Raw genomic sequence first — 281,324 nt, forward strand, 5'->3', positions numbered from 1 at the left:
TCACTCTACATCAAGGACCCTGACCATCCACCACTCCATGACCCACTGCCAGCCCTCCCCAAACTCTAGGCCAGGAGTGATCCTACGTCTCATTGCAACTTCTAGGTCCAGGCTGACCTGTGTTCCAGCCACATCACCTGACGCTGAGCTTGGGTCGGATCAGGTTTGCTCCATACCTCCGAGATCTTCCCTAGGGCTGGAGCTGCCTTTGAGGTTGTGAAGAGAAAACTGGCGAGCTGTCTTCTGAGCCTAGATCTCCCAGCTGTCAGTGAGGGGAGGGAATCTCCACTTTGAGCCCTTCTTTGGGGGCTGAGGTGTTGACTCTTTAGTTGTCAAAATGTAGATTTTTCATCTGTGAATACTGGGCAAAACTGTCTGAATTGCCAATGTCTCTGGGCTGCAGGGTGGCAGCACTGCTCAGCTCCAGGGACCAACCGCTCACTGCACTCCTGGAGCACAAGTCTAGGTGGCGCCATTCACATAGAATTTGATGTGCATGGCACCCGTGCCCTCAACCCACCCACAAGTTTGTGTGATGGTGGGCCACCATCATATCCTTTCTGGGTCAGGACTTCCCTGGTGGCTCAGATGGTAAAGAATCTGCCTGCATTGCAGGAGACCTGGGTTCAGTTCCTGAGTCCAGAAGGTCCCCTGGAGAAGGGAATGGCTACCCACATGGGTATGCTTGCCTGGAGAATTCCATGGACATAGGAGCCTGCTGGGCTACAGTCCATGGGGTCGCAAATAGTTGGACACTGAGGACTTTTCTATTTACCAACCCAAGCAAGTCGAGCTGAGAACCAATAATATTCGTGAGGCTCTGCCTGGGGACAGAAAGGTGGACAAAATGATCTCCAAAGTCATGTACTCATGAGACGTGGACTCCAGGAAACCAGAGTGTCTCCCAGAACGACAGACCCATGGAGCAGGACGCAGTCTTAAATTGATTGGGTAGCAGGGAGAGGAAATGCAGATTCCATCCATCGAGGAAGGAAAATGGTCTCCAATTCAGATAGAAAGCAATAACCTAGTGGCACTTAGTAGGTCTCTAGTTGCTATGAGGTGAGTCAGAATCAGTGTTGACATTCCCGTCTCTAGGTTTGGAGTTCATGAAAGCAGAAAGGCCTAGCCACCATGGAGACACTTGTGTATGGGAATTTGCTGAAATCTGAAATGAGATTCTGACCCAGATAGGGGTCAGGAATTTGTTTCCTTCCCTTTTTCTCCTTCTTAGGGAAAGCTTAGTTTGCTATTTAGGATGAAAAATAACCACCAGATGAACAAAAGAACTATCATCAGAAATGATAAATAACACACTCCAGATGTGTCCAGAAAGAAACGCAACTGAAAGCACTGCTGCCTCCAAGTAGCCACCTTGGGGAAAACCCCTTCTTCCAACAAGGCAGCAATGACACTGGTTCTGTAGCTCCTCTCTGGGAACTGTCTTGAGGGTACGTGACTCAGTACCCTCAACTTTGACTCAGTTGAGCGACTCACTAACTCAGTCTTTGAATGTTATTGGCGAGAAAATCACTTGCTTGTCTGGAATCAGTCAAAAAATAATTTGTAGCTAATCATGTTTGTCTTGAGTATTTGTAGAATGGCTACAAAGTCCAATTTAAAGGAGTCTTTGCCAAAGTGGTTAAATCAAGGGAGGTATAGATGTATGTCCTGCTGAGGCGACTGTGCTGAAGGACATCCTTTGTTCTCCTGCGTTTGTTTAAAGACGCTAATCACAGATACACATCCCATATTGTATTCTGTGTAATAAAATAATGTATCAGGATTTGAAGGCTATATGCTAACAGTCTCCTCCTCCTCCTGCTACTATGACTTCATGCCTCTGTCTGTAAGGCAGTTTTGCTGAGGGAGGCAGGGAATAGAGGAATGGGGCAGACTCCCGGGAAGAACTGGTGCCGTTATCCAGGGCGAAGTTTCGGATCCCCATCTACCCTCAAGGGTTGCCTAACTCTGCACTCCTTTTTGGAATAGCTCTATGTTCCCTCTCCCAGGGGATTTGGTCAACTGGGCAGAGCACTTTTTTAGGGGAGAGGGATTCATGTTGTAGCACGATTCACTGTCATTCATGCAAAATCAGCATAATTTTAAGAGAGGGAAGTTGCTATCTCATGAATTATGTAAAAATGTATTTTTCACCAAAAATGGAGGGGATGAGGTCAAAACACACCCACACAGCAACCTGTTTCTAACAATGATCAGTTAATCTAAATGAAGAACTCTCCAGTTGGAGGAGTTTTGGGGATGTTTGCTTCCTTTTTAAAATGCTTTAAGGATTCTGGCTCTGCTGGGTCTTTGTTGCTGTGTTTGGGCTCTCTAGTTGCGGTGCATGGCTTAGTTACCCCTTGGAATGTGGGATCTTAGTTTCCTGACCAGGGATCCAACCTATGTCCCCTGCATTGGAAGGTAGATTCTTAATTACTGGACCACCAGGGAAGTCCCAGGATGTTTGCTTTCCTGAGGAAAGATCTGGAAGAAATGGATGAGCCCCAGATCAGGGAGCCTGAGGGTCAGCCTTGGGAAGGCGCGCCCACCTTGAGCAGTGGTTTTGGGAGAGGTTCCAGTCCTTGGGCTCGAGCTGGGTTTATGGGGTGGAGGTGGGTGTGCCTGCCAGGGCTGGGGGCCCAGGGCGAGATGGCGTGACCTCCAGGAGGCCTAGCCCCAGCAGAACCCTCAGCACTCCTGCTCCTTTGCTGATAGACCAAGCTGCAAATCAGGAATTTATTAGGAGCTGAGACTCATTTTCCCACCCTTTATAGCCCTGATGACTCAGAGCCAGACTCTGGCAAGGGGCTTCCTCATGGTTTTAATTAGACAATTAATTTTTTATTGGGTCGTTTGATTTCCGGAGCCGATTCCACTCTCCCCCTTGTCCCCCACCTGCCTTCCAGCTGTGAAAAGCCAAGGGGAGGCCGGGGGATTCGGGGAGCATGCAGAGGAAAAATGCGAGGCCTGCCCTGGAGCTGATGTGGATTTCAGTGAGTGAGGAGGGGTGGGAACCCCTCTGTCCCCCTCAGCTGGTCCAGCACCAGAGACACTGTCCAGAGCTCAGCCCTGGGCTTGCGGGGCTGCACAAAGGCATTCCTAGCTACTCCCCGCAAGCTTCTCCCAAGCTGTTGGGCTAATTAGTAACATGGGGTTGGGGGGGCAGACAGGGAAATGTGTCCAAAATACCTTAGCGGCATTTCTGTGGTTAATCCTGGCCGTGCTTGGAGGCTGTTTACCCTCTACCCAGGGATTAGGAACCTGTTTGAGTTAGAAGGGCAGAGAGAGGCCAGGGCTCCACTCCGTCCTCCACCTGCTCGTAGGAGCTGGGCAGGGGCGCTGAGCCAGCAGGAAAAAAAAGTGAGAGAAACCTGTCTTCAATCTATTTCCCTTTATTGATCTCCCTGCCGCCCAGCTGCTGGGCTGCTTTGGAATCTTGATCCTCTCCCTGCCTGCCTCACCCCTCAACGCTGCCCTTGTGGTCAAATATCAACCTGCTTCAGAAAGGTGGGGACGAAAGAAAGAGTGGCAGGTGGTGTTTTGGCCGGGGGGATGGGCTCGGGCATGGAAGGGTCCCTTATAGACCATGCACACTCTCTCGGAGGAGAGGGGAGACCCCTCCCAGGATTCCTGATCATCTCCATCCTCCAGTGCCAAAGGGAATGGCTAGAGTCAAGGAGGAACTTCCCTCATAGAGTTCCGTAAGAGCGCAAGGCCAGTTTCTGTTGAGAGCTACGTGGGTTGGAGGCCTTGAAATGGAATTGCAGGGATCAGAGGACTGTTTCCTCAGGTGCCCTGTTGGTGGGGACATTGCCACTTGTTCCTGCACAAGGACTTCTGAAAACGTGTGGTCACATGTGCTGACATAGCCACTCAGAGCCAAACTAACAAGCCCCCCACCAAAGAACAAGCCAGGACACCATTCAAGGAGGGGACCCTCCCTGCCATCCACACTGTCCTCTAGAGGGAACGAACCCCTGAACTGGGGCACGTTGGGCCCATCCAGCACCACCCCCACTAGGGGCAGGGGGAGCACGGGCTTCCCTTGGGGCCCAGGGCTGGAATAGGCGCACATACTTACACCGGGTTTTGAGAGGCACAAAGATAAAAGGATCCGGAGATCAAAGAGCCCCTAGGAGCTCAGTGTGCAGACCTCCGGGTCTAGGATTTGTTCTGTAAAGAGACTCCCTTCTCCTTCTGCAAAAGCTCACGTTGAGGGGTCCCTCTGTTAAGGCTTGTGGTGGTTCCATGCTCAGAGCAAGGGGACAGCATGAGGTGGGCCCTGCTGGGGCCCAGGCCTGTCTCCCGCTGACAGGGGCTCATCTCTGACCACCCAAGCCGTGCAGAACTCCACAGAAGGCGGGACAGGAAAGTGTGTATATGGGATTTGGGGGTGAAATGCAGATCAAGCCCAGATCATCCACTGACTTTTGTGCTTTCATGTGGCTCCAAGGTGGAAAGGATTCAGACCTTCCAGGACTCAGGGCACTGGGTTAAGGGGGCGCAGTGTGTGCATGGGGATCCTGAGCTGGGCACCTCTTGGCCAGCGAGAACAAAGGGGCCAGGGATGCAGGCAAATCCCCATCAGAGAAGTCACGTGTGTGTGAGCGTGTGTGGATGAGTGTGGATCTGCAGGGAGAGGGGAGAGAAAGAAATGGTGAACAGCATAGGAGAAAGAGAAGAAATAAAATCAAAGGCCCTGAAAGAGAGGGCAAGCTAGCAGACTCGCACAAAGAGAGGCAGAGAAACATCACAGGAGCCTGGGGACTGGGCAGTGGGAGGCGGGGAAGGGAGAGCCCGGGAGGGTCAGCAGCCCGAACAGTTGGCCAGGCTCCTGCTCTGGAAGGTGGGCAGGGAAGGGAAAGGGAGGCAGAGAGAGCCCCCGCTGGCTGGGCAGGGCAGAGGCCGTGGAACCCACATCTCTCAGCTCCCAAGCAATCAGCCTTCTCCCCCTGCCCTTCTCCCCAAGCCCAGGGCTGATTGACGGGCCTGCAGCTTCTCTAGGTCTGGGTGGATTTGAATAATTAAGTCATCTGGATTCTTATGATTTACCATTTTCAATGATAAATAGACAGCGCCCAAGCCAGCCAGTTGGCAAAACTCTGGCTGCTAGTTATAATTTGTCAAGCTGCCAGTAGATTCATGTTTCATGCTAATGGAGAGAGACTCATTGACTAGGGGGAGGCGGTGACCCGGTCAGCTCTTTCCTCAGGCACCCCAGAGGTCGGGAGGTCGGGGAGAAAGACCGGGTGGTATGGATTTTCTGTAAGGGTCAGTGTAATTTTATAATAATTCAGCGGGTACACACACTCTCACATACACAGAGGATCATGTATGCGGAGACGTGTTTGGATCTGTGCACCCGCCCCCCCGACGTGCACCTGCTCCAGTGCAGGCGTCTGGGTCCAGTGAACACAAGGCTGCTTCGGGAACACTCGTCCAGCCCCTGCACATGCACACCCTGCTGTCACCTTTAGGCATGTGGTAACACCAGGGCAAACCCGCAGACCTGTTCAGACGCCCAGAGAAACGTGACCGCCCACCCCCCTCCCGCGACATCTCAAGGATGGGAAGGCACCTCTGGGTGACCCTTCTGCTCACCATCCCAAACCCTTTATCCCACGGCTTCCACGGTTGCTGATCGCAGAGCACGACTCTTGCTGCTTTTCTAAGTTTTCCAGTGGGGGAAGGAAATGAGCCCTAGGGCCGTCTTGTTTTTCAACCGACTGACTGGGTCTCGGTAGCTGGGGGCTGGGAAGACAGAGGCTCTGAGCCCAGGCACATGGAAGGTGGCAATCAAAATCCAAGCTTTCTTTTCCATCAGTTTGTTTATTTATATATTTGTCCATACGTATTGAAGCCTCACAGTGGCAGGAATCCCATTATTGACTGTCATGACAAATCTGAGGTGGGGGCAATGTTTTGCACATAGTAGGTACGAAATAAACATTGGTGTAACGAACAGCCGCAGTTACAGACTGATCTCTTGGTATAGCAAACTACCTATTTCCCTTCTCTTCCTCCACCTCAACAAACCTTTACATCATCACTGGTTTGAGAGGCCAAAGACGAGGTGTGGGGCTGGGCGAAGCCCCCTCGGTTCCTTGATTTGAGAAATCTGGGCCTTTCGTGCGATAACAATGCTGATTTTATACCAATGGAAGCAATCTGGTCTCAGTTTTGACCCCCAGATGCCCTTCAAATGGATCAATGAGCAAGGAAGGACTGAGGAAGGAGCCTGTGTCCTTCCTCCGGCCCAGAAGAGAATTTGAATTTGCTTGGAGTAGCTTGTGAGCAGGGCTGGAAGCTGCAGCTTAATACCATCCATCCATCGGCAGCTTTAAGGTTTGGTGGGGGCGTGGGAAAGGACTGGGCGACCCGAGGAGAAACATTTCATTGCCCTGTCCCCCAAGATCCCCACACAACACAGAAAAACACAGCAGCAAACTGAACAGAGCAGAAGAGGAGGCGGCAGTGAGCACCCAACGGCAGGAGCTGCTTCCAGCGTCAGGCTCAGGCGGGAAGAAGTGGTCGCAGCTGTCGGCTCTGCCCCGGAGATTCAAGATTCCGGATCCTGCGAAGTGAACTGGGCTCCCTCCTTCCCAGAGGGAGCCGGGCTGGGGGCAAGGAGGCTGTTCTGGGCAGACAGTCGGCGTTCCCTCCACCACCGCCAGGAATAAGAGGCCTCCTTTTTTTGCTGAGCTGCTGTGGATGGCGGTGGGCCCAGCTAATCAGGGGGCATTCCTTGGAAAGACAGCCAAGAGTCAGAATTGACCAGCTTCTCCATCCAAAGGAAAGAGGCCCCCTAAATGCACTGGGAATAGGGAAATAGTTTTTGCTTGTTTAATAGTTTGAGCCTCTGATCTGGCATTACTGACATCACCAAGGTGAGCTCTTGTAGCCCTCACTCACCCAGGCAGAGCAACGGCCTCGGGGGCACTAGCAACTCCACCCCCATGGGCAGGGACAGGTTGACTGTGGCCTGCAGATGGGTGAGGTGGGGAAGGGTTTTCTGGGGGTAAGCCACAGGGACATGACAGCAATAATCATGACTGATACAGAAAATGAGTTACTTCAGCCCGCACTTGATTAGCAAAGCTTACTCCCCCGTTTTGCCTTTCATCCTCCAATCCCAATATTTGCATCTGAGCAATGAACTCTTGAGGTCAGCGTACGTGTTAGCTTGTCTGAAGGTCTCAGAACAAAGCCTCTGGATATGAAGACACTACAAGAGCCCCAGCCTGGAGTAGATGAAAAGGGAGAGAAAGAAAAGGAAAGTACAGGAAGAAAGAAGGAAAGAAGCAAGCAGGCAGGGGTGGGGTTTGGGGGGAAAAGGGAGAGATAAAAGAAGGAAGGAAGAGCCTTGAGGAAGGGGAGGAAAGCTAACAGAGCCACACTCGAACTGCCGGAGTGAGGCCTCCCTGAGGGGAGCTGCAAGGTTTTACTGGGGACATGGCTTTCCTGCCGGTGGTTTGAGGGTTTCATCCTCAAAGGTTGCGCTGTCCATGGAAGATGTGCTGAACTCTGTGACCTGCCCCATCCCACTTTGGGGAAACAAAGGGGTTACCTAATCGGCTTTCAGTGGGTGGTTGCCACTGGATCCCATGGACAGGTACGGAAGCACAGGCCCAAGAGGCTGCAGACACACAGCCACCCCATGTCAATCTCTCCTACAGGCTGAATCTAAAGCCATTTGCCAATTAATCTGTGTGTGTAAGAGTTCAGTGAAACACTGCACACCGAAAGTCCAAATGCCTCGGGAAAGCATGTCCTCATTCTCTTTCTAGCGTGAGACGCTTTCGCTGGCTCCTCCAGTGTCTGCAAACCTTACAACAAGCTCCTTCTAAATTAATCTGACCCCTTCTGGCATGGAGAAATCCCTTGCCCTGAAAGGCAGCTTTCTGAGGCAGGGCTAGAGATGAGGCTGGCAAAGGAGGACGATTTTTCTTCTTACCAAGGGAGAAAATGAAGATGTCCCTCCTGGAATGGACTGGGCCTTACCCTCTCTCTCCTGTGCGCATACAGGCAGCCTAACCAAAGGGACAGAAGAACCCACCAGTGCAAAGGGTTTGCTTGACATAGCGACGAAACTGAGGTCCAAGGTCACAGAGCCAGAGCATGGCAGAACAAAGCGGCCCAGTCTGCAGACAGCGGAAGTGGATCAGGAGACGGAGCCAGGGCGGATCTGAGACTCGAGCCTCTCTGCAGCCCTTCTTCTGCTTCTTGCACTGCTTTGGGAACCAGATCTTGACCTGCAGAGCCTCCAAGCTGGCCCAAGGCAGGTGCAATGCAGGAAGAACTCCAGCTCTGTCTACTTTGGGGAGAAGCTAATCACAAGAGGCTGGCCTCCATCTCCACCTCCCCTGTGGCCCCGGCCTTGGTGGGGAGGCGGGCACTGGGGCCCGAGGAGCTGGAGAGGTGGTGGGAGGTCAGGATCCACTCCCAGGAGGCTGGGGTACTTGGGAGCCCCCACCTCAGCTCCACCGGCCTCTCTCCTCACCCCTTCCTCTCCACTCCTTCCCTCCCTCTGCTCCTCCCAAGTCTGGACCTCCTTTCTGTTGACCCAGTTCCCTCTTCTTTCTTTCTTTCCCCTTTCTCTGTGTATTTATTCTCGATTTTCTTCCCTTCGTTTTCCTCCTGCCCTCCCTCCACTGTTTTCTCTTCTCTTCCTTCACTTTTCCTTCCTTCCTTCCTTTTCCCTGGCTTTCCTCCATTCCTCTCCATCTCTTTCTCCCATTCATTTTTCTCTTTTACTTTTTTAAACTTCTCTCTCTTTTCCTGCCCTTTGCTTTTACTTTCTAGCCTCCTCCTTTTGTGCGTGTGCTTTCCCTTCCTCTCTTGCTTTTCTTCCCTCCTCTCATACAACAAACAAATCTTGCTTCTTCATTCTGACTTTTATAACTGCTCCTTCATTTCATCTCTCTTCCCTGCTCCCTCCCGAGTCCCCTCCTCTGCCCTCACTACTGGGGCTCTCTCAAATCTTCTCTTCCCTCACCAGTCTTTTTGTTGTTCTCAGGGTTTTTTCCAGTCCTTTGTGCAGTTTCCCCAGCCTCCTTTCCATCTTCCATTGTTTATAAATCCTCTCTCTGAACAGGCAGAAGGCATAAACGTGCCCCCTCCTCAGGTCAGGGCTCTGTCCTGCATCAGCCTACCCACCCTTCACACCATTCTTTCTCAGCTTCCCTCAATGCGGGGTTCAGTTTCAAGGGCTCCCAGATGAGGCTGTTCACCCCTAGCTGAGAAGTCAGGGCAGGGTCCACAGCTCCCCAATACAGGCTTAGGGGACGCTCTGCCAAACTGCCATGACTCCATCAATCCTAGTATAAAAAAGAAAAAGGAAGAGAAGCAAAGAGTAAAAGAGAGACAGCTCTACAGACTGTGTGCGTGTGGGGGGCATGTTGGTGGAGATGGGGGAAGAGGCGGGAAAAGGTCTAGATTCATCAAAGAGGGAGGGGGCAAAGTCCAGACCCAGGCGCCTTCTCTTAGCTCACCCAGAGCTGGGACAGCCAGTAAAAGAAACCTCAGTCGGCTCCCTGTTAATTTTGGGATTGGGTGGGGATAAGACCTTCCATCCCATTCTTCTGTGCTAGAGAGGTGCACAGGGCCACAGGGTGGGAGGAAAGAAAAGGGCTTAGACTTGAATATCAGTCCCTTTCACTTCTGCCCCAGGATACGTCCCTCCCAAAGCCTATGTTCTGGAAACCTCTGAGTCCCTAGGTCCCCCTGTGGCTCTCTCAGACCTCTCAGCAGGCCCACTTAGGGGCTCCACCATGAGCAGTGTCGAGCAGTCCCTAGACTATCCGCAGAAAAACCTTGGGTGCAGTGAAAACAAACCTGGGCAGTTTGGCCACTGCCAACCAAAAGATGCGGGCCAAGCAGAGGCCAGAGGCACCACTCGCTGGAGGTGGGAATTTTCTCTCCTGGGATCCACAGCCCCTCCTGGCTTTTTCCAAGAAGCTGTTCAAATGCTCCAGCCACATCCTGCCTGGCTCCTTGGGTCAGACCCGGAAACCTCAGCACCATGAAGACCCTCCGCCCTGGCTGGGCCTCCCTTTGGCGGGCCCTAGAGTTCCCCCGGTGCTGCTAGTGCACTTGCCATAGCCCTACTCTCCCCGGCTTCAGCAGACGGGGCACGCCAGCCCCGGTGTCCACACCAGCCTGCCCACTCTCCACCTGGGCCCCGAGTTCAGTCCTACTCTCTGCTCCCACCCTCTCTGACTCCCTTTTGAAGAGTCGTTTCCTCCCGGGACTTCGCTTGGGGAGGGGGACTGGAATCTCCGCCCCAGGGAAGGGGTAGGGGGTCTTTTCCTGACCCTCTACGTGGGCTGGAGGAAGTTGGAAGGTGGTTTTGCTGGGAGTGGGGAGGGGCGCTCCCCGGATTCCATCTTGGGGAAATGGGTCTCTGAGTCAAATTGGAGTTAAAAGGAGAAGAAGAAGAAATCCATGTCATTCCTAACTTAAAATCAGCAAAAGGTTCCCGGGGGCAGCAGGGGCCCCGAGAAGATCTCGAGCTGATGCTTTGGGTCGATACCCCGCCCCCTACCCGGGCAGACTACCGTTTGCGGCTGGTACTTCTCTCGCTTTCCTGGGAAAGCCCTTTGGGGATCTCTAAGCGCCTCTAAGAGTTTGCTGGGTGAGCAGGTTCGGGACCTGTCCGGGTTTTTATACATCCGTAATCAGCCGTGATGGAGAAATAAATGCATCCTTCCTCCAGTATAAGAAGCAGGGGCCCTCTCTCCCACTTCAAACCTCAAAACCCAAACTCTGCTCCCATCTCCATCTCCTCAAAAAACTTTTCTGAAGTTCCTGCAAGTTGCGTTTGGGGAAAGAAGTGATCACCTTCAGACTCTACGGGTCTCCAAGCGCCCTGTTTCTCCCATTCTCTCGTTTCAGAAGCATCCCTTTCCTCTGACATTGCCACCTTAGTCCCCAGACTCGGGTGAGGAAAGCTGCTCTGGCTCCACTCCTCTGCCAGTGGCTCCTCCAACCGCAGCCCAAATTCCACCGAGGTCGGGTAGATCAGTATCTGCCAGCAGAGGAGCCGGGATGCAGTGAGGAGAGAGGCAGAGATAGGGTAAGACAGTTTTCAGGCTACAGCGCACCCCTCCCAGACCCAGCTCACCTGTTCCGGCGGGGCTCCTCTGGATTTTAATCCATTCAAAAGTTTGTCGGTCTCTCTCATTGTCTGGGGAGGGGCGCAGACTCGGCGGTCGGGATGGGGTGGACGCCCCCTAAGAGCGCAGGCGCCTGATTCAGATCGAGCCCCTGAGAAGCAGGACTCGGGTGCATTTTCCCCAAGGTGGGGGCCCAAGCAGTGATCCGGAGAGAGGACGCTCAAGTGCCCCGGGTACCGGGTCAGACTACCAGCTGGGGACCGTCTAGGGCAGATTGGGCGCTATAGAGAAGAAGCCTGCGGAGCCGGGCAGGCTCGGGGAATTGGAAGGAGAGGGCCCTGGGTCCCTGGCGTCGTCCCTCTCTTCCTCCAGTTTGCAACCTCCCCGGTGTGTCCCAACCCACAACAATCCCCAAGCCCCTTCTGGGGCGACACTCAGGACCCGGACAACGCAGAGAGGGAGGGTGAGGGGGAAAAGTGACCCCTTTTCTTAGCCCCTCCCCAGGCCCCGCGCCACCGCTCCCCCCCCACCCGTCCCTGCCCCGAGCCAAGGGACGTACAGAGAATTGCAACTAGAAATTCGATCGATTGGTACGAGGGACCACGTGGTCCGGTGTTGGCCAATGACCAGGCCGCCCGGGATGAGCTAATAATGGAAGCAATTTGTAACTTTCAGTAGCTCTCTAGGCCTGGGTACTGGAGGGAGGGAGGCGGGCGAAGGTGGGGAAATGGGTGCCCCTAGTACTTCCACACTCCTCATTCGTGCGGGGCACCGGGATCCCCGAATCCTCTTTTTCCCCAACCCCGCAGGCACTTGCAGGGTCCCGCACCCGCTTCTGTCCAACAGCCGCTGCTCGAGAGCAAGGTAAGTGGGTCCTCCATCCTTCACCCACCCCCTCCCCCATCCTTTCTGGCACCTGCAAAAAGCGTTGCCTTGCTTGTCCCGTTAGACAGTTTGAATATGATTTTGTTTTTCTCTTAGTTGAAAAAAATATATAATCCTTTTGTATTTTTTAATATATAATTTCAGATTTGGGGAAAGATTAAGTTCAGGTTAATATACTTTCCTTAGAGGACGACTAGTACTTTTAGGATCAATTTTCTATTCTCTTCTTTTGGAGAGGAACATTCTATTTGAAGAGAGTTTACTTTAGAGATGAGTTACCTTTTGTTTTTGCAAGTTTCACTTTTCTGATGATGTCAAGTTGGTGCTTTTCTCCACCCCATCTTCCAATTTCAGCATTTACAAAGAACCAATTAACATATTTCAAGTTTATTCATTTGTTTTTCTCCTCCCTCATTAGTTTTCAGCTGCTACTGAATCAACGCAATGTTTTTTTTCCTCCTAGTGTGGACCAAGGGTTACTTTTGTGTTGATTTCTCTTTTTGTTTTGTAAATGAATTTATTGTTTGGGAAACTCTATGGGGGTGTGAATGAGGTCCCTTTTGATTCATTCTGACCCCTCTTTTTGAAGGACAATTTACTTCAAGTGTTGTATGCGTTGTCTTCAATTTTTATCTTTCAATTTTGATGTAGTTTACCTCTTCTATTAATAAAAGCCTGACCTGTTCTTGAAATTTAAAATTTAGTTTGTTAAACCATCTTTAAGATTTTAATGTTATGCACTTCACCATTTTGTGTATTTCCTTACCCTTGTTCAGCCCCCTTTGCCCTCCTGCCTCCTCCATTTCAGAACTCCCACCCCCAACTTCCACAATTCCCAGCATCAAATTCGATTCATCCCTGGGCAAGGAGGGACGCCTGATAAGAAAATGTCCTACTTGTGTCAGAGCTTAAACTCGAGGCTCTGGGCACCTCTAGTCCGACTCCCCAAGCCAGCAAAATCAGGGAAAACAGAACTGCTATTTGACTTTTTAGTTTGGGACCAAGCTCTTTCTCCTTGGCTCTATTCTGGGCAAGTCTTTAGGACACAAAGTTGAATTTTTAGTTCTTATCTTGACCCTGAATTCTAAGCAAAGTAACAACAGATTTTTTTTCCTCCCTTAAATGTAAACTGTGAGCTCAGGGTCAGCCTCCTGGGACTCCTGCCTCCTGGGAGAGAGTCCCAGAAGAGAGACACAACATGTAGTTCCCTCTTTTACTTCTGATTAAGGTGGAGGGGGCAGGAGTTGGGGGACCCCATTTTGATCTCTAGCTCTAGCTTTGAATGGACACAAAGAATGAGAGGGCTGGCCTGGGGACTAGATCACTTCGGGTCAGTGGGGTCTGGTTTAGGAGAGTTTGGGGTAAATCCCAGCTCCAAGGACATTCTCTCTAGCATTACTGTGAAGTAAATCATCAAAGTAGTGTGATACAGTTGCAGCCTATTCCGATCCATTGCGGGTACCAAAATCAAATGATGAGAGAAATTTCATTTCCCGAAGCCCCGCCTCTGCTGACTTTGTCTGTGCCTCTGAGGGAAACAGCCCAACTTGGCCAAAGTAACATTGTCATTGCTCCTCCCCGCTCAGTCCCCAGCTCTGCCGTCACATTGACATTCCGGGCACATTCGGCCCAACCCCCGTCCCTGCTTCTCCCAAGTATGAATCTAAATTACTATTAATAAGGGGCCGCTCCAAGTTAATTGGCATTAAAAGAATTCATTTCAATTTGTTAATATTAAATGAACGCTCTGCACTTTAGCTCCCTTCTTCGCCCTAGATTCCCAGATGAGTGATGGGAAGTGGGGGGCGGGGGAGGACGAGGAGGATTTTATTTCTGACTCCAGCACAGTCCCTGTGGTGCCTCCCCGGGGGCATGAGATCCAGGCGCAGTGGGGGCCTGATTGGGGACCATCTGACGGTCTTTTTAGGTGAAATTTATCTGATCCCGTTGGAGCTTTGGGGGAGGGCAGAAGGGAGTTGAGGAGGAGGGATAGAAAGGTTTGTGGATGTTGTGGAGAGAGGGAGGGCTGAGAAGCGAGGAGCGAGAGGAAGAGGCAGAAGTGAATGGGAGTAGTTGGGGCACGAGGTTGGGCGCTGGTGAGGAGGGTAAAGTAGCTTTGTGAAGGAAGGTGCTAGTAGTTCCAAAACACCCCTAGAGAAGGAGGAGCTGGGGGAGGGTGGGATGTGAAGCAAAGCCGCTGGGGGTCCTGAAGTAGCTATCTCAGTGGGGTGTTTGTGATGAGATGAAATATCTGTACTGTTTCCACAATGCTTGGCACCTAGAAACTACCAAGAAACTAGCATAGTGGCTAAAAGCACAGATTCTGGAGACAGGCTGCTTGGCTTTGAACCTCAGCCCTGCCTCATGCTAGCTGTATGACCTTGGGCAAGTTACTTAACCTTTCCACACTGAAATTGCCTTAGTTGGTAAATGGATTTACTTGTACTAGCTCATAGGCTAGGTATAGCTCATAAGCTGTTTTGAGGATTAAGTGAGTTAATATGTGTGAAGTGTCTAGAACAGTGTTAGTTGTGTGGGAAGCACTGTACAAACTGTACAAAGCTAGTTGTTTCTGATGTAGCTTTTCTGAGCTGGGGAGTTTGGAGATGGTCATGGAACCTCTTAGAGGTTAAGGGTTCAGTGGGTTCTCTGGGATCATGAACGGGTCAGCCCTCTCACCCCATCCATAGATCTGGTCTAATAACCCGGGTGCATGTGGTGAGGGCAGGGGGAGAGTGAGACCCGGCGCCCTGGGAGCTGGGACACCTGAGTTCTTCCCTGGCCTCTGCTTTGGCTCTTGGGTGGGTGGTCCCCTCTCAGTGCCCACAGACTTCAAACAAAGGAAAGTCACTTCCTTTTCCTCTGGAGGGCTGTGATGGGAGGATTGCTTTCTTGGTCTAATACCTCCCTGTGGTAGAGAATCAGTCCCCAGGAGTGTGGGTTGGGGGAGACTGGGTCGAGCAGAAGGGACTGAAGTTTACTAAGTACTGTCTAACCAGGTACCAGCCTCCACATCCCTGACCCCGCTGGAGAGAGCCCAGAAAACAGAGGTCCAAAGAGATGAAGTAACGCGCCAGAATCATAAAGCTACAAAGTGGCAAAGTTGGAATTTGAATGCTGACCTGCCTGATGACAAATCTTAACTTCCTTCCATTGCTGCACATTTTCTGAACAGAGAGGTGGGACTTTCTGAAGGGTTAGGTAGGACACACGTAAAGCTGGGACACGGACGAGGCCAGGACTATGGGGCTGCTGGAAGATGAGGGTGGGGAGTGGGAATGTTTCAGTCAGGGAAGACTTCCTGGAGGAGGGAAGTACAGATCAGGGTTTAGATAAGAGGGGAAGGAAGACAGGAGGTGAAGGAGAGGGATGGCAGTGGTGCATTGGTAGAGCAGGGGGGGAAATACTGGCCGTGCAAAGGCTGGGAGAGGCCAGAGGGTCTGGATCAGATTCGCTTTTCTGGCACCAGGTACAATCGGTTACCGTTTCTTAGTGCAGACTGTGCCAGGTGGATCTGTTACTCTTGTTTCATGCCTACGGTGACGCTGACAAGTGAGCTGCTCATTCCTACATCAAGAGGAGTCAGCTGAGGCTCTGAGAACTGAATCCCCACCTCAGGTCATGCATGTGGTAACTGGGTCTGCCTGGCACCAAAACCATACCTGGGCACCTGCAAAACGCAGCTCCCCGGCCTGGTCTCTCCTTCCCTTCCGAGTTCTGGTCATCCTGCTGCCCACTATTTGTAGTCAGAACAGGAGTTGGAGAATAAGGTGAGACGGGGGCGGGGGGGCAGGGGGCAGTAGGGACAGAAGCTTTTCTCACATCTTTGTGAAAAAGATGGGTAATCTCCCTAGAGGAGGCCTCCAAGTCACTTCCTGGGACTCTGATCTTGGGGTGGATGGGGGACTTTATTGGGCATCACACTGTCCTCTGGACAATGGACTTGATTTCTCCTCCACAGAGGGAGGAGGGGCAGAAGAAGAGGGCCGCTCAGCTGGGGGTGGTTTGAGCCCTGGATTCAGACTTGCCGGCCCTCCACTAAGCGCCTTCTCTTCTTGTTCTGTGAGGGCACAGAACCCCCCAGCTGGATACTCCACTGGGCAGAGGGGCCAGAGGGGAATGTAAGTCGAGGAATGGCATCAGAGCCTCAAGATGTTGGTAAGTGCTTCTTTTCGTGAGCTGGAGCTGATGTACCTGAGACTGTACAGTTGAGAAATTTCTAAGGGCGAAACCGCGGTAGGATCGGATCCCAAGGTCCTGATCGACCAGGTCGAGCAGAGCCACCTGCCGTCCAGGATGGCTCCCTTCCAGACCGTCATACGATAAATAAACATGTTTTCTATTTGTGACTGTGTTTGAGACTTTTTTTTTTTAATAGCAGTTTTGCCATCATCCTTCTCCATATACCTTCCCACCTAAGAACAGAGATGGAAGGGACCTTGGAGATCATCTATGCTTGGCGAAGCCCCTTCCTGTCACCAAGGGACCTAGGTATCTTCCATCCCCACCCTCACTTCAACCTAAGAAGTTCAGCAGGACACCCGAGTTAGATGTTGGGTTGCTACATAAGGTTTTATTTGGAGAAGGAAAACCAGTTTGAAACCCCCTGGAAGTTCAATCTCCTCCCCCTATTTTTTTAATTACAGACAAGGCCCAGAGAGAGGAAGTGACTTACCTAAGATCACACAGTTTTTCTGTCATTTGCTGAATCCAGGATGAGTTCTCTAATCACCATATCAGCTTCCTCAACAAATCACAAGGACAAAAACACCTCAACCAGGCAGGGGGGCCTGCATCTCCTCGGATAAATCTCTGGGATGGCCAAGCCATAGTTCCCTGATTTCCCCTGCGTCCTCCTGTTGGATGTCTGCCTCGGAGCCCCACCTCCCTGGGCCTGGGAACCAACGGGCTGCATCTTTGCTCCAGCCGCCTTCTCACCCAGATGGTCCAACACACAGAGCAGAGCCGGGCCAGAGCCAAGCTCCCTGCCTCCCTCTAGTCTTTCCACATGTATGTCTCCCTCCTTCCCCCACCCCAGCCCCTTCCTAGTAGCCCACCAGGGAGGAGAGGGGGGAAAACTGTAATAAATTTCCCCTATTTATACAAGAAGACAGAATGTTTCTCGTGCCAGAAAAAACACAGAAAGGGAGCTGTCAGGGGAGAAGGGACCCAGTCCCATACCTCTGGGGCCAATTTATCTTCCTGAGTCGTGGCTTGGGGGCTACCATAACACTGCCGGTGCCATCTGCAGGCTCTGGCTTGGGGGGCTGCCAGGACAGACAGTGCCTGGGCTTCATTTTGGCCTTCCTGCTCCATCTCAACTGCCCCGTCTCCACTTCTCCCTTTCTTTTTTTTAAAACAAGTTTCTTGGGATATAATTCACACACATCATACAATTTGCCATTAAAGTATATAATTCAGTGGTTTTAGTGGAGTCACAGATACGTGCAACTATCACCACAGTCCATTTTAGACCATTTTCATCACCTCTAAAAGGAATCTCATACACTTTAGTTAGCGCTCCCCCATTTTTCTTAAAGAAAAACATATTTGCCTGTGCCAGGTCTTAGTTGTGGCATGCAAGGTCTAGTTCCCTGACTGGGGATTGAACCCACACCCCCTGCACTGGGAGCCCAGAGTCTTAACCACCGGACCACCAGGGAGGTGTTTCACCGCCCTCTCTTTATCCCTCCATACCCCTGCCAGCCGTGAGCAAATCACCGCCCTCTCTTTATCCCTCCATACCCCTGCCAGCCGTGAGCAAACACTGGTCTGCTCTCTGTCTCTACAGATTTCTCTCTTCTGGAATCTCATATGCAGGGAATCATACACTATGTGGTCTTTTGTGACCAGCTTCTTTCAGTTAGCACAGTGTTTTCCAGATTCATCCGTGTTGTAGCAGGTATCAATGCTTCATTCTTTTTTATGGCTAAATAATATTCCATTATATGGATACACGACTTTTGTTTATCCTCTTTTCTGCTGATGGATATTTGGGCTGTCAGGGAGACCTGGATTTGATCCTTGGATTGGGAAGATCCCCTGGAAAGGGGAAATGCTACCCACTCCAGTATTCTGGCCTGAAGAATTCCATGGACTATGTAGTCCCTGGGGTTGCAAAGAGTTGGACACAACTGAGTGACTGTCACTTTCACTTTCTACCTTTTGAATATTATGATTCTTCCTTAACTCTTATGTCTCTAGAGAGCTTGGACCACATAACTAGAGATCTGTGGGCAAAAATGGGCATATATATATATATATATATATAGGAACATTACTCAGCCATAGAAAAGAAAGAAGTCTCTTTACAGCAACATGGATGGGCCTTGAGATTATACTAAGAGAAGTAAGTTATATAAAGAAAGACAAATATTATATGCTTATATGAGGAATTTACTACAAATAAACTTATTTACAAAATAGAAACATACTTACAGACGGAAAAACATTTATGGTTACCAAAAGGGAAAGGGGAGGGGCTAACTACAGGTTCAAGGTTAGCAGATACACACTACTATATATAAAACAGATAAACAGCAAAGTCCTACTGAATAGCACATGGAACTATATTCAATATCTTGTAATAACCTATAATGGAAAAGAATCTGAAAAAGTGTATATATACATATAACTGAATCACTTGGCTATGCATCTGAAACTAACACAATATTGTAAATCAACTCTAATAAATTTTTTTTAAATGTGGAGGCATTACTGGTTTTATTGTTAATTATTGGTAACAATAAAAATTGAAATTGTTCTAAAAAATAAAAACTCCAGTTCTGCCAAAAAAAAAAAAAGAACCTGGTATGTCTTACATATGAGACTCCCCAATATCCAGGAAGGCAGGATCCTGGGAACATGCCTTCTTCTGTGTTAATTACATAAATTGTAATTACATATACATGGCTTACACAGTAGAGAAATTGTCTGCAATGCAGGAGACCCAGGCTTGATCCCTGGGTCGGGAAAATACCTGGAGAAGGAAATGGCAACCCAGTCCAGTATTTTTGCCTGGAGAATCCCATGGACAGAGGAGCCTGGTAGGCTACAGTCCATAGGATCACAAAGTTGGACAGGACTGAGAACTAACGTGTGCATAAGCTGAATATACATAAGCTGGCATTTTCCTTCCTCTGTAAGTGACTGAGGGAGAGCACCTCCTTCCATTCTCTAGTCATTGTTTTCGTAACATTGTTATTTGAGTCATTTGCTGTGCTCCTCAGAGTTGGGAACGCAAACCCTTCTCCAGGGATTTCAGAGACACAGAGTAGACGAATGGACTTCCACCCACTGGGGAAGAGGTTCCCTGAGTCCAGTCTCCAGTGATCCTCCAGTGTCTCGCAGCTGAAGGAAGGTTGTGTGCAGGCTCCAAGATCAAAGGAACATTCTGTTCTGGGAGGAGTGATGGAGCCTAGAATGCAGGCCTCCTGCCCCCACCTCCTTAGCCCATCTCAGTGTTGCACACCTGGAGCTCCACCCTTTCACTCACCTAGCAAATACGCACAAAGGATCCAGTGACCCCATGAGCCACTGCCCGTGCCCTCATGAACCGTAATGGTGAGAGTAAGATAGATGCAAGTGAGCAAAGTGACGAAGGTCTGTAAACATTTGTTGTAAAGCAAAGGTCTGTAAATATTTGTTGAACGAATGAATGAACAAATGATGTACTTACTATGTGCTCCATAACAAAAATGTAAACAAAGCAGAGTTGTAAATCACTTTTGCTGCCACCACATTTTGCAGTCTGGAAAACAGCACTACTTCTCCATCTCTCAGAGGGGTGGTGTACAAACAACACAAAATATCAGCTAATAACAACTACCAAATATTGGACTAGCCATGTACCAAGGGACTGATATATCTCACTGATTTCATCCTTTTTTTTTTGGCTGCATTGTCCAGCTTGCAGAATCTTAGTTCCCCAACCAGGGACTATACCCAGGCCACGATAGTGAAATCACCAAGCCCTAACCACTGGACTGCCAGGGAAATTCCCTTCAACTCTTTGAGTTACATATAATTAGCTCCATTTGGGGCTACCCTGGTGGCTGTCAGTAAAGAATCTGCCTGCAATGCAGGAGACCAGGGTTCCATCCCTGGCTTGGGAAGATGCCCTGGAGAAGGAAATGGCAACCCACTCTGGTATCCTTGCCTGGGAAATTCCATGGAGAGAGGAGGCTGGCAGACTACAGTCCATGGGGTTGCAAAGAGTTGGACATGACTTAGTGACTAAACCACCACCATCCCCATTTTGAGGATGAGAAAAACTGACTTAAAGAGATTATGTAACTATTTGAGATCACATTGGTAGTAGTAAGTGGTAGCACATTCGTATTGGACTCTGGAATGGGTTTGTTTCCATTCCCTGCTCTCCAGGACAAAGACAAAGACATTTCTTTCTGAGGCCCTGGCCCAGAGGATCTGGCCACTCTCCGCTGTCCTGCCCCAGGCTGGCCTCTCCCCTCCCGCCCAGAGGCAAAGTGGGCTGACATGGAGGTGCCCTCTCCTCTCTGGAAACTTGTGTCCACTGGCTACACCTGCCTTGTGGGTAGGAAGGGAAGGGCCAGTTTTGCTTTCAAAAGCCAAGCTCTTCCAGCTCTTGCTGTGTGGGAGGGACCGCAAGAGGTCTGGATGTTGTCAAGCAAAAGCTTTAACCACCCAAAGAGCTGATGATGTTGACAAGAAGGGGACCTCAGCAAGGCAGATAACAAGAACCTGAGGACTGACAGCATCCGCCAACCCCTGCTCAATCAGGAACAGAGACAAGCTTGACGACAAATAAAAACTCTAACAAGTTCTAATTTTCATACGCACTTGTTCTCTTCTCACAGCAAACAGAAGTATCCAAGGCTAGACTTACTACCCCAAAAAAGTTTGTGAGGCTAGAACCCGAGTGTCCCGATCAATTATACATAATGAAATTTATGTAGGGCTGACCATGGATCATGTATTCTGTTCAATATTTCATGGCTATTAAACTCATCTCTTGCCCACCACCATTCGAAGTAGGTATTAGTATTCTCCGCATATGTTTTTTATGAGGAAACTGAGGCAGAATCGTGAAGCATCTTACCCAAGGTCGCACAGCCGGCAAGTGGCAGGGCAGGGATTACAAAGCCAGCCGGCAGCCTGGCTCCCAGAGTCTGTGCTTAATCGCTCCACCAGGTGGGCCTGGTGCAGTGACTCCATTTGGGAACTTGAGTGTGTTTTCCCGGCTGCCTCCGCCCCCTTCCCCCTGCCTCCCTCAGTCTTTATGGCCCATTGGAAAAAGCAAGGCAGAGATGTGGCTCCCAGGGTGACGATCCTTCAGCTCCTCCTTGGCACTGTCACTCCCGTCTCCCATCTCTTGCCAGGGGCTCCAACCGGGAGTACCACAGACTGTTTGCCATGGATCAAGACTTCTCCGGAGAAAGCCCACAGGAAGGCTGCTGTGAGAAATGAAGTCACTTGCTGTTTCCCCAATTCCCTCATCAAGAGGAGCCAAATGAAGTCACGGCACGTTTGAATGGGGGCTGTCAAAGCACAGCCTCTGGCCAGCTCAGAGACAGACGTGGGCTCGGGCGGCCAGGGGCTGAACGGCTGCACGGAAAATCTGAGGTGGTAGACGGTTGAAATAAAGCTCCTGTAGGAGTGTTACGTGTGATTCACTCACCAGGGCTTTCTGATGGGGGCCCAGGGTGTGCACATGAGCTGTGAATAGGCTTGTTCACTCATTTACTGGTTATCCCCTTATTGGTTCAATAAGTTCTGATTATGTACTTCAGAGGCACCATGCTGGATGTCCAGGATGGGCAAGACAAAATCCCTGCCCCAAAGGGGCTGCAGTCCGGAGAGGGGAGGCAGGAGCGAGATCAGTGGTTTGTATCAAGTACTGAATTGGCCTCATGTCACCATTTGATATCACTACCCCCAAAACTGCCCTCCTCCTCTCCTCGCCCTGTGCTCGGTGCAGCCCCTTCCCTCCAGCTTCTTTCTGCCTGATTCCATCTTCCTGTGAGCTGGGTCCCTGCTGGGCTGCAGGCAATGACAAGAATGGCAGTAAAGCCACAGAGATAAGGCTTCAGTGTACTAAGGGAATCCGGTGAAGCAGGCGGGGTGATGGTGTTCACCGCCTTTGTTCTCTGGGTCGCCCTGGCCCCGGAGGCTGCTTGGTGCACACGGCATCGCTTGAGTCCCTGACTTCTCAACCGGTCAGGCTTGGCCAGCAGGGGTCCTGGCAGGGAAGGGAGCGAGGAGCTGAGATATTTGTCTTCCCGTCCCCTGCGGTCTCGCCCGCCCACCTGCCTGAAGCTCTGGCAGGGGTTGTGGTTCCTCAACGGCCCCATCTTGGCTGGACAGTCGCTCTCCCTGACCCCATTTCAACTCTCCTTGGTACCTCACCAACCCTTATTGGCTCCCTTCATTCCATCTGTGCCTTGAAAATCGTATCATTAAACTCTCTTCAGTGAAACCCTTTCGAGTGTGTCATGGATTTGCTGTTGGGACCTTGACTGGCTTGTCTGGGTGGAGGTGAGGGTGGTGGGGACAGGCAGGTTGGGGTTCCAGGTGAGCTTTCTTCTTCTTCTCCAAGGGCTCCCTGGAGGAAGAGAGAGTTTTGGACCAAGGAATGGGGGACGACTCTCTGTTGAGGGTTTTCACGGTTTTCCTCTGCTGAGGAATCACGGCCTGGAGTTCTCTGGAAAGCAGAATCAAGAGGTGGTGCAGGAAAGGGCAGCAGGAGGCCTGGTGGTTGGGCCAAATGGAAGGAGATTATGACTGAGGACCAACCCTAGGGTGGCCACTCTGACAAGCTATCTTCTTAAGCCTTCACAGTTGCACTGAGTGCGCGCTTAGTGGTATCCGACTCTTTGCGAGCCTGTGGGCTGTAGCCCGCCAGGCTCCTCTGTCCATGGGGATTCTCCAGGCAAGAATACTGGAGGGCGTTGCCATTTCCTTCTCCAGGGGATCTTCCCGACCCAGGGACGGAACCCCTGTCTCCTGCACTGGCAGGTGGATCCGTTACCTCTGAGCCACCTGGGAATCACAACCCAGTGGCGGCTGCTCTGACAAGCTGTCTCCTTAAGCCTTCCTCACCACCTTAATTCCTTCAAGTGCCTTGTCCTCATTTTACAGGAGAGAAGCTTGTGGCCCAGAGAGGGAAAGAGGAACCGGAAAGGAGCATCGCTCTTCTTCAGTTGCTGTCCGTCAAAGAGAAGCCTCACTTTGTAATCAAGAGATTGGCAGGGAGAAGTCTCGGGATAAGTGGCAGTGTAGCACTGAAATCTGGAGCCAGACTTTAAGCTGTGTGATCTTCAGCATGTTACTTGACCTCTCTGTGCCTCTGTTTCCACAGGTGTAACAATGGGGCTGATAATAACAACACTCCCTCAGAGGGTTGTGGAGACAGTGAAGTAAGCTTAAGGTTATGAGGTCCTTAGGAAGGGCTTCCCTGACAGCTCAGTTGGTAAAGAATCCTCCTGCAGTGCAAGAGACCTGGGTTCGATTCCTGGGTCAGGAAGATCCTCTGGAGAAGGGATAGGCTCCCCATTCCAGTATTCTTGGGGTTCCCTTGTGGCTCAGCTGGTAAAGAATCATGTGCAATGTGGGAGACTGGGAGAGACCTGGCTTTGATCCCTGGGTTGGGAAGATCCTCTGGTGAAGTGAATGACTAACCACTCCAGTATTTTGACCTGGAAAATTCCATGGACTGTATACCCCATGGGGTCACAAAGCGTTGGACACAACTGAGCGAAGTTCACTTTTCACTTAGGAAGTGCAGATACATAGTGTAGCACTATGTGTAAGTGTTTTAAAAAAAAAAAAAGGAGGCTTAAGCTTTCTCCTTATTTTCTACCCCTTCTTATTGCCTGCCTTCCCTGCCATCCTAACAAGGTTCTGAAAAAGGGTGAACACCTGCCAGGAGTCCATAGACAGGTCTGTTGTTCCCCAACCCCTCTGTGGGCGTGATTTTCCATACCCTGGCCCCACATATCACCATTTTGGAGAGAACAACAAGAACCAGAGAGACCCAGCTGGATCATCCGCACCAGGACCCCACAGCCAGTGGGATCAGCCTCCATGGGAGCTCAATGGCCCCCTCCCTCCAGCCGCCCTTGACTTCCAGAGCTGCAGGGGGCCTGGGAGCTCTTGGAAACAGCACATTAAGCCCCGGTTTGTGGGAACTTTAATTTAAACACAAATTAGAGAAGGCAAATGACTCTGGCAGCTAGATAAGCCATCCCGGGAGAGCAAGGAATAAGCCAAGAGAATCAGCTGAAGTAAGGCCTGAATTTAAACTCTGTAGACACCCAGAGGCCTGGGGTGGGTGGAGGCTGGAGGTCCTCGGGGAGGAACCCTGGAAGCCCCACAGCCGAGCTGCCTGGCTCCGGGCTCCTCACCAGCTGCTTCCTCCTCCATTCTCTACATTCCTTTTTTGCACAGTCCAAGCCCAAGTCCTGAGTCTATCTCTACCCGCTCCCACTCTACTCTTGGGGAGAACTCCATTCCTTTATTTCATCTCTCATCCTTCTCTGTGACCGGCTATTCTGAGAAAGTTCAGCTTGTTGTCTAACCTCCATCTGTTCTACTACAGTTGGAGCCTAATGTGTCCTTAGTGGTGGCACAGGGGTTTCTATTCAGGAGGCAAATGTAGGGTAGCAGAAATAACCTTGATGCTCAAAGGCCTGTGTTTATTTCTCTGAGTCTCGTCTCCTCATCAGTACAATGAATGTGTAAGAGGATTTCGAAGGCCTTGTGCGTTCCGATTTTTCACGGGAGAATTGGAGGACAAGAACATCCCAGGAGATATCTATTGTTCTATAACCCAGGAATTCCCCACTGTTCTAGAAACATTGGTGGATATTAGAGGTGGGTGGGGAGAGCAAGAGCAGTCAAGCCTGCCTACTGCTCTGTGGGTGGGGTCTCCAGGCTTTGCTTCCATCCCTTGGCACACAGTGAAGACCCAGGCCCAGGCCCAGGCCCGGGAGAGGGGCTGACTTTCCAGTTCTGTCAAGGCCTGCTGAGCCCAGCTCTGTGGGGCTGTGTCTGCTGACATGTCGTCACTGTCCTCAGGGGTGGAATCGACATATGTTCCCTCTGTCACAGCACCTGTGAGGGTGGCTGAGGGATGGCAACCCCCAAGAGGGCGGAGTTCCACCCTCTCTGCTTAACCTTGAGAAACCTTACTATCCTGCATTTCCGGGAGGTGTAAAGTGAAGGCAGAGGGGGCATGTAATCAGAGCCCAGAGCCCTCCCACCATCCCCTCCCCCCGCAAATGGGAAGCTGCTGTCCTTCAGAGAATGTAGAAGAGCACCTCTTGGCTACAGCAAGAGAGAAGAGGGTCAGACCACAGGTAGAACTTTCAGATTGGATACTGGAGCCGACTGTGACCCCAAGAGGTCATCCCAAAGGGAAAATCCATGACCCTTGGTCTCAGAGGGTATCTGTGAGGCTTGGGTTACTGACAGGGGTGAGGCAACAACCCCAAAGGCGAGTGCCAGCCTGTGACTCAGGAGTCAGAAAGTCTCTGTAATCAGCATAGAAGGACCTTGGCATTTTCTCTGGCCCAAGGTCCTTAGGCAGAGGTGGGCAGCTGCCACTGGGGCCCAGGGCCCAGCTGTGTCCCCACTTTGCCCTCCTCCCCCTTCCCGTGTGTCTGGCTGCCCCTGGAGCCCCAGGCCTGCCCGCCATCTGGGCAGCTCAGAGGAGAGTCCACTGCCAAGGGAGTGCCAGCATTGATTTATAACCCACAACCTTGGCAGGCTCGGCTGTGTGCCCGGAACCTCCTTTGCTCAGGAAAGAGGCGCGCCTCTTAAAGGGGCAGTGCAGTGGAATGTGGGAAGTCCAGGGCGAGTGCTGAGGCAGACGGGGGGCTGGGGAGGACAAACCCCACCCCTCAGACTCTGCTGACTGTCATCCCCTAGGGAAGCTCCTCTTCCGACCATCACGTCCCTCATCATGTACCTCTTTGTGGACTTAGCCCAGCTCTAATGATTTAGTTTGTTTAACCTCAGTCTCTCCTGATAGACTGTCAGCCCCATGAGGGCAGGAAGCAGAGCTATTGTGTTCATCCCTGGATGCGCACCCGGCTCTGCGTCTGGCATGTGACACAGGCTTAGGAAGAATTTGTCAAGTACAGGAAAGAATAAGTGCAGGTGCCTGTCCATGAGGTGTGGAGAGGACCGTAGCCTTCCTGTTGCCCACTATGGTTTTCGAGACCCTGCAGCACCTGCCCCGGCTTTGATGACCTTTCTTTCAGGACCCTCCCCGACCCCTGTCATGCCAGGTGTGACCAACAAGACCAACTTGCTACCCGGATGCACTTGCCTCTCCCCTTTCCTTGCGTCATATATACCAACTCTTTCATACCATGCTTCTCATTTTCCTTCAATCTTTCTCTAACTGTCTATAACATCAGCCCCTCATTTAGATACTCTTTCCCACACCACTTATCATCAGGAAAGTGCTTCATTCATTCATTCATTTGTTAAGATTTTAGAGTGTCTATTCCATGCTAGGCATCAGGTGCTGAGCATTCATGTGTGAACAAGGCAGGCATGATCCCTGAACTCTGAGACCTTACATTTCAGGGGACGAGACTGACCGCCCCCCCAACATAAGTAAGTAAATACATAACGCAAGTTGTGATACCTGCTAAGAAGAGGGTAGGGTAAGTTGGTGGAATGGGGCCCCATTACACTGAAGCGGGGTCAGAGAAGGTTTCTTTGGGGAAGCAGAGAATTTAGGCTGATATTTGAGGGGGAAGAAGGAGCCACGTGAAGAGTGAAAGAACAGCATTCTAGAACTGGCTCAGTGCCTGAGTGTGCATCGCAGGGAGTGGGGGTGGGGAGTTTTTCCAAACTATACACCCTCATTTCCCCCGCTCCTACTCGTTCGATAGGGGAGGACCATTGTTTAACATCCTTGGAGAAGTGGCCTCACTTGGAAACTGGCTAGAAAAACAATCTCAGGTTCCAGTCTAGATATACTGAGTCAGAATCTGTATTTGAACAAGACCTCTAGTCATGCATAGTAGGCACAGGGGTGTTGAAGAAGTGCTGATCCAGAGAACACCTCAAAGGTGGGACAGTGTGAGGCCAGCCCTGGGGTGGGCAGGGTTGGGGGCAGTTGCTGAAGAATCTGGATTTGATCCGAGATGGAGTGTTAGAGTGTACATGTTTGTGGGTGTGCCGTGTGTGTGTGAGTCTGTAGGTAACTCCAGCCCCAATGACCATGAGACAACTGAGGTTTTATATCTCCAGGCCATTTTCTTCCCACAAATGTGGATTACTGGGGATACATCTTTATAACACCCCTTCTTCGTACTGAAGCTGTAAGTCAAGAGGAATTTTCCAGCCTCCGGATGGGGGCAGGGACACCTCTGGCGTAAGGCAGGGTGAAGAGATCCCTTGTTCCTGACCTCCGGCAATCCATTTATCTGACCTGAGTCTCATAAGCACATACTGATGAGTCCAATCGCTTGCTAATGGTTATGAGCTGAGACCTGGGGATTTATGGCAGAGGCCTCAGTGGCCACAGACAGGAGCGGGGCTGTGTACAGGAGACCAGGCTCTGCATGGATTCAGCTCATGGAGTCCCATGCCCAAGACCATAGTGGGAACATCACCAGCTACTTCATTTGGGGCAAAGAGCCCTGCGCTGGGCAGGGGAGGTGAAATGATCTCTGACTGGGGATGTTCCAGGGATGAAGAGTGAGTGTCTGGGAAACCAGCCCAGCATGGCTGTGTGTGTGTGTGTTTGTGTGTGTGTGTGTGTTGTGGGGGGTGGATGGAGGAGGGAGTCACTGGAGAAATGTGCACTGGAATTTGAGCCTGTCAAGCTAAGTTTCAGATCCTGGCTCTGTTGTTTAGCAGTGTGTCACTTAGACAAATGGCTAGTCTCCCTGAGCCTCATTTTCCCCATGTGCAGGTGAGAATTATAATACAATTCCATAGGTTTGTGAGAATTCAGTGAGATAATGTTTGCAGGAGCTTCCCTGGCAGTCACCGGTTAAGACTCCACACTTCCAATGCAGGGGGCGAGGGTTCAAATCCTGGTTGGGGAACTAAGATCCCACATACCTCATGGCACGGCCAAAAAATAAAAACAAAACAAAACGCTAAACACTAATCGTAGATCAAGAAATTAGGTTTTGAGCTCTGCCACTAACTTGCTGGGGTTCCATCCAGCATTGGTTCTGTCCCCAGAGTCCTCACACACACACACACCCTTTCTGGGTTTCAGCTGCCCCAGAGATATTAAGAAAGGTCTAGACCCAATGTCTGTCCACACCTCCCAGCTTTGATGTTTCGTGGTTCTAACAAGGACTTCTTGAGTTGGAGAGCTGGAAGGCTATGCCTCATACTGGCCATATGGAGTATCTGCCACTGTGGCCTCAGAGACCAAGGTAGGGGTGGGAGCTGAGCAGAAACAGCACCCCCCTTTAGTGGTGCATTCCTGTGTGCACTGTGCTGGGCACTATAGTGGGGAGGTCTGGAGCAAGAGGTGTGAAAGGCCCAACAGAGGGTAGGAGGCCAGGAGGGAATGGATAGAAATGCCTAAACCATTTGTGCCTTTTGCACAAAACAGCCTCCTCCCTTCTTCTCTTCTCACCTCCTCCCCACCCAAGACACAGAGGGCACTCACAGTCACAGCAGACCCTAACTCCTAGCAGAACTAGTCTCACACAGAGTCTGACCAAATGGGGTAGAGAACACCCACCGCTCAAACGACATGGGTAGAAACCTATGGATTCCTATACCACAGTGCACAGCAGGGTCCTCAGCCCTTCCCCTATCCCTTCATCCCACACTGGGAACAGTCTGGAGCCAGTCTCTGTGGGAAACAGACATTAACACTGAACCAGACTCGCAGACCCTGCCTCTCTTCCATCCTCTGGCCCCCTTCCCCAAGTGTTAGCTTTCTGATCTGCAAACCCTGGAGACCTCTAGGACAGAGACAGCTGTCAACTCAATGCTGTTTACTGAGCACATATTATATACTTGGGCCTCGGCCAGAGCAAGGACTGAGGAAGAAATTTAGACCTGATCCCTTTCCTCAAGTTGCCATAGCCCAGTGGAGGACAGATTTTCAACAGTAATGGGAAAACAGAGTGCCAAGGGTCAGTAATGTACATACAGGACAACAGGTAGCCAACCCATCCTTGAGAGAAGGGGTGAAGTGAAAGGAAGATATTTGAGCTACTTTGTAAAAATGTTTGTTATGGAAGATTGAGAACACCTACAAAAGTGGAACACTATGGTACGCCACTGTATCCTCATCACTAGGTGCAGAAAGGATCACTTCTGGTTCAGTTCAGTTCAGTTCAGTAGCTCAGTCATGTATGACTCTTCCAGACCCCATGAACCACAGCACGCCAAGCCTCCCTGTCCATCACCAACTCCCAGAGTCCACCCAAACCCATGTCCATTGTGTCAGTGATGCCATCCAACCATCTCATCCTCTGTTGTCCCCTTCTCTTCCTGCCCTCAATCTTTCCAAGCATCAGGGTCTTTTCCAATGAGTCAACTCTTCGTATCAGGTGGCCAAAGTATTGGAGTTTCAGCTTCAGCGTCAGTCCCTCCAATGAACACCCAGGACTTATCTCCTTTAGGATGGATTGGTTGGATCTCCTTGCAGTCCAAGGGACTCTCAAGAGTCTTCTCCAACACCACAGTTCAAAAGCATCAATTCTTGTGCACTCAGCTTTCTTTATAGTCCAACTTTCACATCCATACATGACTACTGGAAAAGCCATAGCCTTGACTAGACGGACCTTTGTTGGCAAAGTAGTGTCTCTGCTTTTTGATATGCTGTCTAGGTTGGTCATAACTTTCCTTCCAAGGAGCAAGTGTCTTTTAATTTCATGGCTGCAATCACCAATCGCAGTGATTTTGAAGCCCAGAAAAATAAAGTCAGCCACTGTTTCCACTGTTTCTCCATCTATTTGCCATGAAGTGATGGGACCAGATGCCATGAAGTGATGGGACCAGATGCCATGATCTTCGTTTTCTGAATGTTGAGCTTTAAGCTAACTTTTTCACTCTCCTCTTTCACTTTCATCAAGAGGCTCTTTAGTTCTTCACTTTCTGCCATAAGGGTGGTGTCATCTGCATATCTGAGGTTATTGATATTTCTCCTGGCAATCTTGATTCCAGCTTGTGCTTCTTTCAGCCCAGCATTTCTCATGATGTACTCTGCATAGAAGTTAAATAAGCAGGGTGACAATATACAGCCTTGATGTACTCCTTTTCCTATTTGGAACCAGTCTGTTGTTCCATGTCCAGTTCTAACTGTTGCTTCCTGACCTGTATACAGGTTTCTCAAGAGGCAGGTCAGGTCGTCTGGTATTCCCATCTCTTTCAGATCATGGGGTAACTATTCTCCTGCCCCCTCCATACCCCGGGGGCACCATTACTTTGGATCTTGCTGGAGGAAGAGCCAAGTGCAGGAGGAACACTGTAGACAGAAGGGAATGCAATGCCCAGAGCCACTAAGCAATTCCTCTGACTATGCATCAAATTCAGGCTAGACCAGTAGGGCCAGAGCTGTGTCGTAGCACACGTGCCTCTGAGCCATCTTTCACAAGTGTGACTTGTCACTTTATGGAACTAGGAGTCTCTCGAGGCAAGTCTTCTTCAGAGCCAAGGAAGCGCAGAGCAGACCCTTAGAGAGCTGGGAGGGAGGCGAGTACCGGGATGAGGCCTCGCGGAGGCAAAGGCCGCAGGGCCTTGGCGGTCTGGATCACGAGGGACTTATGCACACCGGCACTCATGGGCACGACGGGCGCAGCCGGGCCTTCCGCCCCGCGTCGGCGCGCAGCCTTAAATATTACCCCGGAGTTTTCAATTATCTCTTCTTAATGGATTTGCAGGGGCTCTTTCATCAAGCGCGGGGTGGCTGGGTGTGGGGGTGTAGGGAGCGCGCGGCGAGGGCTGGAGCTGGGAAAATGGCCCATATTTCAATATTAAAGCCCTTTACGATCGTCAGCAGCATGAAAGATGCTGCAAATAAAACGGAGCCGCCCGCGCCAGCCTCTCCATCTCGCAAGTTTTAATTAACGCTGAGGGGGAGGCCGCTGCCGGGCGGGGTCGGAGCCGGGCCATGAGCGGATCGCGGAGCTTCGTGGATCCCCAGGTCCGAGCGAGAGCAGTAGGGATCCCGCCCGCATGGAGGGCCCGGCGGGAAATGCCAGCAGAGCTGACGGAGGCGAAGGGGTCCGGGAAGAGATGGGAAGGTTTCTGGGCGTCTGACCAGAAACAAACACCGTGCAACTGAAGGCAAATGGCTCGTGTTATTAAAGGGGCGGGGGCCCAGCCCTCCTCAGCGTCCTTCCTTCTTCCTCTCAACAGCAGCCCCCAACTACAGCAATCCCAAATTGGATCCCCACCCCCACCCTGTCCCCGCCCGCCTCCCCCCACGGTTGCCTGCCGCCACACCTCTGCTGGCCTGTGGCCCTCGTTTCGGGGAGGCGGACACGCTTCCTGTGACCCAGCGGCTCCGGGCCCCGCCCCTCACGGCTCCTGCCCGGGACGTCTGCTTTCTCCATCACTCTCCTGGAGGGCCCCGTTCTCCAGGCGCGGGGCAGCGCTCACAGAAGCGCCACTGTTCTGCCTTGGCAGCGGCCTGGCCTGACAGCTTGTGCCTGAGCAGCAGACCCATCCGTCAGGCGGGAAGGATGGAGCGACGTCCGGCTGCCCGCTCTGAGGACTCCCCTGGGAGCCACCTCTGGCCTTCGCCCAGACTCCTCTCTTCCCCTCTCCCCACTCCCCCAACCCCATCCGGAACTGCCCGCTCGGTTTATATGAGTACCTATGTCGTCTCTCCTCACTCCCCTCTCACCTTACACTTCGGGCCTGGAGGCTGAGGCCCAGGAGAACCACCTCTCACGGGTCACATTTAAAGGCCCTTCCCCTACCAGTATGTTTCTTCATCGGAGAGCATAACTTTGGCTTAAAAGGATCCAGGGATCTCAGTGGACCGCAACCAAAGTTAAATCAACCAACTCAGGGCTTAAACCGAGGACTTTGGCAAACTCTTTAGAGTGGAGGAATTCGAAAAATAATACAAATAATAAGACACGGTCTTTATTCCAGGGTACTTTTGTTGTTGTTATCATTGCTGTTTAGTCTTTAAGTCGTGTCCAACTCTTTTGCGGCCCCATGGACTGTCCGGCCCCATGGACTGTCCGTCCATGTGACCCTCTGTCCATGGGGTGGCAGAAGAGTGGGACACGACTTAGTGACTAAACAACAACAAAATTGTCTACGGACTTTCCCCGGGCCAGAATATTGGAGTGAGTACTTTATGCCTCCTCAGATGTTTTGCAGAAATCAAGTGCACTTCTCATTGTACTAAGGAGCTTGCAAGCACCAGATGACAAATTCTAGGTTAAAACAACAAAAAAAGAAAACATCCTCTTCTGCTTTCTCTTGGTATGTGCTGTTTTCTTCTTGTCAGTTTGCAAGGATCATCTATTAAACCTGCCTAAAATAGTGCATGGTTAGAGACAGAACTCACACAACTCTATGGAGGAACAAGTACAAACTACAGATGCTTTTGGGATTAGAAAGAAGGGCTGAAAATTAAATTTCCTTGGGCTCTTTGATGATGCTAGAGATTGAAGTGAGTGGGGAGGGGCCCTGAAACAACCCCTTCTCTGAAGGAGTTCACCCACATTTGGGGTGATCAGTAGGAGAGATATCGGGACCCAGCGACTTGTCTAGCACTTTCTGTTGTCCCGTTAGAATGTTTGAATCTATGGTCATTGAAGGCAGGAAGGGTCCCACAGCTTCAACCACCAGCCCTAACACAGCGGGGAGAAGAGAGAGAAGCAAAAGATTCTCTCCTCTACCCAACTTGTAAGGGGAGAAACCAAGTTCCAGTCACTCAAATGGGGGAGCTATTATTGAGCACATACTATGTGCCAAGCACTATACAAGGCACTGAAGATCCAGAGATAATCAGAGCATAGTCCTGTCAACAAGATACTCACAGTCTAGTAACAGAGACCACTCATTCATTAAGAAAAAAAGTCTTGAGCACCTACGATGGGCCAGGTAAAGTTGCAGGCACTAAAGATGCAATAGCAAACAAACAGACTTGGTCCTTGCCTTCTTGGAGAGCAAGACTTGATACAGGAAGCAGGTTCATAATAGGCAGTTAGAATTCAGGGTGATGTGTGCTATGAAGGGGAAGGGAAAGTTGCCATTGAAGGCATATAAGGGGCACCTACTCTGGTTTGTGAGGGGGCATGCAAGGAGGATGTGGGGAAGCAATACCAAAGTTATCCCAAAGGGTGCATGGAAATCAGGGACAGATCAGCTCAGCATGGCAGGGTGTTCTGGGCCAGTCTGTGTGCCTGTCCAGCATCCCACCAGGAGCTGTGGTCAAATCAGGCTCCGGTCGTTTCTTCCCTCTAGGCAGGGGATGGCACTGGTCTGCACTAAGGCAGCTCTTCCAGCAGCAGCAGGGAACACCAGATGATAATCCTAACAAAGCCAGACCAGGGAATGAGGTTATCAGTTTTCCTTTTTCTGCTGGGAAGCTTCTGCCTCAGGGCTGGGTTATTTAGGGGAGAGGGGAGGGCAGGAAGGCTCTGTGGAGGGTCTTACTCTTTCCACCTCCTTCTCACTGATAGCAGTTTTGAAACAAACCAGATTTTAAATAAAAAGAAACAGGTGATCTGTCTCGCTAGCTGCAGTGAAATACAAACCAGGTCAATTAAGAATTGTCTTTCCCGTACTGTTTCTACCTTCCCAGTTCTAACCAGCTTGCTATACCAACCAGGGGGCAGGGGTGAGGTAGCAATCAAGAAAGGGTATTCGGGAGAAGAGAGCAGCCTTGATGAAGGCCCAGGGGCCAGGGCACCTGTGGCATCTTTGGGAAATGGCCAGTCCTTCATTGTAAAGAGTAGGTTGAAACAAGTTTGTGAAGGCCCAAGATAGTAGTCTTTTAAAGGAGTGGGGACAGTGAAGGACTCCTGAGGATTTTATGGTTTAAATTTTGAAAAGTTTTTGTATAATTTAAGAAAATAGAATAATGTCACACTCTTGTACCCACCATCCAGACTTCAGGTTTTATTAAGCTACTACTGACATTTCATCAACTTTGCTTTGGAATTTTTTTAAATAAAATAAACAGGTCATGACATAAAACTGAAGCTCCTTTTTCCCCTCCTAGTACCACTCTCCTTCCTACCCAAGGTCCCACCATCATAAATTCCTTGTTTTGTTTTTTTAACCACATACATAGATCCATGAATAGCATACTATATTGCTTCAGTGCTTCTTAAAAAACCATCCAATTGTTATGACATAATTTACAACTTGATTTTTTCACTCTGAATTTTTTAACGTTAAGTCTTCATTTGAGGTTTTGGCAAAGCACCAACAAGGGTAGACTTGGGTTTGTAAGACCATCCTGGTGACTAACCAGAGGGTTCCAGGTGATGGGGAGTACTGAGGACAGTAACAGCAGAAAAGAGGGTAACACACTCTGAAAGTGGAACCCACACATCAGGTCACTGATTCACAAGCTGATAAGGGCAGGGATTTGTTTTGCACCTGGTGGTCTTCAGCACCATGAACAGGGCCTGCCTCACTGAAGATGCTCAGTAAGTATTGGCTCAGAGAGGTTGATGGGATGGAGGAATCCAGGATGACACCCAGATTCCCGGCCCAACATGACTGACCCGATGATGGTTCCAGCCTCCAAGATGAGGGTCCCAAGAGGCGAAGCTGGATTGCTGAGAAAGGTACATCCAGAAACCGTCTTTCTGGGCAAGAGGCAATGAGACAGCCACGCACAGGAAGGCTAATGTTAGGGAACAGACCAGACTTCCGGTTCTCAGGATTGCTGGCTATGAAGGATTTGGAGGGACCCAGAAGTTGCAGGGGGAAAGTTTCAGTCCTTCTAGGGCTGAAAAAACAAACAATTCAAAAAAGTAGTTTCCTCAGAAGGCGAGGAGTGCAGGACCCAGCTTCTGCATTACCCACAATGAGAGTTTTGCTGCCCTCTGCGCGGTGGGTACCCACAGCCCATTAGCTAAGGCAGAGGAGGAGGAAGAAGGTGTAATAAGTGATTCTAGAATCATAAAGACCTGTCAGACGCCCACACTCCTAACTTTGCTCCCACTCCATATTCATCAACAAGATGAACGGGCGGGGTGCTCACAATTGCTTCCTAGGGACTTATTCTTGACCAAATCCAATCTCTCTATTCAGAGAAGGATGTGAAATATAACCTGCTTTCCTGCTCTTAAGACCCAGAGTTCTGGCCACCACCTCGAAAGGCTACCCTCTGCAGAGAGCTCCCCCAAAGCCACTGCCACCCCTCCCTTTCCTCACCTCCGCACCCCCTGCCCCATCCCAGCCATTACCTACTCTCTGCTGCCAATTCCGTCTCTACACAGAGACCTGCTCAGTCTCATTTTTCTCCTCCTCTGACTCACTGCCTTCCCCTGGAAGCCTCCCCTGCCTGCCCTTTCTCTGCCCCCAGCACCAGTTTCCTGAACTGACTCTGCCAGCTCAAGGCTTCATGCTTATCTGTCTCAGATCCTCTTTTTAGACCCTCACCTGGCCTCAGAGGTCTTTGGGACCTGGGTATGGCTAAGTGGCCTTTTCCCACATCATCCCTGGGTTTAGGGGGGCAGAAATACTTTTACCATCCCCACTGCCCTTCTCAGGGTGGGGTGGGGGGACCAGAAGCTCACTTTAGTTTTGTCTGGTCTGGCAGAACAAGGCATTTCCTCCTCTCAGAAATGGAGCTAAGTCACTCAATTCTCTTTCCTGAGAGTATTTGCAATTTAGACTTGTTCTTTATTCAAAGAACTTTTAATGTCATGAAGTAGTGGAGTAGGTGAGAGAAAAATCTTGACCCTGGTCAGCCCAATTCTCTAAGAGCCTGTCATTTTATGGGGTGGTGGGATCCGCCTGGATCCAATCCTTAGAGTCACCCAAGGACCAATCCAACGATCCTCAAACTGCGCTGTGGCCAGTCCCCTTCCACCTTAAACTTGGGCAGGCTTCTGATATTTTTTTTTCTTTCTTTTTAAAAGTTTAATTTATTTATCATTTATTTCTGGCCGTGCTGGGTCTTTCTTGCTGCTTGGGTTTCTCTCCGGTTGTGGTGCTCAGGCTTCTCATCGTGGTGGCTTCTTTTGTTGCAGAACTCGGGCTCTGGGGCACACGGGCTTCGCTAGTTGCAGCCCTTGGGCTCAGTGGCTGCGGTTTCCTGGCTCCAGAGCACAGACTCAATAGTCATGGCACACAGGCTTAGTTGCTCAAGACATGTGGGATCTTCCCCAACCAGGGACCCAACCCTTGTCCCTGGCATCGGCAAGCAGATTCTTTACCACTGAGCCACCAGGGAAACCAAGGCTTCTGATTTTTATCAGAATCATGAGAAACGCTGGACTGGAGGAAACACAAGCTGGAATCAAGATTGCCGGGAGAAATATCAATAACCTCAGATATGCAGATGACACCACCCTTATGGCAGAAAGTGAAGAGGAGCTAAAAAGCCTCTTGATGAAAGTGAAAGAGGAGAGTGAAAAAGTTGGCTTAAAGCTCAACATTCAGAAAACGAAGATCATGGCATCCAGTCCCATCACTTCATGGCAAATAGATGGGGAAACAGTAGAAACAGTGTCAGACTTTATTTTTGGGGGCTCCAAAATCACTGCAGATGGTGCTGCAGCCATGAAATTAAAAGACGCTTACTCCTTGGAAGAAAAGTTATGACCAACCTAGATAGTATATTCAAAAGCAGAGACATTACTTTGCCCACAAAGGTCCGTCTAGTCAAGGTTACGGTCTTTCCAGTGGTCATGTATGGATGTGAGAGTTGGACTGTGAAGAAGGCTGAGCGCCGAAGAATTGATGCGTTTGAACTGTGGTGTTGGAGAAGACTCTTGAGGGTCCCTTGGACTGCCAGGAGATCCATTCTGAAGGAGATAAACCCTGGGATTTCTTTGGAAGGAATGATGCTAAAGCTGAAGCTCCAGTACTTTGGACACCTCATGCGAAGAGTTGACTCATTGGAAAAGACTCTGATGCTGGGAGAGATTGGGGGCAGGAGGAGAAGGGGATGACCCAGGATGAGATGGCTGGATGGCATCATGGACTCGATGGGACGTGAGTCTGAGTGAACTCCGGGAGATGGTGATGGACAGGGAGGCCTGGTGTGCTGTGATTCATGGGGTCGCAAAGAGTCGGACATGACTGAGTGACTGAACTGAACTGAATACTCCCTACAGAAGTTGTTTTTTAGTTGCTCAGTCGTGTCCAAGTCTTTGCAACCCTATAGAATACCACGTTGCCACTCTGAACAGAGAGTCACACTATGCAGACTTCCACCTTAAACAGGAGGTGGCTCAGCATCACTCCCAGAGTCCTTTGACTTGCCCAGTGATTTGAGGATCTTCCTTAGTGGGGAAACTCTGGGGACTTTTTTCTCTCCTCTTTTTCACCTGGACTCTTAACATTTCTCTACAATCAACATGTATTATTTACACTACATGGCAGAAATCAACACAGTGTTGTAAAGCAATTATCCTCCAATGAAAAAGAAATAAATTTAAATTTCAAAAAGAATAGAGAAGAAGGTAGGATTTTAGAAAGAGCAGAAGTTAGCCATGGTGGCAGCAGCTGCTGGGTTGGTTACAGAGCCCCAGGTAGGTGTGACCTGTGGGTGTTCTATAATTGGTCAAGGGACACTCCAGGGCCTTTTGGGAATATGAAAGCCCTGGACCCTGGGCAGCCCCAAGGCTGGGCCAATAGAGGGCACCCGCAGAGGACTAGAGTGGGGCTCAAGAGAGGAAAGAGTCCATGAGACCTGGAGGGGCAAATCCCTCCCACGGTCATAAAACTTAAAAGTATCCAAGTGTTTGGCAGCCCCTGGGTTTTTCCTTAAGAATCCAACCAATGTTAAGTATTCTGCTTTGCCATCTTCTATAAAGTGTAACTTTTCACAGGGTTTATCGTTAGTGGTTTGGCTTGTAATTATTAAACAGGAAGGAATCAGAAATAAGTTGTCATAAATTTAAATTGAATACTTTGTGTTCTTAATGCTAAACTTGAAGGTTAAGCTGTGGAAACAATTGTGTTTGTTTTACTCTTTTAAAGAGTGACTAAATCGGAAATCCTGGCTCTTGTCCAGGCTCTGTCCCTGACACGAGGATTCTCAAGCTTTTCTGCCAAAGTCCTTCTAATACTAGAGAAGAATGAATTGGACCCCAGTGGTCTGGGAGCTCAGGCTTCCCTGGTGGCTCAGCAGTAAAAGAATCCACCTGCAATGCAAGAACTGAGGAGATAGGGTTCGATCCCTGGGTTGGGAAGATCCCCTGGAGGAGGACATGGCAACCTACTCCAGTATTCTTACCTGGAGAATCCCATGGACAGAGGAGCCTGGAGGGCTACAGTCCATGGGGTCGCAAAGAGTCAGATATGACTGAAGCGACTTAGCACACACGCATGGCCTGGGGGCTCAGCTTGAAGGGCCCTCACCAAGGACCAAATTCTTTTGATGCTTTAAATTTTAGCTTTAAAATTGTGCAAAATTTGCATTCTATTATAGAGTATATATATGTTTTCTCATAGTATATTTTTTATGGCTTCATGTCTTCATATAAAAATGACATTTGCCATCAAATAACCTCTGTGGTCCTCAGGGAGGCTTCTCATGTATCCTGTGATACTCCCACCAAGCGGCTTCTATACCCCAGGTGAGAAATGCTTCCGTGTGTGCCCTGCTCCCCTAGGAAGTCCCTTCTTGATTTGATTTTTCATTTGTCACACTCCCTGCCACTGTCCCAGGTTATAGCTCTAATGACTACATTTAGTGAGCACTTACTATGCACCAGGCTCTGGTGCCAAATGCTTTATATGGATTACGTCATTTAAATTCTCAAACCACCTGAAACTCGGAGAGGTGAAGTGACTTGTCTAAGGTCACAGAGCTGTCAAGTGGCAGAGGGAAGGTTCAACCACCGCTTGCTTGGAGTCAAGCAGGCCGAGGCCACTTGCCACCTTCCGGCTGCAGCACCTGGCTGAGTAGCAGCATCCTGAGGAAGGAGACAGCTGTGGGACACCTGGGAAAAGCAGAGGTTTAGTACAGGAGTCAGAAAAGCCAGGTTTAGGTTCAGCTCGCCCCTGATTAGCTAGATTCTTGAGGGATCCTCTAAGCTTCGGGGTCCTCATCTATTAAATGGGATGAAATAGTTTGTGAAAAGGACAGTGGAAAAAAAAAGGTGAGTCTTGGAGTCTGTATCTTAGATTCCTTTCTTGCGCCTTTCTTCCTTTGGTGACTCTCTGGAAGACACCAAATCTCTAAGCCTCTGAATGTGGAAAATGACTTTCACCTCAAAGGACTGCTATGGGGATTAAAAACCATATGTGTAAAAAACCTGGGACAGAGTTTGGCATGCAGTAGTTGCTCAATAAATGCTCTCCAAGATTAAACCTTACCATAGTATCAGTGGTAGTATCCATATTAAGAAATTGTGATTATTAAAATGAGGGGGAAATGTGAAAGAGAAACAACAAACCAAAAGATAAATCCCTTAAAAATAAGGAACTGGAGAAGGGTCTGCCTTAAGGCGCCCTTGAATAGCTCTGCTGGTTGCAGGCCTAGAGCTGCCTTTCACTGAGAAACCTTTAACATTAGTCAAAACCAGAGAAGGAGACACATCATGGTTTTGAGCAGGGGGGCTTGGTCTGTTTTTACCACGTTCTTTTTCCATGTCTACTCCATGATCCCAAAAGAAACATGCCTTTAACTCATTCCTACCACACCGGTGCCAGGCGCCCAGAACACCCGCATACAGGCCTCTCTGAGGAAAGACACTGAACCTCCCTCTGCCAGCCAGCCTGCAGGACAAAGCCAGACTGTGTGCCAAGAGAGATTCTCAAAGTCTCCACCAGGTTTAACATTGACTAAGTCTGACTCTGTGATTTGACCAACAATCCCTTAGTGTGGGCAGGATCCCACAAGACCACTCGAGGGTGTCTTGACTCCCATTAAAGGGGGCCCCCGACTTGGTAGCCACACAGGAGTACTTCCCAAAGTCCAAGTGATGGGGACTCTCTCTGAAGGGACCCCAGGCTTCAACCCAAGACCACCTTTCATCTCCCCATCAGGCCCTCACAGTCTGGCCCTCAGGGAGTTTGCCAAAGCAGGTATGGCTTCCTGGGTGGCCAAGACGCTGCAGAGGGGGGGCTCTGCTCTCCCTGGGCCTTTCCCCCTTAAGCTGGTGTCCCAGGCACCTCTCCCAGTTTGGAAAGCAGATTATTTATGGTTTATTTTTGACACCAGATCATCGCTGCCCAAGTTTCATCAATTTGTCACTGTTTTTATTGTCAGCAATTGCCCATAACTGGAGCACATTTAAAATGTCATTGATCTTGGTATTACAGTGTCATAATCTGACAGTAATAGGTGTAGCCAGCACAGGAAGCCCAGGCCCTGAGATTGATGGTGTTCAGCACACCAATTATATTCTGTCCATCTAAGTGATAAAAGAGTACGTAGGAGGCATTCAATAGATAAATTAGATATCGCTCCCAATTATGTCCCTTTATTTTATGGAGTCATGTGTTCCCTTTAGAACCTTTTTTCTTCATTTGGCTTGTAAAGGGGTGCTACTTGACCCCCAAAGACGAGGGTTGCTCCCCTGCCTGCCCCACTTTGGGTTTAACCCTGAATCCCTCCCTACCTTCTAGAAGTTTCTCAGCTGGGCTCTCCCTGGAACTCGGCTGGGAACCTCCCCAGCACAGCAAGTGGTCACAGGTGTGAAGGGAAGGAGCTGGAGGTACTCGAGTGTCTGGTGGGGGGGCGGGGTTGGATCAGGCCTTCGGGAAGGACTGGGAGAGCTGGTGACGTTTTTCCTTCAGGTGACTCTAATCAAATAAATGAGATTGGGAGAGGAGCATTCAATGGGTTAGGGTCCTCCAGCCCTAACACGAGTGCCTTCAGATTAGGCAGTGGCCTTCAGATTAGGACAACTAGTTAATTGTTATGACTGACGAGGAGAAAGTCAGTCAGGAAGCTTTCTGTCTTTAGGAAGTGAATTCATCCATACCCCTGCCTCCACTCTAGCTCGAGTTGAGCCAATTCAATTTCCTTGGAAGGAGACCCCAGAATCTCCCACACCCCATTCCATCGAGATTAGATGCCTTCCCCAGTTTGACAGGGGAACCTGGAGTGCTGCAGTCCATGAGGTTGCAATGAGTTGGACACGACTTAGCGACTGAACAATAAAAATAAGTCTAACTCCTGGGCAGGCAGTGGGCTCCCTGCTGGAGAACACACCCTTAAAGCGGCTCAGTTCCGAGAGAACTCACCTGAGGCCCGAAATGAGAGGCAGGGGACAGAGAGAGAACAAGGGTTCACTTTCTTTGGGGCCTGGCTTATAAGAACCTTAAACTCTGAGGACAGCCTTGACCTGGCCCAGGCCCCTGTTCCCCCATCCCCCCATATCCCCCTGAAGCCAGCGGGGAACACAGAGGAGACCGAGACACCAGGTGGTAAATAGCGATCCAAGTCCATTTATTGAGCTTTGTAAGAGACAGTGTCCGTGGGCTGGGTTGTTCCCTGTAGCCTGTTGCCATCTCAACTGTTATAAATAATCCTGGCACTAAGTGTGTTGTTACACTGAAGGGAAGTTGTTCTTAGGGCGTGAAACCTGAGAATATGGGTCAGGGGAGGAGGGATGATGGGGGACAGGAGGAAGAGGTGGGGAGCCATCACCCCGAGGCTCCTCAAGTACAGTCCTGAGCTGGTGATAGATGAATTTCTGGAGCAGTGGATGGCATTTCAAGTGAAATGTTTATAGGAAATGAGTGTGATTTAAACAATGTCTTGGCCGATAAACACCAGCCAGATGGGGGGAGAGGGCCAGGCGAAGGGTGGAGAAATCAAAGGCCCAGAGGGCCCCAGTATTAAGCAGCTGTCTGAAGCGCTGCTCGAATACACACACTAGCTTTGGTCTTAACATGTTTTTAAGAGCTGGTTATGATTTCCTCGAGGGCGGCTCAGATTAAGACTGGAGTGGAGCCCCCAGCTGAGTGCCTTCAATAACTGTCCATCACATCCTCTTTAGAGTCAGCAGCCTCCTCCCCTCGGCCCAGGGAGCCTGCGACCGAGGAGGGCTGCCGGACTGCCCTGTTCACCAGCCTCTTCCTGGGCAGCCCTGAGGCCTGCTGACCTTCACACCTAGATGCTGGGCAGATTCGGGGGGACGGGCACTGAGCTCCGCGCCCAGGGAGCTCTCAGTCTTCAAGGCAAAAGAAAACATACAACCTAGAAAAGAAGGGAGAACATGAAGAGAGCAGAGGATGGAAGCCGAGGAGGGGAAACCTGTCACCAGACTCAGAGTCTGGGCCCTTCTCACCACGTTGACTGCTGCCACCCTGGTCCGAGCCACTCACCTCTCACCTGGATTAGTGCCAGAACCTTTCAACAGGTCTCCGTGCATCTTGACCCACCCTCCACCCCTGCAATCCATCTCAACACAAAAGACAGAAGGCCTATTTAAAATGTCAGTTCAGTCAGACCTGTCCTCTCCATTCAGAATAAAAATCAAACTCCTTAAGACAGCCTCCAAGGCCCTGTGTCACCGGGCCCCTCATTGCCTCTCTAATATCATCCCTTCCCCTCTTCTCCTTGTTCCTTGGCCTCCAGGCTCCACACACTTGCCTGGCACACACCTGCCCCAGGGCCTTTGCATCAGCTATTCCCTCTGCTTGGAGTTCTGTTCCCCAACATAGTTGCGGGACTAACTTACATCCTCATCTCTAGGTCTTTATTCAAATACTGTATTCTCAGTGAGACCTCCTTGACTAAAATATTTAAAATTGCAGACTTCCCCTTCATCTTGATCCCTCTTTCTCTGATTTATTTTTTTCAGTAATAACTTCTACCTAATATATAATATAATTTACTTATCTAATAATGTATTGTTTATTATCTGTCTCACCCTGCTAAAATGTAAACTTGACATGGGTGGGTGTCTTTCTCTGTTTGGGTCACCAGTGTATCCCAAGAACCTAGACTAGTGCTCAGTAATAATAACTGCTTAATGAGTAAACACAAAAGATGAGATTTGGAGGGAAGGCAGGGGAAGCCATCCTAGGATGGGGTCCACTTATGTCTCATCACACTGCAGGCCATGAATGAGGACCAGAGCGGGAGCGGAGGGTCAAGGTGATGCCCACAAGTGCAAGAGTTGTGCTGGGCCATCACTAAAACTGGGGGGATTCTGTTGGCAAAGAGACTGGCCTGGATCTACCCCCTGAATCTGGGGGAAGACTTGACTTTATGTTGGAATATCATCACCTCAGTGACCAAGAAGCACTGTGGGATAATAATACCAAAGGGATGTGCCAGGCAAGAACGAAGTGATTGGAAATGATGCGTGGATGGGAATTGAGAGGTCTTCAAGGTGGGGGAGGGTGTATGTTATTGTGTATGTTCATGGAGGGAGGAAATTGAGTCGTCATCTCCAAGAGGACGTTGCATCTCCACTGAGGGCAGAAGCCAAAACCATGAGCTGCACCAAAAGTAAAAGGAATTGGAGTCAGACATCCAGGAAGACTTCCCAACAGTGCAACAAGCAGGAGAGGGAAGGCATGGAGACTGGTTCTCTGGAGAACCTGAGCAGGACCCAACTGGGTGATGCCTCAGCCAGGTGAACACTGAGGGTCCTGGGATGGCAGAGTGGGGACTTAGAGCCCTGGAAAGGGCTCCTGCCTCGGCTAGGACCCCTAACCCCTCCCTCTCACCTGCAAGGCTTCCGAGCTCCCAAGGCATGCAGTCATCTCAGCAGGGAGGGGTGGGGGAACTGAAGGTACTTGGTCCCCCCAGACCCACCAGTCCAGGTGTGTCCCTTTACCCCTCTCTCCCAAACCTCTGTGCTCAACTCAGCTTTGTGGTGGCTTTAGGGTACAAGCCAGGAGAAGGAGAAAATATCTTTGGAGGGTTCTACAAGCCAGTGGTTGCTGTGGTTAGAATGGAGAGAGGACCTGGGTGGCCTGGCAGTCCTGAGTATGTGGGAGGGAGACTTACTTGTCACTGTATAACTTTTGATGCCTTTTGAGTTCTCAACCATGTATATGTATTTCCTATTTGAAAAAAATAAGATAATTAAAATCAGACAGAAGCAATGACAACAATAATAACAAGAAGAATAGATCCAGGGAAGTGAGACTGCTACAGCACCGAGGGGCAGTAAGGGGTCATGTGTCCAGACTGCCAGTGTCAACTCCCTCTCTTGGTCTTTAATGGCCCAGTCTCCCCCTCGACCTCTCCGTGTTATGCACAGGGCTGTGTGTATGCTACCAGTCAACCTTCGGTGAGATAATTCTAAAGCTGCATGGTCTAAAATGTCATCTTTGTCCAGGGAGTCATCTCTTTATGCAGCTCTCCTCTCTTCCCCACCCCCTCACACACACACACACCCCTGGTCTGGAGTCTGATCGCTTATCCTTCCCTTCCTGCCTTCCTCTTCTCCAGCACCCTCGACCACAAAAGTAGCTCTCCCCTGAAATCTGGCCCTGCCCCAATGAGACACGTGACCTTGAGCAAGTCATTTAACCTTTGTGCGCCTCTGTTTCTTCATCTATAATTGAGGATCATGACCTTCCTCCCAGGGCTCTTCATGAATCCATTTGTACAACAAGCATATTTTCTGTGCCAGGTGCTGCACCCGGCACTGAGGATCACATGAGACAATGTATGTGGAGTTAGCGCAGAGACAGAGTTATTGCCATGGCTTCCTTCCTTGGATGGTTTTCTGGCCTGAGTGTTTTAACCCCCTTGACTAGCATGCCCTTGGAAGAATTCACTGTATACTCCCAACCTCTCAGCTTCCAGCACTGCTCCTGGGGTGAGGCTGACATCCTCCTCTGGATAAAGCATCAGCGGCTGCAAAAACAACCTCTTTCCCAGGCTTTTCCACTTGGAAGAGTTAGACACAACTTAGCAACTAAACAAGTCCTGAGGGCATCCCTTTGCCCACAAGAAGGAGTAATGCTGAAATTTATCTATGGCCTTTAGACTGGAGCGTCAAGAATCTCTCTCTTGTCCTGTAGGGGCCCTGTCACTGGGAGTAGGGGCTAGAAAGGGGGTACTGAGAATCTGCCCCTGTCCCAGCTCTGTTCATTTCTCTCCTCTACTGAGCCTCAGGCCTCTTCAGGAGCCAGACTCAGAGGCAGAGGCTGGGATTGGAAACTCCCTCACATTTGCCTTCCTCTGAGTATAACCTGGGCTGTGGAGAAACATGAAACCTTCTCAAAAGACAATCCCTACCTCAGCACATATAGGAGCTGGTTTCAGAGAGAGGAAAGAGAAGTTTCCAGAGCTCTCAGAAGGAGGTTGTCCCCACTCCCTGCTTGGCCACTGATGGTTGGGTACCCCTGGAAAGGAGGAGTGTTTACTTGTAGAAAGAATGTTCTGTTTCAGTCCTGGTCATGACAAAATCCCACCAAAGTGATGATGAAGGACCACAGGGATGGAGGGATCAAGTTGAGACATATGGGGGGACTTCATGATTGTCAGGAAACAGGTTGAAGGAGAGAAGCTGGGGTGGGTTAGCAGGAACCACTCAGATACAGTCAGTCCAGAGGCAGGAGGAAGGATGAGATGATCTGAGGGCTGCCAAGGATTCAGGGATTCCATGACATTGCAGAGCTGGCAGGGACGGGAGAGGAGGCCAGAGAGATGGGCGTTCATCCGTGTCTAGAGCACAAGCCCCGTGGATAGGAACCAGGCTCTCTGGAGCCCCCCAGCATGTCAGCACCAAGGCTTATACAGGCAGACCAGGGAATCTGACTGCAGTGGACAAGTCTTTCCCTGGCAGATGGTGCCAACTCCGCACTCAGGGAAGGACAGCTGCTTTAGAGTCTCAGCCGAAAACAGTGGTTCCAGACTGTGAGACCAGGCAGTACTTCTTCATGTTCAACCTCAAGCCCGCTGGTTTTGATCTTATGGCAACCAGTGAGGTTTGCCCATCCCCAGAAGACAAACTGAGCAGGGAAGGCTATGGGAGAGCTGGCCAAACTCTGGGCCTCACTTTCTCCCTCTGTAGAATGAGGGGGCGGCGCTAGACTATTTCTAAGGTTTTTTTCACCCCTGTGTATCTGTTCCTCTTCCATTCTCTCTACTTCCTCGATTTTCTCCCCTTTTAAGTCCCTGTCTACCACTTAACAGGGCTTCCCAGGTAGCTCAGTGGTAAAGAATCCACCTACCAATGCAGGAGACTTGAGTTCCATCCCTGGGTTGGGAAGATCCCTGGAGAAGGAATTGGCAACCCACTCCAGTATTCTTGCCTGGAAAATCCCATGGACAGAGGAGCCTGGTGGGCGACAGTCCATGGGGTCACTTAAGTCAGACACTGAGCAAAGAATAAACAAGTCCCACTTAATCCACTGCCTTCCCTATCTCAGTCTCTCCCCTCCCCAACCAACCCTTTCCCATTTTCCTCTTTACCCGTAAAGAGTGAGAGAGGTCACCCGAGCTGCCTTGCTCCGTCCCTGGAGCCCTGTGTGTTCTGGGTTCCCCTCCCCCACCGCTCCCCTGTCCTACTGCCCCCTTCCTCGACCTTAAGACGCCAGAGCCGGGAGACTGGAAGACCCCCTACAGCAGCCTCCGCCTTGCCCCTGCAGCGGCCCCACTGCGGGAGCCCGGGTCCCCAGCCCCCGCGCGTGGCCAGCCCGCCCCTCTCCCAGCAGCCGGTGCCGCTGCGCGCCCTCACCCCACGCTAATGCGATCTGGAGAGACCCGGGCGGGCGGCGGGCAGTCTGGCCGAGCGTCCCGGGCGGCGCTGATGGATGGTCCCCTGACAGTAATCGCGGAATGAGGACGCGCTGGCGACGCTCTCGCCCGCGGCCCCGCTGTTCGGTGAGCCCTTGAGTCCCTCCCTCCCCAGCGACGGCCTCCCAGGCGCTGTCCCCATCCCACTGGACTTTGGGGATGCCTGGCACCTCCCGGTGAAACCCGAAGCGGGGCTTTCCCTGCCCTGTCTCCTCCTCAAGGCACTGGTTTCTGTTCGGGGTTCATCCTTGGATCTACTGCTTCTGTGATTCAAGCTACCCATCTCCTTGAGCCTCAGTTTCCCCTTCTGTATAAGGGGAAATATGGTCCTTATAAGACTGGAAGGAAAGTGTTAGCAGCAAAGGAGGAAATGCTGTGGAAAATTATCACTTTTCCAGAAGTAGAAATCGATTTTTACTTTTTATTTCATGTTGCTCAGAATCATCTGGGCTAATGCAGGAAGCTGAATGAGAGTTGGGCGGATATTCACATGTAGACTGTATGTTCATACAAGAACACAGGTCACAGTGCTTAGGGCTGTCTAACAAGTGTATTTGAACGTAAAACACAATAGTATCAGTGTTGCTTCCATGTCTTAAGAAGCAGGTCAGCAGAGATATTCCTTCTGACGTGACCACCTCAAGGCCCACCTACCCATTCAAGCCCCAATCCTCTCCAGTCTTGGGATCCCCTTCAGTCAAAGGCTGGGCTGACTGAAGGCCATGAGGAGAAGATCCCATTTGGGGAAATGTTCCTGGGCCATCTTCCAACCCCTTGCCACTCCAGGTGACCTTGAGCTCTTAAGGCTCCTCTGCTCCCCCACCCCAGGGTATCCCCCTCAGGCAAGGGCCCTTTTGAGAGCTGGGGCCAAGGACCCAGAACCGATTACCATTCTGAGAGCACACCCAGACGCCTCCTCACTCCCTTTTAACCTTTCCCTCTCGTAGGAAGCCAAATTGAGTTAGTCTTGAGTTTTGATTTAATTCCCGAAATGGAGTCATAATCTGTTTAGTGTCCTTTTTCCCAAGTCCTGAGTACTGAAGTGTGTGTGGGGAGAGAGGGGGAGTTAATGAGAGAGCAGCTCTGTGGCTTGTGGAGAACCTCACACACTTAACCTCCAAACACCACTAAACAGCAGGAGACACCAGGGCTGAGCTGCCGAAGGCCACTTCTGGTATAATGGGGATCAAAATGAGGATGACTAATACTTGTTGGGCACCTGGGAGTGCCAGTACTGAGTCAGGCACTGCCCGTAAATTTCACACTTAAGTACCACAGTTATCTTCCAGGTAGGTACCATGAATCCCTGGAGAAGGAAATAGCAACCCACTCCAGCATTCCTGCCTGGAAAATCCCATGGACAGAGGATCCTGGCAGACCACAGTCCATAGGGTTGCAAAGAGTTGGACACAATTGAGGGACTGAGCATAGGTACCATGAATAGTCCCAGCTTACAGATGAAGAAACTGAGAGTGGTTAAGTAGCTTACTCCGCAGCATCCTATAGCCATTATGAAACAGCAGAGCCCAACTTTGAAACTATCAAAGACCACAAAGCCTGTGCTCTTAAGCCCATCCTGGGGTGACCCTGGGCTAGATACTCAACTGCTACAGGTACCAGTTCCCTTATTTGCATAATATAGATAATAAATGGAGGTAATACTATACTCCCTTCACAGAGATGTTGTGTTGATTAAATGAGGTAAGGTATTCACCGCATTCACAGGAAGCATTCGATTAAGTGCCATAAACTTTGGGGTGGGGTTGGGCAAGGGAAGAGAGACAATGCAATGTGATGCAATGGGGTGACTAATCATTATACATTGTCACTATTGATAACAATAGTTATCAGGTGTAATACTCCTGGGCACAGGCAACCCTACAAGGAAAAGATCGCTATGCCTGTTTTACAGATGAAGAAACTGAGTTTCAGATAAATTGAGTAAATTTCTTAAAAACCAATTGGTTAATAAATGGCAGAACTGAGCTTATATTCAAACACTGGGCCCTTGCACTCCAAAGCAGGCAGCTCCCAGCGCCCCAGGGTCACCAGAGACTGGCCTCTTCTGGGGGAGGTCAGGGCTAAGGCCAAGAAGCCCAAGTTACATCTTCTGCCACCTGGGACCTACCTGATTTTCTCAGATGAACAATGTTTCTTTAAAAGAACAGGAGGAAAGTAAAGAAGCAGCTGAGACAGTTTCTCCCTCCCTCAAAGCCACTGTGGGGCCTCCCTCCCCTTCCCTCTCCTTCTCTCTTCCCCAGTTTCCTCTGTGCTTAAGTTTGTGGCCATTAAATAGAAGAGGAGAAAGTTTGAGCCAGGCATGAAATATTTATCAGTTAATTACAATATGCAGATTCTGTTCCTGGGGGTGATTTGTCTTTTTGGAAATATAGGAAAAGATCCTGGAAACTTGTATCCTAATTGCTTGGCCTATTATTGTAGCAACCAGGTAGAAACTCCATTTACTATGTAACTACAGATTTTCCCCACTAGCTGCCTCTACCTCTGTCACTGGTGGTCTGGGGATCATATACTTTTCTGATGAGGGAGGAACCTTGGAGGGGTCCATTTGTCCATGCCCCTGTTTTCTCTTGGCGTGGCCCCTTTCTAAATCCCAATAGTTGTAAGAAATGAAAAGGATCAAAGTCTGAAATTCTGCGATCTCAAGTCAATCCTAAGTGACAGCCCCTTGCCAATCCCACCTGAAGCGATGTGGCTGCTGAGGGGCCCCCAAGTTGAGAAGAAGTTCTAGGCTGAGTACCCTTCCTGCTGTACTTCCCGTTACACACCGGAAAAGGGCAACATGGCAGCTTTCTAGCACCTCTCATGTCCCAGGGCCCGTACCTAATCCCTGGCTGCAAATTAGCATCACCTGAGGGGTTCTTAACAATCCAGAAGCCTGGGCACTACTCCAAATCAACCAAATTAGAATCTCAGGAAGTGGGACCCAGGCATCAGTATTTCTTAAAGCTCCCGAGGCAGTTCCAATGTGTGGCAAAAGATGTGGCCCTAGAGAGCTAACAGAAGAGAGTGGCTGCTGGTGTAGGGTGCTGCTTATCTGCACGACACCATCATTGTTATCCCTCCCTTTTAGATGCTGGAGGAGGCAATTCCTTCACTTTTATTGGAATCTGAAGAGCATCTTTTTCCCTCCTTACAAGAAGCTTGATATTAATAACCACCATTTATCAAGTTCCTGCTGAATGCTTGGATCCATGCAAATAAAATTTAATCTGATCCACACAACTGTTCCATAAGGTCAGTGGGTATGTCCATTTTGTGGATGTCTAAGACAGGTTAGGGAGTCTGCCTAAGGTCATACAACCAGCCAGTGACAGCTGGGACTTGAATCCAAAACCCACGCTTTTAGCTACTCAGTTTCTCAAAGCTGGAAGGGAAGTGCTTCCTAGCTGGTATCTAGGGAAGGTCCTAGGGAATGTATTGGGGAAAAGGGTAGAGAGGGGCTACACGTGGATGGGGCATGAAGGAAAGAGTGGTGGTGGGTGGAAGAGGCTGGACAGGGTCTGTGGGGAAGGGCTGAGGTACCTGAAGGAGGGTGTGGGAAGGAGCTGGCAGTCGGAGAACAGCAGGACCAGGACCGCAGAGCAGAGCCCACCATCAGGACCGGGTGGCTGGGACGGGGAGGGAACTTGTGTCAGAGGAGGGGTCTTTGTGAGGCCCGAAGCAGTGAGGAATGCCCGCCATGAATACTAAGGGCAAGAAGAAGAGAAAGGGCCAGAGGGGGCTGGGTGATGTTTAGCTGCTGGGGTGATTAATGGGGGTGAACGGAGGGTGAAACTCAAACCCTTCGAACAGAGATGGTGGGGAATGGTTGTCCAAGAACAACAGTGCACTGTTTCGTGGAGAAAGCCAATGTCCAGAGGAGGGGCCGCTGGGGAGGATGCCGGGCACAGTTGCTCCTTCCCTTTTTTCCCAAGGTCTCTTTATTTGCCATCAAACAGTAAATTAAAATATACTTGCCAGCTCCAGGGGACTCTCTGGATGGGATTCCTACCTGCCTCCTGGCTTGTGAGAGACCCAGGGACGCTGGGGTGGCCTGAAGGAAGAGCAGGTGAACTTTGGGGTGGTGGCTGAGATGCCTCCGTGGACCAGCTCCACTGGGGCAGGAAGCGGTGATGCGCTGGCTGGGCCACTGGCTTACCTGGGACCAGGCAGCATGGAGAGATGCATGGGGGCCGGGTCCCCAATGGTGGTGTTCTCACAGCAGCCCTTGTCTTGGGGAGGAAGAGAGGGCTTCTTTTCCCTGAGAAAGAGTCGGGGGAGGGAGGTGGGAGGGCCCTGCTACCAGATATTAAGCTGGGTTTGAGGAACAGAGGGACAAGTTATGGGAAGTGGGAAGTCTGAACCCCTCTCCTCGTTTCCTTACTTCTGTCTCTCTCTAGGTGCAGCTGGGGGAGCTGCCTTGCCCTCCCCATCGCATTTCCGCACTTCCGGAGGACAGGAGAGGCAGGAAGAGGGGATGAAGAGAACTGTCTCAGTGTAGAGGGAGGTGAGCTGCAGGCAGGGATTTAAAGGGAAATTATCTCTCTGGACAGTTTTCTCTCTAGGCCATTACAGATGTGAAGCAACTGATGGATCCTACTTCCCCAGCCCCAACCGTCCCAGGGTGTGGTGCCTCCTACAGGGGAGTGAGGTGGGGGAAAGGGAGGTCAGGAAAAGGAGCCCAGCGTGCCTTCAGGGGTCCCCAGAGGGCTGACAGAAGCCATCATCCTCTCAGGGCAGGGGAGGCAGACCACTCATCCCTGATCCCAAATCACTTGAACATTGCACCTGGGAGTCCTGTCGCCAAATCTTAGTTCCTGTCTCCACACAAGGTTGGCCAAGATGCTTTTCCTGTTGGAGTCTTGCGTCTAGTCCCCACTCTGTCTTTCTAAGAGCCAAGCCTACAAAGCACTTTGAAATCTGAAGTTCCTGGGAGGTGGTTTATTGAGTGCAAATACTCTATGCCGTGCACCATGAGGTGATCATTCCACATGGAGGCTGAGTTCAAGGGGCTGGCCTTAGTTTGCTTGTTCTGAGGGCAGGGGCTAACAGAGGCTGCCCTGTGCTTCACAGGGGAGAAGGAAATCAAGGAGCCCACTGGAGGGCAATGGTCAGCACCAACAGTCTTAATTATGAATTAATAATTTATAATTATTCCCCACTTGCAGATAAGCACAAGCCCATTGAAATGATTTCCCAGGGAGGAATACAGTTGGAGGGGATGGGAGGGGGACTTCAGTACAGCCATCACTTCCCTAGAGGCCCTTAAGTTCATTCCTTTGCTTCCCTAGCCAAACATGGAAGGCATTCATTAGCTTCCTTGGCCGGTTCCTCCCAACAACTATCCCCACCTCCCCCCCAAGCCACTAAACATAGTACCACACTGCCTCCAGCTCTTCCAAAGCCAGAGGGCCATCCATGCCAGAGAGACCTGAGAACTGGGATTCTGGACTTCTGGAGTCCCTCTGTTCCCTGCTGCCTGTTCTACTGTTTATATATGGGGTGTGGGAGGGGCTGATGTGGCTAGCCTCTGGCTCTCCTCCTTCTTCTTTCCATTCTCCTGCAGATTGCCTAGGAGCCCTCAGAGGGTGGCAGAAGACCTCTCCAACTCTATGCAGGAAGGGAAACAGGAAGCACCCCTTCTAGTGTGGATGCCCTTAGTTCCTGCTTCTAAATTAGAGAGCCTGATCCTGACCTCCTAAGAAGATATCTGCTGCTGCTGCTCTGGGGAAGTCTAAGTCACTTCTACATGGCATCAATTATGGTGAAAGTGTTAGTCGCTCAATTGAGTCCCGCTCTGTGTGACTTCATGGACTGTAGCCCACCAGGCTCCTCTGTCCATGGAATTCTCCAGGCAAGAATACTGGAGTGGGTTGCCATTCCCTTCTCCAGAGTATCTTCTCTACCCAGGGATCAACCCAGGTTTATCTGCATTGCAGGAGGCTTGTTTACCATCTGAGTCACCGGGAAGCCCAGCCATAGTGGTGGGGTCCAAACAGGGATAGGGAGGCATACCCAGCACCAGACCCAGCTCTCTGCTGCTCCTCTTCCCAACACCTACACCCCCAAATTCCCACTTTGGGGGATTAAAAAAAAAACTTAAAGGAACCTCAAAGAGCTGCTCGGAAACTCTCAGCTCCAGGGAATCCTCTCTCTCTCTCAGGGAATCTGAAAAGGAGAGATTGGTTCTTTTATGCATTCACTGCCTTACACCACGAAGGGGCCTTATCTTTTGGTCCTTGGGTGATCCTTGACCACCATCTCTGATGTGGAATCACCTTCACAGTACTGGAAGAAGGAATGAGAAGATGGTGGAGGTGCATTAGGAGATCTGGTATTAGCGTTTCCAATCCCAGTTCTAGAGTGTTCCCATCAGCTTCACCATGTACCTCAAATGTGCACGTCAGGCTAAATCTACAGGTTGAAGGGAGTTGGGACAACTGGAACTTAAAAGCACCCTTTTCCAAATCTGTGGTACAAGGGTGCCCTTGAAAAACTGCTACAGGCAAGGTGGACGGTCAGCCAAACACACTGGGTGGGCATCACACACCCACCTCAAGCTCTCTCCTTCCCTGATCCCAGTTTTGGTCTCAAGAGGAGGATTAGTTAGGTGTGATCCAAGTTATCCAGATAATTAACTGTGGAAGCACCAGTTTGTGTGTGTGCTGTGTGCGTTTTAATGCCACTCCTTTGGCCTCCAAAGAGGCCAAAAAAAAAATCTGTTCCTTAGCTCCTCCTACTTTCCATGCACCTCCTCTGCTTATACCCCAAATCCTAGTTCCGGAAAAAAATCCTAGAGGGGCAAACTTTCCTGATTTACCATTTTCCCCACCTGCAACCCTGTCCCCTCCCCCTCCCAAATTTTTTTTTTTCTCTCTTCGCTTCTTTAAAAAAAAAAAAACGAAGAAGAAGGAATTTTCAATAGTCCCACTTGTCAAGCGAAGACCATCTTTTAACCTTCAACAGCAGCGAAAGCCGTGTGAACTCTCGGTGAACCAAGATTGAAGTCATAAATCACGCGTACAAAGGCGGCTGCGGAGGCTGGCGCGGGCTGCTGCACCTTTAACGCTTTCTGGGGCTGACAGGCGGCGGCCCAGCTAAAGTTCACAGCGCCCGGGGAGGGCCCGCCCCCGCCTCCCCTCCTCCCGCCGGCCCCGGCCGGCCCCGGCCAGCCCCGGCCCGGCCCGCGCGCGGCCGCCCCAGCCCCGCCAGGGAGGCCCCTGAGTTGCTCCCGCAAGGGGAGAGGGAGGCGTTTTCCCTCCCGTCAGCCGGCTCCACGCCGGCCGGTGGATCTCCGTCCCCCGCGCCCCCCCCGCCCCCCGCCGCCAACTCAATCCACCCCCTTCCCTCCCTGCTTGCTTTATTTAAACAGGCAACTAGATCCACACGGACACGATAATTCAGCTGGTTTTGTCTTTGGCATTTTCTGCAGGACCCCAAGAGAAAGAACTTCCACTCCCGTTCTCCCTCCAGAAGTGGCATCCTTCATCTCTGTCTGTCCAAGCCAATTATACAGATCCTTGGAGTTCCAATAGGGTCTGAGTCATTGGAACCGAGAACACCTGGCTGAAACATGCCCTGTAATTAGAAAGGATTTTTTTTTCTTTACCGTTTCTTTCTTCTTTCTTTTTAAAAGAGGTCTGGAATGACCGCCCTTGACTAGGGTGGAGAAGCTGGGGTGAGGAAAGGGAAGACCATCACCAGGGCCCAGCTTGCGGCCCTTTGCAGACAGATCTCCCCAAGTCGGACTTGCGTCCTTTCCTCGGCCTCTCGGCTGCCTCGCTGCCTCCTCCTCCTCCGTTCGTTTGGTCCTTCCCCCACTGTCTTCTCCTCTTTTTAATTAAAGTTCAGTGACTCCACTTGCCTCTCCTCTCAGAAAGCCGAAACCAGACAGCCCAGCAACCGCGGGCCGAGCGGTCCCAGCACAACCACCGGCCCAGCCGGCTGGGCCTCCCCTGGCCCGCCTCCCTTCACCGGCGCCGATCTCTGAGACCCCGGTCCCTGGGCCATCCACCGTCCCGCAGGTGTGCAGCCGTCGGCCTGGGGGATCTGAATGCTGGGCCTGGGACAGGAGTATCCTCTTACTCTAGACCCTCATATTGCACCGGAAAGTTAAGAGGGTGGGTGGGTACACCCCGACTCAGGCATCCTGCTCCCCAAAACCCGTTGCTGACTAATCTGATATGACAAAAGCCCCGTGATGGATTTGGTATATGTTAATTCACAATGCCCTTTCCTCCAGAATTTAACTATAAGTTAATACACACCGGAAACCACGCGCAAACACGCTCGTTAATGGGCTTAGGTATTAGCGAGTCCTAACGATGCATACAAATGTGCTCTGCCTCTGTAGGCCCCTCAAGATTTATGGGCCTTGAGCTCTCTGAAGCTGTAAACAAGGAGGAAAAAAAGAGAAAGAGAGAGAGACTGGGGGTGGGGTGGGGGGGGCGGGTGGAGAGACAGAGGCCTGACTCACCCCTCCAGATTCTGGGAGAGAAGTGATCTTTGCAAGTGGATTCTTACCTGTTTCCTTTCCTTGCAAGCTTGCTGTGTGGGTTTTGAAACTGGTCTGGGGGTGGTGTTTGCGGCTGAATGCTGGTGTGCGTGGGCAATGTTTTGTTTGTGTGCTAGGGTAAGAGCATGCCAGCCTACTGTGAATTGCTTTTCCAGGGCCTGACTATAAACAGGCATTTGTGGATGTATACGTGTGTGTGCACCATGCTAGGGGTGTGTGTGTGTGTGTGCGTGTGTGTACATGTACACGTGTGACAGGCCTCCCTCTGGGCCAGGCTGCTGCTCCCCCAACCCCCAAACCCAGTGAACAAATCTCTAACAACAATCATAATAACGATAAATAATAACAATAAAAACAGTAGTTAACAGTCCCTCCCTAGCAGGATAACAATAAAATGCAAGAGGAGATATTTTGAGGAGGGGACAGGAGAAGGAGTCATGATCACAGCAACCCAGGGAGAAAGAAAGGAAGGAAGTTAGCTTCTTCCTATGCCCTTGTGGGGCTGGGTTTGGGAACCCCTTCCCCAGACAAGGTCCTCCCGCCAGAGGAGGAGAAGGCGAGCCTGCAGGCCGCTCTCTGTTTCTCTTTCTCCGCTTTTGCTTTGTCTGATCGGGGAGGAACCCCACGTAAGAGGAGGGTTAGTAGCTCTGGGGATTCTTTGGAACCCCTGTTTTAAAGAGGAATTAAAGCATATAGGGTCAGGCCCTACAGGAGCAGAAAGGAAAGAGGCGATGATCACAGCCAGGGTCCAGGCCCAGCGAGTGAGCTGCCGAGGTGCCCGAGCTGGAGTTGTCCGAGAGGACCAGCCGCGGGCAGAGATCTACGCTGAAAAACATCTGTGGCCTTGTCGGAGAGAAGGGAGAGCTCGAGGCAAGACCAGGGAAGTTGCCTTCCTGGGGTCTTAAAAAAAAGAGAGTGAGAGAGGGGGACAGTGAAAAAGAAAGGAGGGTTTGAGGCACGCAGAATTTTCCTTCGCGGGCTTGGAGCGGAGAGGATTTCCATAAAGGAAGAGAAGCGCAGGATCCCGGATACGTCCACGTCCGCCTCATTCTATGCAGGTACAATTTTCTGGTCATCTTATGAATTTATGTATTGGGGGGAGGATGGAATTAGAGGGGTAGAGATGCGACCTACGCTCTCTCGGGGGAGGAAGCCGTCCCACAGTTTCGGGTCTAACGAAATCCCCCTTTAAAAATAATCGTATGCAAAAAAAAAAAAAAGAAAAGAGAAAGAAAATCAAAAAAGGAATACAAAAACAAATTAGCCAACTTTAAAAAGAGAAATAAGATAAAATGTTCATAACAAGTGATCTTTAAAAAATGATCATAACAAGAAATGATCATAACAAGAAAACTTTAAAAAAATTTTAAGTCACAAACCTTAGAAGGGGTTTGGATTCTTTTTTTAACAGCCGGTGACCCATCTGGTCGGAAAAGAGACGGAGAAACACTTTTCACTGAGTCACTTCTTTAAAGCCAGTGTAGACACACAGATTCGAAAGAGACCCTCGGGCGTCCTAGCATTTGAGAACCGTGCGGAGTGGAGGACATTGCCATAACCAACCGGGCAAAATAACAATAAGAGGAAAGAACTGCGGTCGGTGGAAGCACTGAGCGCGGAGCGCGCAGAGGGCCCAGGTTTGGGCTCCAGGCAGCCGCCCGCCGAGGCAGCTGCTCCGGGCGACGGGGCGCGGTGCGGGCCGGCACCGGCAGGCGACCCCGCTGGGTCTCAGCCTCCCCGGGTCGGCCTGCAGCCCTCTTCTCCCAGCCTCCGCGGCTCTCCTGGCTCTCTCGGCTTGGCTGCCCGGTCGGTCTGGGGGTTTCCTTGGTGCGAGGATTTGGGGCCTAAGACTGGGGACAGTGACTCAAGCCAGACTCTGCTTCATTTTTTCTCCCCCAGGCCTCTCCACTTGCCCAAGCTCTCAGCCACCGGTCGGCTGACTTAGAAGGGGCTTCTGGGCTGCTCCCACCAACTCCTGCCTGATTTCCCAAAGTCCAGCGACCTCCAGTCCTCTTTAGGGGGGAAACAGCACCACCCAAACACCTCTGCACTGTGTTCTCAGCAGGAAACTTACGAAGAAGAAGAAGAAAGGCGGCTTAGAGTCCTGTTTACATCTCGGTCTACACATCCCTTGGCGGCTGGAGAGTTTATTTATACCTCCCACTATAACTCTCTCTGTTTGGAGGCACTGGTGGCTCTATTGACAGACTGATGTCTAGAAAATATTGCTCTATCTCGAACCATACCTAAATGTGCTGTGGTTGTGTTTACAGATTTATGCTTGAGGAAAATATAATTATTTCCATTGTATTTGTGCATATACAATAGTTGTAAGAGCAGATTTATATATAGGAAAATATACGACTCTCTTCTAGCCATCCAGCTTTATGGACATTTGATATCCTGACAGATTTACAGCTCTGAGCAGCTATATAGATAAATGTATATCGTTGGAATTATGTATCAGGAGATATATACTTATTGATTGTGATATAGAGTAGTTAGAGCACTCACTTAGAGCCATATATGGCTCTGGAGATATTTCTATATTATTATCACTATATATAGGCATATCTATTTATAACTACATAGTTATAAAAATAGACATAAGTAATTATAGTCCTATATGTACATGCTGCTATCTCACGAGAGTTATAGACACTTGTGAATATAACTCTATAGAGATATCTATATGTATATAAGGGTGTAATTATCTCATGATGTGTGTGTATTTGCGCTTAGGTCAGTCTATCTCTGTTCAGGCATATTTATACGCAGGGGCTGGGAGAGACTTGTTCAGGAAATGTTTTCAGAGGGCCAACAGAGCAGCTGTATCTGGCCAACTAGGAAACCAGCTAGCAGAGTTCTGTTCTTATGGAGGGATGGAGTTACAGGAGGGTAAACAGAGCATGGGAAGTCTCCGGGAAAGGAGGCAAAAGGAGGGACACTGGGGCTCAGCAGGGATAGTCAGGGAGGAAAGAGGTAAACAGCGAGCACCCACTGAGAGTGGGACCAGTTTTGTGATGGGCTGGCATAGGTGGCACGGAAGGGGAGGCAGTGAACTGTCCTGCCACCCAGATGGAGGTAGGATGCCCTACCATCACCACTGATGGAGTCAGGGAACAGACCTTGAAGGGCCTTAGGTTTGGCTTTTGATGAACCAAAGAGTGGCTACCATTCAGCCCCTCTCACACGCCTGGTGCCTTCTCTTGAACCCTAATTTTGGGGTCTCTAAGGAGTAGGCTTTAGAGATGAAGACATTTAGGAGGGATGGAGCAGGAAGTGGGCACACTTTTGCCCCTGCTGCTCTCTGGTAATACTGCCAGGAAACCAAGGTAATGGGACCCCATACAGCTTGCTTTAGCCTGGGCCTCCTTGCTCCTGAGGAGTCTGGTGGATGGAGGGGTGAATTTTTCAGTATTGGGCCTATTCTGATAGGAGTTTGGGGAGGTCCTCCCCACCCTCCTTCTCTGAGGCCTGGGCTTTTGGGCCTAACTCTCCTCCTTTGGGGCCTTTCTGATTTGTTGGTCCCCAAATTGGGATTCTTAGGGGCCCCTTTAGCTCCCTAATAGCCCTGCCTTGAGCCTTTATGAGGAGAATTTGACCTTAATGAGGAGGGAACATGGAACTGAACCCCTGTCCCTCACTTCTTTTCATCCACACAGCTCTCCAAGCAGCCCCTTCCGGATGCCACTGAGCCCAGGCTCCACAGTTCTTCTGCACCAACCATCCCCTGGGAAAAAAGATACTGTCAACCTCATTTCATTATTTTTTGAAAACCTGGGAGTTGCAGGCATGTTTGCTGAATGGTTTGCATGAAGGAGTTTCCTGGCTCTTAGTTTCAGCGGCCAGCAGGGCTTCCAAGATCTTTAGGATGCTGGAAGGGAGTGGAGATCCCTCAGCTGGAGTTAAAAGCCAAGCACCAGCCTCCACACACCCCTGCCCACTAGATTGGAGCTTCAGAGCATGGACTCTCTCTGACGCCTGGCACAGAGGGGTTGCCCAATAGGTACTTGTAGTAAACTGAATGGCAACCAATTCAAAGGCTTTTGGCAGAGGGAGTCTCACGTTTCCCAGCCACTGGCCACCACAGGCTAGGGCATCTGGGTGCATGGACTGGAGCCTGGCTGGGGGATCACATGGCCGCTGGCCACAGTGAGCTCCGCTGGGGCCAGTGGTTAGTGCCAGGGCAAGAGAGTAGCTCCAGCCCTAAGATGGGAGGTTAAGGACTGGAGTGAGGCACCTGGAGCCAGGAAATAGGGGAGGGGGCAAGTCAGGCTCTGCCCTCTGCCCTCAGTCTCCTGATTTTCCAGAATCCCAAATATATATTAAAACTAAACCAGAGTCAAGACCTGGGCTGGGCTAGAGCTGCCAGTGGGCCTGAGAGGTCCAATGAGGAACACCACCTGATCTATTAGGAAATATACAAATGAAATAAACATAAATCAGCTGGAGGCAGTTAGCATGGCTGAGGAAATGCCGGGATGCCTCAGCCCTGCTCTGTGGAGCTACCAAACTGATCAGAATTAATGTTTAAAAAAATCTGAAGTGGGGCTTCCTGGGTGGCTCAGTGGAAAAGAATCCACCTGCAAATGCAGGAGACGAGACATGGGTTCAATCCCTAGTCTGGGAAGATTCCACATGCCACAGAGCAACTAAGCCCGTGCCCCACAAACGATCGAGCCTGTGCTCTAGAGCCCGGAAGCCTCAATTACTGAGCCCAGGTGCCACAGCTACTGAAGCCCCCACGCCCTAGAGGCTGTGCTCTGCAACAAGAGAAGCCACCACAATGAGAAGCCTGTCTATCACAACTAGAGTGTAGCCCCCACTTGCTACAACCAGAGAAAAGCCTGTGCAACAGCAAAGACCCAGCACAGCCAAAAATAAAAATAAAGTTATTAAAAAATGTTTTTAACTTTAAAAAGGTTCAGATTTTCTGCTGCAGTAACATTTAGGTTGTTTCATATAGTTATTTCTTAATTGTCATAATCCCCCTGCTTCCTTCTGGGAGTTGGGGGCAGGCAGTCACTGGCATGAGGAGAAGGCGATGGCACCCCACTCCAGTACTCTTGCCTGGAAAATCCCATGGACTGAGGAGCCTGGTAGGCTGCAGTCCATGGGGTCGCGAAGAGTTGGACACGACTGAGTGACTTCACTTTCACTTTTCACTTTCATGTATTGGAGAAGGAAATGGCAACCCACTCCATTGTTCTTGCCTGGAGAATCCCAGGGACAGGGGAGCCTGGTGGGCTGCCGTCTATGGGGTCACACAGAGTCGGACATGACTGAAGCGACTTAGCTTAGTAGCAGTCACTGGCATCAGGTGAGAGAGTCAGGTTCGGAGATCCCCATCTAGTGAGGATCCAGGTCTGCAGGATCGCATCAAGGCTTGAAGCAGGGATGCCCCTGCTTTGGTTTCTATTTCCTCTAAGAACCCTTAGAGGCAGTCTGCCTGGGGTCTGGATAAGGGACTGAAGTCTGGAGAGTGGGCTAAGTTAAACCTGGAATCTCATTTCTAGTCCCCCAGTTTTTGACAGTTTCCGCTGCAGACAATCTGTACCCCCACCTTGCAACACCTAATGCCCACCAATGGATTGTGGCTACTTTCTTTACGGAAATGCAGAGAGAGAGTTGAGGGGCTGACATTTACATATGTTTGCCTAAGCTGGACTCTGGGCAGGTGTCTCTAGGCTCAGGCCAGGAGGTGGGGACGGTTTGCTATAAACCTCAGAACCTGCAGGGTTCAAATAACAACTGTCTTTGGCCAAAAGGCAGGAAATGAAGAGACCCAGGCAGTCAACTGTACATTGTTGAGCCTGGAGAGGTTGGGTCCCTTTACCTGGGCTGGAATGACTGTTAGCTGTTTCTGGGTCCCAGAGCCCCTTGAGAAGCTGATAAAAAACAATCTGCTCTGTCCCCAGGAAATACACAGTGTGGACGGTCGCCAGGATGATAGGGAGCTGGGAAGACCAGGATCTCTGGGTTGGGTGTCCCTAATTGATATATTTATTTACCCTTTCTTTCTGTGACCCATCCCCAGTTGTCTGCTTGTTGTCCTCTCTGAGTCCCCTTGCTTGGGAGTCAGAAAGTTCCTCTCAAGGTACAAGCCCTGCCTTTCTTGGCACATACCTTTTCCTGCTTTCCAGCCCGATCACAGGCACCAGGCTGAGGCCTTGCACGTTTCTGCAAGCTCCTTATCTGCTCTCCTGCAGAAACCAGGCAACTGGCTGTTAACTGAAGCCTGGTCTCCTCTGCCCAATTACTCCAGTAATTCCTGAGGGTGGGGAAGTCTGGGGGCATCTTGGCAGAGTGGAGGCCTGGCTATAAGGGGACCAATTCCCATCTCTAGTGGAAACTTGGATGCAAGGAGCAAGTTGCAATTGCTATAATAATAGTCATAATAATAACAATAATAATTTATTTAGCATATCATTAGATGTGTATTTACTGTCTTCCCTCTGCTTTTTTACAAGTGTCTCTTAAGGAATTCTCACAACACCCAGGGGAGACAATAATAAGCTAATTACCACCCTTCAGCTCCCTCTCCTCCTCCCATCCACAAAGTCACCCTCTCTGAGATGGAGTGTTTACCGAACCCCTCCCCCAGTGATTTACACCTGCTTAACAGTCTCTCCAGTCCCAATTCTTCTCTCCTGTTCCCAGCCTTTTCCATTCCTGTTCGGGAAGTTTCTCAATAACGAGGAGAAGAGTTGTAAGTATTAATATTGTCTTCCTGACATCACAGTGATATTTAGGATAATGTGGGAGGAATCCAGTTCTTACTTCTCTGATTGCCCTTTTAAGGGGCAGAAACTGCCTTCACAGTTTCTAGGCAGATCAGGGTAAAGAGAGAACATGTGCTGCCATGATGCCAAAACATCTGAATCAGTATAGGAGGATGTCCAGTCCTGCAAACATAGCAACATCAGGGGCCTTCAGACCTGTTCAGACCAGATCTCGGAGGTGCCAGGCCCCACATGCCTATTGGCTTTTTTGGCAATAGAAGCCACAGGGGCTTCCCTGGTGGCTCAGATGGTAAAGAATCTGCCTTCAATGCAGGAGACCTGGGTTCGATCCCTGGGTTGGGAAGATCCCCTGGAAAAAAGAATGGCAACCCATTCTAGTATTCTTGCCTGGAGAACTCCATGGACAGAAGAGACTGACAGACTACAATCCATGGGTTGCAAAGAGTCAAATACGACTGAGTGACTAACAATTGTTTTTTTCATCTTTTCACAGATTATAATTAAAACACAAACCAGACACATGTTTTTGGATGACAGCTTCTAAAAGGCCCCCAGGAATCCCAGTAATGTGCAGAGCACACTCCTAGTTACTCAGTGCTCAGCCCCAACCCTGGGTGGAGAACTGACACTGCTGTCGTGGTAGTCTTGGTCAGAGACAAAGCTGCTCGGCCAGTCATCGAGATCCTGGGTGTTGCTGCTTAGACAGCCGGAACGCTGAGGGCAGCCCTCCACCTCTCTCTCCACCCAAGTACACAAATGCTCCTGGAAAGAAGCCAGTCCAGGGTGGAGGGTGCAAGACTCAGATAAAGTCAGTATCAAGGCAAACTGGAAAAGTTAGAATTGCATTTACTTTTTGCCTCTTTAAACCCTAGGTGACACAGTGGCCCTTCTCAACAGGTCCCCTAGCTCACTGGGTGTCTTTTCTTCTTTCTCTGGTCCTCGTGTCTTTCTGCTGCCCATACTTTCCACTGTATGCCTCTGGCCTTTCTATATCCCCAGTCCTATCAAAGCTTACTTATCCTGAGTCCCAGCTCAGTATCCACGGGGTAAAAGCCAGATTGCCAGATTAGGAAACCTTAACCAATGTGTGCACATGTACCTCCTCCCAGGAAATTGTGTGCTTCTAGGTAGGGGTCTGCAGGAGCCATTGCCCAGGTGGAAAGAAGTAGCTGTGATGATGGAATTTCAGATCCATGGCAGGTGGCATCGTACAGATTTGTGTGAGGGTGGTGTACGATTTTTCTTAAAACCATATCATGAAAACAGCCACCCATCCTGTCTCTGGGGAAGACCATCTTTGCTCTAAACCTAAGGTTTCCAGGCTGCTTAGAAGAGTCCAGAATGCATTCTTCCTCTTTTATCACCCATTTTTGAGAGGTCAGACTAAGTTGGGGAAAGACTGGATTCCATGCAGTGAGAAGATTATGCATGAATTATCAGGGTCGGGGCTTCTGATTTGTTCCGAATATGGTAATTATTCATTCCATGACTCAGTCCCAATTCATGGGTAGTGTCCTGAAGCCCTCTCAATACTCATAACTATAATAGTTTCCATTTATAGAGGATTACTATATGCCAGGTGCTTTATACTGAATTTGATGAGGAAATGTAGTCTCAGAAAGGTTAAGTCACCTGCCCAAGGTTGCTTAGCCAGGTTTGAACTCTGGCTGTGTGTTTCCCCATCTGCTAGGTTTTCATAGTTCCAAATCATGCCTCCTGGGTTAAAAAAAAAAAACAAAACAGAATATAACCAGGGAAAGGAAAAAAACATTTTTTTAAATAGTCTGACATCCTCGGGACGTGCAGAGGCGGCCCTGTGAGGAGCTTCTGGCTTCTGCAGTGGTAGATTCAAGTGCACATACACTCAGGATTCCCATCGCCCTGAATTCTACTTTATTGGCAGTCTCTGATTTTTTCTTTCAGCATGATGACTAGCCTTACCGCTTAGAGTCCAACCCTTTCCCAAGATTGGAAATAGACCCAGAGTTGAGGCACCTCATCTCTAGTGGAGTCCTTGAGTTCCCACTTCCCCAGGCAGAGTCTAGCTTTCTTGTAAGGCTCAGCCAACGTGAAACTGAGAAGCATCTAGAGATTAATCTTCAGAGCCCCTCGTCTCCCTGAGCATCCCCGCTAAGCACTACTTTTCTGGTTCTAGCCTTGTTTGATAAAGTATCCCAGCGGTGCTTTTGTATTTTAAAGGATGTGATGTGCAGAGGACTGCACTTAACACCATGTGCTCTAACGGTGGAACTTAAGGCATTTCAGTGGCGGGATAATTGGGGAGGGGGAAAACAGAGCTTTCCCAGGGGCTTTATACTGCATCACTGCATAAGGCTGATCCTGCATCTCATTATCCATTAACTTCAGATGAAAGCTATAAAATTGGATCCCTTTATTCTGATTTTTGAAGCTAAGCAGAGTATGGGCTGATATTTCTGTTTTTACCTGGCTGCTGGCATCCTCCAGACATCCTCCCCATTGTCCTGCCCCATCTTGTCTTTGCCTCCCTCCCCTCAGGGGCAGAGTCCTCAAGGGAGACAGCTCCCCATGGTGTGTCTGCAGGGGCCCTGTGCGGAAGGTTGAGTTGTCAAATGAGGAGACACCACAGCTAACACCCCCACTCCTCCAACCCCCACCAACTCTGGAATGAAGATGGAGAGTTTTCTGTGCCTGGTTTGGTTCACAGAGACACATAGTCCATCATTTGATTTGCTACAAAGAGTATTCCTTCCCTGCCCCCCAGCATCCTCTAGTTTTTGCTTAGAGTTTCAGAGCTGGAAGGATCTGAGTGATAACCTAATCGAACCACTTCATTGTAAAGGAAGGGAAACTGAGGCTCAGACAGAGACCAGAACCCAAGCATTCTGATCCTCAAACCATCCTTCCCAGTATACCACCCTGTACCTGGCTCTCTTTGCATTTCAGCTAGATACTTTTGTAATTTCTTCCTCCAAAACCCAGAATTTGAGCTTGATTCCCATGGCAGAGAACAGAGACCAACCATCATGATAATGTGGACTTTCTTGTTTGGTTATGGCCACTTTTTTGGCACATGCCTTATCATACCCACACCACACTCCACAGTCCCATTGGAGTCCATCTGTGATTTCTGTGGAATTAGAAAGTGTTAGTCACTCGGTCATGCTGACTCTTTGTGACCCCACAGACTATAGCCTGCCAGGCTCCTCTGTCCATGGACTTCTCCAGGCAAGAATACTGGAGTGGGTAGCCATTGCTTTCTCCAGGGGATCTTCCTGACCCAGGGATTGAACCTGGGTCTCCTGCATTAAAGGTGGATTCTTTACTGTCTAAGCCACCAGGGAAGCCCTGTGAAATTAGAGGGCCTCTCTAATAAACAGGGGAAGACCCTGTTTCTGTGCCACCGTATGTGTCAGTGCCCCTCAATCCACTCTCTAGAGCTGCCCAAGACCTGGAGAGGGGCTGAAGGTCTCAGGGCAAAGAGCAAAGGGATAAGTGCACATTATATTTTGCCTCTGACATCCTACCTCCAGCCTCAGATAAGGAAAAAGGCTATCTTGAATAGAAAGTTTTTCCTTAATATATCATCAAGCCTTCCTCAAGCTCCCGAGGAAAAACTCTCATTGTCCAGTTCTGAGGACTGGAGGCAAGGGAAGAGGGTTGAACTTAGCACAAAGAATGCTGATGATATATAAGAAGAATTTGCCAGTCATGAACATTGTTAGACACCTGTGTTCTCTGAGCATATCAGGTAATTCTCAGCCCCCCGAGACAGTCAAGTTAACCTCACATGGTCTCTAGTCCACAGATTCTGGCTGGAAACTTCCTTTCCCCAGTGTTTGGTGGTCTAATTCCAGAGTCCTCAGACAGTGCTTACTCAGTTTACCACTGGGCTTTGGCTCCGGAATACATTTTTAAATCTCACGTTGGCCCCAACCAACTTTCCCACCTCTAAGGAACCAAACAAAATTAAATCAATTCAGGAACAAAATTCACCAGATCACTTATCAGTTTGATGTGGGCACAATAGCACTGGACTAGGGGGTCTAGGGACTTGATGTCTGTTTTAGGCCTTGTGTGACCCCAGATTCCTGTGTTGAAGTCTTAACCCCTCGGTACTGGAGAATGTGACTGTATTTAGATCTGGGGCCTTTAAAGAGATAATCAAGACAAAATGAGGACATAGTGGTGGACCTTAATTCAACTTGGCTGATGTCCAAGGAAGAGATTAGGACACAGAAAGACCAGGTGGACCCCAAGACCATGTGAAAAAGACCATGAGAGAGGCCGCTAAATAATTCAACCCTACCAACACTTTGGTCTTGGACTTCTAGCTCCCAGAAATGTGAAAAAAAAAAAAAAGTCTATTGTTTTAGCCACCTACTCTGTGGGTAGTTTGTTATGACAGCCTTAACAAATATGGTGTCTAGATGTGTCTCAGCTGTTCATTCACTGTGTGACTCTGGACAAGGCATTTAAAACTCTCCACACCTTAGGACTTCCCTAGTGGTCCACTAGTTAAGACTCTGAACTTCCCATGCAGGTGGTGCATGTTTGATCCCTGCTCAGGGCACTAAGATCTCACCTGCTGTAGGGTGTGGCCAGAAAATAAATAATGAAACCAAAAACCAAAAACCAAAAGCTCTCCAAATCTCAGTTTCTACATGAACTCTAAAGCTTCCTTCAATACCTAACATTCTGTGATTCCACATGAAAAGAAAGCGCCAGTTATGATATACAGCTTTTACTGTCTTGCCAGTGTTATTAGTTATAAGTAGACACAGCTCCAGATACAAGCACTCATGCAATCACACACAGCCTTGCATCACAACTTTTTTCTTCCAAGTGTACAGCCATGAACACAGCCCTTTCCTCTTTCAGATCTTGGTATACATCCAGCTTTCAATGCAAAGCCTTTTGGGTTCCCTGACCCTCAGGTGCTGCTGGTGCATCTTGCACAAATTGGTTGAAATGAGAACATTTTAATCAGTTGGCTGGTTTGGGTGAACGTAGTGCCAAAGAGCCCTACTGGTTTCTTTCTGTTTAATTGATGGGTCCTGTTTTTAAACTGTCAGATTCTGCCCATCGTTTTTGACTCAGAATCACTGTGTGGCCATGTGAGGCCTAGTCAACCACCTGATCAACTCGGTTCTATCACCATTATTCTTTGAATTGATTGGTAAGTTCACTCAAAAAAATCAAACCCAGACAACTGACAGCCTCACTCAGGCTCAAAGAAAGCACTCTCAGTCATGTCTATAAGATGCCAAAATACCCACTTGGGTCAATCAATTCCCCAAAAATATCAGGCTAACCTATAGCTGTAGCACAGAGTAGGCAAAGCAATGTTCACTCATCAGCCTGCAGTGACTTGCAGTCTGTACGTGGCTAGCGCCCTTCTGTTCTCATCAAGCTGACTCATTAGAACAAAGAAGCACACGTTCATATGGACACATACATACCATGCCATACTACCCTTAGCCTTTGTCTTTCTGGGAGAGAGAGGATTGAGAGATAGAAACCTTGTCCTAGCAGGAGCAATGGGAAGCCCTTGGGACAGTTTCTGTTAGGTGCGCATTTGCATGAATGTGACTCAGAGTGTAGCTTTGGCCAATATTTGCTAAATTTATAGGCTGAGAGGGAAGGAGCCAGCTAGAATGGGGCTTGGCCAAGTTAACTGCTCATGTGTAAAAATGGCCCAAAATGCATTTGCATGTCTCTGAGCTTTTGTATTTGGCTTTTTGTATATTTTTTTCCATGACGTGCATGTTTCTGTATCCCTGCATACTCACATATGTCTGAATGTTTGGGCTGTGTCTCTGTGTTTTCCCACACACCTGTGTGTACATCTATTTGTACATTTGCATGTGTCTCTGAATGCTTGCATGTGTTTGTACACGACCTGTGTATGAACGGGTGGATTTGCCTGTGCCTCTGTGCATATCTCCTTTTGGGTTTCTGTATAAGGATGCTATTACATGTATCTGCATGTCTTTAGAGATCAGTAACTCCAATGAGACTTCAGACATCTCTCAAATGCCTGGCAAGCCAAAGGTGAAATCTGATGCTGGAAATGGTTGGGCAGGCCCTCTGCTCAGACTCCCTCTGGCTCAACAACTATTTTCTTCCAAGATGAAGTCTGCAGAGTCTTCCAAGGGCCCCTTCTGGCTGCTTCTAGCAATCCAGACCTCCACAGTCCCCTCTCAGTCCATTTTTAATGGCTCTAATGAGTAGAGGGGAGTTTCTGGAGGTGAACTGGGATTTTAAGAGAGAAATAAAAAAGGAAACTTCATCCTTTCCTTTCCATTTTCCTCATTTTCCCTTATTAACATTAATCAACCCTGAGCATGAGGCATAGGGAAGGCAGCTGCTCTACATTTTTTAGACCTTTCTCACACTTTAAAAGCGAAAAAAATTTGCTGACATTTTTCAGGTCAGTATGATAATCATACTGTAGTTAGGTTGTTAAAAATGATTTTACCTTTTAGAGATATTTATTGAATTGTTTACATAAGAAACAATGTGATGTCTGGGGTTTGCTTAAAAGTGTATGAGGACGTGTTGAGCTCAAACTAGGTGAAATCAGATTGATCATGGGTTGACCCCTGTTAAAGTGGGGTGATGGGCATGTGAATGTTTGATTATATTATTCTCTCTTGTTTTTGTTTTGATTTTTCCATAGTATGAAAGAATCACATTCTCACAGACATCTTCTATTTTTTCCCCACTGCACTCTCCATCTGGAGATGTAGCTGAAACTCTCATTATTCCCCCCATTATGTGGATGAGGAGGTGGAGGGCCCTCACCAGGTAAGTGATTTGTCTAAGGCAACTGGGAGCAGAAAGCCCTGACTAGAATTCCAACAGCCTGCTCCCCACCTAGGGTTCTTCTCATTGGACTGTGCATAAACATGAACCTCATGCAGTCATAAAACATAGAATTTGTGAATAAATCCCTATCAGATTAATGAAATTACTGAGGCTCCAGTTGCTCATACATTTGCATGGTGCTTACCTAGACAAGTATATGGACACCCAAGGGTTCCACATTTGCATCTGCAGAGACACATACACACCTCCATTCATACAGCTATGCGTCTCTCGGTTATACACTTGTAGATCACTTATTTTGAAAATACAGGAGGTTGTGCATGATGTCTATGGTAAAAAAAAAAAAAAAAGAAAGGGGATAAGATTGTTACCTCCAGGTGTGCCTGTTCTGTGTGCTCACATGAAGAACTAGGCTATCTGCACACCCTTTGTGAGAATGTACCAACAGCGGATTTGAAAGGAGTAAGTGTCCCTAAAATGAGATCAAGCCCAAGACCACAGACACACAGTGAGTTTTGTAAGGAAGGAAAACCATTGGCAAGCTGGTGCCTTGTGCCTCTCAATAAAATTGCAACTTCACACACAGGGATACAAGATTTTTTTCCCTTTCATACATAAATATGTTCAGATAACTAAAACCATCACATATACTTTCATAAACAGTGTATGGCACCCAGCTACCTTCATGCACGTGTTATACAGCCATGTCTTCAGAGGGAGGATTCCTGCACAGTGAGCACAGGTGCTGGAGTCAGAGGACAGGAGTTCTGATCTCCGGTCCACCACATCCTGAGCATGTCATCTTCAGCAAGTCACATCACCCCTCTTTGGCTCAGTTTCCCCCTTGGAAAAACAAGATTGGTAGGAATAGCTAAGTTGCCCAGGTCAAACTATGCTAAACATAAAAACTATTTTTTTCTATAAATCTATATTTTACTCTACATATTCACAATAAAATAATGAATACCCACCAATAACATGTATAACATATAAATATTTGTTTGCATGCATGACAATCTATTTATCTAACTAATTTAAAAATATGGGATAGGAAAAATGAGTAACTGCCTAAGATAACGCAATTCGAATACAGCCCGAACTAGTGAAATGACGATGAGTCTTGGAGTTAGAAGCAACAATCAACGGCGAAAAAGATGTTCAATATAGTTATTATGGAGTGAGTTCTGGTTCTTCAAGTGTGGCCCAAGGATCCCTGGGGGTCCTGGATATCCTTTCGAGAGTTCTGTGAACTCTTTTCTTTTCCAATATATATCTGCATGAGGCTATGTACTTCATATACTTCAAACAGACATTGTATCACAACAACTTGAAAGGAGAAACAGATATGAGGATCCAATCACTTTCTATTAAGCTAGACATTTAAAAGATATACTTCAATGTAAAACAATGATATTCTTCTCACAAAACTGTTTTTTAAAATATTTTTTTCAAAAGAAGTTATGACATCCAATTAAAATTTTGTTAAAAGTTATGACAACATGTGACAGATTATCATTGTTTTAAAAGACTTTTTTTTTTTTAAGTTCCAGTTTTCGTTTCTAGCAAGGTAAATATTGATAGGTATGACCCATATAAAAAGAACTCTTGGAGATTCTAGGAATATTTAAGAGTATAAAAGGGTTCTAAGACCAAAAAGTTTGTGAACAACCATCAGAGCCTGTTGCTGCTGGGGTCAAGAACCTAAGCCAAGACCAAGGCAAGTAGCAAAGCCCAGGTTAGGTTCTGCTCACCCTCAGGCTGCTGCTGAACCCACATCCTCATCAGTGCTCCCTGCCAAACTCAGTCTCAGCCTAAAGCAGTGTCCAAGTTCATCAAGAGCAGAGAAATGCTTCACAGCGCCCACTCTGGGGTCAGGCAAGTCTCATTGGAGTCCTGGTTCTGCCAATGGGGCATATCATTAGCCCCTTGGGCCTCACTCAGCTTCCCCTTGTGTAAAATAGGGACACAACTTCCTTGCAGTGTTATTATAAGATTCAAATGAAATAAATTTAGCACAGCACCTGGTACATAGTGAGCACTTAAGAAAATGCCTATTATTGTAATAATAATAACAGCTAGCACTTACTGAAACCTTACTATATGCCGAGCACTCATCTAAGTGCTTTTCGTACATTTACCCACTTAATCCCAAGGCAATTAAGAACCCTAGGAGACAGTTACTGCGCAGTTGCTGCTGCTATGGTGGTGGTGGTGGTTTCCCAGGCCCTGCCTATAAGCAGAATAGTGTAGATTGAAGGGTTAGATAAATGTTTGTGGTTTTGATTTAACTTTGACATGTAAGTGAGAGCATTAAGTGAGGAATCTGATCTTCCAGGTATCTCTGACTCCTGCCTTCCTCTTATATAACCACCCCAGGCCTCTGGAGCCAAGTTGTAGGATCAAGAGTGTGTCCTCAGGCCACATGGCCTTCAGCCGAAGGGGCAGGCCTTTTAAAGCAGTGTATGAGGAAGAGAGGACAGCAAAAACCTCTGTCACCAGTAACATCAGTGATAGGTCAAAAAGCCTACTTCATAGGTGCTATACTTGGGATGTTATTCTTCTCTATCACTCAGAGCCTCTCCGCACACACGCACACATACACACATGCAGACCTTCAGCAAAATCACCTCCCATGCATTTATAAACAGAAGAAATGAATGTGTTGAGGTCCATGCCTCATGCTTGTTTTCACAGTGTACCTCTAGGCAAACACGTATGCAGAGAGAAAGAACTGTATGAAATTATAGAGTGCAGAGAGAGACTCTCTCCCCAGTTTTCCCTCTTCCATCCTGACTAATTAGCAAAGATGCTGTAACAAAATACAGGCTTTCATCTCCAGTGTCTTTCTTAGATCAGGTTCCCCCAGAGACCATCCTGGCTGGTCTGGGTCTATCCAACCACCTGGAGTGGGTGGGGAGTTCAGTTGCCTCTTATTGTCATGGTAACCGAGTGGCAGAGCAACGGGAGCATGAATCTGGGGCTTTTGGCCAACCACCAATCTACAAAGAGAGAAGAGGGGCAGAATCCCAAGCAGGGCTGAATCTCAAGACAGAGCTAGAAGGAAGGGACGGAGAAGGATTTAATCGTTTCTACTGGTTTTCAACTGTGGGTACTAGGGCAAGGACCTTGGGATTATTCCAGTCTGGTGCTCTGGGATATAGGTGGGTTCTTGCTACAGACAGGTCTAGCAGACAGAGTTCAAGAGTCTTGGGCTGGCATTATCCAGACTAAAATCCAACTGGATTGACTAAGAGGATAAGACAAGCTATTGTTCACCTTGATTAAGTTTACCACCCTCTCCATCAAGCTTTGAAGACCACATATTCCTGGATATGAGTGGAGGCAAGGAGGATGTGAGGCAGTCATTTCTTGGCTTCTTTTTTATTTTTTGGAAGACAGAGAAAAGAGACCCTTCCATGTGTATAGTATGGACAATGCCTTGGCCTCCTCCATTAGATTACAGAATTCTGGGAGGTATTGAGGGAAATGCTAATTGCTCAAAAAATGAGTTTGCAATCAAGGGAAGAGGCAGGGGAAGGTAATAAAGAATGACCAGAGAGAGAGGTTAGAAAAGGCCATCTCCCCTCTATGGTCAGAATATGAAGGTATGTTCAAAATCCAGAGTCCAAAAAAAGCCCAGCAGAGAATTGGGGCAATAGTCTAAATAATTCAGCACCAAACCCTTCGACTACAGTGCTTCTGCCTGAATTTAATGCATAACTGACCCAGCAAGAGAAGAGACTGGTCCCTGGGGGCCAAGACTCAAACTGTGCAATTCCAGGACCCTCTCCAGCTGAAAGAATGAAATGAAAGGGACCGGGGGTTGGAGGGGTCTCAAGGTTTGGCCTCAAAGGTCTCTGGGCTCTGAAGTAGCAGAACAGGCTAGAGGCCAGAGGCCCTCCATTTGGGGGCTTCTTTGCTAGAGAGGGAGGGAGGGAGAAGGAGGGAATGAGGGGAGGGGGAGGGGCAGGCAGGAACAGATGCTTCCAGATCTAAAGGAATAATTTGAGGGGGGAAGGCAGGATCAAACGGAGGAAGAGGAGGGGGAGGAGGGGAAAAAGGAAAGAGAACAAAGGTGTGGTGGGGATTGGAGCCTCTTTGGTGGAATTCGGGTGAGACAGCTAAGCCAACATCTGCCCTGGGGCTATGAAAGCTTGTTCTATTTGCTGCTGGCCCAGGGGCCACTCTGGAGCAGTCAGATCGGTCCCAGAGGTCACCTGGACTGGAAGCTCAGCCAGGAACCTTTGAACCTCAAATGTCCCTCCCAGATTGCCGCCCCCTACCTTTTGGTTCCTCTTCTGCATTCTCAGTGGAGGGGAGTTCCAGGAGGAGCACTGGAGCTGGGGGCTGTCCCAGAGGATTACTGGGGGATGAGAGGGCAGAGGAGCAAGAACCAACTGGAGGAAATACGGAATATAGAAAGCAGCAGGAACACTAGGCTTCCTTGAAAATGCTGAGCAGAGACAGACAGACCCGGATAGAACTTGAGGCAGTCACATCCCAAAATGGTTCAAAATCATCAGAGACCAAGTCCAAGAAGAGAGGTTTCCAGCTGGGAAGCTCAAATCTCCCCGTTTCCCCTCTGAGAGGGGTCAGGCAGCAGAGGGATGAGGTGAGGTGTGGAGAAGGGCCGGTAAAAGCAGGAGCAAATGCCCATGGGGAATATTCCATACCTCCTCCGTTTTCTCCTCTCCCCAGCTCTTCTCTCCTCTTGCTGGAACTCAACCCCTGTTCTGTAACCTTAATTACCAAGGTCTGTTCCAGCTGAGTGGAAAAACTCCACATGTAGAAAGTTACAAACACTGTGTTCCTGCCCAAAGGGACAGAGTCAAAACAGAAGGCAGGCAGTCCTGGGAGTGGGGTGACACCTCAGAACAAGAACAAACTGGTTGGGGGCCATCTCCCTCAAGTGACTCATTCCCACACCCCCATGGATAACCCAGCCGTGTCCCCTGCCCATGGGACTGGAGGAGGTGCCTCCCGTTTTGTAAGAGCCCTAATCCTAACCTGGCATTCAGAGACAAAGGCCAAGGGAGGAGGGAGGCAATTCTTCACAGGATTTGGGGCTGAGGTGCGGGGTGGACCCACTCTGGGCCTGGAATTCCTCTGACACAGGAGAGACTGTTGGTTTGATGACCTGGGGATTCTTCGGGGTTTGGAAATGTTTCTTCTACTGACTAAGATCTCTCGTCTCCATCAGTCCCCACAAAAATCTTGTGAGAGGGTCTCATTTCCTGCTCTTCTAAGTCAGAGAAAACTACCCTTTCCTTTCCAAAGGAAATAAAGTCTCCTTATTTGGTGGTGGGGAGTTGGTCGGTCCAAGAGCAACCCAGAAGCCCGCTCCATTTTCCACGAAAAAATGGAAGGTGGAATGGGGGAAGCAAAGGGAGCTTGGGCTCTGAAGGGTGAGTCCTGGGAGGTGGAGCGGAGTTCACCGCTCAGTGAACCCGCTCGGCGGGCCACGCAGCCCCCGGCCCCCGCCCCGCGCCCTATTGTCCTCCGTGAGAGCTGGGGGTCGTGACCCAGCTGAAGGCGACACCGCGCCTGCAGCGGACGCGGTGTGGAACCCCGAGCAGAAGCCGGGCCGCCTGTCGGCCTCTCGCGGTCTTTGTCGGGCTGGTCCCATTTCGGCTTCCTCCAGACCCTGGCCGCTGCCAGGAGGGGAGCGAGGACCCCCGAATGCAGGCAGCTGCTTTGTGCCCTGTTCTCTTAGGCCCAGCTTCCTGGGAAGCCAGAGGCACCTCTGGAAGCAGGAACCTAGGATTGAGCTGTTTGGCAGAGCCTTCCACATGCTGTGCTTTAGGGTTTCTCCACCCCAAGTTCAAATATACTTCCCTCTCCCAAACTCTCACACTGCAAAGACAGGGTCAGAAAGGAGTGAGTAGAGGGGCACTTCTTTGGACTGGACTCATTCCCATCACGGTTGTAGAGTGGATCCTACAGGACCCTACATCTCAGGGAATCTGGCAATTGCTGATGGGGACTAGGAAGTTAAAACAGTCCCTTTAGGTTTATTAGACTATGTAGCCCTTACTCTTCCTCAAACATCCTCTGAGACTCTTCCTACCCATCCTTGTCTCCCCTGCCTCCTAATTCATCAGTTAGCTGGGCCTGCAGGCATGGTTGTGGTTGTGGGCTTGGCTTCTGGAAGGACCCTGTTTGTTCAAAGAAACTACAGAGCTGACACCAGAGAGAAGAGCAGGAAAATCCTGAGGCATAGAGGAGAGCCAAGCCAGAGAAGAGGCTCCTGGACTTGGGAGGCAGTGAGCAGACCTCGGTTTCTCTCTGCTCCCCAAGTCCAAAGGGGATCCGAGTTCCGGGAACCGTACAGATTTTAAGGCGGCTGAGAGAACCCTCCAGGTGTCCGGTTCAAACAGTGCACATAATCCTTTTTAATTCTCAAGAAGCAACTAAAACTTGGATACTCAAAGCTGCCACATGCTGCAGGAGAAAAATCAAATTGGGGCTAGTGAGATGGGATGCAGAAAAAGCAGGCCAAGGGGGGTGGTCAGTTCCATCAGAAAGACTGGTCACAGGCAAAGACTTTTTTTTTCCCTACTAAATCCCCTAAATGTTTATTTTGGGCCACTACCCACCCAGATAAATCAAGCTAACAGATTAGGAAGTTCATAAAATTGTATTCTTAGGTAATGATATCCAGAGAGGTAATAAATATTCCCGCTGCGCTGATGGCCACTGAAGTTGGGGGTTCCTCCATCTTTTTCCAAGCCTAAGAAGAATTTCTTGAAAGGGGAACATTTTCATAAAAATTAGCTCTCCAAAGTTGGGGTGCAAATAGAAGCTGTGGAAAACCATGAGAAGTGGCTTTGTGAACCACACTTCCCCAGGACTGGGCAGAAAGCTGAGAAAAAGATGGTAAAATTGCCCCAGCAGGCTTCTCCTCCCCACCATAGCACCCCCTTCAGAGTCAGTCTCTCCAATCTTAGAAAAGCAGACAAACCGTGCCTAGCAGAGGGTACCCTGGCCCCAAGCTCCGGAGAAATCCTTAACTGTTGTCTTCCTTAGCGGTCCCCCAAATACACACAGATACATACATCTAACAGCGGGAAGGCGTCCCTGGATTGCAATCGGCCAAGTCTATGCTCAAAAAAAGCTAATGCATAGATTGCAGAGAAAACTTTGTAGGAAACTTCACACAAGCGGCAGTGAGAGGCCCTCAGACGAGCAAAGTTCCTCAGTCCTTCCCCCACCCCCGCCCCTACCCCCAGGCTCACTTTCTCCACTCTTTCTCTCTTTTGGGAAACAAGTTTCCCCGTTCCCCAGGTACACTCCTTGGCTCAGATACTCCATTTTTTCCCCAAGCAGAAGTTCACCGCTCCTGATTGGATTTCCCACCTTCCCTCCCCAAGACGCAGAGTTGAAATAAAAATTGAATGGCAAACAGAGACAGAGTTGAAACTGCTGTGCTCCTCGGCCCCAGAGCATATGAGTGCTAACTACTTACATGTCAAGGGGATTTTTGACCTGTGGGGATCTCCTGGTGCTTGGAGAGAAGGACCTTGGAAGATTGGTGTTGCCGGTTTCACCCCGTCTTCTTTTTACTTAGCCATTGGAGAGACAGACACAATAAGCTAGCAGGCATCCATGCGCCTTGCCTCTCCCATTACTCGGGGCAAGAAATCCCCAGCCCCACAGAAGCTGTGGCATCCTGTCTGGAGACAGGGGGCTGAGCTAGGGCTGGCTTGGGAGGGTCGGAGCTGGGGGTGGGGGAGAGGTCAGAGGCGCTGCCGAATATAAAGGCGATGGGAGAGAAAATGCTGTGTCCTCCCCGTGAACCTGGGCTGCGTCTTCCCCACCCTCCCCCAGGCTTTCCCCCACTGTTCAATCCAACTTCAATAAAAGCCCCGACCCTCAGCTTCCCAGTGAGGCTGTAGCAGCATCCAGTGGGTCAAGGCAGCTAGAGCTAGGGGCTCAGGTTGGCCCCCTACACTGGACATCCCGCTCATCTCCGAGAGCCTGATCTCATTCCAGGTGGTCAGGTCCAAGGCAAAGGAAAGTTTTGGGGAAAGAGCAAAGAATGGAACCCACTGGAGGGAAGGCCAGAAGCCAAATTTTTCCAAAACTCAAATACAAGAGGGTTTAGTTTTATTTGTCAAACTATGGATGTCTGATGTTTCTGCTTTTCAGATCGAGAAGGACAGAGGGAGATACACAAAGAGTGACTACATGTGGATGTGTGAGAAGAGAAATTTAAAAGGAAGAGGAATTTAAAACGGAAGCTCCTAAAGAAGGAAAAATAAAAGAACTGTCCCAATCCTTTTACACTGCTTTTCTTGAACAAGAGTGTGTACCTTTAGCAAGTTCATCTTAATTTCCCTCCCCTGTGTTCATCCCTTTCACTTCAGGGAGGAGAAAGAATACATTCCCCTGAAACCAAGTGAGCAAAGTTAGGAAAAGATTATGAATCTTAATTTCCATTGCCTCCTATTTCCATCTTAACTTCCTTAAGGGATTGGAAAGACTTCCAGGTCCCCCTCTCACACCTTCCCTTTTCCTAAGAGCAGCTAGACCCCCTTTTCCTGCCCCAAAGCCAATTGCATCAAGATGATGGGAGCTACAGTCAGATTTGGCCCCTAATTCACTTGATTACATAAAATCACTCCAGATAATTGTTGGCCCTGCTTCCTCACACTGTAGGCAGCATGTTTTGCTGTCCCCAGGGCACCATTGAGGGAGGGGAAAATAGACCTACAGGACCCCAGCACACACACACACACACACACACACACACACACACACCCAGCAAGTGGTTCAAGAGGAAATAAATCCAAAGCATATCAAACAGATATTCATAACTTGGTTCCTCTGTTGCCTTTCACTCCAGAATTTGAGGAGAGAGGAGAGCAGTACCCATGGCTTCCCTACTTATCCCAGATCTCTTCTCCCTCTCTCTTCTACTGCTGACAGCCCTCCATCCTGATATATGGATAAACTGTCGGAGAAGCTCACCAACTACCTCTTCACCTTCTCCCAACAAACAGCAAAAATTCGAGCAGGCCTTGCTCAGAGCCTGGTCTCCAGGACTAGAATTCTTTGGAGACTTGACTTAAAGTAATCATTCAGGCAATCCAAATCAGTTTTTTTTTTTTTGTTTTAGCCCCCAAGGAAGCAATTAAAAAAATTTTTTTTTACAAGCAGGAAGCCTTGTTCCTCCAATCATCTCCAAGCCCTATGGAGACCTGGGAGGTTGTAGGAAGAAAGGTGATCCCCCTGCCTCTCCGTGTGTCTTTTCTCAACATCTAGCAGGTCCATGATAAAAGTTGGGGGGGAGCGGGGAATAGGAGTGCTTCATTATCTCCAGGCATCAGGCTTTGAGGCCTACCCATGCAAGAGGGCCTCCCAGGCCTCTGGCCTCCACTTCACCCTTCTTTCCAAGTCTAAACAAACAGAAAAGCCATCCTGACAGGTCACTTTGCTGCTTTAGAATCACCAGCTCAAAATGTTTCTTCTTTTATGAGAACAGGCAGGTTGAGAGGCATCTTCCTAATCCCTCATCCCCAAAGAACTCCCCAAAGATGAAAACTCTTCTTCGTCCCCACTCCCTAAACTTGCCTTCTAATCTGCAAATTAGGCAGGCCTACTCACCACAGGGAAGGGAGAAGAGAGGAGCCAGGAAAAGACAAAGAAGGCACCGTGCTTAACTCTAGAAAAGTGAGACCCCCAGGAGAGTCTGGCCCCTACAGACTCAGGGAGGGAGTACCCTACTCTTCCACATCCCCTCTTCTGACATGTTCTGCCCCAAACCTTTTGCTGGATCTTCTAAGGACCTTGGGAAAGTGGAGTTGAGAGTTAAGATTTGTGTATTTGCTTAGAGTAAACTTCAGCAACTCTAGAGAGAAGGTGGGATGTTACCAGGCCAGAAGGAGGAGGGGGAGAAAAAGAAACCATCAGACACTGACGTAAAACTAATTCACATCCACTGGTTTATTATTGATCACGGGGCATTTCACATCGACACTAAAATTCTTTATTGCAAGTTTTACAATAATCAAGTAAATTCAGTCCAAAAACACAATAACCACGATGGGGGGTGGGGTGGGGTGTTCTACCTATAGACTGCCTCTCTGAACTGAAAGTTCATTTTTATTTCCTTTTGGCTCCTCAAACTGAACAGCTCTGAGAGGCTCTCCAGATGCATTTAGCTTTGTCTGCTGTCTTCCCCCTTATCCTCCCAGCTCCCCCCAACAATAATACAAAAGAACTTCATAGCTTTGTTCTCCTTAAAATGACTTCCCCCTCACTAACCTCCCCTGGTGCATTTTCAATGCAAAAGGCCTAAGGAAAGAGGGGGGAAGGAGGAGGAGGAGTACTGGCTTAAAAATCTCTTTCCTTTTTTCTTTTCCTCATTTCCCCTGAAATGCACCCAAACCAGACCATCACACCTTGCAATATATAATTTTTGCAGTTTTTTCCCTTAAAAAATAAATAACCCCCCAAAATGGCCTTAAAAAAAAAACAACAAAAAACCAGCAGGTACCATGCTAAGACAACATCACATGCTTAAAAGGGGTCCTTAACAGTGGAAAGGAGAGAAGGGCAGGGGGCTTGTTTATCTGTTTTGTCTGTTTGGAATTGACAAGGGGGAAGGTGGGAGGAAGAGAGAAAAGAACCAAAATATATATATATATTAAATTCTATAAATAAGAGTCAATTTGTGTGTGAGGGGAGGATGGGGGGCCTGGGATAGGGGCAGGGTGTGAGTTATGTTTTATAACCTGGTAATGTCCTCTGCCCGTTGCTGCTCCGGCGGCGTGGCGCTCTGGGAGTGGTCTTCAGAAGTGCCCGGGGTGGCTGCGGAGAGGGAGCTGGGCGCAGCGCCGGCCGGGGGCGCTGACCTGACTTTGGTGTTGGGGAGTCGGTGGTCCTTCTTCCATTTCATGCGGCGGTTCTGGAACCAGATTTTGATCTGCCTCTCAGAGAGGCACAGCGAGTGGGCGATCTCGATCCTTCTTCTTCGGGTCAGGTAGCGATTGTAATGAAACTCTTTCTCTAATTCCAGGACTTGCTGCCGGGTGTAGGCTGTCCTCGAGCGCTTGGGTTCCCCTCCGTTATAATTGGGGTTCACTGAGGGGAGGGGGGGAAGCAAATAGTGGGGTTCAAAGGCAGCAGGCTCCCCGCCCCCCACCCTCACCCCATCCTCAGCTCTGTTGGAACAGGAGGAGGGGGTGATGGAAATAAAGTCATCAAGCTAAATGGGTTATAAAGAAGTTGAAGGGAGCTGGAGACTTTGTAGTGTAATAAGAGGGGAATCCTCATTGTAACGACACTGAATTATTTATGCGCCCTTAGAAAGCGAGCATAGTTTTCACACATACATAACAGATCGTAGCACATGGCTCGGACTGCCCAGAGTAGCTAAGCCATAAAATTTATGGGGGATGTAATTACCCATTCTCGCTCGTAAATCCAGTTCAATTGTGCTAACCCAGAGTCGCTCCTGGAGAGAGAGGGGGAAGGAGAGAAAGGAGGACGGGGCCGGCGGGGGCCGAGGAGGGTGGGGAGCGCTGGGGAAGAGGGGAGGGGGAGAGCAAAAAGCAAAGTTGCCTACCCGTGCTAACGTGGATTTTTTTCATCCATGGGTAGACTATGGGTTGCTTGCTGGCGGCGCTGGAGGGATGGTCAGGGGCTGGCTGGCTGCAGGCTGGCGGGGCTGGGGACGGGGAGGCGGAGGCGCCTGAGAGAGGCGCCGGCTCGCAGAGCGGCTGTGATTTCTCGGGGTGGTGGTGGCCCGCCTGGGCCGGCCCGTGGCCTCGCGAATTGCCCGGCCCCTGGAGACTGGTGCAGCTATACTGGCGCTCAGGGTAGCTAGGGCGCGGAGGCGGTGGTGGGTACAGCTCCTGGTGGTGATGCTGGAATCCCGATTCCCTGGTCCGGCCGTAATATTCCGGACTGTGTTCAGGGATGTAGCTATTTTGCGAATATTCTTCGCATGGAGGAAATTTCGGATCGATGTAGTTAGAGTCCATCAAATACGAGCTCATGATCATTAATTTCTGGAGTGGAAAATAATTTTTCTCGCTTTGTCGTTTTTCTGCTCCATAAAGCCCTCCTACTAGCTAGCGACCCTGTAAAGTTACTTTCACCATGTGACTCCGCCGGCCAATCACACGGAGCAACCCAGTCCCCGGATAAGGAACCGAATCGCTTTATTCAAAATGTATCCAATTTTTTTTGTGTGTGGTGGTGGTGGTGGTGGTGCTGGGGGGTGGTGGTGGTGATGTGGGGTTAGCTGGCAGGGGCTGGGGTGCCCCCAGTACACACCCCTCCGACTGACAACGCTCCCCTGCAAAAGGAGATGGGAAGCCCCCAGCTCCTTTCCAAAGCCTGGGCATTGGGAGGCTGTTGGGAGGCTGTGATTCAGCCCCCTCCCAGAGTCTCCCTTTGAACCGCCAGTGTACCCCTCGGGCCTCGGCTCCTGAGCTTTTCCAGAGGTCCTCATTCATGGCGATTCTGCCTCAGTCTGTGTAGGTCACGGGGCAGCGCCCCTCTTTCGCAGGAAGAGGAAGTTGAATGAGGACTGGAGTGGAGGTTGGATGGGGAGGGGCCCAGGCTGAGCCCAGGAAGCTGGCGGGCCTGTGGTACCCCCCCCCCCCCATCCAAGGAGACCAGAGTCCAGCCCTCTTCTCCATACACACTCACCCAACCCTCTGGCCAGGGGGCCGGCGAGGCAGGGTCCCAGCTGGACCAGGCAGGTAGAGGCAGCGGGATGCAAATGATTCTGACGTCATTTCTGGAGGTCTGGGGGTTCAGCCCCCGCTGAAGAGAGACAGGAAGTGGTTGGCAAAAGCATAGTTCAGAAGCCTTGCCCTCCCCAAATGCCCACTGACCCTCCCTGCCCAGCCCAGAGCAGAGGATCTCTTGTGCTGGCAGTTGTCTCTGCTCTCCTTTCTGCCTGGCCCGCCGCTTTCTGACAACTACCTCCAAGGCCGGTTCCCAAGGACTTGGGGCAAGGAGGAGAGCACTCTGCCAGGGGCCAGTCCCCTGGGATGGTGCCCAGCCAAGGCCCTGGGAGCTCTTCCTTCTCCATCCCCACAGAGGGCAGACCTAGCTAGGAGGAAGGCCTGCGTGAGTAGAGCCTGCTTCCAGCCAGGGATTGTATCCATGTAACACATGTGTTTACATGTAAACACGAATCCCCAAGGGTCAGCTCCAGGCTGCCTTCCAAAAGCTGAGGGGTAAGCTCACGAAGCCAGGGAGACTGGGCGGGCCTTGGGGGTCTCCAGTCCATTCCTGGGCCCTCCCCTCTCTCTTGCCACCCACCCACAGGAAGAGCCTCGATGGTGGGGTGGCAGGGCCATGGAGGAGGGAGGGGGCAAGAAGAACTGCTTTCTGACACTCCCCACCCCCCCAGCTAGGGGTGGCCACGTCATGCCACCAATTCTAATTAACTGATCCCATAACTCAGAGTTGGTGGGGGTGGCAGAAGGGAGAGCCCAGGGAGGGAGCTGGGTCCCCTTGTTGCACTTGATAACAATTATAGTTTAAAATCATAGCTTGCCGGGGCTCGGCTATATTTTACTTGATAACAATAAAAGTGACACATAAAGTTAACTGTTTATGTTTTATTTATTAGACTAAATCTGCCAGCGGTGGTAGGAGCGCTTGCCTCGTCGCTACAGCTTTTATAGGGCTGTAAAACGTCATAAATCAGTCTCGCGGAATCGCCCGCACTCTTTGTGTCGGCGGCGGCGCAGGGCTGGCGGCCGCTGGCTGCCTGCTCCCTCCTTTCCACGAAAAGTCGTAATGTGATTTTTTTCCCCTCTGATTTTATTATTATGATCGCCGCTGTGATTAGTCAATCTACCTTTAATTCGCCGCCCTACGCTGCCTCCTCCCAGCCCAGCCTGGTTGACACTTGAATAAGTACCTTTTAAAACGGCATAACAACTATTTGAGGGTTTAATTAGAACATCTGCAATTAAGGGAATGAGGAGGGGAAAGGGAAAAAAATAAAACCGTTGTGAGAGGGAGGCTGAAGGCAGGAGATTCCCAACCTGTCTCTCACCACCTTTGGGATGCCAGAGAGGGTTCTCCCTTCCAAATTAGGGCTCACCCTGAGGCTGGAGAGCTGGGCCACAGCAGATGCCCCAAAGGACTGATTCCCCCTGCCTGGGCCGGTGGCCACCTTTCTTCCTGCCGTGTTCAAGGCCCCCCCCCCCCACCCTAGGCTCACCAAGAGCCAGTGCTCAGGAACCCCTGGAAACCTCTTGCCCAGAGGTCAGTGCCCACTCGCTGCCACTAGATGGGTGAGAGAACCGGAATTCCCTGGAGGCTGACCACCTCTTAGAGGCGATTCTCAAATTTCCAAAGTTGGTTGAGAAAGAACTGCCCACTCTTATCCGGGACCCTCTGCGTGTGAAGATTGGCTGGTTTGGTTGGAAGAGGAGCTTGAGACTGTGAGAAGGTGAAGGCTGCTGCTTAGTTGGTAGTGATTCGGGGTTTATTACTGGTGCTGGGGGGTGGGTTAATTACAAGTTGTTAGAAGTGCCAAAGGGAAACCAATGCTGACTGCTGTCCTACATAAAAATTCTGAACCCAGCCCCAGCCCCCAACCTGGGGAGAGGCAGAGCTCCAAGAGCTCAGGTAGGGTGGGGGAAAGGTTGCTGAAGGAGAAAGCCTTCCAGCCCCACCCCCATCCTCCCTTCTAGGCCTGCACCTGGATCAGGCTGCCCCACCCTATGCTGGCCAGGAATAGTCTCACCTCCACCTGGCTCCCCTCCTCCCAGCCCTCACCGTCACCTTCTACCAGCCCTGCCCCCGCCTCAACTTGCTTTTCTTCCTTTTTTTCACCCTCTTGGGCTTGCTAGGAAGTCTTTTCCAAGGCATGGCCCATCTTACACCCCCACTCCCCAGGATTCTGAGCTCCTGCAGGTGGGTCGAGGGAAGGGAAGCACGAAACCCACTTTCGGCCAGTGCGTGTAGGTAGATCCAAGAGTTCAGATGCCTTCAACTGAATGTCAGGTCCATGTGCATTCATACTATTTATATTTATTGATGTATTAAGTGCCTCCTTATGCAGCCATAAATACACGGAGTTTTCTTTCCAGGTTTGCACAGCTAATTTGACATTCAGGTCCAGAAAGTGAAATCTGGGAGATTTCCCCAAATTTGTCCACATGCATCTACATCATTTACCAAAAAAACTCTCTTTGGGCTCCTATATCTCAGTAGCAAGAAAGTCGCCTATCACATGAAGAAAACAGCAAGCCAGAGTCCACTACACAGATACACACATACAAACATTTTCACCTGGATAGTACTGCGAGCATAGAAATAAGATCTCTTCTGAGGACTCCTGTACTTAGCATTAGCTTAATGGGTTGGGGGGGCACTAAAGCAGCTCTTGTCCGTGATGAATCCTTGTATCTCCTTTTGTGTTTCGCCCTCCTGGCTCCTCAGCCCAGTGATCTCCAACCCCTGCTCTGCCCTCTACCTCTCTCAGCCTCAGTTTTATTTTTTTTTAATTTTTTCTGATCACCTTTTGCCAGCCTCCAATCACTCTCCGAATGCTACCCGCACCCCCCCTCCATATTCTTTCTAAATCTCGATCTGGTTTCTCTTTCGGAAATGTGTTTTAGTACAAAGCGCTTCCCTTCTGACACCGCTGAAGAAAAATATGTGTCCATTGTGTGCGAGGCCTTATTGTGCCCGCATTACCATACTGACCGTTGGATAACCCATATTCCTCCCCTCCCCAGTAACAAGCTGCCGGCTGAGAGACCTCAGCGACTCCACTGATTCTCTGCTGCATTAAAATCTCACCTCTCAGACTCCCTGGATTTTCCTAGGGAGAAAAATAGTGAGAGCCAACTCAGGATTTGGCGGGCAAAGAGAGGGAAAATGAGGTGTCATTCCTTTCCCCACTCTCAGAAGGACAGGATGTGACTGTGCGCGCGCGTATATGGTTTTTGTTGTTGTTTCAGAGATTAAACATTGCAACATGTCTCTTTCCTCTTCCTCAAATAAATTTGACTTTTAGATGGTATACCATCAAGTAATTCATTCCATTTTTTTTTCTCCAAGCAACTTGCAAACCCCAAAATAAAGCAAGGCTCCCATTTTCCCCGCTGTGTGTATATATGTATATATGTATGTGTTTTGTCCCCTTCTAATGCCAGCAGGCAGGGCTAATGTATGCAAAAGAATATGCAAATGCTTAATTGATTTTTTCTTAAATCTCTTGTCAGTAAAAGTAATGAATTGGTCTAAAATGATTTTAATAACCCAGACGTGTCACCAGAAAATACTCAACCTTTTTTTTCTCCTGGAATCGCTTATAGTCTCAAAAAAAAAAAAAAAAAAAGCAATCATGGAATGTTAATTTGCCCCCCTTTAAAATATTAAAGATGAATTTCTCCTGTTTGTTCGGAGACCATAGACAGGGTCCTCTCTTGAATTTCCCCCTCCTTGCTTTGCCTTCCTTGGAATTCAATTTTCCTCAAATCTCATTTAAAGTGGCTTTTTAAAAAGTGGCCGCATTTTAATATTGGTTAGACAGAGTGACCTGCATTTCACCTCGGGTGTTTGACTTGTTCCAATAGGTCACTGCCATGGGGTTATTGATGGGGAAACTCCATTGAAATTTGTCTCTTCGCAAATGGCCTTTAGATCTTCCAGTGAGTTCAATAACTAGTTATAATGTGGAAGGGGAAAAATGAAGGCCCTGGGCTAACGAATTTGATGTTTCATTTTTATGCTGGAGAAATTGTTAGTTAGAGGTTGGGTTCCCCATCCTCTTCTTTGCTCATCCTGGCCTCACTGACCCCTGCTCCCTACTCTCGTCCAAGGCTGCAGGATTATATCTTCTTTAAAACAGGGGTGGGGGTGTCCCTTTCTCTCCTTGATGAAAGCTTTAATTCTTATTTTTGTTGTTATTGAAAAATTCTGACAGTGCTGCAGGAAGCTTGCGCTGCTGGGTATTTCTAACTTGAACTTTCCTGTTAGAGGGGGGTGAAAGGACTTTTACTTTTAAAGCACTCTAAATGTGGTTTTGAAAGATTTAGGAATTAGGCTGGCTTAAGGTAGCTTCCAGAGAGCTGACCTGGTGCTCCCAGAATTAAGAAGCTGATAGGAAGGTGGGATTCCTTTTGGGGTTGATGAGGGCATCTCAAGATACTCTAATCTGTTCTTGGCCTCTGAGCTTCCAGGGATTTGTGGGTTGAGGAACCCTGGACTAAGGAAGGCAGAGACAAGAATAGAGGGAGAATTCCATGGAGCAGCCAAGAGAATCCTGGGTCTCCTCCAGAGTCAGAAACAGAATTCATTAATGGGGACTTGGCCCGGTAACTGCTTGCTGAATTTCATAAGGGTGCCTGGCAAAAGCCCAGTGCCCCCCAAATGATGCGTTTTCCTGGAGAGAGCAGAGGGGAAATGAATGGGGTGGGTGATGAAGATTTTATAAAGTGTCCCCTTTTTTCCTAGAGTTCTTAAGGAGTGGGGGAGGAAAGGGCAGGGAAAGGGAGGAAAGGTCTTCATTTTATTCTCCCCAGTTACAGCTAGGTTGGAGAGCTAGTGACTTCTCCAGAGAAGCCTCTGTGAGAAAGGGCTGTGGAGAGCTCTTCTTTGAGGCTGACCCAGCCATACCCAATCATTACCATCATTAACCTCAATAATAACAAGAACATCATTCCTTCACAAACAGAGCTCCCTGTGTGCCTTCTTTCCTTCCTCCAGAAACTGTTCTCCTTCCTTCTCTGGGGTCCCTGGGACCCCTAAGGGATCCAGTTAGCTCAGGCCCAAGTTTCCCCTTGATAAGCCTACCCACATCCCTTCCAAGCCTCCCTCCTTAGATAAGAGTCATTCCAAAGGCAAGCCTGGTTTCCCAGGTTGGGGGAATCCAGACGAGGGGAACATGTAAGTGCCTGAAACTAGGGTACCACCTTCCTCTATCCCCTTAAACCCGGAGGCAATGTCTTGGTGCCACCTGCACTCTCAGACAAACTTGCCTGGACAGATCCGGGCACTCCTGGGATCTGGGCAGCCGTTTTTCACTGCGTGCCGCAACCCCATAAAAAATGAGGGAGCCCAGGAAAGGCCCATCGGTCGGTTTCAGGATCCGGCCTGGAGGAGGACACACAGCCTGCTCTCCCCAGACGAGCGGGAATCAATAGCGATCTGTGATAAACCTCCCCGCAGCCCCTCGCGCTCCGGGCCGTGGCGGGCGAGCCCCATCCCCGGGCCACTCACCCGCCTCGGCCCATACCTTGGCCGCCTCCTCGGAACCCGGGACCCCCAACCTCGGGCCTCGCCCTCTCCCCGTTTTAATTACGTGATTGATTTTCGCTTTGGCCGCGCCGGGACGCCTCTACCTTCAGACTGTTTAAATTTTTCGGCTCCCTTTTTGCATTTCCGAGTCCTCTTGAAGGGCCGTCATTTAGAGACTGGCCCTCGGGCGGCTGGGTCGGGGCTGGGCTGCGGCCTCGCTCTACACTCCAACGAAATGGTCCTCCGGGGCTGGGCGGCGCGGCCCGCTCTGCAGCCGGCCCACCGCGCGGGGCTCCCACACTGCGCTCCTGCCCATCCGCTCTGCTGAATTATTTTGTGCTCCATTATTCTCTGATAGAAAAATATTCCGGGTTGGAGTGAGCACTCCACGCCTAGGCTCGGAGCCGGGCTGCTCGGCTTTTTTGTGTTGTCTCTTCACCGGCATGAAGTGTGTATGTCTGGGAAGGTCAGGATGGAGACCCGAGGAAGCGCGATGCCCAGGCTGCAGGCTCGGCGGGGAACTCCAGCCGCTACCCCCAAAGACCTGGCCCGGCTGGCGGCCCAGAAGCGCCGGAGAAGCGGATTCGGCTGCAACTTTCCGCCACTCGGCCCGCGTGGAACCGCAGGGCCGGCGACCCCAGCCCGCAGTGGGCTGTTGGGTCTGATTTTCTCCCCACCCCCAGGCAGAGGCCCCAGCACTCCGGCAGCCCCAGCGGGCACCCGAGCGGCCTCTGGGAGGAGGCACCCGGGTCGGCAACACGCGGGTCATCACTACACCGGAGGGACCGAAGGTGAGGCGAAGAAAGGGGAAAAGGGGAGGCATTTTCATGGACGGGAAGACCAGATTTGGGGTGGGGAGAGGACGGGGAAGACGCGAAAATTTAAAAAGGAGCCCCTTCTCCCACCGTGGCTGACTTTCCCTGTCTCTCCTCCGGACAAAAAAAGAAAAGAAACCCTCCTTTTTCCTCCCTAAACTGCTGGTCTCCTGCTTAATCTCTCATCTATTTACAAGTAATAAACACTTCTCTGATTATTCTCCCATGTCCTGTTCATTCTTTGATCTTTTCCAACGAGGCAAACTATGAGTTACTATTAGCCCTATTTTATGATTCTATTTTTTCCTCAGGGAGAGGAGGGAGTTGGGAATGTCTTTCTCACTGGGGAAGAAGTTCAGGGAAACTTGAATTGATCACAACCTTCTCCCCTGTCCCCCACAACCTGCAACACCCCAATCCTTGCTCCCCCAGCCCCCCTTCCCCCGCAGCAATGTTGCTGGGTAAATAAGAGTCCGCCTGCCTGGCTATTAGGATTCTGGAGACGTTGGCATCTGTAGCAATCATTAGTCAAAGCCGCGGAAGCCGAAGGAGCCGAGGAGTTGGACAGAAAAAATCTTGGAAATGATATACAGGAGCCGCGGAGGCATCAATCCCCGGCCGATAAGAGCTCGGCTGCCGGGAGTGAGGCAGCCGCTTAATTGGGCCCTGGGCACCAAGAACAATTGGGGAGGAGGCATTTATGGGTAGGGCAGAGACCCTGGCACCATTTGGGCACCCTCCAAAAATGGGAGACTTAAACATCTTTCCCCAAATTTCAAAGGCCCAGTTGTGTTGGGGAGACATGCTTCCCTCCCTCAACCTCTCCACCCTGGGACCCAAGAGGAGCATAGTCCTAGGACTCTTTCCTTTTCTTTCCCTTCTTAGCTGCTGTTCTGGGAGGTCCTGCAGGTTGGGGAGACTGGGCTGGGATTTCAAGTCACAGGGAAAGCCTGGAGAGAGCTGTGGTCCCTGGAGTAGGTTTTCAGGAGGCAGCTAACTCCTTTGGACTCTATTTGGTGTGAACCTTGAAGACAGCAACAGAATCACTCTCTTTAATAAGCAAAACAGCCAGAAAGATATTTGTTCCCTATCCCCAATAAAGACACTCACCTGATGTCTTTATTGACAGATAGAGAGATGAATTAAGTTTATATCCTTCTGGAGGGAGATCTATGCCCCTACATATAGATACATGTATTATGGAACCATCTCTAAATATACTTTCAAATATTTAAGTTTGCAGCAAAACTGCAAAGACTATAAAGATCTCCAAATATGTAGCTTCAATATGTAGCTATTTTATGAGTCGGGGCTTTTGCATAAATCTAGATAAATTTTTCAAAATAGAGATTGAGCAACACACTCAGAGGTTTTTTTCCAACCAAGGGGAAAGAAAAAGCTCACCAAATATTCATCCAGATATTTAGGGAGTGCTGTACCAATACATCCCAGCCTAGACATCCAGCACTGTAGAGAGACTGGTAATGTGCACACAGAAATCCGACAGAGGACTGCTATGTTCACTGTGGATCTATAAATCTAAAGATCTATAAATCTGCATTTAAATGTGGAGTAGAGAGAGATGGAAAACATATATTCTATTATACACGGAGCGATCTATAAATATATTTTCCCGTATACAGCTATGGAAGTGCTCAGCTCTCTTTAAAGGCAGTGTATTTGCATCGAGCCTTAGGAATGAGGGAGATTCTCTGATGCTTGTGGGTTTGGGATGCCCCAACCCAGACTTCTCTGGGAAATGAAAGAGTGTAAACTGGAGCCTGTGCAAGTAAGTGCTAAGAGGGCCCAGGAATTCATATAATCTATGGCTTCATTTCCAGCATATGGGGCATTTCTCTGGCTATGGATAGGAGCCCTTATGTCTGGGCCTGAAAGCATCCTAACTTGTAGCCTAAACTGAGACAGAGGTAGAAGCCTCTTTACTTCTTTTCCCTTTAGCTCCCTAGCCCAAAGCTGGCAGAGGGACCCTTGAGAAGCAGGGGTGTCTTTAGGAGGAAAGGGTCATTAACATTACAAAATGGAGCCATTTAGATAAAATGCTTTTTTTTTTTTTTGCTACCGTTCAGTTAGTAGGGAGGCTGTGGGCTTTCACTCACACCCCAGCATGCATCTTAATTACATAAAACCCAGTCACTGACTGCAGAGAGTTTCCTCCATTCATATAATGCTAGACGATGCCTCAGTCCCATCCCCTCTCTTCATGAGCTCTCTCTTACACACCCGAAGTCCCACCTTGTCAAGAAGGGTTTGGGGCTCAGGAAATGCATCACAGGGAGACGGCAGCCCCACAAGAGAGTAGTGGCCCCAGGAGTCATGGTATCTACCACCAGGCTCAGAAGCTGATTACCTTCCATGTTACTTCTTTTTTAACTGAGGGGTTGGGGGAACCAAAATCTGCATGGGCAAAAGAAAATGAAAGATAGTATGATTTTTAAATCTGGAATTTTAAGGAGAACTATGGCCATACCACCCAGAACATGCTGAATTTAGAGGGGTCAAATCACCAATGAGCCCTTTTCTTATTGGAGGCAGAGGATTTGGGGGACCCTGGACTTCCTTGATTTTTCTGCTTTGGTTTACTGGGGAAAGGGAAGTAAGAAGGGCCCCAGGTGGGCTTGGGGAAGTGCAATCCAATCTAGTTGGCCAGTTTGGGGGAGAGTGATTTACAAAGCAAAAGCTCAAATGCTACTTCCTGAGAAGTCACCAGATCAAAACAACCTCCTCCAGGTTTTATGACCCACCACTACTCCCAACAGGAAAAGCACCCTCAATAAAGCCTCAGCCCACGCCCCCATCCTCCACCCAGAGGAGGGGGAGAGACACAATCCAAAATGAGGGACCTGACCCTTACTCTCTTCACTCACACACATACACACACACACATACACACTCTGGGTTTTCCAGCCAGAAAATTAACTTTTTAAAGAAGCATTTTCTAGACAAGAATTTTCTCCACTATATGAGCAAAGAAGCAGCCCTGAGATATTTGGAGTTTGAGGCTGAAGAGTGGATTTGATCAGATAAGGATCTGGCCTCATGGTCCCACACTGCCTTCCAACCCCCCTACAACTCAACAGGCCAACAGGACACTAAAGATCACCGAGAGCCTGGCTGCCACCCTCTGTGGAGGCTGCTCCAGGGTTTGGTTTTCCAGGGAAGCAGAAAGGAAGAAACTCAACAGTTGCTTGGGTCTTGAGGGCATGAGTGTGGAGGGGGAGGACAAATGGTCTTCAGGCTGGGCTGATGGGAAGAATGGGGCAGGACAGGGAAGTTAGTTTAAGGCTGGTTTACTGTGTCCCGCCTGGGCTTCTGACCTCTTTAATTCCATACTTGGCCACATACATATACTTTTGTGTGTTCAGGTGTGATGTTCTGGGCCAGGGGCTGGGAGAAATGGGAATCTTTCAAGGGCAGAACCTAGCCTCCTCTAGCTCTGTCAGAGCTGTGGCACATGCAGAACTAAAGCGATCCCAGGGAATTAAGCCCACACATTCCACCATCCCACCCCCTAATATGGGGCTGCACATCATGGCAGAGCTTTCTCTGTGTTTGAGTCAGCTGTAGAGAAGTGGCCTCCTTCCTGTACTTGCTCCCCAGCACACCCAGAGCCTTCTGGTCAACCTTTCATTGTAGCTTCTAAGGCCTGGTCATCAGAAGCCAAACAAGGTCCTAGACAGCCCAACTTCCCCAAGTCCTAAATTTCATCTCCTTCTCACTCCCATCCCCACACAGTGGATCTTCCTAGCAGTGGAAGAAGAAAATGGATCCCAGAGTTCTATAGGACTCAAGGACAAAGAGATCTCTATTACTTCAGCTCCTCAGTCCAGACTCCTTGGGCTCCTGGGGCCCTATCAAAGCAGTGAAGGGAGGTATCAGAAAAGGCACACCATTCAGGTTTACAAATATCTAGTAAAAAGGATGAGATATTCCTGGCTTCTAACAGCTAGCCTCTTCTTCAAATTGAATCTCAGAAAGCCAAAGAGCCCTAGCTTGGGGTCCTGAATCCATATTCTCCCCCTTCTCCACAGCTAAGGGCTCCAGGGTCTACAATCCCATTGAGGAGGAGGCTCAGAATAGCGCTTGTCTCTTCAGGAAAAGAAAGCACAGAACTCAAGGCCTGGACAATGATGTTTCCACTGAGAAACTCAACCCAAAGTAATTACACAAAGAGAGGGAGAGGAAAAGAGACAGATAAAGTTGACCTGGATATTAGGAGGGGCTGAGGCAATAAAAGCTCTCTTCCCAGTGCCTGCTTAGAAGGAGCCAGCCATGCCCTTCCCCCCTTCTTGCCTTACTTTCATGGAATCTGGAAACTCCAGCATGAGATATCCACACTAGAGGTGAGGATTGGTCTTAGACAAGATTACACCATCTACCAGGGAAAAATAAGTTTGTGTGCCCTAATTCTAGTTCATGAAAGAAGTCAATAGAATGGTAGGATTGAAGGTAACTTGGGAAGTGAGGGCCCAGTGGTTTCTGAGAAGAGCTGCCCTCCCTCTGGCTTTTCATTCTAATCCTTCCCACCTGGCCTGTGGCATTGTCCCCAAATCAGCCCCACCTAGAAAGCAAACTACCATGGGGATGCTGACAGAGCCCAGCTCAAACTGGGCTATCCCTTGACATCCCCAGAGGAGGTCTTGGAGGTCTAGGGGCACCACCCATCAGAACTCCTGCTGCTCTGTCAGCTCAAAGAGGGCAGGAGATCAGCAGGGAGAAGAGGAGGTTGCTGGTGCCGTTGGGGGCGGGGGGCGGGGGGGTGCCCAGGATGGTGCTGGAACTCAATCAGAAAACTAACCCTGCAACAAAGCCCTGGAGACTGAGGGATGGGGGGTGAAATGCCTGGGTCTGGACCTGAAAAGCAAGTCAGTTGGCTCAGGGCCCAGTCCAAGTGTTCAGGAGACACAAGCACTCCTACCATACACGCACACTGTCTACACCATCAGATGTTTTGCTTAGAAATAGTTTATCACCCATTGCTTATTCTGACCTGACCCATGTAAATATAAACACTAAAACCTACATCTTCAGTGGCTGTGTCCTTTGATAGCCATTGGCCAGGACAAAGCAGCAGCAGCAGCGGCATATCTTGTAAAAAGAATGGAAAGGAAGGGGACTTAAATCCATCAACTGTTTCATATGAGATCAGTGAGGCAAGGGTCCTGGTTTTCTGTGCTGATTCCCTTTTCCAGACTTGAAGTTACTCAACAAACTAAAGGTACCAAACACAACTTTCAAAAAGTCTCCACTTTTGCTGCCTTCCCCAACCATGCCAGAGGCACTTTGATAAAGCTAGTGACTTCTGGAGCATTTCCAGGAAGAAAATTGAAAGAGATCGCTTCTAATCACTCCACCTGTGCTCAAAAGGCTCGGAAGAGGAAAAAAAAAAAAACAACGAAAAGGTGTGCAAGGTGTCTAGGGAATAATCACAGAATTTGAATTCAGGGCTGGAGTTTGCATCCACACCCACTGTACAGCCTAATCGAAAGGGCATATCTATAAAGTTCAGGGAGTTGGGTAGGATCACACAGGAGAACATGGGAGTACTGCAGAGGATGCCCACACAACTTCCAGTCCCAGTACAATTGAGATTGACCTCGAAATACAACTTTGTTAGAACTAGAGGACAAAAGCCGAGGACTCCTGAGAGCTGGGTAAGGGACAGAGGGAAGGGGCTAGAATATTCTCAGCATCACTTATTCCCTTCACATCATAGAGAGGGAGGACCCAGAAACTAAAGAGGGTGTGGGGAGGCAGGAGGAAGAAGAGAGCAGGGAAGGGTGAGACCCTTTTTGGCTGATTGGTTAGTGGAGGCCATGTGACCCTGCTTAGCACATTTCTGATTGGTTGCTTGACCTCTTCTAGGGTTAAAGACCTAGAAACAATATTAAAAGCTTTCCAGGTTAGTTGGGGCACCTGATGGACTGCCCATCCCCCTACTCTAGAGAAACCTCAAATTCCAGTGTGGGGGAGGGGTTGGAGAACCAAAAATTTCAAGACCTGTTGTACTACTACTTCCGTTTCTATTAGTCCTACAAAACAAAAGAAGAAAAAGGAAAAAAAAAAAAAACCGCTCTGGCAAATTATTTGAGAGGAAGGAGGATCTATTAAGGGGTGATAATTACATGGAACTTTTGAGCCTAAGAAACAGGAAAAGAGGACGAGGAAGCTATAGAATCCCTCCAAGAGATGCTATGTAAGTCTATAAAATAGAAACACGCTCACCCCGCTACACAGAGCTGACAGAACTAGGCCTGAGATCTCCCCAGGAGTGAGGAAGGTGGGGAATCTTGCCTGGGTGTGGAAATTTGGCCCTGCTTAAATTCTTTATTGAAGACCATTAGATTTGCTCCCTGAGGTACTAGGGAGGCCAGAGGGAGGGGAAGAGTCAAGTTATAGACCAAGGGAGACTCCCATCTCCCTGCTGCTTGAATGGAAAGTTTCCAGAAACTCTCCAAATTGGACTAGTGGGGAGGAGGAGAAGGGAGGAAGGCCCATAAAGAACAGGAAAGTTAATTCTCCACTGGGCCACTGGAAAGAGTCCGTTGGGATCCTACCACTTTCCCGGAACATAAAGGTGTGGGAGGCTGGTGGGGCAGGTGGGTTGTGAGGGACTGAGAACCCAGAGGGGAGGCTTCTGGACTTCTCCACCAGGTTGCCTGTGCTCCTCACACAGGCGACAGTCCCCTGAGGGATGCGGCTCCAGCTCTGACGCCCAGTGCCCAGTGGCTTTGGATCTCTGTCCCCTTTCACCCTTCCAGAGTCTGCCTGGGCTCCCTGCCTCTGCTTGATTGCCTGCTTCTGCCTCAGTCTCTTGGGCGGCAGGGGCTCAGTAACAGTGTGCTCTTCCAGTCACCCAACTGCACCTCTCCACACCGCAGGCACCCAGTTGCTAGCCCCCAAGGCAGTCAGTCCCTCCAGGAGGCTCATTCCCTTTCCCCATCCGCTCCCCTTCCCTTTCCCAAGACTTAGACTCTACACCCTCGAAGGGCCGCCTTTTGGCCCTGCTTCCGAATCCCTGGCCCCTTCAGAAAACCTGAGTTCCTAGGTTGTCAGGTAGGGTACACACTCGCAGGTGTGGAGGACACATGCCTCCATGCCTGACGACACCTCTAGGAAGGAACATTCCTAGAAATTTGAAGGGAGCCCAAGCCTGAGACTGGCCCCAGGGCGCAAACCCATATTGGGTCCTGAAGGCTCCATCCCCCAGAGGCCACTCTCTCCTCAGAGCTGAGGGACTTCCCTGGCCAGGCTTGATAAAGATGTTGCCTCCACTCCCACACCCATTTATACTCCACTCACAGCAGGAGCCTCCTGGCCTCCCAGGCCTAGTTTTACCTCAGGCCAGTGCTGGGAACACCAGGAAAGATCTCAACAGCTAGGGGGAGAGCGAGGCATGAAACCATACTGGCCCCAGACTGGCTAAGACCCCCAGACTGTGGAGACTGGGACAGCTGCCCATTTAGGCCTGGTGGTGAAGAAAGAAAGAATGTTTGGGGACCCCCTGGGCTCCATCCTCTACCTTTAAAATGCTTCTGCCGTTTTCAGGTCGCAGGCTCAGTGGTCTCACACTCTCCTTCCCTGCCCTCCTCCCCAGCTGCCGGCCCTGCCTGGACTCTGGGCCACTGGCCAAGGCTGAACTGGCCCCTCCCCAGGACAAAGGCCCCCGAGGCCCTTTGCGCTTGCGCCTAGAGTTTACACAGTCCTACAAACACTAAACATCCCTGTGTCTGCCGCTGTCTTTCTTCCCAATTGAGAAGGGAAAGGGGGTCAGGGAGACCTAGTGAAGCTCTAAAGAATCCAAGTCTCTCTTTACCCCAGTTAACTTGCATTTGGAGGAACTAAGGGGCTGGGAGTGGGGAGGGCTGGTCTGGGGAGACAAACACCCCCATCCTTCTATCTCCCAGCGGCTTCCTCTCTTTCTCTCCCACCGTGGCCTGGGGAGGCCTTCTTCCCCTCCCCTTAATGAGTGGGAACTGCCTCCTAGCTGGAGCGGGGTGGGGGGGGCATTAAGTAAATGGGAGAAAGGGTCAGAGAGAGAGAAAATTAACTTACAGCGTTTGCCTGGGATTCATTTGCGAAGATGTAACCTCTTTCACCATCATCCCCAGCGCCGTAATCCCCTCTAACTGCCAGGCCCTCTGTCCTAGCATTAAACCTCACCAGCAGCTGCGTGGCTGGACAGTTAAGATTATATATGATGTAAATATATTGTGGGTTTGTCAGCTCTCCCTACACCATAAAACTTGGTTTAATGACATCACGTGGTCCCCCAAGAGCCACTCACGGGCTTGCCTTCAGGCCATTCACATAAATAACCTCCAAAAGTTTCAAACTCCTAAATTCACATAGAAGCCATGTGTATTTCTCTAATGCTCAGTTACACTAAAAAGCCCTTTTGCTGCTCCTTTGCCCCACCCCCACACCCCCTTGCAGGGTGGGGAGGGGGGGAGGAGTGGATCCTTATTTATTTACTTACTTATTTCCATAAGGACCTGTCGCCTTCAAGGTCGTGTTGATATTTTTCTTCCTATTTTTTTTTTCCTCCTCTATCCTCTAATTGTTCAGAGTGGGCCGTGTACCCCTCTTCCCACTCCCCCGGGAAGGTAAGTCATGTTTCTTCCCCTTATTTCTCACTGCCAGAGGGGGTGGGTTCCAGGGTAGAGTGGAGAAGCAGGCTCCGTGGTCTCTGGCCAGACCCAGAAGCCCCTCCATTAACTCCCCAGGAGCAATGCCAAACCCTGGTACTTGAAGATTGTTCTAGGAGGCTGGCTGGTAGGGGAACCACCCCAGACTCCAACGCAGAGGCCTCTGCTCACGGTGAAAGCAGGGGTCTGGGCTGCACGCACTCCCAGTGCAGGGGAGTAGACTTGTGGCCTCTGTCTAGGTTATGGTCGCTGATGCCGCTGAAGCAGAGGCTGGGGCCTGAGCGCAGGCCTGCAGACTGTGACAGAGGGTGGAAAACGGGCTGGCACGGCTCTGTCTACCCAAGTCCTCCAGCTCCTCTAGGGAAAGAGGCCCAAACCCTGTGGGGAGAAGGCATCTGTGCACCCTGCTCAGCGGGTCTGTCACACTGCCTCCACCCCTGGTTTTCCCCCTGGGGTGGTGCATCCCCCCCCCCCGCCCCCGCCGCCAATGGGGAGGAAGCACAGAGCCTCTCCCCTGGCAGTTGGGGAGGCTGGGGTGGGTGCTGGTGGGTGCCACGGCCTCTTTCTTAGTTAACTGTTACCCACTGGAGACGCCAGTGCTTCTCCATGCTTCACTGCTCGCCCAATAGTTTTACTCAGCATGGAGAAAAAATTAAAATAACTCCCTGAAGAAAATCACACATTTTATTTGAGAGGAAGGGGGCTTGAGAGAGATGAGTTAGTGCTGGGCTGGGTTGACTGCTGTGAGCTAATGGAAGAGAGACATTACGGGTGCCCTAACCTGGTGAGTGCTCTGAGAAGACGAAGGGTGTAGCCAGGGGTGCAGTTCAAGAAACTTGTGTAAGACCTCCTGTGTGTTAGGCATGGAGTGAGGCAAGGCTCTTGGATCTTTCCAAAAAAAGACAGACTGGCAGCTTAGGCAGTAGGATGCAGAGGAGTCCGTCCTTATAATAAATCCAAGTAGCATCAGCATTAATAATCATAAATATTCCCCTTCCCCCTCCCCAGATCCTCTCTGCTCCCTCTCCCTCTTGGCTGCTGGAACAGCCGACGAGCCCAGCTCCCGAACTGGCCCCTGCCCCCCAGTGCGGGGGGCCTAGGCTTGGCTCCAGGAAATTACCCCGTCGTGGGAGGCAGGAGAGGAAATGCAGTAAAGTTTTATGGACCCTTCCCACATTTGTTTCTCCCGTAAAGTACTTCTTTCCTTCATCCCATCCCAGGAGCCTGGGGCAGAGCAGTTCTGGGCCTAGGCCAGCCTCAGGCACCACCTGAATTCTCTGCGTTTCCCCCTTCTCTTTAGCTCCCCCTCCCCCTCCACACAAAATCTCTGAGACTGAGATAAATGATGGCGGACCAACGGACGCGACTCAGGCACTGGTCTACGCAGCTCTTTTCCCAGCTAATTGTCTGCATAGCCCTAGGCTCTAGGAGGTAGGGAAGACAATCTGAACATTTCCGGCCAGGCAGGTACAAACTGCAGGTTGCCCCACTGCTCCCCCAGCCTCACCCAAAGTTCACACACTTCCTCCTGCAGTGCCCCTCTACCAAACAGTACCAACTGTTTCTGAGCATCGTTTGGGAGACCAAATAGGCCCCTAGACTGAGAGCTCAACCCTTCCTCTTTGTCCAGCGAGGTCCCTCAGGGACCACCTAGCCTTGAGAGAGCTCTTCGAAGGCCCAGGAGGGCCCTGAGTCTGAGCACCTCGGAGCCATGGATCCCTGGTCCCTGCAGATTAGCTCTGGCATGCAATGCGTGCAGCTGCCAGTCTAGAGGCCTCAGATTCACCCAGTCAGGGTGGGAGTGGGTACAGAGGCCTGAATGCTTGGGACAGCCACACACAGCACAGGAAAAGGCAGTAGAGATGGTCTGGGTGCCCTCCCCTTCCCCAAGAGGTTCTTCTTGGAGCTAGGGTTAGGAAAGGAGCTCAGTTTCACCTGCCTCTACTCAATGCTCCTAGACGATCCTAAAATTCTTTTGAAGGAGCCGCTTGAAGGCTGTGGGCCTCCCCCAACACCCTGCAGCCCATTTAGACACTTTTCCCAATACATGCCCCCCAAACAGAGAGGAGCCACTGTATCTTTCGTCCTGTTCTCTCTTTGTCTTTATTTTGATATGACAAAATATAGTTTCAGGAAAGATGTGGAGTTAATAAATAGTTGGACAATAGCGATGGACAGAAGGACACCGACGTGGCAAGGACTACTGGGCAGCCAGGAGCCTCTAGGACCTTTGTAGGGTCTAGTAGCAGGGAACCCCAATAGTTGAGCTAGCTAGCGGTCTGAGGCTGGGGGCCTGAGAGGGCATGCAGAGAGCGCAGGCTGGACAGGTTTCTGGGTTTTGGGGTTGAGGGGGCGCAGGTTTAGAGAGCATAGGGCAACCGAGGGGGCCCTAGGCAGACAGTCATCTCCCCCTTTCATATGCAGATCATTAAAAAAATGAGCATTCAGTTGAGTGGCTACAAAGAAGCACCCCGAGATGGTGCCGGGGTTTGCCAAGCACAACCATGCTCTCACCAAGCCGGCAGCCCGCCTGGCCCGCCTAAGCCGGAACAAAGGAGAGGGCGAGGCCGCAAGGTCCGGGCGTGGGGCCTGCCGCGGCGGCAGGGCCCACCTGAACCCCGGCGGCCCACGCTGGGGCAGGAATTCTGAGAGGCGGCCCAAGCCAGGTTTGCTCAGCACCAGCTCCTGTGCCACAGCCGTCTGGGGGTCCCCCGCGGAACTTGCCCCGGACCTCGGTGCTGAGCAGAACTGAGGGGAGTCCGGTCGGCGCGGGCAGCCCCGCGGGAACCTGGGGTCAGTGGGGATGCGCAATGCCAAGGGAAAGAGCTTTTGTCTGAGGTGGGGAACCGGCGCTCCAGCCCCCGTTCTTGCCCCCAAGATATCTAGAGAGGAAAAACCGACAGGGAAAGGCGCGGGACCGAAGCGGGCTCGGGGTGCTCTCGGCGGGCCTCCCCGATGCCTCTAGAGAGCCTCTTTGCTTTTCATTTTGGAATCTTTCTTCCACTTCATCCTGCGGTTCTGGAACCAGATCTTGATCTGTCTCTCGTTGAGACACAAGTTGTTGGCGATCTCTATGCGCCTGCGGCGTGTGAGGTAGCGGTTAAAGTGGAATTCTTTTTCTAGTTCCAGAGTCTGGTAGCGCGTGTAACTGGTTCGGGACCGCTTGCCGTCCGTCTCTGGAATATAAACCCCCCCAAGCCAGGAAGGGGTGAATAGCGTGCAGCACCCCAGCGTCCCCATCCCAGCCCCAGGCCCCCACCCGCGGCCAGAGGGAGAAGACGCGACCGGGGCCGGACAGGCCCGGCGGGCCGCAGGCGGGCCCGGCCCAGCCCAGCCTGGCCCCGGGAGAGGAGCCTCCGCCCAGGCAGGAAACTTTCCGCCGCAGCCTTCACTCAGCAGCCGGAGGGGCTGGGGGTGGGGGGAGAGGGAGACCCAGGCTCGGACCGAACAATAAGCACCCTCGAGATCCGAGCACCGGGGACCCCCCTCCCGCCCCTCCCGAGTCGCTGGAATCCTCCAGAGCCGCAAGCGGCGGCCGAGCCGGCTCCGCAGGGGAGGGAGGAGGGACCGCGGGGGGATCCCCGCTCTGGAGCCCCGCGCTCCTCACCCTTCAGATCCCTCTATTTTTTTAACTCCCTCCCTCTCCCCCAAAAATTGAATATTGCCTTTTATACACGTTTTGTTCCTATGATCCAATTATGTCGTCGTAAATTTGGGCGCACACAGCCTCTAAGCCTTTTAGTGGACAGTTTTACGAGCCATTGATGCCTGGATCGTAAAATTTATGGCCGCAGGTTTTTTTTCTTTATTTGCCCCGCATGGCCTATAAAACCCAGGCGGACCCGAGCGCGCAAAATGAAGTCCTAAAGTTTACCGTGGCTCATGTGCAGTTTGGTCATCCACGGGTAAATCTGTGGCGCGGCCGGTGGCTGGCTCAGTCCGGCAGGCTGCCCTGTCTGCGCCTGCTCCTCTTTGATCTCCCCACTGCTCTTAGCTCGCTCCTCCAGCGCTGGGCGAGCCGCCTTCTGACTGTACATCCCGGGGTTCAGAGGAGCCGCTTCATCTCTGCCCAGAGCGTGTCCCGGAGCGGCTGCGGCGCTGCAGGCGGGGCGGTCGGGGTGAGCCCGGGGGTTGGCAGCCATGTCTACCCCGTGGAGAGAGTTGGAAGGCGCAGGCGGTGGGAAAGTGATGCTTAAGTCCAATCCGCCGTAGCAGTACCTGGATGCCTGCACCTCTGAGGCCGATCCATAGTTCCCACAAGTTTGCATGTTATAGGCAGGGATATTGGGGCTCTGCTTATAGAATGAATTGGCTACGTAGGAGCTCATGGCGGGGAGGGCCCAAAAAAAATTTCTGCACCCTTTTTGATTAAGGGTGATTTGTGACTCTTTGAAGTTGAGGGGTTTTTTGTTCTCCAAAGTGCACAATTTATAGGTGGAGATATCTCTTTCTTTATCCTATGCGCTCTTCCCAAATAAGGGAGCCTTAAATAGAGTCACGTGACTCGAGCGGCCACTCATAAATTTGGCTTGATGACCTCCGGGAGGTTAGTGATGGAAGCCGGCGAAACGCATCTTGATATGTTGGCAAAGCCCAACCAAGGGGGAGAGGGAGTGAGAGAGAGAAAAAGAGAGAAGGGGGAGAAAAAAAAAATGGTTCTTGGAATTGGGGGGTAGCCGGGACAACAAGCCCACAGCGACACCTGGTGCCTACTTTCAGGAATTGCATCCTGGCTCGCTGGCTGGCCTTCAGGCCTCTCAGGATTTTTTACCCTGTAAAGGAGAAGCTGGGTGTTGCTGCAATAAACTCCTGAAATGGCCTTTTAAATTGTATTTAATTTTAACGGGAGATAAGGCTTCACCAGGACGCGCAGAGCGTTTTTTGATAACGGATAGCCCCATCCTCCACAACCCCAGGGAGTTTCAATGTTCAAAAATATCTGAGAAGGGGATTGAGGTAGGAGAGCCCCAGCCCAGACTGGAGGAGTCTTATCTCAGGTTCTCTAAATCAAGGGTCCAGGTCCTTTCCTTTGAGGTCCCGGAGCCCTGATACTGCTGAAGAGGTGCCTGTCAGGCTGAGAAAGTGAACCCAGCCTCTGGAGAGGTAGACAGGATGCCATGAGGAGTGGTCCTGGGTGGACAGAGCTAGATAGGGGGCTCCTGGGACTAAGATTGCTGGGGACTTTGGGGTGAGCCTGGAGGTAAGGAGCCAGGGGAAGATAGGTAGGCCTCCTCATCACACCAGGGACTCCAGAGTGACATCAAGGCAATTTTCAATTATGTGGGTGGGTGGGTGAGTGGCTAGCTGCGTAGGTAAAGAATCAGACATAATGAACTGGAGGACTGCTCTACATCCCTGTGTATGACCCTCGTGTGGTACCCATGCCAAGTATTTTGGATGGAAATATGTATGTTCATTGAGGGCATGGAGAAGCAAAATTCAAGCTTCCACAAATATTATATGAGCAGGGCAAAGGAAAAAGCCTGTTTTGTGCCCTTTGGGGAAAAGGCCTCTGAACCAGGCTTTCCAGGGACCTGGGTTCAGAAGGTCCAAGGGAGAGCAATTTCTGAGCTATCTGGAGGTCTCCCAAAGGACCTGGCTGGGGGCAGGGGGCTGGGGGTGGGCAGGGCAGGCGCCTGGGCCACCTTCACAGCCTGAGACCAAGGCCTCCGCAGCCATTCGGCCCCTTTCCGACCCCCTCCCCTAGCGCCAAGCCTTATTCTTTCCTGCCTGTCTCTCCCCAGGAAATCTCCGCCCCTGCCACGAGAAGCCCCCCTTCGGCCCCCCCGCTGGTGGAGGCGCTGGAGGGGGCGCTGGCGGGGATCTGGAAGGTCTGGAAAACTCTGGCGGATTTTTTTCCCTCCGGGAGAGACCCCCTCAATACCTCACCCCCTACATCCACTCAGGTTTCTCTGGCTGGGCTTAGGAAAGACGGCCTGAGCTGGGGAAGGGCTAGGGTCTGGCTGCGCTCCTCGCTGGCCTAGTTTGAGGGGAGAAGAAACAATAAGGAAAAGACGGGCTGGAGAAGTAAGGAAGAAGGAATTTGGTCCCGGCCACGTCAGGAGTCCCAGAGCAGGCGAGAGCTCAGTTTCCAGGCTTTCTTTTCCGAGATGTCCTTGAATCGTTCAGGCCCTGCAGAAGGGCTCAGATCCCGGCGGTCTGCTTTTTCCCCTCGGCTCTCCGCCTCCGCCACGTTTCGCAAGAATCCTGGCGCGGGCCGGGGGCTGCCCTGCTGGCTCCGGCGCCTCCCTCCCTACTCCCGGGAGTGGGCGGGGGCGACCTGGGGCCTGGATGATGCGGCCTTTCTGGCCTTTGGGGGTCCGGGGTTCAGAAGCCGAGGACCCCAAACTACCAAAGACAGGAAGAAAGGCCTGTGTGGGGCCGGAGACCAATGCGGCCAACCCGGGGTCCCACTCTACCCCCAACCAAACCTATGCGGCCTTTTTTTTTTTTTTTTTTTTTTTTGCGGTTTGAATGCGTTGCTCTGCGTGGGGAGCCCGGAGAGGCCTCCCAGCCCCCAGTGCAACCCCGGGGAGAACCACAAGGCCGGGATCGGCGCCGGGCCTGGCCAGGCGCGTGCAGGGGGCCGGGGGCTCGCAGGCGGCGGGCAGACGCGGGAGCGCTCAGAGCCTGCTCCAACTTTCAGCCTGAGGCCGGCGGGCGAGCGAAGTAACAGAAATCCTGATATAAACTTTTAAAAATAATATCAGTTTTATTAAATATTCGAGAACGGATCCAGAGGTCGGATTTATACAGGAAGGTAACACGAGGGAATTTTTATTTATTTTTTTTCTCCTACTGGCTAAACAAACGTCGCTCACTTTTTTTCTTTTTGTAATTTTCCCTCTTTTTTTTTTTTTTTCCTTTTTAAGATGGGATTGGAACACGGACGGTGCTAAACATAAATATAAATACAGAGACCACAAATACAGCTAAAAATATTCACACAGAAACGGTCACAGTTTGTAATATGCCATAATGACCCCCAGGATTCTTTAAATACAATTCGCCTGGGCTGGGCATTTGCTGGGGCAGAGGGGCCGGGCAGGGGCTGCGGGGAGGCCCTGGGGGCTGCTGTGGGGCCCCGACGCGCCCTCCTCGGGCCTCCCACCCTCCCCGGCTGCGAGGCCGGGCCCCGAGGCCCGGGAGCAGAGGCCCCCGGGGCCCGGGAGCCGGCTCTCTGCGGGGGGGCGGAGATGGGGGGCGCCGAGGGGGTGGGAGGCCAAGTCCTCGTTTGGAGGGAGATCTGTGGAGTCTAAAGCGAGGTTCAGGGACGAGCCCCAAGGCCTGGGCGGGGGAAGGGGCCTGCAGACGAGCCGAGAACGAGCTAGCGAGGGAGCGAGGAGGAGGAGGCGCCTGGTGAAAAGAGTTTGTGCGGTGAGGGAGGGGGGCGTCCAGAGTTGACTCTTCAGGTCCATATTTGACTCCCTAATTTTGTCTCAGGGAGTCCAAACACATCAATTGTGCCAGTGATAAATATCGAGTGTGTGATTAGGAGGGTATGGGGGCAGCGAGGGAGCAGGAGAAAGAGGGGTGGCAGGGACAGTCCTGGTCACTCTTTCTGCTTCTCCTCCTCTGTCTCTTCCCGCTTTTCCTCTTTTCCGCCCAGGCTGTCAGCCGCGGCCCCTCCGCCGCCCCCTGAGAGCGTGGACGTGAGGTTAGACTCTTTTTTCCACTTCATCCGGCGGTTCTGGAACCAGATCTTGATCTGTCGCTCGGTCAGGCAGAGCGCGTTGGCGATCTCGATGCGCCGGCGCCGCGTTAGGTAGCGGTTGAAGTGAAATTCCTTCTCCAGTTCCAGCGTCTGGTACCTCGAGTAGATTTGGCGACCGCGCCTCCGGTCCGCTCCATAGCCGACCCCTAGAGATCCGGGCACAAAACACACTACAAACAATCAGCAAGGCATCCTCTGCAGATGATCTAGCCTAGCACAGCCCTGACCCTCCCAACTTGGCCAGCACTCACGGGCCCCTCCGGCTCCAGCCTTCTCCCCTCTGCTCTGTCCCCACCCCCACTGGGGGTACAGCCAGGATACTAACCTCATTCAGTCCCCCCCGCCCCGGCTTGGTAGGTGTGTCCCAAAGAAAGGTGTGTGGGGGGTGGGGGGACAGAACCAAGCAGGAAGCTGTAAACTAAAAGCTGATTTTTCAGAAAAATCTCAAAACACTGGGGATGAGGCCCCATTTCTCAAGGTCTGGACTCCCCCATCTCCCCAAGCGCCCTAGCTCCTGGGAAACTTCTCCCCACTTCTCTGTCCCATTCTCCCCCCTCCCTTCTCCTAGTCTGACTCGACTTTGGGGGGCTCCCCCACCCCCTCCCCTCATCCCCTGCCCTGTTCCTGCCCCCTCAACTCGCCTTAGAGCCCTCCAATCCGTCAGGGGCCGAGGGGGCCAGGCCCCTGCAAGCAAGCAGGAGGCGAGCAGAGGGGGCAGAAGAGGGGGCCCTGTCTCGGCGTCGGCGAGGAGACGAGCGTGATTGTTTTTATGGGGCCATAAAAAACTCTCTCCGCCCGTTCTTCTAGGGAAGCCGGTCATAAAGCCAGTTCAGTTTATTTAATTTATATCTCGGAGCTGTAAAACTCACCACTGTGCGAATTCATTCGCTGCATCCAGGGGTAAATCTGGATACTGGCTTTCTGGTCCTGGGGCGCAGTCCTGCCCTGCTCAGAACTAAAATCCTGAGCGATTGAGGTCTGTGTGTTATGTCCTAAGGTGTTTTGTCTGCAGTTTGAGAGCATGTCTTTCTCCTGGTAAAAGGAATTAGATCCATAGTCATACGGCCCTCGGCTGGAACTGAACACGACATTCTCCTGTGGCGAATAAAAGGGAGTCGAGTAGATCCGGTTCTGAGCCACGGCCGCTCCATAGGTCGAGAAATGCCTCACTGGATCATAGGCGGTGGAATTGAGGGCGACGTTGGGGAGGACGTCCTGGCCCCCGGCGAGGTGGCAGGATAAGGAAGGGTTAGTGAAGTAGGAATTCATCCCTTTGCCTTTACCTGGTCGGGCTATGATTTCTTTAATATTTATTTCTGTCTCCAGTTTGTACTCGGAACTAGATGGTTATAGGGACGGCTCCAATCCAGGACAGACAAAATGACAAAGTCAGCTGACCCCCTCCTAGCCAATCGCAAGCCAGATGTCAAGAAGGGGGAAAAAAATCGCTTCTGCTTCTGTTGATTCCCTAGTTGAGACTAAGTGTGTGCTTTGAAAGTAAGACTTGGATTTCTTTTAAAAATATATATGTAAGGGAACTGATTTGAAGGTGAAGGAAGGGTGAATGTCCTAGAGCAGGGCCTTGAGGCCCAGAAAAGGAGAGTTGCACTCCCAGGAAATCTCTCAGCCCCAGCTAACTTTGCTGTACTGTGGCCACAGGAGAAATCTGTGTATTTTCAATCTGATTTCATCTTTTATATCTGCCCTCTTCTAAAATTACACTTTGATTTCCCCATAGGAGGAACTCCTTCCCAGCTCAGGGGGTTCCCCAGCAATCTTACAGGAAATCTGGTTTGATACTCCAAGGAGCGAGTTCCCATCTTTAAACCAGTCTATTTTTACCCGAATAATTTTTTAAAAAGAAATCAAGAATGGAAAGAAATTGCATAAAACATGGTGCTTAGAGGAAGGAGAGTGTATCTGAGAGTTGGGGGTGGCGGGGGGCATGTGGGGGACTCCTAAGTCTAAAGAGGGAATGCTGAGTCTTCAGGGTGCAGTGGCAGAGCTGAGGTGTGCAAAGGATCCATGCATCTGCTTCCTCTCCCTCCTAGCCCTCCTCTCCCTCCTCCTGCTCAGGAACCCCTTTTTGGGGAAACTCTTGCAGCATGTTTGCCTAAAAGGGAAATTGTATTTAAAAATACAATAGGAAAGGAAGAGAAAGAAGTAAAAGGTGGGAGAGAGAGAGAAAAAGGAAGGAAGAAAGGAAGAAGAAAGAACTCTGAGAGTCTTTCTAGACACATCAACTCCTGTTTATGTTGGTGAGAATTTATGATTTGGAGCCAGCCAGGGCCGTTGGGGTAATTCACATAGCATCCAGCCAAAGAGAGAAGGCTGGTGGGGCTCTGATGGACACAGAGACACAGAGCGTCTTGCAGCCTCAAGCCCCTGCCCAGGGCAGAAACCCCTGCCCCCCTCGGACGCTGTCCTGCCAAGGGAAGTTCCCCTGGACCTGAGCTCTGGGGCTTGGAGATTCCAGACAAGGTTTCCTGGGGCGCTCTCTCCCAAGGGCCAGCCACACCTGGTGGGGCCAGGCCTCTCAGCAGCTCCCTACCCCCCATTTTCTTCCCACCTAGGGGCTGAGAAAAAGGAAGAGAAGGTTAGGAAAAGGCAGCTGAGTCCGAGGCTTCTGAGGAGCCGCAGTGGGCGAACACGGAAACAGCGGAAGGTGTGCAGATGGGCTTTTTCCTCCTGATTAATCCAAACTTCTTTTGATATTGTAACATAGGCCGAAAATGCTCTGAGTTGACAAAGAGGAGGGTGGTGGGGCAAGCAAAGGGAACAGTGGAAGCTCATATTTTCCCCTCACCATTTTGGGGAGGGGGAGAAGTGGCTATAACAAGAACCCGGATGTCGCCGGATTTTATGATCTTTTCCTTCTGTGTAACAAAGCGGAGTAATCAATGGGTAGCAATAAAGCCATAAACGGGACTACACTGGGAAAAAAACTCGTTTATTCATCTTCTGTAACGTTAAGGTTTCCCTGGAGTGTCGCTAGGGGGGAAAAATAAAGTTTCGAACCCAAAAGCAGACAGTATGTAGGAGCTGATGGAGACAACATGTTAGTTAATACATGAACCTCGTAACAGGATGGAAGAGTCTTCCTGCAGACAATATGTGTTGGCTTTTAAAAATACAGCCCCAGTCCTTCAGAGAGGAGAGAAATGTGTTGGTGTTTAGAAGGGCAGGGGGAAGGCCCCTATAATTATAAAGGCTCCCTCTCCTGGACCATACTTTCCTCTCCCCAAGGAAATGAAGGTGAAGTGTAGAGGAGGATTCTTAAATTAAGAAAGAAATTTTGAGATGAGTTGTCTCATTTTGGGGTGTCATGGCAGGTACACAACAGACACCAGCATGAGTTGCTTTTCGCTCTAGAATCCAGCTGTCCTCGAATTCATGGCATGCCTGGGCAGGGGTTTCCAACAGCTGGCTGGGGCTCCAGGCCCCCTGGAGGGCAAGAGGGAGAGGGAAAGAGAAGTGGGGAGGGGGTGGAAGGCCGAGGGGGCTGAACTAAGGAACAAGTCAGTGCCCCTCTGGACACCAGTAGCCGCTCTCCGAGTTCCCAGTCTCAATTTTGCCCTAAGGATAGCAGTGTTACACGTAGAACAGGCCGGAAGAGAGAGTAAATTCCCTCCCCGCCCCCCCTTCAGAGAGAGATTGCTAGAGGGATAAATCATGTCAGTGATATTTCCTTCAAGATATTAAATTGTTGCAATGTACAACAAATTGAATGATGGAAGATAGGATGTCTTAATGAGGTTTCGCTTTCAATGACTGTTGATTTTCTATGTATTTTAAAATCTCTTTTATAGGTGGGTGGGGGAAGGAAGGACCTTGGGAGAAAGGGGCTTCTGGGGAAGCATCTGCTGCAGCTCCCCAGCAAGGATGACTGGGTTTGTTTTCTTGAGCCCCTTCTAAACCAAGTGTGGAGAGGAAAAGGGTGCCTAAGTTGGGGAGAGTCCCCTTTGGGGCCTAAAGGCAGTGGGCGCAGGGGTGGGCGCCCTGAGGAGCAGAATGTAAGTCTCAGCCCCGGAAAGTTAAGTGTTTTATTACGTCCCTAAACAGAGGGCAGAGACTGAAAGGTCTCTCCAATTTATAATGAACAGGAACCAGCTGCTGGGGGGGGGGGGGAGCGGGCGGGTAGGCAGAAATGCTGGAAGAGGGGAGAAGGGGAAGCAGAAACACAAATAAATTCTGCTACTGCTTAAAGACTTTCGGCAAAATTAGTTTCTAACACACTTTTCCCCCATCACCTTACATTCCTCAGGAAAGAAGCCTTCTTCCTTCAGTTAGATCTTTAATTATGCAGCTGAAATTTGCTGGAAGGATTCGCTCTAAGGGGGGAGAGCAAGTCAGATGAACCGAATCTTCCCTCCCTTGGATTATATTTTCCTTTTCTCATTTCATGTTAATTTTATTTTTTTGGCAAAAGAACGACTATCTATGGGGAGAAAGCTGGGACTTGGGTTTTTCTAAATATATTTATATTTTCCTGTTAAATTTGTCTGAAAACAATTATGGAAACTCATCAGCAGAAGCAAGAACAGATGTTTTATTAAAACTGCAGTTGAGCTCTTGTAAATATGCACAAGTCCTGGGAAGGAGGGGGGAGAACTAGTTCTTTGTTTCCATAAAACAAGCCTAGAGAAATCAGAGAACACCCCTTTATCAGGCCCGTAGGTCTCCGACTTGCTCTGCCCCTTCAGCCTCTGGAATCGGGAGGGGGGTTGGCGGCAAGAACGGATTTTCGCTTTCGGGGGCTGGAATCAGTGGATTCAAAAACAGAATTCAAAAAATACAGAAAAGGAATAAAGGGGGAAAGTTGCCGCTCCCTGTCCCAGCAACCAAAACACATGCTTTTCATGAACATTAATTATAGGAGAGAACTCATTGTAGGCGCCCTGAGCCTAAATGGGGGGCAGGCATTGGTCGGGAGTCCCCAAGGGTTGCATTGGAGGCTGGACACTGGAGGGTTTCCCAGGGCAAGTGTTAAGGCTCCTATTCCAGCCTCATCCTGCTCCAGACTGGGGGCTGGGGGCCTGTGTATCTCTGAACTGGGGAGAGGGTGGCTGGGACTGGCCTCTGGCCCTGGAGGGGTCCATGGGTGGGCCTCACCTTGCCTGCCTTTGCTTTCCACTCTGCTCTGGGAAATATATTAATTTCTTGGGGAAGAATATGTGAAGTGAGAGGCATGAGATCTGGAATTTTTATTTGGGGCCAGTCTTCTCCAGAGGTCCTGCTTAGTTTGTCTTCTGCCAGTCTTCTCTCTCTCCCCAGATCCCCCAACTCTGCGCCGCTGTCTGTGACTCACCCAGCCTCACACACAGATACATATACACTCCATTCCTGGCTGCCGGCGCCACCAACTGCAGCCCGGCGCCTCCGAAGGCTGCTCAGGGACTCGGGCACTGGAGCCGCAGGATTCAGCAGTTGGCCTGAGTGCCTGGCTGCCTGGAAGCCTCTACAGCTGCCCGGCCCACCCCCTGGATCCTCGACTTCCAGGGCGGGAGAGAAGCGGTTGCCCCACTGGCCCCTTTTGTGCCACTGGGTGAGGGCTGAAATCCCCCTTGCAGAGAAAGCTGAGTTTCAATAATTGTTCAGCTCACCTCACAATAGCACTGTTTGGTTAAGGCTTTGCTGTTCTAGAGTGACTGCTCAGTTGGCCCGACTGGCTTATGATAGGATTTTTTTTTATTTAAAAATTAAAAAAATAAATCCTACTCCAAATGCCTAATGTTTTGTTTAAGAGATCCTTTGATCTCCACAGAATGCAGAGTAAAAGGCTTGCAAAGAGAATTTCCTAGTCCGTCAGAGAACCTGAACGCAGGGAACTGGGTCTGCTTGGGGACACCCCATCATAGCTGACCCAAGGAGCCCCCAGCTTCTCAAAGATCCAGTGGGGAAACTGTCTGAGCTCATACCTCTCCAGACATGCGCTGTACTACAAAAAAGAATGCTCTTTCTCCTTTCAAACTTGAGGCATGGAGACACTTGGAGAAAAGTGAAATTTGACACACCCAGCCCAGAAGTGGATCCCATTTGGGGGTGCTGATATTCTGAGGACAGGGCCCAGGCTGGCTAGCTGAATGGAGTTGGGGGGCAGCAGGGAGGCGGGACAGAAGAAAAGGCCAGATGGGGCATGTCAAGCTCCTGAGAACTGCCCCAAACACCTCAGAGGCCTGCGCTTTTGAGCTGAGAGGTTGAGAAGCTGCCCAAGCTGCTTTTGCTTTATTTGCAATTAAACAGAGAAGAAAGGTACCTGGAGGGGCTCAGCTAACTCACATCATATTTTCTCGTCTCCCTCTTTCCAGATTTCTGCCTGACCTTTCTTTACCACCACTCCACGTAATGCTGCTACCATCAGGAGACACAAACTCCTACACTGGCATTTGTTTGGCTTCTCTGGCGGAAGGTTAAAAAGTACAGTAGGTCTTCAACATCTCTGTCCCATCACACTCAGCCCTGAGCCCCTTTGGGCCCCCTCTGGAAGAAATCATTTCTGGCTTTGGGGGCCTGGCCCCCAAGCCTCCCACCTCTGTCCCAAGCAGCTGAGTATCAACTGAGGAGGGGGCATACAGAAAGCCTTCAGACACAGTGTCTCATCCCCATTGGGAATGGGGAGGGAATTCAGACCCTGAGTGACATTTCAGGGAGGGAAAGCAAATAGTCCTGCTTGGCCCAGGAGGGAAAATTAAAATCCAGAACACTCAGAATATTTTTGGCCTCCAGAGTGAAAACAAAGGATCCCCAATTTTCTGGCTTCTCTTATATCCCTCCATGCAGAGTACTGCTTGGATCCATTTTGGAAGTTTTTAGAATTGTAAAATTCAAGAACAAGAACGCAGCATTTATGACGTCACAGTGAGTTGTCATGAGGAAATTGTAAATGTCATAAAAGTTACTACATACAGCAAGAGTTTTCTGTGTGGGTTCCTTGCCTCCCCTCACATCCTCTCCCCCCACCTGTCTCCTTCTTCTTCCCCTGGTCTAAGTTTTCCCACTTGAAAATAAAATATTATGTTCTGGAACAATAAGCCAACAAGAAACACTGTCCTCATTTCCCTATAAATAATTTGATCCTTTATTGTTTGTAGATCTGAAAGAACCATTTAATCTGCGCTGGCGAAAAGAGGGAGAGAGATGGGGAGGGGGGAATTAATTTCAGAAAGGAGAGAATATTACTTACTTCGATGATACTCTTTCAGATTTGATAGCCAGGAGCAAAATTAGAGGCGAACAGCGGCCTCTCCGACTCTACACCTGGCGAGATTGGAGATTTATAGGATCTTTAGTGAAGGGGCAATTTCATTTTGTAGGATTTGCTTAAATTCACTGCTATTTTGGGGGGCTGAGGAGAAGGGAGGGTGATGAAGAGAGCGACATGCTTTATCTAGCTTTATGAATCCGCCAACATTAGCCTGATTTAAAACCCAACAACCTGTGTCTCAGGGAAAACTCCTGCAGAAAGGAGTGGGGTGAGGGGGATTCGGCTTTCTCAAGGAGTGTGGCCCCCTTAGCAGTTGCCAGGGGAAAGGAAAAAAAGCTGGAGGCCAGGGGAGGGCTGCTCTGTCTCTCCACTACCAGGACACCCGGAGGTTTATGGTATCCCCATAATTCCCCCAACCCTATAAACAGCTGCCCTATTTTAGGACGATTTCTGCTTCCTCCCCTCGGAAAGGGAGAGTGAGGGAGGTGGGAATGGCGGGAGCAGGGTGCCGGAAAGGGGAGGGAGTTCACGATAGCGCCGCACTTTGTTCTCCTGGGTGAGTTTGCTGTTTGGCGGGTTTCTGACGCAGGGTGGCAGCAGACAAAACAAGTAAACAACTCACAGACGCAATAAACAGGGGCGGCAGCAGCACCGTGGCAGAGGCCGTGGGCCGTGGTGAGGGGCACACTTCGGGGGTAATGTCACCCTGGCACTCGGGGCCGCCAAGGCCTAAAAGCTCAAGGCTGCCCTTGGTGCGAGAGAAGACGGGAAAGAGCTGCACGCCTCGCACCCGCGGCAAGTCTGGACAGGACATTCTGGGGAGGAACCTGATCGCCTAGGGAGTGGAGTTAAACCTCCGCCAGCTCCTCTCCCATCCTTACTTTCTTTCCTGGGGGTTTTAATAGACATTTATACCCCAGCCTCTGTCTTTCCTTGGGCCTAGAAGGGAGAAAGAAGGCTGGTTAATTCTCAGCCCCGGCTCACACTCAGTGCTCTAGGCCCACAGGCGGTCAGACCAAGCTTCAGCTATCTCCACGGCTTAGGTAGCAGAGAGGATTAAAATGAAGTCCCACCAGTAACCAGATCTAGGTTTTGGGGAACTTTGAGATCCCCTAGTCCGTTCCACATATGACAGAGGCAAAGCTGAGACCCCGTGAGCAGCCAGAGCGAGCAGGAGTGGGGAGACAGGCATTCACCGCACCCCATCCGTCTGACTGGCTTTCTCCAGCGGCCTCTCCAGGCACCTTAGTCCGTCCACAGCCGCCCCAGATCATTGCCCAGAGGCCACCTTATTAACCACTCCAATCTTCTCTGCCGCCTCAGTGAGGCTTCGAACACCAGGGCCCAGCGACTGCTCAAAACTGCTCACAGGCATGCCTCACCCACCGAAGTTTCCCACCGAACTCACTTTCAGCACAATTGGGCTCGCCTGCTCAAACAATCCTGAGTTGGGGAAGTCTGCAGGGAGGTGTGGAGAGGAAGCAGAAGGGAGTCAATCTTTCCCCAGCCCAGCTGCTTGGACAGCGAAGGCAATAAGGTCTGAGAAAACCTTTGTGGCATCTCTCGGTTACTGATACCCGCATACTCCGATTCCAGCACGAACACATTTTCAGCAGAGCACACACAGAGGGCATCCAGTGCCTCCTTGAGCCCAAGCCCATCTAGTGAGGGCTAACAAAATTTCGCACGCACATAAAATGGTGTTTGAGCGAATATAGGCATGGTAATACACAATTAACCACTGAGGAAACATGAGTCTGTATATATTCGTGCAGAAGTCTGCGCCCGTACATTTGAGCCTCTATCTAATAAACGTATAAAGCCACCAAGCTTGGTTTCGGAACATAACAGCCAACCCAACAAGGCCGCCTTCTCCAAACAAGGTCGCATTCTTCGTGGGGATCACAACTGTCAGACCAGGGAGAGAAAGGGTTTGCTCTGCCCATTTCTCCTTAGCTAGGAGCTGGCGCATGAAATACAGCCCATGGCAGGACTGACAAAGCCCGGTAAGGGACAGGCCCAAGGTACCCAAAGAGTGGACTCAGTGAAGACTGCTGGGGGCCCTGGGCTCAAGGCAGTGTCACCAGACCCTGACCCATGGACTCAGGGCTTCTGCACAGCCTTAGCTCTGGGTGTGCAGAGTCCTTGAGCCGGATTCTATTCTCAGCTGCTCTGGCTATTATTAGATAATCACAGCAGTGTCCTCCTGCTCTTAGGACCTTGTCCACAGGGAATTTGGCCTGCAAGAAGGCTGAGCGTTGCCACGGGTGGCCCCTTTTGTGCTTCTGTTTGAGTGCCATCGAGAGAGAGAAAGGAAGGAAAATTGAAAGTAAGGAGGGAAGGAAGGGGCTGGCGTTTGGGGCTGGGTTTTCCCCCTGGCCAGACTAGAAAATAGAAAACTAGGGCCAGTCACTGTTGCTAGACTGTCTCTGCATCCCTCTGGGTCCTGAGGAGACTCTAGGGGTGAAATGAGTGGGAGCCTGCAGGACCCTAGCCAAGAATGGACAGAAAATCAATGTATAAAAATAATATATAAGGACATTTCAGGATGGTGTTGCTAACCCGACAACCACCAACCCTACCACTGTAAAATCTCACCAACCACTTTCGTTAGGTTAGATCCCTGTAGGCCGATGGTGATACCCCAGCCTAGCCCAGGCCCACCCCTCCAAAGGGAGGTGGCCCCCTCTAGTATTCCAGGTGAATCCCCACTGGCCCGAGTGGCCTTCTCCGGAAACTGTTGTCCTGGGGCGGGGGGGGGGGGGGGGCGGTGAACAAAGGCTTGTCCCCCTCCCCCAGTCAGTGCGGCCATCTGCTGGGGCGGGGGCAGACAAAATACAGCGAAAGAGAAATAGAGGCCTCACCGATCGGCGGCTCCCAGAATACGCCAGGAGAAAAGCTCCCATTTTCAGGCCTCCGGGGCCCCTCCACTGGCCCACGGTACTCCCCTCGCCCTTTGCAGGTCTCACGGACTCGGGGTCTGAGCGGCCGCGGCCTGGCTCCCCGGGGCGTCAGCCCCAGGGCCGCGCCGGGGCGGCGAGAGAGCGCGCGGCAGCCGGAGCGGGCGGCGGGCTGGGCCCATTTGGGGAGAGCCAAGCGCTTTTCTCGATCGTAAACAAGGAACGCGAAATTAGCCCCTCGGCAGACGCCTCTGCCGACACACACAAGTCCTATTGCGGGGGGTGGGAGGAAGGGGGAGAGAAAATGCCATTTCTTCCCCCGGGAGAATACCTCCCAGGCCTTTATGTCGGCTGCGAAAGGGGAATTTTTGGGGGGGCAAGAGAGGAAGGGAAGGGGATTGTGGGGGGAGGGGAGGGAAGATTCACCGTCAACTCGGGCCCAAGGGGTTTGATTTGAATGCAGTAGAACTAAATTTTTAAAAATTTGATAAAAACAGGTTATCTCCCCCCCACCCCCCAGGCGACTAGTCCGGGTTTAAACAGGAAATCGAGGAGCGGTCCCCTCCCCCACTCGGGCTTGGCGCAGAAGCCCAGTCGCGCGTTTGGGAGAGGATGGGGGGGGGTGCTCTTGGCTCGGGCTGAAGGGGACTCCGGCCCCCAGACTCTCGGATCTCTCCAGAAGTATGCACTCTCCCCTCCCCCAGCTCTGGGGTGTGTCTGCCTTGGGTGTGTAAGCGAGTGTGTGTGCGTTGCCCTTTATAAACAGAAGCTCACACATATAGGGGCCGCCTCGGACCCAGGCCAGGGAGCAGGGCGGGGTCATATATCAAGCTGCAACACATTCAGGGCCACGTACATTTGGAAGAAATTAAGCCACTGTGTTATGAAACCATATGTATTGGGTTAAGACTATACAACACGCCATTAGCACCAATTATTAGGAAGATCCCCAGCGCCCAGGACCCTCCGGGCCGCCCAATTCTGAGTCCCGACCCCATAAGCCAGCCGTGCCCCAGCCGTGCCTTGGGATCTCACTACCTCTGCTCATCCAGGAGGCCTTGCCGGCGAGGCCTGGTCCCTGTCCCCACCCATTCTAGGGCCTCTTCAATTCCCACCTCCGCCCCAGACAGGTCAGATCACAGCCCAGAGCAGCCAGGCGACGCGGGTGAAGCAGTCCAGTTGGTATCCTGGGTGGGGTGGCCGCGGTGGGGGTGGAGAACGCCGGGCCGGGGGTCGGGGGGAGAGAAGGCAGATTGGCCCCCATTCTCCAAGCACAAGATGGCTTTTGAGTACCAAGTCCCCCACCCCCACCCATCCACCCGCAGTGCCGAGCACCTCCCATCTTTCCATCCGCTCGAGTGGGGGTGGAAGCAGGGGGTGGGCAGACGCTCTCCCCTCCGCTGACGCACACCAGCCACCAGCCTCCTCCCTAATTGCCAATTAACAGGCCCCGCCGCCCGCCTAGCTGCGCTCTCTTCCTGCTCCGCGGCCGGGCCCTGGGCCCGCACTGCGCATGTGTGAGCTCTAGCGGTCGCGCTCTTCGGGAGGGAGGGGGCTGCGGAGCAGGGAGGGGGCACTGGAAAGTTTGTTTGGGGGTTGGGGGGGGCTGACTCTGCTCGGAGGGCATTGGTTACAGCTTACAGGTTCTCTCTTCTGCCCTGGATTTTGAGCTCCCGAGCCCCCTCTGTCTCAGTCCCGTTAGGCAAGAGGCCGCAGATCTATAACAGGTAAGGACAAGGTCCGCGCACTAGACCCCGGCCTTGAGCCCCACGCAGTCCTCTGGCCCCCGACCCCCAACTTCAGCGTACAGTGACATAAGGACAACATACGTCCCCCACTACCATATTCCAGTTTAACCCAATTTCTCCCCCACCCCCACTTTTCCTCCCCATAATTGCCACGCGCCCACCCTCTCGCCCCCTCTCCTTTCTAACCAAGACAAGCCGCTGCTGTCCTTATCTTGAAACCGCCACCCAGCTACGGACCATTAGTTACATATTTGAACCAATAAGGAAACACTTACCGGGCGCTGCTGTCACTCTCCCTCTCCCTCTCTCTCTCTGCCTCTCTCTCCCACTCTCTTTCTCGTCTTTGCTCATTCTGTGCCGCTGCCGAGCCTGTCTCAGCTCCACATACATATATATGTATATATATATATTTTTATAGAAATTTTAAAAAAGAAGTCCCAATAATTAAAAAAGCCAAATAAAATTAAGGAGAGATGCAAGAAGGGGGCAGGAGGGAGAGCTTAGGAGAGGGGAGGGGCGGAAGCATCTGCAGCTCCCTATCTCAACTCCTGCTCCCGCATTCCTCCTGCCCCTTGGGGGGCTAGAGGGTCGGGAAGGGAGAGAGGGTGCCCTCTACTCCAGCCTCTCCCCCCGCCCCCCTCCCCAGGTGCTCCCAGCTTCCGGCAACTCCAGCTGGGAGGAAAAAAATTAAATGAGGGGAGAAAATAATTATTAATCAGATTAATAAAAAAAATACTAGTAATGAAGGGAGAGCCCAGCGCAGGTTTCCCTGGCAATGGTTAGGCTCTTACAGGGAGGACTGTTCTGCGGAGCGCTCCGAACGGACAAACCACAATAAAAAGTTCACGTTCATGGATGGAATCCACATGACTTCTTGTGGCCAATCCAACTTGTGAGTCGATCGTAAACTTTTATTACTCAGCTGTAAATTTTCTGCAAACAACCGGGAATGCGATGCATTTGTGTAGCGTGTGCAAATGGGCGCCGCGGTCGCCATGTTTACCCAATTCTCTCGGAGAGGGAGCATCCCCCGACCCCCACTCTACCCCCACCCACCGCCCACTCCCCACGGGCCGGGTTGCTCCTGGCTAGCGCGGAAAGGGCGAAGGGGGGACCTGACAGGAGACAAGGAAGGATTCTGGCGCTAAGTCGGCTGCCTCGCTCTGCCATGCCGAATTTTACATATTTTCCTTAATAAATGGGGTATTAAGGTTGGCTCTGGGGGAACCACAGCTTTGCAAAGATTTGTGGCATTGGGGCAATGACGGCAGGCCCGGCTCATGAAGGGGATGCTCAGCATACTCCTGTCATTTTTTTCCTAGGAAGAGAACATCCTTCCCATTGGGGCGTAGGGGAAGCCCCCCACTCCACCCAAGATGGGAACAGGAGGGGCAGGCCGCTGGAAGCCTCATAACCAAGACTGACCTGGCCGTGGTCTGAAGAGCCGAGAGGATTTAGGCCTGCGGAGGCAGCTTGGAGGGGGGGGTGGGGGTGGCAGAGGAGATGGGGAACAGCCTGCAGAACTCCCAAAGTGCCCCTCATCCCCAGATTCTTTTCTCCCCACTCCCACCACCCCCCCCCCCAAGACCATCCCTAGGTCTCCTAAGGACGGCAGGTCTCCTCAGTTCCTAGGTTCAGATGGCAGCTTCCTCCTAACCTTTTTAGAATTAAATATAAAATTAAGGTCTATGATCGATCTTAGTTCCCAGTTCTTTTTCCTTTGGGTGCATGGTCATAGGAAGCCTTTTTCTGTCTGGTCAGGTGGCCGAAACCCATCTGCCTTTTTCAGAAAAATTCCAGTGTCTGGGCAACTAGGACACACCTTGCAGGCCCAGAAAAAAGTATCGATTCTTTCCTTGAATTGTACCTTCCATGCTAAACACCAGAGCACGGGAGACTCCAGACCCCTGATTTTGGCAATGAATCCAATGTGAGGAAGCCCAGAATAAATCCCCCCATAGAGACTATTTGCCAACCAGTCACCACCCAGCCACTCTCCCCAACAAGCTGGAGATTTGAAGGCCCAAAGCTCTTCTCTTGGTTCCTGAGTCATGTTGGCATGGGGACTTCCACGGCTGGGTGCCCCACCCCAACCAACAGGGGGTCCCCTCATCCCCTCCCCAAACTTCCTCCACAGTAAGTGAAGCAGTTCCCTCAGCCGGATGCAGGGACCTTGTTTCTTTTACAAACCCACCCATAAATTTTATAACAGGTAGTTAAAAATTACGACAAGGAAGCACTGGCCCAGCTTTTCACAATGGGCCTCGGGGAGAATGGGACAGCTCCGCGAGCAGTTCAGCGGAAATTTTACTTCTAGTCTGTGGCGCAACCTGTCTTAGAGTTCGCGTTAACTGGCACGGGGTGACTTTCTCCAGCACATAGCCGCTGGGGCATCTAATTTGGGGAAGCTGAGGCTGGGGAGGCCAATCCACTCTCCCATCCTAGGGTCCCCCAAGGAGCCTTTTAGGGCACTTATTACCTCCCTCATCCTCCTCCCCCAGATCCCCTGCAGGCCCGCAATTCCCTTGGCCTCTACAACGAAGTGGGGAGGGAGAGACAATGCTGAGTGTGTGTGGTTCTTTTTAATCCCGAGAAACGAATTTGCCCCCCAACTTAATAGCTGCATTATCCTGTCTCTACGGTTGAGATTAGAATAATAAATTCAAGGCGAAATGAGCGAGATGCTTCAACTCAGCATTTTGAAAGACACTATTTTTCACAAATCACAAATAGCTTTCGGAAGCCACTTTGATTGGCTAATAAAAAAGTAAAGAATGGGAGAAAGTCCTAGCTGCTGCTGCCGAATGGTCCCCATTCTGGTAATGGGACGGCGGGAGTATTTGGGAGGACGCGTTTCTAAAGAGAGCGCATCCCCGCTCGCAATTAAGTTCTCCCATAATACGGGTTTTGCTTCCTTTTCTCTCCAAACGAGAAAACAGAGGCGGTGGGCACCACGGGTTGGGGGGGAGCGGGTGCTGTAAGAGAGGGCGGCTGAAGCTCTCTGGGTCTGGCCCACCCGATGCCTTGCATCTCAAGCGATGCTGGGCGCCAGACGCACCCCGCCCTCCGACGCCGGGCTTGGGGCCACGGGCATTGCTGCGCACGGCCGGGATTGAATGGGGCATTGGGTGTGGGGAAAATTCGGTGAGGTTCTTCGAAGGCATTTAGTGTAGGGTCAATGGCTACTGAGCCAAAGATTTTTTATTAATAGCAAGCATAATTCTACATTTCAAAATGAAACGACCCTCCCCGGCCTTCGGAGTCTGGACGCCCGTGGGAAGGCCTGAGGTCGGAGCAAAATGCTGTCTATTCGGGCCTCCCCGGCGGGCAGCCAGTGTTTCCCCGCAGCAAACGGGGTACCTGTCTGGCCCCGTGGCTGGCAGCTGGGACCCCAGGTTCCGAAAGATTTCCCCCAGAGCTGTTCAAAGCTGTTCCCGACTGCCTGCCCGCAGCCTGGGCTTCCAATCGGTAGCCTCGCTCGGGCCGCAGGAGTCCCCTATTAACGACGCCGGATCCAATCCTGTATTCAAGACAACTTTGCGTGGGAGCCAGGGACTCAGACGCGGGTGAAATTACACAAAACTAGAGTCCTCGACTTACTAGGCGTAAGTCTGGGGAAATCACTGAACGGGAGAACAGAGAGGGAAGGGAGTGAGAGAGAGAGGTCTGTCCTCAAAAATATTTCAGTCTTTGGGGGTCTGGGTTTTTAAGACCAGAAGATCCCTTCCCCTCCCCTCGTCCCATCTCTTGACTGAATCAGACGGCTTGTATATGTGGAATTTGGTATTATTTGACCAGAATCTTACTGGCATAAACAGATTTCTCTGTCTAGGACTCTCCAGGGAAGACTGAGAGACTTCTTGCCCCCTGAGTCCCTCAGCGTTCAACCCTTTATTTTGGGGAATGGGGAGTCCAGTGAAGACTGTCCTTACCCGGCTGTGGCTGGAGTGAGGGACTGTCCACTCAACGGGCCCACCCACACCCGAGCCAATGACCTGAATTATAAGGGCAGGGCAGGCTGCCCAATTGCCAAGGTGAAGCTGAGAGGGCTTGAAACAGCCAGAACAGAGGCTGGAGTAAGTGCAGGCGGGCTGGGTGACAGTGATGGCTCTGTGCTGGCTGAATTTGAGTTTCAGACAGTGGACTCAGGCTGCTTGCCTTACCAGTCCCTCCACCGTTCCCTTCTCTCCTCTCCCCTAGGCTTGAGCTCCCTTGTCCCCCACTCTCAGGCTTCTTGAAACCAAGTCCTCCAGACTGCCTTGAGCCTCACATCCTTCCCACCCTGTTTGCTTTCTAGTGCTGGGTGCTGAGTACTAAGGGTTGACCATGAGAGATCAGAAGGAGTCACACTGCCTCATCCTTAGCCCCAGCCCCTAGCTGAAAAAGGCCTAGTTGCTGGAGGGGCATGGGAGGGGGAGCAGATTTTTGATCTGGGCTCAGCCCAGAGCCAAGAGGAAGATGGATGAGTGGAGAAGATGCTTTCTTCCTACTGGGACACTGGCATCTACCAACCCACTTTGTTTGGAGCCAATGTTCTCCCAAGGGCATTCTGCTCTTCTCCTCCTCCTGTTCACCTCCCCACTTTCACCTGCCCTCCCAGCCCAGCCAGCCCTCTCAGCTCCTCCACTCCTCTCCATGTGGGTGCTCCCCAACCCCAAGTCAGATCAGTGGAGGAAACCTTTACTAGAATATTGAAAAAGGGTAAGGAGGGGAGGGGTAGAAAACGGGGTACGATGGGGAAAAATCGAGCCAGTCATTACAGCTTCAAATATTTTTTCTCCATTTTTTTATTATGACTCACGTATACAATACAAAGTACTTCGACCAGAAACAGAGCTGCTGCCGGGACACAAAATCTACATTCATAGCTGGACATAAAGACGAATGACCAAAAATTATTATTATAGATATATTTTTAACCTTGTTTTTCTTTCGAGCACATTGCATAAACAGAGAATTCAAGACAGTTAACTATACATTCAGTGCAATTTAGTTCTACTCTACTGGGGTTAGAAGCACAATAAAAGCGCACAGGACCGGCGGGCTAGGCAGTCTCAGTTGTTGGGTTTTTCTTAGTGAAATAAGCAGCAACAAACAACAACAAAACCGCATTACAAATACTCTCAAAGCAGGATTTCTTCCTATAGGTAGTGATAAAATACGTTGGAGGTTTCTTTCTTTTTTTTTATTTTAAATTTTTTCTCTTTTTTTCTCCTGTATTAGGATTTTTTTTTAATTTCTCTTTTTTATTTTTTCAAGATTATTGCAGGTTCCCTTTAGGTAGTATGTTAAAGATTTACTATGATTATTATCAGTATTATTATTTTCATGATTATGGCGATTTCTGAGCGCTTATACCAGTGCAGCTCAGAGGAAGCTGGGCCCAACAACAGGAATTAGACAGCTGAAGGGGAGGAAGGCATGGGCCCGAGTGACCATGGGATGGCTAGGTAGGATCTGAGCGGCAACTGCAGGCAGGCGCCTTTCTACCCCGTGAAAAGGGAGGGGGGAGGGGGAGACCTCGTCTCCTTCAGGTTTCCATCAGGTTCGTAGAGAAAGTCAAGGGGGTCTAAGTGGGGACCCCCCAGGGAGGGAGAGGGGATATTCCTTGCTATCATTTTTAAAATGTCTTTGAACATCTTCCCTTTCTTTTCCTTCCTTCCTTCACTTTTTCTGTCCTTTGGGGAAAAAAAGTCAATCTAAGACACTAATCCTAGCATGAAAACAAAGCCACGAGTCTTCTTCCGCATTTTGAGGGGGCTCCCCTCTAAAATAAATACCAGAGAAGCAGGGAGGTGGCAGTGTGGCAAGAAGGGGCCGGGAGAAGGGGAAAGGGGGCCAGGTCTCAGACCTTAAAATCCAGGCAAGACTAGGAAGGGTGGGGGTAGGGAGAAGTGTGTGTGTTGGGGCAACAACTGAGACAGAGACTCGGAACTTTTCGCTGTGTCTCAGTCTCCCCCCTCCAGCCCCCAAACAAATAAAGATGGGGGGAAGTCCAAAGGTAATAAAACCAGAGCTGCAAGTATCTGACAGGTAGTTAGAGTTGTGAGTGTCATTCTATTCTCTATAAAAGCAAATGACAGTCGTAAACTTCTCAATTTATCTGCTACCATAAAATGAAACTTCAAGGGAGTTGCTAAAGGAGGGGGGGATGTCTCTTTTTTGCTCAGTCCTTGTTTTCTTCCTTTTCCTCCTCTTCTTTCTCCTCTTCCTCGTTTCCTTCTTCCTCCACCTTCTCCTCATCTCGGGCTCCGGGCAGTTTATCCTTGTTGTTCTCCTTTTTCCACTTCATCCTTCGGTTCTGGAACCAGATCTTCACTTGTCTCTCAGTCAGTCCCAGGGCATGAGAGACTTCAATCCGACGCTTTCGTGTCAAATAAGGATTAAAGAGAAACTCCTTTTCTAGTTCCAAGGTCTGATACCGGCTGTAAGTTTGCCTTCCGCTGCGCCGCCCCGGAGCTGGACAGAACAGAAGCCCAGTCTGGTTATGTTTGGGTAGGGGCTTGGCTTTCCCCTGTCACTCTTCCTCCCCTGAAATCCCCCCCTCTGGTTTCCCCAGTTCCCCTCCCTCCTGCAGAAAAGGCTGAGCAGGCAAGGGCAGGAAAGTTTGGGGGGTTTGTTTTGGTTTAGCTTCACCTTGGGAGGTAGGGTAGGGGTGGGGGCAGGGACTAGGATCTGTCTGGAAAGCGGGGGCTGGAAGAGGCCAAGGGAGCACTGCAGAGTGCCCCCAGGCCTGCAGTTCCAGGAAACTGGCCCTTGCAGCTTTGTTTACAAGTGCAGAGGGGCATTGGGTGAGCAGGGCTGGGGACAGAGCCTTTTTCCAAAAGGAAGGCAAAAGGGCTGGGGGTGAAGAAGTGGGGCTCTGCTCACTGCCCCTCTTCAGATCTCTCTGCCTTATGCCTTGCAAGAAGGAAAAATAATTGATCTCCTGGAATGTATCACTGCTTGGCCTGATTGCTAACTGGAGATCAGCAAATAAATCACGGGCCATCCTTGCTGGAACTTGTCCCTTTCTAGCTTCCCCTTTTACTTCGAAATTGGGCGATGAGGGGCCACCTTTGGAGGGGCTCATGACCTGAGCTGCCCTGAGGGTCTCAGGAAGACCCCAGAAGCCTTTGATGGGGGGCAGCTTGGCGAGGGTCTTCTGGACCTCAGAGCCCTCTAACCTACATGGCCTCCCTCCTTTTCAGTACTCTTTTTTTTTTTTCCCCTTCCTTTCTGACTCCTTCTCTTCTGTCCAACTGAGGGAAGTAGAGCAAAGTTGGGGTAGTGGCCCTAAGGCTAATTCTCTGAGAGGAGGTGGTGGGTACCCCAGAGAAGTAGATCACCTGTCCTTGGGGTCCTGCCACCCCCTGACCCAGCCAGGGGAGGGAAGCAGGGGTCTTCATCCCAAGACAGCCTGGCCACTGTCCTGGACTGGGGCTCTCTGCCTTATGGAGAAACTGGCTTGTTCCAAAGGCTGATAACCTCAGGGTCCCCTGCTCCTTCCCAGCCACCTCCCCAACTTTGACTAGAGACGGTGAGAGAAACAGACAGAGAAAGAGGAAAGAGAGAGACTGACTGACTGACAAGAGGTGGAGAAACCGTTTTTTTTAACCCTTTGCACCCAGATACCACCTCTCCCCCCACTTTTACCCCAATCCCCCAAATCTCCGAGACAAACCCGGTGCCCCACCCCCAGCTGAACCTCCCAACCTCCAGAAACCCACTCAGGCCCGGGGGTGGGGCCCGAGACAGCCCCAAGCCAAGAGGGAAAGCGAGGGCAGACAAAAAGGAGGCGAGGGAGGGGGGGAAGACCCCGGAGCGCGGGAGACCAAGGGGGAAAGAGAAAAGGCTTCTCACCGTGGGGTCTCATCCATGGAAACATGAGGCTGGGAGACGAGTTTTGATTTAAGTGGCCTTGTCCTTCGCTACTGTTAGTGTTGGCGGAGGATTTACAGTCGGGATATTGCACCACGCTCGCCTCTTGCTGAGCCCCATAAAGGGACTGTCTGGGGAGCGCCTCGTAGCCATAGAATTTGGAGGCGTCTCCGTGGCAGCTCAGCGAGCACGGGTTCTGCTGGTAGCCCGAGTTGGAGATGCCCGAGGTGCCGTGGTGGAAGAAGTCTTGGACGTGGTGCGAGGCGTGCTGGAAGCCGGGCGCCGAGCCGCCGGGCCCGTACACCAGCGCATGGCTCCGGCCCACGCTCTGCGGGAAGCGGCAGTCGTAATAGGCCGGCTCCAGGGACTCGCCGCCTTTGTACTTGGAGAACAGGGGGTTGACGAAGTAGGAGCTCATGCTGGGCACATGAAAACCCGCCGCCCCCTCCCCTCTGGCTCCCGACTCCCCCGCCCGGGACCCCCGAAACTGCCCTCCCCCCGGGAGCGATCCCCAGGCCGGCCGGCTCCCCGGGGCGGCGGGCCGGGCTGGGCAGGTGGGGGGCGCCTGGGTGCCGGCGGCCGGCGGGGCGGCGCAGCTCCCGGGCTGGGCGCGGGCGGCGGCGGGCAAGCGGGCGGCGGCGGCGGCGGCGGCTCTCTTCACTGTCGGTAGGTAGAGCTCGCGCTCTCGCACTTAGCTCTTTCCTTTAACAGCCCAGGCGAATTCCTCAGACTCCCGGCGGTGGCGGCGCTTACACGCGATTCGCGTTCATCAATCCACGACATGAAGACAGGCGAGAGGGAGAGAGAGAGAGGGAGAGAGAGAGGGAGAGAGAGAGAGAGAGAGAGAGAAGGAAGGGAGGGATGGCGGGCGGGGGATAGAGGGGTTCAGGGCTGGGGGGACCTGGAAGAAGGGGAGGGGAGGAAGGGGGAGGGATGGGGGTGTGGTATGTGGGGGGTGGTGGTGAGCCAGCCCCAGCTAATGGCTGGGGCCAGCTTTTCCAAGGTGCGCATTCAGATTTGAAGGTGCCTCTCCTCCCTTCTCGTTTCCTTCCTCTCAGAGAGAGAGGTACCTGAGCCGGCAGGTCAACTCAGGTTACCTCAACAGGTATAAGACCCCCGAGGGGGCTGAATGCCAACCAGAGAGAGCGGTCCCCTAACAACCAAAGGTGGGTTCCCCAGGGGGTCCTTAAGTCTGGGGACTTTAGAAGGAAAAGCACATCTTATCCCCAGACACTTCAGCTATCAGAACCCTCTTGCCCCTATCCAGCTGCCCTGTCCTCCCTAGATTCTTAAGATGCCTTGTCAGCTGGCTGTGGGTAGTAGAGAGGGCCAGAGGCAAGGACACTCCACATACCCAGTCAGGGCTGCACTGCCCCTTCAGACACTAGCTCATGCCTCAGGCAGGAAGCCCGGGCAATGGCCACGAGCTTGCTGGAGGCTCTGAGAGCAAAGCCGCTGGTGGGAACAGAGGAGAGGGCAGCTGTGGTTCTCTGGCTTCTGGCTGGGCTGATCCAGGAGGTTGCTTCTTAGGAGACCCCTTGTATCTGGGTTGGAGGAGTCTAAAGCAGGCCTCTTACTTGTCCCCACATACCCTAACCCCATAGGAAATGCCAGTTTGGCCTGGAGGGGCCTCCTGGCTTCACTGCATCCGCGCCCCCGCCCCAACTCCCCCAGGCAGGCTGCCCAGGCCAGGATGTGGATGGGAACTGTCAACAGACACTCTTTAAATATTTACCCACTCTTCTCTGGGGGGTTTCCCCCATCCCCAAGACTGGGTAAATTCAAGTTAATGCTAATGGATAAAAGACCCTTATCCCATCAGCACCCTTCTCAGGCCATAAACATGTACAGTTACATGGACTGAACACAGGCAGAGAGAAAAGGGAGAAAGAGAGCTGTGGACACGTGTGCTCTGTGCAGGTGAATGAAGAAGAAGAATGATTTTTCTGGTCCTCCCCCTCCACAGTATGTAAGAGCAATACGGGGCCATACTCAGGATCCACACATATTGTATATGCTCTCTTCCACCACAAACAACATCAAACGCACACCCACTCAACTATCAGAAAGCACCTCTGACACTTCACAGACGCTGTGCACACTTGTGCACACCCAGACATATATGAAAATAAGACCTGATAAACACACATGCATCTTTCTCTCTTTGCATCATAAAAAAGAAAAATGCTACCTATTTTCCTTCCACATTTTGGAGTTTCAGGGTTGGATGAGGAAGGAGGCAGTTAGAAAATCAGATCTTTTTCTTCGCTATCCATCCGGAGCCCAGCTCTAGGGATGAAGGAAGAAATAAAAGTGCAGGGGAGGACGATGCAGAGAGAATGAGTCTCCCCCTTCTGTATCTAAATAGTTGCTGGGGAAATAGTCACTCTCAGCCACATTCCCAAAGGAGAACCACTGGGGCCCCAGCAAGAGATCAGGATACCCTGAATTTGGAGGAATCCACCCCCATTTGAGTGAGGTGGAGACTGCTCCAACTCTGTGACACCACACCCATAACTCTGACCCTGGAGCCACAGGAGGGCAGGGTCAGAGGGCCATGCCAGGGCTGCAGGGTCCAGGGCAGTGGGGGACATGACAGAGATTTCCTCCACTACCAGAGCACGCTGCAGCCTTGGTTCAGCCTCTGCCTTCTCTGGGCCTGCTCTGTAGGTTCTAAACTGACAGACTCTGGACTCTCAGCTTCTAGGTCACTGGGGACTGTCATAAATACTTTCCCTTTCCCTCCTGGAAAGCAGAGGCTGAGCAGGCCATATCCGCTCTGGGGCCTGCGCCTTATCTTTTAGGGGGTGGGGGGATATCTCAACATTTTATGGGCCAGTGAAAATCCTGCCACAGAGCTATCCTTCCGGGCCTTTGTGTCTTGGAATGCAACTGTCCAGAGTGTGCTTCATGCATCGCCTGCTTTGAGAGCCCACCAGTCCCCAAAGCCCCGACTGGACTTGATTTCCCCTTTCAAGGGTCCCTCGCCTTTTCTCTCTTTAGTTCATTTGATTGTTTGTTTTTTACATGTTTCTGGTTGATTATGCTCCTGGAGCCTGGAAATAAAGGAACCGCAAGCAGCCATCCTTGCTGGGGCGTCTCCGTCCCTCGCCCCGAGGCCTGCACCGCCCTCCTAGGTATCGTGGATTTATGTTCGTTTGTCCGGGTCATTCTGCCTTTTCGTGTTAATTACGCGCTGCCTGCTTCGTGCTTATCTCCTGCGCAAAGCGATTATTTTCAACGCCCGCCCTTCTGAGCCTCCCGAGTCTGCTGGGAGAGCGAGGACCCATCTCCTGCCGCCACTCGCGATTTATTTACACCTCGCAGGTGAGAGGATTGATTTGCTCAGAGCCAGAGGGACCGGGCTGGGCCGGGGCACCCAACCTTTTAGTCGCTGCTCCTCGGGGCCAGGCCTCAAATGTCAGTGCGGCCAGGCCGGCTGGGGGCACCGCCGCCGCCTCTAACATTGAGCAACAGCGCCACCTCGCGTCCACTTGCTCCAATGCAGTTCGGCCGAGAAAAAGCCAGCAGCTAAGAGCAAGCAGGTCCCCAGGCTTGACCCAAAGGTCGGGGATGGGAGGAAGGAGTTTCCAAATGAATGAGCAAGAGAGGGGTCCCCGGAAGGGACTCCCCCCTTCCCAGGAGCGCTGTTCTTTTGTTTTCTAAATCGTCGAACTAAACCTTGCCCAAGGTTTTGTACTATTTTCTCTTTTTGTCACCCTCCCTTCCTGCATTGAGACACTGTGCAAAAGGAACTGCCGCGATTATCCCCACAACCAGGCGCATTTCTGGCCTCGGAACACCGCGCACGCAGACACACGCACCGAAGCTCCCGCGACCGCCTGCCCGTGGCGCGCACCCTAAACTCCTCGCTCCTCTTACCCTGCCTCCTGCTCCGTACCGCCTATTCCGCCGCCGCCTGCAGGACTTTGGGGTGGGACTCTGACTTCTCCCGGCTCTTTGCCCCCTGGTTTGTGGCCCAGCCCTCTCTCACGCGCGCTCTCTCTCCACTTCTCCCTCCCATCCAGTGAGGTCCTGTTCTCCGTGGGCCATAGACAAAACATTCCTATAATCCGATTTCAAAGGAAAGAGTGTCCACCTTATTTAAACCATAAAACAATTAAGCCCAGACGTCTAGCCAGCTCCGCGCTGCTGTTTTGTTCGGCCCCATTCAGAATCCAGCGCAGGGAGACAAACAGCGCCATAAAAGTGGCATTTCGGGGCCTCGGAAATGTACCTACCCTCTGCCTTCCCAAGTGGAACAACCTTTAGGGTTTTGTGATTCTGACAAAGGAGCAGAGGAGAGGTGGGAGGGGAGGATTAGGGCAGGGGGGCGTTTGCAAGCCCCTCTTTCGTCCCTAGCTTTCGTTTCTTTCCCTAGATGTGTGTCGTGTTGTTGTGGTTTGAGTTCACAAATGACAATAAATAAAAATCGAATCCAATCCTGACCTGCAGGCTGGAGGTTGAGCTGGTACTGAACCGTGGGCTGGACCGCGTGGGCCTACTCTGGATCCCACGCTCTGGTCAGGGCCCTCCTTCCTGCCCGGAGCCAGACCGGCTCAGGCGGGCCGCAGGAAGCAGGCCGCGCTGACGGTCGGACGAGAGGAGGCGACAGGGCCTTGGAGCAGGGGCGGGGTGGAGGCCCGGAAACACCGCCGAGCTCGGGCCGGGAGAGAAGCTTGAGTCCCCGCGGTCAGGACCGAGGGAGATGGGTGGGTGCCTTGTCCTCCGCGCGGGGCGCAACTGAGGCCAGGGTCCCAGAGGAGGAGCGAGGTAGCCAGAAAACTACATGCAAAGCACCTTTCAAAAGGACCAAGAAAACAATCGCTTCTGGAATTGGGAAGTCTGTTCTTAAGCGGGAAAGAGGAGGGGTGCTTCAGCGACTGGGAAAACCAAACCGCGACTTTAGATTGTCTCCCTCAAAATATTATCAAAAACAAAACATTCACCTCTTCCCACCTTCCTCCAGCCCCTGAAACTGGGCTATTTAATAGGAGTGGGTAGGAGATTCAAATGATGGGAAGGGGCTGGTCCCTACAAGTGCCTCACCAATCCTGGAAGGTGATGGCCATGGGGGAAGCTGCTTAGGAATTGGGGTCCCCAATTATTTTCCTTTACTGTGGTATTCCCCAAGTATTCAGAGCAACACCCTGCACTCTCGCCAAAATAGGCAGCCTGAGATATTAAAGGGCTATATTTCAAGCAGTCTGAGTTTAATAGTTTCCAGATTGGGGGATTTCCGAGAAAGGGGGCGCTGGGCTGAAGCATACCCGGCAGCTTGAGTCTGCTTCTGATTAACAGATGAAAACTGCTGGTTCTGGGGAAGGCTCTCGGGGTGCTAGGCAATCGACCATCCCCACTGGGCTGTTGTTACACACACATATCCCCAAATCTTCGCCCCTGAGGTCCTACAGCCACCAGAGAACACCCCACTTCTGGCTAATCCCTGACCAGGTTCCTTTGGCCCTAGCCTCGGGATCTCCTAGAAATGCTACGGTTGCTCAGCATAACCAGTGTCACCCCCAGATCAACATTCAAATCAGGCACCAGAAAGATAGAGAGGTTGAATAGAAAAGAGAGAACTAGGAGATGGAGAGAGGAACTGAGAATACACTGAGAAATAGAAACGAAATCAAATCTTGATTGCATTGGTGTTGCCATCTTTCTTCTCTCTCCCTCCTTTCCTCCCTTTTCTTTCTTCCCTCTCTATTCTCTCCCCCTGCTCTCTCTCTGCATCTTCTTTCACTCTCAGTGTCCAGTGCCTGTCCAGTTCCCTGAGGCCTGCAGGGCCTCCCTCTTCACTCTTCACCGCACACCCTCCTTAGCAGCCTCCCCCCCACCAAGACACCCCTCAAAGCACCGATGCAGCCAGGCAGGAATCCAGCCCCGGCCTGCACCCAGCACGCAACCTTCATCTTTACCTATCTCTTCCCTCCGATCTCATGTACTCATAAATTATTACAATTAATTACAGCCAAGGAAAACCATTCATGCCGTACCCCCACCCCCAGGGACTCCATCGAGCTACCAGGAGACTCACAGGCAGCCAGCCAAGGAAGGCACAGGCGGCACCCGGGCCTCAGCAGCCTCCACCACCCCCCTGGAGCCTCTCAGCCCCATCACACCCTGCCTGGGGGAGGAGTGGCGGGCACTTGCCCTTCCGAAGCAGGGGGAGACCCTTGCCTGGCTCCCACCTCCCCTAAAGGATCTAAGCACTTGTCTCCTCCACGTCAGAAGCCTGGGAGCGACAAGGAAGAGAAATAATGAGAACTGGATGCAGTTGGGTTTCTGGTTTTTTAAATGACTTCGATATATTAACACAGAGCTGTTCTACCATAACAAACAGAAGCACGTTACAGGACCGACTCTGAGGATGAGAGGAGACTGCTATGTACACTCCAGAGGCGCCGGCCTGTGCCGCAGGACCCAGCCTGCGGCATGGTCCCCGGCCCTCGCCTTTTAGCTCCTGGGCTGGGAAGCATACTTGTGTATGTTGTGTGTGTGCGCGTGTGTATGTTTGTACAAAATCTGCACACAGAGCACCCCAGGCCTGGGGAACGATGGCCCGGACCAAATACAATACATGAAAAAAAATAGAAATATAGCGATTCAAGTACTGGCTTCTCTGAAGAAAGGAGAAAAAAAAATCACATTTGTGTGTGTCATTTATTTCAGTTGCGCTGGGAGAAGAGAACGCGGTTTCTCTCCCCGCCTCCTCCTCCTCCTCGCTGGGTAGAACTAACTCTAAAACACCAATTTCTCAACACTGAACCCTCCCAAATAGCAAGAGTTTTCCTTTTCCCCTTCCCCCTTTTTTTTTTTCCTTTTTAAACCGATTGGCTTTTCTCTATCTTGCTCTTTCCTTTTTTCTTTCAGTGCTGTCTCCCGCCTGGGCTGGGGTATTTTGTGGGTTTTTTGTTTTGTTTTGTTTTTCCCTTGGCTGTGCGAGGCAGCAGGCTGGGGCAGGGTTTAGGATTGCTCCTTGTCGGTTTTCTCTTTATTCATCTTTTTCATCTTCATCCTCCGATTCTGAAACCAGATTTTGACCTGCCGCTCGGTGAGGTTGAGAACCCGGGCCACCTCGTACCGACGGTCCCTGGTTAAATACATATTGAAGAGAAACTCCTTCTCCAGTTCCAGCGTCTGGTACTTGGTGTACGGGCAGCGCTTCTTCCTCGTGGAACGGGCGTGAATCCAGTTGGCCACGGGGTTGCCTGGAGGGCCAAACACAGGCAGGGGTCAGTGGAGCCCCTTTCCAGCCCAGGACCCCTGCCACCCCATCCCCAGGCTCAGCCAGGCTCCCCAAACCCAATAATTGAACCTGAATTTGGACACATTTTGCTTTAGGAATTCCTCCCCCTTACTGCTTTTGCAATCTCCCCCCTCCCTATCTTTCCCCTCCTCAGTTTCCAGCACCTAAAACTATAGGAAATCGAAGCTATCAAAGCCTCTACAGTCTGGTCCTCCTCAGCTTCAAGAGTAGTAATTCGAGAATATCCTCATAAAAAGTCCAAATTCCCAACCGTTTCATAGGCCCATAAACGCTTCTCTCTCTTGTTTTTTATTTTTATAGCAAGGTCTCTCTCCTCCCCACTTCCCTCCTCCTCTGCCCCCTCCCATCCTCCCAGCCCACGACCAAGTCCTGAAATTTCAGCAGTTCTATTTCCTGACCCTGAGAGTCCCCAAGCCCCTCACTACCCTCTCCAGCGCCCCATCTCCGCTCTCGGAATTCAACCCTGCTGAGGCGAATTCTCAGGGTGATGCTGGGATGGGAAAAGCCTTTCTCCTCTCCCCAGGGAGCTGCTGGCCTTGGGGACAGGCTCCCCTATATCTTAGCTTCCCTCTTTGGCTTCCAGTGCCCCCTCCTCCTGCCAGCCCCAAGACAGGCTCTGCAGGAGCCAAGCCTCCAATTTCAGGTTTATGGGAGTAGCTGAGGGCAAGGAGGGAAGCCTTCAGAGGGGTATAATTAGGCCCTGGCCCCTGATGGGGCTGCAGGAAATCCTTTCCTGCAGCCCCCTCCTGGGTCTCCCCCAGACATTTCCTCACACCCAGGGGCTGCACCCCCTCCTCCTGCTGTTTCCCCTTCTATCTTCTTTCTGGCCCTGCAGCTCTCACCTGTCCCCCTCCCCCCAAAAAAACCTACCCTTGCCTTTCTCTGCAATACTCAGAAGGCTCCCCTTTCCCTGATTGGAGTGTGTGTGTGTGTGTGTGTGTGTGTGTGTGTGCAATTCTCTAATCTGGGGAGATGCTTCTCCCCACTCCTTCTCCCTGACCCCCATTCCCATCCCTGTCTCCTGCAGAGCCTTAGAAGAGGGCTCTCAAGTTTAAGGAGACTGGGACCCCTCTTCTCTCCCTCAACTCTGCAAGTTCTGATCCCTCCAAGTTCCCAGGCTGAGAAAGCCCTCAGACCTCTCATCCAGGGTTCCTGGGGGAGAAGCCCATGGACCTTGTTTTATGAATCTCTAGTGGGGTGAGGACCCCCACACTGCCTGGGAGGTAGGGGTGACTTTTCTCCTTGGGGTTATTTCCTCTCTATCCCCAGTGTCCTCCTCATCTCTCCCCCATCTCATCCCAAACCATAAAATGAACCTCGCCCCCACCCTATCCCCTGCCCCTGCCCGCATTTCCGAAAGTAGTGACTGAGCCAAAAACCCTGGGCTGGGGGTGTGGGAGCGTGGGTCTCAGGAAAGCCAGCTCCTGGGAGAGGAGCCCCCCTCAGCCTTCTCCCAACCTGGCTCCCTGGGCTCCCTTCTCAGACCTTCCTGCCCCTGAAAGCTCCCCAAGGTAATTCGCTTTTATTGAGTCCTCGCCCTCACCCCTCTCCCGCGCTCCCTGCACCGCTCCAAGGGGCTGTAATCCGCTCCCCCCGCCTGGCCTCCCCTCCCCTCCCGCGCGGGTTGTAAAGGAAAATTGCTCCCAACTTACTGGGGTCCAGGTCGGCCTTCTCCTCTTTGTGCTTGCTGCCGGCGAGGGCGTCCGCCTCGGGCGAGGGCAGGGTCTGCGGGGCGCGGTCGCGCAGCTCCCCGGGCGAGCCGTACATGTAGTCCGGGTAGCTGCGGCCGTCGCCCGGGCCGCAGTCGGCGCGGCGCCCGGGGTAGGCGTCCGGCTTGAGGGCGTAGTGACGGCCCCCGGCCGGGAAGCTGGGGAAGGAGACGGCGCCGGACAGCGGCTCGAGCCAAGTCCGCATGTAGCGCGTGTCGGCGCCGAGGTGGGGCTGGGGGCCGTACGGGTGGTAGACCACGGACGACTGCGAGGGCACGGGCGCCCACGACGTGCTGAACACTGCCGGCTTGGGCGCGAAGCTACAGGACGGAAAATCGCTACAGTCCGGCACCAAACCGCTGGGTCTGGCGGCGGCGGGGTGAGCCCCTGTGGCCGGAAACCTGGACGCTAGGAGGTCTTCATTGTCGTGAGAGATGAGCGAGTCCACGTAATAGTTACTGATGGGCCCCGTCGCCGACATCGTAACAGGGTTTTACATACATAAGATTATTGTATGAACTGTATATGTACTTTTTATCTGCTCACAGAACAATCAAGGCAGGTAATTATTTTTCCAGCCTTTTCCCCGCAGCTCATTGGCTCCCTGGCCCCCACGTGATCGTATTTACCCAAAAATACGGCGCGGATCAATGCGCAGGGGCTTTTTTTCCTGGCTTTTTTTTTTTCCCCTTCTCCCACCCCCTTCTCTCTGCTGATCCCCGCGACCTGCGTTTTCCTGGGGGTCCGCAACTCTGGACCCAAGGACCCGCCGCCCCCTCAGGACAACTCGCATCTCAGCACAGAAGCCCCTGCCGGTGTCCACCCATAAGCAGATGGCCTCCGCCCCCACCCCGGGAGAATTTCTTAATGGGGTGCCAATGCCAGTCCCCGAAGCCAGGGTTCCCAGACCCTCGGGGCTGAGCTGGGCGCTGGAGCCCCGCAGGGGCGGAGAGGCCGGCCGAGGTAGGTGGAGGAACTATTTCTTGACGTAATCCGTCTCTGTCGGTCCCGACGCTCCCGCAGTCTCTGCGCGAGCCGAGATCAGCGATTGTCAGTTCGGAACGTGGCTTTTAAAAATGCGTTTTTAAATAGTGTGTATGTATGTATTTCTTTCTGGAGCAGCAGCAGCGAGGGAGGGAGAGTGGGAGGGGACTGGGGAAGCTGGGGTGGAGGGAGGGAAGGAGGGAAAGGGGAGCGTCCTTCTGCCACTGGCCAACTCAGCCCCCCAAATCTGGGGCAGGGGAAGCTTGGGGAAGGTGGCCCAAGGGTAGGAGGGGTAGGACCTCGGGACCTTATACACCTCTGCCACCAGAAGTCCTCTCTTTGCTTTGGCACAGATATGCAAACGTCTTTATTTTAAATTTATTGTCTGTATCTTTATCTTTCTTTGCCAGCCTGAAGAAGTGGAGGAGAGATCTACACAACTTCAGTGGGGTGTCCCCGTCCCGTCTTCCTGTTCGCCCTCTTTTGCCCTCAACTCCATCTCTGAGACATCCTACCCTCCCCCCAAAAAAAGAAGTCACTACCGGGGCTCTGTCTGCAGAGAGCCAGGGTGAGAGCGGGCAAGGCGAGAGAGCGACCTCGGTCGTGGGCAAGTAGCTTGTTTTTATGTCCTTCAATAAAATTTTTATGAGGATCATTTGATTGTTCATAAATGTGTCTTTCATTAAATAAAATTGTAGGCTGTTTTTGGAACAAAAAAAGCTATGAAGGAATGGGAGAAAGCAATTTCTTTGGAGTCAGACACAGGAATTCTGGAGGGGGCAGTGTGATGGCAGGGAAGATGACACAACTTGGATTCCTCCCCCCTCAGTAAGTTGGTTGCTACCCTCCTCCTTGAATTTGGGGTTCATTGCCCAGCCCTATGCTTTCCATCAGACTGTCCCATGGTGGTTTAGCAAAAGTGGGCAAAGGCAAGCAGGAAATTCTCAGTGTGGGTGCAAGAGAGGGGCAAGGAAGTTGGTGGGGGTGGGGGAGAAGAGCAGGTGATATCCCCAGAGACACAGGGCAGAGTGAATTTGAAAGAGGGGTGCAATTTCAGGGTCAGCAGGGAATAGTCCAGTTTTCGCCAAGGGAAACAGGCAGGAGCTGAGGCTAAGACACAGGCTCTGAGGCAGCAGAGAAGGACAAGGTTTCTCAGACTGGAGATGTCTGCTCTTCTTTTCCATTCCTGTCCTCAGGAGGGGACCAAACACCAGGGGTTGTGGGAGGGGGGCGGAGGCTGCTTTTTTCCTGCATCTCTGTCAACCTGTCTCCTCTAAGGAGAAGGGCTAGAGAGAGGTGTTCCAGAGACTGCAATGTGTGTGTTTGGGAGAAGGGGGGGGTGAGGAAAGTTGAGGGGGGAGGGTCTGTCTGCAGCCCGCAGCACTGACCCCAGCCTTCCAGGCCCCCACCCCAGTCCCTGCTCCTCCCCTTCTCGGGTTCTCTCCTTTTCGGTCTAGCGGGGCTGGGATTTCGACGCATGGGGGGGGACGTGAGAAGTACCCGGCTGGGGAGAGGCAACCCGGGGCCTCAGCCTCTTCACCCTCAGCTCTGATTATCTTCTACTCCCCCTCGACTGGACTGGTTTTGGAAAAGTCAAATTACAGCAAGAAACAGAATATCTCTTTGGCCTTGATGGAGCTGGGTTAGCTGTCAATCAAAAATTCTCCCTCACTAGTTCAAGGAAAAGACTGCAGGTTACAGTCCCCCTGCCTAGGCTTCCTCCAAATCCCCAGTGCCATCAGCACCTCCCCCCCAGCCCTGGCGGCGGGGACCCTGCCTGGTTCTTGGGTGGCTGCTGGCAATGCTGAGCAGAGCCGCCGAGCGTTCAGAGGGCCCGGGGCCAGACTGTGACCAAGAGGACATCAGGGGACAGAGCCTGAGAGAGACTGAGCCCGAGACAGTCTGCGACAGCAAGACTGAAGCACGGCGCCAGGTCCCCAGAGAGGAAGGGAGGAAGGAAGGAGGGAAAGAAAGAAGAAAACGGATTAGAATAAAAGAAAGGGAAGAAAGACAGAAAAGAGGGGAGGCAGGATGAAAAGAGAGGGAAGAGCAGGGAAAGGAAGGCATGCAGAGAGAGTCGGAGGAAGGGCGGCGACAGGCAGGCAGGACGGGGCAGGGCGCGGGCTGGCTGGCCGAGCAGCCGTGGCATTGTGCAACCCGCTGGCTGGCCGGGGCCTTTGCCGCGGGACTGGCTCTGGGCGCGGCGGCCACTTCTGTCCGGACACAAAGGAGGAAGAGGCCTCCTCTCCTGCCCCTCCCGGGCGACCTGCTGAGGTGGGGACACCAGGCCTCTAGGATATAGAACCCTATCTCGGCCCAGGCAGCTACCCAGGCAGCTGGGAGCTGAGCCACGCTCTCAATCAAGGAGCAAAGAAGACAGGATGAAGGAGAAGGTTTCAAGCCCGCCGGCTCCTCCTTTTTGTCTTCGCCAGGGGACAGGGCCCATGTGTCCCTACCTCAGTCTTCCTAGAAGGAAGCTGCCCCCAAAGCCTCTCTCCTATGGGCTTCTACTATTTGGGAAAGCCCCCCCAGACACAGTGGCTGTAAACAGATGCCCCTTTCTCTCCTACCCAGCTTAGCCACCACCTTCTTTTCAACTCTTGAGCAGCCTGCCCACCCGGCAGAGGCAGCAGCAGTGGGGCAGCCAGGATCACCAGGCCCACGCTCTCTGCTGCCATCAAATTCCCTGTGAGACTGAGGGGAGGTTGTCGCCTTCGTTTCAGAGCATGAACTCAGACCCTCCCCACTCAGGCACAGACACAGCTGTGGATCTGGAAGCAGGCCTCACCCATAGCCCCCTCCCCACCAACGCCCCATTTTGCCTGGGCCTTGCTAAGAGAGGCAGCCTGGGGGAGGGGGGCTGGAAGAGGCTGAGAATTCCTGAGTTCACCAGGCCACCAGGCGAGGTCCCTCGGGTTCCACAACTACATGTGGATGGTACCCCATCCTCTGCATTTGGAGGTGGGGTGGCAGGTCAGAGCTCTGAAGCAGACCCTGGGGCTCTCCCCAAATCCAGACCTGGAGGGCACAAGGATGTGGAAGCACCAAGAAGGAGGAGTTTGTCTTCCCAGGTTCAGTTAAGCCTGCCAGGTTCCCAGACTCCCTCTCACCCCCACCACTCCCTTCAATTTTCCTTATCACCGATGGGGAGCCCGAGGGACTGGAGGCCACTGGGAGTCCCTGTTGGGAGATGGGAGGACTCCAGCTTTAGCTAGCAGCTGTGCATTCACTGTGGTTCTTAGAGCTCTCTTCTGACCCCAAAAGACGGCACTGGGCAGAGGAGAGCCCCCTCAGGGGGAGGAGCACCCTGACTACATCACCTCAGACCTGGACAGCTGGGATCACAATCAAGCTAGCACCACCGTGGGCAGGACAGACAGACAGAAAGACAGGTTAGACTGATCCCCTCCCCTGGCCCTGCACCTCCCTTTTAGTGATTTAAATTCCCTCCGGTTCAATCCACACCGTCAAGTTCGGATTATATTTAAAACAGGCTTTCTCCCCGTCCCCCAGCGGGTCATTCCCGCAGCCGCAGGCAGGGCGCCCGCTCCCGGCTCGTCAGCACCCGCCTGCGCGGAGGAGGCCCTGCGTGCTCCATTTGCTTTCGTTTTCCTTCTCCCCCTGAAATGGGCTCAGTTCACCTCTCCGCTGCCCTCTCCTCCTCCCCGCCCCCTCCTCGGTTCCCCACTCCTTTCCCCCCTTTTCTCTCCTGATCCCTCTTTGTTGGGAAAAACACACCCACACACACAACTCCTCCTAGCTCAGGCCTGCGCTGGAAGCAGAAACTGAATTCTCCTGGCCCGCCGCGAGGAGACCAGCGTCTTGCCCCCACCCCAGGTGGGTATCCGGGATCCCTACACACCAGGAGTCCAGCCGCTAAGCCCAGCAGGAGTGAAACCCCCAGGGCCTGTGAACGTGGCCCTCTCAACGCCACGGCCTGCATTCCCTCCGGCCCCCTGCCCTGCGCCCCGCAGCAAACGGGGCTATTTCCGCTCCCCCAACCCGATCTGATTTCCCAGCCTGGGGAGTGGCTGGAGGGGGAGCGGCCCCAGAGCTAGGGGTGCTCTCCGCCTGGAGCCCCCCGTGGTCCTGGGCGCCTGGTTACCTGATCTTTGTGTGATGTATGTGTCGCAAGGAAATTTGCAGTGACTTTGGAGCCCAGACTGAGGAAGCGGAGGTGGCGAAAGGAGAGACAATACGGGTTCGAAGTACAATTAAGGAGCCAGAGCCGCTAGTCTCTTCCCCCGCCCTCCCTGCCAGACTAGGAGCTGTCTGGCCTCAAACCTCAGGGCAACCCGCGAACCTGGAGCCGGAAACTCAGCCCATGGCGGAGGGAACCAGAGGTTCTGGCGTCCAGAAAGCAAGAGGAAAGCGCCCTCCAACTTGGGAGCCCAGCCACCAGCCCCACCGAGTCGCCGAGAATCCAATGAATGAAAGTGCACATTCCGACGAATTTTTCCCGATTTTTTTCAGCCTTTGGCTGGACAGCCTAGGGTTTAGGACGTCTCAGATGGACAGACAGACAGACAGGCAAACCGCATCTCCGGAGGCAGACAGACTCACAACATGAGTGTGAGTCTGAAATCAAATACAGGTTCAACATTCCCCAGGCCTCTCTGCCAGGCCGGGAGGGCGCCGATCTCCCTACCTTCTCTCCCCTCCAGGGCGTCCGGCAGAGACCCAGAAGACTCAGTCCCTCTGGCTTGGTCCAGTCCCGCCTCGGGAAGCGCCTTCGTTACCTGCTCCTCGGCTCCCCACGGCCACAGATGCAGGGCAGCCGCCTCCGCCGGGGGAGGGAAGCCCCGGCCACCGCAGCCGCCGCTGCCCGCCCTCCTTCCCTCCCTCCCTCTTCCTCGCCCTCCCTCCCTCTCTCCCTCCCTCGCGCGCCGCCGCTCGCGGGGCCCTCCCGCGGGCAACCTGTTCTGGACCAAATCCAGGTATCTCCGAAAGAGACAAAAAAGAAAAGACCTCTGATGTAGAAAAGAAAGAAAGACCCTGAACTGCATTTATTTTTCACGCTCTGACCATTGGTCGGCCTCAATTCAGGCGTCCTGGGCCCGGCCCTGCGGCTGCAGAGGTGTGCAGGCCTGCTGCCTCGCCCACGCCGGCCGCCGAGCCCCGCGCGCTGCGCGATCCACACTCTGGGCCGCCGCCCCCCGGCAGCCCAAACACCAAGCAGACCTCAAGGTCCTTCCTACAGACTCAACATCCGGTTGGCCGCCTCGCCGCTGGCCTCTCCGCCGGGGAGCCGGCTCCGCTCCATCTGCGGCCAAAGTCCTCACACAATCCACCTTGTCCGTGTTCTCGGGGCCCGGCCCGGACACCCTTCCGAGCCAAGGCGCCCGCTGACCACCCTCGGGCCGCGGCCCTGCCCGGGGCTGCACACCTCCTCCCCTGCACGGGACCCACACAAAGCCCAGTGTCCCGACGCCCCCACCCGCAGCCCCTTCTCCCCGGCCCCGCTGCCCTTCACCTGTTCTCAAGAAGGGCCGCATCTCCGAGCCAGCCGAGGCAGGGCGGTGGGCCGGGCCGGAGGGTGCCCGGGAGCCGAGGTCCCAGGGAGGCCACAGATGATCCGCCGCCTAAGCCGGAGCCCCCCGCAGCCGGCGAGAGATCTCAGAGACCAAGGCTCTCCTTGGCAAGCTCTTGCCTCTTCCTCCTTCTCCCGCAAGTCTTAAACACTTACACGCCGAGAGTTCAGCTCTATAAATCCTGCTCCTCTTTCCCATATCATAATTAAAAAAAACCAGTAGGGGAGGTTTTAACTTTTATTGCGATTTCTGGAGTTGGGCTGCAGAGCATATATTAAGTTTACGCTTATGCGCTCTCGGCGGGGAGGGTCCTTTAAGAAATAAAAATCCATCTTAATATCCACAGACGAGAGAGATAATTTTTTCCCTCCTCTTCACGCTGTTTCTTTTGAAGACTCCCCTCCAGCGAAGCGAATAAATAATCACCATCGCCTTAGCCATGATCCACGGCCCCAGGGCCCCGCGGTGGACCCTGGCCACCAGACTGGCCCTCACCTTGGCCCTGTGAGAATGCACCCCACTCCCCAGGATATTGGGGGGGGACACCCAGACCCATGGCTCTGTGGCCACCCCCCTATAAGCCCACCAGCTCTGAAATGGAAATTGGGGCTGAGAGACCCAAAGCACAGAAGTCGTTCATTGGTAAATTTCGGCCCATCAGGGACACTGTCTCAAAGCCAGGCACTCCTGAACACCCCGCCCCTGCCTGGGACTCCCTTCACTCCAGCTGGCCCCCGGCTTCTGACAGCCTGAAAACTCAGAGACTGCCAAGGGCTCCCAAACCAGGGAAGCCCTTGCCTGCCTCGCACCAGCTGGCCTTCCTCTCTGAAAACTTCCCCATTTCCCTGGGAGCCATAGGGCGATTTGAGCACTTCCTTCCAAGGGAAGAGATTTTTTTTTTCCCCCTTACAAAGGGCTGGGGGACAGACAGAAAGACAGACTGACAATTTCAGCTGGGGAGAAGGGAGGCTCTATTACTATTCTCTCCTCTAATCTCCATGGGATCTCTTTGTATAAGAGAGAGAGAAAAATACATGAGTATGCACAAAAATATATACAGGGGATCTGGGAAAGCCTGGAGGAGGCAGAGATATAGAAATAGAGACCCACACGCATGCAAGGTTCAATATATCCCCCAGCAGACAACTGCGTTAATAAACTTCATGGATATACTGTGTTACAGGGACATGACTTTGTTTCCCTGTCTGAAAGTTTCTAATGTTTTAATAATCATAATAATTCCAAAGTAAGAGAACCAAGAACCTGTCCTTTGCCTTTTGACTTTCTCTTTCCCAGTTTGGAGCAGGGGTGTACCTCTCCATTTTCCGTGACCCTCCCCATTTTTCTCTGCAGGCAGAGAAACCTGTTTGGAGAGCCCTCTCTCTAGCAACCAGGACCAGAACTGAGGAACCAGAGGGGACAAGGAGGGGAAGAAGCTTTGCAAAGTTGCACACTGCTCAATGCCCCTTTACTCCAGGTCCTCCCCTCCTCCCTGGCATCAGCCAACAACCTCTCCAACAATATGATAATGGTGGGCGCTGGCAGCCTCCGTTCACCCAGACCTTTCCACACAGTGCAAAGACAAGCAGCTGCCTGACAGGCACAGACACAACAGACCAAGGCCTACAGGCAACAGACAGCTAGAAAGAGACCAGAGCCAGATTCTTGCCCTGATGTTTCCCAGTAGGGTGTGTGTGGGGGGTTTCTACTTGGACTTGATGATTTTCTTCTAGCCTACTAACACCCTAAATATGCCCTTCTCCTGGGGATGGGGCTATACAAGAGGAAGAGGAGATGGCTGAGCTGGCGCTCAGAGTTCCCCAGCTCCTGGGACCCCCCACGCACCCCACTTTTCTAAGAAGCTCCAGCCCCAGTCGACTGGAGGCAGATTTTTTTTCCTTGGGGGTGGCAAGTGGGAAAAGCTAACCCTTCAAAGACTCCTTTCTATTTCTGTGGTCTTCCCTCTTCTAATCATCCTGCCCCACCCTGCTACCCAGCTGAGCTGGCCCGCCAGGCCACCTCTTACTCAAATTCCTGAATTTCCTTGGAATTGGTTAGACCTCCTTTGTCTGTCTCCATCAGCTGGGCCCAGGAAACAATAGCTGCAGGAAAAACTCCTCTTCCTCAAGCATGGGGATTGGGACAGGCTGAGTGGACGGGATAAACTGGGGTTCTCCAGACTTGTTGTGTGGCTCCACTCACAGCTTGCCCTCCTTGGTCTGTACCCATTTCGCCCTGTCTAGGAGGGGGCCTAGGGAGCAGTCCCACTGGGGAGGGTAGGGGCGGGATAGGTGGGTTGGGGCCCTCGACGATAACCGACTGATGTAACTCAGGCAGTTTCTTGTTGCCGAGTTCAAAACTCAATCCCAACAACATGAAACTACCTAAGCCACAGATCAGCTGAGCGAGCAGGGCGGGAGATTCAGCTTTGCATCTATCGGGAGGAGAAGGGAAGGGGGTTGGGGAAGGAAGAAATTCAGCCCCGTCCCCCTTTCCGCCCCCACAACCTCCCTAAGGACTAGAGGGTAGACTTTGGGTGGCTGGGTGGGCAGGGGGTCTGACTGCCTCATCAGCTTCTGGTCTAAGCAATCGCTCAGGGAGACCCTGGTGAATGGGACCTCAAGCCGCCAAACCCCCGCCCCGCCCCCAGCACCGCAGTGGGGCTATCCCCTGCCTCTGGCCCTGGCCCTGGGGGAGGCTGGAGTGTCCTTCCACTCTCGGGCTGGGTCCCCTGTCTTGCCCTTCTGGCTCTCCTGTGCTCTCCTCCTAGGTTTCCTCTGATCCTCTCCGTCTCTCAGCTGAACTCTGGCTTCCCTTCGTCCGTGTGTGTCCGAACCACTCCAAAGCCTCTTCCAATCAGGCCACTTGCCTGGCAAAACCCCACAGCCAGAGCGAGTGGGGACCGAGAGCCTAGCTAAGGCTCACATCTAAACCAGCAGAAAGCAGGAGAACCTAAGCTTCAAGCTCCAACCCTCACCAGCCCATCCTCCTTCTGCCTCCCCCCAGCAGACGACCAGACTGAGCTACATCAAGACCCATGTGTCGAGCTCCAGGCGACCCTGAGTGACCGAGTAAAGAAAGAAGCCAAAACCCACCAATTTACTCCTTTCATTGCCGAACCCCAAGCCAATGGGTCAGGGAAGGGGAGCTTGTGGCCACTGCCCTCCGCTTCGAGCCGCCACAGGGCAAGCCTGGGCTCCCAGCAAGCAAAGATGCCCAGAACACCTTCCACCCTGCTCTGCCCAACGCGCGCTGGGCACCTGGGGACGCCGCTAGTCCCCACTCCGCCGCCAAGAGAAGAACAAGAAACCGCTTCTCTTACCTTGTCGCTGCCTCCTCCTCCTGCCACTGCCCGCGCTTCTGCTGCTGCTGTCGAGGGGGGGGGGGCTCAGCTCCTCATCCCCCTCCGGCGGTTAAGTTTATTCCTCTCCTTGGATAGGTGGGGGGCTCTTGGGGTTCCCCCCAGCAGCAGTGGGGTGCGCCTGGCCCAGCACCCCAGGCAATGGGATCCGTCTGCTCCTCAAGATTGCAGTTTGCTTTCTGCCTCTTTCCCTCCTCCAGTCACCTTTAAATGCATCTTTTACTGCAGCACCACATTATATTTGCAGATCATAAAATCCACCTCTCGCGCGCACCAAGACCGTCCTGACATTACTGTTTTATGACCTTGACTTATTGTGGTCACCTGGATAATATTTAAATCAACGTTATGGTCTCTCACTTACATTAAACCCGCCAAGAGACGTTCTAGAAAGGCTCTAGGAGATGAGTCGAACACAAAACACACACATCCACACACTCAGCCTCTTTGGGGGGAGGGTGTCGCTAAAAAAAAAAAAACACTAAAAAACAAAAAAACCACCCATTTGAGGATTACGATTCTGGAAATTTATTAGGATTTTTTTTTTCTCCATTAAGGAAGCTACATGCAAAAGATACAACATACAGAATATCTTTAAATAACACAACTCCCAGACAGGGACAGGGTAATATTTGGGGGAGGGGCATTCTGTCTTTGCTTCTCTATGTTCTATTTTTAATTTAAAAATTGTTTTTTGTTCCTCTGAATGGAATTTCTGAGATGGCAGTGGATGGAGGATGTAGAGGTGCTGGGAGGATGGGAGAAAAGCAGAAAGCAGTACAAATACGAGACTTCAAGCAGATTCTCAGAGCGACTGGGAGGTAAAGACACAGAGAGGGTTTGGCAGAGGCGCTGGACGCTACAACAAACACACAAACACTAGCTGAACTTTCCAAAACGTCTATTATTCTAAGGAGGAAATGCAGCAAGGAAGAAGCGATTCTGATTCTGACTGTGCTCTGTGAGATTACAGACCTTCTCTGGTTGATTTTTTTCCCCCCTATAATCGGGTGGATTCGACCTTAACTTTGCCTGGAGAACAGGATGCTATGTGTGAGTGCGTGCATGAGTGAGGGGTTGACACACACACCAGCCACACTCCCACCCTCATCTATGTGGGCACACCACACCCCACACCCCAGCACCCCATTTCTCATGCTTTAGGTGGACGCATCTTCGGAGCACGAACCATAGGTCCCTTGGAAGGAGAGTCTGAGGTCTTTGCCTTTTTTGCAGGCGTGTTGCATTTATACTCAGGGAGGAAAAAAAAATATACCACCAGGCACAAAGGGAGGAGGGGCGGGGAAAGGAAGGTGGGGGGGAGAGAAGGGAGGGGGAGGGGTGGCCCCCCGAGCTCAGGTGAAATTAAAATTGGAGGTCAGTTCCCGGATCCGATTCTCTCGGTTCATTTTCTTGAGTTTCATTCTGCGATTTTGAAACCAGATTTTGACTTGTCTGTCTGTAAGGTTAATGGTCTTGCTAATCTCCAGGCGGCGCTCTCGCGTCAAATACATATTGAACAGAAATTCTTTCTCCAATTCCAGCGTCTGGTGTTTAGTATAGGGGCACCTCTTCTTCCTTCCGCTCTTTGCTGTCAGCCAATTTCCTGTGGTGTTTTCTGCCTTTATCTCCTCTGTTAAAAATAACATTATTTACATAAGTATCCCTGGAAGAGGCAAACCCTCGCAGCACTGCAGCCTCAGCCAGCTTGCTGTGGGGGTGGCTGACGGAGCCCAGGGGAGCTGCTCTCGCCCCACAGGCCTGGCTGGTGGGGTCCTCTTGGGTTCAGGGCTTTTAGAATTTCTCTGGGGTCTAAACTTACAGTGAAGAAAGACAGAAGGTACTTGCCTCCAACGTGTCTATTAAATTTAAATCACCCCAGTCCACCTTGACTTAGCAGGTTCTGAGTACTCCCGCTCTCTCTCAGCTTGCTGACCCTGGTGGGCTCTCTAAGCCCCACCAGACCCTCCCTCCTCTCTGTTCCCTTCCAGCTCTGGGAAAAAAACCCAACCAGAAGGAAAGGTGTTTTCCAGGCCTCAGACTGGGTAACAGAGGCCACCCCGCTGCCCTGAGCAATTCCCGGAGAGCTTTGGCCCCTTTCAACTCAGGGCAGGTAGGTTGCCCCAGTCTCTGCAGCCAGAGGCCATTGCAGCCGTCTCCGAATTCAGAGTCAGACCCCCAGCCCTGACTCCCACCCCAAGTGACACAGAGCGACTCTGCCCCCACTGGATCTCCCATAGCCAGCCTTTCCTCTCCTGGCTGTTTTCCTCCCTGAGGCAGGGAGCTTGTGCAGGCAGCAGAGGTCAGGGGCAACAGCTCTGGGGCATGCTGAGGGGTCCTCAGACAACTGCCCTAGCCAGAGACCTAAGGTCAAGGGAGAGAGATCCTGAGGAAATGCAGCCTCCTGAAAATCTCCTGCCTCGTCTATGCAGATCTGCATGTGTGCATACACATGTGCATTTCTGCAGCGACACACATTCCTCCTCATATGCACACACAGGGATATGCACATGTGTGTCTATTTATATTAGGAGATATTCTAAATATACTGTTTATTTCCCTTTCCCTCATGGATAGCTTCTTCCCCTGGCACACATTCTCGCTGAAATGAACCTCATGCAGCAGAAGGGACCTTGGCTATCTTTTCCAGGGAGAAAACCCAGAGTCCAGAGACCCGAGAGGGACACCAAGCAAAGGACTCTGCTGATGCCTCTGTGCTCTATCCCCCTCTATGCCCAATGAAACTGCCAGGTTCCTGGATCTTATCTTGATGTGGAGTGGGGTGGGGGCGCTAGGGGAACCAGGAGGCACCAGAAAAATGCAAACTTGAGGCTCTAGTTTAAAACACTTGAATGTCCTTAATTTTGCTCCCACCTCTGCACTTGCAGCCTCCTTCCAAATTGTTCAAAGGCTCTCCACATATAACTCTGTGCTATTGATTTTTTAAACTGGGGTTTAGGGGAAGGGGAAAAATTACAAGTGCGGAAGTCTGGCCCAAAGCTGGCTTGCCTCTGGCCTGGTGGAGGTACCAAAATGGGGGATGGAGGCAAGAAGGGCACAGGCAGAAGGCAGAGAGGGATTAGTTGGGGCTGGAGGGTTTAGATGGTGTGGGGAATGGCAGGAGAGAAAGGAGAGTCTATCGGGCATGGGGGCAATTTGAGCTAGGAGGTGGGCTTGTTAACCTTGACTTTGCTTTTGGTGGGGCTAGAATGCAGCTTTTCCTATCCTAAATCTGTACCTCAACCAAGCCCATGGTGTGGGGAGATGGTATAAAATTAAACTTCTGTGCTGCACACGTGCCACCACCAAGGCTTTGCGGGTGTGTGTGCCTCTCTCCCCCTCACCTTCAAGAACACACCGGTGCCCATCTTCTGGCCAGGGTCTCCATGGGCTGGTTTGCCAGGGCCCACCTTTGATTTGCAGAGGAGACCCAAGAGGGCGAGGCTCTGTCCTCACCCTCTGAAAGAGTGCGTGTGCATGTATGAGAGGGCATGTGTGAGTGTGTGTGAGTGTGACACAGGTCGCTGCCAGGGATGCGTGTGCACCGCATCCATATACAAAGCGCCACAAGACCCAGGCCGCCCTCAGTCTGCTCAGTTCTCACTATTTCATCTGCCTCTGCACCCAAAAAGCCTTTCTTACACACAGCCTCCAGCAGTCAGTGCCATGGGGAGCAGTTTATCCGCCCCCACCTCCTCTGCCAGTTGGGCCTTTTCTGATGCTTTTTGCTCCAACTTTTCATGGAAAACCCCCTCAGCCTCCCTCCACTGCTCCCTTTTCCTTTACATTTTCTCCAGGTGTCAGAGAAGGGTCCTGAAGGCCCTCAGCTCCTTCAGCAGAAATGAATCTTGAACTCTGAGCTTGAACTCTACCTAGGCTTTCCCTCGCCAACCAAAATCACAATGAAATCCAACTAAAGCCACACTCCCTTGCAGGAGAAAACAGCTTACTATGCACACAATTTCCCAACCACTCATTTGTAGGCTGCTTTTGGAAACCAATGGGAAAACTACATTTTAAAAAATGCAACTAGAAAAAAAGGAAAAGAAAAAAAATTTCAAAGGGAAGACAAAAAACTTAACATTCCAAATGCCCTGTTCCAACGCCATAGGCGGCCTAGGCGTCTGGGGGAGGGAGGGACGCAGCGGGCAGCCCTTCACCTCCACCTCTTCCGGCCCCAGCCCTGCTGCCCGAGGCCCCCGGCCGAGCCAAAAACCGCAGGAGCCCAAACCACACGCAGGAATCAGATCCACAAACAACAAATCGCGCTTCGCAGGAAACATTTTCAACTGGGAAAACGCAGTAAAGCGAAATCCCCCTTCTCCCAAGCTTCCCTTAGTCTCTGGCCCAAGATCGCCATTTTAAGCTTTTTTGCAAGCTTCTGACCTGAGGGGGGATATCAGCCCCCCAACACAACAACGTAGAGCAAGCAAACCAAAGGCAGCACACACCCAGGCGCGGTCACCCGCCTTGGGCAGCACAAGGCGCCCGCAGGCTGCCCGCGGTGTGCACCACCCCGGTCTCGGCGCCCACCGCCGCTGCCGGCCTTGCACCTCCACTTCGCCGCTTACCTTCCCCAGCCAAGTGACGCGCCACCAGCCTAGCGCTCAGCAGACACGAGTCGCAAGCTGGGGTCGCATTCCCAAGACCGTCCAGGGCCTCCTTGGCCCAACCCTCTCCCTGCCCTCGCCCGGGGCCACGAAGACCCAGTGCCCGAGCGTCCCAGCCGGACCACGGCCCAGGCGGCCTTACCTTTTGCTTCGTTATCGGAGGTGTCTGGGCTGGAGTCGGCGGTTTTGGCCCGATCCTTTTCGCTCTCCAAGGGGCTGCCTTTGGGGCCTGCCAGGTTCTGCTCGGTCTTGATCTCATTGGGACTGGGGGTCTGGCTGTCGGACTTGGGGGTCTCAGGGAAACTCACTTTACCCCCGAGCTGGGGAGACTCCAGATGTTCGGCGCGCGGGTTGAGACTAGCCCGCTGCTCGAAAGGGGCTTCGAAGTCGTTGGCCCCGGCACAGTGGGGCGGCTTGTCCAGCGCGGAGTAGCTCGGGCTGGCGCGATAGTAGCTGGGCACGGGCACCTCGTGCTCCCCGAGGCAGGACTCCTGCAGAGGGTGGGAGTAGAGAGCTGCCTCGGGGCCACTTTTCGCCCGCTTCTCTGCGCTGTACATGCAGCAGACATTCTCCTCCTTGACACTAGGTGGGTAAGAGCAGGAGGACAGCGGCCTGCCAACAGGTTGTTCCAGGCGGTAGGCGGCTTTGGGGTCGCCCCAGGAGTCCAGCTGCGAGAGGTAGGACGGGTAGGTGTTGAGGGCGAGGTTGGGGCTGTTGCCCTCGTCCCTCTTGGAGAGCGAGGGCGCGAGCCCGCAGCCCCTCATCACCCCGCAGTTGAAGTCACTCCCAGATTGCATATACATGCCTGCGCTCCGGCTATAGCGCTCTCCTCCGCCCGGCGCAGCCAAGGGCTCCGCGTATGAGTTCGGAGTTACATTGCGAGGGCATGTCATTTTCAGAGAGAGGGGTTTTTAAGGAGCAATACTACAGCGGAGGAGCTGACATCTTTTTTTTTTCCCATCCGGGAGGGGGGGCGGTTGAAGGGGCGGGAGGGAAAAGAAGGGGAGGGGGGGAAATATCAGCTCCATAATTATCCGCGCATTCGAGCCTCACCATGTGACGGCTAGACCAATGGGATTTGAAAATGGCCTTGATGATTCAGACGGCCGTGACGTCAGCGGGGTCAAGTTGTCGGCAAGCGGAGTGCGCAGCATGGAGTAACAGCGCCACCTAGCAGCCGCCTCGGGGTAGGGGCGCCGGAGCCCTTCCCCGCGAACAAAGGAAGGGCCCCCGGGGCGACGAGGGCAGGAGGGAGGTAGAGGGGGGTGCGGGGGTTCTAGGGAGAATGGGGTTTGCTTACCCGGGAACCAGCCTGTAACTCCTGGGGAGAGGGGGGCGGGAGAAGGTGGGGGGAAATGCGAGAGAGAGTGAGAGCGAGGCAACTCAGGGCTCAAAACAGTCAAATTCAAATTAAAAGGTCAAGACACGATTCAGGTACTTCTTCCCCTCTCCTCACCTCTTTGCCTCGCCTTGGCCCCCGCCCCCACTTCTTCCCTTGGGATGGGAGTGGGGTGAGGTTTGGGGGAGGGCTCCTGTGGGCAGAAAAAGGGAGAGAAAAAGTTAAGGACTCCCGAACAGAACTAAAGTTTCTCCTCTCCTGCGTCCTCCTTCGTCGAGCTCCTTCCTTGGGGCTTAGGAGTTCAGCTCGGGACCGCCTGTCATGGAAGTTGGTTGAGTCGCCAGTTCCCTGCGGGGATTGACGGGGAGTTCCCAGTGTCTGGGCCAGGCCAGGGAGGGGTCAAGACGGCTTTAGGGCTGCGTGGGCGAGGGAGGTTCCGAAGGGGTTTAGGGGTCGCGGGAGGAAGAAGCCGGCAACCCAAAGCGCCGGCACCCCAACCGGGGAGTGCGGCCTGGGCCTGGCTGGGTGGGCGGCTCCGGGGTTATCAACTCAGGGGCTGCAAGGCTTTGGCCTTGGAGCTGGTTCGGCTGTTTTGCTCCGAGCCCTACCGGCCCTCGCTTTCCAGTTGACCTTGCCCCCCATGAAAACAGGGAATATTCCCAGAGATAAAGAGGGAACCCTCGGGGCCGCCTCGAGCGGCTTGGGGGGGAGTCACGTATCAACCGGGAAACGGGAAAACAGAGGCGACGAAACCCGACCTAGAGAAGTATCCTTTACGGAGCCAAGGAGCTGGGGGCATTTTTGAATGGAGCAGAACGAGACTATTTTTGTAATTGTTATTTTATTTTTTTATTTTTATTTTTTATAATAAGGGGAAGCGAGACATAAGAGACAAGGTATGTTTCAAATAGTTCTTTCCGTTTCTTCATAGCCTTTCTCCCAAAGCGAACTAAACTCTCTACCCCTTCCTCAGGAAACGGAATCTGGAGAATATTTTGTCTTTCCGGTGGCCTCACATTTCCCCCGGTGCCGAGCCTCGGGTTTCGATTTTCCAAAGGACTGGAGCCGGGCCGGGAAAGGGACCTGAGCCCCGGGCGCCCTGGCGTGGACTGAGGAGACTGGATCGCTTCTAGGGAGGCCCAAGCCGGCGGCGGCTGCTAGAAGACGACTTCGGAAAGAAATCCGCGATTTCTTGCATCCAGAGGGCGAGAGAGAAGGCTCAGGGGTTCTTGAACCCCAGGAAAAACTGGAAGAAAATGTTTGTAATGCCAAGGGAGATTTAAAATGCTTTCGTGTTTTCATTTGCAGGGGTCGCAGTGGACTCGGTACAGGGAGTTGGCCCGGGCAAGGTTAGCCTGTTTAGGCCCCAGATGAGACTTGGCCGGCCGGGGCGGCAGTCAATCCAGGGAGCCATTTGTCCCACCACCCACCCCGCGGGAAACGCGGAGACTTTATAGCCACTCTGTTTGTATTATCTGCATAAGTCTTTCCCCACCAGTTTGATCGAAACTGTTCGCTTTTACGAGGACCCAACGAAAATTCCCCGTCATATTTATCAGCCGAGGATAAAAATTTAGTATGGGAACTGATATTTCCTCATTTATGGGGCGATGAAATTAAAGACCAAAGCAATTGAGAATTATATGGCTTTGGGGGGTTCCCTCCCCCCTCTTTCACGTCTCCTTTATTTTCCTGCCTGGTGTGCCTGTCCCTGGAGTTTGATATCCCAGTCCCTTGCCCTTGCTCCCCATTTTGGGGGTCTGCTGGGCCCTGTCCCCCACACCCAGGGGCCGCTTGACCACCTCAGGCTTTTCGTGGTCTTTCTCTCAGTGTTGGAAGCTGGGGGCCGGGACATCATTCCCTGAGCCTCTCTGCCCAGGCCGGGCTGGTATCCGCTGGGGTTGTGGAAGGTTTCCAAGAGCCTTGAAGGGGAAGGGTGTGAGCCTAGCCCGAGAGGGGGCGAGGGAGGCGGCAGAGTGAGGGGGACAAACTCCAGATAACCTCTCAAAAACATCCAGCCCCACGGCTTAACCTGGGGAACCAGCTGGAGGGAAGCAGACTCACTGGGCCTCGTGACCTGTCTCCCAGACCAACCTGACCCTGGTCCCAAACCCACTCCTTACCTCAACCCCGGGTGGGGACAGAGTCGCTTTCAGAATCCTCGGTATTATTCATGGAAATAATCCCCCCGGGGTAGAAGGAACTTCCCACCTCCACTCCCACCTCCTCACAAGAACGAATGGTGTTTAAAGTTGAAATAATTAGAAGTATGATAAACACGGCCCATTAATGAAAAAAGAAATCAAATTCATCAGCCTAAGTGGGACCCCCGGTGGGACAAATGTTTGCCTTTAATTACGCAGGATAAACGCAAACCCAGAGCTGTTAAACAAGGACCCGAAGCCACAGACTTGAATAACTTGTTGGGTTATTGCAGACTTGGGTTTCTGCCCCCAATGGAGGCAAAAAGAAGGAAGATGCACGGGTGAGAGCGGGGAGAGGGGGCGGCTGTGTGGGTCCGGGTGTGGGTCCTAGCCCTGCCCCCTTGGGCTCTGTCGAGCAGAGGCCATTTCAGTCCTATAGTCCGGGCCTGGCGTTCAAAGGCATTCAGGCTGCCACAGCCACCCCGCCTGCCACCGCTGCCAGGCGCCCATCAGCCCAGCCCCACGGGGCCTAGAGCCTCAGGCCTGCACCCCTAGGGAACTGGATTGGGGTCCAGGAGAAGTCTGTGTTGCTAAAATCACTGTTAAGTCATTTACCCAACTTTCTGGGAAAGTGCCGCGTCTATGCCTGACTCCGGATTGCCCTCTTCTTGCCTCAGCTTAGGGATGCGAAAATTCAGGGCCTTCAGGCCACAGTGAGGGGGCTCAGGCTGCACCTATGTTTTGACAACCCCCCCCCCACCCTCACCCCGAGTGCCTTGGCCCCTTGCGCCCTTCTTCCCAGTACCCGGACCCTGGAAAGGGCACCAGGGATGGGAGCTGGGCCTCCTGCTGCCAGTGGGACTGTGACCAAGGGAGAGGTGGAGGGTGCTCCTCACATTCCAGGGTGGTCGGCGGGTTCCAGAGGACAGGCTGAGGGCTGGGGCGCTAGGGGTCCCCACGTGGAAACAGAAGCAGGAAAAGGTAGTGCTCAACGAACAGAAAGGAACCTCGGCTGCTTTGCCCGCTCTAGCCTTCAAAACGCCCCAGAGGCACCCTGATTCCTCCAGGGAAAATTAGCAGAGTCTCCTCACCAGGTTAAGGAAGTCTTCTAGGAAATTCCAAAGGCGAAGTGAAACAAAAATAAAATGTCTCTCCATTTAGGATCAAATAATAAAATAATTATACAGTGTGTGTGTTGAAATCTCTTCAAGCGAAATGGAAAACAAAATCACACCGGTGGTGAAAAGTGCAGAGTTTTTTCCCCGCTTGTTTTGGAGGCCCAAATAAATCAATCTCTTCTCAAAACTTGAAGGAGAGATTTGCTTTCTTCCTTAACACCGACCGGGCTCTGCCCGGGCTGAACTGGGAGCAGAGAAATCTCAGGCAAAAGACAGAGTGCTTAGAAGCTCCTCAGCATCCCCCCACCCCCAAACGGATTTTCAAACAGGTACAAGAGGCAAGTGGGAGGCCGAGGACGAGGACGCATGGAGGGGCCTCTGATCCACCCCTATCTCCTCGCCACACCGGCAGCCCAACCATCAGGGTTGCTCTCACATCTGGACATTGTACACGTTTGCACGCAGATGCTATGGAGGTTACCGCCTAGACACGTGTCTGACTAGGCGCTTAATTGTATGCACAGGGCCACACAGTCACTGTTACACAAAAATGTACTCCCTGCGATTCCCGCATCCCGAAGTCTGATAACCAGCACAACTGCTTTCTTGCCTCGCTGAAGCCAGCTAGTTATTTAACTTTGCCTCCTGAATTGAAACCAGACAGCAAACACATCCAAGAGAAGCTTTAGGAGGAGGACGGATGGGAGGATGTCTGTGGAGGGGGAAGACTTGCTCCCCACTTTATGGTGTGCTCCCAAGTTACCCAGTAAGTCGGGTTTCCAGCCCGAGTCAGGTCTGCTGTCGGCCCGGCTTACTCCAGAGTATCTCGCTCTTCCCTTACCGGCTAAATTCCTTTTTGAAGATCTTTGTTTTCCGTCTTCCTCCCCACCCCTTTCTTTCTTTCCCCATCTTCTTCCTTTCTCGCTATATTCACTTCTTTCTCTTTTTCTCTGGAATCCATTTGTTTCCTTCTCTTTTTCGGATTCTTTCTCTTAATTGTCGTCCTTATTTCTCTCTTCCTTCTTTACTATACAATTTATTCTTTACTCTTCTTTCCTCCTCAATGCTTTCCTTTCCTTTGACTTTCTCCCCCAGCTCTTCTTACTTTTCTCTGTTGCACCCAGCGGCCCAAGATGGGGAGAGCACCAGGCTCCGTAGCATCCCTCCCCAGCCCCGCTGCTCAAGCTTGGAGTTGACCTTCCCCCGCCTCCAGCCTTAACTGGCTCCTCACAAGGCGAAGTGTAGGGCTGTCAGCGGCTGGCAGCCAGGCCTCAGCAGTCGCCATTAGAGAGAAGGAAAAGCAGAGTCTGGGGCACGTCCTGACCGACTCCGATGGCTCCCTGAAGTGCCCAGCTCCAGAGCTTAGGTACCCTCAAGTCCATCACCCCAAAGGAACCTCATAAGCCAGGCCTGTCTTTGGAAAAGTTGCTTCTTCTTTGTAGTGACTTCCAGAGCTGAACATTAAAATAGCCCTTGTTTCAGTCAACTTGATATCCTGAGGCTGGAATTAGGGGAAATGAAGGAGTGGGGTTCCGTCAGTCCCATGTCGGGGGCAGATCCAAGGAATCACGAGGAGCAGGCTTAGCAGCCCAAGGCCACGTCTCTATACAGGCACCTTTGTTCTGCACACTCCTGGACTGCAGCCCACTGGCTTTCCTCTTCTCTCAGTCCTACAATCGCTGCAATCTCTGGGCAGGCAGTTCTTGTCGTTTTGAATTCTGTCTTTCATCAAACCCTTTGTGGACTTTGCAGGAGGCAGGGATGCGGGTTGTGTGCAGAGACTGCCAGCTTGGAGGTCTGAGTCAAGGTTATGGGTCTCCACTTGGTGCAGTGGGTTGAGGGTGCACAGGGTGTGTGTGTGTGTGTGTGTGTGTGTGTGTGAGAGAGAGAGAGAGAGAGAGAGAGAGATGCCTACAGGAGAACAAGAAGATGTGATGGAAAAGATCTGGTCCAGCTGACATCGTCCAAACTTTGGGGGTCTGTTAGCGTGTGTCTCAACAGCAGAGTGGCTGAGACTTTCCCAGCAGCCCCTAAAGCTGGGTCTAATGCGGGCCTCAGGAGTGAGTAATCCCTACTTTTAAGCCTTGTTTTGCCTTAGAGATGCAGCTCCAGACATTCCCCCCGACACACACACACCTTGGACCCCAGAACCTCTCTCTCCCCACCTTCCCAGAGATCCTGAGAATTCATTCCATGGCAAGACCAAAACTTTAATTTTTTTTTTTTAAAGGGAGGAGGAATCTTGTAAAACTTTTATGCCAAACAAAGTTATAAAAACTTCCCGGGCGTTGCCTTTTCCAAAGGTTTATATGAATAATAAAGAGTGCAGTCGCGTGCACACAGTTCTGGCGGGCTCTGAGCTAGGAGCCTTCAGCAAACAGCATTATCCAGCCCTGGGGCCCCAGGAAACCCCAGGGGCTGCCCCCTTGAGGGAATATTTGCTCAGAAAGGAATTGCCCTGTAGAATCCGGAGAGGGGCGGGGAGAGGGAAGGGGTGTTGCCCTTGACTCCCTTGAAGTTCAAAGTTCTTTTCTGCTCTGGTGAGGAAAAATCCCCTCTGCCTTCAACCCACTCGAGAAATCAGCCTCAGGTAGTTTCTCCTTCTCTGGTTGAGGAAGGGTTCCGGGTGTCCCCAACTCCGTCCACCTTTCAGACACCTGGTCTGTAACCTTCTTGCTTGTCCAAAGCAGAGCTCCCACCCGACCCATCTGGGACACCTAGAACCTGTGGGTTTTCTCTCAGAGGTGCTTGATGGGGCTTTGTGAACCTTCTTTCAAGGCTCCCTTGCATCACCATCCCCCAGCAACCCCAGGTCTGAGCGACAAAGAAACCCAAATCCAAGACTGGCCCCAACCCACTTTTCTTTTCAAGTCCCCCAGGTTCCGCCTGCACCCCCAAAGCCCATAGTGGGAGGGGGAGGGGCCCAGAATGCTCTCTCAGCCCACACCACTTAATACCCTTGTAAACTCCCACGTGCGCTATAAACTTGGATTTTTACAACCAACATTCCTCCTTAGCTCCAGGAAACTTTGAACTCGGCCTCGGGTTTATTTACTGGGGTGGGGGGAGGGGATTGGGGGTGCTGGGAGCTGAGAAAAGCAGGAGGAGAAGAGGGGGGAAATGCAGGCAAGGGGGTAATGGAATGGGAGTCTGGGGTGTGTTGGGGGAGCCGAAACTATCCACTGCGGGTTTGTTTACTATTTAGGGCGGAAGCGTTTTCTAACACAGGCCAGACTGGGTCGTTAAGGGCGAAATGAAACTGGGTTTAGAGGCGCGGGGGGGCGCTTTATGGCGGCGTCTAGACGAGGCTCTTTTGTTCCCAGGCAGCGCCGCGGCTGGAGGGGATTACCCGAAGAGGTTGAGCCCAGAGTGCCCCTGACCGGCAAGGGGGGCTGGACATCCCAGGGGCCCGGAGGTGGGTTTGTTTGGGGGGACAGAGACCTCTTTTTTTCCCCTAAGTTTTAGAGGGTCACCAAGGACTGGCAGGTTCCTGGGCTTGAATCCTAGAAGCTTTTGTGTTTCTTTCACTATGTCACTCTGCGCCTTCCTTCAGAAATCCTTCTAGAGCCAGGGACCTTTTCTGAGCTTCACAATACAAGGAAAGTGGTAGCTTTGGATTTTTAATATTTTCCTCCAAAATCAGGAGCCATTTGGAGATTAGTATTTTGCTTTGTAAACAGGTTCCTTCTATAGCGTTATCGTTTTATCTCCTTCCTATTTTATTGGAAACACAGCCGGCAGGTCAATATCCCTTATTACTGGTGGACAAACACCATACCTAGAGAAATCTCTCGTATTTCCGTGCATACGCATGAACACGTGCAAGCGCACACACACACAGAGGCTCCTCAGCTGCATTGCTGCTGACATTCACTAAACACCGAGAGTGGTTACACACCTTGGAGGATACAAGCTCTAGATGTGCATGTGGTCAATTTTACTCCATACTACAGGCAAAAACGTACACATAACATTCCTTTTCATGTGCACCCATAGGCATCCCAACTTAAATATTTGTGTGCAAGCACATGAAAGGATTGTGGGGCTGTGTATAAACCCGTTTGCCAATTTCATCTCAAGACCTACATTTACAAATTAGAGATTCAGATACCTCTGTCATAAAAAATGACAGAACCTAGATGCAATAGTCAGTCCATAGTCGTGGTGCTTTTTCTTTCATTCAACAGGATTGTTATTGACAAAAAAAAAAAATTTCTTTAAATTACAGAACAGTTCCAAAGAAAAGGGAAGGATGAGAGAATTGCTTCCGAATCTCAGCCCCCAAAGAACGAATTTGGAACAGAGACCACCAGAGTGCCCTCACTGAACACGCTGAAAGGACTATGGTTATCTTTATACAGAAGAAACACGCAGCAAATGTAGATGGGTGTGGCGACGGTCTCACAGGTTACCTCCTTCCCCAGAGCCCCACCCCAAGCCAACCCCTTACAAAACGAATCTCTAGGGCTTCCTACTCTGGGAAACCGACGCATAAACATCAGGGTGGCCAGCCCCAGCCTAGGGTCTTGTTGTGTCTGGAGGAACTGGCCATTTGTGCTTGAGGGGAAGGGGCCCAGCCCCACCTTCCCACCCTCAGGGACCCGCACAGGGAGGAAAGAGAGGGGGGGCTGGTTTTCCCCCCTCTCCTCTCCCTCCCTCAAAACTGTATAATAAAAATTCCAATACAGTCTTCTCATGGTGGGGGGGAGAGAAAAAGGAAAACCGAAAACCCTACCCCTCGACCCTACACGTTTAACTGCGACAGACGGAGACATCTGGCAGGAGGGCCGTGGAGCCAAGAAAATTCCTATAAATTTAAATTCGATGATGGTTACAATTAACTCCACAACAAACGTGTGCTTAGACGGAAAACGTTTCTGGGCATTTGGACGAGGTTTGAGCAGCACGTGAGAAAGGACAGCTTTGAGACTCACTGTGGAAAGTCCTCAGCCTAAGAGCTGGAGGAAGCTACCGCCACACTCCTGCCCCTGCCCGTGGAAAGGAAGGAGCAGGCCCGCTAGCTCTGGCCTACTTCACCTTCACATGCTCTGCCCGCCTGCCTCTTCCACCGCCTGGAGAGCACTGAGGGTTTTAAGAGGAGAGGGGCTAATAAAAGGATCAAATAAAATCATAATATTGAACAGAATGAAATATCTTTATTTGCCACCAAAAAAAAAAAAAAAGTCACAGCAATCCCTCTGGGACAGGGAGCGAGCTGGATGGGGATTGCACACGTACACACACTCACGCACATGGAGATGGGTGATTCCAATCTCATTCCAGGCCAGTCCTCCCCACACCCTCAGGGTAGAAAGAAATGCTTGTGAAATTTATTTACAAAAAATTCAGGCCCCAGCATAGGGGAGGCGCCCAATCCCATCTCCCTATTGCCTCTTCCACCCTAATCTTTTAAATTTTTTCCTTAACATCAACAAAAAAGGAGGTGACAGATGCATAGACTATAGCTATAAATTCATGGAGTGGGGCGAGGCTAGGAAAAAGATTAGGAAACCTCAATGCACCAATTAAGAAATTTCGAAAGAGGGTTCTACACCTTCAAGGGGAGAACAGCTAGGCTTGGGCGGGGCCTGGGCGTAGACGGAGGTAGGACACGAGTTTGCACACCTAACACCAGGTCAAAGGAACAGAAATTTCACAGCAAAGCGGGGTCACATTTAGCTGCCCCCTACCAATGGAGCCAGGTGGGGTAGGGATGGAAAGCCGGGGAAGTCTCCCCTCGCAGACCCGGTGTCCTAGCAGATCTTGTCACTTGGGCAAGGGAAGGCTTTTAGTTCAAGGATTGTTCAGTTCAGGCGCCCACGACTCTCGCCCCTCCCCCACCCAATCCGAGCAGCAAGACATGGTCGCGAGGTGTGTTTTCTTTTAAATAAAGAGTCTTGGCCTCGGCGCCAACGGTGTCCACTCGCCGTGGGTCAGACACTTTCCTTCACCCCCCATTCCAGGCCCTGTCCCTGTCCCACATGGAGTCAGACCAAGGTGAAGGAGGTTGTCCAGAAAGACGTGCGGGAAACGGCAGTGGGGGCCAGCCCTGGCCACAGTCCAGTTTTCCACCCGCGGAAAATAGGCGAGTTAGAAAATAAAAAATAAAAATAAAATAAAATAATTTCTCCCTTTCCCCCCTCCCCTCAAAAGGGCCCAGTCTGCGGTTACAGCAGAGGATTTCCCGAGAAATACTGCAGCCGGTCTCTGCTTAGTTTTTTTTCTTTCATCCTTCTGTTCTGAAACCAAATTTTCACTTGTCGGTCCGTCAGGTTCAGCATCCGAGACAGCTGCAGCCGCTTCTCTTTGTTGATATACACGTTGAAGAAAAACTCTCGCTCCAGTTCCCGGATCTGGAATTTCGAATAAGGGCAGCGCTTCTTGCGGGTGCGGGGGGCGTCTGGAGGGGAGGGGAGGGGGCAAGTGCGAGGAGAGGGGGAGAGAGACACGTGAGACCCGGGCGACCCCAGCCCCCCGGAGCGGCCGGCGGGGCCCCTCTGCCGGCCCCACCGCCGGGCAGCCCTCCCGCCAGGCCGGCCGGCTCTCCTCCCGCGGGCGCGGCGCTGGGCCGAGCCGCGAACCCCCTGCCTGGGCGGCAAGCGCGTCCCCCGTCCCGGGCCTCCGCGGGGGCCCGTGCCCCCTCCCCTCCGGCGAGGGCCGTGGCTGTGGCGGGGTCTGCGGGAGATGCGCGCCAGCCTCGGCCAAGTGCGTCCCCAAGGCCCCCCGCCCGCTCAGCCGCGCTCCTCTGCCCTCCGGGTGGCTCTGAAAACCCACCCCCTCTCCCCACCCCCAGAAATGTGGGGGGACCGCGGAGAACAGGCGCAAAGAAGTGTGATCCGGCGAGAGTCACTGGGAGGCGAGGAGGAAGCAAGAGAGCAGGCAGCAGAGACACCCGAGAGCCGCTTCCGGGGGCCCTGGCGCCCCAGGACGCCCGGCGGGCCGCTCCTTCCCCGCGGCCGGGCCAGGCCGGCGCAGAGGCCGCGGGCCGCAGGGAGACGCCAAGCCCCAGGCCTGGAGCAGAGGGGAGCCCTGAGCCCGCCTCGCCCCCACCCCCTGTCGCCGCTGACCCTCGGGTCGCTCCGGGCCCTGCTCAGGGACCCGCCAACACAGAGTTTGAACATTTCAAAAAATAGTTTTTTTTTTTTTTTTTTAAAGAAGCAGGGCGGCCCTGGCTGGACTCCCCGGGCTCCGGCTCTGCTCCATTGCCTCTCTCCTCCACCACTCCCCCTCTCGGAGTTTCTCCCTGTCTTTCCCTTGCCCTCCCCTTTCTCCCCCTCCACCCCTCCCCTCCCTCCCACCCCCAACCCCGGCCGCCGGGCTCCCCATCCTTCCTTAAATGCTCCTCTAAGTTCACGATCAAAGTTAATATTGCCCGCGATGGTGGCGCTTTAAAAATTTTCACAGACCGAAGGAGATAACGGAGAGGGGGGTTCACCCGGTTTTTCCAAAGGGCCCTTTTCCCTCCCTCCCCACCCCTTCTCCATCGTAAAAAGTCGAGTCGTTGGGAGAGAGGGCTTTGTAGGTTATAATAAAATCCTTTGAATGCTTATAAAACTCCACATAAAATTGGACTGACCCAAAACACGAGGCCGTCCCCGCTCCCCTCGCCTCCCCCCTACCCTCGCTCGCCCTCCCTCCCTAGCTCCCTCCCTCCTGCCCGCCTGTTTCCCGGCCGCTGCTACCTACTGGGGGCGGCTCCCTTGGCCGGCTCCTTGGCCGCCGAGTGGGCTGAACCGGACGAGCTGGGATTCGTGTTCTCCTCCTCGGCCTCGGCCTCGGCCCCCGCCTCAGCCCGGGACGCCAGTCCCGAGGCCGGGGGCGCCTCAGGCTCCCCTTTGGCCTCACCCTTGCCCGGGCAGGGGGGCTCGGCGGGCGGGTCGCCGCCGCCGCAGTAGGCGTTGTCGAAGAAGCGGTCAAAGGCTTGGGGCAGGACGCTGTTCTTGTTGACTGAGGAGTAGAAGCCGGCGGGGGCGGCGTGCGGGGCGCTGGGGTGGTGGTGGCCGCCGTAGGAGCCTTCGTTTTTCATGAGGATCTCAGTGACGGTGGAAGGAGGCAGGCACTCCCGGTGCATGAGCTCGTCGGCCGCCGCATAGCAGGAGGAGTAGCTGTTCCGGGGGTGCCACTTGCCGGAGGGCTCCAGGCCGTATGAGACCTCTCGGACCGGGGGCACTTGGGCCGGGTAGGGATAGGAGATCTGACGAGAGGGGGCCTGGGGCAGGAAGGAGGAGACCGTGGAGAACTCGGGCACGTAGTAAGTGCAACTGGGCAGATAGAGGTTGGAGGCGCAGCTCCCTCGCTCGCCGAAATCGGCGCCCCTCTCCTTGCGCGACGGCGAGCAGAAGTTGCCCAGGTTGACCGAGTTAAACATCGTTCTCTTCTGCCGGCTCCAGATGGAGGTTTTGGACCAGGTCTAGCGAGGGGGGAAAATTTGGGAAGGCGAGATGACGCGTTATCCGTCTTAGTCTCTCTCCTCGAGCACGTGATCCAAAGTAGATATTGTCATATATCAGTTCGGAGCACTTCGCAGTCGTAGGAGGGGTTCTCTCTTAGGTAAGATGGGGACGTTCAGGCGATTGGTTTGCAAACACCGCAGAAACATTATGAAAATCAATTGCAGATTTGTATTCGTTTTGCTCTTGACACTCCCCTCCTCTCCATTCCACAGAGCGAGCAAAGGAGGAGAGAGAGGGTTGGGGTGGGGTGGGCGGTGGGATGGGCGGGGGCGGTGGCTAGGAGGGGGTAATTGTATTTTTTTCTAGCTGCTGCTCTTTTTTTTTTCCCCAGGATTGGGAGAAGGAGGAGGGTTCTCACGTATGGGGGTCTTGCCTTCTCCCTGTGATCAGCCCAAGACAGAGGTGGGGATGAGGACCTCTTTCTCCGCTGCCTGATTCCTCCAGAGACGTGAATCTTTCCCCCCAACTCTCAGGGACTCTTACCCCACCAACCCGAAGAGAGTCAGTGCCTGTTTACAAGAGTTTGAAGAAGTCAATTCTTTTCCTAGCCAGGGCTGGTTATCCAGACTCGCTTTCCCCTCTGGAGGGACTCCCTGGAAGGGTATCTGAAGTTTCCCAAAGGTGAGGCGGCCCAGCAACCAGCCAGTGTCCCAACTTTGTCTGGCTTGCTGTGCTGCCGCCGGCTAGGGACTCAGATTAGTCATAAACAGTGGTAAGCAGTGAGCCAGCCGCCCAGCCGGTGCCTGGCGAAGTCTGGGAAAAACCTTCTCTAATGTTGTGTTAAATATTTAGTATGAGAGAGTGGCCCTGGGTGAATATTTCATGCCTGCCTTTATTGTCAATCAATGCACAGAAAGCTGCATCCACAGTGGCTTTTAAAATTTCAACCTCCAAGAAAAAGGTTGCAATGAGAGTCTTGGTCGTATTCTCTGTTGGGGCCCCTTTGGATTGGGTGCTCAGTGTCAGCTTCTGCGCAGTAAAGAAGCCCAGTGTTGGGTCTAGGTAGGATATGATGGGGGATCTGGGTTTGGGGTTGATATTCTTGAATGATTTGGGTGGACAGTATAGATCTCTGCGACAGACCAGCAGGGCAGTGGAAGGGAACTGAGGACCCTGGCGGGCTGTGCAGGGCCAGGGGCCACTCCCTAGTGGAAACCCCCAGCCCCACTCCTCCCTCCCCAGGGGTTGCAGCCAGACCTCGGTGGGTGCCTCTTTGCTGTTTCTCAGCCCTGCCCTGCCCTCCTCCACATCTACCAGCCTCCTAGATGGGTGTGACCCAAGGGGTGGGCTCAGTGGTTCTGCCCTCCCTTGCCTGCCTCCCTTCCCTCTGGGCACCACAGGACACATCTGGATAGTTGAAAATCAGTTTATTGATGGGTTCTGGACTGGGTACCAGAGCAACTGTCCACGAGCAGAAATCAACCGTGCATCTAAAGAGGAGCCAGCAGAGTATGATCTATTCTGTTCGGGTCCGAGGGTCAGAGGAGGGATGAACTGAAGCCCCCACGGACTTAGTCCATGCACTCTTAGGAAAAGCCAGAAATGGCCCAAACTCTCTTTTAACCCCTAACTCATGGTTAAACTTGGTTTCCACTTAAAAAATATTATTTGTATTTGATTTTTCTTGATGAGTTACAGAGGCCCCAATACCAGACAGGGAAGATACAAAAAAAAAAAAAAGATACCTTGACTCTAGATACAACCCCTGCAAAGTCATTCTTTCCCAACCCTCCTGCCTCCTCAAGACTACTTTAGTGCAACACCTGGGTTGGGACAGCCTTAACCATGGGTCCTGTTCTTGGAGTGGCTCTGGCATACCCAAGGGTAGGCCTCTGGCTTCCCTTTACCCATTCTTGGCTGGGCACTGCTTCCTGAGCCCTCCTTTAGTTCTGGCCAGATCTTAACTAAGGGCAAAGAGGAGCTAGACTGGAGTTTTGCTAAAGAGTAAGCTGCAAGAAAAAAAAAATGTTGCTTTTCCTCTTTCCTCTACCCCTTTTTATAGGGTGAACTGGGGCCAGCGTTTTTAATTATAATGATGGGGAACTATGGGCTATGGCTTTTATGGGGTTCGTGCTCTCCTCATTAAACTCGAATTTATTGGAGGCAAAATGCTCCCCAAACAGTGATAGGAACTGGCAAGAAGGAGGTGAGAGGTACCCTTGCAGAGGTGTGGATGACGGCTCAGTCTCAGCCCGGGCTTTCCCCACTTCCCCCCAGGGCCGTGCTTCCTCCCCCATCCTGGCCTCCAGGGCGCTGTGGGGCCCAAGCCCCCAAGGCACCGCCAGGGCCGACAGTGGGGAGGGGGTGCACTTCCTGTGAGGAGACAGCTGTGGGCCTGAGCACTTGAATTTGACCACCAAAGTTTATTCCAGGGCCACCATAAAAGTGAGCCAGGCGGCTGCAAGGAGCTGCTGGCGGCTCGATTTCCTTGAAACAAAAAGAAAGGCAAGAAAGAATGTCAAAGGAGTCGATGTTCAGGAAACTGTGAGGTCTTCCAACAGAGGTTTCTGAACATTAATATTCGTCTCCCTAAAAGTAAGGCACAAAGTTCAAAAAAACGTTTTTTCTAGTTTTGGTCTGACTTTTAATTTTTCAACAGCTTAGAAAAAGTCCCCAAAACAGGAGGTTGCTACTGGGGTCAAGGAGAGAAGGCCGTGGTGGCTGAAGTCAGGAAGATATTGGTGAGCAAAAGTGCCCAAGGCATGGGCCAGTGGCCTCCCTGCCCAGTCCTAAGTCCAGGCCACCCTGAAGCATAGGCTAGCCACCTGCCCCGGCCTGCATCCCTGGGCATCAGTTCTTTCCCTGAAGTGAGACCCCAGATCACTTCTCAAGAGCCTTGGGCAGCCTCACTCCTCAGAGTGGAGGTGGCTGGCTTTCCCCTCATTTCATAGGTGCCTATAGCCTCTCCTACTGGAGACCCAGATTTCACTGAAATCCTCCTCAGCGGGGCCATCCTGCCAGCCCCACTGAGGCTCTGGGTGGCCTCAGTCAGCACTGTCTGCCTGCCTGGCGGCTAGCGGGCAGCTGCGGTCTGGGTAGCTGCCTCGGTACTCTGGCCAGGGCTGCGACAGATACTAGCACCCTTCCCTTCCACACACAGACACCAGAAGCGCCTTCAGAAAGGGGCAGTATCTTCGGAACCCAGCGCAGCACCCCCCAACCCAGTACTGGGCCCCCCTGCAGCTTGTCCATCTCCTGCTGAGGCTCAGGAGAGAGTGGATTGTGGTGGGGGAAAGGGGCCCACTCCAACAGATCAAGAACTGGGAGGAAACCTCAGGTTGGAGCAAGGGGCCCCTTAGGGCTCTCAAGCCTGTAAGATCAGTCTCTGTAGAGTCAATAAAAAGATAAGCAATCAGCACATGGACTCCCTTCGCGGGTCTGACGCTGCAGGGCAGGCAACGGTTGCATCCTTTTGGGCACAGCTCTCTCCTTTAGAGCAATGCCACTGATTTTAATAATCCTTTTAGTGTGCTTGGGGATTTTCAGGCCAGTGGTTTATCCTGCACCCCTAGACACCTCACACCTCCAGCCAGGGAACTAGAAAGGAAAGGGACTGTCAGTTCCCAATCCTCATCTCTCCTCAACCCAAGCCCAAAGTCCTAACTCGGGTCACCTAAGAGGACACGCTGCTCCGAGGTTCCTCTGGCCTCGGGAGAGGATGAGGGGAGGGAAAAGGGCAGCCCCTCGGTCCCCGCAGCCCCACCCTCTTTCCTCCGCGGAGGGATTGTCCTTGGAGGCTAGCAACGCGACCCCATTTTTCCCCATAAAAGTCCCATTTTACGAGCCAGTTTCACTGGCCCCCTCACCAAATGCTCTAAAATGAAGGAAATGTCTTTAAAGCAGTCTGGAAACGGAGTCACAACGACTGGACCTTGGTCTCCAAATTCAGCTGCAGCAGCACACACACACAAAATGCCTTTTCTGAGCAGGATTGCCCTGCCCGGCCACCCCGCCACCGGGATCTCCGACCTCGCGGCGGAGCGGAGGCCGGGTTGGCCGGAGCCGCCATTCCCCGGCTTTAGCGCCTACTTAGGCTCGGACCCAGTCCGCGCAGATCAAAGTGAGCTCGCGGCATTTTTATGAGATCAACTTCAGTGGCTCTTTACTTGTAATCAGACGCCTGGGTAGAAAATGCAAAAGGGTACAGCCCATCAATCCAAAAAGGAAAGGGAGAGAGAGAGAGAGAAGGCGTGGGGTGAAGAAATTCAGGTGACACGTAGCAAGAAGATTTGGGTCACCCACAGAAAAGACCCTTTGCCTGCAGCAAGAATGGTTTGACGGTCTGTCCCAGCCTCCAGGCCCTACCATTTCTCCCTGATTTCAGGAGCCAGGAAGCCTGACTCGCCTGTGTTCTGAAGCCTGATCCAAAAGCTTCCACACTGTGGACCTGCCATGGGGGCCGAGTGTGGCCGCTTGCATTCCCTTGACCGAGCCTGGAAGGCGCCTTCTGCTCTAGATTCGAAGTATCTCCCATTTTGCTGCTCCCCTTTCAGCAGTCTCCGTGGTTCTTCCATCACTACAGCCAGAAGTTGAGTTACAGGAAGATTTGCCAGAGATTTATCGCCTAGCCTCAAACTTGGAGAGCCTTGTTGTCATAAACAGCCATCTATTGTCTAGACTTTTATCTCCGGGTATGGATCATGCATTATTGAGGCTCAGGAGACTCAGGCCTGACTATGTGGGGTGTGTGTGCAGCCCCCCTGCCCAATAGGGGCTCCTGGTGGGTAGGTTTAGCAGGGGACGCAAATGTGCATGTGCCTTTGGAGCTAGGCAGTTTCACCTGAGTGTCCCAGGGTGGGAGCTGGAAATAGGGAAGGACTGCCTGTGCCTGGGAACATTCTGGTACATGTACTTGTGTGTTGGGTGAGAATTTGTCACGGTATGCTTTGTTTCTGGGGCATTTTAAGTGTTCCTGTCTGGGATTTTGCGGGTTTTATTAACCTGCATCCGCTTGGCCTGTTTATGTCTCTTCGAAGCAGATCATCTGGTGTTTTTCAATTTTGGGCCCATTGTGTGTGTGTGTGTGTGTGTGTGTGTGTGTGTGTGTGTGTGTTTAGCTTCTCCGAGAAAAAGGGTTTGGGTGATACCTTTCCAGTCCCTTTCCCTCGGATTCCTGCACCCACCCTAAATCACACCTCAATCTCTACCTTCACCACAGCATCTGGCCCTGCTCCACTCACTGCCAGTCCCTAGTCTCCCCAGTGGCTACCAATTTTCTGTGCCAGGCACAAAATACATCTTTACAGGATAAGGTCTGGCTATCTCTGTCTTTCCCACATTAGGGAAAAGTCCCAGCTCCTAATAAACTCCCTCCCTTCCTAGGGCTCCCTTTCCCTGGGCTGAGGGAAACCTCAGAAAGGGCTTCCCCAGTCCATTCTGTCCTTTAAAAGTACTCTCCACAGAACTCTAGAGAGTGCCAGAGAGGGCCTGCCGCTCCCTCCCTGGGACTTCCTGGCTTCAAATGTCCTTATCCTGGCCACCTCCTCAGCCCCCAGAGCCCAGGCAGTAGGAGGTTTGCCCAGATTAAATGTCCATAGGAGAGACACTTATCACCTTAGAGCTCAGGGTCAGAGGCTGTTTTTGAAAGCCAGGCTCCTTTAACACCAGCAGAAATAATCAAATCCTCCCCCTTTGTTTTTCATTATCAGAACACAGGGTGGGAGGGCTGCCGGCTGTGGAGGCCTGGGAGCTCCCCGACCACCCTCACTGCTCCTGGCTGCTCCCACCTGGGCCCCAGGCCCCACTTCAGGTTCCAGAGAGCCCTTAGGTGCCCTCAACCAGGTAGGTCAAGTGGGAGGGGGCTGATCCCAGACACTGATTTTTCAGTTCAGAAGGGTGTAGGTGACAACCAGAAGGGGTTTGTGGGGCATCAGGTTTAACCAGAAGCCTGCCATCAGGACCTCCCTCCCTTGGCTATTAGAATTCCCATGCAATAAGCAGTGATTAGGCCTAAAAAGGGCAAGGTGGACGCAGAGCAGGCAGAAACAGGAGAAGTCCTTCACAGACACCTCCACGCCATATTCTCTCTCTGCCCCACTCTCCTAGTGCTATTCTGGTACCCTGGAGGGACCGGGCCAAGGATTCCACTTCAGGCTCCTCTCTCTGGCCGCCTTTCTCCCCTGAGCCCGCCCGCTGCCCGCTGCCCGCTGCCCGGGCCGCCGCGGCGGCTCCGGAACTCGCTTTCCCTCCGGCCTGCCGGCTGCGCCGCCTCACTCCGCCTGTCTCTGCCTGACTCCTTCCATCCCTGCCTTCACACCCCGCCGCCCCCACCTCTCAGACCAACAGACATCGAATGCCCTTGTCTCTCCGTACCCAAGGCCTAGGCTCAGCCGGCTCAGCGCTCGCGGATCGCCGCCGCGCCACCGGGTCCTTGCGCTTCGCTCCCGGTCCGCCGCTGCAGCGTCCTTCCTTGCTAGTTGCCGGGTTCAACCGCTTCTCTCTCTCACTTTCCCCTTTCTCCCCCACCCCTTTCCGCCTCTGGATGTGAGAAATAAATAAATCCAAGTCCCCTGCTTCATCAGCCCTCCCCACTCTTGCTGCCTCACTTCCCCTCCTCCTTACCGAGTGTACCGCCTTGTTTTCGAAGGAAATCTGAATAGTCAGACATCTAAGCTGTACATGAACTTTTTTTTCTTTGTGACGGCTAATTTTCTCTCCAGTTCTTACGTCCCATTCCGCTTCGCGGTAGAATGAAAGGGATTTAGGAGTCTGCAGTATTGGGAAGAGGGAGTGGAGAGACGGAGCCCAGAGTTACAGACGGTGGCGAGAGATACGGAAGACGGAGAGATACCGAGAGAAAAAGAGGCACTGGGGTGGGGAGAGGGAGGGAGGGAGGGACGGAGGGAGGGGGAGGGGGCCCCAGCTGGCGGGAGCGGAGCCGGAGAGGAAAGTTTCCCCGAGTCTTCATTAGTTGACTTCTGTGTCCACTGCTTCCCCCAGCCGGCCGAGCTCACCCCCAATAAAGGAAGGAGGGGGGTCTTTATTTTTCTTTAAGGCTCCTAAGACTCCAGTGTTTACAAAACCAGAAATGCCACGGCCACGTCCCGGCAGAAAGGCTGAAATGGAGGACCGACGCCTTCCTTATAAGGTACGATGCTAACTTGACCTTCACTTTGTCTTGGCGCCCCCCGCCCACCCAGACCGCTGCAGGCTGCCAGGCAGCGCCCAGGCGACCCTGGACGCTGCCTCCCTGCTTCCTTTCTTTCTCTGTCAAATGTCTCTCCTTTTCTTTCCCCTCTCACTTCTTCCTTCCCCCTCCTCTCCTTTTCTTCCCCTTTTCCTACCCTTTCTTTTTTACTTCCTTCCTTCCTTTTTCCCCCCTGCTGTTCTTCTCTCCTCACCCCCCCCCCCCTTTCCTATCACTCATTCTTTTGATTCTTGCCTCTGGTTTCACGGCTTCCCTTGATTCTGTTTCCTGGCCTCTCTGATGCAATCTCATTCTCTCTTCTTTCCTGATCTTTTGAATCTCGGGAACAGGAAATAATATTTTCAATACTTTCCCATCCCCACCCCCACTGACCTCCATGGCCCTCACCTGGCTTCTGCCCCCTTCCAGGTATCCCTGAGGAAGAGGGTCCAGGAAAGAAGGCAAGTTTGGGATCAAAGGAGCTTCATTCTGGGCCCAGTGCCCACTTGAGGATGGCAATGAACTTGGAGGACTTTGTCTTCCTGTCACTGGCCTCACCTGCCAGGTCTCTGTGACCCCAGGGGTCTTGAACTGAGGGTGAAGCTCTTGTTTGGGAGGGTTATGGGGAGAGCAGAGACCACTGCTCTTGAGACTTAGGGGAAGGTTTAAGGAGTAAATTGCTGTTTGCCTTTCTCTGAGCTTTCAGCCTGTAAAATCCTAGATATTTCACTTAAGGCATTTGGGGAGGGAATTTAGAGAAATAGGGATTTGGATATTCCCACAGACATAAAGATAGAAAAGAGATAGATTATTCAGGCCTCTCTGCTTTGCCTCTTGTTGCCTCCCAGGCTCCAACAAAGCCTCCAACATTAACTGTAATCATATCTTGTGTGGCTATAAAATAAATGATATTATGGACACCCCTATAATTATCTATTATTTGCTTACTTGTGATAATTACAATACTGGATGAGGCAGATCTATGCAGACAAAGTAAAGCCAAGGAAATATGCTGAAAAATGAAAGTGAGACTGTCCTTTCTTGAGTATGTTTCAGAATCTGTAAACTTGCCAAGGACCTCCGTGGTTTAGGAGTAGCCATCTTGTAGGGGATGGGTCATACTGGGAGACCCTACCACCTCCTTTTCTCCTTATACCCCCCTCTGCACAGACACCAGAGAGGATCAGACCATCAAAAGGAAATGCTTTCTCTCTCCCCCTACAATTATCCGGATAATTGCTTGAATCCTTCCTGGAATACTGCTGGGTAGTCAGGTTGAGATTTCACCAGGAAGTGCAAGGGACAGGGATTCCAAATGGGGGAAGCTGAGAGAGCCTGCGTTCTTACATTCCTAGACTTTATAGTTCTGTCTAGTGTTACACTGTTTCTTCAGGCAAAGATCTTTGTTTGCCTTCAGTCATATTTCTCCCCTCCCCCTCCCTTTCTCTCTCTCCACCTCCCCCTTTTGGTCCCGTTAAAGTAGATTCAGATCGCTCTCTGCTCTTAATAGATGACTATAAAAGTAAAATTAATTCCCCCCTGCCTACTAATATCAATATCTCTCTGTTCAGTGTCCACATTGGTAAGAATAAACAGAATTAAGTGCTGCAACCCAAACCAGCAATTACATCCAAGGGTTTTTTTTTGGGGGGGAGGGGAATGTTTTGTTGCTGTTTTTGTTTGTTTTTTTGTTTTCCTTTGGGCTTATCTAGGGGTGTTTACTCTGCTGAGAGATAAGCAGGGGTATCTGTATTATTATTTTTACAAGCTCACTGGGGCCTGAGCCAGTATCAACTTGGTAGAAAAAGCAAGCTTGAAGCCAGAGAGCGAGCCTAAGGAGGGAAGAGAGCGCCAGACGGAGATGAAAAAGGACCACGCAGAGAAATGCGGGGAAAGGAGAAAGCGGCAGGTTCCTGAACAAACGTGGTGGAGGGCAAGACAGGCACTCATGGACAGAGGTTTATGTATCTTTATTTTTTTTTCTAATTTTTTAAAATTTGAGGCTTGATTTTAAAAAGGGAAAACTCAAGGAGGGGGAGGGGAGAGGGAATTATTCGAGTTACAGCGTTTCAGCCCTAGAAGGGAAAATCCCTGGATACACCGGATCCTCGGTGGTCTCTCTCGGACCACCTCCTCGATCCTCGGTGCTACACGGCTCTGGTTCCTACATCGCTCCGGCTCCGACCTGCTGCTGCCCCACAGACCCTTGGGCTGGGCCCTCGAAGTCCCCCCTCACGGCCACCAGGGCTTCCTTGCTCTTCTTATCATCTCCATCTTTATGACGAGGCTTGTTAACAAGACCAGCGAGCTGGCCACATACATCTATCTCGGCTGCTCAGGCAGGCTCAGCCAAGCAGCGGAGGGTGTGGGGAGTGGGGAGGCACTAATTAATTGATTCCCTTGGACAGTAAAATATGGCCGAATCTACACGGAACCCATTGACTCATAAACAATATCTCTGCTGGGTGTGAGTGTGTGGTCTCTCAAAGAATGTTTCCATAGGTATGTGTCAGATAGTCCCGGATTTTTAGCTACTAAAGAAGGACCCAAGTGGACCTAATTTTTAGGGGACCAAATCAGAATTTGCTCAGCCCCCCAAAATGCTTTAAGTTATCACTGCCTCTGGAAAAGCACTGGGAGTGGGTTTTGTTGAGAAAAACTTGGGTTATGGGATAAAATTTCCTGGTGGTTTGGATAGACCTGGCCAAGATTGAGGTTGGAAACTGGAGTCCAGAAGCTGGGCAGGCCAGAGTCCTCTTCCTGGTTGGCTGGGCAGAGTGGGGCTGCTATGGGATTAGAGAGGAGCATAGAAGACAAGGTCTGGTCTTTACTTCATACTGCTTCCTAGACTTGAATTTTGAAAGTAAATTTTTAAAAAGTTAATTCTCACCCTTCAAGGAGCCCTTGTATGGCCAGCATACACTCGGAACCTGTCTGTTACACACCTCTCCTGGCTGCTGCACTCTGGCAAACCAGAGTAACTGGATATTTACAGTCGGTCCAGAAGAACAAATGCTAAGATAGAAGGGATAAAGTAATTAGACAATGCTAATTCCATGCAGGCATGATTGTGCAGTTAGACCCTGCTGCAAACAGGACTTAGGGCTCAAAATATAGACCCTGACCTCAAACAAGAGAGGCAACAGTTAAACAGAGACAGGAGACCACTGATATAAATAATCCGTGTAGATGTAGAGGGGGTTTTGAAAAGACAAATAATAGAAAGTTCAGAAGGATAGAAAAGAGCTTCTGCTGATGGGGAATGTCATTGCTAATGCTTGGGCTTCCTCCTGATACTGTTTTTAATATTGGCAGAGAAGTGTGTACTATAAATACAATACTATGTGAACCCAAAGTATGTACTTCAATGTATTTGGTACACATACAACATGTATGCAAATGTAATTCACAGAATATATTTTTCATGTACTCAGTTGGTATGCACTTTGTGTATATATAATAACATGATATATTTCCATGAAGTTTTAAAATGTGGATATCTTAATAATAAGATATACTATTAGTATCTAGTATTATAATTATTATCTGGATGCATTGTCCATGTACTGATTTTATATGGCTTTTACAGTGTATATACTCATGTATCTAAGTTGGTGCAGGACTGTACTGTAAATGAATTTTTATACATGTAAATGAATTTTTATATATGATGGATATACATGCTATATGTAATCTTTTTTCAGGAGGTGGCTTTCCCATACAATAGATGAGTGCCTACATTTGTATATTTTCTAGAGAAATATATTTTTCATTGCCAGAATGTACATGTAATATAGATCTCTGTGCATTTTAGACTGTTTCAATATGTTGGTTATGTGGGCAGTATGTCCAGGTGTACATTTTGTGGAACATCTTTTCCCTGCTCCGAATGTGGACTATCTTTCACAGGGAGCTTTTCTAGCAAGAACTGCCAGTGAGTTCCATCCGCACAGACCGGTCCTTGAAGTTCTCCACTCCATATCATGAAAATTGACAAACCAAAGGCTTGTCTCGGAGTACCAACGAAGCGACTCACGCTCAGAGAGGTCACCCCCAGGCAACAGGCTGGGTCGCACTGCCTAAAGGTTCTCTGTGTTCCAAGCCTCGGGTGCCAGGCTCCTGCGGGGCGGCACAGGCTTTATTTAGGAGCCTGAGGCAGATCCGCCGGCGGTAAAGAGCCCGGCAGGAGGGCCGGCCGCCGCCGTGCGGACGCCGCGTGCCCAGCAGAAGGAGGCCATTTGGGAGAAAGGCCTGGTTCCCGCAGCCTGGCAGCGTCTGGGACTCAGGCTGCTCTTTGAGGTCACCCACAAACCCACGGAGCGTCTCCCCGGGCTGGGGCTCGGGGCTGATCAGCTGGGCGGGTCCGGGTCTTGGCGGTCTCCGCGGCTCCGGCCAGCAGGGGTCATCCCGTCATTCGCGGGGGCCGGCGGCCCTCGGGCGGCGACTGGCGCTGTTGGTTGGGCTGGCAGCTACATGGGGCGGCGGGGCCGGGGCTGGGAGGCGCACCGTATTTCCTCTCTGGGATCCCGGGCGCCCCGGATCCGAGGTCGGGTTAGGCTCTCGGGGAACTGGACCGAGGTCCCGGAGCCCTGTCCGCCGGGCCGGGGCACGGAGCGCTCCGGGCTCGGGCTGGGGAGCGAGCGGCCAGGCGCCCGTGTCGGCCACCAGCGGCCGGCGGGGCTTTGTCTCGCTTGGAGCGGCGATCGCTAGCTCGGCGCCGGGCTGCCGTGGTACGGGGCGTTCGGTGGCGGCGGGCCTGAGACGCACGCTTCCCCGCGGAAAATCGGCAGCTCCTTCTCGACGGAGGCAGACACTGTAGGGCGCCCGGTCGGGCCAAACACTCGGCTTATACGCGGCGGTGGGGTCCTCGGCCTGCAGCCCACCTCGCGCTTAATTACGCTGGGACATTCGGCGCCTCCGTGTCCCCGCCGCACACAGAGGGTTGGGGGCTCCAGTATGCGTTTCTCACACGGGTCGGGGGCCTACAGTCCTCTCCTACTTTCCGGGTAATGGTAGGGAGGATGGGCGGAAGCTCTGTCCGGTCCGGAACCCAAGGTCCCGGGGGTTTGCTTTGTTCGAAGATGGGGCCGGCGGTCCCTGCTTGACTCTGGGTCTGTGCCATCGATCTCGCCGGGTTTCCGGCTGAATTAGCATCCGCAGAACCAGGGCTGCCGGGCCCATCTCCCGTCCGTTTGTCCGTTCGATAGTGGCTTAAAATACCCTAGCTGCGTCTACGCAGCGCAGAGTGGAGTAGAACTGGGTGATAATCAGGGCCCAATACATAACTTATTTGAGTGGTATAAACTTATACATACACAACAGTGAAATTATTTTTTACCTGAGTTATCCAGATAACTCTCCCCTTTTCCTGTCCCTCAAGACCCAATTACAGACACAGGATGCTTTGTCTTAAATCAGTGGAGTAAATTGTAGTTTGAAGGCTTAAACCAGACAAACAATTGCAAAATAGATGCAGTCTTTGCCCAGATACAGAGCTCAACTGCACCCTGGGTTATTTAGGTTGCAGCTCCAACCATGACCTTCTGTTTGTCCAGGAGAGCCAAGGACTTGTTATTTAGCCATTGGGAAGAGGTTATAGTGTTTTTTTCTTCCCTGACAGCTTCCTCAGTTATTGAGTCTCGGGGCCTGCATAGACAACACATAACAAGGAAACTTTTCTCTCAGATCTGCACTGTCTCTGGGGATAAATCAAGGGAATAAGTTGAAGGTCAGTAATTCCTGACCTCCCTTCTTTCCTATTTAGCCAGAAATGCTTTCTCTGTTAACTTCCTGTATAGATGTGGCTTAAGAAGAGGGTAGTCTCTTTGGATTTAGGACCCCCACCCCCCACCCTTTATTTAGACCTAAGAGCAGCAATCCAGTCCCTGCCCCCACCCAGCTCAAGGCTTCCAGAAGCTGTCCAGCCCCCACCCTCCAAACTCTGTGGGCCCTTTATATGAGTACCCCCAAAGTTTGAGATCTCCTTTCTGCCTAAACCCCTCAGATGCACACTCAGCAGGGGATTGGGGCAAAGGGAGGATGGGATTTGGTCTGAATTTGGTACTTTTTCTAGTTGCAGGAGTAAGAAAAGGAGGCGAGAAAGAGAAAGAAAGATTTCAGGGTAGGAAGCCTGGCTCAGGAGGCTGAACTCTGTGGGGGGTGCTTGCCATTCTGGAGCAGGCCTAGGAGGGTGGAGGGGGAATGTGGAGAAGACTCGTGACTGGAGCCTGGCTGTAAGAAAGGGAAACTTGGGGACCAGAGGTTCATGGGTGGTGGAGGCAGAGGGAGGGTGTTCCTTCATCCATAAGGAAGGAGTGAGGTAGAGGTGCAGAGGACTCGTGGGCCCAGCTGGGACTAGACTCTGGCCCAGACCAGAGCCCCTCTCTAGCATGACCTGAAGGGGACCACTGCTGACAGGGATGGAGCGTATATCACAGGCTTCAATCAGTCTTTAGTACCCTGTCCAGTCATCTGACAGTGCCCCAGATGTGCTCTCACAGTGAATCCACAGAGCTAGAAACATACAGCTGAAGGGTGGACCTACCAGCCCCTGCCCTATACCCCATGGCACTCTCACCATCCCATCTCCTACCCTGGCTTCACTCCTGGGAGTTCCTGCAGCTCAGACTTTGTTTCTGTGGTCCCACAGGTAGTGTCAGCCTCCCCCAGGCTGTCCACATGATTTGTACAACCCTGCGACTCCTCAGATATCACTCTCCTCCCCACTCATCTACCATCCCTCAGTTTTCTTTCTGCTAGTAATTGCTTGGGACTGGAGATGGCAGCTCATCAACAGATCTTGGTTGCTCGTATATTTTTGTTGCCCATGCAACCACTCTTCCTTTATTATTGTAGGTTTATTATTTTTATTACTCATCTGAGCTGGAGAAAATAAAGTGGGTGAACAGCTAGGAGGTTGGGGATCCCATTCTTTCTGGGCAGAAGAGACCATGTGTAGGGAGCCAGTTTAAAATTTTTTCTCTCAAAAAATCACATCATCATACCATCATGTTTTTAATTATTATTAATATGATGAAGCAACTCTGTACAAGGATGATATAAAGGGAAAACGTGCTAGAGACAGACATCCGCATAGGAGGGCACACTACAGAGAGCTGGGGAAGGAGGGAAAAAGGGCATCTACCCACAAGGGTCACTCTAGGTACTAGCAACAGACACAGAGGAGGACACAGAGTAACAGAGACGCTCACAGAAGTTTAAAGAGACAGGAAGAGAATATTGCATATCTTTGTTCCCCCACCCCTGTTGGAGTGTTCTGGTCTCTCTTCTCTATTAAGCTGTAAGAGTCAGGCTGGAGTGGTGGAGCTCAAACCCAGCACCCCAGAGCCCAAGAGGTCACAGGAGAGGCTCAATGAAGGGGTAGATGGGTGACCTGGCAAAGAGGGGAGCGCCTCACTCCCAGGTCCAGCCCACAGGGGAGTGCGAAGACAAGCTGGAAGCCTAGTGATTTTTGCAAATTTGTACATAGGTTACTGTTGGTGGGGAAATGTGTCAGGTGCCCAGTGGGGGATGGGGGTATGTGATTGTACAGGCTACTCTGCAGGGCTGAATTTGGGGTTATGAGTCTGCCCGCTTGCAAATACAGTCAGGAGAATGGTGTAGGCCCAATGGTGTACTGGGCAGCTGTGCCTGTTTGTCCATGCTGCTGGCTGTACAATCTTGTGCAGGGCCTTGAAGCTGGTGGCAGAGTGGGGGGCCCTGTGGATTGCCTTTCCAGGATGTGGAAGGAGAGACTCTGCCCAGGTGGGAAGAACTCCAAGCAAGCAGGCCAGTTTCACACTGTCCAGGCTGGGTTTAACTCCCATGATTTCCCCCCACCCCACCCGGCTTCTCATTCTCTGCCTCCTGTCAAGGCTGGGTCAGCAGATGGGAGGTTGAGGGACTCTCACCAACAGGAATAACAATGAGTGCAAGAAGGCAGGCCAGCTCCCTCACTGCTTCTCTTTCCGAAGCTCAGCCTGGCATCTACCCAGATGGGGGTGGGGCCGCGGCGGAAGGGGGCTATGAATAAAAGGCTCTCGGTGGCTGAAGCCACCCTCTGGCCTACAGTGGGTTTTGGGGATGTGCCCTTCCCTCTCCTCTGGTCCTCCTAACCCGTGGCTCCTCGGCCTGTGGGCGGAGGCACCGGATCTTCAGACAAAAGGCGGAGGTTGGGGAGCGGGTGGAGTGAGGGGTGGGTAAGAGAGAAAGGAGTTGGGTGGGGGGCTGCAGCGCCCACCTCCTTCATTGTCACCAGCCTGGGAAACCCGGGCTGAGCGGGGGGCCTCTGCGGCCGGTAGCCCCTTTTAGGGGCGGATTCTCCTCCCGCCTCGTAAATTATCCTGGTCCAGCCTCCGGCCGGCCGGCCGTGACCATGAACGCCAGCGGGAAGAGAGGATCTGCTGCGGCTGCCAGAAACTCTCTCGGCCAATCAATGCTGCGCTTCGCAGCTCCTTTTACAGCCTCCCGGGTTTCCCAAAGAGCCAAGTGGGGGTCCCTGGGGTGGCTACTGAACCTGAGACTGCGTCTGCTCAGCTCTCAATTCCCCTCTTGCGGCTTCCGGTCCGCAGCCGCCTGGACGGCAGGGAGAGTGGATGGCAGCACACCTGTCAGCGGATGGGTGCAGGGGCCTCGGTGCAGGGGGCTGAGGACCAGGAGCACGGTTGGTGCGTTCGTTCGGGTAGCCTGCTCTAAAGGGGACCTAAGGCTGATGATCGCCCCGTCCACAGCCGGCTCGGCAAAATGCGCATGCCTTCTCATGCCTTTGCCTGCTCCGTGTCCAGGCCTGGAGGACCCAGGCCCCAGCGGACTTGGGCGCTGCTGACCATTCTGTTCTCTCAAACCACACTTCCTCCTGTTTCCCCACTTCCTCCTGCCCTCCCAGAGTCCCCCTGACCCCATTCCCAATCTCTGCTGATACTCCACTCTCGCTCTCTCCTCTTGGCCAGTCCTAACCCAACAACTGCAAGCTCTGAGAGCACTGGCCCCACTGTCCCCACCCTGGCCTCCTCCTGCAGGCAGACTGACCAAAGACCATGGAAGGAAAGTGGTGGGAGGGGCGTCTTAGTCACCTTGCCTCCAGATCCTCAGCCCAAAGCCCCCATCCCGGGGGGTCAAACTGGCCTCTCCCCAGGGCCTCAGCCTTCCCTTCCCCTACCCCCTACCTGCAGCTGTGGGCTTCTCTCCCTGGCTGGGTTCTTCCCTTGTCTCTGGGACTTGGCAGAGTCTGCTGGGGGTGTGTGGGAGGGAACCACGAACAAAAGAGACAAGAGGATGTCCAGGGAGGACCTGCAAGAGACGCCTGGCATTCTAAGCGGGGACTGTGTCCCAGACAGCACCCCCTCTTGCTGTCCACCAGAGACAGGCTCAGTCTGGGGCTGGCACCAGTGTCTTGGCCCCCTAAAAGAAGGAGAGAGCTTGCTCCCTCAACAGAAGTCTTTTCTTTTTCATTCTGCGGTTCTGAAACCAGATCTTGACCTGCTGGTCACTAAGATTCAAGCGGTCTGAGAGTTCCCTCCGGCGCTGCCGTGTGATGAACTCGTTCACCAGAAACTCGCCCTCCAGCTCCGCCAGCTGCAACTTCGAATAGGGCTTGCGCTTCTTCCGTGAGCGGCTGTGGATCGGGTACCAGGGTGCTCCTGGGTGGAGACGAACCAGCAGGGTTCACCAGAGGACCAAGAGATGACGAGCCCCATACCCTTGGTCCTTGCCAAGCCCCTTCACCTTGGCCTAACAACCCACGCGAGGCTCTTCCTCTCCTGTTTTGCAGACTCCCATCCCCACCAAATCCTCCGCCTTCATCAATCTCTTCTTCCCCTTTCACTCTTTTCTCCTGGCCTCCCCAACCCTACTTCTCAGTGCCAAATCCCAGAACCTTCTAGATTCTTATCCTCTCACTTCTCCTCAAACCTTTTCTCCAGGATATCCTGGCCCCTTCCTCTCACATTCTCCAGAATGGAGTCCCTAATCAGTTAGAACAGACAAGAGCTAGTGACAAGAGTAAACCATAGCCACTGGCCTTTCTTAAAAAAAAGTAGGGAATGGGGCCCTTTGGGAAGGTGGAAAGAGAGGCCCTGGGCAGGCAGGAATCATGCTCTGGGTCCCCAGGCCCCAGGCCTGGAAAAGTCTGTCAGAATCCCCCCGTCTCCGGAGCTCCCTGCCCCCTCCGGCTGCAAACCAAGCAAAAAGGGAATCTCCCTAGTTCTTTTATGGGGATATTTACATGTTTATAGGGCTCCCCCCCAATTCTTCTTCTTCTTTTTTTTTTTTTTAAAGAAACGCTTCCTCACCGCACAGTCTGTCACCCTAGGCGGCCCTAGCTCAGTCCTACACTGCCCGCCCGAGTGAGATGTCCCGTCCGGAGTGGGCCGAGGTCCTTACCGCTGGCCGCGAGCCCGCCACCGGGGTTTAGAGGCGATACCAAGCTTCCGGGGTCGCCCGCGCCGGCGCCCTTGTTGCCCTCGTTGAGCAGGGACGAACTGGAGTCGGATTCCAGCGACTGGCACGAGGGCGGGTCGTGCGGGGGCCCCGCGCCGCCGTCGCCACCGCCTGCCGCGTAGTCGTACTTGAAACCGAGCGCTGGCGGCCCCGACGGCTCCAGCGGCAGCAGCGCTGCCCCGGGCCCGACTCCTGGGCCGGGATCGCGCCCGCGCTCCTCACGCTTCAGGCCCCCGCCGCCCTCGGCGCACGGCTCGCGGTAGTAACCCTTGCTGTCCTCCACGCGCGCCAGCTCGCACGTGCGGCCGAAAGGAGGGTTGAGAGACACCGGGCTGCCGAGGTAGGGCTGCGGGTAGCCATTGCACGGCTCCGCCGACGGCCAGGGCAGCGAGCACACGTTGTCGCGGCGCGGGTAGGACAGCGAAGGCAGCCCGGGCAGCTGCGCCCCGGACGCGCGGAAGTTGGGAAAGTAGAAGGTGTCTCCCGTGTGGATGTTCACCAGCGGCCCCACAAACCCGGGATTCAGGAGATTATGCTCGCCCATTTCCGCGGGGCCCGACCGGCAGCTTCTACTTTATTGCTATCTGACATTAAACATAGTTAAACCTGCACCGGCCACCCATTGGCCGTCAGGCTCACGTGGGCGCCGCCGCCAGGGGGATGGGTGGGGACAGAGAATCCCCCCACCCTGCACCAACTCCAACTTCCCCCTTCCCCAGTAGAGGCGGGTGAGAGTGAACGAACCGCGGGGGCAGATTTATTCGCTGACTTCTGGTTTTTTAAAAAAATCATATAAAACCTAAGGCAGAGATCGAGGTAATCGCCCGACACGAGGAAGAGGAAAAAAGCCACACCAAAAATACCCTCACACGCTTCTGCAACCTGAACAAGAACCACAGCCCCCCCAGATGTACTATCTTCTGGCCAGCAGCTGGCCAGAGCACAGCCTGTCCCTCTTTAATTAGCTCCTTTATTAACTAAAACCGTTGGAATTTACAATATATCCTCAATAAATTACTATTAGATATTGTGTCATATAAAGTTTACTGGCTGTTTAAGGAGACGGATGAGCCCTTTGGCTCGGGGTTTATTTACAGTAGAGGCGAAGTGGGGGTAAAGACAGGTTTTCCTGCAGCTGTCTCTTCCAGCCCTATCGCTGCCGGCTTCTTTTCCTCGGCTCTTTCTCCTCAGGAATTTGGGGAGACACGTGGGGTCCTCTCCTCCACGAGGTGCTCAGGGAGGATTACTAATGCCAGGTCTTCCCCACTCTCTACCTGGGAGCCACCCAGCCTCACATCTTCATTCACTGTTAGAGGAAGAATAACAGAAGAGAGACAGAAGAAGCAGAATAAGGACTCTCCCAGCTCAATGAGGACTTCCCCATCTGCTCTTGAAAACTCAGGGGGCTGAACTACTCTTCCCCATGACTTCTGTGGGTCAGAGGGGTTTCTGGGGGGGCTGTCCTCTTGGAGTCTGCAGCAAGAGACTCTGGGCTCCCAGCAGGGTTTGGCTGGCCGGAGAGGCCCCTGATTCCCACTGTGGAGGAAACACTCACACCCTAGAACGAGCCTAGCCTACTGCTGGGACCACAGATAACAGTGTCCAGCCCAGTAGGTGTGCTGGGAGTGAGGGAAGGAACACCAGAGAATTATCTTCTTGGGATTTAAAATTATATGTATGGTGCTAACCCCAACAGCTCTTTTTGCAGAAGGCTGAGAACCTTATGCAAACCATTGGCAAAATTAATGGACATCTGGAAGCCACAATCTAACTTCAACCAAGTCCACAGACACACAGTCAAGCAGATTAAAATGAAAAGGGAAACAAACCTTCCCTTCGAAACAAGGTATATTCTATTGGAATCTAGTAGACATAATACTCAGATTTCTATGCTATTATTTTGGGTTCTTTTGAGCCAAAGCTCAAAGCATTGCTTCAAGTAATACCAGGTGGGATTAATAGTCCAGCAAAAGCCTAAATATGAGAATACACCAGATTTAGAGAAAACTAGAGAGATGACAGAGTATGGGAGAAAGAAACCCACGTGGGTGAAAGTTAATATCTGAGAATGAGCAGAAGCCACAAAAGCAGACCTAAGCAGAAGATTCTCATCTCCCTCTTTTTCTCTATTCTGCAGGACACGGCAGAGAGAATGCAGATTCTTTGAATTCCAGAGCTTCTCGAGCAATTTCATATCCCAAACCATAGCTGCTCACTCCGACAGAAATGTGTCCGCGCGGGCGTCTCCCTGCCCGGCACAGCTCGCAGCTCTTAGCTCGGTACCCTCCGCTCTCACCCCGCTTCCTCTTCCCCGCCCTGGCCAGCTAGGCGGCCTGGCCAGGTCCCTTCTGCCCCCAGGAGCCCACCCCACGCCGGGCCCACTTGCCGGAACCGAGGTCAAGCGGTGGGATGTCAGCCCCGCGCAGTCAACTCCAGTCAGAACCGCGACAGTCGGGGAGGCGAGGAGCGAGCAGAATTGAACTGGCCTTTTTGTGCCTAATTGATTAAGGGGCTGTGTGACTGCACAGAGGAGCATCCCTCAGCTGCGAATTCCGCATCACAGCATCTCCAATATCTTATTTATGCCCTCTTTTCAAGATGCATTAATAAGCGTTACTGAATATTTAATTAAATTTATTTGGGGGTTATTTTAGGTCATAAAGATAAACAAGGTGTGACTTTAATATTGTTGCTGTTTTCAATCAGAACATTGCGCCGGCGGCGAGGTCTCCAGGCCTCCAGGCCTCGCTCTCAGCCGCTATTGTTGGTGTGGGGGACGCCGACCTGAGCTTTGCGGGATAATCACTAGTCCTTGATGGGGTGGAGGCTTCTCCCCATTCTCTTTTCCCTTCCCAGATGACTCCAGGCTCCTAGAAGGGGGGTGCAAGGAGAAAGGTCTTAGGCTTTCCCCAACCCTCCCTAGCTCGAAAATCTCAAGCTCAAGCCCGGAGCTCGCTGTCCTCCGGGCCAGGCAGCTGAGCACGCGGAGCAGCGGCCACAGGGCGGCAGATGAAACGCCGCGGAAATGAGGATGCAAGTGAGGACTTCCTTCTTCCAGACATGCAGTTTCTCTTAATCCGATTTGGTCCCATCCAAAAAAAAAAAAAAAAAGCCACCACTTCCCCCAGGTTTCGGACCCTGGCACTTGCACACACACACAAATCCCCTTCCTTTCGTGCAGCCGACCCTGTTTCCTCTAGGCAAGAGCTGCCGAGGACCATCAGCAAAATTCACATCCCCAGTACCCTACTCCTCGAGGATCACTAGGATTATTACAGGGCTGTTAGGACCCCGGCAAAGACCCAGGCAATCTAGGCGCCCAGCCTCCTCTTGGAAGCCTCGGATCTGTACGGCTTTAAGGCTCCCCGCCGCACACGCCGCTCAGACGCCCATTCCTTAACCCCGCTCGGATTAAGAGGCTGCAGAGACAGTTTCCAGCCTGGGTCCCCGGGGCCGGCGGGAGGCTCGGGTGCAAAGCTAAATTCAGTCTCGGGGAAAGCTGCTCGCCAGGAGCCGACCCGGACTTGGTGAGAATAATTCGTAGGACAGCCCGAGACGCTGGACAGCTGCTTCCAGCCGGGTTTAATGCGCCGGCACTTGCCAGCCTACAAGAAAAGCTATAACGGTCAGAGCCGGGCTCCGGACGCGCGGAGCGATCTGTGCGCCCAGTCTAATTCACATTCATAAAATCACAAGAAGAGGTGGGCTGCCTGTTGGCCCCTGGACCACAGGTTCATGCTGCAGCTGGCCTGGCTCAACCATCCCCTCGCCTTCATTAACTCAGGGGTTAATTAAAACTGAAGATCAGGATGTGGTCCAAGCACTTCCTTGAAGACCCCCCGGCCGCCCTCGTGCTTCTTCGTATCCACCAGCAGCATGCCCCGCGGCCTCTCCCGACCTGGCTCTGTCTAAGCCTCGGCATCTTCGCCGGCTCTGAGCGGTTCCTCGAGTCTCCGCCACCGCCGAGCCGGGCGAAAGGAGTTATTACAAAATCTCTGCCAGCTCTGGTGGCACACGCAGAGCGGCTGCGGGTGGCTTAGGCCACCGCGGAATGACTGTGAGCTGCCTGCCATGGTCCGGCTCCCCTGCCAACCCGAGGTCGGAATTATTCCGTGCGGTGCTGCCTTTTCCCCAGTCAGTCGAGAGGCCAAGGCGGCCCAGTTCAAGGTCACTGCCTAGTCGGCACAAAGTGGTTCTGCCGCGTATGCAAATGAGGCAGGGCCTTGGGTCCCGAAGGGAAGTGAGCAGGAGCTGGGCTGGCCCAGAGAGGGGAAATGAGAAGCGGCGGGTGGCGAAGGTCTGCACCCCAGCCCGACCTCTTAGCTCTCTCTAGGTCGTCCTTTTGGGGCATCTTGGGCTTGGGACAAGATATTGTCGGGTTCAGACAAGACTGATGGGTGGTGGTAGGGGGCTCAGACTCCTCTTTCTTCTGCTTCGCTAGCTCAGCCAGGGGTTAGAGCCCCCTGTCTCCCAGGCCCCCTTATGCGACTCAAGAAGATTGGAAGGCCCCTCCCCCTGTGCTGTCTTCCAGGGCTCTGCAGCCTGGAGGAGCAAGGTGTGAGAAGAACCTTGGGTGAGGGGCCCCAGTCAGGCTTTCAGGCTCACACAAACGGGCCCGGGGTCAGCAGCGCCCTTACCTCCTCCAAGTCTTCTGTGGCTCCCTTGGGCCCCCTCCCACCACAAGATCCCAGTCTGATTGCCACTCAGGAAATGAGGAAGGGATGGGGAGGGGTCCCAGGCGGGAACATCTGGGAGACCATCTCTCCACTCCTCACCTGAACCTTCTTCCCTCATTTTCACTGTCTTTTCAGCGCGTGAATAGTTAACTAGTTTCGCGGCTCTGACATTTTCTCCCTCCGCCAGCAGAGGATCTCCTCCGCCTAGTGAATTACTGAGTGTCAGGCAAGGTGTGGGGACCAAGTTAAAAAAAAAAGCACCCTCTCCTCAACACCACACCTACAGCCGCTGGCAACGTAAGGGGAGCCCAGGGCCAGGGTCTCCGTGGACCTCGAAGCTCAGCATGGGGTGAGGACTACCTAGAGTGCCCTCTGTCACACAACCAGCCGCTCCCCCTGACCATGGCCTCTGGCCAGTCCTGCTCAGGGGAAGGGCTGAGATCTGCTTGGGCTCTGCTCTGCCCAGCTACCCAACTGCTTCCCGAACCAAGCCTCCAGTTCCAGGCGGGGGCGGAGATGGTCCTGGGCACAGGCGGATTGCGTGGGGGCAACCGGCCTGAGAGGCCAGTTGGGGTAGGAGGATGCGCTGCTAACCCCGAGGCTGGCTGGGCTGGAAGAGCGGGAACGGGGGCCCACTTACCTTTGGAGACTGAAGAGGTTCAGAAGGGTGCGGGGCAGGGGATCTCAGCCTACAGGAACCCTCTGGATCGCCCCCTCCCCAAGACGGCCCGCAAGCCCAGCCGAGGTATCTGAGGAGGGCGGGGCGGAGGAGGCGGAGGCTTCGGCCAGCGGTAGGCGCGCGGGAGCCGAGTTGCAGAGCATCTCTGGAGAGGCCGCCTTTTATGGGCGTTATTAGCGCCCCTGTCTAGACTGCAGACGACACCTCTGTGTGTAAACAGAGGCGGCGGGCTCTGGCGGGAAGGGGGATGGCGCGTCGAGGGGGCGAGTGGCCCTCTCCTTCTCTGGCCACAGGAAGATCAAGGCCTTTTCCACCCTCCCCCTCTTCCCAGTGCTCCCTGCGATGTCAAGGTCAGAAAGACCTAGTCACGGTCAAGGCTAAAAGAGGAAGAGCCTGGTTGGTTGCGAAAAGGCTATGGCCCCTTCCTCCTCCCAGAAGCTCCTGGCTCCCCAGGGACCCTCCATCTTCCAGCAGCGCAGGTCTGGATACACATCTGCCTGATCCAGGGCTTGGAGTTTTTTTGAGGACAGGGCTCCCCACACCATCCAAGTCAGACTCAAGTAGATCTTGGTGTGTGGGGTCTCTTCAGAACAGAACAGAGGGGGCTGCTACAGGGTCCCCAGCTTCAATCCTTGGAGAGATGGAGAGTGTCCCAGGGGCTGCCCCCGCCTACACCCACACAGCCCTGCCGACCAGCCGCCTGTGGAAAAGCATCTGGTCTGGAGACAGCCACGGAGGAGTCTCCCGAGAACTGCTGGCCTTGCATCCTCAGGTGGGTTCCTGGCTGAGACTGACTGCTGGCCAAAAGGCCACTTGTGCTGGCCCTAGATCTGACTAAGATATTGTTTTTATTTGGGTTAGTAAAATGGTTTTTGGTAAAATGGGTGGAGAAGGGGTTTTCTCCCCCAAATCAGGAAAAGCTCTAACTGAGTCCTCCCTGGCAACCTGGTAGAGTGATCTCCAGAACGAGAGTCCTGTGAGGCTCTGGCTCTCCCAGGTCCCCCAGCCCTGGCCACAGAGTCACAGGGAGCAGGTGATGCCACTGGGCTATGAGAAGGATAGCAGGAACCTCAGTACCAGAGAAGACGACACCGCAATGCTCACAGTCTTTCTGACCTTTTCTATCCCCTTACACCTTCATATTTATTGCATCCTCACCCTCACACAGACACTAGGAGACTGGTCTTGGGAAGAAAAACTTTTATAAATTTGAATGAAGAAAACACATACTGTACACCTTGAGATGAGTGCTCGCTGACAGCAGTTACACATGCACACACAGAGGCAATAAAAACTGGGGAAATTCTGCACTAATCAGAGGCTCCATACACACACACACAAAGATGCACACAGGCATGGGCATGCGCGCACACACACACACACACACACACACCCTGTCATAGGAATGTCTCACAGAGTTCCCCAGTGAGAATGCCAACTCTTGGAGGAAGGACAGGTAAGGAACCAACACAGTCAGGGAATGAATCATACTTTTTTTTCCAACTCTGGGGAATGTGTGTCTCCCCAGAATACACACTCACACAATACCTGTCTCACACAGGAGTTTCCATTCTCAGACCTGCTTACTTTTATGGAAGAGGCATCCCCAAAACTGCTCCAGGCATAGTTAATCCAGTGAATGGGTGGCATCTTAAACACCCTGGAACACTGGGGTTCACTGGGACTCAGAAGTACCACAGTGCCTGCCCGGGTCACTGGTGTCCCAGTGAGCCTGCACCAGCTTTCCCTCTCTTTTCCATCGCCCCCTTCTGGGGCCTTACGACGGGCAGGTCCCTCTGTGTGGGAAGACTCGCTCATTTGACTTCATGTGGGTTTGTGTGCAGAAGTGGAAGGATGCCTTAGAGAACTTTAGAATTCTCTTTCCCTACTGAGCCTCCAAGTTTCCACCGTGTCTACAGCTGTGTCATGGGACTACCCAGTGTACCCTCAAGAGGGGTGTGGGTCCATTAAGGAAGCCCCGAGGTCTCTTGTCTACTCACTTCCTTTTTTCTGATGAAACACACACATTTAGTGTTCAATTCTTTACATCTCAGGGAAGACTGAGGGGTTTTGGAGAGAGGTTAGAGTGGTGAGTGGGGAGAGAAAGGGGAGATGGAATTAAGAATGAACCTTATTCCTGGGAGATTCATCTGTTTGCAGCTCCTAACTCTGTACTGCTCAGCCTGGGATTCTTTGGTTGGTTAATCCAGGGTTGAGATGGAGAGAACAGGATCGGCAGCCACATCAGCAGCAGACGCTCCACAGAGGGTGAATTCTTCAGTCTTAGTCTCTCAGATTCACTGTGTGTTGTGTGTGCATCACACCCCCCACCAAACATTTATTTAAATAAAACTCGAAGACCTTCAGCCATTAGGCAAAGAGAAATTGGAGCACTCTGAATTCCAATCCAGTGCCTCCAGTCTTTGTGTGTCTCAGAAGAGGAAAAATATCTTATATAAATAAAAGTTGTTGCAGTAAAGATTTAATCTGAGATAATATTGTTTTAGGCTATATTGCTTTTTAAAAATCTTTTAATCTGACAACTTTTCTCATTAACTCAGCCGGATAGGAAGATGGGCGCAGATGGACACGACAGTGAAAACAAATTAGTGGCAGAGTCTACACAGCTCCTGATTGCCTGGAAGACTGAGGTTCCCAAGAAAGCTGGAGAATACAAGCAAGGTTGGCTTAGCAAACTTGGGGCCCACAGCATCCTTGGAGCCTGACCTCTTGCACAGGTCGGTGGGGAAGAAAAGAGAGCAGCTTGGGAATGCTGAGCTTGCATGCTGCCCCCCATTAGGGTTGGCTAAGCGGACCACTTCCTAGTTCCAGCTCTGAACTGTTGGCAAGGATTTGGGACCCTCTGGAGCACAAGGGCCTCAAGAACCTAAGATTAGAGCCCAGTTGTTGCCACCACCACCAGAGCATCCAGCTCCCAGATGGGATTGCCATTTTCTCAGCCCCAGGATCCAGATCTGAGCCCTGACTACTAACTGAAGTGAACTCACTTACCTGCTGCCTTTTTAGTCACTTTGATCACATCCTTCTCTCCGGAACCTACTCATTTGTTTGGGGCATCAGGATGGTAAAGAGTTTTCTCCTGTCTAGACACTATCAACAATCTGAATGACTAACTTAAAAAACTTAAGCAAAGAGAATTATGAGCTTGGGATGTACCTAGGCTGGTGTGATGCCAGGACTCTTGCCCTGGCCACCTCTGACTGTGTCAGGGCAACAGAGTCTCCCCCATAGAGCCAGTGGATAGGAGTTTCAGAAGTAATGCAAGCTATAAAATTAAGGCAAAAAAAAAAAAAGATTTTATTTTAAAAACAGGTTTGTGGATTCTTTTTTCTTTTTGCATTCAGTACACTGCCATTTAGACACCACAATACTATATACAGATACACAACATTTTTTTTTAAAAAAAACCTATTTCTGATGAACATTTCAAAAGAACACTGTTTTGTAATGCGCCAGTGGGAAAGGAGAAGGTGAGCCCCCATACCTCCCCAGCACTGAGCTGGCCTTTGAGGAGGGAAATGTCAGTCGGGTCTAATTAGCTGGCTACTTGTGATTATTTTGGCCTCCTGGAAGAAAATGGCTCTCCTGTGGACAAAGAGTAAAAGTGAAAGTGTGAGGCCTTCTCAGCTATTGCCTTGATGGAGAAGCGACTGGAGAAGGAATCTGCTGGGGGACCCACTCTCCATCCCCTTGGAAAAGAAGTCTGTCCTTTCCTTACGAAAAAAGTTCTGCTCCTGTGCCTGCCCTAATCTCAGCCTCACCATAGAGAGACAGAGAGAGAGAGAAGACATATTTAGCAGCGTGGTAGGAGTTTCTGGGACCCAGAAGCAGAACAGAGGAGGCTGTGGGGGCACCGGTGGCTCCAGAGAAACTCACTTCCTTGCTTGAAGCGGGAGAGGGGATAGGCGGTCCTCGGCCAATTCCAGCTTTTGTTGAAACAGATAAGAAAAAAGAAAACCTAAGTGCTGTCTGTACTCCAATCACGATGCCAGATCCCTAATACTTATCATTAATGAGACTTTTAAAATATGCACAGAAAATCTTAACTGGGATATCTTGCCTAACTAAGGAGTGCCAAGGGGCTGGGAGCAGGAAGAGGGACTGAAAGGAAAGTAGGAGCTCAGCAGATGCTGCACCCCGGTGGCACCCTCAGTGGGGATGCCTGTCTACCTGCCGGGGTAAAGGATGAGGCAAGAATGGGATCATTCAGGGTTCCCCAACTCTGCTTTGGCTGGAATGATCTTCGCTGCCACTCTGCTTTCAGGCAAGGGGAGAGAGGTGAAGGCCAGAGGGAGTGGAGGCCAGCTGCCTTTCTCCCACAGTCCATTCAGACCCACCTCCAAAGCTGTTGAGGCCAGGTAGGTCCCATCTGCATAGGGGTAGAGGTTGAGAATGGGGTGGGGAGTAGAGGGCAGCAGAGCCCACCATCTAATATTTTCTGCCTCCCTGCATTCCTCTTTCTGGTTAACGTTAAATATTGGTCTGCACCCGGGGGAAGGGTCCTTCTGGTGAGTTCAGATATGGTACAAATCGGCGACATAAATAGACGGGGCGGGGGCCGGTAGGCAGTCAGGTAGAGTGAAGGTGAGGCGTTTTCGATTTGCTGACCACCTTCTTCTCTTTGACCCGACGGTTCTGGAACCAGATGGTGACCTGGCGCTCCGAGAGGTTTGTGGTAGCCGAGATGCGCCGGCGCTTCTCTTTGGTGATGAACTTGCTGGCTGCGTACTCCTTCTCTAGCTCCTTCAGCTGCACCTTGGTGTAGGGCACACGTTTCTTGCGCCCGCGCCTGTAGCTGTTGACTTCGGGCTGTAGGGGGACCACGTCTGGGGGGAGAAAGAAGGCAGGCAGCAGGAAGTGAGTCACACGGCTGGACCTGACAAACCGCTGTAGAGGCACAAGGCACAGGGACTCACAGGGGGCAGGCGGATTGTCCCCAGATCCTTTGCACCTCTGCTATTACCAAGGCCACAGCTGAAGTGAGGATACTGGGGTATTACCTCTGGCTTGAACTTTAAAGGGGGGGTGCCAAAAGCTCAGAAATCAAGATAAATAACGTTTTATATATTACACCTATATGATTATCAAAAAATTCATGATAAACAAAACACTGAAATTTTAAATGAATACAGGACCAGTACTACTGATTTTTCTTTTTGCCTCAGCTTCCAATCTGGTTCTGCACAGCATTCCTTATCAGAATCCTTGTTCCCGTAGAGGGATCCCTCCAAATTCCATCCTGGTTGGCTAGCCTGCAGGATTGCAAGTATTCAGGAAAATTCCTCTTTCCTAGCAGTTAGATCACTTGGGAATCGGTCAGTTTATACTCTGCCCAATTATTAGAGGAAGGTGTCCTTTTGTACACTTGAGGGAGAGCATGGTGGGCAGGGAGACTGTTTCAGTCAGCACAGACCATCAAGTGGGGCCTCTTGCCTTTGATCACTGGCTCTGCACTGGGAATCTGTGGCCAGCACCAACAGCTAGACAGAAAAGTGTCCATGTGAAGCCAGACTGCCTGGGAGCCAATCTCTCAAGGAGTCCAATCTTATAAGCCACTTAGTAACATCCCAGGTGAGCATGTAAGAAATCAGGTCCCTAGAAATAGAGTCCACACCTCAGGGTGTGCCGGCCAGAGGAGACACACCAAGAGAGCCCTCTTGGGTTAAGACCAGCAGTTCACATAAATTTTCTACAAAAAGAAATCAGTGCCCCTCCCCTGCCTTTCCTCAAATGTCCATTCACCAAGACAGAGCAATTCTGATCTTGTTCCCCATCCTCATCTTTCAACCAAGGCTGAAGGAAACTCTCCAACCCATGCAGGAACCCTAATCCTAAACTCTAAATACCTTGCCATACCACTGCTAGTTCAATTTCTTTCTGCTCTATGAGAATGTCATAGGAACTAAAGGCTAATGTGCGTCACTTACGGCCCCTCTTCCACTCCAACCTCACCCCCTGTCAACAGAAAGGTCCTTGCAACACTTTCAAGGAAAGTAAGGAACTAGGGAGATGATTTGAATAACTCACCCCTCAACTTTAAAAAATGTAATTGGCTGACTTCTTCCTGCAGGATCTAATGAGTAGGTCTGAATAAGGTTTCCTCTTCATTCTTACTGCCCTTTGGAAATGTAGACACAGTCTAGAATAAGGGCACAAAGCTCTTTCTGAAATGCCTGTTCTCACCTCCCCTTCATGAATCACCTTCCTTATCCCTTTTCTCATTGGGTCTGCTCTCTTTCAGAGACCTTTGTCTACACAGGACAGGAAAGAAGAGGTCACTATCACAGGCAGGGGGAAATAAAGTACATGGAAAGAATATGGGAGAGAAGGGATTCCAATGGCCTGGTCTGGCTGTCTCCAGGATGACAATTTCTATGGAGAATTGTTGGACTTGTCACTTTTTTCTGCCTATGTAGGAACAGGCTAAAATTTTTTTTAATCTGAAAAACAAAACAACTTCACTTTAGCAAAGCAGATCCTTTACGTTAAAAAGGATTTTTTTTTTTTGCACAAGATAATTAAAAAAAAAACCCTCTCAGTTCTCAAATATGTTTTGCTCTTACAGATGTAACTATGATTTGAGAAATTGATGAATCTGGAACAACAGTAAAACACAGAAGGTAAGTAGTGATAATATGAGGTTATTATTTTTCAATCCTTGGAATATCTTTTTAAGGCTTATTTTATTAAACCCATTTTACAAGATAAGGAATCTGAGGCTCAGAATACGTAAAAAAACAAACAAACAAACAAACAAACAAAAAAAACACCTCAAGTGGCAGAGCCGGGTTTTAAAACCAGATTTTTGGGCTCAACATAATGACACAGTAAGTTCTAAAATGGAAACAGACCACCTGGTACAATTTAGCTTTAAAATACCTCCTTTTCCCTGGAGAACAAATGGGATAGAAGTGGGTTTGTGTTCCTGACCTAACCAGATAATTGTCCCTGATTTGTTAAACGTCACTTTCTGAGAAAGCTCACAATTATCTACCTGATTTGGGCTCTCCTAAACCCCAACTATAAATTTCCCATGAGGTTTAATCAACAAACCCTAAAAGAATGAGTTTTTGAAAAGCAGATAACTGGTCTAAATTGGTTCTTTTTCTCTACAGTATGCCAAGGGTTGATCTGGCCAAGCTTTCCCTGGATCAGACCAAACTGCCAGTTTTTTTGGGCAGCTGGGGAAAAACCTTCAGCCTTGCCTTCTCAAAGAAGCCCCCTTTCATTGTCTTCTATCTTGTCTGGAAAGGAAGTGGGATCTATCGTGATATCTGGAAATTTAGGCCCTGAGTTGTGTCTATACTCCCTAAAGTAAGTAGAGGACTTGGTGATTAATTTTACAATCAACCTTTCCGTAGTCTCCCTTCAGAGAATACGCAGGCATGTAGGCACACACATACACACACATATGCACACACACCCTACTTCATACCTGGGAACCCAACAGACACTTTTGAGGAGCAAATAAAAAATCAGATCGATGCTTAGCCATAGCTCTCTCTTGGGGTCCTGTGTACATGTTTCCACCACTCACTAGATCTTGCCCACCCTCTCCCACAACAGGGCTCTGGGCTCCGAAGAGGACCTAGTTCTGCTAGAAATCCTAGCCACTCTTCTCAACCAAAATCCAATGGCTTATCAATAGAGACTTTCAGCATGACCCAAAGAGCCCATTATTTCTTTCTCTCTATTATTCTCTTTCCCTATTTGTCCATCTCTCCCTGTCTCCCCACGACACCCACCTTCTCTCTTGGAATCTCTTGTCAAAATTAAAAATTGTCTACCCTCACTATAGGAAGGGAAAAAAAAGAGCAATAAAGCAAGGGTCTATATAATTGGGTGAAGGGAGAAGCCGCAACTCATCTTGGCCCTAATTATCTGGATCTTTCTGAACAATTGCCTTCATCTCCCATACCAGCCTAGACTGCCACAGATGAGGTTTCTCAGAGCCAGAGGCACTGAAGAGAGACAGTAGTGTTTATGCTGAGATGCTGCCGAACAAACCACAATTGCATAGACAGAGTTATCTGGCAATCTCACTACTTCTGAAAGGGCTCTGTGTGGGTAGGAAGATGGAGGGTGTCTGAAGATAATTTCTCATTCATCTGCCTTTTGCCTGTACCTCTGCACTGAGATACACCAGCCAGTTTCTATTTCCACACTGGGAGTGTGTGAGCACAAAGCTGTTGAGACATATTTGGTTTTATATCCATTTTCATGCCATAATTTGCAAGTGTATTAAATCTCAGTTGGGTTGTATGACTTTTTTATGTTAAAGATATTTTTCCCTAGGAGGCTGTGATCAAAAAGTGCTTACTTTTAGCAGGTTTTTTTTTTTTTTTTCCTTTTCTGGGCATCTTTAAGGTGTTTATTTAGCTCAGATTTATTTCTGAGCTCCTCTCCAATCTCTCACTCACTCCGCATGCAGACACAGCAATGCCAGAGCAGCTCCTTCTCATCCCCTCTTCACACTAAACCAACTGCCCACTGTTCTGCCCACAGTGGGGCTGGTGGGCATTGGCCCCTCCGCTCTTCAGCCCCTTAGCATGGTCTGTTGGCTACCAGCTACCCATGCTCCAGGAATTCCTGCTAAATCCACACCTCCCAAGATCTTCCCATCTAGGTGAGATGGGAAATTAAAGGGTCATATCTCCACAACACATTATTGTACACCTACATGTTAGGTGTTTATCTTCTAGAAAAGTGTTATTATGTGTTTCACATTAGGTAGTTAATAACATAAATCATATTATATAAAAAATATAGTCAGTGCAGAGTAGGTAATGCATGCTACTGTGCACTAAAATTCCATCATCCTTAAATCTTCTGGCAGTCAGAAACTGGGTGTCTAGTGTGAGTCCCACCCTGCTCAGTTGTATTATACTAAGTCATCTTAGAATATTTACAAGAATATTATTTGCTATACTTTGTAACATCATCCAGTATTTTTTTTTAACTGTCTGCTCTTTCCCCAATCCCGGATGCAGAGGAATTTCAGGCCCACCCTAAGGAGGTCTTCAGGTCTTCCCAATGAAAATGTCCCTGGGTCCCCACGGAGAGCCAGGACGGGGCCCTCTGGGTAGTAGGAGGAAACATATATGGCTGTTCTGGGCCCCCAGGACCCCTGCAAGCATCAGAACAGAGCCAGTCAACCCTCTCCCACTGAGCTCTGCTTATATATAATTAGAGCAGACTCAAGATCTGGATTCACTGAATCCTGATTTCTTAGCATTGCGCTGAATCCAAAGCTCCTGATGTGATTTTTGAGAACTCTGGAACCGGTCTTTCCCTCTGGGGAGTGGAGGGTGGGTGTTGCAGGATTCTCTCCTGTTCAGAGATAGTCTCAATTGGAGAGGGAACAGAACACCAGTGAATTCCAATCCCCCACCAAATACATAGCCAGACAATTCCGAGGGGTTCCCAGCCTGGGCCTGGACCTGATTCCTTCAAATACAAGCCTTCCCCTGAAACCTCATCCTCACTCTCCTCTTTCTGTGTCTAAGGCATGGGTAACTCTATCCTCGACGTTTGGTGGAGTTGGTAGTGCGCATACACACATAGGATATGAGCTCTACAAACAGGCAAAGAATTTTATATCCCAGGAGAGGGATGCAAACACCCTTTTTTTCCCCAAACCCTCTCCAGAGATTTCAGTTCCCTTGCTCCTCAACAATCAGGAAATTCGTGATCAAATTCTTAAAACAAATCAAGAAAAAAAACTTCTAAAAGTTAAAAATCTACATTTCTGTAGAGCCCGGGCAAATTAGACCCGTATTTTAAAAAGAGCAACAGCAACAAAACACCTGTCTAGTGCCTAAATGTTCTTGGAAATTCAGGCCAAGAAAATGCTTGAGGTTCTTATTTTTTCCTCCAATTGATTCGGTGGCTTGAGCGTTTTTGTTCTAATGGTTTTAGATTCCAAGGCACCCAAGGCCCACCCCACCCCCTATTTCAGGCCGGAAGCGCGTTTAGGGGGCCAAGAGCCGCCGGTGAGACTGGAGCCCGGAGGAGGGGGAGGAGGCGAGCTCCCGGCTGGAGCGGAGCCGGCGGCCCGGCGCTTGGGCGCCTGTGATTGCTTCACTCTCGGCCGGGCAGCTCCGGGGAACGTGTCGGAGCAGATTTCTTCCCCGACGCATTCCTCAGCGCAGCTCGCCCGGCCGGCTCCATCTGCAGCCCAGCAAAGCCGGCGCGCCAGGGCCAGACGGCGGGGGTGGCTGGGGCGCGGAGCCCCAGGGCAGACGGGGCTGGGAGGGGTCCCTGGCGGCGGCCGCGCTCGGGACCCTTCCTTACCTGGAAAGGGAGACTTCCAGAGGTGGGCGGACTGCGACTGTTCCTTTGAGCAGTACACCTGACTATCCCAGCCGTTGGAGAGAGCCCAGTGCTGGTAGCCTTCGACGGGGATGAGCGCGTCGTGACGCGGCTCTGGGTGTCCGCTGATCCCAGGCACCACCGACACGTCCAGGTAGCCGGGCATCGCCTGGTAGGAGCTGGCGAAGCTGGGATAGAAGGCGAACTCCTTGGCCCTGGAGGACAGGTCGTCACCGGGAAGGGCGCCCGACGGCTCGGGGTACTTATCGCCCGAGTGATAAGCGCAAGGCTTTTGCTGCAGGTTCACGTTGTGCGACAGGCGGCAGCCGTAGTAGCTGCCACCGAACGGGTAGCCATAGCCCAGGGTGGCGCTGGATGAGGTGGGGGGAGCCGGTGGTGGGGCGCACTGGCGCGCCGCCTCCGGGGCCGGGATGTCCGTGTAGACGGCGCCCTGAGGGGCGCCCAGGGGAGCCGGCGGGCGGCCCAGCACGGGGTGCGGAAGCAGGTCGCGGCAGTGGCTGGCGGGGCAGCTGTTGCCCAGCCCGTCCATGCTCGGGGCTTTGCCGGGACTCGCTCCGCTGCAGCCGACCCCCGCTCCGCCCGCGCCGCCGCCTCCCCCGCCGCTGCCGCCGCCGCTGCCGCTCTCCGCCGCGCTGTCCTCATAGACGTACATAAGGCTCTCCGGCCAGCGCGGATGCAGGAGCAGCGAAGTCGTCATGACATGATCTGCTCGAGCTTTTTAAAAACTCCACTTGCCAGAGGCTGCGAGCTAGGGAGACACCTCGCTCCCTTTTCCCCTCCCCCATCCCTCCTCCCTTCCCTCCCCACCCCTCCCCTCCTCCTCCTGGTGTTTCCACCGCCCTCCCCACCCTCCTTCTACGCATGCGGGTACACTTCATTAAGAAATCACCGGCTCCAGCCTGCCTCCCCTAGGCCACCCTCTAGCGCTCACGTGACGCCGGCAGTGCACGTGACCTCCTGGTTGGGTCTCCTGGGGTTCCCACCCCTAGAGGCGGGGCGGGGCGAAGGGGGAGATGTCTCTGCTGATTGGCTCTCAGGGGGGCAAAGAGGAGGGAGCTGGGAGATTTAAAGGGACAGGGTACCGCCCCCTGGCAGGCCCCGGGGAGGGAGAGTGAGGAGGGTGAGGCTGAATTTGGCCGACGCAAAGGGGTCTGGAGAGAACAGACAGTTTCTGGGCGCTTCCTCCTAGGCTGAGGAGGAGTACGGGGAAGACTGATTCCAACCCGCAAAGGTCTCTGACTGGATTGGGGCTTGGAGCTAAGGGTGGAGGAGACATCGTATTTTTTTTTCTTAATAAAAAATCTAGAAAGCACGCGGAAGCGCACCGGCAAGGAGTAGGGAGCCCCGAGTCTGGCTGGAACCCGACGCCGACACCGAGCAGCAAGACTTTGATGTCGAGATTGGGTTTCCATTTCCGACTTTCATACACTTTTTCCAAAGCTCCAATTGTCTGACAGGGACCCTCTCTAGTGTCGTCTTCCTCCAGCGGAGCAGAAAACTGGGAGAATGTAATAACTCCCAGACACAAACATCATCACACCGAGGGCAGGATGCTCTCAATGAAAAGTTGAGACAGAATTAAGGAGAGAAATGGAGGCATTTCAATACACAGTAGAGTTTAAAAGCCTCGGAGTGAGATTTTTCAAAGGAGAGGGGGAGGAGGAGCAGGGATTCGGTCTAGGAAAGCTGAAAAGCCCTGGATGCGAACCAGAGCACGCGCTCTCGGATCCATATACAAAAGGAACGTGGCATGAGGGAGAGTAGGCAGCGCTGCCCCTTTGGAGGAACGTTTCCCAGGCGCTACTCTGGGAGACCCCAGGAAGCCCGACCCCAGCCCCGCGGATCCGTCGCCGCTCTCGGCCATAAGCTGAGGGGCCAGGCAGAGTCTGGATCAACGCAATTCCCAGCCGGATAACCCCAACTTTAGCTCCCAGAGCGTTCTTGGGGTCACTCCCTTTTAATGTGAAGTGTTTCAATGCTTTGAAATTACCTAATCTCTCAAGAAAAAAATTACCAATTTATTAATTTTCTTAAAAAAAAAAAGCCACCCTTTTCTCTCCTCCCAATTTCCCGACTTGTCGGACTTCTGTGCTCAGTTTGGATACCCCTTTCCAGAGAGCATCTCGGTGGGATTGAGCCATACTCCCTTTCAGCACAGGGCCTCCCTGAGGAGAAGCGGTAATGAACAGAGAAAAAAAGAGGGGAGAGGGGCTGCGGCATCTCCATCTTCTCTGTCGCTGCTAAACATTTTCAATGCTGGGTGCTCCTGTCCAGACAGCACACAGGCCGTGCTGAGGCAATAGCATCCGGCTAAGCCTAACCCACTGGATCCCTCCAACTGGAGGAGAGCAAGTGGCCAGGTCTGTTCTGAGATCTGGTCCAGGGGCCAGCCACCTCCCTTCTCCCTGTAGGGGCAAGGTCTTGTTTGACGATGGAGAGCGCCCTGGCGTGGGTGAGTTAGGATAAGAGCTGGAATCCTTATCTGTGTGATCTTCATTCAGACAGGCCATCTCAGAATTCCAGAAAGAAGGCTTCTGGCTGGGTTAGCTACAGTAGGAAGAAAAATATATCAGAAATCTCGGAAACAGCAGGCTAGTTTGAGTGCGTGTTGAGGGCAATGATGGTGGAGGGAAGAGAGATGAGTGGAGGGGAAGGTGGGTCTTGCTGGGAGCCAATTCTTGGCTAAGAAACTGGCTTCTCTTTCTTGGGGGCCCCAAGGTGAAGATAAAAGGAGGAAAGCAAACACAGCCTGGCTAGTCTAGACTGGGTCCTGTGACCTTGGCCCCCAAGTCTGCCTGCTGTCTGGCTGGTGGGGGTGGGTGGGTGGAGAAGTCCGCTGCTTTTCCAGAGGCAGGTGTTGGGGTGGTGAGAGGCCCTGGCTTCCCCTTCTCTGAAGTGCGGGGTCCGGGTCCCCGCAAAGAACCCCCGGGCAAGGTGGACCAGGCTATGGGATGCAGCCGGGAGAAACAAAGGGCCTGAAATGGCAACCCCATTCCTGGGACTCACTCCAGGGTCTGGGGAATGGTCTAGCCCAACGCGTCTTCACCCGGCCAGAACCCAAAGACAGACGAGTCCCTCCAGCCTTTGGGAATAAGGGGCAGAATAGTGAAAGGCTCTGGGTACCTGCGGCTCAGCAATAAATAAAATTAATAGTATGTTCTTTTCGAGGTTTATATAAGGGCATTAACTATTCCTATTGCAATGAGATATAGATTTAATTAACCCAGCAAATTTACAATTCCATTTATTAGGGGCACTGTGTGGCCAAAATTTAGCGACTGGTGGAAAGAGAGGGAAAAGTCGCCTTCCTTCAAGGAAGACCAGCCGAAGATGTAGGCCCCCGAGAGACTAGAGACAGCGGGAAGGCTGCAGCGAAAGTTCAGGACTCAGGGCGTTTAAAGTGCTGGGGAAGCGTCTGCAGGCTCTGAACGATCCCTCACTCTTTTTTGCTCGGTTCCCCAAGAACTTCCGCGCCTGAAACTGCCTACTCCAAGAGTGGGGCGCCCCGGGAGTGGGGAGCGAGGCCTCGAGGAGAGAGCCTGGGGCAGGAGGCTCAAAGTAAAGCCTTGTCGGTTAACTAACTTTAAGCCTGGGGTCGCTTCTCCCTCCTACCCCGGAAAAAAATTAATGTGGATCTCACTGAGACACAAATAAAAGCAAATTAAACACTGCAGGAGAATATGCACTACTGGAAAAGTCGTAATTACATCTCAGAGGCAATGAGGCGATCCCGCCCTAGAAAGACAGGCGGTGAAATCCTCAGCCCGGGCGCTCGCTCACCCCCTACCACGCGGCCACACCTCGCTCCGCCCGGGGCTTCGCGGACGGATGATGGAGCTGGACTGCGGTTGACAGGAAGTCATGAGGAATGAATAGGAATATGACCCTTCGGTCTCTAACTGTGATGTCGGTGTGTGGAGGAAAGGACGGAGCATTTCATCATACCAAAGGAAAATGGAAAACAGATCCTCTAGCCCCGTATAGAAGCCCCCGGGCTGCGCTCTCCGCTCTTTTTTTCAAAGGGACATTTGTGATAGCGAGACCACGGGAGCCGCTCTGCCCTCAGCGTCCTCTATGGACTGGGTTCACTGCTAAGTTCAACTCTGAAATCTTGTTTTCAGAGGCTCCAATATATAAAAGCGATATTCGATGTGCCTTCCTGCTGGAAGCGTGTGTTTGTGAGTGCGCGCGCACGGTGTAGGTGCGTGCACATGTCTAGCCTCTGTTTTTGGGGTTGTGGGCAGGCTCCATGCACTGTTTCAGCACATGTTCTTGTGGATAAAGCTCAAATGTATGCATGAAGATATCTGGCTCCAATCCTCTCTGTGCAAATAAAGATCTCTGCTGGTCTGTTTCTTTCTCTGGATACACAGTTTATATGCTCATCCTGCTCTCTACTTCGGAGAATGCAATGGCACCCCACTCCAGTACTCTTGCCTGGAAAATCCCATGGATGGAGGGGCTTGGTAGGCTGCAGTCCATGGGGTCGCTCAGAGTCAGACACGACTGAGTGACTTCACTTTCACTTTTCACTTTCATGCATTGGAGAAGGAAATGGCAACCAATCCAGTGTTCTTGCCTGGAGAATCCCAGGGACAGGGGAGCCTGGTGGGCTGCCATCTATGGGGTCACACAGAGTCGGACACGACTGAAGTGACTTAGCAGCAGCAGCAGCTCTCTGCTTAGACATCTCCAGGAGAATACCAGGAAAATGAGGAAGCTGATGTCTGTGTCTTTCTCAAGATGAGGAATGAAATTCCTGGCCTGCTGTGTTAGAGACCAAGTCGGAGGGGTAAGTTAGCAGCATTTGGAGCAGGAGCTCTGAAGCTTGCCGCACACACTGCAGGGTGGGTGTAGCTAGAATACCAGGTTAGGGAGAAGGGAATGAGCGAAATGAGGTTGATGTGTCTCATAGTCAGTGCCCAGATCGCCTTCTCTGGAAATCAAGCATCAGTTGATTTCCCTTCATTTCCCAGCCCCCATGCTCCCTTTCCTCTGTTTCCTCTATATTCTCCAGAAAAAAGAAAAGGGGAAGGGGAAAAAAAAGAGTTTGAAGCTCTGAAGCTCCTGCCCCCCTTTTTTATGGGAGAAATTCCAGTTTTAAAAAAAGAGGAGGGAGTGAGTTGAGGCTGCAAGAGAACAAAGAGCCTTACCACCATGGGGTCTGGATTCTTGCCCAGACTTGGGGCCTTGGTGGGCGGGCATAGAGTTTGGGGGGCCCTTTCAGGTCCAGGATACAAGCTGCAGGCAGGATGACAGAGGAGGTTTGTAGAGGACAGAGCTAACTAGGAAAATGGGATTTGGGGCATGGAGAGACCGCAAACAGAAAGGGGTGGGAGTTGGGGGAGCGGGGGCTATGGTAGAGCCTTCCACACATTCAGCGGAAATGACTGATCCTGTGACTCCCTGGCCCTGCCCGTTGCCCTCCTTGACTCCTTTCCCCCCACCTCCCTGGCTCTAGCATGAAGATGCAGATGCCACTCCCAGGCTCCTGGATCCCTTTGGAACCTCCTCCACTTTCTCTCTCTACCCTCACAGCCTGGACTCAGAGGAGATCCACCCAGGCCTTTCCTCCAGTCTGAAGAATCTCCCACCTTTATTGTTCCCCCTCCTTGGGCCACTCGATTGAGGGAAGATGGGACCAGGATGGGTCGAAGCATTGCTTTGCTCCTAATTTGCTTTCTGCTCTCAAACCCAAACTTGCTTTCCTCCAGGCCCTATTCACTTCCCTCTCTTAGACATCAGGGAAACCTGGCCTCTTTGTCAATTTAAGGCTGCAGTGCTGGCTGAGAGTTTGGGAAGTCACGTTAAACATTCCTCTCTGGTTCTGCAGGGCTCCACAGGAAGGTGGGGGATTAGGCTGCCATCTCCAGTCTTTTCCTGGATTCTCCTCAATCACAGACCCTGCCTGTTGTGCTCTGTGGTCGAGTGGGGGAATCAGGTAGCCTCCAGTGGGCTCCAGGATTCCTGCCTCAGCCCTCTTTCTTCCACTGCTTCTCATCCTGGCCCTCTCAGCCCTGCCAGGCTCCTCACAGAGACCCTTTCCAACCCTCCTCAACCTCTCCTTCTCCAGCCCCACCCCTTTTCTAATTTTCCTTCTTCCTATTCCCCCCCCCCTTTTTTTTTTTTTTTCCAGCAGCAGCTCTGCCAGTCACTTGCCCTCCCACCAGGCAACATGGACAGAAGTTCTGGGAATAAACAGAGTTAAGAAAATTAGCAAAGTATCTCTCCCTCTTCTTACTGCCCAGAGTCCCTACCCCTATTCCATCTCTGCAGTGGAAGAGGGCCCCCTGTCCCCCTCCTCTTCCTCCAAACACCTCCTCCTTTTTGGAAACCCTTTAAAAACAGACAAATAAAAATCTCTCCTGGTTTTAGGGCCTGTCTGAGAGGGAAGTCCAAGTTCATTTTCAAGTTAGACAAGGGAGCTGAGGGGGTTGGGGAAGAGGTGGAGGGGTGTTTGCTAGGGGCTGTATTTTACTTCCTTGCAGAAATCTAACAACAGGCACTTTTGGTCAGAAAGCCAACAAACCGAACACTTGAAAAGGTATTTATCACTTTTGATAATTTCTTTTTAAAGTTTAAATTTGGGGCTTCTAGAAAGGCGACAGACCATCTCTTCTCTTCTCTTCCCTACTTTCGCTTCCCCCTCGCCTTTCTGTGTGTTTCTTTAAGATTTCAGATTACTTTAAAAGAAGAAAATGGAAAATAACATTTTTCTGAGAAAGGATTATAAACCTCAATACAGCATTTTTCTGGATCAAAATGGACTGTTTTTCCTGTACCAAATAAGGAATAAATATAAAAGGCATAGCTGAAGGGGTGAACATTTCTTCTCTAACTAGGTGAAAGTCTGCCCTCAATTCCATCATGAAGCTGATTCCTGGAGTTTAGTGGCTCCTAAGAGGTAGACAGAGATGGTAAGAGGTTGTATGTATATTTCATTATGAGGAAGGGGGGAAATAATACTCTAAATGGATTACAGCCTAGTTCTCACCATGACCAGATACCCTCAGAAGTAACATTAGAAGATACATTCTAATTATTCTAATTTGAAAATAGTTGAGCTGGACACCAGAAATTAAAGAACTTTCAGAAGATCCCTCACCAAAAGAAAGAAAATGTAGTTTTCCTATCTCCAAAAAAGAGGGAAATGAAAACCCAAGGCTCAACTAAAGGGGGAAGAAAACCTCTTTGGCAAAATAGCTGATCTTGCTTGAGAAATATGGAGCAAAAAGGCAAGAGGAAGATTCAGTAGGTACTTGGGACAGGATTTCTGCTGGTGACAATTAATTCCACTTTCCTAAAAAGATAGAATTTGGTGACCTATTAGTGACTGGAAGGAAACTGTCCCTATGTTATCTGTAAGGAGGGGACTGCTAGATTTTCTTTCCCTCACTGTCTCCTCCTTCTAACCCGTTTCTCCTTCTCTAGAGTGTATTTAGAAGAATTTTCTCTCTTAGTTATGGTCTTGTACATTCACGCAGTAAAGTCGATGAAATCTAAAGAACTAGAAAGGATGATTCGGACATCCATTTTCTCTCTTCTGAAAGATTACCACACTCACTTGCATAGTCAGAGGAAATTTAACTTAGATAAGAAAAAGTATATTTCAAGGTACAGAGGACACCTCCGACCTCTTGCACGTGATGGTCTTCAGCATTTCTGGGGAGCATGACTGTAGGGTCCTGGTTTTTGAACACTGTTGGACAGTTCACAGGCTGGGGAACATGCATGGCGGTGGCTGTGCATTGTGCTAGCATGGAGACAGGTTGATCATGCAGAGTGCTGGTGGGGGTAGGCTGAGGAAAGAAAGGGAAACACAGCCAGGATTTGAGCTTGGGGAGACCTCGAGAGGATCCTCTGACTCCAGCTCTCTACAGTGGTGGTCTTCTCTCCTTCAGCTGAGCCACTATAAGCAAATGGATGGGAGAAAAGATTGCCCTTATGTCCGCAGAGATGCTATTTCTAAGGGGTTAAGGAAATCTTGTGCAACTCCTCTCTCACTCTGAAGACTTAGGACAACTTTTTCTGCTAGAATCTTCATCTGTGATTTGAAGCACTAGTAATTTTTTCAGTGCTTGGTTTATTAATGAAATTCTCTCCAAAGAAGTACTATAGATGTATTTCTGTCATCTATTATAGACCTATCATCACTAAACAAATAAATATGTAATATATGCTTTGTTAGATGTTAAGGGAACTTTAGATAAATATTAACATAAGATATGTACCCTCAGATACCCATCTCCATCTAATTAGGTACTCTTTGTAAAAAAAATTAATAATATTTCCCTTGAATATGAAACATAATCACATTTAATTTTTTTAAAATTGAAAGCCAAGCCTTTAATTGTCTTTATGCCAGTGCTGAGATGTGTGTGGGGAGTCTGGGGGACTTGTGGTTTGGTGGGTAAAAACATATTGACACAGACACGTGGGTTTGATAATCCACCCTCACCAGCGTTTTCCCTGATGCAGTTAGCTATTAAGCAGAGATGGTATCCAGGCATGTATGTAAGGCAGAAATGCTTTTTCTTAACAATTTTGCTAAAAGCCTTCTGTTTAAGAGAGAATAAAGACACCATGTCTGACAATATCCAGGATGAACTTTGCAGTATATAATTCTCAGACCTGTTTCACCCCAGCCATCACTTGGCAGAATTACGTGCCTGCCAGAAACCAAATTGCCATCTAGCCAAACTTGGCAGAGTCCAGGCGTTGGCACTGTTCTTTCAGAGCGTTTTTTCTCTCTGCACAGATTTTTAGGAGATTCAGGTCACTTCTGGAGCCTGGATGGCTAGTTCCCTCAGTAAGAGCAATCACTGCCGCCTGGCTCCACCGGGAATGCGGCAGCAGCATCTAATTCCTTTCTCTTTTCTTTGTGGATTGCTCCCAAGACTTCGAGAACTCTTCCGTTAATTTTAACAGGCTGATTTTGTTTGTGTTTGTTACATAATAATTATTTAGTATTTGATTTCACTAACTCCGCCTAAACTGAAGCTTGGCGAAAGCCGCTTCACTCCGGAGCATCAATGACCGAGCCGTGAGGACAGCGGGACGAGCGCCCGCGCCGAAAAGCTCCCGCTCCACTCCCCGTGGCGCCAGCGCAGAACCAGGGGACAGTCACAATCACAACTCACACCCATAATCTTGACTGATGCACTTGGGTGCCCTCCGTGGGCACTGATGGCCGAGCACAGCGGTGAGTACACTTCTCTGTGGGGCAGAGCGGACTCTTAATGAGATCCCAGAGAGCTCTGGGCGTGTGGGGAGGCGCGGGTCCGCGCGGGCGCCTGGAATTCAAGGGCGTGCTGCTGCGATCTAATGGTCCTGGAAGTTGGTCCCTGCGCCTCCGGGGGTTCCTGTGCTTATATGAAAGGACGCGGATTTTTTGCTGATAACCAGCAGTGCCATGTCCAAGAATCAGCCAGCTTTCCTTTGCTTTTTTCTGTCTGCCTGCCTTCTCCTGTGGAAAGGGTACCTTCTAAATAGAGAAAGAAACCCCTCCCCTTATTCTCTATGCCTTGTGTCCAGCCTTGGGATAGGAAAGTGGTCTTCTAAAAAAATCATACTTACAAAGATTTCTCCCGAAGAGTTGAGAGAATCCCTGTTTTTGTTTTTTTTTTTTTTTAAGTGGGGTTAAGTGGGTGGGTGGATGGGTGGGTGGAAAGGCTGGAGGCCAGAGGCAGAGAGCCCTGAGAACAGACTTCTGCAAAGCTTCCTAAATGTTAACTGGCCTTAGGGTAAAGGAGGAAAGCAAATCATTCAGATGTTAGGGATCTTGGTATTAAATTATGGGTGGCTATGTGTTTGTTGCCATTTGCATATTTACATGTTTGTCACCATTTGCTTATATAATATGTATGAAGTGGCACAGTCATGCATGGTTCATGTAGAAAATCATGAAGACAATATCCCTTCCAACTGGATATGTTTCGGTTTAGCTTAGGTTTAGTTTTAGTTTAGTTGTACTTCTAAACCTAGTGCATATATACTATAGGCCTACAAATTTCTGATACTAAGTTGTTTCTTTAGAATACTTTGTCCTTCAAATAGCAGGGGCAGGGTCACTCATAAGCAGTGGCAAATTTCTCTTTTCAAACACTGCCAGTAAGAGTGGCCTTTTAAAGTTTAGCCTCCTCATTCTTGGGGGGGAAAAAGTTTTCTCAAACGTATTTGTCCTAGGAAGAAGAAAGTCCAGTCCCATCCCTTCTTCCCTCAAAATGACTGCTCCATTAGTCCCTGGGTTCTGGCTGTCTGGGTGCAAACAGAAGAGACTTCCCTCCCTTCTGCATGCTGGCCACCCAAGGCTCACTCCTTAGGCTCTGAACCAGGCAGGAATCTCTCAGATGTTTTGTCCAGTTTGGAATATGGATCTGAATCTACCAGTTCAAGCGGGTTGATGCCCCAAATTCACTCTGCGATTGCATTCAGCCTAAGGGTTTTGTGGAGGGGGCTAGCCCTACCCAGCTGCAATCAACCTGGAAAAAACCCTGGACGTCCAAGAAATATGTTTTCCATTGACATAAGAAGAAAACCCATGTTTTCTCTCCCTCTTGCTCACTTTCTCTTTCATATATATATGCGTTCTGACAAATGTGTCTAGTCATCACAGCAGAAGCCATATCCTTAGAGGAACTGGTGCCCTGGAAAAGCAGATTCTGTCCTTTTAAGCCAGGAAAAAATGCACAAAGGACCCGTTCCACCATTGTGGAGCACACTGCACTGGTCTCTATTAGATTTTCCTTTTTTTTTCCCTCTCTCTTTTTCCTCTCCATCCAGGAGAGTCTCCACAAGCAATCAGAATTCTCCTCTTCCTAAATTACACAAATAATCAATCCAAAGGTGAGAAGAAGAGTTGTGAAAATGTTTTCAGGATTTCATCGTGAAGATGCTTTCTAGTATTGCTCTCCCCCCGCACCGTCCACGGACAACCTTGTGCCTATGACCCGACCCACACGGTGAACCAGGAGAATGCGGGCCATGCTATTTGAACAGGAAACATACCTGTGAAATTTCAAAATCTGCCTTGATGACAAGGTAGCTTCAGTTTCGAGAATCTAAAACTGTGTGTGTGTGTGGGGGGGGAGTCCCCCATCTCAAGGCCGAAAAGGCACCTTTTCCTGCCCTCGGGGGACGGAGCGAGCTCAGGGGGTACAGACTAATGGGGAAGGGTCTTCAGTGGAAAAGCCGGCGGGGTCATAATCTCGCTCTAGACCTTTATTTAAACTTCAGTCGAATTATTTGATTTTTTTCTCTCCCAGGGTTTTTCAAGTTGCTTGCGAATCTTCTCTTCCTATCTAATTACCCAACAGCTTCCTCATCTTCCCTGGAGAACTGATGAAATCAGGCGCAGAGAATGGCCGCAGTTGAGCAGGAGAATCCTTCCCCTTCCCGCCCTGCGGCCTCGTGTGCGGACCCGCGCCTTCCGGGCAGTGACTTAGAGGGGTGCGGGCTGTGACTCCCCCACCGGGATTTGGGATCCAGCGGTCCCGACGCCTACTTCCATGGAACTTCCTGAGTCTTTGGGCAGCCGGGGTCGCGCGCCCCTCTCGAAGGAGCCCCAGACGGTTTGCACAATTTCAGACAGACGTCCCCGCTCCCAGCCTGGGGCCTGGAGACCCTTTTCTTCTCAGCCTGAACCAAACGAAATCTGCACGAGTCACAACCTCAGTTCCCAGACCAGGTGGCATCTACCCATTCACACCTTTGTTTTTTTGAGGGGAGCAGATTTAAAGAAGAGGGGAAAAAAAAATCCTCGAATGGGGAGAAACGTGTTTCCAAACATTCCTAGCGGACCTTGTGTGTATGCGCGCTTCACTAGGGCCCGGCATCCGCCCAGCGCCTCCCGCCCTTCCCAGAAGCCGAGGCCGCCAGCACCTTCACTGCAGGGGACCGAATCACTTAACCGCATTCGCCCTTCCAGGACTGATGGCTCCTCAAAACCGTTTTTCCAGAAGTTCGCCTCCTTCTCCAGGCAGTGTGCAAGCTTCAGCCGCTGCGGGCGGGTACTCATCTCCCGCCTCCGCGGGGTGCAGCACCGGGAACCCCAGGTCCTCCACGCCTTCGAACCCCCGACGCCTCCGAAGACCTCAGTTCGCAGCTTTGGAACTCCCAGAAACGACGTTCTACTCTATCACGGCGTTGCGGGGAACCCGGAGTAAATCCAACCCTTAAGTGTCTACACTAACGAATTCTTTCCTCCCTAAGTCCGTTTCATTTTACTTAGAAAGCCTCCGCTGCTCTTTGCTTTGGGATTTGACAGACCCCCACCCCCACCCCCGTCTCCCTCAGTGTGTTTTTCCTGCGTGACTTCCAGATTATTTCAAGAAACCCAGCGGGGAAGGGTGCTTAACATAAAACCCCAGCGAAACTAGGGGAACAGGAAAACGTTCTCTTCCCACATACATGAATAAGGTAATGAGTGTCTCTGCAGAATGGAACATCTAGGGAAGAACGGAGATACCCTTTTATTTTTAATAGCGAGCCAGAGGCTTGAAATTTAGATAACAAGTTGCTGGAAACTTTGCCTTAGGTGATAAATCCAGTGAAGAAGCTGTTTGCTCCCATCAGGAGTGAGACGCCAAGAGAGGCAAGTGTTTTTTTGTTTTTAATTGTAAATATTCAAACTCTTCTTGAGATGACCTCATCTCTGCCAGATGTGTCTTCTGATCCTACCAGAATGAAGCATAAAAAAAAAAACCAAACAAACTTAAATCCAGTTTTGGAATTACCCTCGTGTCAAATATGATTTTGTTTAGGGTTGAAAGACTGGGCAGTTCTTCTGCTTTCACTGGATTTTTATGGCCTCTGTGTCCATAAGCTGTATTGGATTCTTTTCAATAACAAAAAGTTTTTTAGGGTTGTGTTCTCTTCCACACTTCCCAAGACCTAGGGGTTTCAGGCACATCTTCATTACACAAGAGGCCAGAAGTTCCATGGGAGAAGAACCCAGTCTCTTGTGAGTGGAGGGTCTGGGTAGGCAAGCTGCAGGACCCTGTCCATCTGCATGGCCACCTGATTGCCGTACCCTCTGTTCTTTCCCAGGAGTCCTCTCTTTTCCTCCCCATCTTTTCTCTCCCACATTCACCAACACATGCCATCTGGGAAAAAAGATCTCTTTGGAGAATGATGCTCTTCCTTTTGAAGAAAGAAGTATTTTTACAAAGGTGCTGTAGAACCATTGGTTCTTCTTGAGGATTTTCCAGGTTGGTCTCTATAGCAATTATTTCCCCCAAATCTGGTAGCTCTTCACAGCTGGACTACATTCCCCAGTTTCCTTTGCATTTTGATGTGGCCACGTGACTAAGTTTTTGTTAATGGAATGAATGCCATTTTCTAGCCAAAGCTTTTAATAAGTGGATGTGCCCCCATCCCCTCCCCCAGTGCTTTCTGTCTCCTTCTTCTGTTTGATGCTAATCTTGAGGCCCTAGGGAACAGTGGAGATTCTCAAGGGAAGAGCCTGGCTCATTGAATCACTTGTGGAGAACTGCCCACTGACAGGTATCATTTGCCTAGGACCTTACCCAAGGGAGAAATAACCTATTGTGTTTGATCCACTGTACATTTTGGATTTTATTATTGACTGACATGCTCTTTAAAAACAAAATCGTCCCTTATAAATGTCAATGGATGTTAGGTCACCTTTACTGGGGTTAAAACTCCAAGAGGCTCCAAGATTCTTCTGCCTCTTCTTAGGTGACAGTCTGATAACAACTTCAAGTCATATATACAATTTCAAATCTGTAATTAGAATATCCAGTCTGTTGTATCTTCAAGTTTGATTGTATCCTGAGTTTGATTGAATGTGATATCTTCTCCTCTCCCTAATTCAGGATTGCTTCAGTCTAGATGTCTATAGAGGGAAGGAGGGGGTAGTTTTGACTTATTACTTAGCATGAGTTTTTCCTTCCCCCTATCCTCAGCTGCTGTTTCAGATCAACTAGTGGTTTGAGAGGTGGAGATAGTGGGGGATTGGTTTGAACAATGTCCAGTGACTTTGAGTTTAGATAAACTAACCGGATCAAGGCTGCTGTAATGGTACACAGCACCAAATGAAGCAGAACTTTGGCCATTAGTTACTTAATTGGATATATAGACAAGAGAATGGAGGTCTAGACAATTTATGATTTTTAAGTAGATTTTCTGAGTTATTAGTCTGATGTGTTTCCAAATTTGAGTAAAGAATCACCATTCATTCACTAGGTTGTGTAGAAATGGCCCCCACTGGTTTCCTGCAAAAATGGCTGGTATGTAAACATTTCTCCAAAGGTAAGGAGAATACATTGTTTTGAATTAGTTCACCCAAACTTCTCCCATCATCTTGCCTAGATTGTAGACTAGGCTCATTCACAGAGAATGAATTCCTGGTTTGGGGCCCTTTCCAATATTAGGAACTGGGCCCTTTCCTCTCTGCAGTTCTGTTTTGCATTCTACTTCTTCTTTTATGGAAATCACAGCAGTTGTCTGATAGTTAAAATGCCTGTCAGACTCTGGCATTTTTGAGATACTAGCATCCCTCTTTATAGCCAGTGCCAAGGCATTCAGGCCAGCCTTGCGGTCACCAGGTGAGGAGAAAGCCTGTCCGGCAACAGCATGCCAAGTGCAGAAGTGTTAATGATACAGTTTACTCTATCTGTGGATCCTGCTTGGCTATAGGTTTTTAGGGCTGTCTACATCCTGATAAAGGAAAACTTCAACCCTTCATTGGGTTATTTCAAAAAATCTAGATATATTGTAGTGAGTGGATGGATTAACCAGATGACATTTTCTTCCTGCTTAGGAACAGTTGCTTGGCATAGCAGAGACCTTTTAAGTGTGCATTTTATTAAGTGGCATTTTCTGAGCCTGCTCAAGGGGAAGAGCTATAGGGTGGGATGTAGGTAGACAAAAGGCATTGAAATGTTGCCTACCATTTCTTACCACCTAAGAAACCTGCTTACAATTGTCAGCATGGAGGGATTTCAGATGTCCACAGAGAGCAACTAAAACAGTCTGGAAAATAGCCTGATCTTTGGAAAGAATGGCAGATTGGGTTAAAGATTGAATAATCCATCATGGATGACCATGACCACTTGGCCCATTTTCTCTGGATCATGTCCAATCTTCTAATTCACATTTTCAAGTGTACAGTAAGCTATATTCACTATCCTCTACTTTCTGAGAGCAGCCAAAGTGGGAAGGGACTTTCAGTCAAAAGAAGAGGCAGGTCTCTTTAATGAAACATGTTTTTCATACAGTGAGGGCTGTTAGACAAGGGAATGGGAATTGAAGAGTATGTATCCAGTTTCCTTGTGTATCACTTTGAATACTAGATCTTTTCTAATTTACCTGAGCAGAAATGGATGAGTACTAGACCAGAGACAGGGGCATGTCCAGGATGATCTCTCAAGACCTCTTGTCCCCCCTCATTTTTGCTGTTGGTTTCTATAATTTACTGACAACGGTAGTACCTGTAAAATGTGTAGGTTCAGTAGCAGGGTCAGGGGCTGCCGTCACTTGGCAGTCTTCAACAACATGACCCTGGCAAAGACTTTAGAACGAAAACATCAGGAAAGTGAACCCTCAGTGCCCCATCACCAGAGGACTGGCTGGGAGCTGTCAGGTTGAAATACTAGTCTATTTGGGAAGGGAAAGAACAGGAAGAAGGCCTCCGGCACTCCTCTCCTCCTCAAAAATACCTCTCAAGCAACCAATGCCAAACACATCAAATTAAATGAGAAAAGAGATAGGAGCTTCTACCCTAGCCAGTCTGTCAATCAACACCCCTATGGAGAGCAAGGCACTGCCCACCCTGGGGGCGGGGACACCACAAGAGGTGAGGTTGGTTTCCTGCACAGGGGAGACTTATCCAATCTGTGCGCAGAGGTGGAACACCGGCTCAGGACCCAGCAAGAAAAGAGGAGAAGGCTGAGAGACAGAGGAGATGACAGAGACGTCCACGCACAGGGAGGAGGAGGAGGAGCAGGAGCTGAAGAGAGGCTGGAGGAATCTGCCAGAGAAGACTCCTTAAGGAGCGGAGGTCGCTCAGAGCTGAGATGGGGCTGAGGGCAGATGTGGAGAACAGCTTGTGCCCCAGGCTGGGCAATGGCTTGTGCAATTTAGAGACTGGAGACTGTGTTGGTGTGCAGAGTGCAGGAGTCCGGTTGAGCAGAAATTCTGCAACAGGAAGTTACGGGAGAAGAGGCTAAGAAGCTGTTGAATTATAAAGCTGGCAGGAAAAGATGGGCCGAACTTGAATTTCTGGGTAAAAGCGTGTGTGGCCATAATGCTGACAAGGGAGGAAGATTTTGCCCCGGCTACCTTTCAGAAAGAAGTAAAATCCAAGCAAAGGAGGGCAATGCAGTCATCTTCGGTTAGCAACAGAGGGGTAAACAGAAAAAGCAAGCTGCTTCCCCAGTTCCAGCCTGAAGTAGCAATAATGTCTTCTAGCTACTGCAGGAGCATCCAGGGAGGAGCTAGGGAATGTGAGGTAGCATGCGCCTGTCTGTGTCTCCATCAGTGTGTTTAGGGCTGCAGGTACTTGTCTTTATATGGCCTGCTTGTGTTTCTTCTGGAACCCTTTAGAAAAAGGAGGCAGAAGACGCACCAACAAATATAGTAGTGCAATAGATTAGCTGAAGGAGCTTGAGAAGTGTATATCCCATGGAAGAAAGTGTAACACTGACCCCTTCATACACACATGCTGAATAACATTCTCATATATATATCTGTATATGTGTTTCTAATATATGTATATCTGTATTAGAAGACCACAGATGTGAAGATACACCATTTCAGATCCGCACAGAGACACAAGTGCTATTAACTGCTGCCCATTTCACATACTATAGAAAAAATTAAAAGAATAGTAGACTTTAAATGGTGTTTAAATCATCTTATCTATTTTTTTTGTCTATAAAAAAGAATATCAGCTAACCAACTACTTCAAGCCACATAGTGCCTAATTTTTTTTTTTGAACGAACTACAAAAAATCAGTCCAATATCTAACTGGCACTAGCATGTGTGCTGCAGAGGAAAGTGCACTGGACCCTGTAGGAGTAAAGATATATGAACTATTAGTCCATGTCTCTCACCTAATAGCAGACTGTCCTTTGGTAATCTACTTTCTCTCTGACTCTGCTTCTTCATCCATTAAGTGTGAAAGTTGTTTAAAAACTCTAAGCTTCCTCTTAGCTATCGTCAGAATGCACATATATCACATATGCCGTGTTATCCAAGTGGCCAGAAAGTTTGGTGAAAAAGAAGATCAGAAGATGACCATAGTTGTCTACAAAATGCCCCAATAATTTTTTAGTTCTGTTTTCTAATGGCAAAACTTATTTTTTTTGATATTGTGAGGGCTTTTGATATTGTCAGGGGTTAATGACTGAAATTTTCATTTTTTAACAGCTGCGTTGGTGTCACATAATGAACCTGAGAATGACTAGGTCTATAGTCACCTGTTCTGCCCAAATGTTGGAGACTGACTGCAGTTACACGATGGAATGCTTTAGTTAAGTCAATGAAAAAATCAGTTATGTTGGCCATTTGGCACTATGTAGTCAAAACATTTTTTTTTTTTTTTAACATTTTAAGCAGATTGAGTGTCTGTGTTACGGATGTGTGCCCATTTCCTCCAGAACTGGTGTTCAGGCCCTCTTCTCTCTGGATCTCTCTCTACCTCTATCCTGATTAATATCGAACGCAAAGACTTTGCTCTGGTCTCCCAGAGCAGCCACATTCTGAAAACCTATTCAGTTCACTTCAGTTCAGTCGCTCTTTGCGACCCCACGAATTGCAGCATGCCAGGCCTCCCTGTCCATCACTAACTCCCAAAGTTTACCCAAACTCATGTCCATCGAGTCGGTGATGCCATCCAGCCATCTCATCCTCTGTCGTCCCCTTCTCCTCCTGCCCCCAATCCCTCCCAGCATCAGTCTTTTCCAACGAGTCAACTCTTCGCATGAGGTGGCCAAAGTACTGGAGTTTCAGCTTTAGCATCATTCCTTCCAAAGAAATCCCAGGACCGATCTCCTTTAGAATGGACTGGTTGGATCTCCTTGCAGTCCAAGGGACTCTCAAGAGTCTTCTCCAACACCACAGTTCAAAAGCATCAATTCTTTGGTGCTCAGCTTTCTTCACAGTCCAACTTGCACATCCATACATGACCACTGGAAAAACCTTGGCTAGACAGACCTTTGTTAGCATACTTTAAAGATCCACATAGTTATGCATGTCGAACATACAGACCAGCAAATAATAGCACACTCTTTTTTTTGAAGGCTCCTATTAGAGCCCTGACACTTGCCATAATATTCCATTGCAAAAAAAAATAAGTAAATAAATAAAGTCTGCAGCTGGTAAACTTCATCCTGAATGCCAGCAGGGTGCTGATCCCATAACACAACAGTCTGAGATAACCTGTATCACAAAGCTAAGCCTGTGTGATTATTTAGCATTTATAAAGCACTTTATCTGTGTTCTGTATGTCAGCATCATTAATGGGAGATAACTCACCAGGAGTAATAGCGAAGAAAAAAATTCATGACCAAAAAGGAAGAAAGAAGGAAAAGCTTAAAGGATCTGAGTGATTCAATAGGGGCTTGCAATTGCAGTTACTGGGTAATGGGGAGAGGGCAGAGATGCTATTTTGAAGAGGACAAGGAAAGCTCTTTTGTCTCTCCCTGGTGAATAGGAATGACTGAAGGTGCACAAGGAGAGAATGAGTTCAGACAAGGGAGAAAACCCTGCCAGGGAGACTCACTAAGCCTGAGCTTGACTAAAAGAATTTATAGTTTGTCTTCTATAGCACCTTAGATCCCAGGGAAATTATCATCTAGCAAAGATTGTGAATAATGGTTGGAGGGTGGTTCTGCCTGGAGGCAGGGGGATGGACAAGATGCCCTTTTTCAGGTGGCTTTCAAGCCCAGAAGTCTATTTTTGTATAATTTGATTTATTTTAATTTATTTGGCTGCATCAGGTCATAGTTGCAGACTCTGTTGTGTCATGCAGGATCTTTCGTTGTGGTTTGCAGGCCCTTTATTTGCAGCACACTGGCCTAGTTGCCCGAGGCAGGTGGGATCTTAGTTCCCCCAACAGAGATCGAACCTGTGTCCCTGCATTGCAAGGCAGATTCTTAACCACTGGACCACGAGGGAAGTCTCCAGAAGTATAGTTTTTAAAATATAACATTCAAAAATTCATCAACATTCCACTGTGGTTTGTTTTTTGTTCTAAAAGATTTTTTAATTGTAGTTGATTTACAGTGTTGTGTTAGTTTCTGGTGTACAGCAAAGTTATGCAGTTTTATATATATATGCTTTTCATATTCTTTCCTTTATGGTTTATTACAGGATATTGAATATAATTCCTTGTGCTATATAGTAGGACTTTGTTGTTTATTTATTTTATATATGCTGCTGCTGCTGCTACTGCTAAGTCGCTTCAGTCGGGTCCGACTCTGCGACCCCATAGACGGCAGCCCATGAGGCTCCCCCGTCCCTGGGATTCTCCAGGCAAGAACACTGGAGTGGGTTGCCATTTCCTTCTCCAATGCATGAAAGTGAAAAGTGAAAGTGAAGTTGCTCAGTCGTGTTCAACTCTTCACGACCCCATGGACTGCAGCCCACCAGGCTCCTCCGTCCATGGGATTTTCCAGGCAAGAGTACTGGAGTGGGGTGCCATTGCCTTCTCCGTATTTTATATATAGTGGTTTGTATCTGCTAATCTTAAACTCCTGTTTTATCTTCCTTCACCCGCTTTCTCCTTTGGCAACCATAAATTTGTTTTCTATGTCTGTGAGTCTGTTTCTGTTTCATAACATTCATTTGTGTCATATTTCAGATTCCATGTGTAAGTGATATCACAGGGCATTTCTGTTTCTCTTTCTGACTTAGTTCACTTTGGATGATAATCTCTAGGTCCATTCACGTTGCTGCAAATAGCATTCTTTCAATCTTTTTTATGGTTGAACAGTATTCTGTTGTGTATACATCTTCTTTATCTGTTCCCTTGTTGGTGGACAGTTAGGTTAGTTTCATGTCTTTGCTCTTGTAAATAGTACTGCTATGAACACTGAGGTGAATGTATTTTTTTGAATTAGCTTTTTCTCCAGATATATGCTGAAGAGTGGGATTGCTGGATCATATGGCGACTCTATTTTTAGTTTTTTAAGGAACCTCTATACTGTTTTCCATATTGGCTGCACCAGTTTACATTCCCACCGACAGTGCAGGAGAGTTCCCTTTGCTGCACACTCTCTCCAGCATTTATTTTTAAAAATTTATTTGTTTAATTTATTTTTGGCTGTGTAGGGTCTTTGTTGCTGTGTGTGGGCTTTCTCTAGTTGTAGCGAGCAGAGGCTACTCTCTAGCTGCAATGCGAGTGTTTCTCATTGTGGTGGCTTCTCTTGTGAGCACAAGCTCTAGACAGTTCAGCCTTCAGGAGTTGGGGCTATCAGGTTCTAGAGCATGGGCTCAATAGCTGTGGCACTCAGGCTTAGTTGTCCCAATGCACGTGGAATCTTCCCGGACCAGGGATCAAACTCGTGTCTCCTGCATTGGCAGGTGGATTCTTAACCACTGGACCACAAGGGAAGTCCCAGGATTTATTATTTGTAGACTTCTTAATGATAACCATTCTGACCAGTGTGAGGTGGTACCTTATTGTAGTTTTGATTTGCGTTTCTCAAACAATTAACAATGTTGAGCATCTTGTCATGTCTAACTGGCCATTTGTATGTCTTCTTTGGAGAAATGTCTATTTAGGTTCTTTTGTCTATTTTTGATTGGGCTGTTAGGTGTTTTTTTTTTTCTTTTTTTCCCCAGTATTGACTTGTATTAACTGTTGGCATATTTTGAAAATTAAGCTCTTTTGGTTTCATCGTTTGCAAATATTTTCCCCTAGTCTGTAGGTTGTCTTTTCATTTTGTTGATAGTTTCCTTTGCTGTGCAAAAGCTTATAAGTTTGATTAGCTTTTGTTTATTTTTTATTTTTGTTTTTATTTCCATCATTTCTGGAGAATAGCTTAAGAAAACATTGCTATGATTTATGTAAAAGAATGTTTTGCCTATGTTCTCTTCTAGAAATTTTATTGAGCCTGTGGGCTCGGTAGCTGTGGTGCAAGGGCTTAATTGCTCCGAGGCATGTGGAATCTTCCCCAGCTAGGAATAAAACCCGTGTCCCTTGCTTTGGCAGGAAGATTCTTATCCACTGAGTCAACAAGGAAGTTCAAGACCTCAGGTTTAAACTTGGTTCTACCATTTGTTATCCGTGTAAGCTTTGGGAAATGATTTAATCTCCTTGAGACTTAATTTTCTCATTTGTTAAATGGAAATTTTGTAGAACATATTAATGAGATGGGCTTTTCTTTCTAGCATTATAGCAAGTAAAAATGCTTTACTATAAACCACTTAGAAATACTGGATAAAATATAAGTTAAAAAAATACATATAGCTGAACTTGTTAGAAAGAAAATTCTCCTAAGGAACCAAAAATAAGAAGAGAGCTGAAAACTTGAACAATAAATGGTGAGAACTGATCCTGAAGCTTCTTCTCCAGTGTATTTAGGAGTGATTGCTGATCCTGGTAATCAAAGGATTGTTTTTCTTTTGTTTGTTTGTTTTGTTCTTAAAGCTAAACACCAATCAGAATGTTAATTTTAAAATATTATAAATACAGGAATGTAAATAAATATTATAAATACAGGAACAAATACAAACTTTAGAATTATTTAGGTTTACTTATTTCTTCCAATTTGATATGTTTAATTAGATTAAGTAATTTGTATTCCATTTCTCCAGTCAATACCCACTATTGTTATTTTTTTTTTTTTAGGATTTTAATGGTTGCATTAGATTAGGAATCAAAATTTGGCCCAAATAAAAAGGAAGATTAGAAAAAATATCTTAAAAACAAACAAACAAACAAACAAAAATATCTGCTCCCTGAAAAAAATTATAAAACAACTGTACTCCAACTAATATATGCGCTCCTTAGTAAAGGGAAAGAACAAAGAAGTTTATCTTGGTCTGGGTTCTGGTCTGGAAAACAATTGCAACATGTGAAAACACATTCTCCTATGATGTGTGTGTGTGTGTGTGTGTGTGTGTGTGTGTGTATTTTTGCCTCCTTTCATGCCATTTTGGGATTCAATTTTTTATTAGTGGGGCATGGTATAGGAATTCTTTAGCTGAGAAATATAACAGCAACATTGAACAAATTCTGGAGGCCATGCGGGGCACTCTTGGGAAATGCCCTTGAGATCACAGAGGATGCCATTACATGCAAATGCATGGCATTTTAAAAGCATTCAGAATATATGGACTCCAAATGTGAAGACGTCTTAGAAGTGCCTTAATTCATTTATTCCCCTTATATATATATTTCTTCTCTTTTTGCTGCACTGTGCAGCTTGTGGGATCTTAGTTCTCCAACCACAGATGGAACCCAGGTCCTTGGGAGTGAAAGCATGGAGTCCTAACCACTGGACCGCCAGGGAATTTCCTATTTTTTTCTAATGAATACACAAGTAATAAACTATAAAACCTACGTCTGAATTTCTGTGTCGATTAAGTATTTGTCTTAGTTTAATTGCAGTAATGGCTTTCTTAATTCAGTAAAATAATGGTGCTTCTTACCTTTGATATCATCTTAGATTATGTGATGTACAAGAGTCATTGTATGAGTCAGGATTCAGGACTGAAAAAAATATCTCCCTGGGGATTTTAAACAGGAAGAAATCAAGGAACTAAGTCCTTACAAATTATTGAATGGACTAGGTCAGGAAGCATCAGTTAGAACTGGACATGGAACAACAGACTGGTTCCAAATAGGAAAAGGAGTACGTCAAGGCTGTATATTGTCACCCTGCTTATTGAACTTGTATGCAGAGTACATCATGAGAAACGCTGGGCTGGAGGAAGCATAAGCTGGAATCAAGATTGCCGGGAGAAATATCAATCACCTCAGACATGCAGATGACACCACCCTTATGGCAGAAAGTGAGGAGGAACTAAAAAGCCTCTTGATGAAAGTGAAAGAGGAGAGTGAAAAAGTTGGCTTAAAGCTCAACATTCAGAAAAGTAAGATCATGGCATCTGATCCCATCACTTCATGGCAAATAAGTGAGGAAACAGTGGAAACAGTGGCTGACTTTATTTAGATAAATAAAGTCAGATAAGTTTGAAGGTATGCATATCTTAGGACTCAGGAATTCTTTTCTAAGTATATAACCTACAAAAATGCACATCTATATGTACCAGTATACTTGAACCATAATGTTCTTAGCAACATTGTTCATAATAGCCCCAATGGAAAACAATGAGATGTTCATAGTAGTAGAATAGTTAAATATTTGGTATATTAGACAGTAGAATAGTACATAAACATACACACAAAAATGAATGAGCCACAGATAAAGTAGGTAGATATTTAGTGTATAATATTGGTCCAAAGACAAGAACAGAAAATTTTACATACAGTATTTATTTTATAATGTTTGAAAACAAATGAAACTAATCTATATTGTTTAGGAATACATACTTAGGTGGTAGAGCTTTTTTTTTTTTTTTTTTTAAATACAAGACAGAGATTACCATGAAAATCAGGATTGTGGTTACCTCTAGTGGAGAGGAAGACAGTGTGATTGGGAAGATGTAGAGGGAGGGCACCTGGGATTTGGCAACATTCTATTTCTTGATCTGTTACTGTAACTATAATAATTAATTCAACAATACATTTTTTGTGTCCACTTCTACATATGTGATGCACTTCAATTTTTTTTAAGTTTAAAAAAGAAACTAAGTAGGTGAATAAAAAGAAATCTCAGTTCAGTTCAGTCGTTCAGTCATGTCCGACTCTTTGTGACCCCATGAACGCAGCACTCCAGGCCTCCCTGTCCATCGCCAACTCCCGGAGTTCACTCAGACTCACATCCATTGAGTCAGTGATGCCATCCAGCCATCCGTCCCCTTCTCCTCCTGCCCCCAATCCCTCCCAGCATCAAAGTCTTTTCCAATGAGTCAACTCTTCGCATGAGGTGGTCAAATACTGGAGTTTCAGCTTTAGCATCATTCCTTCCAAAGAAATCCCAGGGCTGATCTCCTTCAGAATGGACTGGTTGGATCTCCTTGCAGTCCAAGGGACTCTCAAGAGTCTTCTCCAACACCACAGTTCAAAAGCATCAATTCTTCGGTGTTCAGGTATAAGTAAAAACAGAATTACAAAGCTAGAGGAGAGAGCTGAGGAAATTGTTCAGAAGGTAATGCAGGAGATAAAGAGTTAGAATATATTAGAGACTATAAGGTGAGTTGGAGAATAAGAAGGTCCAACATATAGTAGTTCTGGAGGAGAGAATAAAGAGCCTGGGAGGAGGACACGTTTTATCAAAGAGATTATGGCTGAGAGTGTTCCAGAATTAACTGAAGACCTGAGTCCTCAGATTAAGATTGCAGAAATCTTCAGCAGGATTGATTAAACTACATCCATACTCATATACCTTGCTATGAATGTTTTATTCAATTCCAACTACAGTGAGAAAAGTTTAAAAAGCAAACAGAGAGAAAGACACATTATCTTCAAAGTAACAATTTTATTCATGGCAGACTTTCTGAAAGCCACAAAAGAGACTAGATAACAAGAAAAAGTGTATTCAAAGTTCTAAAGTCTTAAATTTTTCAGCATGAATTCTTTTTTTTTTTTAAGTAGCAGCATGAATTCTTTAGTCAGCTATACTATCATTCAAGAGTAAGCATGAAATAGATAAATTTCCAGACAAACAGCAGGTTTCTTAACACAAATAGACCTCCCACTAAAGACATTTTCTTTAGGGAATTTCCTAAAGAAAATTTCAACCCAGGAGGAGGAAGTGAGATAAAAATAAGAATTGTGAGAATAGTTTCGATGAGTAAAGACACTGAAAACGTGGTATATCTAAACAAGCATTGACTAGGCAAACAATAGTAATAGTGACTAATTTGGGGATATAAAAATAAGGGGTGTTGTAATACTGGACAGCAATAACGTATAAAATGAGAGAGATACGATCAGAATTAGAGTTCCAAGTTTCTTGGGTAATTTGGGAGGACAATAGGGATATTGCTTAGGCCAATTAAGATTACTGTTTAAAAATAAGAATAATCATGAAAAGAATAGAAATAGAATATACAACATTCAAATTCGTAAAGGAGAAGAGGAAAATTTTTCAAAACTTTCATCAACTTCATACAAAGCAACAAGAGAGACACTGAAAAAATATAAGCACAAAATAATCTGGTACATATACAACAAAAGTTATTAGTAAGTTCATCAAATATAAATGGACTAACATCAACAGTTAACAGATTGAGACTGTCAGACTGGATTTTAAAATTTAGTTATGTGCTGTTGTATGTCATAATGACATAGAATGTTTGAGATTAAAAGAATGGGAAAAATACCAAATAAGCTGATATTACTATATTAAGATGGGACAAAATCAGCTTTAAGATACATAGAAAAGTGGTTACTGTGGGCTTCAGGGAGAGGATGATAGGAAGTTATTGGTTAATAGGTACAAATTTTCAGTTTGTGATGGATGATGGCAAAGTTCTAGAGACGGAGAGTGGTGGTAATTGCACAACAGTGGGAATGTACTTAATGCCACCAAACTGTATGCTTAACATGGTAAGTCTATGGTGTGCCTATCTTACCACAATTCGTTAGACCTTAAGATTTTTAAAATGTAATCACTATAGAATCATGAAAACAAGTTTACCAGGAAGATATAGCATTTACTTTTATGTGCTGACTTAAATACATAAAACAAAGCTATAATAAGAAATTTATAAATTTACCATAATAGTTGGAGATTTAAAATTATAATTCTCTAGTAACTGGCACACTGGTAGACACAAATTAGTAAAGACATAGGAGATTTGAATAACACAAATCTTTATATAACAATTAGGAAATACACTGTGTTTTAAAAATATACAGAACCTTTCCAAAACTGACCACATATTGGACCACAAAACAAATCTCAACAAATAAAAAGAATTGGTGTTACCCATAGCACAGGGAACTCTACTCAGGGCTCTGTGGTGACCTAAACGGGAAGACGATTCAAAAAAGAGGGGATATGTGTACACACAAAGCTGATTCACTTGCTGTACAGCAGAAACTAACACAACATTGTAAAGTAAATATACTCCAACTTTTTAAAAAGAATGTGTTATACAGGCCATTTTTCTCTGCATGCAAGCAATTAATTTAGATAGCAATAATAAAAAAATATTGAATTCCCATATAGTTGGAAATTCATGAAAAAAATTGAAGTGTAACTAAAATTGGAAACTGGGTAATATTTAGACTGAATAATAAAGAAAACATACGTTCAAAATAGGTAAGATATAGCTAACATAGCATTAGAATAGTCCTTTATTGTCTTAATACATTAGAAAAGAAGAAAAAGAAACGAAAAGCTAAGTTCCAACTCAAGAAATTACCAAAAAAAAAGAAGTCACAAAACCTCCCCTATAGTCGAAGCAGATGGACAGAAATAATAATTGTAAAAGTTAAAATTAGAAATCAAGGATACAATAGGGACAATCAACAAAACTACGGATTGGTAAATGCTCAGTCACCAAAGGGTTCCAAGAAGTCTCAATAATGAGGTGGCTGGGATCACCTGCATCATTAAATGTCAGTCATTCTCTATCAAACTGCTCAGGAGACAGAGAGAGAACTCTTAATACAGTAGCTATGGGCACAGGTTGGAAATTATGCAACGAAACAGATTTTTCTCTCACCAAAGTAGATCTGGCTACCATATACTTCCTGAGGATAATCTGCCAACAGCTCAGACCAATAATGAGCCTATGATACTGTACCTGAGGGAATCAGCTAAGACAGGCTGATTATAGCGATCCCTTCCATCATGGAGAGGCTGTGCTTTGCCTCACTTGAATAGACATTTTTTCTGGCTCCAGATTTGCCTTCTCTGCCCATAATGCTTCTGTCAGCCCCCTCATCCATGAACTTATCAAGTGCCTTCTTCACCATTATGATAAGCCATACTGTATCTCTCCCATCCAAATTACACACCAAAAGAAGTGAAGCAGTGGGTTCAGGCTCATAGGATTCAGCAGTCTTAACATGTATTCTATTATGAAATGATAGAAGGGTCTAATGAAGATTCTACTACAGAGCCAGCTGGGAGATGATACTTTGTGAGTTTGGGGTGCTGTCTTGTAAGACTGACTGAGAGAGCCATGGTTGGAGATACTATTCCTATAGCCAAAATGTATGGGTCTAGGTACTAAGAAGTGTATGTCGGGTTGAATTTTCTCATGTATGTGCACGTGTGCTCAGTAACTTCAGTCGTGTCTGACTCTTTGCAACCCTAAGGACTACAGTCCACCAGGCTCCTCTACCCATGGGATTTTCCAGGCAAGAATACGAGAGTGGATTGCTATGCCCTCCTCCAGGGGATCTTCCCGACCCAGGGATTGAACTCACATTTCCTTCTTTGCGGGTGGATTCTTTACCACTGAGCCAGTGGAGAAGCCCCTATTTCTCTCACTGTTACACATACTGACCAACTTCAACGTTTTTCTTGCTTCTCATCTCTCTAAACTTAGATTCTGGTTTAGAGGTATTAATTCCTAGGAAACTTTTATATCCTTAATGCCACTGAATCAACGGGCAAAGGGGTTCTTGTACCAGCTGGGGTGAAACAAAGTGGTTGCTTTGCAATGAGAGCAGGGGATCTTCTGGGGTGCCTCACGGTAGCTCCATGACTAGGGTAGAGCTGATGGAAGATTGGAGCACCCCCAGTGCAGACAGAACCCCTAAAGGCTAGCTCCTTCAGGAATAAAGGTTTGGGCCTCTCCACCAGGAACCCAAACCAGCTAGGTGCTGATTGACAGAAACAACATGGAAAGGGTAGTTGATTAAGAAAGTTATAAGTAGCAGCTACAGCCTTGTTCTCAGAAGCTTTGGGCCATATGTGGGTGGTGTTGACAGTTATGACAGTGGGATCAGCAGCTTCTGGACCTCTTGATTATAACCACAGCGGTATGTTCTTCATCCAACAAGTTCAGTGGCACCTTCTGACTCCTGTTCTTTCAGTCTTTCCAACAGTTTTGTGAGCATCGTACATCGAGCATCAATGTGCTAAATTCCTTCCTGCTTAGAATACCTGGAGTTATTTCTTTCCTTACATTAAGCTCTGACTAAAGGAGAAGGGGGCAGCAGAGGATGAGATGGTTAGATAGCATCACCTACTCAATGGACGTGAATTTGAGCAAACTCTGAGAGATAGTGGAGGACGGAGGAGACTGGCGTGCTGCAGTCCCTGGGGTTGTGCAAAGAATCAGACATGACTGAGTGATTGAAAAACAGCAACATTAGGTAAGTGTGGTATTTGCATAGGGATGATCAGATTGACTAATTTAAAAGACTAGAACCCACAAACAGACCTCTGCTATTTAAATCTGGCGTCTGATATTTCAAACCAGTAGAGAAAATGCTGGACTATGTAACTAATGCCGCTGGGGGACAATGGGCTTCCCTTAGGGGGGACATTAAATCCTTTTCTCTCACTAAACAAAAAGTTAATTCCAAGTGGATTAAAGAAGTAAAGGTGAAAAGCAAAAGTGTAACACCATTAGAGGAAAATACAAGAAAAATTATGATAATAACTTAAATTTACATCTCTAGCTTATTGCCGTTGTTTAGTCACTAACTTATGTCTAATTCTTTTGTGACTCCAAGGACTGTAGCCTGCCAGGCTCCTCTGTCCATGGGATTTCCCAGGCAAGAACACTGGAATCAGCTTTCTATTTCCTTCTCCAGGGGATCTTCTCCACCCAGGGACTGAATCTGCGTCACCCACATTGGCAGGCGGACTCTACCGCTGGGCAACCAGGGAAGCCCAAGGAATACTATACAGCAGTTAAATAAATAAATGAAAGCTTCTTGTAGCCACACAGATAAATACCGAAAATAATACTGAACAACAAAAGCTAGCTGAAGGATAAGTATGGTATGATACACTTGTAAAAATTAAGAAACATATAAAACAATACTGTATATAGCTTATGTTACATACATATGAAATAGAAGGTTTTGAAAACTTCCATGGTAGTGATAAGCACCAAATTCGAGATGGAGGATACTTCTGAGAAAGAAGAACACTAATTTGATAGGGGTTATATCCATGGGTTTTCCTTATATTTGTAATTTATTTCTAAGCTGAAAAGTTGGCACATAGTGTTAATTTTCTTATAATATATACTTTTTATATGACTGAAATATTTAATAATTTAAAAATAGGGCCCAGAACTCCCCTCCCAAAGAATATGAAAGTGATGATGACTTTTATGACATGTTAGATTTAACTGAGTATGTAAAAAGACACCACTGGTGGAATCCAGTGTTTGGCCACAGTTCTGGACCTGTGGTAGAAAATCACTCAGTAGCCACCCAGATTGTAATGGATGAAGTGAGTGACAGGTGTGTGGGATTTTTGTTCTAGAAAGTTGGAAAACTTGCAGCAACTGCAGTAGGTGGTGGCTTTCTTCTCCTTCAGATTGCCAGCCATAGTGGCTGTGTGTAGATCAACTGGAAGGGAGTTAAAGGCATAAACAAAGCCAAAGAACAGATGAAGAAATGAGCAAATAAGGCAGCACCTGAAATCAGCAACAGAACTTGTCAAACAGAACCTTGTGATATCCGGTGGATTTGTGGGAAGCTTTTTGCTAGGCCTTGAATCTTCAGGATATGAATGTTCTGTCATGGTGGGGTCACCTCTGAGAAGTGGTGGTGACAAGATGATCTCAACATTTCTCAATGGCACATTTTCCAGGATGACAAGAAATACCTAGCTGGACAATACCAGACCCACAGCTTAGCATTTTGCCATCTGAAATTTTGCAGACTAGTATCTAATATGGAGAAGGGAATGGCAACCCACTCCAGAGAATTCCATGGACAGACAAGCCTGGTGGGTTGTAGTTCATGGGGTCACAAAGAGTTGGACTGTATAAAACAACCAGTAGAGTATGTGTATAAAAGTATTCCTGAGCAAAACATGGCTTTTTAAAAAATTTGCAGTTGTTTAAAATTTGCCTATAAATACCACCACTGGGTGTAGATATATATAGAGAAAAAAATCTGTTGGATATACTCCCCAGTGAAATATTATCCTTATTTTATTTAAATAAGATGTTCTCCATTGTGCTTTTTAGTATAGCGCTGATAATTAAAATAATTTGTATTATAGCTTCAACAGTAGGGCTGACTTTTTTAAAGATATATTTGCAATAAACTGAAGAACTATAATGCCCCTTTGTGGAAGGATTTATAAATAATAGAATTATTAAAGATAATAAGCAATTTTTAAAAAAGAGATAAGGACTAGGGTATAAAAATAGTCATTATTTATATGGAGTCTGGTTTGAGTGCTGTTCTAAGTGCTTTATATGTGATAGCTCATTTAAATCTCAAAAACAAGCTTTTTTCCTTTCTTTCTTTTTGGCTGTGTCCCACAGCTTGCAGGAACTCAGTTCCTGAACCAGGGATTGAACCCAAACCACAACAGTGAAAGCCTAGAATCCTAACCACTAGCCACCAGAAAACCCCCTCAAAACAAGCCTTTGAAGTACTATTATCTTTAGTCTAGGGATGAGGAAATGAAGATGCAGAGAAGTTAAATAACTTATTTAAGATTAGATGGTGGAGCTGATCTGGGAGAAGAAGAGCAATTTGGCTCTGATTTTTAACCACTACACCAAATTGCCTCCTAGTCCTATTAAACACACAAGAGGTTCTTAATATTCAGTTGAAATCTATGAGATTATGGTTTTTGTAGAATAAAATGGCCAAATATGTCAGCAATTGCATATGGTTCAAGCAATAAATGACTAAGAAATACAAATACAATTAAAATGATCGTATGACAAGGCTCATTGATGACTCTGTCATTGCTTTTAAATGTATGGAAGACTTCTGCATGCTTGACCTAGATGTTGTTACCACTGAAGCACGAATGCCTGAAGTCCCTTCCTGACCATTAACTCTGAAATCAAGTGAAGAAAGGAAGGTCATAATAGTGTAGGTGGTGTAAGAGCCAACCACGGTGGGATTGCAGGGGGGAATGACAGAGTTGCCCTGTCAACAGCCTGAGCCTCCCTTCCCCTTTGCTTTCTCAGCTTGTCTCAGAAGCTGCCCCACAACAACCAGGACTTTGCTAAAGACTGGCTCCAAGGTCCTTACCTGCAGGCCTCTGAGTGAGCTCTTGAGAAACCCAGACAGGGCGTCAGGACCGTCTCCTTGGAGCGTGAAGAAGCATAAGATCAAAGATCTCTCTCCCCCAGCTCCTGGCTGCATCCTGACTCCCAGGAATTTAGAAATAGAAAGAGGAGACAGACAGACACTACCCCAGGTTCAATCTGTCTGATCTTTGTTTTCACAGTCCTAATTTTTCATCTGACGTTTCTGAGACTCGTCTTTTGTGTCTATTCAACGGCATTGCCTCCTCCCCAGTCTCCGCTTCTAGTGAATCAAAATTTAACTCCATCTACCTAGTTAAATTCAAAAGCAGAGACATTACTTTTCCGACTAAGGTCTGTCTAGTCAAGGCTATGGTTTTTCCTGTGGTCATGTATGGATGTGAGAGTTGGACTGTGAAGAAGGCTGAGCACTGAAGAATTGATGCTTTTGAACTGTGGTGTTAGAGAAGACTCTTGAGAGTCCCTTGGACTGCAAGGAGATCCAACCAGTCCATTCTGAAGGAGATCAGCCCTGGGATTTCTTTGGAAGGAATGATGTTAAAGCTGAAACTCCAGTACTTTGGCCACCTCATGCGAAGAGTTGACTCATTGGAAAAGACTCTGATGCTGGGAGGGATTGGGGGCAGGAGGAGAAGGGGACGACCGAGGATGAGATGGCTGGATGGCATCACTGACTCGATGGACATGAGTCTGAATGAACTCCGGGAGTTGGTGATGGACAGGGAGGCCTGGCGTGCTGCGATTCATGGGGTCGCAAAGAGTCGGACATGACTGAGTGACTGAACTGAACTGAACATAGTTAAAACGGTCTGTGTGAATCACTGCTTTCCTCATGTCCTTCCTCAAGAACAATCATTTACTGAATTCAATTTGGAACAGTTAGTGCAGATTTCTGCAACTCCTCATCACCTTTATAGTTGCTCCTCTCAACCATGCAAAGCTGAATAAAACCCACATCAGTGGTTGGATCTAGCCTGGAGCCTGTGTGGAAACACAAGACTGGACAGGATTGTATCTGAAAAGTGAAATTATGTTGCACACTATTGCATACCTGCTCTTTCTATGGACATGAATGTCTGAGTATGCACATGGAGGGGGTCTATGCACGAGTGAACAAATGTAAAGAAATGTGCCTGAAGGTGGTGTGAGCATTTTCTAGAACCCTATGCTCGAAGCTTCGCTCCATAAACCTCTTTTACTGGCAGGACTCTGAAAGCCAAGGGCTGTGTAATAATTTACGTTGCATCGCCCTTCCTCTCTTGCTCCCCTTCACTTGCCTAGGATGAAAACTAAAGGTTGATGGTGACGTCCCTTTGCAGGAGCCAGGAGTGCCATTCATCCTGTCTCTGTCGGCCTACCCCTCTAGAGCTTTCCTTCTCACTCCACTCCTTCTGTTTCGCTTTAGGAGCTCTAGAGGCCAGTCTTTCTGTCTCCTCTTCTTCCCCAAACCTTGTCCGCTGACTCCTTCTGAAATGTTCTCCTCACTGGGGCAGCCACCTTGGGTCAAGTTGAAGGAGAAGGACTTTTCAGCTGATCCAATCTTGAGACACCCTCCCTCCCTGGCCCTCTGCTCAAATAAAAGTCGTCCACAGGGATCCAAATAGCTCCAGAGGTTTCCTCCTTTTTCCACTCAAAGCTGTTTTAGTGTAACTTTTAAAGGTTCCAGGGAAGATAAGTCCACACTTCTGTTGTTCCTCAAGAAGAGTATTTCTAATTCTCAAAGCTTTACCTTTTATCCTTTCCACTGTGGTTTTGGCCATATTCTCTTTAGACTGTTTTATTTTCACTAGATAGAAAGTTCCAGGCGAAGGATAAAGGATAAGGATGCCAGCGACAGGGTGACCTGGATAGGGTGGTACACAGTATTTGCAGTTTGTGCCTTGCAGCTTGTTAGTGATATATTTAGGCTCACCGAGAACTGGAGGATTATTTTGCCTGTCCCTTGACTCTTAGCCTCTCCCCTCCAGTTGATTATCTCTCTAGTATTCATCAACCCCCAAGCAACCACCACCACTCCCAAGCAGAGTAAAATAGACTCCATTGCTTCAATAAGCCATCATAGATAGGAAACCCTTCCTATGGTTAGATCAACTCTCTCTGAAGAAGCATCAGCTCTAATTCTGTGTAGATGGACCACCTTTGGCATTCGCCTTCTATGTAAAGAAAAAGTACCTCTTTTGATGGATTCCTATTCCATTTTCACACTTCTTCAAAAATCAGTTCCATAAAACATGTCTTTATGACTTCAGGGTAAAGAAAGATTTCTTAAAACAAGACGTAAATAGAGTAAACCATAATAGACGAGATGGGTAAATTTGACTACATTAAAAATGTGTTTTTCTTAAAGGCCTCCAATCAAAAAAGTGACAAGCCATGAACTAGGAGATATTTGCTATTCAATAACTTACAAAGAATTTGTGCACAGAATATATAAAGAGTTGATTTAAAAAATCATTTTTTATTGTGGGCAAAACCACAAATTCTGTAGGTCATTCACTTAAGTGGAAATCCAAATTGTCAATTAACATCTGAAAAGATGTTCAAACTCTATAGTAATCAATAAAATGCAAATTAAAATTATCCATAGATTGGCAAAATTTAAAAAGGATGACGGTACCAAATGTTGGTGAAGATAAGGAGCAAAATTCTCATATACTGCTGGATAGAGTATCATTGGCACAACCACTTTGGAAACAATTTAGTTTTGTCTTCTAAAGTTGAAGATACATATCAGCCAGCAACTCTATTCATTGTGTGTGTGTGTGTGTGTGTGTGTGTGTGTGATCAAAAACATAGATCAAAAATTTTACCATCTTAACCTTAGGTGTGCAGTACAGTAGTGTTAACTATGTGCACAAAGCACATCTCTAGAACTTTCTCATCTTGCAAAATTGAAACTCTTCATGCTGAACAATTCTTTTCCACTTCTCCCAGTTCCTGGCAACCACTATTCTACTTTCTGTTGCTAAGAGTTTGACTATTTTAGATATCTCATAAAAGTGGACTCAGGCAGTATTTTTCTCTTTGTTATTGAATTATTTCACTGAACATGATATCTACAAAGTTCATCCATTCTGTAGCTAAGAAAATGTTTCCTTCTTTTTTTTTTTTCCAGAGAAGGAAGGATTTATTACTTGCAGCAAGTAAGGGGAACACTTGCTTTCCCAAAGCAGAGTCTCTCCTTCTTTTTATAAAGACCGAGTCACGTTCCATTGTATTTACATTCTACATTTTCTTTATCCATTCATCTGTTGACAAACAACTGGATTATCTCTACTTCTTGGTTGTTATGAATAATGCTGCAAGGAACATGGATGTGCAAATATCTCTGTGAGATCTTGTTTTCAATTCTTTTGGATGAATACCCAGAAGTGGGATTGCTAGATCATGATAGTTCTATCTTTAATTTTTGAAGGAACCTCCATATCATTTTATATGTACATTTAGTGGCTGCACATTCCCACCAACAGGGCGCAAGTGTCCGAATTTTCCACATCCTCACCAGCACTTATTTTCTGTTCTATACTGTTGTTTGACAGTGACTTTCCTAATTGGTGTCAGGTGATTGTAGTTTTGATTTGCATTTCCCTAATGATTGTAATATTCCCTGGTGGCTCAGAGGGTAAAGCATCTACCTGCAATGCAGGAGACCTGGGTTTGATCCCTGGATCAGGAATATCCTCTAGAGAAGGAAATGGCAACCCACTCCAGTACTCTTGCCTGGAAAATCCCACGGACAGAGAACCCTGGTAGACTACAGTTCACGGGATCACAAAGAGTTGGACACGACTGAGTGACTTCACTTTCACTTTCAATGATTGTTCAGTTCAGTTCAGTCGTGTCCGACTCTTTGCGACCCCATGAATCGCAGCACACCAGGCCTCCCTGTCCACCATCAACTCCCGGAGTTCACTCAGACTCATGTCCATCGAGTCCGTGATCCCATCCAGCCATCTCATCCTCTGTCGTCCCCTTCTCCTCCTGCCCCCAATCCCTTCCAGCATCAGAGTCTTTTCCAATGAGTCAACTCTTCGCATGAGGTGGTCAAAGTACTGGAGTTTCAGCTTTAGCATCATTCCTTCCAAAGAAATCCCAGGGTTGATCTCCTTCAGAATGGACTGGTTGGATCTCCTTGCAGTCCAAGGGACTCTCAAGAGTCTTCTCCAACACCACAGTTCAAAAGCATCAATTCTTTGGCGCTCAGCCTTTTTCATAGTCCAACTTACACATCTGTACATAACCACAGGAAAAACCATAGCCTTGACTATGATTGTAATGCTTAAAATATTTCCATATCCTTTTTGGCTATATGTAAATCTTTGAAGAAATATCTATTAAAGCCCTCTGCCCATTTTCTAATTAGATTTTTTAATTGTTGAGTTGTTAGCTTCTTATATATTTTATATATTAATCTGTTATCAGATATATCTTTTGCAAATATTTTCTCCCATTCTGTAGGTTGCCTTTTCAATCTGTTTATTGTTTCCTTTGCTGCACAGAAGTTTTTAAGTTTGATGTGGTCCCATTTGTCTCTGTTTACTTTTGGTGCCATATCCAGAAAACCATTGCCAGATCCAGTATCATAAAGCTTTCCTCTATATTTTCTTCCAGGAGTTTTATAGTTTCAGATCTCATATGCAGGTATTTAATTAAGTTTTAGTTAATTTTGGTATCTGGTGTAAAGTAAGGGTCTAATTTTATTTTTTTGCACATGAATATCCAGCTATCATAATACCATCTGTTGACATTATTGTTTCCACACTGTGTGGCCTTGGCACCTTTTTCCAAAGATGATTTGGCCATATATATATTTGAGGGTTTGTTACCAGGTTCTCTATTCTATTCACCAGTTATATGTCTGTCTTTATGCCAAAACCATACTGTTTGGATTACTGTAGTTTCTTCTTCTTCTTTTTTAACAAATGAACTTTTCTTTAATTACTGGCCATGCTGGATCTTCATTGTGGTTCTTCTCTAGCTGTGGTGTGTAGGCTTAGTTGCCCCGCCAGCATATGGGATCTTAGTTCCCTGACTAGGGATTGAACCTACATCTCCTGCATTGGAAGATGAATTCTTAACCACTGGACCACCAAGGAAGTGCCTGCAACTTTTTAATATGTTTTGAAATCAGAAAGTGTGAGGCTTCCATTTTTGTTTTTCTTTTTCAAAATTGTTTTGGTTATTCAGGGGTTTTTTGAGATTGCATATGAATTTCAAGTTTCTTTTCCTATTTTTGTAAAAAAGGCCATTGGGATTTTGATAGAGATTGCATTGACTCTGTAGATCACTTTGGGTAGCATGGACTTTTCAACAATATTAAGTCTTTTAATCTATGAACATGGGACATCTTCTGATTTATTTATGTCTTCTTTAACTTCTTTCCGCATTGTTTTAGAGTGTGCAGGTCTTTAGTTTCTTGATTAGGTTTCTTGTTTTGCATTTTATTGATGAGACCATCACTCGGGTGTAACCACAAGAGGAGATAGAGGATATGCTCAGGAAAAATAAAGTTTATTATATTCACCCACACTAGAAACAGGAGGCACCCCATGTGGGGCCACATGGGAAAACACCAGGGTAATCAGGAGGCAGAAGACAGGAGTGAGAGGAAAGTTTAAGCTGTAGAATTTCTTGGGATTTCCATGGAAAAGGCAAGGCCAGGAAAGGTAAACAATTTAGGGTTGGTTAGTTTGAGTAATTTTGGTGGACTTTGGGCTCTAGAGATGGTCTCCGGTTGCCTGGTATCTAGTCCTGGAATGATAAAGCAAAGGAATATTGCCTCTGGGGCTGCAATAGCCAGAGGAGGCAAGACTGCCAAGTGGTTAGTTTGCATACCAAAGACATGCTTCCAGCTGGGTTTTTTTTACTTTAAAAATTGGCTAGCCCAGGAAGGGCAATCTCAACCCAACCAGAAATGTCTTTTAAGATGTCAAAACATCATAATGTACAAACAAAAATTAATATATATAAATGATAAATTTATCTATATACATTAAATATATACACAGAATACATTTATTCCTAAGTGATTTATTATTTTTGATATTATTATAAATGGGATTGGGCTTTCCAGGTGGCTCAGTGGTAAAGAATCTGCCTGCAATGCAGGAGACCTGGGTTCAATACCTGGATCAGGAAGACCTCTTGGAGAAGGAAATGGCAACCTATTCCAGTCTTCTTGCCTGGGAAGTCCCATGGACAGAGGAGCCTGAAGGGCTACTTCCATGAGGTCACAAAAGAGCTGGATACAACTTAGCAGCTAAACAACAACAAATGGGATTATTTTCTTTCGATTGTTCATTGTTAGTGTATGGAAATGCAACTGATTTTTGTGTCTTGATTTTGTATCCTGCAGCTTTGCTGAGTTTGTTTATTAAGTACACGGGCATCTGTTTTATTTATTTAAAACTTTATACATATATATTTTAAAAATAATTTTATTTATTTATTTTTGGCCGTGCTGGATCTCTGTTGCTGTGTGCGCTTTTGTCTAGTTGTGGAGAGCAGGGGCTAATTCTAGTTACACTACACAGGCTTCTCACTGCGGTGGCTTCTCTTGTTGCAGAGCACTGGCTCTAGGGTGCTCGGGCTTCAGTAGTTGTGGTACACAGACTTTGTTGTTCTGCAGCATGTGGGATCTTCCTGGATCAGGGATCAAACCCATGTCTCCTGCATTGGCAGGCTGACTTTACCACTGAGCCACCAGGGAAGCCCTATTTAGGATTACATTTGATATATGTACTTTTCCATATGTATGACGTATCTGAAAATTATAAAAATGTTCACTCATTCAACAACTATTTATCAAATATCTGCTATGTGCCAGTCCCTATTCCTAGGGTTGAGACATAGGAGTGAAAAAAAAAAAGAAAGAAAGAAAGAAAAAAAAAAGGATTTCAGAATTAGAAGGTGAAAACAGCAAACATTTAAAATAGATCTTTCAGCCAGGAAAACTGTAAGTAAACCTGTGACAAATTCTGTCGAGTACGACTCACAACAGTCCAGGAAAGAGCACCCAGATCTGCTATCCCAGAATGAGGCAGTGTTTATGACTCTCACGATCTGTTCTGGGCGAGAGGTACAGTGGTGAGGATGATCTAAGGGAAGGATTATCTACTCACCCAGATCAACATTACGGGGAGAAGGCAGAGGTAGAGTTCATCCTAAATAGCGGTTCATCTAAAACATCAGCTAATCCAAATAATCGGAAAAGAGCAAATATCATTTGCATTTGTCTTTGGGGTGTATTACCCTGCAATTATAGCATATCTACTCAATGCACTTTCTCTTGCACATTTTAAGTAGTATTAACTTCACACAAGCTTCCTGGGACTACCCAAGAGAAAACTGCTGCTGATTCAGTCACTCACTCAACAAATGTTTATTGGTCTCTACTGGATGTCAGTTATTGCTCTGGGCACAGCAGATACAAGACAAGTAAATTTGATTCCTGTCCTGAATCAGTTTAGTTTATAGCGAGGTAGTAGAGGAAAACTGATTTCTCAAAGAACTTTAAAACAACATTATAAACGTTAAGATGAAAATGGGAACAAGGCCTTCCCTAGTGTTTCAGTGGCTGAGACTCCGGGCTCCCAATACAAAGGGCCCAGATTCTATCCCTGGTCAGGGAACTAAATCCCACATGCTGCAAGTAAAGAATCCACATGCCTAATATCACACGCTAGTAAAGTAATGCTCAAAATTCTCCAAGCCAGACTTCAGCAATACATGAACCGTGAACTCCCTGATGTTCAAGCTGGTTTTAGAAAATGCAGAGGAACCAGAGATCAAACTGCCAACATCCGTTGGATCATGGAAAAAGCAAGAGAGTTCCAGAAAAACATCTATTTCTGCTTTATTGACTATGCCAAAGCCTTTGACTGTGTGAATCACAATAAACTGTGGAAAATTCTGAAAGAGATGGGAATACCAGACCTCCTGACCTGTCTCTTGAGAAATCTGTATGCAGGTGAGGAAGCAACAGTTAGAACTGGACATGGCACAACAGACTGGTTCCAAATAGGAAAAGGAGTACGTCAAGGCTGTATATTGTCACCCTGCTTATTGAACTTCTATGCAGAGTACACCATGAGAAACGCTGGACTGGAAGAAATACAAGCTGGAATCAAGATTGCTGGGAGAAATATCAATCACCTCAGATATGCAGATGACACCACCCTTATGGCAGAAAGTGAAGAGGAGCTAAAAAGCCTCTTGATGAAAGTGAAAGAGGAGAGTGAAAAAGTTGGCTTAAAGGTCAACATTCAGAAAACGAAGATCATGGCATCCGGTCCCATCACTTCATGGCAAATAGATGAGGAAACAGTGGAAACACTGTCAGACTTTATTTTGGGGGGCTCCAAAATCACTGCAGGTGGTGACTGCAGCCATGAAATTAAAAGACGCTTACTCCTTGGAAGAAAAGTTATGACCAACCTAGATAGCATATTGAAAAGCAGAGACATTACTTTGCCGACTAAGGTCTGTCTAGTCAAGGCTCTGGTTTTACCCGTGGTCATGTATGGATGTGAGAGTTGGACTCTGAAGAAGGCTGAGCGCCAAAGAGTTGATGCTTTTCAACTGTGGTGTTGGAGAAGACTCTTGAGAGTCCCTTGGACTGCAAGGAGATCCAACCAGTCCATTCTGAAGGAGATCAGCCCTGGGATTTCTTTGGAAGGAATGATGCTAAAGCTGAAACTCCAGTACTCTGGCCACCTCATGCGAAGAGTTGACTCATTGGAAAAGACTCTGATGCTGGAAGGGATTGGGGGCAGGAGGAGAAGGGGACGACAGAGGATGAGATGGCTGGATGGGATCACGGACTCGATGGACGTGAGTCTGAGTGAACTCCGGGAGTTGGCGATGGACAAGGAGGCCTGGTGTGCTGCGATTCATGGGGTCGCAAAGAGTCGGACACGACTAAGCGACTGAACTGAGCTGAACTGAATATCTAATATCTGGTGGAGTCAAATACATATAAATAAGTAAATAACTTTTTAAAGAGGCAAAACCCTTTTTTAAAAAAAGAAAGTATAAACAAAATGCCAGGAGCATATAGGAGAGACCACCCAACTCTTTAGAGGGGAACACAGCCCTTTCAGAAGTGGTGATATTTAAGCTGCACTGAAGAACAAGTAAAAATTTTCCAGAAGGAGAAGAGCATTTCAGACAGAAGAACCGACATATGAAGACATACGTGGCTTCACAGAGCGCAGGACAATAGGCAAGTCAATGTGGCTGCAGCCTAGGGTAAGTGATGGGGAGTTTGCCTGACTGGCAGTTAGTGCCACACTCCAGTGCTTGGCCTCTGTCCTATAGGCAATGCAGATCAAAGTTTGAGCAGAGGAGTGACCCAACTGGATTATATTTCAGAAAGATAATTTTGGTGGTGGCAGCAGTGGGGGAGGTGTAGAAGTTTGGGCTGCAGAATGGAAGATGCCTGGTCAGTCAGTCAGTTCAGTCGCTCAGTCGTGTCCGACTCTTTGCGACCCCATGAATCGCAGCACGCCAGGCCTCCCTGTCCATCATCAACTCCCAGAGTTCACTCAGACTCACGTCCATTGAGTCCGTGATGCCGTCCAGCCATCTCATCCTCTGTCTCCCCTTCTCTTCCTGCCCCCAATCCCTCCCAGCATCAGAGTCTTCCAATGAGTCAACTCTTTGCATGAGGTGGCCAAAGTACTGGAGTTTCAGCTTTAGCATCATTCCTTCCAAAGAAATCCCAGGGCTGATCTCCTTCAGAATGGACTGGTTGGATGAGTCTTCTCCAACACCACAGTTCAAAAGCATCAATTCTTCAGCGCTCAGCCTTTTTCACAGTCCAACTCTCACATCCATACATGACCACAGGAAAAACCAGAGCCTTGACTAGACGGACCTTAGTCGGCAAAGTAATGTCTCTGCTTTTGAATATACTATCTAGGTTGGTCATAACTTTTCTTCCAAGGAGTAAGCATCTTTTAATTTCGTGGCTGCAATCACTATCTGCAGTGATTTTGGAGCCCCCCAAAATAAAGTCTGACACTGTTTCCACTGTTTCCCCGTCTATTTCCCATGAAGTGATGGGACCGGATGCCATGATCTTCGTTTTCTGAATGTTGAGCTTTAGGCCAACTTTTTCACTCTCCTCTTTCACTTTCATCAAGAGGCTTTTTAGTTCCTCTTCCCTTTCTGCCATAAGGGTGGTGTCATCTGCATATCTGAGGTTATTAATATTTCTCCCGACAATCTTGTAGAAAGAAGTATATAGTGGCTGTTGCAATAGTTCAGGGTAATAATGATCACAGTCTGAGCCAAAACAGAGAAGAGAAGAGACAGCAGAGAAATGTATTCACAAGATATTTCTGAAATACAATTCAACTGGTCACAAGCCTGAATGATCAACTTGGTATGGAAGAGAGGGACTTAAAGATCATTGCAGAGGTTTTGGCTTGAGAGACTGAGTAGACAGTGACTCCATAAACTGAGATAGGAAAAACTAGAGAAGGAAGCTTTGGAAAGATGATGGGTTGAAGAGTGAAAGGGGATTGGCATTTTAGGGGAAAGAGATTCAAGGATAGATTTATTTGGGGTGAGGGAAGTGAAAACACGGATCAAGGACAGGTGAAAGAGGAAGGAGATGGGGTGAGAACAGAAGTGGAGAAGCCGATCTAAAAGCAGTAAGGCCGCAGCTGATCGAACCCAGGTCTCCCGCGTTGCAGGCAGATGCCTTAACCTCTGAGCCACCAGGGGAGCCCCTAATTAACGTAAGAGACTTGGAAAGGCTATTGGTTATAATAAAATTTAGAGACCAAGGGGATGGAAGTTGTGAGTGTTAGCATTAGCTGGTTTTAATGGAGGGGGCAGTAGGAGGAAAGATCATCTATCAAAGGTGAATAAGCGATGTGAGATGTGAGAATACACCACTATATGTACTCTCCCCACTATATGTATCAATGAAATCATAATACTAAGCCCACAGTTACAATCTACAGCTTAAGCGCTTGCTATTTTCATAGATGTTCTTCTTACTAGTCCTTTGTTCTCTTAGAGCTTCTTTCTTCCCTGTAGACATGCTACTCAAAGTTGGTTGACATCAGAACAATTTCAGTTAGCAAATCAATGTAATTTCTTCACTTTTTTTATGGTTAAATATAAAATTGGAACCACTGAGAACTGACTTCTGCACAAACTTCTTTTTTTAACTTAAGCTTCCTGATATGGCTCTTCCACTTTGGGCAATTTGATAAATGTTTAGCAAGCTGCTTAAACATTTGAATCCTATGGGACTTCCCAAAGTATAAATTCCAGAGGAAATAGCTAGTCCTCTTCACTACTCATTGAGAACTTGTGTGTCCCAGGCACTGTACTAGATGCTAGAGGTTAAGAACCAGAGAGACACAGCCTTTGCCCCTGGGCAGCTGACAACTACAGGAAGCAGCTGTGCTCTGGAGTGTAGAAGGCAATGTGTTTGTTTATTTCACTGTTATCACTATTTATTTGACAATAATTGATTTAGTCTGTAAGTTTAAGACAAACATACTAATATATTTGCTTTTCTTCAGAAATCATACTTATAAAAATTACATAAAGCCTGTCCCAAAACTAAGAAATGTTCATTAATTAAAAATAAGTCTGATTAGGATGCTTTACCGGGATACAAGAGTAAACTAAGGTGGTGTACAGTTTTTTTAAAAAACAAACAAACAAACAAACAAACCCAAAACGGCAGTCTCAGCTTGTTTGAACAATGTATTTTGAAAGGGTTAAACTTCAGGCATTACTTATAGGTAAAAAAAGACTGACAACCATAAGGGATACTATTTATAAAATAAACACAGCTCTAGAGGTTATTTTTAAAAAGACAGCACTTTGGGCATCTGAAGACAAGGAGGGTGCGATGATCTGCGTTTCTCTGGGATGCAGGCGCAGGTCTACAGGTCCCATGGGTGGCACCAGGCCATTGTTTCTCAGAAAAAGGGGAGAGTAGATGCCCTTTATCATCTGTTTCTTTTGTTTCCAGTGAGCAGTAAATGCCTAACACAACTAAGAAAAGAAAAATTAAATCTGGAAATTTCCCTGGTGGTCCAGGTAAGATGCTGTGCTTCCATTGCTGGGCGGCAGGTTTGATTTTTGATTGTAGAACTGAGATCTCACATGCCATGCAGTGTGACCAAAAAAATAGAAAAAAAAGATTGTTTTAGTTGTTAAAAGAATTAAATCTGAAGGGAGGCAGCCCTTTTTAAGGAAGGTGGCGTGTTGCCTATGTGTCTCCATAACATCTCCAGGCAATTCTGTAGCAACTATGGTTACCCTTTGCGTGCTTCAGTTCTAACTCTGCCAGTTACACTGATTTTTTTCCTGAATGCAGTGACTCTTTTTGTTTTAAAATCTGTACATTCTTGTTTTGCAGATTCTGATATTTTTTCAAGTTTCTGACAGCATAATTGTTTGGGACATCTCAGCCTGCAGAGCGTCTTTATTTTTCTGTCTTGCTTTTTTCAGTGCTTTGTTAGCATTTTAATAATACGCTAGTGACCTACATCTCCGATAGAGGAGATCCGTAGCAGTTTGAATTCTATTAAGTAATATTTTAAAAGATCAGGAAGTTTGAGGTCCTCCTCTGCTGATACCTGTGCTTCTATTTTTCCTGATTTATCAAACGGTTCTGAAACTTTAAGAAAAAAACTTGCACGTATCTGTAGAATCCTGAGTTCCTAAAGCAGATAATGAAGAACCCATTCTATTGCAATCATCGCCAGCACTTTTGTGGGATCTTGTGATCCTATCAGATTTAGCAGATGTACCCTTCACTCGGTTATGATAACCTAAAAGGAATATTCATTCATGCTCAGAGAAATCATCTACAGCCTTTACTCCAGAAACAACTACTCCATCTGCTGATATTAACCATGTTTTTAAAGAAATCTTCAAGTTTCTCTTTTTCATTCTTTTTCCTCGCACACTCAAATCTTTATTAAGTTCCAAGAAGTTGTAGAAATTTAAATCTTTCCTTAAAATAGGACGTGCTGCCGCATAACACAGAACACTTCGTGCATTGCCACCGTCTTCTTGAATATTGCCAAATACCAGCTTCCAACTCCTGTTTCACCTTTGTGAATTCTTCCTTTGTCATAGACCCTTCTCCTTTTCCAAGTTTCTGTAGTTCTTTGCTTGAAGCATCACAATCAGGTCTTGGCAGTGCTGGATGGATAGTGTAACTTGCATAGTCTTCATTTGTAACGAAGGAATCATTAAGCCAGGTAAATTTCTCATGCTCTCCAACAACAGAAAACTCATTTTATTAAAAATTTGGCAATGAACTCTTTGTGTGAGCAGTGAATTTTACTTTATCTCTCTCACTAAGAGAATCAGATATGTCCCCCCCATAAAGCAGCATCACTTTGAAAAATCTCCATTTATTGCTTTAGGTCCAAGATCCTCTCTGAGAGGAAGTTGGGACTGTTGTTCAGATCTTCCATCATAGCTGCTCTGAGGCAGGAGGGGCAATATGTTTCATACCCAATGGGATGTAGGGAAATTGTGCTCTGTTTGCTGAGGTATGGGGGCTCCTTTTTTGTGTGTTGCCTTTTTTGCAGCACATGGAATTTCTCTAATTGTGGTACACATGGGCCACATAGTTGCCCCATGGCATGTGGGATCTTAGTTACCCAACCCAGGATTTGAACCTTCATCCCCTGCATTGGAAGGTAGGTTCTTAACCATGGGACCACAAGGAAGTCTCTGGTGCTCTGTTTTATACTATAACTTTTAATGAGGCATTACTTCTTCTGTGTATAGATTATTAATATACAGTCAGTTTTTCTAAATTTTCATAAATTTTGACATGAGTATACATTTGTAATTTCATGGAATGCATGCCATGCAGCCATGAAATTAAAAGATGCATGTTCTTTGGAAGGAAAACTGACAAACCTAGACAGCATTTTAAAAAGCAGAGACGTCACTTTGCCAAAGTTGGACCTTAAAATAGACTGAGCGCCAAAGAATAGATGTTTTCAAGTTGTGGTGTTGGAGAAGACTTTGAAACTCCTTTGGACTGCAAGGAGATCAATCCAGTCAGTCCTAAAGGAAATCAACCCTGAATATTTATTGGAAGAAATGATGCTGAAGCTGAAGCTCCAATACTTTAGCCACCTGATGCAAAGAGCCAACTCACTGGAAAAGACTGGTGCTGAGAAAGATTGAGGGCAGGAGGAGAAGGGGGCAACAAAGTATGAAATGGTTAGATAGCATCACCAACTCAACAGACATGAATTTGAGCAAACTCCAGGAGATAATGGAGGGCAGAGGAGCCTGACGTGCTGCAGTCTACGGGGTCACAAAGAGTCAGACACAACTTAGTGACTGAATAATATAACATAAAATACATTTGTAGAATCAGCACCACAATCAAGATAAACATAGTTGTCCCCCTCAGAAGATTCTTCCTGCCCCTTTGCCATCTAGCCCTCCAGCCTCAGCCCTTCTAGGCAACCGTTGACCTAACTTCTGTCACTGTAGAATAGCTTGTTTTTTCTAGAGTACTACATAAATAGAATCATAAATATGTTCTCATTATTACCTGGCAACAGTCATTTTTTGGCTGACTAATGAAAGGAAATGTGGACGATTTCTTTTAAAAAATTTTTATATTTTATTTAGTTATCTACTTTTGGCTGTGTAGGTCTTAGTTGCTGTGTGGACTTTCCTCTAATTGTGGCAAGCAGGGCCTACTCTACTTGCAGTGTGCAGGCTTCTCACTGAGATGGTTTCTCTTGTTTTGGAGCATGGTCTCTAGAGCATAGGCTCAATAGTTGTGGGGCACGGGCTTGTTTACTCCGTGGCCTGTGAGATCTTCCTAGATCAGGGATAGAACCCGTGTCTCTACATTTTTTACCACTGAGCCATCAGGGAAGACCTGGATAATTTCCTAAAGAGGATGCATATCTATTTTAAAGTATAAGGGGAAATATTTAAAAATTAAATTTATACTCAAGATCATGTGAATTTATTGATCAAGTGCTTCTGGAATTTGTGTGGGAAACTTAAATGCACATAGATTTGGCCATTTACAAATAGGAATACTCCTTTGAGTGTGATACAGTAGAAAATGAATTGATTTGGGAGCCAGAATTATATCTATATTTAGGCTCCATCATCCCTTCCCTAGAAAAGTGAGTCTGAATAAATTATTTAACCTTGCTGAGTTTCAGTTGTTTAACCCATAAAATGGTAATAATAAGGACTTCTTTATTTGGTGACTGGGAAAATTCAATTAGACTTGGATATGGAAGTTGTCTCACATTCAAATATTAGCGTCTCTCCCCTTAACAGTGATTCTTAGTTCTATGAGAATATTACTTCAGAAGCATAAAGAAAGTCATCTAAAAATTACTCAACATAGAAATAGCCACTTAATAGCTTTATGAGAACATATCTGGTGTGTAGAGCTATGATAATCTATGTAATCTTTTCTTACAGTAGCTGGTTAACCTTCCTAATTCTGCTTTGTCCTAAATGACATGAAAAAGAATTTGGTATTAGTATTCCCTGACTTCTCATTGATTAGGGATGGGAGGAGATAGCTAAGAGGCAGACCAGGGAGACCATCAGAAATTGATAAAAAAAAAAAAGACCATGGGTAAACTTCAAAATGGATAACCCCTACAGAGAAAAGACTGAGACCATGACGGTAGCTAAAACGAACCAAGTGCTGCTATGTGTGAGGCTTTGTGCTAAGGCTTTACCTTAATTTAACGCTCATAACAAACATTTGAGTTAAGAACTATTATTGGGCCCATTCTACAGATGAATAAATCAAGGCTTAGAGAAGTTTAGTAACTAATTCATTCAAACAGATGGAAGTGACAAAGGATTCAAACCTAAGTCTCAGATTACTTCTTCTAGAGAAACACAGATGAATCCCAGGCTTGAAACATGTCCCTAATTTGCAAACACCCGATTCTTTTGTGGTAGGCCTCGGAGAAGTTTTACTCTGTTAGAAAGAGAGGAAAGGAAACTACGATAAAACTGTATCCTGGATTTTAGGAAAGTGACCATCCACAGTGACCTGAGTGGAATTCAGTCACTTCTTGATCGTCTTTCTGTACCATTTTTTCCCATGTGTCACCCATTTCAGGCCTTCCTCAGGCCCCTCCCCAGCATCACCCCCTAATACATGCCCTTGAGATCCCTCACTGTTGGAAAAGTCCTCCTGTCGTTGAACCTCAACCACCCTATTGAAGTGGAGTCCCTCCAGTCCTGGCTAACACCCATTTCCCTCCAGGGCTATTTGTCGAGGAGGGGGTGAGTATGGACTTAATGACATGCTTTCCTTAATAATCTTCCAAACCTATCATCTAGGATAGGGTTTATAAGCATTCATCAACAGCACCCTAGCAAAGTAGGTTAGTAGGATGAGCCCACTACCTGTTTAGGAATCTGGAGGGCTAAGAAATTTGTACTAAGACTCAGGGATTTTAACCTCAGTTCCTCCTGCACCACATGGCCTTCAGTAGGTTGTAAGCTGCTCTGGCTGTCCATCTTTTCCCTGCCTTCCTTCCGCCCCTACCGCCATCATCCCTGCTGGCAGAGTGAAGGCTGCGTTTTGCCTTACTTCCCACGGAACTAATTAAAGTCTACAAAGCACTTTGAGAATATTCAGTGTGGAGTTCTTGCCAAGAGAGAATTATAGGTGGGAAAGGCAAGGAATAGGAATAGACTAAACTGGAAGAGTTGAGTTGTTCTAAGAAAGGCTCTGAAAAGCCTCTTTCCACGGTGAATCTTAAGGCTCGTCCTTCCTTGGTCAGCCATCGCAGGGAAGATTCGCTTCTTTTCCCCTTTCACAGGCTCAGACATAAAGCCAACTGGGACCTGAGTTCTGCTGTTGAGTCTGCCCTTTCCCCTCAAAATCACACACAGACCCCTTTAGACAATACTTGTCTCACGAAAAGGAAATGGTTGGATTATATATTAGTCTGGAGCGAGGTCCTCAGAGGCAGGGTGTTGATTCTGGGCTTTACACTGTGGTTGGTTCATCTTTGTGTTTGAACTTATGTACAGCCTTGAATGGGCACCTCTGGTTGGGGAGACTCTTCTGAGGAGTCAGATCCTGTCCAGGGGGAGTTTACCTATGAAGGTAAACTCAATAAAAGTTTACCTTTTACAACAAAAGCAACTTGAGAACAATTACAAAGCAACACATGAATATGGGCAAAATAAAATAGCACAATGGATGTTGTGGGTTCTGCTTTGCTTGGTAGGTTTAGGAATATGCCCATTTGAAAGCGGAGAACTTTTGGCTTTAATACCCATCACTCGTGTTACAAGCACCTCAGTCCTTGAGGTCTTTTAAATATGTCCTGCTTTTAAGCAGGTCTGCAGTACTTTGGGTATCTTTCGTGTTCTTTTCTCACTGTCTTATGAAACATTTTCTGGCTCCATTTCCCTCACTCCCATGTCCTGAATAGCAGAGGCTTTCTACTGTCTAAATCAACCTGTTCCCTTGTGGAACATGTCATGGAACCAGCCAATAAGCTTCCAGCTGAAGGGGAACGGCACTGTTAAATGTTCTTTTGTACGAGTCTCAAAGTACAAATGCTGACGTGGAGTGAGGAGGATGAAGGTTGGGAAAGGTTATCTACCCCTCATACATTCTCAGAGGTTAAGCTCCATCTCCATCAAACCAAGGCCTTTCACCTTCGTTGTCTCTGAACTGAGAAGACTCTTGAGAGTCCCTTGGACTGCAAGGAGACCAGTCAATCCTAAAGGAAATCAACACTGAATATTTAGAGGAACTGATGCTGGGGCTGAAGCTCCAATCCTTTGACCACCAATGTAAAGAGCTGACTCATGGGAAAAGACTCTGATGCTGGGAAAGATTGAAGGCAGGAGGAGAAGGGGATGACAGAGGACTAGACGGTTGGTTAGCATCACTGACTCAGTGGACATGTGCTCGAGCAAGTTCTGGGAGATGGTGAAGGACAGGGAAGCCTGGTGTGCTGCAGTCCATGGGGTCACAGAGTCGGACACAACTGAGAGACTGAACGACAATTCAGTCGTCTCAGCTGTCCACATTTCTGGTAACCAACTAGATACCGACAGTTGAAAGAGATTTCTGATACAGATGGAAAGGTGTTCCTTGAGGGGTCTGATCCAGCAAGAAGAGTTTCTCTAGGAGTGGCTATCAGGAGGGTTTTGTTTTCTTCTACTCTCACCAAATGATAGAGCAAGGAGATGGCCAAGCCCAGGGATGCAGGGTAACAGGAAAAAGCTGGGCCGAGACAAAATACCTGCCGCAAATGGTTCCAAAATCTTAACAAACAGAGATAATGGCAAAATGAACAGACAACAAGCGGGAAATGATCAACTCTTGCCAAAATTATATTCTCATTGGAAGAAGAAATAAGAAGAAAGGGAACTCTAGTTTGGGGAAGAGAAGGACATTATGGAGGTGATCCCTAGCTCCAGGATCGCCCTGCAACTGTGGTTTCACGCCAGGAGGCTGTCTTTTCAGACTTGCAAAGCACATGACTACAGTCCTGGAAGAGAAGGTTCTCTTCAGTGTGGGTCCAGCCAAGTCAAACAGGCCCAGTTTTCTCTGCCAGCCCCACTCTGTTCTGCGTGGTTTTTTTTTGCCACCTGCTCTGTGCACCTATGTTCCTGATCTCCTTTTTTCTTCAAACTACATATAAGGCTTTTTGGACTCCATTGGATATTTTTGAGGAAAATGGATGAATTATGTCTTAATACAGAGCAAACTTCTCTGACATAGATAAAAATAATACATTTCATGAACTTGAAATGGCAGAAGGGCCAATCATAATTTTTTGATACCGGTCCTAAAATCTCCTGTGGTTTTAGGCCAGGTATCAATTATTCAATAATATCAAAGAATATAAAATGATATCAAAGAATATCTGGCCCTGCCCAGAGGACCTTGCAGTTTAGTGGAGAAACGAAACACAAAGACACGAGAGCAATGAAACAGCTCACACAAGTCTAGGAAAATTACACAGCACATTGTGGAAAAGGGAGAATCGAAGCTAGATTTCCTTCTATTCTTCTTAACAATGAGCATTCACTGTCAGCCAGGTACAGTGCTGGTAGGAAATTTAATAATACTCACAACCTTTGCGGTGGGAATTGTTACCATCATTTCAGAGATGAGACTAGGTAACTTGCCCTCAAAGCAAAAGAGTGGGTTGAGACACAGACCTATGTGACTCAAAACTCGTGCCTTTAATCATCAGCTCATACTGCCTCCTTCTGCAGCAGAACTTTCTACCCGGAAAGAAGCTGAAACTCCTTCTTTGCTTGAGAGGGGGATGTACACTCAGAGGCTGTGAAACTAGTGGAATGACTTCATGAACTTTTATCTTTGCCCAAGTGGCTCGCCCAGCTCAAATCCATGGGCCAAGGGGAAAAAAGCAAATGCAAACCACTGCAAGCTCAAGAGATGCTAAGAACGCACATCTAGGAACCTTGGGCTGAAAGGTGCTTTGAGGGATCATTCGGCTTTCCCGTAGAAGCCTCTTTCTGCTCAGTCGTTCAGTCACGTGCGACTCTGCAGCCCCAGGGACTGTAGCCCCCAGGTTCCTCCGTGCATGGAATTTTCTAGGCATGCATGCTGGAGTGGATTGCCATGCCCTCCTCCAGGGGATCTTCTTGACCTGGGGATCTAACCCACATCCTTTGCATCTCCTGCATTGGCAGATGGATTCTCTACCATTAGCACCACCTGGGAAGCCTAGAAGGCTCTTTAGACTTAGTGGAATTCACTTTGGGAAAGCAGAAGACCAGTATCTTAGTATAGCGCAAGCTCCCTTGCAGTAGAAGATTGCATAAAGCACTTCATGAGCCTCTAGATTGCTTATTCCTCAATACAGCTTTTGTTGTTTCACTAGACTCAGTGAAATTAGTAAAAAGGGATATTTTGGGGATCGCTCCTTCGACTTTCCAGCTTAGCAGTTTTCCCATATGTGTAGCCTCAATCCTTGCTGCTGTGAAATAAGCCTGAGAGATTTACTGCAGCTAGGAAACATGCCACATACAAAGCTATATAAAGTTATATACAATATAAAGCTGTATACAATGGTCATTGTCCTCCAATAGCTTATGCCATTGTATATAAGTAATTACAATACAAGCAGGATTCAACAGGAGAGTAGTATGAAAAGAGACTGTAGTTCTTGGGACCAAGAGCCCCATCAGTCAACGATCTTTACACAAGTGCTAATGGATCCACAGTCTGTGTAAGGAAGTTTTGAGTAAGAACACTTGGTCCTGTGCTCAATTTGGGCTACCAGCCCACCCTCTCCCAGTGCTCATGGACCATTTACTGGGCACTGACACTTGCAAGCACTGGGAATGCAGAGATTACTGTGAAGTGATCCTGAGAGCTCTCACATACCTAGGGATCCATGTCCATCCAACACATCCAACTTTAGCATGGAGTTTAATTAGGGAGCATTGCAGGGAGCACAGGGCTTAATGCTCAGGGTGCCGAGTCAACAGTTTCTCCACCCCACTTCCTCAGAGAGTGGGGGAGTTGTAGGAAACCACATGAGTTTCACTAATCCCCCATCAATAGCACCCACTGCATTACTGGGCTCATTATTTCTTAATGGGACTTCGTTGATTATAGACTGCATAATTACAGTGACAGACTCCTTTTGGTTGATGGGGGGGAGGTGTGGGGACTGGGGCAAGAAAATAAGAGTGAGAAGGTATGGAGGGACTATGGGTGCAGGCAACCCTGTCCTACCCCCACAGTCCAGGGCAGAAGCTAAGGTGTGGAAATCTCTGATCATCAATATTGATCCTCCCACCACTGCCTTCCCCCCAATTAATAAATCCGCCAGAAATAAGCGGGGAAGTCAACTTCCTGTGATAGCTGTTTTCTTAGTATAACTTCCTTCTTTAGGCTTTTAAAGTTTCTGGTAGAGTGGTGGTAGTGGTTTAGTTGCTAAGTCGTGTCTGACTCTTGCCACCCTATGGATTGTAGCCTGCCAGGCTCCTCTGTCCATGGGATTTCCCAGGCAAGAATACTGGAGTGGGTTGCCGTTTTCTTCTCCAGGGGATCTTCCGGACCCAGGAATCAAACCCGGGTCGCCTGCATTGCTGGTGGATTCTCTACTGACTGAGCTCCGAGAGAAGGTAATTAGAGAGACACAGCAATATCATGTCACTATCGAACCACAAATATAATTCCTGGCACACAGGAAGTACCTAATAGATATTTGTTGAATACGTGAAAGATTACTGAGAGAGACAAAAGAGGGAAAGGCAGACAGAGAGCTAGCTGATAATACATCTATGCTAGGCTACTTGAATCAAAGTACTGTTCCCCATCCACTGAAATCAGTTGGCAACACCAAAAGGCACTTTTAGCATTATACACGTGCATCTCGTGATCAAAAGAGAAGAACGAAGAAGGGAGAGAGCTTTTTCTATGTGAGTGCAGCTGTCCCAGAAAGGCTGAGGTGAAAAAACAGGAGAATAGGCAAGGCGAGGTCAGAAACACTGAGGGAAAACGTGTGGAGCAGAACGGGCATTTCAGGCCTTAAAGGTCTGGGGCTTATCCAGAGTCACATTTTCAGTAATATGATTTGGTTCTTTTGTGGCCTCAAACTAACCTCACATTGTCACCCCTTGCCGTATCACCATAGCTATCCCAAGTACTCAGTAAATATTCTTGGTTTAATCTCAGGCAACTCTTGATCAGTTGTTCTAATAAAAATGAAGTGGACAACGAACATTTTTTATTATTAAATGTTTTTCTCCTCTGTGCTGTGCAGCTTGCAGCATATTAGTTGTGGGTTGAACCTGGGCCTATGGTGGTGAAAACACTGAGTCCTAACCACTGGACTGCCCGGGAACGCCGCCCAAATGTTTAAATTTGATTTGCCCGAGGAGTTACATCTTAGCAATTATGATTTATATAAGCAATCCCATTTGAAAGAGTTTGCAATGCTGATTTGGGAATGACTGGGATAGGGCTGCCAGGATGCATGTTGACAGGCAAGGAAAAGTCATGTTAGGTTTTTAAATTTCCCGAAGATAGTTGGCATGCCAACGTTTAATAGTTGACTCTTTGTACTCACATTCTTTTTTAAAAATTTTATTTCTTTTTAATTGGAGGATAATTGTTTTATAATATTCTGTTGGTTTCTGCCATGTATCAACATGAATCAGCCATAAATATACATATGTCCCCTTCCTCTTGAACCTCCCTCCCTCCTCCCACCCCACGTACCCACATTCTGGACTATATGATTTATGGAAATTTTAATGTTTTAATGTTCCTAGCTTTTATTTGTCCTAGTCATAATCAGATGTAGATATATCTCAGGGTTGTTTCTCTCTTCTTTTATATAAACTGGTTTATGCCTTATTCTGGTAGAGTATTATACTGTCTATAAAGCTCCCTAAATTAATCACCCAGTAGTTTAAACATAGTAAACATGTGAACTGTCTCAGTTAATTGCCCCAAGAAATTGTGTTCATCCACACCACCATATTTCTTTTTTCTCCTCACACTTTCCCTGTCATGCTGAGCTAATGTCAGAAGCCTCACACTTTCCCTGTCATGCTGAGCTAATGTCAGAAGCAAGAAACATTTGTTCTCGAAAAATGCTGAATTCATATCCAGAATTAGGGCAAGATCTTAAATAGGAATTTAAGAGGGACTTCCCTGGTAGTCCAGTGGCTAAGACTCCATTCTCCCAACGCCAGGTCCTGGGTTCCATCCCTGGTCAGGGAACTAGATCCCACATGCCGAGTTTACATGCCATAACTAAAGGTCTCACATGCTGCAACTAAAAAAAGCCTGCATGCCACAACTAAGATCCAGCAGAGCCAAATAAATACATATTTTTTTTTAAATAAGAATTTAAAAAATATCTCACTGACTTGGAGGATTATCTGATGACATGTGGATCAGTGACTTCTGAGGTGACCACCTTGTGTTCAGGGAGCAGAAGGAAAATCCAGAGACAGGAGACCCTCTTCCTACAGGTAGAGTCCAGTCCCACTGGGGAGACGGGATGGCACTCACGACACAGGGACCAAGGCAAAGAAAGACAGAGACAGACCAGGAGGCACTTTATTGAGCTTCAGAGATAAGTGCTGGAAAGATGGAGAGAAATGAAACAGAAAAATCAAGGTCAGGACTAAAGATTAACATGAAGGGATAGCTTTTCTGGTAAGAGGCTTGAAATGACCTCTAAAAATGGTTTGCCATTCAATTGACTCAGGAAACTCAACAAAATCATGCAAATCACGAGGTTCATATCTTTGTGTTCACTCTAAGAACACTCATGGAACTGCCCAGGCCATTAAAGGTATGTATATCTGAAAAGCCACCAAGTACCTGAAGGATGTCCCTTTACAGAGCTGTGAGTTCCACTCTGTCATTAAGATAGTGGAGTTGGGAGGTGGGCCCAGGTCAAACAGTGGGACCAGATGCAGGGTCAGTTCAGTTCAGTTCAGTCGCTCAGTCGTGTCCAACTCTTTGCAACCCCATGAACTGCAGCACGCCAGGCCTCCCTGTCCATCACCAACTCCTGGAGTTCACTCAGACTCACGTCCATCGAGTTGGTGATGCCATCCCGCCATCTCATCCTCTGTCATCCCCTTCTCCTCCTGCCCCCAATTCCTCTCAGCATCAGAGTCTTTTCCAATGAGTCAACTCTTCGCATGAGGTGGCCAAAGTACTGGAGCTTCAGCTTTAGCATCATTCCTTCCAAAGAACACCCAGGACTGATCTCCTCTAGAATGGACTGGTTGGATCTCCTTGCAGTCCAAGGGACTCTCAAGAGTCTTCTCCAACACCACAGTTCAAAAGCATCAATTCTTCAGCGCTCAGCTTTCTTCACAGTCCAACTCTCACATCCATACATGACCACAGGAAAAACCAGAGCCTTGACTAGATGGACCTTTGTTGGCAAAGTAATGTCTCTGCTTTTCAATATGCTATCTAGGTTGGTCATAACTTTTCTTCCAAGGAGTAAGCATCTTTTAATTTCATGGCTGCAGTCACCATCTGCAGAGATTTTGGAGCCCAGAAAAATAAAGTCAGCCACTGTTTCCACTGTTTCCCCATCTATTTGCCATGAAGTGATGGGACCAGATGCCATGATCTTTGTTTTCTGAATGTTGAGCTTTAAGCCAACTTTTTCACTCTCCTCTTTCACTTTCATCAAGAGGCTTTTTAGTTCCTCTTCACTTTCTGCCATAAGGGTGGTGTCATCTGCATATCTGAGGTTATTGATATTTCTCCCGGCAATCTTGAGTCCAGCTTGTGCTTCTTCCAGCCCAGTGTTTCTCATGATGTACTCTGCATATAAGTTAAATAAGCAGGGTGACACTATACAGCCTTGACGTACTCCTTTTCCTATTTGGAACCAGTCTGTTGTTCCATGTCCAGTTCTAACTGTTGCTTCCTGACCTGCATATAGGTTTCTCAAGAGGCAGGTCAGGTGGTTTGGTATTCCCGTCTCTTTCAGAATTTTCCACAGTTTATTGTGATCCACACAGTCAAAGGCTTTGGCATAGTCATAGTTTTTCTGGAACTCTCTTGCTTTTTCGATGGTCCAACAGATGTTGGCAATTTGATCTCTGGTTCCTCTGCCTTTTCTAAAACCAGCTTGAACATCTGGAAGTTCATGGTTCACGTATTGCTGAAGCCTGGCTTGGAGAATTTTGAGATTACTTTACTCATGTGTGAGATGAGTGCAGTTGTGCGGTAGTCTGAGCTTTCTTTGGCATTGCCTTTCTTTGAGATTGGAATGAAAACTGACCTTTTCCAGTCCTGTGGCCACTGCTGAGTTTTCCAAATTTGCTGGCATACTGAGTGCAGCACTTTCACAGCATCATCTTTCAGGATTTGAATGCAGAGTCAGTGGCCCAAAAAGAGTGTTGAATTTTTACTGCATGTGCTCAGAAAGCAGAGTAATGCTGAATTAAGGGCTTAGATGCAAATTCTCTGGTTATTGAGCACATTCAGATAAACAAAGTCCCAAGATATGGCACTCATGGTCAGATCAACCCATTCATGAGCTCTTCCTGCCACACTGAGATGGTTCTTACTGAAAAATAACACACTATTCCTAAACCAGAAGACGGAATTGCACAGAAGAAAAAGATACCCCAGAAGAAACCAAAGAAACAAAAACTTCTGGGAATAAATGCCATAAGAAAATAAAAAAGGAGAGAGAGAGAAACGTGAATGGATATACACAAGATGCCATGCCTCTGTCTCTATGTATGTTTTGCAAGAGGCATCTGAAAAGGGTGGTGAAAAGCAGTGGCCCTAGATCTGTGGAGAAAAGCAAGGAAAGGGCCTCTAGTCTGGGGAAGAAGGTAAGAGGGTAAAAGACAGGAAGGTGTGATGAAAATTAGGTCACCAGCCTTCTGTTCTCCCAGCTGATTCAGACTCACACCCACTACTGGTGGGCAAGCCAGTAGCTTCTTGCCAGGCTATTTGGCCCATGAAATACATCTTCAGGGTCCAGAAAATGAAAAAGAGTGATCTTGCTTACATACAGCTTTGAGCCTCTACTGAGGAACACTCAGAGTTAAGTCCACTCTAACATAAAAAGATGGGCACTGGGAGAGAACCGTCTTCCACACCACAAAGGGCTTCAAATCTCTGAAGAGTTATTGTTTGTGGGACCACGGGCAGCCGTTCTTCATTCTTTCTGGGGAAATAAAAACCACAAAGAAGTAGAATGAAACTATAGAAGCAAGGATTGAGTTAGACAGAGGAAACATTTCCTGAGTGAAGCAACCCCCCTCTTGGTAGTGTTTAGGGCAGGCTTTCTGATACTCACCCATCAGGATGACTTAGACGCCAGTTAGTTGAGCTTGTTGGAATATAGTGCTAAATGCAATGTTTCATTGCAGAGCTCAAATATTTCCTCATCTGTAAAATGGGCAAAATAATCTTATTTCACAGAGATGGCATGGGAGAAAATGCATCGTCCCACAAGAGGCCCCTAGCAGGTAGTGTGTGTGTGTGTGTGTGTGTGTGCGAGAGAGAGAGAGAGAGAGAGAGAGAGAAATCATTTCCTCAGTAAATACTGACACTTTTCTTTGCCCCCTCAATTTTCTTAAATATAAAATGAGTATGGAGTGCGTTCTTTAGAGGCTTAGTGTGACTATCAAAGGGTCCAATAGATGGGAAACATTTAGATACTGTAAACACACAAAGACATATGTTATCATTAGAAGCTCTGTGAATGTATTTTACCATATTGTTCTATCAATATATTGCAGCAGTAAAGAATTCTCCGGCCAATGCAGGAGATGTACAAGAAGTAGGTTCAATCCCTGGGTCAGGAAGATCTGCGGGAGTAGGAAATGGCAACCCACTCCAGTATTTTTTCCTGGAAAATTCCATGGGCAGAAGAGTCTGGTGGGCTATCGTCCATGGAGTCGCCAAGAGTCAGACGCGACTGCGCGCACATGCACTCTGCTATCACAGGTCAGTGTTTTTGTTTCACAAATATAGGCTATAACCCTTGCCCCTGGCTCAGAACAACACCCTTACGCTGCTTAAGAAAAGCCAAAATAATCCTAAAATCTCAAACTTCCCTGACTTCAGATCAGTTCTAGCACAGGAGAAGAAAGAGAATAGAAAGCTCGTAAGTCAGTCAGGACTGAGTTCAAATCCCAATACCACTATTATTTAGTATCTTTGAACCTTGGTTTTCTTGTTCACAAAATGGAGGTAAGTATGATCTCCCATTTGGACCATTTTAAGGTTTTAGTGAAATAAAATATATGCAAGGCCTGGCCTATTGAGAATGGTCTTTGACTATTAGTTCCCTTCACACAAGACACATTGCATCTTATTACTGGTCAGGGTTCTGCGTGGAGACAGGAGCATGAACACATTGATGTTTAACAATTTAAGATTTGGAGCAATGTGTGAAGGGCAGGGAGAATCACAGAGAACCTCTAAACCTGGACTGCAGTGCCTTGACAGAATGACCATCGTTTCCCTAATCCGTTCTTTCTTTTCTGTAACCTTCTCCAACAGAAATTCCTCATTTTTCCCTGTAGGCTAATGTGCCACTTTAAATAGTTTTCAGCCTCAAAGTAGCCTCCAGGTCCTGCTTTGTCCAGGAGAAGAGGGCAAGGAGACTGATGATTAAAAGAAGATGCTTCCACCCAGGTCTTGCCCAGCTCATTTCGAAAATTGGTCCAATATACATCCATGATAGTGTCCAAAGCACTTCCGCTCCTGACAAAAGGGAGCATGTTTCCACATCCCTCACCTTGCTAGGGGAGAAGGAAGGAGCCTGGAGGGGAAGCTGAGGTCTGCAGGTGCATTCGTGTACCTCTGCAGGTACACACATTAGACAATGTGTCTGCATGGATCTGTGTTAGTGGAGGGGAAGGTGGCATAATCCTAATGTGGGGAGGCTTGCTATTTGGGTGAATGTATGACTAGTGAGCACATACACTGGGTTACTGCTGAAGCATAGTTGTGTCTGCAGGTGCCAGTGTCTATCTAGCATGGCATAGGTGCTACGGACTGTGTATTATGTATGTTGGTGTTTGTGGCTGAGAAATATGATCACAGAAAGCCTCATGCAGATAGAGCTCAATTGTCAAACTAAAGTGGAAAAACGAAGCCGTATACATATATGGCTGAACTGAATTCGGCAATTTGGGCAAAAACTCACTTTTTAATTCTCAATCTGTTTCTCAGTGCAGTCTTCAGACTAAACCATTAAAATATAAACATTATAAGGGCAGGAATTTTTACCATCTTATCATTTTATAAACATTTTATAAAATGTCTTTGACCATTTTATCTGATGTATCCTCAGCACCTAGAACAAAGAATGCTTGGCACAAGGTAGACATGAGATAAATTTTAGAATGCCTGTGTGCTTGCTAATCACTTCAGTCGTGTGTGACTCTGTGACCCCACAGACGGTAGCCCGCCAGGCTCCTCTGTCCATGGGGTTCTCCAGGCAAGAATGCTGGAGTGGGTTGCCATGTCCTCCTCTAGGGGATCTTCCTGACCCAGGGATTGAACCTGCATCTCTTATGTCTCCTTCTTTGACAGGCAGGTTTTTTACCACTAGCACCACCTGGGAAGCCCAAATATTGAAATAAATGTCTTATAAGTGAAAGAAAGTGAAGTCGCCCAGTTGTGTCTGACTCTTTGCGACCCCATGGACTGTAGCCTACCAGGCTCCTCAGTCCATGGAATTTTCCAGGCAAGAGTACTGGAGTGGGTTGCCATTTCCTTCTCCAGGGGATCTTCCCGACCCAGGAATTGAACCCAGGTCTCCCGCATTGCAGGCAGACGCTTTACCGTCTGAGCCACCAGGGAAGCACTTATAAATGAATAAGAGATTTATTTGAACTTCCAGGCCCATTCTGGCTTGGCCAATTAATGAGGGAGTTGGGATGATGGCAAAGAAAGACTAGGGACCTGCTGGACACTGATACCTGAGGAAGAAGAAGCATATGAAGAACGAAGCTGGAAGAATTCATCCAAGCCATCTCCTCAGGTGGATGGGGATGTAAAACAGAGCTGTTAACATTCTATGGGAGAAGTTATTCCTGAGTATTTGTTCTCTAACATTTTATGAGGATCTACCGTGTGGAGGATTCAGTATGAGGTGGGGTGATTATAATGATGAGCAAGCTGTGGTCTTGAGGTATGCATTTTGGTGAAGACAATAAAATGGGCATGGGCCTTGCTGCTGCTGCTAAGTGGCTTCAGTCGTGTCCGACTCTGTGTGACCCCATAGATGGCAGCCCACCAGGCTCCTCTGTCCCCAGGATTCTCCAAGCAAGAATACCGGAGGTGAAGTCGCTCAGTCATGTCCGACTCTTTGTGACCCCGTGGACTGTAACCTACTAGGCTTCTCCGTCCGTGGGATTCTCCAGGCAAGAATACTGGAGTGGATTGCCTTTTCCTTTTCCAGGCATGGGCCTTAGTGATGTTAAATTGCTTCAGTCATGTCTGACTCTATGCAGCCCTATGGACTGTAGCCCCTTGGGCTCCTCTGTCCATGGAATTCTCTAGGCACGAATACTGGAGTGGGTTGCCATGCCCTCCTCCAGCGGCTCTTCCCCACCCAGGGATTGAACCCATGTCTCCTACATCTCCTGCAGTACAGGGGGATTCTTTACTGCTGAGCCACCAGGGAAGCCTATAGGCATAAGTAAAGGTTTGTATGAAGTGCTCTGGGAGCAGATGGGCTGGTGGAGGAGCTAGGTTTTGAAGCCTGAGTTCTTTCTCACTTGCCCAATGCAGAAGGGGACAGGGTTTTCCAAGCAGAATAGGGCAAAACCCCTGATGCTCGTGGGAACAGAAAGAGGTGGGGCTTATTGTGCACAAGGGCAATGACACAGAGAATGCACAAGGAATCCAGGCTTGTAGGTACAAAGATTTCCTAGAGATGTTGTCCTGAAGCAGATAATCCATAAAGCACAAACCTAATGATACAAGTACTGTATCCTGACTGCACGTGTAGCATTGATTTTATGTGCTGTGCTTAGGTGCTCAGTGGTGTCCAACTCTTTTCAACCCCATGGACTGTAAGCCCACCGGGCTCCGCTGTCCATGGGTATGCTCCAGGCAAGAATACTGGAGTGGGTTGCCATGCCCTCCTCCAGGGGGTATTCCCAACCCAGGGATCAAATCAGGTCTCCCACATTGCAGGTGGATTCTTTACCATCTGAGCCACCAGGGAAGCCCAAGAATACTGCAGTGGGTAGCTTACTCCTTCTCCAGTGGAACTTCCCAACCCAGGAATCAAACTGGGGTCTCCTGCGTTGCAGACGAATTCTTTACCAACTGAGCTACCCGGGAAGCCCATTGATTTCATACTTGTGGTCAACAGCAAGAAAAGGGCAATGTGTGGATAAGGATTAAGAAGTTACATGGCGATTTTTATGAGACAATATCATATGACAGCATTGTAAAATGCAAATGAAAGAAAAGGGAAAACAGCTACTGAGAAGACTTTCTTCATAAATTCACTTAAGGAAACACAGCCCATGTATAGAAAATGGCTCAAAAACACTTACAAAGCAACGTATAAATAGTGCAAATAAATACAACACAGATCGAGTCCCTGGTGCTATGTAAACACAGAATAAACAAGAAGCCAATATTGGATGAGGAGAACTAGGGAATGCTTCCTGCAGGATGGAGATTTAATTATTGGCAGGCCTGGGATAAGGGTATGTTGAATAGAGTTACTTGCAAATGAATCAAGCCACATTCGGAAAACAGGCAGGGTGAGAAAATCATCAGAGCCCCCCTGGCTTACTCCCATGGAGGCTGTTTTCCTGCCTGCCACACTGAGCACATTACTCATTTGCTACTTGGAACAGTCTGTTTTCGTTTCCTATGCTGGCAGACACCCCTGTCAGACACCCCACTCAGTTTCTCACAGACAATTATGACTTTCAGATTTCCTGTGGCTCCAGGAGTAAGGGGGTCGGTTAGCCCAAGACCACAAAGAGGCAATTATCTTGGTAATTTAGGTGTCAAACTACTTTACTTGAGTATCAGGCTCATCCCTCCAGTTTTCTGCTCCCCACAGCCTGGCAGTTGACTATCCTAAGACCAGCATATGTAGCACAGAGTCTTGGAAAATCTAAAAATGTCCAATAAAATGCAGCTGTATGAACATCAGGCAGGACCTTTGGGCCCCTCAACCATCTTTTCCATCTGCCATGTGATTTGACATACACAGCTATCTTTAAGTTGTTGTTCAATCGCTAAGTCGTGTCCATGGATGGTAGTACGCCAGGCTTCCCTGTCCTTCAGTATCTCCTGGGGTTTGCTCAGGTTCATGTCCATTGAGTTGGTGATGCTATCTAACCATCTCATCCTCTGCTGCCCCCTTCTCCTTTTGCCTTCAATCTTTCCCAGCATCAGGGTCTTTTCCAACAAGTTGGCTGTTTGCAGTAGGTGGCCAAAGTATTGGAGCTTCAGCTTCAGCATCAGTCCTTCCAGTGAATATTCAGGGTTGATTTCCTTTAGGATGGACTGGTTGGATTTCCTTGCAGTCCAAGGGGCTCTCAAGAGTCTTCTCCAGCACCACAATTCGAAAGCATCAATTCTTTGATGCTCAGTCTTCTTTATGGTCCAACTCGCACATCTGTATTTGACTACTGGAAAATCTTGAAAAGCCTATGTTAATTTCCTGTAGATGAATGAGTAAAGATCAGCTTCTGGTTTTGTTAGGTTTGAAAATCAAGGTAGTCACTGACCTAGAAAAAGAATGTGAGTCTGAAAGGACCCCTCACGGTGATCTCTAAACTGAAACACTGTTAGCCTAGACTTTTGTCAATGTAAACTGCCTGCTCTAGAGGTAGGTTTGAGAAGAGTTTAAAAGGAAAGGATTTGGTAATTTAAACAGTGGTAGCGAGGGAGAAGAAGAGGAAGGAGTTAATAAAGGTGACCTGGCTTCTGGTAGAGGCAACTGGATGCCCCCAACTGAAATGGGGTCTACAAAAGATAGAGCAGTTTAAAGAAAGCAGATGAGTTCTACTCTTGAGCACATTAAATTTGAGCTACTAGGCAGACTTCCCTGGTGTTCCAATGGCTAAGACTCTGTGCTTCCAAAGCAGGGGGCCTGGGACTGATCCATAGTGAGGGAACTAGATTCCACATGGCGCAGCTAAGGCCTGGTGCACCCAAATAAATAAAGAAATAAATTGTTGTTGTCACTGTTTAGTTGTTAAGTGATGTCTGACTTTTTGTGACCCTGTGGACAGCAGCATGTCAGGCTTCCCGGTCCTTCACTATCTCTCGGAGTTTGCTCAAATTCATGTCCTTTGAGTTGGTGATGCCATCCAACCATCTCATCCTCTGTCACTCCCTTCTCCTGCCCTCAATCTTTCCCAATATCAGGGTCTTTTCTAATGAGAAATGGCTCTTCCCATTAGGTGGCCAATTTGAATTTTTAAAAATATGAGCTACTTGGGAGTAGACAGTGGCTGGATACATCAGTCTGTTCTAGCCTTGCCTACTCTGTTTTATTTAATGCTATGTAGCCTTAACCTCCTACCATATTTCATGTCCTCAGATGACACATGATGTCTAACATTTCTTTAGTATCCACCTGCAAAGAACCTCAGATGGGGTCCACTCACAATCGGGGCTAATATTTGTTGTTGATTAATGAATGGGCTGGGGAAAAAATATTTGAAGGCTCTTCAAGAGAAATCTCCTCCCTCACAACTTGCTAATTCATTGGGGGCAGCATGTTTCTTTGGACCCAGTATAGACCAGTTTAGACTAATATAGCTTTGCTATTTCAGTCTGCTCTCTTTTTTTCTTTTTTTGAAATAGTCCTGGTTGTATCTATGCACTAGGTTAAGTTGTAAACTATATTAAGCTGAAGTTAGGGTAGGTGATTTCATAAGTCTGTCTCCATGATGCATTGCTATTATTTTAGTCTATTACTTTATATCATAAAAATGGGTCGGGAGACAAGCCCAGCTTGTCCCACCCCCATAGCAAATGTACGCATATCAAATAGTGCTAAGAGGACACCGGGAGAAGACTCTGACCCCAGAGACCAGGGACTTTGGAACCATCTATTTGTGGTAGAGACACCTTATGCTCCCACATATGAATCAGTAGAGTTAACTCTTCCCCCCATTTCCTCACTGCTAGGAAGAGTACTCCCTCCAGTTTGTGGAAATGTGGAGCTAATTTTTAAGTTCCCCCTAATCTTTGCCTTATACAATCAAACTATCACCAAACCTCTCACATTCTCTTACCTTTTTATTTCTCAGATTCTGCTCTTCTCTTCTGATTTCTTGGCTCTAGAAATCAGAGCCTGAAGTAGAAGTTTCTGTGATAACATTTTATTGAGGAGTACAGTTCCAGAAAAGCAAGAGTGAAGGATGGGGAAAGCAAAGCAGAAAGAAGGAGCAAACCAAAAGGATTGTGTCGGGACTTCCTGGGTGGTGCAGTGGCTTGGGACTCTGTATTCCCAATGCAGAGGGCATGGGTTCAGTTTTTGGTCAGGGAACTAGATCCCACATGCTGCAACTAAAGATCCTGCATGCCACAACTGAGGCCTGATACAGCCAATTAATACATTTAAAAGGTAAATACTAAATAAAATGATTGCATTATATAGCTTACCACAGCTTCTTGAAAAGTTGTTGCTTCACGTGGGAAGCTGTCTTCAAATGAGCCATGTGAAGCAACTGTAGCCCCAGTCTATCCAGGGGAAAGAAGGAAAACATTTAACTGCTAGCTCACATTATTAAATTTTTGTCCCTTGAGGTGTTAACTATCTCATGTATGTGAGTGTGTATGTGTGTGTGTGTGTGTGTGTGTGTGTACGTGTGCGCTGTGCACAAGCCTCTTAGTAGCAGCATGGAAGCCCCAGGGTAGGGGACAAAAGACATAGAGCACAGGTGTAAGGTGGGCCAGTCTGGGCGTGTCTGCAAATTGAGGGACCTTGTTCACTGGGGCTGAACTCCCCGAACTCCTAGCAACAACAGACTCCCCTGCCAGAGGCTGAATCTGGCATACTCCTTTATCATTCTTATAGTCCTCAACCTGGTCTAGAACCAAATTGGTTGTCTGGACTATCTCAACAGACTTCTAGCCATCTTTCATGTTTTCTTGTATCTAGTCTTTCCCTTCTTTATTTTTTAAATTTGTATTGAAACATAGTTGAATTACAATGTTGTGTTAGTTTCAGATATACAGCAAAGTAATTCAGCTATACATATATATTTCTTTTCCAGATCCTTCTCCATTATAGGTTTTTACAAGATACTGAACCCTGTGCTATACAGTGGGTCCTTGTTGATTATCTGCTTTATATACAGTAGTGTATATTTTTTAATCCCAAACTCCTCATTTATCCGTCCTCCCTCTATCCTCTTTGGTAATATAAGTTTGTCTTCTATGTCTGTGAGTCTATTTCTGTTTTGCAGGTAAGTTCATCTGTATCATTTTTTTTTGTATTCCATGTATAAGCAATATCATATGATATCTGTTTTTCTCTGACTTACTTCACTTAGTTGATTATCTCCAGGTCCATCCACATTGTTGCAAATGGCATTATTTCATTCTTTTTTAATGGCTGAGTAATATTCCATTGTGTATCCCTTCTTTCAATTAACCAGTTACTGGTAAGAAATCAAAAATCCATAAAAGTTGTTTCAGTTGGGTCACTGTGTTATGCAGTAGCTACTGTTGTTCATCATATCAAATCAGATTCCCTCAGTTGGGGCTTAATTCACCCCTTGTGCTGCTTCAGCCCTTTCCCTCCATCGAATGGCCTTCCAAATTGAATCTCTTCTCTGGTTCAAGTCCCCTGCCTCCTCTCTTTCTTATCTGACACACTCATGCAAAACCTTAGGACTTCATGTCAAAAATGCTCTTCTCCAGTAATGCAAATTCCTCTCCTTATAAAAATAATGATAACTAAGATTTCTTAATGCTTACTGTGTTCCAGGCATTGTGCCGAAGACTTTGCATATATCATCCTCAGTTAACATTTTTAAAAAAGCCTTTAAAGCAAGTAGTATGATTAGCCACATTTTACAAAAGAGTTAACTGGTACTTGGAATGATTGGGCATTTTGCCCACGATTATATGGCTAATAAACTGCACAGTAATGACTTAAACTCTGGTTTGCCTAAACTCCACATAAAACTTCTTATTTGCAGGAAGACTTCCCTTGTTAACTCAACCCGGTAGTGACAACTCTATTGCTCTGTGACTGCTCAGCAGTTACAAATATAGTTTCATTATGCTGCTTTGCCTCTTTTGAAACATTACCTTATTAAGTGTTCTTAAGTCTTTTATTGCTGTGTGTGTGTGTGTGTGTGTGTGTGTGTGTGAGAGAGTGAGAAAGAGAGAGAAAGAGAGAGCACTTTCCCAAACTAGACCTTAAACTGGGAAATCCCAAAACTCAGAGACTGACTTTCATGACTTTTTTGTTAATCATTTGGTTTATTCTTCTTAAAATAATTTTTATTGGAGTATAGTTTTTTTCAAATTTTAAACTTTTTATTTTGTATGGGTGTATAGCCTTAAGAATTTGTGATGGTTTCAGGTGAATAGTGAAGGGACTCAGCCATACGTATACGTGTATCCATTCTCCCCCCAATCCCCCTCCCATCCAGGCTGCCACATAACACTGAGCAGAGTTCCATGTGCAATATGGTAGGTCCTTGTTGAGGTTCCATTTGGGAATATAGCAGTGTGTACATGTTGATTTACAGTGTTGTGTTAGTTTCAGGTGTACAACAAAGTGAATTAATTATACACGTACACATGGCCACTCTTTTTAAGATTCTTTTCCCATATAGGCCATTACGGAGTATTGAGTAGAGTTCCCTGTGCCGTATGGTAGATCCGCATTAGCTGTCTATTCTATATATAGTGGTGTGTATATATCAACCCCAACCTCTCAATTTGCCTCTTCCCCCTTACCTCTTAGTTTCTTTTGTACATCTGTAACTCTACTTCTGTTTTGTACATAAGTAAGTTTATACTTTTAACAATTAATTTTTATTAGATGTAGTTGCTTTACAAAGTTGCATTAGTTTCTACTGCACAGCAAAATGGATCAACCATACGCATCCATATATCCCCTCCCTTTTGGATTTCCTTTTTTTCAGGTCACCACAGTACATTAAGTAGAGTTCCTTGTGCTGTACACATGTTCTCATTTTGCACTTTTGTTCTCAGTCGTATCTGACTTTTTGCAATCCTATGGACTGTAGCCTGCCAGACTCCTCTATCCATGGGATTCTCCAGGCAAGATGGCTGGAGTGGGTTGCCATTTCCTCCTCTAGGGGATCTTCCTGAACTGCATCTCCTGCATTGCAAGCAGATTTTTTACTGCTGAGCCACTACTTTATATATTGTATCAGTAGTGTGTATGTGCATTTGTACTTTTTTTTTGGAGGGGGGGAAATGAATATATATTAATTAATTTATTTTAGTATCTTTCATTTTATTTTATTTTTTATATCTCTGTCATCAGAGGGCATAACTCTGCTCTTCAGCACTAGAAGCACAAGAATACTAGAATGCTTACAGAACACCATTCAGATGTAGTTTTGTATAAAACAATGGGGTGGCCACACACAGAATAAGAATCCACTCCTAGATTCTCCTCCCTAAGGCAAAATGAAGTCAAGGATGGCCCAGGGAAGAGACGCGGGAAGGACTTAGGACAATAGTGATCTTTATTTACAAAGATAAAATTTGACTGGGTAAGGATACAGTGAAAAATTTTAAGTCAAGAAGGATAGGATTTACTATAATCACGTTTACTAAATCATGAAGTAATGGGTCAAGGGGGCACATTTTAATACATAAAAGAACACCTGAGGATCTTGTTAAAATGTGGGTCTTGATTCAGCTGGTCCAACGTAGGGCTGACATTCTGCATTTCTTCCAAGGTTTAGGTAATGCCAATACTGGGGTCATGAGCCACACTCTGAGTAGCATATATCTAGACTTTGCAAGAGATTCCTGAAAATAAATAAAGAAAATGTAACAACTCTAGTTGAATAATGTAAAGAAACTCAGATACACTTCCCAGTATTCTGAAGTTGCGTGTGTTGATAGTTTATTCCTTCTTGCTGCTGAGAAGTATCTCATTGTGTGTATCCCACAACTTGTGATCCATTTACCAGATGATGGACTTTTGAGTTGTTTACAGTTTTACCTCTATTATGAATAAGGTTGCTGTGAACATTTGGCGTCAAGTCCTTGGGGAACATACATGGACTGTTAGGGATAAATCTGGGTTAGTTTAGCCTTGGTACTAAGGCATCATCTTTCTGGAATTTCCACTGATTACTCCAGGTGTTCAACGATGGCTAAGTGAATGAAATCCGAATGTTTCCCAGTCCTGTGTAAATTCTAAGAACTGTCCAACTTACACTTATCTGCTGTTGTTCTTTGCTCAGCATTATGGAGTTTTACCCTACCCAGGCACAGATTAGTATTAATCCAAAAAATTCCAGGAGGTTGTAGGCAGGCTTCTGGAGCTCTTTCTCTGCATAACTCCTCCTCTGAACTCTTCTTACCCACCAATTCTAGCTGTCTCAGCTTCCCCGAACTCCAGTTTCCACCTCAGCTTGGCGTGACCCCCCATACCCTGCTTGATGCCTCCTGTCTCTGCTGCTACTGTTTCCACATTGCCTCCAGGCTGGAATCCAGGGTGAGGATGGGGTGCACCTTGTTTGTGTCCCTCTCTCAGGGATCACAGTCTTGCATCACTTCTGGGCTCAATATTTGAGAATATCTTTTCATGTGTATTTTCTAGGTGTTTACAATGGGAAAATACATTCAAATTCAGCTCTTTCCTCGTAAGCAGTCCTCTTACCTGGCTTCTTATTTTCTTTTACTCTTCATTTTTCATATTCTGCAGTTTCACTGACACTAGTTAAGTATGGAGTTTCTTTACTCAACTTGCTTGGAACTCATTGGGCTTCTTAGCGACTACGCAGTTTTAGAAAATTCTGTAGGGTGATTAACTCTTCAAATATTGCCTCTGCTCTATCATTTCTCTCCTTCTGTTTTGGAACTTTAGTTAATATATGATAGGTCTTCTCACTCTATCTTCCATATCACTCAACTCTCTTCTATATTTTCATATATTTGTCTCTGTCTCTCTGTGCTGCATTCTGGATTTTTTCTGACTTATCTCTCAGTTTGCCTGTTCTCTCTTCAATTGGATGATCCCATCTGCTGTTAGACTCATTCTACAGTAAGTCCTCTACATAACCTTCAATTGCGAATTTTCAAAGATGAGAACATGTGTTCCATCAACATCAGATGTGAGTGAATTGCAGCTTGCCCTCTGTCTCCTATTGCTGATGATCCTTCAGTTCAACCATCTCCTACTTCCTCTCCCTCCTCAAGTCAGTAACTCTTCTTGTTTGTTCATTCGATGCTAGCTGATCTGATAGAGTGCCTGAAGAACTATGGATGGAAGTTCAAGACATTGTACAGGAGGCGGTGATCAAAACCATCCCCAAGAAAAAGAAATGCAAAAAGACAAAATGATTGTCTGAGGAGGCCTTACAAATAGCTCAGAAAAGAAGAAAAGTGAAAGGCAAGGGAGAAAAGGAAAGATACACCCATCTGAACACAGAGTTCCAAAGAATAGCAAGGAGATATAAGAAAGCCTTCCTAAGTGAACAATGCAAAGAAATTAAAAAAAAAAAAAAGAATAGGAAAGACTAGAGATCTCTTCAAGAAAATTAGAGATACGATGGGAACATTTTATGCAAAGGCAGGCACAATAAAGGACAGAAATGGTATGGACCTAACAGAAGCACAAGATATTAAGAAGAGATGACAAGAATACACAGAAGGACTATACAAAAAAGATCTTCATGACCCAGATAACCATGATGGTGTGATCACTCACCTAGAGCCAGACATCTTGGAGTGTGAAGTCAAGTGGGCCCTAGGAAGCATCACTATGAACAAAGCTAGTGGAGGTGATGGAATTCCAGCTGAGCTATTTCAAATCCTAAAAGATGATGCTGTGAATGCGCTGAATAAATATGCCAGCAAATTTGGAAAACTCAGCAGTGGCCACAGGACTGGAAAAATTGGAGATTCCAATCCCAAAGAAGGACAATGCCAAAGAATGTTCAATACCACACAATTGCACTCATTTCACACGCTAGCAAAGTAATGCTCAAAATTCTCCACTCCAGGCTTCAACAGTACATGAACCGAGAACTTCCAGATGTACAAGCTGGATTTAGAAAAGGCAGAGGAACCAGAGATCAAGTTGCCAATATTTGTTGGATCATAAGAAAAGCAAAAGAATTCCAGAAAAGCATCTACTTCTGCTTCATTGACTACAAGAAAGCCTTTTACTGTGTGGATCACAACAAACTGTGGAAAATTCTTAAAAGAGATGGGAATACCAGATCACCTTACCTACCTCCTGAGAAATCTGTATGCAGGTCAAGGAGCAACAGTTAGAACTGGATATAGAACAACAGACTGGTTCCAAATTGGGAAAGGGGTACATCAAGGCTATATATTGTCACCCTGTTTATTTAACTTATATGCAGAGTACATCATGAGAAATGCCAGGCTGGATGAAGCACAAGCTAGAATCAAGATTGCTGGGAGAAATATCAATATCCTTAGATATGCAGATGACACCACCCTTATGGCAGAAATCAAAGAGGAACTAAAGAGCCTCTTGACGAAGGTGAAAGAGGAGAGTGAAAAAGTTGGCTTAAAAACTCAACATTCAAGAAACTACGATCATGGCATCCAGTCCCATCACTTCATGGCAAATAGATGGGAAAACAATGGCAACAGTGCCAGACTTTATATTTTGGGGCTCCAAAATCACTGCAGATGGTGACTGCAGCCATGAAATTAAAAGATGCTTGCTCCTTAGAAGAAAAGTTATGACAAACTTAGCATGTTAAAAAGCAGAGATGTTACTTTGCCCACGAAGGTCCATCTAGTCAAAGCTCTGGTTTTTCCAGCAGTCATGTATGGACGTGAGAGTTGGATCATAAAGAAGACTGAATGCCGAAGGTTGATGCTTTTGAACTGTGTTGTTGGAGAAGACTCTTGAGAGTCCTTTGGACTGCAAGGAGATCCAACCAGTCCATCCTAAAGGAAATTAATTCTGAATATTCACTGGAAGGACTGAAGCTGAAGCTCCAATTCTTTGGCCACCTGATGTGAAGAATCGACTCATTAGAAAAGACCCTGATGCTGGGAAAGATTGGAGGCAGGAGAAAGGGACTACAGAGGATGAGATGGTTGGATGGCATCACCAACTCAATGGACATAAGTTTGAGCAAGCTCTGGGAGATGGTGATGGACAGGGAAGCTTGGCGTGCTGCAGTCCATGGGGTTGCAAAGAGTCAGACACAACTGAGTAACTGAATGACAACAACAACAGTACTTTACAAGGTGCTGTGCTGTAAGATTAAGAATGTTTTCTTTAGGACTTCCCTGGTGGTACAGTGGATAAGAATCCGCCTGCTAATGCAGGGGACATGAGTTCGATCTCTAGTCCAGGAAGATTCCACACACCGCAGAGCAACTAAACCCATGAGCCACAACTATGGAGCTCACACGCCACAGCTACTGAAGCCATTGCATGCAGAGCCGATGCTTCACAACAAGAGAAGTTACTGCAATGAAAAGCCTGTGCACTGCGATGAAGAGTGAGCCCCTCTTGCAGTAACCAGAGAAAGCCTGTGTGGAGCAACGAAGACCCCGTGCAACCAAAAATAAAAATAAATAAAATGTTTTCTTTATTTTTTGTTTGTTTCTTGTGTATTATTCGTGTGAAAAGTATTATAAACCTATTACGCACAGTAGTATATAGCCAATTGTGTTAGTTGGATACCTAGGCTAACTTTGTTGGACTTATGAACAAATTGGTCTTTCAAATGCACTCTCAGAACAAAACTCACTTGTCTGTAGGGTACTTACTGTACTTAATTCTGTGTCAAGTCCCCTAGGTGACTTTTCATATTTTCCCTGTAACTGTTTTCTAACTTGTCTTATATTCCTGAGAATTTCAGCATCTGAAGCCGTCAAGAATCTGTTTCTGTTGTCTGGTTATTGCTGATTCTCTTTCATGGTGCCTTCCCTCCCTGTGTGCTTGCTTATTCATTGCCTTTGAAGAATAATTTGTGGGCATTTTTGAAGGTTAGGATTAACGTGTTTTCACCGAGGGAGGATTTGCATTTTACCTTTGCTAGATGCCTGGAGAAGTACTTGTTTGGCATTATTGTAAAATTCAAGGTTTGAGGTTTTCTTTGATTACCTAGGTAATGCAAATTTGGCTACAAATCCGGCTGGCTCAGAATTTCCCCCCTGCTGTGCTCAGCACCAGGGACACTTTCTTGCAGTCCTTCAGGAGGTAGAAGGAAAATTAGGTTTACTTCTGTTTTACCCTTACCCTAAGGATGTAACCCCTTGATTCTTCAGTATGTTATAGGAAAGGTTTCCTATCAGGCTCCCCGCATTAGCCAATCCTGAGTTTTAACCTCTGAGACCAGAGTTGAATTTGCCTTAATCAGCAAACACCTTCTGGTCAAAACTTGCCTCTTTATTCCACTTACCACTTTGAATTTTCACCTTCCATTAAGTTTGGCCTGATATTTCCTTACTATCTTGTCAGCTTTTTGATGCTTTTAAGATGTTTCAAGTATTTCACCTAGCATTGTTAGTTGTTTTCAGCAGGAAAGTTGATTCAATTAACCTAGCCTGTCATGTTTCCAGAAACTGAAGTGGTTTTTGTTGTGTTGTGTCTGTTTTAACAGATTCCATTAAATAGCCTCTATAAGCAATTCAAAGTAGCATTGATTCTGTTTTTATTGGGGGGGTCGGGGTTGTTTGTTGTTTTTTCTGGCTGATGTGTCTTCCCAATAAAAGAACCTAATTTTTCAAATTCAAGTAATTAAAACCATGTTCTACAATATGAGACTTTATTTTATGAGGATTCATATATAAACCAACTTCTTTTCTGGGAACTTATTTTGGGAAGATACAACTTCACCTTATATTTAGGCCAAAATGGTATATAAAGAGTCTTTAATAATACTCAGCATAGAGTAGGTATTTCATAAATATTCATCTCCCCCCAACTCCTTTAGTTCTTTAAAAATATCTAAGTGGTCCAGATATTTAAACTAATGTCAGTCTGTCTCTTCTTAGGGTAAGTGACATGGTCAGTGAGACATTCTCTAGGTCTCTTCTAGTTAACAGTAATAATCACGTGAATTACACACACACACAGCCACATAACCTTATAAATGATTGGGTTTTATGCCCTTTTATTTTACAGGGATTGTTATGAAGCATAACAGCCAATATAACATAGAAGAAATTTGAGCTCCATTAAGAAAATGAAGGGTGTTTTCTTTTTCAAGCTCCAGAGCAGAGCTAGTCTTCCTTATTTACTCACATAGGACTTAGGGGTTTCTAAGAAAGAAATGAGTAAAAACTACATGTAGTCTTTTCTAGTGAAGGTGGGCCCATCTTCCCGAGGTAGAATAAGCATATTTCTAGGATACAGGGTCACTGTATAGAGGATGTAAGGCTTAGGCCATAGCCACTTCCCTACCCTCTAAAACATATCACAGGTATTTCTGTATACAAGATTGCCCTCCCTGGTCCTTGCTACAAATTCCCAATCATTACCACCAGCACTACTTACACACTAAAATGGCATTTTCAAACCCCTACTAGTTAGGTATCTCTCTTGCTCCTTTTTTTTGGCTAAAATAGAAACTAATTTCTTAGTTCCGAAGGCTAAAAGTTCAAGATCAAGGTGTTGGCAGGTTTAACTTCTTCTGAGGCCTCTGTCCTTGGCTTGCAGGCGGCCATCTTCTCCTTGGTCTTCACATGGTTCTTCCTCTGTGAGTTTCAATCATGTTTCTGAATTTATGTTTCTTTTATTCTCTGATTTCCCTGCTTATAGAGTTCTGTCAATAATTTTGGAGGAGACCAAGAAGGAAAGGAAAACACAAATTCATAATATTTCAAGTTTAAAGCTGTCTCAGAGATGACCTAATGCAACACTTCCCTGTCCAAACAATTAACTGAAAGGCCAGAGAGGTTATGAGTTGCTCAGAGTTACAGACCCACAGTAGAACCCTGGGGTTCTTGACTTCTGTGCTATTCTGCTGCTGCTGCTAAGTCACTTCAGTCGTGTCCGACTCTGTGCAACCCCAGAGATGGCAGCCCACCAGGCCCCTCTGTCCTTGCATTCTCCAGGCAAGAACACTGGAGTGGGTTGCCATTTCCTTCTCCAATGCATGAAAGTGAAAAGTGAAAGTGAAGTCCCTCAGTCACGTCCAGCTCTTAGCAACCCCATGGACTGCAGCCCACCAGGCTCCTCCATCCATGGGATTTTCTAGGCAAGAGTACTGGAGTGGGGCGCCATTGCCTCCTACACCCTTGTAATACTCTGCTACTGGTCTCCTGTCTGCTCCTCAAGACTTTTTTCATCTAGACTTCGTATTAAAGACAATGAAATGAGCGCAGATCTTGAGGCCAGCTGAATGAAGTTCTTCACATTGCTGAGAGAGGGAATCAGAAGGACTGGGAACACAAATGCACTTAGGAAAGGCAATTGACAGGGAGAGAGAGAGAAAATGAAACAGGGTCTTAAAGTAACAGAAAGTCAGGAATGATGAGAGATGGAAAGGTATCCCAGACAGAGAAAACTCCATCTGAGGCCTCAGTCCAAAGAAAGGATAAGATAAATTGGGGTTGGGGCACAATAACGAAGTGACAAAAATGTGGACCACTAGCTCAGGTCAACAGTGCTCAGGTAATGAGGCAAAATTCAAATAACTTTCCTCTTCCCCTGCTGGTACAAGGAAGACAGACATGAAACTAAACTAACGTTTGAGAAGCTTTATGAAAGAATGGAGAACTTTCAGCTGGAGAGTTCTAAAAGACACCTGGATCTCCTTTCTTTGGGTGGCGGGGTGAGGGGGTGGGCAGGGTACGCCAGGCGATCTTACGGGATCTTAATTCCCCAACCAGGAATGGAACCCAGGCCCCCCTCAGTGGAAGTGCCAGCTCCTAACCACTGGACTGCCAGGGAATTCCCTGGATCTCCCTTTTCACAGTGACAAGTAATGGGTTAGAACTGCCAAAGGAAATTGAAATTAGACAGCAAAGGCAAAGAGCTGTGCACGGTCAGCCAGAAGGTGCTGAAAATTGAGGAAATCTTGAAACAAGGTCTAGAAGAGACAGCCTTCAGTCTGGGATGAGTTAAATTCAGTCCTGCCTAGAGGCAGAGGGAGGGTTGAAATGTCCTGTCATAGAGTCTGAAAGTCTGGATCAAGGCCGATTCATTCACTGAAACAAAGCATCTCATTATGGAGAGAGGTGGAGAACAGCAGGAAAAATCCCCAACCTATTTGCCTGGGGCTTCAAAGCAGTGTAGATGCTTTCTGGCTTGATCAATTTTAGGCTCTGATTATAACAAAAAAATTTTCAGCTAAATCAAAGTGAAAGAACATCTCATGATGCTATCACGGAGATTGAATCTCATTTACTGGGGATTTAACAATTGGGAACTTGCAACAACAATTTAGGCACCATTGGGAATGGAAACAGAAAGAAGAATAAGATTATCGCTTGGTTTGGGGATTTAGGAGACAGCTCTGAGGCCCTGGAGCTTGTCAGGGAGCGTTGGTTCAGTGAGGGTCCTCCTAGCCTGGTGGCTGTGCAGGAACCCGCTTCTGGGAACCTGCCGTGAAGGCTGGGTGTGTCCGAGCGTGTGCTGAATTCCTGGCTTCAATTACAGACTAGCAGGCGGCTGAAGAGTCTGTCATTGCCGATGTCATCACATTTACAAGATTCATAGGTCCCCTCTCCAATAAGACCCAAGAACCAGGGCTTCTCCACACCTGCAGCCACGGCCCACCGCTGCACGCCGTGTGAAGAGGTAGGGAGTAGCTGTGAGGATCTGTCTGGTGGGTTCACTCAGTCCCAGCAGGGAGATGAGGAAATGGGACCTGGGAGAATTTACACCAAGCTCGCACTGCCATGGTAAGGCCTCCATGCTATAGGCCAAAAGAATCTTCAAGGGAAAAAGAGATTTAGATGAAGGCAGAAGTATGGATAAGATGAGCTCTCAAACATCCTTTCCATTGAAACACTTGATGATACTTTCATGGTCTATGGATTGTCCTCTGCCAGTTAATATCCATTTAAATTCTTCTCCTGTCAACATCCTGGTGGATTCAGGAGACTGTGGCTGCTCAGTATGTCTTCTTCAACTGATTGTTTCTAGGCTCTGCCCTGGGGATGCCATTAGGGAACTGACAAGCATGGGGAACCGGCTTCTCCTCACAGAGCGAAACTCCCAAACAACCAGCCCCACATTCCTCTCTGACTCACGCCACCAACCCCCCCACCCCACCCCCAGTGCCCAGCAGGTCAGTGGGCTGGGAACCCTGCTACATCTGGAACAATTGCCGCTGGAATAAGATGTCTATTCTGATAGCCCTGGATCACTCCCTGGCCTGTGCCCTAGGTATTACCACAAGATGCAGCCAGTGATGGGCAGAGGATGTCAACAAGGGATCTGGCCTCGGGCTGCCAGCCTCACCTGGAGAGATCTGATCTCAGTCTGTGGCTCGTCTCTGATTCCTCCACTTGCCATAATACAGATTCCTCCCAGCCCCTGGAAAGGCACTTCTCATTATCCAAACCAGCAGATAAGAGCAGAGGCACACAGAATTCTTTCATTTGTTGACTGGCTACTATACGCTCAGTCCTATGATAAATGTTGAGTGTGAAAGGGTGCATGAAATAAATATAAGTCTTGCATGAAGCTTACTATCTAGTGGCAGAGGCCACTATTAAGCAGACTCCCAAATAAACATATAAGCTCAAAATGTAATTCAGTTCAGTTCAGTTCAGTTCAGTCGCTCAGTCGTGTCCAACTCTTTGCAACTCCATGAACTGCAGCACGCCAGGCCTCCCTGTCCATCACCAACTCCCGGAGTTCACTTAGACTCACGTCCATCAAGCCATCTCATCCTCTGTCGTCCCCTTCTCCTCCTGCCCCCAATCCTTCCCAGCATAAAAGTCTTTTCCAATGAGTCAACTCTTTGCATGAGGTGGCCAAAGTACTGGAGTTTCAGCTTCAGCATCATTCCTTCCAAAGAAATCCCAGGGCTGATCTCCTTCAGAATGGACTGGTTGGAACTCCTTGCTGTCAAGAGTCTTCTCCAACACCACAGTTCAAAAGCATCAATTCTTCGGCGCTCAGCCTTCTTCACAGTCCAACTCTCACATTCATACATGACCACAGGAAAAACAATAGCCTTGACTAGACGGACCTTAGTCGGCAAAGTAATGTCTCTGCTTTTCAATATGCTATCTAGGTTGATCATAACTTTTCTTCCAAGGAGTAAGCGTCTTTTAATTTCATGGCTGCAATCACCGTCTGCAGTGCTTTGTTACCAAAAAAAGTGAGTGAAATAAATGCATATTACTTTACCTACACAAAGTTGCTCACATACACACATTTGCAAACATCCCATCTGTGTCTACCCCTCGTGGTCTTTCTTTTTCTTTAAAAATTCATTTATTTATTTGGCTGCCTTGGGTCTTAGTTGTGGCATGCGGGAATCTTCATTGCAGTGCATGGACTCTCCAGTTGTGGGGCCTAATTGCTCTACAGTACGTGAGATATTAGTTCCCGTGAAAGTTGCTCAGTCATGTCTGACTCTTTGCGACCCCACGGACTATACAGCCCATGGAATTCTCCAGGCCAGAATACTGGAGTGGGTAGCCGTTCCCTTCTCCAGGGGATCTTCCCAACCCAGGAATTGAACCCAGGTCTCCCGCATTCCAAGCAGATTATTTACAAGCTGAGCCACAAGGGAAGCCCTAGTAACCTGACCAGGGGTTATCAAACCCATGTTCCCAGCACTGCAAGGCTGACTCTCAATCCCTGGGCCACCAGGGAAGTCCCCCTTATCTTCTTTCTGACACATTGTTTCTGCCAAACCCAAGGCAGTGCAAGCATGGAGTCTGCAAAAACCCACCAAGTGGATAATCCACAAATCAGGAATAAAGACTTTACCCAACATCTATATGAAAATTCACCTTGATTAATCATCTAGATATGAAAATCATATCAGAATTGATCACAAAATTCCATGTGCACATCTAGGTGAATAAACTTCATCTTCATTTTCCTCAAGGTTTTCTATCTCTGAATCAGAAAAGCAAAAAAAAAAAAAAAAGTTTTTTTGAGAAACCAGAAAGGCATGCAGCCATGGTAAGAGAGACATGAAAAATGAGTTCATGTCCCTCTGGCTCCCTCCAGCTAATTCCTGTTCTGAAATCACTGAGTCTTAGGCCTTCAGAACTTTGGAGGTCTCCACATCTGTTTCATCACCTCCAAAATCATGCAGAGAGTTGATAATTGACCTAATTCTTCTAGTTTCTCAGATAAAACGACACAATTTCCTTTATGAATGTGCATGTCATTCTTGCACAGGAGCCATGCTAATCTTCTCCGGTATTATTCCAAATACTTTTATTTTAAATTTTAAATATTTATTTATTTGTTTATTGCTGCACTGTTGGGCATGCAGGCTCTTAGCTCTCCCACCAGGGATTGAACCCAGGCCTCCCGCTATAGAAGCACAGAGTCTTAACCACTGGACCACCAGGAAATCCCCTTTTTCCGATTTTAGTACATATGCTGCTAAAGCACACACCACAGTTTCTTTCAGTCATCTCAATAATCCACTTTGTTGGGAAGTTCTTCTTTCTTTTGTTTTTCTACTCTTTCTTTCCCCACAAAATTTAATTCTTTTGTTGGTATTTTGTCTTTTAAGCCTAAATATATGGAAGAGAAGAATATCTCTTCTCACTCATATTTAAGCATTATATGGAAAATGGTCGTCCCTTCCTTCTGCTTCAGAGGAAATTCCAGTAGAGGTTCAAGGTGAAAATATCATAAAAGTCCTGGAAGCTAGGGCCGGAACTCTCTTTCCCTATGGTGGCTGTTTAGTTGCTAAGTCGTGTCCAACTCTTGCGACCCCATGGACTATAGCCTGCCAGGCTCCGTATCCATGGGATTCTCCAGGCAAGAATGCTGGAGTGGGTTGCCATTTCCTTCTCTAGGGAATCTTCTCGACCCAGGAATCGAATCCTGCATTGCAGGTAGATTCTTTACTGACTGAGCTATGAGGGAAGCTCTTCCCCTGTAGTAGCCAACAGAACCCAGATTTAGAAGACCTCTCTGACTAAATCAAAGGCAATTTCTCCATGAATATTTCCTCCCCTCAAGCAGGGTCAGTCCAGAAAGGCAAAGGCCGATGGACAGACACCAGGTGTGAAAGGTTCTTCGCCTTACCCTGAAGCCTTGTTATACAGGAGAGATGGGTAGACAGGATGCAAGAAGCATGTGAGTGGGTAAGCTCGTTTCTATAGGGTCATTCTATGATTCCAGGGTAGAACCAAGTAAAGGGAAGAACAGCGTTCTTGTGAATAAATAATTACAGCTTAAATTTAAGCAATATTTTGAAAACAAAACAAAACAGACCCTTGGGCTTATATTATCCTTGATCTTTGTCCCTTCCTTCATGTTGCTGCTGCTGCTAAGTTGCTTCAGTCGTGTCCAACTCTGTGTGACCCCATAGATGGCAGCCCACCAGGCTCCCCCGTCCCTGGGATTCTCCAGGCAAGAACAGTGGAGTGGGTTGCCATTTCCTTCTCCAATGCATGAAAGTGAAAAGCGAAAGTGAAGTCGCTCAGTCGTGTCTGACTCTTTGCAACCCCATGGACTGCAGCCCACCAGGCTCCTCCGTCCATGGGATTTTCCCTCATGTTAGCAGAGCCCTTATGTCAGATAGTAGTCAGAGTTCCAAATGCCTTAATACCCTTTTCCCAAAAGCTGAGGGGAAGAATAGAAACTTTAGTCCTCCTAAAGCTATTTTATTTATTCCCTTGCCTTCAGCTAGGAAGACACATCAACCTAGGTTGATCATCTCCACCAATGCTACTCTAATCTCTCGCTGAACCTATTTCTTTTTCTTTTTCCTACTTAGACCTTGTGCTGCAGCCAAGATAACCCACTCACCAACTCCCACATCCCCACTCATTCCCACATCTAAGCCTGTGACTGACTACCATCTCCTATCCCCTAGAATGTTGTCTTCATGGCCTCTGTTTTCCATATCTCTTATCAAAACCCAGCTGCTCAAAACCCTTTTCTCCGTCTTTCTTTATTGACTCCAAGTAACTGAGATGACTTCTTTGCTCCATTTTAGTTTTTCAATAATATTTAATTGCATAAGCAGCACATATGTGCATTTACATAAAACAGTGGCAGAAATGTTTTCTGTCTCATTTGTTAAAAGTTTAAGTTCTGTGAAGGCAAGAAGTAGGGCTTCTGTTTTTGGGGGGAATATCTAGTCTCCCCAAGAATCAGACACAACTGAAACGACTGAGCATGCACACATCTAGGCTCCCCACCTCCGTCCTCCAAGTTCTTCGGTAAATGCTAAAACTGCTCATCACAGGACGAGACATAAAACAACATTTCTATATCAAGTTCTGAGAGATGGACTAATGATGAGTAGCAATACTAAGAATGGAGAAAGTGGCCAACAAAGAAGAGAAATCCTAATTGCGTCCTCAATCAGCGACTTCTAGGGTTTTGACACTATTTGGGGACATCCAATTAAGTAGTTTCCCATACCAAACCAGTATCTAAAATACCACTCAGAGAGAAATTTGAGAATAAGCTATATACTGGGAGAAACATAGAACAACGCCTAGTACACAGCAGATGCTCAACCAGCATTTGAGGATGGAAGGAGTGGTGTAAAGAAAGGACCAAGGGAGGAAGAACGGGGTCAAGAAAGTCAGTTCAGTTCAGTCGCTCAGTCGTGTCCGACTCTTTGCAACCCCATGAATCGCAGCACGCCAGGCCTCCCTGTTCATCACCAACTCCCGGAGTTCACTCAGACTCACGTCCATCAAGCCGGTGATGCCATCCAGCCATCTCATCCTCGGTCATCCCCTTTTCCTCCTGCCCCCAATCCCTCCCAGCATCAGAGTCTTTTCCAATGAGTCAACTCTTTGCATGAGGTGGCCAAAGTACTGGAGTTTCAGCTTTAGCATCATTCCTCCCAAAGAACACCAAGGACTGATCTCCTTTAGAATCGACTGGTTGGATCTCCTTGCAGTCCAAGGGACTCTCAAGAGTCTTCTCCACCACAGTTTAAAAGCATCAATTCTTTGGTGCTCAGCCTTCTTCACAGTCCAACTCTCACATCCATTCATGACCACTGGAAAAACCATACCCTTGACTAGATGGACATTTGTTGGCAAAGTAATGTCTCTGCTTTTCAATATGCTATCTAGGTTGGTCATAACTTTTCTCCCAAGGAGTAAGCTTCTTTTAATTTCATGGCTGCAGTCACCATCTGCAGTGATTTTGGAGCCCCAAAAAATAAAGTCAGCCACTGTTTCCCCATCTATTTGCCATGAAGTGATGGGACTGGATGCCATGATCTTACTTTTCTGAATGTTGAGCTTTAAGCCAACTTTTCACTCTCCTCTTTCACTTTCATCAAGAGGCTCTTTAGTTCTTCTTCTCTTTCTGCCATAAGGGTGGTGTCATCTGCATATCTGAGATTATTGATATTTCTCCCGGCAATCTTGATTCCAGCTTGTGCTTCCTCCAGCCCAGTGTTTCTATAGGAAGAGGAGATAATAAATCAGGGTATGGCAAGAAAAAGGCTAGAAGGACTTCCCTGGGGGTCCAGTGGTAAAGAATCCACCTTCCATTGTAGGGGATGCAGATTCGATTCCTGGTCAGGAAACTGAGATCCCACATGTAGAGGCAGGGGACAGCGGCTAAGCCCACTCACTGGCCACTAGAGAGCTTGTTTCCCCTAATGAAGACCCAGCTCAGCCAAACAGAGAAAAGAAGCTACAGAATTGAACACAGAAGACTAGGACTGAGAAATTACCCATATAGACCTTCAGAAATGAGAGAGGGTAACAAAGGAAACAAGTGATTTTGGAATCAAGATTGCCGGGAGAAATATCAATAACCTCAGATATGCAGATGACACCACCCTTATGGCAGAAAGTGAAGAGAAGCTAAAAAGCCTCTTGATGAAAGTGAAAGAGGAGAGTGAAAAAGTTGGCCTAAAGCTCAACATTCAGAAAACGAAGATCATGGCATCTGGTCCCATCATCACTTCATGGGAAATAGATGGGGAAACAGTGGAAACAGTGTTAGACTTTATTTTTCTGGGCTCCAAAATCACTGCAGATGGTGACTGCAGCCATGAAATTAAAAGACGCTTACTCCTTGGAAGAAAAGTTATGACCAACCTAGACAGCATATTCAAAAGCAGAGACATTACTTTGCCGACTAAGGTCCGTCTAGTCAAAGCTATGGTTTTTCCAGTGGTCATGTATGGATGTGAGAGTTGGACTGTGAAGAAGGCTGAGCACTGAAGAATTGATGCTTTTGAACTGTGGTGTTAGAGAAGACTCTCAAGAGTCCCTTGGACTGCAAGGAGATCCAGCCAGTCCATTCTGAAGATCAGCCCTGGGATTTCTTTGGAAGGAATGATGCTGAAGCTGAAACTCCAGTACTTTGGCCACCTCATGCGAACAGTTGGCTCATTGGAAAAGACTCTGATGCTGAGAGGGATTGGAGGCAGGAGGAGAAGGGGATGACAGAGGATGAGATGGCTGGATGGGATCACGGACTCGATGGACATCAGTCTGAGTGAACTCCAGGAGTTGGTGATGAACAGGGAGGCCTGGCGTGCTGCGATTCATGGGGTCGCAAAGAGTCGGACACGACTGAGCGGCTAAACTGAACTGAACTGAATGAACGAAACAATCTAACAGTTTAATCTTAGAACATAAAGGGCTTGTTGAAGTCAGGAGACCTAAGATGGTGGGGAAGTGAGTAGCTGATTGGAAGAATTGTCAAGAAACCCAGGAGGTTAGATTTGTCTTTTCTTAGGCACATGGAACTTCCCTGGTGGCTCAGATGGTAAAGTGTCTGTCTACAATGCGGGAGACCCGGGTTCAATCCCTGGGTTGGGAAGATCCCCTGGAGAAGGAAATGGCAACCCACTTCAGGATTATTGCCTGGAAAATCCCATGGACAGAGGAGTCTGGTAGGCTACAGTCCATGGGGTTGCGAAGAGTTGAACACGACTGAGCGACTTCACTTCACTTCAAGCATATGGAGCCATCGAAACATCACATTCTTCACCTCTTACCAACAAGCACAGGGGAGCAGAGCCATCAGCTCTTCCTTAGGCACCTGACAGGAAAAGAGCTGTAAGTGATGTTATTGTAGCATAAAGAAACAAGCTGCGTGCCAGGAGTGAAATGAATCTTGCCTGGAGAATCCCAGGGACGGGGGAGCCTGGCGGGCTGCCGTCTATGGGGCCGCACAGAGTCAGACACGACCGAAGCGACTTAGCAGCAGCAGCAGCAGCAAGTACACTGCCCTTTTTGCTGACATACAAAATCCTTAAACTGATCCATTTCCCAGAAATCAGTTTCTTCTCACCTTCAGGCTCCTCTCCCTTGATCCTGGTTTCTCCCCAGTAGCTCGGCAGAGCCATCCCTACAAATGGCCTTTTGCCATGCAGGAAAGCTAATCTCAAACCAGTCCAGAAACTTTCCAAGGATGGATCTGCTCTCAGAGTCCTCTGAAACCTATCAGTTCCATTGCACTTAGATTATTTTAGATGCTCAGCTCTTACAATAGACAGAGGTGAAGAACACCCAAAGACAAATTCAGTCAGTACAAAATGGTGACTCGGTTAGAGGAGAACTGTAAGAGCAAAATGAACATAAAAGCAAGGCCCTGGGAGCTCCCCTGGGAGTCCAGTGGTTAAGACGCCACACTTCAATGCAGGGGGTGCAGGTTTGATCCCTGGTTGGATCTCACATGCTGCTTGGCTGAAAAAACAAAACATACAAAAAAACAAGGCCCTGATTTCCAATTAATTGATATTTCTTGTGCACCTACTGTCCAAAGCATTATGCAAAGCATAGGAAGGGATACAAAGTCCAAAAATACACAATCTCTACCTTCCAGAAGTTTACAATCTAGTAAAAGAGACATATAAATATATTACATACATTATATATATATATATATATATATATATACACACACACACACATTTTTCCAGGACAAAACAGTGCTATTACAGAGGTTCAAAATAATGTGACATTCTAGTTGGAAGAGAGACAGAAACAGCGGTCACTTGAGAGATCTAGGAAGTATTCTTGCAGGAGAAGATTTTTAAGTTGGGCTAAAATGAAGGATAGGACCTTGATAAGCCAATGAAGGAAAGGATGACATTCCAGACAGAAAGAACAATATGTGAAAATTCTGGAAGCCGAAGAGCATAGAACAAGTTCAAGAACCCCAAGACCCATGAGGTTGTAGTCTAGGTTATGTAAAGGAGCGTGGAGATAAATACAGGCAGTGTCACTGTGGAAGACTCTGACGATCAAGCTATGGAATCTGTGCTTTATTCTTTATGTAATGGACAACCAAGTAATCACGAGAGACGCTCCACATTTCTTCAAGATTTCCAGGTAACTGACTCCATTTCTGAAGTTTGAGAATGAACCATCTTTAAGCTGTCATAAGAAAAGTAGCATTTCTCACGGACTCCACCACGGAAGCTACTGTCTTTATCAAGGTCATCTGCATCTGTCCAGCTCCACTGGAAGTAAAAACTGGAGGCTGAGGAAGCAGGTAGTCTCCCTCTTTGGGAGGCCTTCCACAGCAGAGAGATTTTTATCCACCTAAGAAGCTGGGAGGAGCAGTTTTTCTCTCAGTCAAGAGGCTCATTCAGACGGCCATGAAAAGTTCCTTTATGGAGGTAGGGAGCCAATAGGGCAAAGGGCTAAGTGCAAATAACATAATGTTGAGGACCTGTGAAACGGTGGAGTCCTAGGAGTCAGATAAGGCCAATTAGAGCAGCTTTATCCCCTGGAGAAGGGTATGGCAACCCACTCCAGTGTTCTTGCCTGGAGAATCCCATGGACAGAGGAGCCTGGGGGGAGACAGTCCACAGGGTTTCAAAGAGTCAGACACGACTGGAGTGACTAACACTACTGTAGAGGAGACTTTCAGGATCACTACAAAGAGGAAAGGGACAGGGTTGAACAGAGAGGACAGAGAAACAGTACTAAGGCTGAAGAAAGAGGAAACTAGCCTGTCAAAATGCTGGAAGGCAAGTACCGGCAAGCTCATGTGGTGAGTGTCATGTGTGGGGGAGAGAACAAATGAACTCAGCTGGAATGGACAGTCTGAAACATGAGCCAACAGGGACTCAGTCCACAGGTAGATCAGTTTCCAGCACAGAGCCTAGGTCAACACTGGATGTTATGCTGGTCTCTCCAGAAAGGGAGGTAGGAATTTCAGTCTTCATTTTCCCTTTATATTTAATACTTCTACAAGCACGGGTTACATTCCTAGTTGTTCTGACATTGACTCATCCTCCTGTAATGAATCTGAGTGTTCTAGTATATGATGCTGTTTATTGTACTGAGGGACAAAGTGAAGTGGGGGCAAAGAAGGCTATGGGGCCCAGATTCAAATTATACTTAAGAATGAAGTTCTGCTTGGGCTAAAATTATACTCTTCATCCTCTGCTCCCCCTGGTCATCCCTAAATCAGGTGAGGGAGTGGTCAGATGTGGGAGTTACAGATTATTACAGAATGACTTCAGGACTGCATTGCTTGGGGTTAACTGCCTCTCATAGTCCAGACTCCCTAGGTTAAGGCACAACTTTCTTGCTTCCAATCCCATCTGAATTCACAGAAGCAAGTAGCCGCAGTGGGAATTTCCTGAAGAGCCTGACTGTCAGAGTAGAAACTGCTCATTGACCATTCTGTGCAACCAGTGAAGCCATGTTGACCTAAGCGATGAAGAAAAGTTTTGTTGAGTAGAAGCAAACATTCACACAATCCAACTGCAATTAGAAGATGGGGACAAGGCGTCCCCGAAACCCAGCAGAGGAAGTCCTCCTGCACGTTCTCTCTAAGCTCTGTATTCTACCACAGAAGACAGTTAAAAGGGGGCTATCCCACCCCCTTCTTGTAGGAAAAAGGTACATTTGGGGATGGTTTGGAAGCATCAAAATGGTAAGCAATTTTAGGGTACAATTAAGACCTGGCTGCTCAACCCTACAATAAATTACCATCAAAGGCACTCACACGTCAATAGAGGAAAGAAAAAAAAAACACAAGTGCTTGCAAGACGATGTGTGTTTGATGCTCATAAAAAAGATAAAAATATAGGTCATCATCATGTAACGAGCTTGTAGGTGTCAGAACGTGTGCTGTTAGGGGAAGCAGGGGAGGAGAAATAGAGGGGGATCAGAAAACCAAAAAGGAACTGGAAGTCAGACTGTATCCCCAAGTTCTTCCCCGAGGTCAAAGAACGAAGGGTGGGCAATGGGGACACAGAAGGACACATCTCCCATGTTTTATTTCTCGGGACATCCCCTTCCCTGCTCCCCCTCGCTGGATTTCCGACATATTAATCACCTCTCCCATTTTGAAATCAGCAGGTCAGGCTATTATTCAAGCATTGTTAATGACACCATCGGCCAAGGTATCAATTAGGCAAGTTGGGATAAGAAGAGCAGAGAATGGGCTGGCCAGAGAGAAGAACACACGTCTGTTTTTGTATAGGTAACCCACGCGACAGCAAGGGCTCCCAACTCTCCTTTTCTGCTCCCCTTAAAGGCAAATGCACTGAATTCCCCATCAAGACCTAAACCAAAGCTAGGATAGTGGGGTCACAAGAGCCCCCTCATCCGCTCAGTCACCCCTTGACTAGATTTCAGCTATCACTGAAATCACTCAGCAAATCACTCAGCATAAGCAGGCAAAGGGCCATAGGTGACCAGTGCTGAGGGGAGTTATTCCTGTGGCGGGGGCCCAGCATCACAGGAGGGAATGTATCTGCAGTCCACACTCGGAACTTCCTTTAAAAATCTCGCTCAGCATCTCTCATCCAGAAAAGTGTTTTTTTGTTTGTTTGCTTTTTCAAATAAGGAAAGTCTTTCTGTTTGTTGATTCTTACTTTCTTCAGTCCGAGAACTCACTAGCATTTTTCTCATCAGACTGTTTCTTAAAGACCAGCAATTAACTCTTTTCTCCCCCTGCCATGTCTCTCTGCCCCCATACCGTCCCCTACTCCTTCCTTCTGTCAAGATAGGCTCTGTTCTGGATGGGAGAGGAGTTTGGGGGAGAATGGATATATATACATACATGTATACATGTATATATATGGCTGAGTCCCTTTGCTATGCACCAGAAACTATCAACATTGTTAATTGGCTATACTTCAATATAAAATAAAATTTTTTTTAAAAAGACAGGCTTTTGTTTAGAACAAATGGGTGTGAAGAAAATTGAAATTGGGATTCTTGAAAAATGAAGGGAACCAAGAGGAATCAAAACTACAGCATGAGTATGCATGCTCAGTAGCTTCAATTGTGTCTGACTCTTTACGACCGTATGGACCGTAGCCTGCCAGGCTCCTCTGTCCACGAGATTCTCCAGGCAAGAATACTGGAGTGGATCGCTGTACCCTCCTCCAGGAACTGCAGCATAGTAGGAGTCAATTTAGTCATCAAGATGTCCACGTTCCTTCCCATTATGTACTTAGGGAGGTTTTCAGAGTCTTTTGTTCCTAGACTCCAATCTTCTTGAGTCATTCCCCAGCTCTTTCTCACCTTGCCACTC

The 281,324-nt window shown here is 49.0% G+C and overlaps 9 protein-coding genes, 9 long non-coding RNA genes, 1 other non-coding gene and 2 pseudogenes across 28 annotated transcripts; 8 read left to right on the forward strand and 13 right to left on the reverse strand.

Annotated features, from left to right (window-relative positions):
- Positions 1–5,812: 5,812 nt before the first annotated feature.
- On the reverse strand, positions 5,813–11,676 carry LOC138435718 (uncharacterized). Its single transcript, XR_011255202.1, has 3 exons — positions 11,126–11,676; positions 10,843–11,029; positions 5,813–6,747 (listed from the first exon to the last, which is right to left on the reverse strand). It is a non-coding gene; the product is annotated as an uncharacterized lncRNA (long non-coding RNA).
- Positions 11,677–11,738: 62 nt separating this feature from the next.
- On the forward strand, positions 11,739–16,351 carry LOC138435719 (uncharacterized). The gene is made up of 3 exons (XR_011255203.1): positions 11,739–11,981; positions 15,002–15,181; positions 15,501–16,351. It is a non-coding gene; the product is annotated as an uncharacterized lncRNA (long non-coding RNA).
- Positions 16,352–41,510: 25,159 nt separating this feature from the next.
- On the reverse strand, positions 41,511–73,726 carry LOC138435720 (uncharacterized). The gene is made up of 5 exons (XR_011255204.1): positions 73,542–73,726; positions 69,550–69,711; positions 46,230–46,336; positions 44,050–44,105; positions 41,511–42,285 (listed from the first exon to the last, which is right to left on the reverse strand). It is a non-coding gene; the product is annotated as an uncharacterized lncRNA (long non-coding RNA).
- On the forward strand, positions 54,667–57,690 carry LOC138435721 (uncharacterized). The gene is made up of 2 exons (XR_011255205.1): positions 54,667–56,370; positions 57,212–57,690. It is a non-coding gene; the product is annotated as an uncharacterized lncRNA (long non-coding RNA).
- Positions 73,727–78,789: 5,063 nt separating the features above from the next.
- Positions 78,790–138,674, reverse strand: HOXC4 (homeobox C4). Of its 2 annotated transcripts, none has more exons than XM_069580696.1 (4): positions 138,615–138,674; positions 81,529–81,645; positions 80,438–80,882; positions 78,790–79,953 (listed from the first exon to the last, which is right to left on the reverse strand). In XM_069580696.1, the coding sequence occupies exons 3-4, from the start codon at positions 80,874–80,876 to the stop codon at positions 79,598–79,600; spliced, it is 795 nt and encodes a 264-aa protein (XP_069436797.1). In that variant the 5' UTR covers positions 80,877–80,882; positions 81,529–81,645; positions 138,615–138,674; the 3' UTR covers positions 78,790–79,597. The 2 variants fall into 2 exon arrangements, with proteins under 2 accessions (XP_069436797.1, XP_069436798.1); XM_069580697.1 differs by lacking the exon at positions 138,615–138,674 and adding an exon at positions 95,449–95,547.
- Positions 96,466–101,215, reverse strand: HOXC5 (homeobox C5). The gene is made up of 2 exons (XM_069580708.1): positions 100,449–101,215; positions 96,466–99,750 (listed from the first exon to the last, which is right to left on the reverse strand). Exons 1-2 carry the CDS (start codon positions 100,900–100,902, stop codon positions 99,536–99,538), a joined length of 669 nt encoding a protein of 222 aa, XP_069436809.1. The 5' UTR covers positions 100,903–101,215; the 3' UTR covers positions 96,466–99,535.
- On the reverse strand, positions 103,267–138,815 carry HOXC6 (homeobox C6). 7 transcript variants are annotated; one of them, XM_069580706.1, is made up of 3 exons: positions 138,615–138,815; positions 105,158–105,503; positions 103,267–104,434 (listed from the first exon to the last, which is right to left on the reverse strand). In XM_069580706.1, exons 2-3 carry the CDS (start codon positions 105,309–105,311, stop codon positions 104,127–104,129), a joined length of 462 nt encoding a protein of 153 aa, XP_069436807.1. In that variant the 5' UTR covers positions 105,312–105,503; positions 138,615–138,815; the 3' UTR covers positions 103,267–104,126. The 7 variants fall into 7 exon arrangements, with proteins under 7 accessions (XP_069436807.1, XP_069436806.1, XP_069436808.1 ...); XM_069580705.1 differs by lacking the exon at positions 138,615–138,815 and adding an exon at positions 116,416–116,951; XM_069580707.1 differs by lacking the exon at positions 138,615–138,815 and adding an exon at positions 116,416–116,496 and having other exon boundaries at positions 105,158–105,320.
- Positions 116,934–117,834, forward strand: LOC138435728 (uncharacterized). The gene is made up of 2 exons (XR_011255207.1): positions 116,934–117,032; positions 117,463–117,834. It is a non-coding gene; the product is annotated as an uncharacterized lncRNA (long non-coding RNA).
- HOXC8 (homeobox C8) lies at positions 120,910–124,901 on the reverse strand. Its single transcript, XM_069580699.1, has 2 exons — positions 123,983–124,901; positions 120,910–122,599 (listed from the first exon to the last, which is right to left on the reverse strand). The coding sequence occupies exons 1-2, from the start codon at positions 124,416–124,418 to the stop codon at positions 122,307–122,309; spliced, it is 729 nt and encodes a 242-aa protein (XP_069436800.1). The 5' UTR covers positions 124,419–124,901; the 3' UTR covers positions 120,910–122,306.
- On the reverse strand, positions 130,648–136,316 carry HOXC9 (homeobox C9). Its single transcript, XM_069580698.1, has 2 exons — positions 132,926–136,316; positions 130,648–131,214 (listed from the first exon to the last, which is right to left on the reverse strand). The coding sequence occupies exons 1-2, from the start codon at positions 133,461–133,463 to the stop codon at positions 130,970–130,972; spliced, it is 783 nt and encodes a 260-aa protein (XP_069436799.1). The 5' UTR covers positions 133,464–136,316; the 3' UTR covers positions 130,648–130,969.
- Positions 137,129–139,842, forward strand: LOC138435727 (uncharacterized). The gene is made up of 4 exons (XR_011255206.1): positions 137,129–137,358; positions 137,727–137,803; positions 138,440–138,538; positions 138,631–139,842. It is a non-coding gene; the product is annotated as an uncharacterized lncRNA (long non-coding RNA).
- A 3,520-nt stretch (positions 139,843–143,362) lies between these two features.
- On the reverse strand, positions 143,363–148,437 carry HOXC10 (homeobox C10). Its single transcript, XM_069580709.1, has 2 exons — positions 147,611–148,437; positions 143,363–144,491 (listed from the first exon to the last, which is right to left on the reverse strand). Exons 1-2 carry the CDS (start codon positions 148,359–148,361, stop codon positions 144,214–144,216), a joined length of 1,029 nt encoding a protein of 342 aa, XP_069436810.1. The 5' UTR covers positions 148,362–148,437; the 3' UTR covers positions 143,363–144,213.
- A 171-nt stretch (positions 148,438–148,608) lies between these two features.
- On the forward strand, positions 148,609–150,449 carry LOC138435730 (uncharacterized). 2 transcript variants are annotated; one of them, XR_011255209.1, is made up of 3 exons: positions 148,609–148,902; positions 149,680–149,703; positions 149,781–150,449. It is a non-coding gene; the product is annotated as an uncharacterized lncRNA (long non-coding RNA). The 2 variants fall into 2 exon arrangements; XR_011255208.1 differs by lacking the exon at positions 149,680–149,703 and having other exon boundaries at positions 148,653–148,902.
- Positions 150,450–154,574: 4,125 nt separating this feature from the next.
- Positions 154,575–157,212, forward strand: LOC138435732 (uncharacterized). Its single transcript, XR_011255210.1, has 3 exons — positions 154,575–154,659; positions 155,393–155,484; positions 156,298–157,212. It is a non-coding gene; the product is annotated as an uncharacterized lncRNA (long non-coding RNA).
- On the reverse strand, positions 157,201–160,548 carry HOXC11 (homeobox C11). Of its 2 annotated transcripts, none has more exons than XM_069580712.1 (2): positions 159,756–160,548; positions 157,201–158,469 (listed from the first exon to the last, which is right to left on the reverse strand). In XM_069580712.1, exons 1-2 carry the CDS (start codon positions 160,435–160,437, stop codon positions 158,237–158,239), a joined length of 915 nt encoding a protein of 304 aa, XP_069436813.1. In that variant the 5' UTR covers positions 160,438–160,548; the 3' UTR covers positions 157,201–158,236. The 2 variants fall into 2 exon arrangements, with proteins under 2 accessions (XP_069436813.1, XP_069436812.1); XM_069580711.1 differs by having other exon boundaries at positions 159,752–160,511.
- Positions 160,549–167,384: 6,836 nt separating this feature from the next.
- On the forward strand, positions 167,385–171,461 carry LOC138435733 (uncharacterized). Its single transcript, XR_011255211.1, has 2 exons — positions 167,385–167,609; positions 169,417–171,461. It is a non-coding gene; the product is annotated as an uncharacterized lncRNA (long non-coding RNA).
- Positions 171,462–177,047: 5,586 nt separating this feature from the next.
- Positions 177,048–178,629, reverse strand: HOXC12 (homeobox C12). The gene is made up of 2 exons (XM_069586368.1): positions 178,029–178,629; positions 177,048–177,286 (listed from the first exon to the last, which is right to left on the reverse strand). The coding sequence occupies exons 1-2, from the start codon at positions 178,627–178,629 to the stop codon at positions 177,048–177,050; spliced, it is 840 nt and encodes a 279-aa protein (XP_069442469.1).
- An 8,105-nt stretch (positions 178,630–186,734) lies between these two features.
- HOXC13 (homeobox C13) lies at positions 186,735–194,639 on the reverse strand. The gene is made up of 2 exons (XM_069586369.1): positions 193,755–194,639; positions 186,735–188,287 (listed from the first exon to the last, which is right to left on the reverse strand). The coding sequence occupies exons 1-2, from the start codon at positions 194,488–194,490 to the stop codon at positions 188,031–188,033; spliced, it is 993 nt and encodes a 330-aa protein (XP_069442470.1). The 5' UTR covers positions 194,491–194,639; the 3' UTR covers positions 186,735–188,030.
- A 1,585-nt stretch (positions 194,640–196,224) lies between these two features.
- On the forward strand, positions 196,225–225,049 carry LOC138436304 (FUN14 domain-containing protein 1-like; annotated as a pseudogene).
- Positions 225,050–237,242: 12,193 nt separating this feature from the next.
- On the reverse strand, positions 237,243–238,511 carry LOC138436305 (sorting nexin-6-like; annotated as a pseudogene).
- A 33,491-nt stretch (positions 238,512–272,002) lies between these two features.
- Positions 272,003–272,110, reverse strand: LOC138438432 (U6 spliceosomal RNA). The gene has a single exon (XR_011256367.1). It is a non-coding gene; the product is annotated as a U6 spliceosomal RNA (small nuclear RNA).
- Positions 272,111–281,324: the final 9,214 nt, after the last annotated feature.

The sequence above is a fragment of the Ovis canadensis genome, chromosome 3 (genome assembly GCF_042477335.2).
Source record: "Ovis canadensis isolate MfBH-ARS-UI-01 breed Bighorn chromosome 3, ARS-UI_OviCan_v2, whole genome shotgun sequence".
Classification (NCBI taxonomy): domain Eukaryota; kingdom Metazoa; phylum Chordata; class Mammalia; order Artiodactyla; family Bovidae; genus Ovis; species Ovis canadensis.

Excerpts from the sequence above, each read along its gene's own strand:
- HOXC13 (XM_069586369.1), bottom strand. The coding sequence starts at position 194,490 with ATGACGACTTCGCTGCTCCTGCATCCGCGCTGGCCGGAGAGCCTTATG. Across the intron at positions 188,288-193,754 it reads CTGGAAGTCTCCCTTTCCAG|ACGTGGTCCCCCTACAGCCC; the intron begins GTAAGGAAGGGT and ends TTCTCCCCCCAG.
- HOXC11 (XM_069580711.1), bottom strand. The coding sequence starts at position 160,437 with ATGTTTAACTCGGTCAACCTGGGCAACTTCTGCTCGCCGTCGCGCAAG. Across the intron at positions 158,470-159,751 it reads AAGGGAGCCGCCCCCAGTAG|ACGCCCCCCGCACCCGCAAG; the intron begins GTAGCAGCGGCC and ends CCTCCCCTCCAG.
- HOXC5 (XM_069580708.1), bottom strand. The coding sequence starts at position 100,902 with ATGAGCTCCTACGTAGCCAATTCATTCTATAAGCAGAGCCCCAATATC. Across the intron at positions 99,751-100,448 it reads CAAACTGCACATGAGCCACG|AGACGGACGGCAAGCGGTCC; the intron begins GTAAACTTTAGG and ends TTTATATTCCAG.
- HOXC8 (XM_069580699.1), bottom strand. The coding sequence starts at position 124,418 with ATGAGCTCCTACTTCGTCAACCCCCTGTTCTCCAAGTACAAAGGCGGC. Across the intron at positions 122,600-123,982 it reads TCCATGGATGAGACCCCACG|CTCCGGGGCGGCGCAGCGGA; the intron begins GTGAGAAGCCTT and ends TGTTCTGTCCAG.
- HOXC9 (XM_069580698.1), bottom strand. The coding sequence starts at position 133,463 with ATGTCGGCGACGGGGCCCATCAGTAACTATTACGTGGACTCGCTCATC. Across the intron at positions 131,215-132,925 it reads GAAGGCCGACCTGGACCCCA|GCAACCCCGTGGCCAACTGG; the intron begins GTAAGTTGGGAG and ends TTGGCCCTCCAG.
- HOXC12 (XM_069586368.1), bottom strand. The coding sequence starts at position 178,629 with ATGGGCGAGCATAATCTCCTGAATCCCGGGTTTGTGGGGCCGCTGGTG. Across the intron at positions 177,287-178,028 it reads TGGCGGGCTCGCGGCCAGCG|GAGCACCCTGGTACCCGATC; the intron begins GTAAGGACCTCG and ends GTCTCCACCCAG.
- HOXC4 (XM_069580696.1), bottom strand. The coding sequence starts at position 80,876 with ATGATCATGAGCTCGTATTTGATGGACTCTAACTACATCGATCCGAAA. Across the intron at positions 79,954-80,437 it reads AAAAATCCACGTTAGCACGG|TGAACCCCAATTATAACGGA; the intron begins GTAGGCAACTTT and ends CCCTCCCCTCAG.
- HOXC10 (XM_069580709.1), bottom strand. The coding sequence starts at position 148,361 with ATGACATGCCCTCGCAATGTAACTCCGAACTCATACGCGGAGCCCTTG. Across the intron at positions 144,492-147,610 it reads CTCCGATAACGAAGCAAAAG|AGGAGATAAAGGCAGAAAAC; the intron begins GTAAGGCCGCCT and ends TATTTTTAACAG.
- HOXC6 (XM_069580700.1), bottom strand. The coding sequence starts at position 105,557 with ATGAATTCCTACTTCACTAACCCTTCCTTATCCTGCCACCTCGCCGGG. Across the intron at positions 104,435-105,157 it reads GCGAATGAATTCGCACAGTG|GGGTCGGCTATGGAGCGGAC; the intron begins GTGAGTTTTACA and ends CCGGATCTCTAG.